This window comes from Triticum urartu, chromosome 1A (genome assembly GCF_056163025.1).
Source record: "Triticum urartu cultivar PI428250 chromosome 1A, HENAU_Tu73, whole genome shotgun sequence".
Lineage (NCBI taxonomy): Eukaryota > Viridiplantae > Streptophyta > Magnoliopsida > Poales > Poaceae > Triticum > Triticum urartu.
The window spans coordinates 239,730,379-240,018,736 of record NC_141873.1 but is presented as its reverse complement, the minus strand read 5'-3'; the positions used below and the strand labels follow the sequence as shown (position 1 = coordinate 240,018,736).

General features: G+C 44.6%; 1 protein-coding gene across 2 annotated transcripts; it reads right to left on the bottom strand.

The window, feature by feature from the left end:
- Nucleotides 1-82,608: 82,608 nt before the first annotated feature.
- On the bottom strand, nt 82,609-95,157 carry LOC125532793 (MOB kinase activator-like 1A). 2 transcript variants are annotated; one of them, XM_087517758.1, is made up of 7 exons: nt 94,961-95,157; nt 84,664-84,730; nt 83,965-84,073; nt 83,795-83,888; nt 83,554-83,687; nt 83,272-83,435; nt 82,609-82,990 (listed from the first exon to the last, which is right to left on the bottom strand). In XM_087517758.1, exons 1-7 carry the CDS (start codon nt 94,984-94,986, stop codon nt 82,916-82,918), a joined length of 669 nt encoding a protein of 222 aa, XP_087373884.1. In that variant the 5' UTR covers nt 94,987-95,157; the 3' UTR covers nt 82,609-82,915. The 2 variants fall into 2 exon arrangements, with proteins under 2 accessions (XP_087373884.1, XP_087373889.1); XM_087517763.1 differs by having other exon boundaries at nt 84,664-84,712; nt 94,961-95,155.
- Nucleotides 95,158-288,358: the final 193,201 nt, after the last annotated feature.

Sequence of the window (288,358 nt, the reverse complement as noted above, 5' to 3'; positions counted from 1 at the left end):
TCGAGAAACGCACAAGGGATTACTTCGACCACAAGCTCGACGGCCACAAGCAAGAGAACAATGCAAGAATGGACGTGATTCGTGCTTTGTTGCTCAACCGCTCTTCTTCCACTTCGTCCTCATCAAGATGGAGCCGCTCAAGTCGACACATCGACTACATCATCTCCGGCTCAAGTACACCGACATCGAACACTCTTCGTCATGTCGTGCGCCAAGATCGTCAAGCCAACCGCAACCCTCTACACGACAACAACTCTGAAGAACAACGACATCATCAAAACCAAGCTACCTTTGCGCAAGCACGAGAACGACAATGATAAAGCCAACACGAAGAGGAAGAGCAAGCGCGTCTACACCAAGAAGCACAAGATGCCGAGGAACAACGTCAAGAGCAACAATTGCGAGAAGCTCAAGCACTTGAGGCGCAACAAGCCCTCCGAGAATAATGTCGAGCCATAGCCAACCGAGTCCGACAAGCTCGTGAACATCAAGAAGCACTTCGCGAAGAAGTTCAAGAACGACTATACAAAGCTCGCATGCATCGTCAAGCTCGACAAGTTCGTCCACAAGCTCGCCAAGAACATCAAGTTCAACAAGAGCAAGAAGACAATGGAAATCCTCCACGGCAAGAGAAAATTGTGAGAGACGATCCTCCTCGTCAAGGACGTCATCATCCCCGACCCGTACACAATGAAGAGCAACGCTACGCAAGCTAAAGTTCACCATGCCTAAGTTGAATGGAAGCAATGATCTCGAAGAGTACCTTTCATGGGCATTGAAGGTCGAGAAAATCTTCTTCTTGCACAACTATGGAGAAGACAAGAAGATCGCGATGGCATCCCTTGAGTTCCAAGACTATGTCCTCATTTGGTGGGAACTAGTCATTGAGCGCCGAGAGGAAAAAGGTGAACCACCCATCACTACTTGGGTGCAAATGAAGGATGTCATGAGAGCATGCTTCATGCCTACCTACTACAACCGCGACCTCTTCAAGAAACTCCAACTACTCAAGCAAGGAACCAAGAGCGTTGAAGAGTACTACAAGGAAATGGAGATTGCAATTATACGAGCCAATGTCACAGAAGATGATGAGGAAACTATTGCACGTTTCTTGAATGGATTCAATCATCCCATCAAGAAGATCGCCAACTTCCAACCATACTCGAACCTCATCGAGCTAGTGCATCAAGCTACCAAAGCGGAATGTCAAGTGAAAGATGACTTCAAGTATGCCAAGTTCTCATCCAAGTCCTATGGTTTCTCCAACACCCAAGCTTCAATGACTCCAACACCTTCTACATCAAACAAGCCTTCTACAAGCAACATCGACAAGTCGAGTTACAAGAAAGCCTCGACAACCTCAAGTCATCCTCCTACAACGAGCAACTTCAAGCCAAGAGCTTCATCATCATCTACCCCAACCGATGAGACTGTCAAGGCAAGTTCTTTCAAATGCTTCACATGCGGAGGCCGAGGCCACAAGTCCTTTGAGTGTACCAACAAGCGAACCATGATTCTCAACGACGATGGTACATACAACTCCATGAGTGAAGGAGAAACGGAAGCACTTGAGAAAGTCGCCATGCATCGAAAAGTGAACGATGAAGAGGAACAAGTCTTTTGTGATGAAGATTCAAGTCCCGCTCTTGTTGTCTCCAAGGTCTTGACCCTTCAACATCACCAAGAAGAAGACCAGAGATGCCACATATTCCATACCAAGGCCGACATCAATGGAAGGTTCGTCAAGGTCATCATCGATGGAGGGAGTTGTCATAACTTAGCAAGTGAAGGACTTTGCTCCAAGCTCCAATTGCCCAAGATGAAGAACCCACATCCCTACAAAGTTTAATGGCTAAGCGACTCCGGCACTATCCAAGTCAATCATAGAGTGCAAGTCTCCTTCAAAATCAGAGTTTATGAAGACACTTTGGAGTGTGATGTCGTTCCAATGACCATTTGCCACCTTCTTCTCGGACGACAATGGAAATTTGATAGAGGTGTCACCCGCAACGGCCGAACGAACCACTACATCTTCAAGATGAAAGGAAATGAGTATGTACTTCACCCTATGTCTCCAAGCCAAGTGATCGCCGATAAGCAAGCCACCCATCATGGAGAGAATAGTGAGAAATCGAACCACCAAAAAGAAAGTGAGCGCCACAAGCCCAAATTGAGTGCCTCAACGATGAGCGAAAAGAAGAACTTAGTTCTATTTGCTACCAAAAGTGATATAAGAGGAGTGTGTGAGAACTCATCTAGTGTCCTACACTATGTCCTTTTGTGCAAGGACAACGCACAAAAAGCTAACACCTCTCACACTCTACCTTTAGTGTTGTCTTCTCTTTTGCAGGAATTCCAAGATGTTTTCCCTGACGAGCTACCTCCGGGACTACCTCCACTACGAGGCATCAAGCACCGCAGCGACCTCATCCCCGGAGCACCACTTCCGAACAAATCTCCCTACCGTGTCAACCCCGAAGAAATCAAAGAAATACAAAGGCAAGTAAAACATCTCATAGACCATGGACATGTGCGTGGAAGTTTGAGTCCTTGTGCCATTCTAGTCATTCTTGTGCCAAAACGAGACGGTAGCTTTCGCATGTGTTCCGATTGTAGACCTATCAATACTATCACTGTTCGCTATAGGTATCCCATTCCACGCCTTGACGATATGCTTGATGAACTTAGTGGTGCCACTATCTTTTCCAAAATTGATCTTAAAAGTGGTTACTATCAAATCCGCATACAAGAGGGTGATGAATGGAAAACCGCTTTCAAAACAAAGTTTGGTTTGTATGAGTGGTTAGTCATGCCTATGGGTTTATCGGAAGCACCGGGTACTATCATGTGTCTTATGAATTATGTGTTTAGCCCTTACATTGGTGAGTTTGTTGTGGTCTACTCCGACGATATACTTGTTTATAGAAAATCTCTCAAAGATCATGTCACCCATGTTTGAACCATTTTGCAAACTCTTTGAAAAGAGCGTCTCTATGCTAACATGGAAACGTGTCTTTTTGGCGTTGATAAGCTAGTTTTCTAGGGTTTTTTGTTTCCTCTAAGGGTGTTCATGTTGATGACTCTAAGATCAATGCTATTAAAACTTGGCCACAACCAACCAACTTGCATCAAGTGCATAGCTTCCTTGGTTTAGCCGGTTTCTACAGTAGATTTGTGAAGGACTCTAGCACCATTGCTTCACCTTTGCATGCTTTGAGCAAGAAAAATGCGCCTTTTGTTTGGGGACCATCCCAAGATACCGCATTCAATGAGCTTAAGAATTTGCTTACACATGCTCCCGTGCTTGCATTACCCAACTTTTACAAACCCTTTGAGATTCATTGCGATGCTAGTGGTAATGGCATAGGAGGTGTGTTAACGCAAGAGAAGCGCCACATAGCTTACTTTAGTGAGAAACTTTCCGGAGGGCAACTCAATTACCCCATCTATGACAAAGAGTTATATGCAGTGCGAGTTTTGCATGAATGGGAACATTATCTTCGCCCTCATGAATTTATCATTCATAGCGATCATGAAACACTTAAATACCTTAAGGGTCAAACTAAGTTGAACAAGCGTCATGCTAAATGGAGTGAATTCATTGAGTCATTTCCTTATATCATTAAGTATATTAAAGGTAAGGAAAATGTTGTGGCAGACGCTCTTTCCCGCATATGCATGCTTGTTACTCAACTTGAATTGGATGTCATTGGCTTTGAGCACATAAAAGACTTGTATGAGCATGATCCAACTTTTGCTCTTCCTTATTCCAAATGTTTGACGTATACATCTTGGGATCGTTATTAGATCAAAGATGGATATCTTATGAGAGCTAACAAAGTTTGCATTCCCGAGTCTTCTCTTTGTATGTTGCTTTTGCGGGAATCTCATGGAGGAGGACCAATGGGACATTTTGGACGCGACAAGACTTTTGCTACGCTCTCCAAGAACTATTATTGTCCCAAGATGTTTCACGATGTCAACCGCTTCACCAACCGATGCTCTACACGTCGCAAAGCTAAGTCTAAAGCTCAATCCCATGGCCTTTATATGCCTCTCCCAATTACATATCAACCATTGGAATATATTAGCATGGATTTTGTACTTGGATTTCCTAGAACTAGAAATGGAAAGGATTCGGTATTTTTTGTTGGGGACCGATTCTCTAAGATGGCACATTTCATTCCTTGCAACAAGATAGACAATGCTTCACATGTTGCCAATCTCTTTTGTTGGGACATACTTCGTCTACATGGAGTGCCAAAGACGATTGTCTCGGACCATGACGTCAAGTTCTTGAGTTAATTTTGGAAGACCCTATGCGCCAAGCTCGGAATCAAGCTACTCTTCTCCATGGCGTACCATCCACAAACCGATGGCCAAACGGAGGTGACCAACCACACCCTCTCCACTATACTTCGCGTGCTAATCAAGAAGAACATCAAGGAGTCGAAGGAGTGTCTACCTATCGTCGAGTTCTCCTACAACCGCGCAAGACACTCAATTACCGGTAAGTCCCCCTTGGAGGTCATCTACAGATTCAACCCCTTGTCCCCTTTGAACATTCTCCCTCTACCACTACAAGAGCGCATCAATATGGACGCAAGTGCATGTGTGAACCATCTCAAGAATGTGCATGAGGATACAAGGCTCACCATCGAGCGCCAAGTACAACCACTTGCGACCAAGCTCAACATCAACAAACACCCCATGGTGTTCAACATTGGAGATCTTATGTGGCTACACCTTCGCAAGGACCGCTTTCCCCATGAACGCAAGTCCAAACTTCGACCATGAGCGGATGGAACCTTCAAGGTGCTTGAACACTACAACAACAATGCCTACAAAATCGACATTCCACGCGACAAGTACTCCATGAGCGACATCTTCAACGTCAAAGATCTCTCGCCCTACCATGGTGATGAGGATTTCGATCTGAGGTCAGATCTTCCCCAAGGGAGGGGAGATGATGCGGAGCATCCTACGATCATCCCCATGGAACTACCATCGTCTCATCAAGAGCCAAGAGGAGCTATGACACGAGCTAGAGCTAGAGTTCTCGAGACCGAGGTGACTTCTTTCCTTAGTGATATTACATATGATCCTCTCTAGACATGGCTACTACCTAAATCCGAGATGTTGTGCATGATCAGGTAGCAAGAGGACCCTCCCGAAGATGCACGCAAAGATGAACAAGTCCCCGAGTCCACGGATGAAGAGATCTAATGGAAGGAGCCAAGAACATCCCCCAGGACCCAGACATCTGGCCAGGACACCGGACATCTGGCCCCTGGAGGTGTCACCTGCAGCAACGGACCAGCGACCAAGTCTACAGGGCCCGGACATTCGATGGTCGGCCCGGACATCCGGCCCCGACCCGGAAAGCCGGCCACTAGCCCAGAAATCTGGACACCCCCGATCCAGAAGGCAGCAAGACCGTCCCCGCCAGCCCGGACATTCGGCCCCTCTAGCCCGGACATCCGGCCCTCCACGAACGCCCGGCCATCCGGCCCGTAGCCCGGACGTCTGGCCTCCCCTGTCTGCGCATAGTGTAAAGGCCCGAGGCCCGTGTACCCCTTCTCCCACCTTGACTATATATACTCTTCTCCTACCTACGTTTTAGGGTTAGCATTGTGTTAGCTCATATGTGAGATAAAGCTGCGCTCATCCATATGGATCTACTCCTTGAGAGAGATCGCGACCCCTCTTTGGAGAAGATTCACGTTGGATTCAAGACCTTCTCACGGAGAAGACATCAAGACCTCCTCACAGAGAAGAACATGTTACCTTTTATATCATCCTGTGTTGACTTTGGATCGTGTGATCTCTATGTGTACTTGGATCTAGCATATGTGTGATCGTAAGTTGCTGGTTCGAGTGATTCTCTCATGTTTTCCCTCGTGTTTCCACTTGTGTTCTTCGTGTTCCTCGTTGGGATCCGCTCCTTTCGTGAAATATCGGTCGTATAGGGTTCCACCCTATATCAAGCTCAGTGAGGATAGTGGAACAAAAATTTGATGCAAAATGTTAGTAAGAGTCAATAATGTTGAAAGAGATTCACAAATTCGCAAGTGAAACAAGTAGACCAATAGCAATATGTGGCACACTGAAACGCACACACGGATAGATAAATGGGGTCGTGCAACCAAGGAATGAGCTCAAAATGTGGAATCCACGGAAAACGCTCGTGTTGCACAACTGTGGAGAGACGCTAGCATGATTTCTCAGTAGGCAGATACGACACTTGTGCACAACCTATAGGAGACAAAAATGCAACGAATTCTATCCCAATTGTGCTATCGTTCCCGATGTTCCTCTCAAGATGATCCAAGATGATCTTATATGCAATGTGGTATGATGCTATGGCTATTGCTTACAAGCTTCTTTGCTCTCTTTTTCTTTGCTTAAAAGCTTATTCTTTTTTTGTATGGCCACAATGCGAAATGCACAAACCAAGATAGCAATTGTGTATATGCGGGAACAAACTTGTGGTAAAAGAGATGACATGATGATACCAATATGATATGGTATGTATGTAATGGAAGGTGTAGACCAATGATAACTAATGTGCACAAGTAATGTTGCCGGCAATACTCAAATGGCTAGTCTCGATAGGCAAGTGACGCAAAATGGGATAGGGTTATCAATGCAATGGCAAGGAGAATATACAATGGATGTCGTCGAGGTTACCGTCCTTATGTACGATGACGACCTCATGGCGATGATGAGTGGTGGTGTTCTCGATGCTGAACCGTTCCTAATTAGCCGAAACACCTTACGTAATGGAAAAACCGCAAACTCAAAATCTCAAATGTCAAATGTCAAATGGTGGTAGCGGGAATGTGGTGGTGGTTGTGGAAGCTCAATGGGATTGCAGAAATGCAATGATGGGTTTTGAGATGCAATGCGGAAGTGGAGGGTAAGGTGGTGGACTATACACGGTGTCGGAGTTGGAAGCACGGTCCCTAAGCAGCCGAAACACCTTAGGAGACACAACTCTCAAGACAAACAAAATTGGGTTAAGTTGTGGTGGCGGAAGTGTATGGTGGACTAGGTTATGCGGAAGGTAAGGTGGTGGTTGATGAAGAAGCAACCGTCCCTAAGTAGACTAAACACCTTGGGAGACTCAAATCTCAACTCAAACAACCACAAATGCTATATGGAACAAAATGGGTTAGGTGCGGAAGGCTACGGTGGTTTTGCGGAAGTTATGGTGGAAGCCCTACGCAAAGATGCCAAAGTTCCAAAATTTTGATGAAATCAAATGGTGATGGTGGTATTTTTGTGGGATGGGGGATGTCAATAGCTTCAAAACGATCTAAAGAACATCAAAAACGGACCCCGGATGAATTAGTTATGGTCAAAACGGTGAAACACTGAAGGCTGAAATGCCAGGGGCCGGATATCCGTGGTCGGGGCCGGAAATCCGGGACCTGATGTCCAGGACTGCGAGCGAATTGCGCTCCAGGAGACAGATGTCTGGGCCTATGGGCCGGATGTCCGGGGGGCCAGATGTCCGGGGCTATGGGCCGGATGTCTGGGCTCCAAATCCGAGGATGAACTCGAGGAACTCGATTTTTGGGGCGGAAATTGATGATTTTGGGGGGCAAAATTGGAGAGATTTCATGGATGGAAAGTGGGGGAAAGATAGATCTACTCAAGACACAACGAATCCATGGATCAAAATCAAAAAAACATCATCAAAACCAACAAATCACAAAAAAAATTGGGGGCTATTTTTGTGGGGAATTTTTGAATTTAGGACGAAATCAACAAAATTAGGCTAGAAAACAAAGGGCCAGGGGCTCCAAATTCGTGATCAACCTTGCTCTGATCCAAGATGATGTAGGGTGAAACCCTAGATGACCGATCTTTCACGAAAGGAGCAGATTCCAATGAGGAACACGACGAACATGAGGGGAAACACGAGAGAAAACACGAGAGAAACACTCAAACTAAGAAGATTCGGTCACACGTATGCTAGATCCTCGAAATACAAAGAGATACACGATCCGAATCCAACAAAGGACGATACAAGTGGTAACTAGTTCATCTCCGCGAGGAGGTCTTGAGGGGTCTTCCCATGAAGGGGTCTTGAATCCAAGGTGGATCTTCTCCAAAGAGGTAACGGTCCCCCGAAATGGAGTAGATCCGGATGGATGAGCGAAGCTCTATCTCAAGATGAGCTAACAAAACGCTAACGCTAGAAAGAGGGAGGAGGAGCATTATATATAGTCTAGGTGGGCGAAGGGGTACATGGGTCTCGGCCCTTCACTATGCGCAGACAGGCGGAGCCGAATGTCCGGGCGTCGGGCCGGATGTCCGGGCCTTCTTGAGAAGCCGGATGTCCGGGCTTGCGGGCCGGATGTCCGGGTTGGCGGGGCTGGTCTTAGTGCTATCTGGATAGCCTATGCCGGATTTCTGGGCAGGTGCCGGATGTCTGGCCAGTCGCGGGGCGCCGGATGTTCGGGGGTCGGCCGGATGTCCGGTCGCTGTAGAGTCGCCTAGCGTCCATCTCTCTCTGGTCTTCTTCTGGTTGGTGGCGCCGGATGTCCGGGCTCCTGCCGGATGTCCGGCCGCTGTAGCTCCGCGGCGACTCCACTTGAGGCACTTCTTGATCCGCTTTCGTCTGGACTTGTCCTATGCTTCGAGCATCTCTATGGTTGTCTCCTCGGTTCCTAAGCACATGTAGTGTCTTGCATGAGGTAGCAACCATGTCTCGCATGAATGAAAAGGGGAAGCATTTAGGAGCGGGTTCACCTTGTGTCCAATGGTGTATGCTTGAGGTCTCATCGTATATCCACTTGGGGCTTGGGAAATAGTCATAGTGTACATGGGGATGATCGTCGGATGCTCTGCATCATTATGCAAAGGCTCAGATTGGTTCAGATATGATGAACTAGCCCTAATTTTTTGGGCTTTTTCATGGACTGTAGGTATGAAGAACAGACTCGATCTAAATTATGAAAAACTGTAAAATCTCACCGAGCAACCTGGAAATCTGATACCACTTGTTAGAGGCGAGGGTGTCCCGATGTTTCGATGAGATAGCTATCGTTTTCTATGGGAGTCGACCTTGACGATCCGACTACGAACGTGCGAAGACGTCGCGCCTTAGCAATCGCTAAACCAACTTCCGAGGGGTTATTGGCCACGCCGGAGCATGGTCAACCTGGCCACGAGGGTCTATTTCCTGCAAGCAAACGAAGAACAAGAAAGAAACTAAGATTGCAATCTGGATATTGTGAATATAAGATGAAAGCTTTATTGATCAAGGTGGGGTTCTCTGACGTCTTTGTCTGGTCGTTGAACACAAACGGAGTACGCGAAGTTGCAACTATGGCAAACTTTTAATCTAAACAAAACCCAAAGTCTAAACGACGCCCTAAGGGCTGTATATATGGAGGAAGAGGGGAGAATTTCGTGGCCCTTGGAGGAGGGGTCCGAAACCAACCCTAACTCTTGTTTCCCCACACATACGGACTCTAAAAACAACCCATACTTAAGTATTTCGAAATTACATGGGCCTGGCCCAATAATAAGGTGACGCGGCACCTAGAATAGCCTCTGGATGAAATTTATGAAGTGGCAACTTGTATATTTCGTCCAAGGCTTCATGCACTCCTTATGGTGGCTTCAAAGTCCTGAAATCATCACTTGTAACTCCGTTCTTGTTCCCCTTGCACATACCATCATCTCCATGCTTGGTCTTGCTGCAGTGTTCATCCCTCTTATCCATGCTAGGCCCTTCATTTGTAAGGAAAACAAATGTATCCAATTTAGGCAGCATCATATTCTCATGAACATTAGAATCATTACCAAGAAACGAAAGTACGTGATAATTTAATTGGCGTGCGCGGGCCCTAGTAATTGGTCCAGTATATGTAGCAGTAGGGGTTGTGGGTGTAACAATGGTATTGATGTCCTCATCAGCTGATGCATGTCTCGTCGTTATACTATGCTTTCACAACTTGAATTTAAAAATATTTAGTTTGGAGACCATCAAAGATCAATATGTGCATAATGATGAATTTAAAGATGTACTACAAAATTGTAAGGAAGGGAGAACATGGAACAAGTTCATCGTTAACGATGGATTTGTGTTTCGTGCTAAGAAGCTATGCATTCCAGCTAGCTCCGTTCGTCTTTTGTTGTTGCTGGAGGCGCATGGAGGATGATTAATGGGACACTTTGGCGTGAAGAAGACGGAGGATATACTTGCTACACATTTCTTTTTGCCAAATATGAGACATGATGTTGAGCATTTTGTTGATCGATGCACTACATGTCAAAAAGCTAAGTCACGACTCGATCCTCATGGTTTATATATGCCTTTGTCTGTACCTAATGTTCCTTGGGAGGATATATCTATGGACTTTGTTTTAGGTTTACCTCGAACAAAGAAGGGGAGGGATAGCATATTTTTTGTCGTTGATAGGTTCTCGAAAATGGCACACTTTATACCATGTCATAAAAGCGACGATGGTGTTAATGTTGCTGATTTGTTCTTTCATGAAATTAGTCGCTTGCATGGTGTGCCAAATACAATTGTTTCAGATCATGATACTAAATTTCTTAGCCACTTTTGGAGATGTTTATGGGCTAAGTTGAGGACTAAACTGCTTTTTAGTACTACATGTCACCCCCAAACTGATGGACAAACTGAAGTAGTCAATAGAACATTGTCTACTATGCTTAGGGCTGTTTTGAAGAATAACAAGAAAATGTGGGAAGAATGCTTGCCTCATATTGAATTTGCTTATAATTGTTCATTTCATTCTACTACTAAGATGTGCCCTTTTGAAATTGTGTATGGTTTCCTTCGTCATGCACCTATTGATTTGTTGCCTCTTCCATCTTCGGAGAAGGTTAATTTTGATGCTAAACAATGTACTAAATTGATCTTAAAAATGCATGAGCTAACTAAGGAGAAAATTGAACGTATGAATGCTAAATATAAACTTGTTGGAGATAAGGGTAGAAAACGTGTTGTCTTTGCACCTGGAGATCTTGTTTGGTTACATTTGCATAAGGATAGATTTCCTGGTTTGCGTAAATCAAAGCTAATGCCACACGCTGATGGTCCATTTAAGGTGTTAGAGAAAATAAATGATAATGCATATAAACTTGAGCTGCATGCAGATTTTGGGGTTAGTCCCACTTTTAACATTGCAGATTTGAAGCCTTATTCAGGTGAGGAAGATGAGCTTCCGTTGAAGTCAACTTCATTTCAAGAAGGGGAGGATGATGAGGACATCAATACCATTGTTACACCCACAACCCCTACTGCTACATATACTGGACCAATTACTAGAGCTCGCGCACACCAATTAAATTATGAGGTACTTTCGTTTCTTGGTAATGATTCTAATGTTCATGAGAATATGATCCTGCCTAAATTGGATACATTTTTTTTGCTTACAAATGAAGGTTCTGGCATGGATAAGAGGGATGAACACTGGAGCAAGACCAAGCATGGAGATGATGGCATGCGCAAGGGAAACAAGAACGGAGTTACAGGTGATGATTTTAGGACTTTGAAGCCACCAAGGAGTGCATGAAGCCTTGGCGAAATATACAAGATGCCACTTCATAAATTTCGTCCAAAGGCTATTCTAGGTGTTGCGTCACCTTATTATTGGGCCAGGCCCATGTAATTTCGAAATACTTAAGTATAGGCTATTTTTAGAGTCCGTATGTGTGGGGAAACAAGAGTTAGGGTTGGTTTCAGACCCCTCCTCCAAGGGCCATGAAATTCTCCCCACCCCCTCTTCCTCCATATATACAGCCCTTAGGGCGTCGTTTAGACTTTGGGTTTTGTTTGGATTAAAAGTTCGTCATAGCTGCAACTTCATGTACTTCGTTTGTGTTCAACGACCAGACCAAGACGTCACAGAACCCGACCTTCATTAGTAAAGCTTTCCTCTAATATTCGCAATGTGCAGATTGCAATTTCAGTCTCTTGCTTGTTCTTCATTTTCTTGCATAAAATAGACCTTCGTGGTAAGGTTGATCATGCTCCGGCATGGTCAATAACCCCTCGGAGTTGGTTTAGCGATTGCTAAGGCGCGACGTCCTCGCACGATCGTAGTCGGATCGTCAAAGTCTACTCCACCAAAAAATGATAGCCACCATGTCATCAAAAGATGGGACACCTTTGCCTCTATCATTCGGCTAGTCATGGTTTGTGTTTGTTGGTGGAGGGGGAGTAAACTTTACTTTTACCATTTGGGAATCATCGTCACATTGATAGGAATCCTATACCTCCCAAAATTATACTTATCTCTGATATAAGCCTCGACCTCTGGCACCTCTACAGATCCCTTCTTCCTCTGCGAAGGACCTATCCATTTACTTTTATGTCATTTTACTTTTATTCTTGAGTCACCACCTCCTCAAACAAGCACCAGTCCTGAGAGCACTATTGTCATTCTCGTGCATTGTGTACAGTTAATATTGTTTGCATCATGACTGGATCTTTTCTACCATGAATTACAATGTTTAGTCGCTGCTTGAACTCTGGGGTGCTCTGCATTTATGAATTGCGGTCTGAGAAAGGGATAGCGAGATACCATTGTCAAATTATATCATGGTTCTTTTGACAAAGTGTTGGCATTTGAAATATTTTATTATTGCTCGCTAGTTGATTCTGTCATTGATATGAGTGAATATAATTTCTAAGAGTTATCATTTGCATGGTCAGTTATAATCTTTGAAAACCTGGGTATTATTTAAGCATATATATAAACACAAGAACAAAAGAGTTCGTAAAAGTTTTATCACTTTCAGTTTGTCAACTGAATTGCTTGATGACAAGCAATGAGTTAAGCTTGGGGGAGTTGATATGTCTTTGTCGTATCTATTTTACAAACACTCTTGCTCTTGCTTTGGACCCTAATTTACATGATTTGAATGAAACTAACCCGGACTGACGCTATTTTCAGCAGAACTACCATGGTGTTGTTTGTGTGTAGAAATAAAAGTTCTTGGAATTGGATGGAACTTTTTGGAGATTTTTTATGGGATAAATAAAAAATATTGGATCCAAGACCCACTGGAGGGGGGCCACCCTGTGCCCACAAAGCACCAGCGCCCTCGTGCCCCCTAGGCACGCCTTGGTGGGTGGTGGGGCTCACATGGCTCTGCTGACCCTAATCTGGATACTATAAATTCCTATTTCTCGAGAAAAAAATTAAGGGAGGAAGTTTCATCGCGTTTTATGATATGGAGCCGCCGCCACCTTCTGTTCTTCATCGGGAGGCCAGATCTGGAATCTGTTCAGGGCTCCAGATAGGGGATATTCCGTCTTCGTCATCATCAACCATTCTCCACCAATTTCCTCATGCTCACCGCCGGGAGTGAGTAATTCCTTCGTAGGCTTGCTGGATGGTGATGCGTTGGACGAGATTCATCATGTAATCAAGTTAATTTTGTTAGGGCTCAATCCCTAGTGATGAGGACATCAATACCACTGTCACACCCACAGCCCCTATTGCTACATATACTGGACCAATTACTAGAGCTCGCGCAAGCCAATTAAATTATCAGGTACTTTCGTTTCTCGGTAATGATTCTAATGTTCATGAGAACATGATGCTGCCTAAATTGGATACATTTGTTTTGCTTACAAATGAAGGGCCTGGCATGGATAGGAGGGATGAACACTGGAGCAAGGACAAGCATGGAGATGATGGCATGCGCAAGGGGAACAAGAACAGAGTTGCAAGTGATGATTTCAGGACTTTGAAGCCACCATAAGGAGTGCATGAAGCGTTGGACAAAATATACAAGAGGACACTTCATAAATTTCATCCAGCGGCTATTCTAGGTGCTGCTTCACCTTATTATTGGGCCAGGCCCATGTAATTTCAAAATACTCAAGTATAGGCTGTTTTTAGAGTCCGTATGTGTGGGGAAACAAGAGTTAGTGTTGGTTTCAGACCCCTCCTCCAAGGGCCATGAAACCCCCCCCTCTTCCTCCATATATACAACCCTTAGGGCATCGTTTAGACTTTGGGTTTTGTTTAGATTAAAAGTTCGCCATAGCTGCAACTTCGCATACTTCGTTTGTGTTCAACGACCGGACCAAGACGTCACAGAACCCCACCTTGATCAATAAAGATTTCATCTTACATTTGCAATATCCAGATTGCAATCTTAGTTTCTTGCTCGTTCTTCGTTTGTTTGCAAGAAATAGACCTTCGAGGTCAGGTTGATCGTGCTCCGGCGTGGTCAATAACCTGTCGGAGTTGGTTTAGCGATTGCTAAGGCATGACGTCCTCGCACGTTCGTAGTCGGATCGTCAAAGTCGACTTCCACCAAAGCGATATCCATCATCTCATCGAAAGACGGGACACCTTTGGCTCTATCAAGTGGTATCAGATTTCCAAGTTGCCTAGTGAGATTTTACAGTTTTTCATAATTTAGATCGAGTGTGTTCTTCATACCTACAGTCCACGAAAAAGCCAAAAAAATAGGGTTAGTTCATCATATCCGAACCAATCTGAGCCTTTGCATAATATTTTTAGGGTTTTGCATTGTTGAATTTGCGGTTGCATCGTCATGTCTAGTTGCTGGTCTTAGTGTCTAGTCCTTTAGAGTTTTGAGTTATGTTCGCAAGTTGTCACGCCGCCGCCGGCGCCGCACCATTGTCATCACCGCTACCATATACCAACATCGTCATCACCGCTGCCATATACCACCATCGTCATCACCGCTGCCATATACCACCATCGTCATCAACGCTGTCATATGCCACCATCGTCAGCACCGCTGTCATATACCACCATCATCATCACCACTGCCTTTACCACATATCCACCGCCATCACGCCAATCCGAGTCCACCTCCACCACAGATTCGCCACCAGTCCGTGCTCCACCGCCCATCATATACCATCATAACCAGTCCGAGTTCCACCAGATTCATCTGCGCCACCAGTCCGAGTCCAGTATTTATTCCTTTATTTTTGAGTTCCAGATCACGCGATACTTCAAGTTGTGACAAAGTCGGACTCCCCAACTTCCGTTCTACCCGCAGTAGAAAGATAGTTCCAAACTAAAAAAAACTAAGTCTGGAAAATTCTGGCTAGGCGGTTTTTAGACCATTTGTAGACTTTTTCGAAAAAAATTGTTGCGGGGAAAAAAGAGAGGAAAAAAGTGAAAAAGAGAATTCTTTCAGAGTGTGCTCCTCCCTTGTTTACGTGCAGCACCGTGATTTTGTTAGTGTTCTAGGCTCGTGTCCCTAGCACGGTCTAGCCTAGGACCAGCACAGTACCGTCGTAGAGCGTTTATTCAACTTTGCATCTCTGAATTGATTATTGCTAATCTTTTTCCTACCATATTATAAGCCTTCCTAGCTCCACATAAATCTACATCATGCGTTTGACTCTCCATGGTAATCGCTCTATCCAAGCTTTGAGAGTTTTGACTACATCGGTTGCCGATCACCGCCTGCTGCTGGGTAAGAACTCGTAAGAATTTGAGATTTGCTTGACGGAATTTTGATACCCACCACCACCACTTGTTAGTAGTTTGTAGGATCATATTCTTGTGTGTTTCTATTGCTGCTAACCATGGCAGGATCACAAGCCGACGAGATTGACTAGGAGAATTTGACGAACAAGGAGCTTCATGATAAGTTTCAGCAAATGATGAGTGGACAGGTGCAAGAGGTACTAAACAGATTTGAAGAGGCCATGGAGAAGATAGATGGCATGGAGAAGACGTTCGAAACAAAGCTCGATAACAAGTTTACTGAATTGCTTTCGTGTTTTCCACCACCACCGCCGGCTGCACCTGTCGCACCTCTACAACAACAACAACAACAACAACAACGTCGCCTTCCAAATCAAGTGGGACCCTGGGCAAAATTCTGGTGCCGCTATTGATGCTTCTGTAGCTCCTGCTGCTACTGCAGAGGTGGAGGACCATTATGAGGATGAGGTTGATCAAAATAAGAACTATGTGCAACCACCAGCACCACCACCACCAGGTCGACCTCATGCATATCATCGCAATGGTAGGGCTACACCATGACCTGAGGTACGAGATCATGACCATCTTCCTAAACTAAAATTGAATATTCTACCATTTGAGGGTAGATATGTTCCTGATATATATCTTACTTGGGAGTTAGAAACTGAACAACGATTTACATGTTTTACAATATCCTGAGGAGAGACGTGTTCCTGCTGCTGTTTGTGCTTTCACTAGCTTTGCATGTGTTTGGTGGTCTGAACATTGTAGATTATACCCTATTCCAGCTACTTGGGCTGCTTTGAAAACTGCTATGCGTACTCGTTGGGTTCCAGCATATTATCAATGTGAATTACTTCAAAAATTGCAACATTTAAGACAAGGAAGAAATTCTGTAGAAGAATATTATCAGGAATTACAAACTGGCATGATTAGATGTGGTATTGTTGAGGAGAATGAAGCTATGCTTGCATGTTTTATGGGTGGATTAAATAGAGAAATTCAGACCATTCTAGAGTATAAGGAGTGTAATAATATCACTCGTTTATTCCATCTTGCTTCTAAAGCTGAACGTGAAGTGCAGGATCGACAGACATTGGCGCGAACTAACTTTTCTGCATGTCGACCTTCATCGTGGACACCACGTGCATCCTCTACTTCCACTCCACCGGCACCTCCATCAGGTCCCACCTCCAGCCGTGATACAAGAAAGCAGGCACAACCACCACTATCTGTCGGGCCTGCGCAGAGCTCTTCTTCCTTGGCATCAACAGGAAACACAAGTGATATTATTTGTCATCGTTGTAAGGGAAGAGGACATTTTGCGAGAGAATGCAAATCTCAGTGTGTGATGATTTCTACTGAAGATGGTAGGTATGAGTCCGCTAGTGACTATGATGAGGATACTTTGGCACTTATTACACATGAAGAACACGGTGGAGATTATTCTGATCATGAGACGCAATACATGGCTGTAGAAGATGCTGACAGGTATGAATGTGATGCGGAGCATCCCAAGGTCATCCCCATGGACCTACCATCGTCTCACCAAGTGCCTACCGGACCCATGACACGAGCACGTGCAAGAGCTCTCGAAACCGAGGTGACATCTCTCCTCTCACAAGTTCACATTGATGCACATGAGACATGGCTACTACCTCAAACAGAGACATTGTGCATACTCAGGTATCAAGGAGTTAGCCATGAAGAAGCTAAGGAGCAAGGAGAATCAGAAGAGGAAGATGGACATGAGAACGGAGAAGAATAGGAGCTATGGGAGAAGTCCCAGCCACCGGACGACCGGTCAGGACCGGACGTCCGGAGCCTGAAGCTCCAATCGAACCCCAGCGAGCGGACGTCCGGCCCAGACCGGACAACCGGTGCCCCTGCACCCGAGCCAAGCGAGCGGACGTCCGACGCCACCGGACGTCCGGCGAACGGACGACCGCACACTTCCAGAAATCCCCTACACTAGCATCCGAGCCAGAACGAGCGGACGATCGGCGCTTACTGGACGTCCGGCCGCCCATGAGCCACCGGACGACCGGTCCCCAGCGAACGTCCGGTACCTGTCGGTGAACAGGATTCGGGCCCAAGGTCCATGTTCCCCCTAACTTCGTCCCCATTTGCACTAAGACTATAAATAGACCTCCTATTCATCCTAGCTAGGGTTAGCATTGGTTTAGCGCATATTTAGAGATAGATCATTGCTCATCCACATCGGATCTACTCCACGAGAGAGACCGCGGCCCCTCTTCGGAGAAGATCCCTTTGGATTCGAGACCCCTCTTAGGGAAGATCCCCTCGTGGATTCAAGACCTCCTAATGGAGAAGACCGGCTACCTTTGTATCATCCTTAGTTGTCCGTGGATCGTGTGATCTCTTATGTACTCGAGGATCTAGCACATGTGTGACTATTTCTTGTTGGTTTAGTGTTTTCTCTCGTGCTTTCCCCGTGTTTTCTCTCGTGCTTTCCCCGTGTTTTCCCTCGTCTCCCTCCTCGTGTTCTTCGTGTTCTTTGCTGGATCCGCTCCTTTCGTGAAAGATCGTCCGATTAGGGTTCTACCCTACATCATCTTGGTATCTAGAGCCATGTTGATCATGATTTCGGAGTCTCCCCGTTGTGTTGCTAGCCTAGTTTTTGTTGATTTTGTCTCTAATTCGAAAATTCCCCACAAAAATAGCCCCAATTTTTTTTGTGATTTGTTGGTGTGTAGAAATTTTGTTGGATTTAATCCATGGATTTGCTTTGTTTTGAGTGGGTCTAGCTTTTCCCCCTTTCCCCATATTTTCCATCCACAAATCCGCCCGAATTCGAAGAATTTCGACCTCTCCATCACGAACACCGCCAGTTCATCCCGTGCCTGCGAATCACCCAGGCACCGGACGTCCGGTCGCCACTGGACGTCCAACTACCGGACGACCGCTCACCACCGGACGTCCGGAGTTCCCTGACGAAACTGAATTTTCTTCAGTTTTGCTCACCACCACCGCCCCACATTTCCGCATACGCACTCCCACCACCTATACACCATCACCACTTCCGCATACCACCGCCATTGCTTACCCGTTTCGCACTCCGACACGTGCTGCCACTTCGAGCTTTGAGAATTTGAGTTGCGGTTCCATGTCCTTTTGTGTTTCGGCTATCTAGGTACGGTTCGACATCAACATCACCGCCTCTCATCTTCGCCACGGATGCGTCATCAACAACGACCACATCGACTACATCTTGGTATTCGTGCCACCATTTTCACACCATACCGTAAGCGTGAATGGTAACCTCGTCTTGGTATCGGACATATCATTATTGCCATTACATTGATAGCCATCATAGCCTTACTCCTTTGCGTCGCTTACCCATCAAGACTATCTTTTGAGTATTGCCGGCAACGAGACTTGTGCACATTAGTGATCATACTTCCAATAGCATACATACATCATTGGTGCATATATTGGTATCATCTCTTGTGTCACAAAGTTGTCATCGCATACACAATTGCTATCTTGGTTCATCAAGCATTGCATGAGAAAGGAGCTCAAACAACAAAGAGCCAAACAAGCTTTTAAGCAAAAGGGAAAGATAAGCAAAAAGCTTTTAAGCAAGAACCATAGCATCATACAACATTAAGATTGTCGTACTAGATCATCTTGGATCATATCATCGAAACACCTTGCATAGAGCATACTTGGGATAGAAGTCGTCGCATTTTTGCTTAGTAGGTTGTGCACGAGTCTTTGTATCCGCCTGTTGTGCAATCGTGCTAGCATCTCTCTAGTGTTGTGCAACAAGAGCATTTTTATGGATTCCACATTTCGGCTCATCCTTGGTTTCACAACCCCACTTATCTTTTTGAGTGTGTGTTTCCGTGTACCTTATATTGCTTGGTCTACTTGTTGCATTGCGAACTTGCAAATCTTTTCCAGCATTATTGAAGCTCACTTACAATTGCATTAAATTTTATGCCACCATCCTAACCAGGCTCTACCATAATCTTTTACTTGTGTAGGTGTGAGAAACCGACAAGAATTGGTACCAATTGTGCTATTTCCTTGTCCACATTGGAGAGATCATTGATCCACTTTCAACTTCGGTCAAGGTACATTTGGTATTCGTTCTTCTCTTTCTACCACTCACATTTTTCTCTTGGAATGATGGATAAGCCAACTACTTCTACCAAACCACTCTTCATTGAGCACGGCGATGACATGAACTCCTACGTCACCAAGAGCCACCTCTTTGGTGCACAACGTGCTTTGCGTCAAGAGCAACAAGCAATGAGTGAACGCATCGACAACCTCGCCACCGACTTGCGACTCTCCGAGCAACGTACAAGGGACTACTTCGACCACAAGCTCGACGATCACAAGCAAGAGAACGGTGCAAGAATGGACGAGATTCATGCTTTGTTGCTCAACCGCTCTTCTTCCACTTCGTCCTCATCAAGATGGAGCCGCTCAAGTCGACACTCCGACTTCACCCTCTCCGGCTCAAGTACACCGACATCAAACACTCTTCGACGTGCCACATGCAACGATTGTCAAGCAAGCCTCAATCCTCTACGCGACACCAACTCTCAAGAGCACCGATAATGTCAAACCCAAGAGGCTTTTGTGCTAGCACGAGAAAGGCAACGACAATGCCAACATGAAGCGGAAGAGCGAGCACGTCTACACCAAGAAGCACAAGATGCCGAGGCACAACGTCAAGAACAACAATTGCGAGATGCTCAAGCACTTGAGGCACAACAAGCCCTCCAAGATTCTAATAGAGCCGTAGCCAACCGAGGCCGACAAGCTCGTGAACATGAAGAAGCACTTCGCGAAAAAGCTCGCGAACGAAGATTTCAAGCTCGCGTGCATCGTCAAGTTCCTCAAGTTCCTCCTCGAGCTCGACAAGCTCCTCCACAAGCTGGCCAAGAACATCAAGTTCACCAAGAGCATGAAGACAATGGAAATCCTCCACGACAAGAGCAACACGAGGTTGACAACCCTCCTCACCAAGAGCAACACGAGTTTGACAATCATCAACAACATGGACGTCATCATCCCCAACCCCAACACAATGAAGAGCAACTTTACGGCAAGCTAAAATTCACAATGCCCAAGTTCAACGGAAGGAAAGATCCCGAAGAGTACCTTTCATGGGCATTGAAGGTCGACAAAATCTTCCGTTTGCACAACTATGAAGAAGAGAAGAAGATCGCGATGGCATCCCATGAGTTCCAAGACTATGTCCTCATTTGGTGGGAACAAGTTATCAAGCGCCGAGAGGCAAGAGGTGAACCACCCATCACCACTTGGGCGCAAATGAAGGATGTCATGAGAGCAAGCTTCGTGCCTACCTACTACAACCGCGACCTCTTCAAGAAGCTTCAACTACTCAAGCAAGGAACCAAGAGCATTGAAGAGTACTACATGGAGATGGAGATTCCCATGATAAGAGCCAATGTCACGGAAGATGATGAGCAAACAATGCCACGTTCTTGAATGGACTCAACCATCCTATCAAGAAGATCGCCGACTTCCAACCATACTCGGATCTCATCGAGCTAGTGCATCAAGCTACCAAAGCAGAACGCCAAGTGCAAGACGATTACAAGTATGCCAAATTCTCATCCAAGTCATACGACTTCTCCAACACCCAAGCTTCAACGACTCCAACACCGTCTACCAAGCCTTCTACAAGCAACGTCGACAAGTCGAGTTAGAAGAAAGCTTCGTCAACTCCAAGTCATCCTCCTACTACAAGCAACTTCAAGCCGAGAGCTTCATCATCATGAACCCCCACCGATGAGACCGTCAAGACAAGTTCCTTCAAATTCTTCACATGCGGAGGCCGAGGCCACAAGCCCTATGAGTGCACCAACAAGAGGACCATGTTCCTCAACAACGATGGCACTTCTGACTCAATGAGTGAAGGAGAAATGGACGCCCTCGAGAAAGTCGCCATGCACCAGCAAGTGAACGATGAAGAAGAACAAGTCTTTTGCAATAAAGATTGAAGTCCCGCTCTTGTTGTCCCCAAGGTCTTGACTCTCCAACATCACCAAGAAGAAGACCAGAGATGCCATATCTTTCATACCAAGGTCGGCATCAATGGAAGATCCGTCAAGGTCATCATCGATGGAGGGAGTTGTCATAATCTTGCAAGTGAAGAACTTTGCTCCAAGCTCCAATTGCCCAAGATGAAGCACCCACATCCTTACAAAGTTCAATGGCTTAGCGACTCCGACACTATCCAAGTCGAGCATCGAGTACAAGTCTCCTTCAAAATTGGCGCCTATGAAGACACTTTGGAGTGTGACGTCGTTCCAATGACCGTTTGCCACCTTCTTCTTGGACACCCATGGCAATTTGATAGATGTGTCATCCACAACGGCCGAACGAACCACTACATATTCAAGATGAATGGAAAGGAGTACGTACTTTTCCCCATGTATCCAAGCCAAGTGATCGCCGATAAGCAAGCAACCCATCGTGGATAGAATAGTGAGAGAGCGAGCCACCAAAAAGAGAGTGAGCGCCACAAGCCCAAATCGAGTGCCTCCATGATGAGCGACAAGAAGAACCTAGTTCTATTTGCCACCAAAAGTGAGATAAGAGGAGTGTGTGAGAACCCATCTAGTGTCCTACACTATGTCCTTTTGTGCAAGGACAATGGAACACAAGCTAACACCTCTCACGCTCTACCTTTAGTGTTGTCCTCTCTTTTGCAGGAATTTCAAGATGTTTTCCCCGACGAGCTACCTCTGGGACTACCACCACTACGAGGCATCGAGCACCGCATCGACCTCATACCCGGAGCACCTCTTCCGAACAAAGCTCCCTACCGCGTCAACCCCGAAGAAACCAAAGAAATACAAAGGCAAGTAAAGAATCTCATAGACCATGGACATGTGCGTGAAAGTTTGAGCCCTTGTGCCGTCCCGGTCATTCTTGTGCCAAAACGAGACGGTAGCTTTCGCATGTGCTCCGATTGTAGACCTATCAACGCTATCACCGTTCGCTATAGGTATCCCATTCATGCCTCGATGATATGCTTGATGAACTTAGTGGTGCCACTATATTTTCCAAGATTGATCTTAAAAGTGGTTACTATCAAATCCGCATACAAGAGGGTGATGAATGGAAAACCGCTTACAAAACCAAGTTTGGGTTGTATGAGTGGTTAGTCATGCCTATGGGTCTATCGGAAGCACAAGGTACTTTTATGCGTCTTATGAATCATGCCTTTCGCCCTTACATTGGTGTGTTTGTTGTGGTTTACTTCGATGATATACTTGTTTATAACAAATCTCTTCAAGATCATGTCACCCATGTTCGAACTGTTTTGCAAACTCTTCGAAACGAGCATCTCTTTGCTAACATGGAAAAGTGCCTTTTCATCGTTGATAAGCTCGTTTTCTTGGGTTTTGTTGTATCTTCTAAGGGTGTTCATGTAGATGAGTCCAAGATACATGCTATTAAGACTTGGCCCCAACCAACCAACTTTCAACAAGTGCGTAGCTTTCTTGGCCTTGAGGGTTTCTATCGTCGCTTTGTGAAATACTTTAGCACCATTGCTTCACCTTTGCATGCTTTGAGCAAGAAAAATGCGCCTTTTGTTTGGGGACCATCCCAAGATACCGCTTGCAATGAGCTTTAGAATTTGCTTACTCATGCTCCCATGCTTGCATTACCCAACTTTGACAAGCCCTTTGAGATTCAGTGCAATGCTAGTGGTAATGGCATAGGAGGTGTGTTAACGCAAGAGAAGCGCCCCATAGCTTACTTTAGTGAGAAACTTTCTGGAGCGCAACTCAATTAACCCATCTATGACAAAGAGCTCTATGCTTTAGTGCGCGTTTTGCATGAATGGGAAAAATAACTTCGCCCTCATGAATTTATCATTCATACCGATCATGAAACGCTCAAGTATCTTAAGGGCCAAACCAAGTTGAACAAGGGTCAAGCTAAATGTAGTGGATTTATTGAGTCTTTTCCTTATTTCATCAAGTACATTAAAGGTAAGGAAAATATTGTGGTGGATGCCCTTTCCTTCATATGCATGCTTGTTACTCAACTTGAATTAGATGTCATTGGCTTTGAGCATATAAAAGACTTGTATGAACATGATCCTACTTTTGCTACTCCTTATGCCAAATGTTTGACGCATACATCTTGGGAACGCTATTACATCAAAGATGGATGTCTTATGAGAGCTAACAATCTTTGCATCCCCGAGTCTTCTATTCGTTTGTTGCTTTTGCAGGAATCTCATGGAGGAGGCTTAATGGGACATTTTGGATCCGACAAGACTTTCGCTACGCTCTCCAAGAACTACTATTGGCTTAAGATGTTTCGCGACGTCAACCGCGTCACCAACTGATGCTCTACATGTCGCAAAGCTAAGTCAAAAGCTCAATCCCATGGCCTTTACATGCCTCTCCCAATTCCATATCTACAATGGGAAGACATTAGCATGGAACTTGGATTGCCTAGGACTATAAATGGAAAATATTCGGTATTTGTCGTTGTGGACCGATTCTCTAAGATGGTACACTTCATACCATGCAACAATATAGATGATGCTTCACATGTTGCCAATCTCTTTTGTAGGGAAATATTGCGTCTACATGGACTGCCAAAGACGATTGTCTCGGACCGTGACGTCAAGTTCCTAACCAACTTTTGGAAGACCCTATGCGCCAAGCTCGGAATCAAACTACTCTTCTCCACGGCGTATCATCCGCAAACCGACGGCCAAACGGACGTGGCAAACCGCACACTCTCTACTCTACTTCGAGTACTCATCAAGAAGAACATTAAGGAGTGGGAGGAGTGTCTACCTATCGCCGAGTTCGCCTACAACCGAGCAAAACACTCAACGACCGGCAAGTCCCCCTTCGAGGTCGTCTACGGATTCAACCCATTGTCACCATTGGACATTCTTCCTCTACCACTCCAAGAGCGCATCAATTTGGACGCAAGTGCACGTGTGAATCATCTCAAGAAGGTGCATGAAGATACAAGGCATACCATCGAGCGCCAAGTATAAAGACCTGTGACCAAGCTCAACATCAACAAGCACCCTATGGTATTCAACATTGGCGATCTTTTGTGGATACACCTTCGCAAGGAGCGCTTTCCACAAGAACTGTAACGCCCTCGATGCGGCTATATCTCCCACATGTCGAAGCATGACTTAGAGGCATAACCGCATTGAAAGCAATGTCGCAAGTGAGGTAATCTTCACACAACCCATGTAATACATAAGGGAAAGAGATACATAGTTGGCTTACAATCGCCACTTCACACAATTACATGAATAAAGCATTACATCATCCAGATACAATCAAGGTCCGACTACGGAACCAAAATAAAAGAAGAACCCCAAATGCGACACGGTCCCCGATCGACCCCAACTGGGCTCCACTACTGATCAACTAGAACGAAAACAACACAAAGGACAAGATCTTCAAAGAGCTCCTCCTTGAGCTTGGTTGCATCATCTGCACGGACTCATCGGCACCTGCAAGCTGGTTTTGGAAGTATCTGTGAGCCACGGGGACTCAGCAATCTCACACTCTCGCGATCAAGACTATTTAAGCTTATAGGTAGGGTAAAAGGTATGAGGTGGAGCTGCAGCAAGCGACTAGCATATATGGTGGCTAACATGTATGCAAAAGAGAGCGAGAAGAGAAGGCAAATCACGATCGTGAAACTATGATCAAGAAGTGATCCTAGAACAACCTACGTCAAACATAACTCCAACACCGTGTTCACTTCCCGGACTCCGCCGGAAAGAGACCATCACGGTTACACACGCGGTTGATGCATTTTAATTAAGGTCAACTTCAGGTTTTCTACAACCGGACGTTAACAAATTCCCATCTACCCATAATTGCAAGCACGGCTTTCGAAAGTTCAAATCCCTGCAGGGGTGTCCCAACTTAGCCCATGACAAGCTCTCACGGTCAACGAAGGAATAGACCTCCTCCCGAGACATTCCGATCAGACTCGGTATCCCGGTTCTACAAGACATTTCGACAAGGTAAAACTAAACCAGCAACACCGCCCGAATGTGCTGACAAATCCCGATAGGAGCTGCACATATCTCTTTCTCAGGGCACACCGGATTGTCTAAACTTCCGGTAGGCCAGCCCAGAGTTGCCCCTGGTGGCCACCGGCGGCTGACAAGTTGGACCAACACTCAGAGGAGCACTGGCCCGGGGGGTAAAATAATGATGACCCTCAGGAGCGTGACTCCCAAGGGAAAAGAAAAGGCTAGGTGGCAAATGGTAAAACCAATGTTGGGCATTGCTGGAGAAGTTTTACTCAAGGCGAACTGTCAAGGGGTTCCCATAATAGCCCAACCGCGTAAGGAACGCAAAATCCGGGAACATAACACCGATATGACGGAAACTAGGGCGGCAAGAGTGGAACAAAACACCAGGCATAAGGCCGAGCCTTCCACCCTTTACCAAGTATATAGATGCATTAATTAAATAAGATATATTGTGATATCCCAACATGTAAACATGTTCCAACAAGGAACAACATCTCCATGTTCCAACAAGGAACAAACTTCAATCTTCACCTGCAACTAGCAACGCTATAAGAGGGGCTAAGCAAAGCGGTAACATAGCCAAACAACGGTTTGCTAGGACAAGGTGGGTTGGAGGCTTGGTTCAACAATATAGGAGGCATGATAAGCAAGTGGTAGGTATCGCAGCATAGGCATAGCAAAAGAGCGAGCAACTAGCAAGCAAAGATAGAAGTGATTTCGAGGGTATGATCATCTTGCCTGAGATCCCGCAAGGAAGAAGAACGAGTCCATGAAGAAGACAAACGGACGTAGTCAAACGAATCCTCACAACACGACGTTATCGGAACCAACCCGAAGAAGCAACACCGGAAAGAAGCACACAACATAGTAAACAACCACCACATAATCATGGCATGATGCACAACCAAGTATGATGCATGTCCGAGTTAAATATACATGGCATGGCAAGATGCACAAACAATCCTACAAATTAAGTGGAGCTCAATATGCAACAGAATTGCATATTGAAGAAAACACCACACGACTTATTTAGTTCTCTCTCGTTTATGTACCCAACAAGGTTAAATGTTGTTAGCATGGCAAGAGGTGAAGCATGATGAAACTATCTAATCTAGGCAAGTTTAAATGAGGCCGGAAACAACGAACAACAATTCTGGTAAATCCCCATATGCATATTTTGGTTATGGTACTGATCTGCCCTAAACACAATTTTAGAGTTGTTAAACACGCAAAGTAAAGCCACCATGTTAAACTAGGCAAAATTCTACCCCATTTACATATAAATTTTGTTAAAAACGGAGCTACGGTTATTTAGTTATGAATTAAATCATTTTAACATGGCATAGGGACAAATTTAAACAAACATCATTTTAAACATCTTAAACATGGGTGAAAGTTGCATATTATGAAACTAGATGAAATTCTAGTCATATCTCATAGTTGAAGTTTTTACATGCGATGCTTAGTTTGTGAGATATTAAATGTATGAACATGAGGGTCTTTTCTGCAAAACTGCAATTCTGTGGATAATTAGGAAAAAACCCCCAGAACTGAAAAAAAAACATAACGGGCCGAATCAGAGGGCGGCTGGGCGCTCACCATGGGCCTTGGCCCGAAACTATGGAGAGGAGGAGGCAGGAGGCAGGGGGGCCTACTGGACGGGGCCCGAGCGGCGCGATGGGCCGAGGACGGCGTGGAGACCCACGCGTGGGAGGCCTTTGGGCGCCTTCGTCCCTTCGTCTCGATCCCCCGATCAAGGCAGGGGCCTGGCGGCGGCAGACGACACCGTCGACGAGGCAGCGGGGAAGACGCCGGGCGAGGCGGATCTGGTGGGGGCGGCGCCAGATCCAATGGGAGGAGGGGTCGACAACGAGGAGCAGTGCCGGAGGCTGATGTTGGAGCTACGGCGGCGGGGAGGCCTCGGGCGCTGGCGTCGTGGCAGCGGCGATCGCCGGAGGGGCCGGGCAGCGGGCGGAGTGAGGCGGAGGAGGCGGGGTCGGCTTCAAGGAGGGGCGCACTCCGGCAGGCGATGCTTGGTGGCGGGGTCGCGCGATCCAGATCGGCGCTGGGACGAGGCTGGATGCCTCGGGCGAGGGTGAGCTCGTCCCTGGAGCGGGCGCGGGGAGGTTTCAGGCCTGGATGGGCTTGCTCTGGGCTGTGCGGGCCCGCGTGGAGGGGTGGGAGGTGGCGGCTGAGGAGTGGAGGAGGCTGGCGGCGGCACAGATTTTGAGGAGGGAGTTGTCTGCTGCCAAAAATGGAAGGGGAGGCTTCCTTTTATAGACAGGGTTAGGGTTTGAGGGGTTAGGAGGGGTTTTTGGACCGTGCGATCGCCATCGGACGGCTCCGGACGCAAGAAGGGGTAGGTTGAGACTAGTGGGCTGTGTAGAGGGCCATGGACGGAGAGGAGAGGAGAGAATTGCAGCCCGACAACAGTTTCCGAAGACTGAAAACGTCCGACGAAAAGACCGGCTATACTGCCGCTATAGTTTAACGGGTGGGCTATCAAACGAACTCCGAACGCGATGAAATTTGACAGGCGGTCTACCTACACTAAAATAAGACCGCACACCAACTTTCAACCCATTCCGAGAACATTTTCCGGCCACTTATAAAATAATATTTCGGACATGCCGCGGGCGCGTGCAAGTGTGGTTGGGCTCAGAATGGACAACAGACGGAATGAGGAGAACCCGGACGGATGCAAGTTTTGAAACACATGATGATGTGATGCACATGATGACATGATGAAATGCAACACGCAAGCAAATGACCTGGCAACATCAGCGAATAACTCGAAGACACTTGGCACAATGGTCTCGGGGCGTTACAAGAACGCAAGTCCAAACTTCGACCATGAGCATATGGACCCTTCAAGGTGCTTGCACGCTACAACAACAACGCATACAAGATCGACATTCCACGCGACAAGTACTCCGTGAGCGACATCTTCAACGTCAAAGATTTCTCTCCCTACCATGGTGATGAAGAATTTGATCCAAGGACGGATCTTCCCCAAGGGAGGGCAGATGATGCGGAGCATCCCGAGGTCATCCCCATGGACCTACCATCGTCTCACCAAGTGCCTACTAGACCCATGGCACGAGCATGTGCAAGAGCTCTTGAAACCGAGGTGACATCTCTCCTCTCACAAGTTCACTTCGATGCACATGAGACATGGCTACTACCTCAAACGGAGACATTGTGCATACTCAGGTATCAAGGAGTTAGCAATGAAGAATCTAAGGAGCAAGGAGAATCAAAAGACGAAGGTGGACATGAGGACGGAGAAGAAGAGGAGATACGGAAGAAGTCCCAGCCACCGGAGCCTGAAGCTCCAGCCGAACCCCAGCGAGCGGACGTCCGGCCCGGACCGGACGACCGGTGCCCCTGCACCCGAGCCAAGCGAGCGGACATCCGACGCCACCGGACGTTTGGTGACCGGACGACCAGCTACTTCTGGAAATCCGCTACACTAGCATCCGAGCCAGAACGAGCGGACGACCGGCGCTTACTGAACGTCCGGCCGCCCATGAGCCATCAGACGACCGGTCCCCAGCGGACGTTCGGTACCTGTCGGTGCACAGGATTCGGGCCCGAGGCCCATGTACCCCCTCACTTCGTCCCCATTTGCACTAAGACTATAAATAGACCTCCTATTCATCCTACCTAGGGTTAGTATTGGTTTAGCTCATATTTAGAGATAGAGCATTGCTCATCCACATCGGATCTACTCCACGAGAGAGACCGCGGCCCCTCTTGGAGAAGATCCCTTTGGATTCAAGACCCCTCTTAGGGAAGATCCCCTCGTGGATTCAAGACCTCCTCACGGAGAAGACCGGCTACATTTGTATCGTCCTTAGTTGTTCGTGGATCGTGTGATCTCTTATGTACTCGAGGATCTAGCACATGTGTGACTATTTCTTGTTGGTTTAGTGTTTTCTCTCATGCTTTCCCCGTGTTTTCCCTCGTTTCCCTCCTTGTGTTCTTCGTGTTCTTCGCGGGATCCACTCCTTTCGTGAAATATCGGCCGATTAGAGTTCCACCCTACATCAGAATGTTTAATTGCTCAACGTGTTTTTAGTGTGCAGGTTACACAAGCTAAGAAAAATCAGAGGCATAATTTGTTCCATACAAAGGGAGATGTGAAGGAAAGTTTTGTTCGCATCATCATAGATGGAGGGAGCTGCAACAACTTGGCTAGCATGGAGATGGTGGAGAAGCTATCTCTCACCATAAGACCACATCCACATCCTTACTACATCCAATGGTTCAACAACAGCGGCAAGGTTAAGGTAACACGTACTGTTCGTGTGCATTTTAGTATCTCTACATATGTTGATTATGTTGATTGTGCTGTGGTACCTATGCAAGGATGTTCCTTATTACTTGTTAGACCATGGCAATTTGATAAAAATTCTGTACACCATGGTAGAAACAATTAGTATACTCTTGTTCATAAAGACAAAAATATTACTTTGCTTCCTATGACTCCTGATTCCATTTTGAAAGATGATATTAATAGAGCTAATAAAGCAAAACATGAGAAACATAAGAGTGAAAATCATATTGTGGCAAAAGAATTTGAGCAACAAATGAAGCCTAATAAACCACCTAGTGTTGCTTCTGAAATTAAATTGAAAAGTATATGTTTACTTGCCACCAAATCTGATATCGATGATCTAGATTTCAGCAAATCTATTGGCTATGCTTTTGTGTGCCAAGATGCATTATTTTCATTCGAGGATGTGCCTTCCTCTTTGCCTCTTGCTGTCACTAACATTTTGCAGGAGTTTGCTGACGTGTTTCCACAAGACGTGCCACCGGGATTACCACCTATTCAAGGGATTGAGCATCAGATTGACTTAATTCCCGGTGCTTCGCTGCCTAATCGTGCTCCATACCGCACCAATCCAGAGGAGACGAAGGAGATTATGCGTCAAGTACAGGAGCTGCTCGACGAAGGTTATATACATGAATCTCTTAGTCCTTGTGTTGTTCCTATTATACTATTGCCAAAAAACACTACAAAAAATACACTTCCGTGATGATACGTGTTTGTCACAGTAGGTCACGTTTTCTGTCATGCATGTACATCCATGACGATTTTATGATAGAATCAAGATAGTCATACATGTGCTGTCGTAGAAGTGTCAATGACATTACCAAAATTATCATCACGGAAGTGTCCACTTCCATGACGAAAAATCGCGCGTCACAGAAGTGCTTTCGTCAAGGGTGACCGACATGTGGCATCCACCGTAACGGAACCCGTTAAGCTGTCGGTCCGGTTTTGGATTTGATAACCCGTTAACAGCCCGGACCAATGGCGATTTTCCACGTGTAAAATCATCATTGGCTGGAGGAAACACGTGTCAGCTCCCCGTTGGCATAGGTGTCACTCATCCAATGGGCGAGATGCGCTTATGAAATGTTGACACGTGGACCGGCCCAAAAGTGGCCCATAAAGTTTAAATGGGCCGGCCCAACTAAAGGCCCACAAGATTTTGCGGTCCATAATGGGTCGGCCCAGCAAAAGGCCCACGAGATTTTGGGAGCTGTTCGGCACTTTCCAGGCCCAACCTACTTTTCAGCCTCCTAAAAGCCCATTGAGTTTTCTTGGGAAAATAGGGTCGGTGGTTTACTCGGCCTATTAAAGGCCCGAATCTACTAGTGGGCCAGTTTACATTTAGGCCTGTTAACGGACCAAGATGACAGGGCCCATGATGCGGATCATACATAGTGATTTGCATGACGGCCCGATTATGTACCCTAATTTTACGGTTTGGCCGGTTTACTGTGAAGACAGGATATATATATACAGTAAAATAACTGCAACATCGTGAATAAGAAAAAAAACCTAGACTGTACAATAAAGAAATTACGGCATATTACATCCATTGGGCATCAAAGTTCGCCACTATGATAATAAAGCACAAGCAGACATCAGATTACATACACTGGGCATCAAGGATCGCCACCACTGCAATTAAACACGCCGACAGAATAATATACAAAACCGACATCACTTCAATAGAGTTCAAGAAAGGTTAGCCCTGCTCGGGAGCTGCAGCGCAAGCAGCTGAGCAAGCTGATGAGACTGCACTTGTTTGACACTTATATCCTCCTCACTCTGAAAGATAAACAAGCAGATAGATGACAGGTTTTGCACATATAAGTATCAATGCTGACAATTCATCACATTTCTTACTGACGAATAAAGTGACACAGTTTAAAATAGCATTAACACAATATGGTATTGTTCAGGTCAAGACATGGCAGGAAATGACATTGTGAAGGAGTTGGCAGCTTCACGACACCACTGGATTACAAATCAAGAACTCATAAGTATGAATGGTTAGTGTGCTGTTAATTTATCCCATTTCATATTGGCAAAATAAGATCACTTGCTCTGTATAGTTTAATTTACATGGTATGAAGAAGGAACTTGGTTGTACAACTGAAAACTTAAATTGAGAAGGACAAACTTTTGTTTATGAAGTACGTAATAAACTTTAAACATGCAATTTGATGCAAACACAAAAAATAAATAGCTGTTGCAGCCATGCCTAACCAAATATACACAACAAAGTTTGAAGGCTTGAGAAGGACAAACTTACATTATTGGTGAAGGCAGGCTCTATAAAGCCCTTGTCCATGCTGATGGGGGCAATTCAAGAAGTTTACCACAAAATCTTCTTCATAAGCATTGCCTTTATTCTACATTTTGGTAAAATGGAGAATATAAGATAAGATGAAGAGTGATGCTACATAACCAAGTAGCTATAAATGTAAGTACAACGATACAGGCAAAAGGTACAACCAAGAGCAATGTAGAGCTAAACTTCTTGAGTACCATCGGTGTTATCCAACCTTATGGTAAGAGTAAATATAGATCTTATGTGTAGAAAATGGAGGGCAAAGGAAAATAAGCTGCAGAGTGATGGTACATGAACAACTACCTGTCAATATAAGTACACTGATAAAGGACAACAGGTACTTACAAGAACAATGCAGAGCTAAAAAATTTCATTGGCATTGGATATATTCTACAATAATGTAACCATTCATACAGATCAGATTTTAGAGAGAACAATTGATAAGCAAGCTATCATGCATACTGTTGTCACATAATGAACCAGGTATGTATGCAAGTACAGTGATACAGGACAACAAGTACTAACAAGAGCAAAGCAGCGGGCGGCATATTTGCGATATCCTATCGTTCTTTTCAAACCGGAATTCCTTTTCGAGCAGATTTCCTGCAAAAAAGATCCGTAAGGCACATGCGAAAAAGTAGAAGTTCAAATTTTTATGCGATATAATTGACAGTACCTCATCCTCGGAACGAGACCAGTGCATAACAAGGTTTTTCCATTCAATGTCTTCTAAATTTAGCACAGGAGACTTCACTAGAAATTCGTTTATAGACTTGCCATCAAAGTGTGATTTCCTCAAGTAACACCGATACTACTGCAATGCTTCCTTGTAAAGCGCAAGCAAGCTTTGCTCGTCATGACTATCCAGATTGACCCTTGCCTACTTACAACAATGTAATGTAAATCATTGATATGTTCAATCAGCAGAAAACAGGAAAATAATCACCATGAATAATAGCACTTACACGTAAGTGGGACAGGAAGATGTGAAAATGGTGTTTGTCTTCACTATAATCTTCCCATGATGGGAATATATGCACGTAGTCCCTAACAACATTGAAAGCATTGTCTGTTAAACTGGGAATAACTGGAATGGGGTTCCAATATCTAGGATTTGGCCATCTTTGCAGTTGGGATAGGTCTTCGGCCGGTGGACTTGCTGTACTTTTTGCTGGGGTGGGATTTTTCTGTGGTACGGCTGGTGCTATGGCAACTGAAATCGGCATACCTTTTACTGGAGTGTAGGTCCTGTGTGGTGGGGCTAGTGATGTGGCTAGTGAAGTATGGGTACAGTCTGCTGGAGTCGGTCCTACGTTTTGTGTCACTGGTTGTACAGCCAATATAAGTGGGGTGCTGTCTAATTTCTCCGGCACAACCACGTTTTTCAAGGACTTTGCTGGTGCCCCTTCAGGTTCGGCAATCACCCTCTTCCTTTTTGATGTCTGATCACAAGAACACCGAGTGGAAAAACATGGTATGATGACAGATGGAATAAGTATTGATAATGGATGGTCATGGCATCTCGACATATATGATGAGTAAACTAAGCAGATGGCGGTGCAACAAAGTAGAAGAAATGCAAGAGAACATATGCAAGATACACGCAATCAATAAAACCTTGCCAAATTAGAACAGGCACTTTGATGGGTGAACATGACATGCCATCTGCCTTTGACTCCTTGAGGTTAGAATAGTCATTAGGATCATATTCTGAACAAGAATCAACAGGTGGGGAGCGTATGAGTTTCATTGCATCCAGAATAGCACTCAATGCCTTGGTGCCAATTTTGTAAGTCATTGCAGTGTTAAGCTTTAAGAGTGGACTGCTACTAGTGCGACACAAAGCAGCTACACAGATCATAGTGTAGATATAATGTGAAAACCATAAGCATCAGAGTAAAATCAGCAAAGTGGAACTTGCTGGAATATATGTGCTAGTATTGCCGATACGGCTAGAAAGGCTTCGGATACCAGCTCTCTTCAACTGAAGGTGCGGTACTGTTAATATTAGTGTAACTCTCAAAGGCGACACAGCTCCCCACATTTCCTTGCTATTCTTATAGGATTCAAGTCGGCAGACCACTACAAATCCTATTCCCATGTTTACAAAATCCTACGAATCAAAGAGGCCTGAAGAGTTCAAAGTGTCCATCATAACCGACCGTATAGACCTCTACACTGCAAATGTCCCTGCTCATCTTCACTACAAGGAACATATTGTACTACTATCATACTCCCTCCGTTCCAAAATATAAGTCTTGGTAGAGATTTCCACTATGGATCACATATAGATGTATCCAGATACATTTTAGAGTGTAGATTCACTCATTTTGCTCCATATGTAGTCCATGGTGGAATCTATACAAAGACTTGTAATTAGGAACGGAGAGAGTACTTACTAAAGAAGAACGGAAGAGGAACATGCTAAAGAAGAGCAAGCAGATTTTGGATAATAAAATGTTCGTTGCACAGTGCCCACACATGATGAACCAGAGCGCATTAAGAAAGCAACTACCTACTGTCTCTCTATATGTGGTGCACGTGCTTTTTCGAAGTAAAGTAGGAACATTAGCTGACCAATTAAATGTTATCTGTTTTAGTAATATCAGCATCATATCGTATTTGTACTTGAGCAACAAGTATGGAATTATGAATGGCATGTTGTTTAGCTTGATGGATTCAGGAGCAGTGCTAAGCATGTACGATGATGGTACTGAATATAAAGGCATGTCTGCATGCAAGTCGCGTGACTTTTGTCATTTGGGTCAGTCGACCATTTCAGGCGATTGGATGAAGATCCTACATCTCCTAACCCTTCTTCTTCCTCGTCTCTAATTCTTCCTATACAGAACACCGCACGGGCCATCAGCCGGACCACCGGCCCCCACTGCCTGTGTTCCTCCGCCACCCCCAACCCCGCCCTCACCCGCGTCGAGTTTTCTTCGTTGGGCGAGGCCCCACCACCGCCCCCCACAACCACCATCCCCACCCGAGCACCTTCGTTCGCACCGGCGAACTCTGGCAAGTCTGAAAAATCGACTGACCCAATTTTGAAAATTAGTCTACTGTGATTTAACTAGTGTGGAATATAAAAGGGGAAAACCATAAGTATTGGGAGTATAGTGTTGAGCGTGCCATGGCGGATCTGAAGATGCAAACCGGACAAAGGCAACTTCGCAACCAATGTTTGCTTTCAACTAGCAAGTAAGTGATGGACAAGAAATCAAAGTAAAGGAGTGGCGATCTATTTTCTTGCTACGATAAATAAGTTGAGCAGATATGAAAGAGTACCACCTCTGGTGCGGCGTCGTGTATGCATCTACTGAGAATTTGACCGTGCTGCGGTAGCGATGGCTGTCGGCGGCATGGAAGCAAATCTAGGAGGGTAGACGGTGGCGGCGGGGCGGGGCGTGGTGGATGAGACGGTCGTAGGAGCGACGCCGGCAAGGTGGATGACGGCGGGGATGAAGCGAGAGGACGGGATGCAAGGATCACGGTCCGAAGCCGTGGATGAGAGAGGTCGATCTCTTGTAATGGATGGCGGCGTCGGGGTATCAGCTCCGGCATGGTGGAGGAGGACGGCGGTGGATGGGGTGGCGGACGGAGGAGGCTAGGGTGGAGAGGGTGTTTTGGCACCCACGAAGTACGAATGGGAAATGGAGGTAGAGAGGAAGGGGGAACCATGTCTTCAGGGCGCGCTTGCCTCAAATGTGAGGAAATTTACAAACTTAGCCCCCGTTTAAAATTTCCCATATCACATCAATATTAGTCGGTTGGGGATAGCACGGTAATCTCGCATACACCGAATATTTGCCAACGAGAGTTTGTTTTTGGCGCCCACCGTGTATGAATCGGGGAGGGAGTCAATTTCGGCCGAGGACACACTGTGTTTTGGCGCCCACCGTGTATGAATCCAGGTGAGAGGCGGTTATGCCATGTTTGAGTGTAATTACAAACCTACCCCTATCAAAACCTATAGAAATCGAGCAGATAGGCTTTGCGTGGCAGCGATAGGCAGTAGTAATTTCCATCTCGCAGATTTTGGTTTCGGGCGGTTACTGCGACTTTCCCCGCTTTGTTCAAATTTTGTAGAGTGCACATTTACCATGCCAACTCAATTCGAATCCCATTTGTATTCTATTTTTTTCGGGCGGGATCCATTTTTGATTGGAATAAAATTCTATATACATCATTTTTTATATATACTTTCAAAAGCACAACACCCTTTATACATAAATATGGTTTGCAAATGGCATGATCTCAGATTCATAAGGTTGTATCCATCAATTTGGATTTTTAAATATTTGAAACCACTTTATGTTGAAATCCAATGTATGCATTCATCGCAAACTGTCTTCAATTAATGTGTGTTTCATGCGGTTTTTTTACTTCTCAAACATGTATAATGTGTTTCACACACGCAACATATAGTGTAATCCTGTTTAGACATTAATTGCATATAAACCATGCATTGTTTCTAACTAAAGAGTCTATGGATCACCAATATTGATAAACTATATAACATTACACGTGTCCCCAAATTCAAATGAATATGCATGTTTGATACACAATTTGCGTTATGATATTATCGATGTTGTGATCTCCAGTTTAAATATTTGAATCCCATTTAATCCAGATATTCGTCTCATATAACTAGAACTCATGCTTATATAGGACTATATCTCTAGACCTATACACGTTCTCGTCTCTCGGGTATCTCTCGTGCTACCTGTATGTCGACAATGATCTTTTATCTTTGTAACACACTGACGGTACTCTCTCCCTCGACCTTCATCACTCTATCTCTCTCTAAGTATATCTCGCTCCCTGCTATGTGTCTCTAACTATGATTCTCCATGTGGAATCTCTTTTTCTCACACATACACAAAACTTTGCCTCCCGGGGTTTCATTTCTCTCTACGATTCCCTTGTGTGCCACTCGCACACCCCTCATACACAGATGTCTTTCGCTCCTTAGGTATGAGAACCTATGATTCTTCCTCTTAAATATCTCTTTCTCACACACAAACACAAACTCTGTCTCCCAGGGTCTCATATTTCTCCACTGTTCTCTTGTATGTCTCTCACACACACACTCTCTCTCCCTAGAGATATCTTGCGTTCCCTCATATGTCTCTCTAGCTATCACTCTCGTTGTGAAATATCTTTCTCTCTCGCAGACACAAGACTCTGTCTCTCGGGATCTCATTTCTCTCCGATATTTGTTTGTATGTGAGTCACATGCACCCTGTCTTCATCTCTCTCACACCCACACACATAACTCAGCCTTCTGATCCACTCGACTCCTATCTCTAACGCACACTAGCTAGCATATTTATCTGTTTCTCCATCAACCTTCTTTCATTTATAGGTTGATCTCTTTTGCGCAATTGTTGTGCCTCACTCCCTCTGCTCGCCATAGATGCATGCTCCAGCCTACGCCACTATCTCTTAAAGACAAAAACACATGCTCAATTGTCGGGCCTTCTTCCCTGCATTCTCACATGCATGCATATTGTCATACCGATCCGTCTCTCCCATGTCGTTGGTCTTATGACTTATGTCTTCTTTCTTTTATCTCGATCATGCGCGCGCACACACACACATCCCACGTATACATGTATACTTCTCACACATGCATATTCAAGGTCTCTATGTCTCCATACGTAGTTAATTACCATCAACCCTAACGCCACATCGAATCGTTCATTTTTCTGTGCACATAACTTCCGCCTGGATGGGTAAAACACACACTCACACTTAACAATCTCCTTCTAGCTACCCCCATCTCACTCTTCCCCTATATCCCTGAAACCAATAAGACCACATCCCTTCGTTTAATTCGCGCCTACATGCACCATCGATATATAGTAGTCTTCCTCGGTGTCTCTTGAACAAACACGTTCTCTTGATGTCGTCTCCTCTCACACGCACACACCTTCTCTTCCCTCTCTACGGGCATTTTCTCTCTCGCACCCCATCGTTAGTGGCCTCTGCCATACACATCACCTCTCTATGATGAAGCCATGCACACTTAAATTACATCCGCCACCGACGACCCCGTGACACACACACACACCCACACACACACACAAACATGCACACACGCACCCACCCACCCACACACACACACACTAAGACTCCATCACACACACACACGCACACACACATGCTAAGACTCCATCTCTCTCTCTCACACCCCCCCCCCACACACACACAAACACACACACACACACACACACTAAGACTCCATCTCACACACACATGCTCTAGGCGGAGCATTTGTTCCTACCACCCTTCATCCAACCTTACCCGTATGATAAACAATCACCTTAATTTACTTGTATAACATGGACAAATTCCACTTTACTTTAGTAGTTAGAAAACTTATGATCTGTACCCTTATAAAAAACTGAGTTGGTGATGATGGTGTGCCTGCCATCTTGTAATATAGACCGTCTGATCTATATCTGACGGATAGAAAGCAAACTATGATAATTTTACAAAAGATACCCGCACCTCTCTCCACATCCTTATCTCCCACAACATCATTGCTGAGCAATTAAAAAGGAAAGTCTCTGGAACAATCTAGCATGGTGGCCGCTGCCGCCTGCCGGTGCCGTCCATCCCCATGCCTCCGCCCATTCCGACCACCAGTCACCACCACTCCTCCTCACCTTACCTCTCATCTTTCATTTTCTCGATGACATTCTCGAGATACCAGTTTTCCGATAAAATTCTTGAAATATCATTAGTTTTTACACATGGGATTACTCCTGCATGGGTAAATCACAACAGGTGTTTTGTAAAAAATGCACATTGATGTTCCGTGCAATGCACGAGCATCTTGCTTGTAATTATATAACGCAAATCACGAGCAGGAAGCGACATTTTTTTACACAACCACGTTAACATGGCCACATAAATCACTAGCTAAAGTAAATACCATTATACTTATAGCCCGATGCAAAAGGTTGAGTACATATCAGAAGAGTAGAGTCGCACACACGCACTATCTCTCTCAGAATCTCACACATACACGCACCAGTTACGTGACGCCCACTTAAGCAGACACATATGTTACAATTTGTGCACCGGCGGGTACACGTGATGCTGCACATTTATTTAAGCCAGGCGGCGAACCCAAACATTAGTTTCATTCATTCCCCTCCCTCCGCCTCTTCTCTGGTCGCCGTCGCCCGGTAGCCATGGCCCGGCCAAAGGTAAAAACATATGCCATACTCCCGCCGGAGCGGCGCTTTAATCTAGAAATTTTAGTGGTCATGCATGCATCTTTTTGTGCTAGCACTCCTATATAAGGGTTGACCGGTCGCTTCCTGCGGACGTGCGCGGGCGGTGGAAGAGGAAGGAGAAGGGAAGCAGGCTGTGGAGTAACGTTTTTACCACAATTTCTTAGGAAACTGAGTGCAATAATTGAGTAGTTTTGCAAACTACCAGTACTACACCTGAAACGGTTCAAAACCTATACTCCCTTGCCAGCGCGCGTGATGTAGGGTAGGAACCCTAGGGGCCGATCTTTCACGACAGGAGCGGATCCCGCGAAGAACACGAAGAACACGGGGAAGAACGGAGAGAAATCACAAGGGGAAACACTCAAGAACAAGTCCAATCACACATCCACTAGACAATCAAACACACAAGATCCACAAGGTACGTGAACAACAAAGGGAAAGATACAAGATAAGGTTCATCTCCATGAGGAGGTCTTGAAGGGGGCCACCCAAGAGGCGGTCTTGAATCCAAGGGGATCTTCTCCGAAGAGGGGCCGCGGTCTCTCTCGTGGAGTAGATCCGTAATGGATGAGCAAAGCTCTATCTCTAAATGAGCTACTACTTTGATAACCCTAGAAAGGAGGTGGGGGTGGTCTATATATAGTCTAAGCCACGAAGGGGTAAGTGGGAGAGAGATACAAGGCCAAAGGCCCGGCTGCGCACAGGCAGGGCGGTAGTACCGGTCCCTCGGGCAGTAGTACCGCTTGTACGGGCGGTAGTAATGGACTTGTGCCGCTCGATCACAGGAGTTTGTTGGGTTGAGCGGCAGTACATCGGAAGTTGGCCGGTAGTACTTCTTGTGGGCCTTCAGCGGTAGTACCGCTTGGTGTGGGCGGTAGTACCGCTCATCCTGGACTGGGCGGATCCTCTTCTTCCTTCTCTTCCATGCTTCTCTCGCAGATGGTGTAGTTGTACACTTGTGCTCGCCCTCCTCCTCCTCGTCCATGGTGTTCCGACAATACCTATGTATGCACACGAGATGAGTGTCAAGTAGTATACCATCCTCGAAGGGGTCAAGTGAGCATGCATAAAGGAGATGATTCACCTTTGTGTATGTGAAGTAGATGTCGCACGTGTCGCTTGCCGAACGGACTCTTGACATGGTGATGTCCATAGGATGCTCCGCATCATCCCCTCTCCCTTGGGAAAGATCCGACCTCGGATCAAAAACCAAATCACCATGGGAAAGAGATGGCTTTGCCGTGTAGAAGCGGGCGTTCACCAAGTAGTCATCATCTTCAAGCTTGGAGTGGGCACTCTCCAATGTTGCACCGTCTAGTGATTCCTTCAAAATGAGCATGGACAACAAACACTTGGAAAAATAAATGTGGTTAGCGTTAGTGCAAAACAAGCATTCAAGAGGTGATTCACCAAAAAGGTGTCGTCATCATGCAAAGCATATGGTGTGATAAAGGATTGTGACGTGGCATGTAAGCATATCAATCTAGCACAAGCAAAGAAATCATGGGGACACGCATGTGAATGTGAGGTAGTGATGCAAATATGTGTGACAAGAGAAGAAGCATCTACCTCAAGTTCATAGTAAGCATTCACAAATTGCTCAATGAAAGGTCTATGGTAGGCATAGGAATCATTCACAACACCAAAAAAAATGAAGTGTCTAAACAAATGGGTCAAGTGCTAGACAATCCAAGCATAATGTGCATGGGGTGTAGTGAATATAGTGTGGCACTCAACACAATAGAAAGAGCAATTGTGCATCATGTGTGAGGCAATCAAGGAAAGCATGTAGCAATCAATGGGACATGGCATATGTGAAGAAACGGCGTTGTTGCAACCAAACATGTGATAGGAGCAAGTAATCCAAGAATTGGATGCAACACACAATGCATATATATCATGATGCATGGAATTGTGAAAATGACAAGTCGAAGCAAGATCTCTAACAAGTGTGTGATCAAGTGGTACAAGATGAACAACAAGTCTCATGGTGCAAGCAAAACTAGTATGAGCCGCAATATCCATGCTCAAGAAAGATGTCACCTTGAATGCGTGTGCTTGTGCATTCTTCACATTGTCGAAGTTGTAAGAAAGGTGGTGTAGAAGCGAGTCGTGGTCGAATGTATGAGGCTCATTCTCAAGAGGTCGAATGGTCAACTCATGTGACATGGAAGTTGACACAAAGTCCAAGTATCCTACACATGCACACAACAAAATAAAGAACATATGCGCATGGTAGATAAACACATCATCCATCATGATGGTTCTCTTGTTTTGCACAAAACCATTAGAAGCACAAGTGCATGAATAATATGATGCAATAATGGCTATATTCATGGCAGTAGGTCTATGGTGCAAAGAGGCAAGACAAGCATGCTTCACAAGGAATATGTCAAAATCTCCAAACATATGTGAGAATGCTATGGGGGCAATCTCATTAGCAAGACGAAAATCATGGTTGCGCTCAATACATGGCAAATCATCTAGCATGAGAGAGGCAACATATGGAGATATATGATGGCAAGCAATAATAATCATGTGCAAATCATGTACATGGTTGTCATCAACCGCATGAAATGAGCAAGTATGAATCATCGGTGATGCAACATAAGCAATCAGAAGAATCAAGTCATGCAAGCTAGTAGTGCGAAGATGCAACATACTAGAGGAAATCATGCCAATCATGTCATGTGAGAAAATAATAGGCATAGGCAATGCACATGACATATCGCAAGCACAAACACAAAGCAATATCATAGTATCATCATAGGCATGGGGCACAAAGCAAACATGGCAATAACAAGCAATATCTCCACCAAGCTTGCAAATACACATACAAGTACGAGAATCAATCATCATGTGTAATGCAAAGAATGGGTCACGAATGCATGACAAAGGCATAGTAATGAGCATATCATGCAAAGAGAACATGGCAAGATGGGCATATAATATATAATGGACAATACCCCATAGCCAAGTGAGGGCCATGTAGAAGAAATGCGCGAAGTCTTTGCGCGAAGAGAGCGGTGGGAACGATAATCCATGGGATCCCAAGTCATCATTGCTCTCTAGAGCTCGTTTTGTCAACTCGTGGGATTGCGAGGTTGACAAGAATTCATGGGTACCTACACAAAAGAGACACAAACGAAAGAAATTGTGTGTGTGGTAAATGTACACATCATCCATCATGATGTGTATGTGCACATGAGATTTAGTACAAGTTAAGCATCGCTCAAAGAAATTTGACGCATGGTATAAGAACATGTCATCCATCATGAAAGAATAGTTATTGTGTATAACACGATGGGGATGCAAATTGAGCATGCAAGTATAAGGCACAACAATAGCATTGTTATTCATGGGGAGCATATTGTGCAAACAAGTATTGGGAACATGCAATGAATGGGAGTGATCAAAGTCTCCTAAAATGTATGAGAAAACTATGGGGGTCTCCTCATGAGCAATATCGGAAACATCATATGGAGAAAATGGAAAACATCCAAAACAGTGCATATCCAAAACTAGGTGGTTATGGCATGGCATATGAGATAAATGATGCAAAGGGAGCATATCAATATCATCACAAGAAAAACAAATGCCAATAACCATGGGCTTGTCATCTATGACATAAGTGCAAATTGGGTTTATTTTAATAGCATATGCATAGTCACTATGAAGAGATTGCAAATATGACATATGATTGATCTCATGCATAGCATATGACAAGTCAAGCGGATTGGCAAACATGATGTGACCTGAAGAATTATCACAAGAAATCCTATGTAACATGGCATCACAACTAATAGACTCCACATGGCAATCATCATACTCATCATAAATGGGTAAATCATCGCATGGGGACGTCGCACTAGCATGAAGCATGGTAATAGGTTGATCAGCATCATGCAAGCAATCAATGTCAAGCATGTCCACTAGTGGGACAAGAGAATCACCTTCACCTATGTTACCTTTGTCATTCCACTCAAGTGGTGTAGGTGAGGTGGTAAAGACCAAATGGTGGTCGTCATCATCATCAACTTGATGGAACCATGTGGGGGTGCATCATATTCCACCATGGCCATCGTCTTGTCCAAAGGTAGGATGTAGTCGTCGCGAATCAGCGTGTCATCATATATGGGACCTAGCACCAAATGAGAAGACACAATAGAGGTAGAGATTAAGTCGTTAGAAATCGAAGTGGCCTCACATGACCTATCAACTATCAGTCTCTCTCTATGTGGTGGTTCACTCACTCCCTCAAAATAGGTGCACTCAAACTCACATATGGTGGAGTCACTCATCTCACTCAAGAGGTGGGGGTTGTGGCTCTCCTCACATGGGAATTTTGGAAACACATCATATATGGGGCTAGTGGTGAAGTCACTCTTGCTCTCAATATGGTGGCAAAAGTCACTCAAGTCATCACACGTCGCTGTGGTCGAAGGGAAAATCCCATGCTCAACCATCTCATTGCTGTCGCCGTGGATGAAAGCTGAAGATGGCACATCATCACTCTCGCCTCCTAAGATGGAAGCATGATCCTTGCTCGTCACCGTGTCGCTTGCCTCCAAAGCTTGGTCCTTGCTGGTGTCCATAGTCATAGTCGTCGCCGCACCATCTTGAAAAAGAGTCGAAGTAGACTCGGCATCGTCAATGCCACAAAGAGGGATGGCGGTGAAGTCGAACTTGGGAGCATTGTCTTGGAGCTCGTCGGGCTTGGACATCATGGTGGTACTAGACTCTTGCTCGTTCTTATGGAGCTTGGTCATCGTGAAGTGAGCTTGGGGTGGAGAAGCTTTGGCCTTTGTGAGTTCTTGTTCCGCCTTGAGAGCACCAATGTAGTTGTCGTCGAGGGACTTGTAGTTCTCGAGGAAGATCGTCTTGGAGATGTCGTTGTGCAATCCCATCATGAAGTGGAACTTCATCGAAATGGGGTCGTCCACGCCGGCTCGTCGCAAGGCAATCTTCATCTCCTTGAAGTACTCGTCGATGGACTTGGATCCTTGGATGGTGTTCTCCAATTGGCGTAGAAGTTGTTCCGTGTAGGTTGGAGGCACGAACTCTCGCCGCAAAGCTCTCTTCGTCTTTGGCCAACTCATGTCGTAAGTCTCCAAAGGTGCGTGAAGCCACCATGTGGACGCGTAGTCGTGGAAGTTCCTTGTGGCGCACTTCACTTGATCTTCAGGAGGAACTTGATGTAGCTTGAGGTAGTCATCCATCAAACGCTCTCATTCGAGATACTCCTCAGGTTCTTGAGTCCCATAGAAAGGAATCACACGGTCGATGTCGAGGTAGTAGCTCGTGGAAGTCAAGGAGTTGAGCTTGGGGAGCTTCCCTTGAAGTGCTTGTGGGCGAAGATGCCGTATATCCATAGGCGAAGATGCTAAGGGAGATGGTGAAGTCGTTGAGCGGTTGTTGGTGTTGAGCTCTTGACCTTCATGTTCGTGGTGGTGATGGTGTCGATGCCGATGAGATCTTGCCGGAGATGGTAGCTTGGAAGCATGTGTACTTGAGCGTCTTCTCGAAGATGAGGAAGATCGCTTGTAGGACTTGATGAGGGCTTTGATCTCCTCCATTTGAGCTTGCATCTTGGCGTCGGTGGAGTTATTTGTGGCATTGAACTCGTCGTTGCTGTTGTAGACCGAAGGTGAAATGCCTTGCCTATCCATCACAAGACTCGAGTAGAGGTGAGTAGGAAATGAGATGAACAATACCAAGTTACCTTTTCCCAAAGTTGAGGATGTATCCCGTTTCACTCAATGTGAGATGAAAGAATAGTGGAATTGGTACCGGACTTGTTCACTCACACCTACAAACTAAAGCTTATGGATTAGCTTGGTGAGGATAGTGGCACAAAAATTTAATGCAAAATGTTAGCAAGAGTCAATAATTTTGAAAGAGATTCAGAAATTCGCAAGTGAAACAAGTAGACCAATAGCAATATATGGCACACGGAAACACACACACGGATAGATAAATGGGGTCGTGCAACATAGGAATGAGCACAAAATGTGGAATCCACGGAAAACTCTCATGTTGCACAACTCAAGAGAGACGCTAGCACGATTTCTCAATAGGAGGATACGACACTTGTGCACAACCTATGATATGCAAAATGTAAGGACGTTCTATCCCAAGTATCCTATGTGTATGATGTTCCGGTGGTATGATCCAAGATGATCGGATATGACAATCTTATATGCAATGTGGTATGATGCTATGGCACTTGCTTACAAGCTCTTTGTTCACTCTTTTTTCTTCTTCTTAAAAGCTTATTCTTTATTTCTTTTTCTTCTTCTTTTTTGGATATGGCCACAATGCGAAATGCACAAACCAAGATAGCGATTGGGTATATGCGGGAACAAACTTGAGGCACAAGAGATGATATGATGATACCAATATGATACTGATATGGTATGGTATGTATGTAATGGAAGGTGTAGACCACTAATGTGCACAAGTAACGTTGCCGGCAATACTCAAAGGCTAGTCTCGATAGGCAAGTGACGCAAAATAGGCCAGGGGTTATCAATGCAATGGCAAGGGAATATACAATGGAGGGATACCACGATACCAAGATGATATGGAGGTTACCGCCCTTGGCGATGATGAGTGGCAGTGATTTTGATGGAGATACCAAGATGATGGAGACTTGTCCCTAAGTAGCCAAAACACCTTAGGAAACGGAAAAACCGCAAACTCAAAATCTCAAATGTCAAATGTCGAAATGGTGCTAGTGGGATGCGGTGGTGGAATAATGGGTTATGCGAGTAAGCAATGCAAAAATGGAGTGTAAGGTGGTGGACTATACACGGTGTCGGAGTTGGAAGCACGGTCCCTAAGTAGCCGAAACAGCTTAGGAGACACAACTCACAACACAAACAAAATTGGTTAAGTCGGTGTGGAAGAAGTGTATGGTTGGTAAGCCTATGCGGAAGTGGTGGTGGTGGTTGATGAAGAAGCAACCATCCCTAAGTAGCCTAGACACCTTAGGAAACTGAAATCACTCCTCAAGCAACCACTAATGCGATGGGGAACAAAATTGGTTAGGTTGTGGAAGTCGGTGCTGGTGTAGCGGATGATGTGGTGGAAGCCCTAGGAAAAGATGCTAAAGTTCCAAAACTTTGATGGAGTCAAATGCTGTTGAAACCTATGTATATGGATGGGGGGTGTCAATAGCTACTCAATGAGCTAAAGAACGCGAAAATCGGACTCCGGATGTGAAAGTTATGGTCGAAATGGTGAAACTCGGAACGCTGAAACTGGGAGGGGCGGAAGTACCGCTTGGAAGGGTGGTAGTACCGCTTGTGGAGCTCAGCAGTAGTACCGCTTGGTGGGGCAGTAGTACCGCTCGTGTCAGGAAAATTCGCAGAACTGGATCGGGGAGAATTTGAGGCGGAAAAGGATGATTTCGTGGTCAAAATTCGAGCGATTTCGTGGATGGAAAGTGGAGAAAATTGGAGAGATGCTAGATCCACTTGAAACCAAGCAAATCTATGGATCAAATCCAGCAAAACTTCTTCAAACCAACAAATCACAAAAAGAATTGGGGCTATTTTTGGTGGGGATTTTCGAAATTGGGGAAGAACACAACAAAATTAGTCTATAAAACAAAGAGGGGAGGCTTCGAAATCGTGATCAACGTCGCTCATGATACCAAGATGATGTAGGGTAGGAACCCTAGGAGCCGATCTTTCACGAAAGGAGCGGATCCCACGAAGAACACAAAGAACACGGGGAAGAGCGGTGAGAAATCACAAGGGGAAACACTCAAGAACAAGTCCAATCACACATCCACTAGACAATCAAACACACAAGATCCACAAGGTACATGAACAACAAAGGGAAAGATACAAGATAAGGTTCATCTCCATGAGGAGGTCTTGAAGGGGGCCACCCAAGATGGGGTCTTGAATCCAAGGGGATCTTCTCCGAAGAGTGGCCGTGGTCTCTCTCGTGGAGTAGATCCATAATGGCTGAGCAAAGCTCTATCTCTAAATGAGATACTACTTTGCTAACCCTAGAAAGGAGGTGGGGGTGGTCTATATATAGTCTAAGCCACGAAGGGGTAAGTGGGAGAGAGATACAAGGCTAAAGGCCCGGCTGCCCACAGGCAGGGCGGTAGTACCGGTCCCTCTGGCGGTAGTACCGCTTCAGCGATAGTACCGCTTGTACGGGTGGTAGTACCGGACTTGTGCTGCTTGATCACATGAGTTTGTCGGGTTGAGCGGCAGTAGAGCGGAAGTTGGCCGGTAGTACGGCTTGTGGGCCTTCAGCGGTAATACCTCTTGGTGTGGGCGGTAGTACCGCTCATCCTCGACTGGGCAGATCCTCTTCTTCCTTCTCTTCCATGCTTCTCTCGCGGATGGTGTAGTTGTACACTTGTGCTCGCCCTCGTCCTCCTCGTCCATGGTGTTTTGACAATACCTATGTATGCACACGAGAGGAGTGTCAAGTAGTATACCATCCTCGAAGGGGTCAAGTGAGCATGCATAAAGGAGATGATTCACCTTTGTGTATGTGAAGTAGATTTCGCTTGTGTCGCTTGCCGAACGGACTCTTGACATGGTGATGTCCATAGGATGCTCCGCATCAGCGCGCTTCTCGCGTGAAACAGTCAGCGTCTCCCTGGAGCATCAGTACCGCATTAATGCCCGGCCAGAGCGGAAGCGACCTCTCACTGGCGCCGGCTTTGAAGTGGCGCGACGGCAGAGAGAGCGCCACTTTCTGGTGCACGCGATTGCTCCGTGTCGAGGCTGGCCATAGGCCCTGTTTGGATCCATGGGTTAGAGTTAGTTTGAGCTAGTTGTGGATCAAATAGCCCTAAAGTATCCAAGCATGAGGGTTTAAATTGGAGCAACTTGCACCGAACCCACCAAAAAAATATCCCACCCAAGAGGTGCTAACTGGAGATAGTTCTCACTGGGACCACTGAAAAATCACTTTTCTCTCTCTCCATCAAGTGCATTTATTGTCAATCTAACCCTGTCACCCAAACACCTCTTTGGCTACAGTTAGTTCAAGGTTAGTCATGAGTTAGTCTAACCTCTAGCTAAGTTAGAGTATCCAAACAGGATCAGTATAGGACATGCAAGTTGCTCAAAGCATACAGTCAAATTCGTATGTGAAAGGATTTTTTTTCTTTTTGAAAACAGAACATGAAAGGAATTTATTAGAATGCTCTTGGCATGTCGCTAACATGTGATGAGTTAACCGAACTCAATAGACAGCAAAAACGCCAGCCCGCCGCACTTTGAGAGAGACGAGGAGGGAGAAGCGATACAGGCTGCTGGATTACTAGAGATACATGTCGCACGGAAGCCAAGAAATATGGTGATAGCATGGGTTAGCCATGTACTAGTATGATGTAACTACACTGGGTTGCCGTGTTTCGTACTCTTCCAGTCCACTGTGGAGATGATTGGTTGATTTAATATCGCTGAATAATATAAAATATTATGAGTGCAGACGCTCCATCACAAGGTTCCTTGCTCCTTCTCAGTCGTCGGGAATCTATGTTCTTCCACTCTATTCTTTTTACGTGAACTTTGTTCATCCTTTAGCCAACACGCGAGACATCTAGTATCAAGGTGCACGTGTCATGCAAGGATCGCTCCATCTATATGAAGAACACGTGGGACTGGAACTATGAGACAGACATGTACCCAGGAGTGGACCTGCGAACCTGCGTAATGTAGCGCAACAAGTGAAGTAGAAAGGCACAAATAGTATGAACATGTGTGGCATATAGGCATTTGTCTCTTACTACCAATAAATGTTGTACGTGTAATTCCCGGTGATGTTATGGAGTACGTGACTAAGTACTCTACTACTACTATATTAATTGGAGGCACATATTAGGTTTTATATTTGTTTACGTGTATGCCCCGAGACCTCCAACTAGACGTGTCTTTCTCTCTAGGTCGCATTTTGTATCGTTCATACCACTAGTACAGTAGTAATACTACGTGTGTTCTCTGACCCAGAAGTGGAGACGCTCTACCACGCTGTTCATGTCCCACTCCTTTCGCTGACATGTGGGACATCCAGCACGTGCCGTGTATTTGGCACTCCTACGTCGTAAGAGTTGAAACACTAGCATTAATCAGAAATAAAAAATAAATAGAAATTACCAGTGATACTATACCACGCGGTTCCCTTGCTCCTCGATATTGGAAAGAATACTTCCGCTCGCCGACATGTGGGACGTCGACCATCCTGGTCCACTTGCCATGCCGGAGAACTCCAAGGGAGAGTCACCCTGGTCGTCGCGCCGCAGTAATTACTAATGAGACGTCAAATCACAGGCTTACCCACTGTGAAGTTGCTCGGACGAAGGAACCATCATGACTTCGTTGATTTCCGCTTCTTGAACAAAGCTACTGTACCGGCAGTACTGCTAGCTACAGTAGTTACTCCAGCAGAGGCCTCCTTTGGTTCATAGGATAGGAATTTTATAGGAATATGAAAATCATAGGAAGTGAGATGACATGCATCTCAATTCCTATAGAGAAAGAGATGCCATTTGATGCATAGGATAGGAATTTTTCCATTGAGTCTAGGCTAATGTACTGGTAATTTTCTCTAAAAACTACAGTAGTAACTAGTAGTACTGGTACATGCTCATAATTAATTAAACAAATGTACGGGCGACACAGACACACACACTAACTACTAGTACTACTACTTCTCACATGCTGGCCACACGCCGTCGTTCTCCTTCCCGGCTTTGTCGGCGACACCCCATCATGTTTGGATCTCCGCTGACCTCTCCGCAGCAACATGTGCGTCCTCTTCTTTCTTGCGGCGGCGGGCCTCTCTTTTCTTGAGTGCTTTCTAACTTTTCCGCTCCCTCTGTGCGGCTTTGGCCACCTCTTGCTCTACCTCCCATTCGGCCTTGGCGGCTTCAAATTCCGCCCACATAGGTGTGAGGTCGCGAGCGGTGATGAACTCGGCACGGCGAGCTACCACCGCTTCCCTACCATTCTGTGTGCGGTCATGGGCGGCGAGGAACTCAGCACGGCGGGATGCCATCGCTACCTTACCGGTTAGTGTGCGGCGTGGTGGCATGAACGACGCTTGGTGACAGCTCTGGTGGTCGTCGAAGGCTAGCTGGCGCCAAGAGCGGTTGCATGGACGCCTGGTTGTCAATACGTGCCACATACGCTTCAAAGGCTCGTCATCCATGAGTTCACATTTTACCACCACGCCAGCGTCTGACCGCCCTGGCCTACCGAAACCCCTTCCATCGCTAGCGCGCGCTTCCCGCCTGAAACAATCACTGTCTCTCCAGAACGTCAATGCCGCTTTCACCGGCCTTAACTCTAGGTGCAGTTGGTGTGTCACTGACATGCGGGCCAGATGCCCGCTGGGCCCACATGTCAGTGATACAATGCACCTGCGGCTAAGTCACTGAAGCAGCGTCCGCATTCAGGCCCGACGCGACCTCTCACTGGTGCCGACATTGCAGCAGCGCGATGGCCGAGAGAGCGCCACCCGCGAGGCATCCCGGTGCAAGCGACTGTTCCATGTTAACGACACCACGGCTATCCTTCCGTCCGCCGCCCACATTAATGACACGCGGCTGCCGACGAACCTACTCTAGCGCCAGCCGTCCATCCATCTGTCGTGGCTCATGACCATTCGCCCGCTATATTAACTTGAGCCCCAGCTCCCAGCCATAGCCAAAGACCCACACTCATTCTCCTCCGGTCCCTTCCTTCTGTCGGCACCACTCCAACCATGGCCTCCTGGCGCTCCAAAGCTCTCTTGGACATACTGTCACATGAGCAGACGAGGGACATCAGCGGCCCCGCTCTGGGCGCTACAAAGCTCTCTTGGACGTACTGTTGCAGGAGCAGACGAAGGAGATCGCCGGCTCCCCCGGCCGCCCTCCGCCGCCACGACCACGAAGCCGGCGCACGTGTGCGGGTGCAGCCGACAACGAGGAAGAGTAGTACACGGTAGGTTGCCGCCGCTTTGTTCCTAGGAAGGCCATCGCTCCTCCACTCAATTGACGCCAAGCTTGGTAGGATAAACATCGGCGGCCGATTAGCCGCTTAACAGCGACGTGGAGGCGGAAATCTTCATAACCTTGTGCTCCGGAGGAGGAGGTTATCGAGGCGGATGAGGAGGAGGCATAGGCAATAGCCGGCTTTCTCAGGTTCATGGCCGGACATGGTGGTCGCGCGCTGGTGATCAATTAGATTAGGTTTATAGTAGGTTTTAGTATGGTTTGTGCGAAATATGTAATGATTTTCGTCCAGATTATAGGAAAAGTTTTCGAAATGTAATGAATTTCATCCGGTTAATTTGAAATTTGCTTTGTTCGCACGAATTTAGTCCGGTTAGTTCATATAGTTGTCGAAAGGTATGCGGGCAGCATTGGATGGCATCCATCATTGTCCTCGGACAGATGCCAGTGTAAATTTGAGGGACAGCGCTGGAGATGTCCTAAGTATCATGCTATAATCGCTAACAGTGCTCCATTAGTTCGCAGGAGCAGTTTTCCCTCAATCAAAATCAGATCCGCCGTGTTTCGCACTCCTCCCATGTAAGAGTGTAGACTCTTGCTTACATAAAAAGGGGGCAAGTGGACGGCACTATAACACGTCATATCACTCAAACTAGCCCTCCTAACATGCGGGAAAGCACTGCCCTCGTCATTTTGTTCTGGATTTCTATGATCGATCGCACGAAAATGTTACGCTTTACAAGTTCAAAAGGAAAAGGCGGCACACTTACGACTCGTACGCGTCACACCCCCGACAGTCCGGCTCGCACGCCGCTCACCAGAGGGGACACACGTTGTCTCGCATTTTCACTAACATGTGGGACTACAATTGAATAAACCGTCGATAGCCGAAATCTAATCGCTCGGCGGGCGTCGGCTGAGAAGAGAGAGACGAGGGAGGGAGAAGATATCGCCCACCCGCAGTGCATAGACTCCAAGAAATATATATGGTGATAATGTGAGGTGGGCCATGCGGGAGTCCGGAGTAAGTGAAGTAGAAAGGAACAAATGGTATGAACATGCGTGGCATATAGGGTGTGTTTGGTTGCGTTCTTGTCTCAGCATAGTTGTTCCCTCTTCATGCATGCTCAACTCAACACCCCTCTTCATGCATGCTCTCTTCATGCATGCTCTCTTCATGCATGCTTCCAGTGTATTTGTGCTAAACTAGTGTGGACTCATGCACCCTCCATGCACTCTACCAAACACCCAAAAGTGGGTCGAGAAGGAAACTCTTGGGCGGCATTTGTCTCTTACTACGTAGTCCCTCCGTTCCAAATTACTCGTCGTGGTTTTAGTTCAAATTTGAACTAAAACCACGACGAGTAATTTGGAACGGAGGGAGTACCACTAAATGTTGTATGTGCAATGCACGGTGATGTTATGGAGTACGTGCCTAAGTACTCTACTACTACTATATTAGTTGGAGGCACATATTAGCTTTTATATTTGTTTACGTGTATGCCCCGAGACCTTCCAACTAGACGTGTCTTCCTCTCCAGGTCGCACTTTGTATCATTCATACCACTAGTACTACTACGTGTGGTCTCCGACCCAGAAGTGGAAGAAGTGGAGATGCTCTACCATGCTGTTTTTTTTGCGCTGGGCTCTACCACGCTGTTCATGTCCCACTCCCTTCGCCGACGTGTGGGACATCCAACATGTGCCGTGTTTAGCACTCTTCGTCGTAAGAGTTGAAATGCTAGCATTCATCAGAAATAAAAAAATAAATATAAATCAGCAGTGATACTATTTTTTGTGAAAAAATTATCTTGGTTTACCCCGGTCGTATCGCAGGCCCAACCTTTCCCACTGTAAGTTGGTCGGACGAAGGAACCATCATGACTTCGTTGAATTCCGCTTCTTTAAGAAAACTTACTGTACCCGCAATACTGCTACCACACGTGAAGACTGTACGGCACTGTACCACGTCATATCACGGAGACCTACTAGGCCATCCTAAAAAAAACCACTAGGCCAAACTAGCCCGCCTATAGGTCATCTATTTTGGAACGGAGGGAGTACATCTCTGTACTGCTATGATTTTCTATTGTATGTCTCTGTACTTTTGCTATGATTTTCCTACCCTATGAACCAAATGAGTCCTGAATGTTTCCGTGTCGACTAAGCCTACAACAGATAAGTATAAGCGTACCACGAGCTCATCAGCCCCAACATTTCTCTTCTGTGAGGGTTTTGCAAGTACTATAGCTCGCACAGTAGCTAGCCTACTAACACCAAGAATCATCAAACAAGCCCTGCTGATATGATAAACAGTTCAAACTTACATCTAAGCATGTGTTTCCATAACTCGGAGAGGGTTCGCATGATTAACTATCAAACAAAAGTAGCAAGTACCGCCCACAAAAGACAGTGCACTAGCCCTAAGATGGTTTGATAACAAGCATCATTCTAGTAATTAAACACAGGGCAATGCAAACTACCCTGAAGGATTAGCGCGACCAACTATTTCTTATCATCGATCTCTCGGGCAATGACCACAACACAGACAATGGCATGGGAATCGATCTCTGGGGCGATGTCCACAGGACTGACCACGACATCAGAATCGATCTCTGGGGCGATGTCCACAGGAGGACAGTGGCATCAAAATCGATCTCCAGGGCAATGCCAACAGGACGGACCGCGACATCGAAAACGATCTCTGGGGCGTTGTCCACAGGACGGGCCGTGACATCGGAATCATCAAGGACGTCCACCGGCACTTGCACAACCCTAACATATTAGCAAGCACATTGCAAATAATCAAAAACCACAACTATGGTAATAATCCATTATTTTTTACCTTGTGCAGCTCACCGGGGGATCCCATCCCTCTGGGGGCCATCTCCTCGTCCTCGATGGGGGCCATCACCTTGCCAGGGGAATACTACTTCTCAACGGCGACTATCTCCTCAAACTCGACCTTGAGCCTCACATAGGTGGCCATCTGAGTTTCTAGGGTAGGCACGGTGGGGCACTTGCTGTTCTTCCAACTTTCTTTGAGGAGTTCGTCCACCAACGTCGTCAACTCTTTGGCCAGTGCTTGTTTCTTGGAGTTATTCGTCTCCATGGGTTGCCCTGCCAACATGGTCATCTCGTTGGTCGGTGCTCGCTTCCTAGAGATTGCTGTCTCCAGTGGGTTGTCCGCCGGCAACTCTTTTCCTAGTGCTCCAGTATCCATCAATGAACTGACAAACAAAAAGCAATCGAAAGGAAACCACAATCGCAATGAAAACGGGAAAATAATAGGCTGTGAGAATCGGTCGGTGCTTCGCAAAAAGAAGATTCTTGGAATGAAAATATAGCAGCATCACCGATTCGCCCACCTTTCCTTCGTCGGTACAGAAGAAAAATGGCAGAAGTGAGTAGCCTGGAGTGAGGTTTTCTTCAAGAAAGGGGAGAAAGGGCTTCAACGAGCGTTCGAGTGAAATGATGGTTGCTTCGTCCAGTCCAACTTCGAGGCCACTTTACCACTGCTAGTAAAGGTGTGGGTTTTGTGATATGACGGGTCATGACGGCCACACCGGGGTGACCGGTGAGTTTCGACTGTAGCACTTCGCTGTGATTTGGTGGATGGCACGTGGGCCCGGATGCTTTGATGTCCCACATGTAGATAGAGCGGCTAGTCATATAGGAGTGCTCAATATTGTGCACCGCGACCAAGGCGGAGAGGAAAATGAGAGAACTACGTAATTAATGCATGAGTTTAATTAGGGTAGTTTTGTAAAGTACGAGATACATTCCTCCATCGCAAAATGCCTTGGTTGATGAGATTTGAGATTTGAGCCCTACAAACCAGAAGGGAGGGAGTACTGCACACGGTGTAGTATAGTCACTTGTTGAAATCTCTAGAAAGGAAAATACTCCTTTCCGGTTTACAAGGCTATACTAGCAAGTACTAGTACTACAATAGTGGGCTCAAATAGCAATTTTGTCTCATGCAAGAGCCTGGCTATATGCATGCTCTAAGGCACCGCACCACGGAGAGTTCGCAACTGCCACGTTCGGGTTGCGCTTGGCTCTTTGCCTCTTTGAGAAGACGAACAATGATGTTACTCCTACTTCTACAGTATCGAATCCACTGCTGCATGTCCGCCCACCTCATGCGGGAGGGATAGCGTGTAGCAAAAGCTCCTACTAGTCCTGCAGCCACCACGCTCATGCGCGAGGGAGGGACGCAGCTTCATTGACTTACTGCTCCTGCCTTTGCGTCTATGACAGGTGGGCCCAACAGGTGGTTGGCCCACCTGTCATGCAGCCAAAGGCAGGTGTAGTTAAGGCACCGGAGCTCAGTCCGCGAGGGAGAGGTTGTTGTAGTAATCAAACTTCTCGGTCTTGTATGAGTTGACACGACACATCAAAGCACTGCACTCGATATAAGTCTTTTTACACATTTCAAATGGACTACAACATATGGATGTATGTAGACATATTTTGCTTCATTGTTGCAATCTCTGAAAGGACTTATATTTGGAAATTGAGGGAGTACAATGCATGCATGCATGCCGTGACTTCCCTTTTGATACTTGCATGTGTTGATTTGATGCACCTTGCCAAAATTTGACTATAAATTTAACTAATCAAATATTCATGCATGTCACAAAAAATTACAGGGCTGTTTGGATTGTGACTATGTTTGTCTTATGTTGCCACATTATTTTTCCCACACTTGCCAAGCTTGAGTTGCTCAAATTGTTAGACACACTTTGGCTTGCCTATGGGAATCTTGCCACACTTTTTGTGTCTATGACATGTGGGGTTCACTGCTAATAAAAAAAATTCTTTTCTTAGGTGTGGCTAATAAAAAAGACTTATATTTAGGAATGGAGGGAGTAGAAAATATAAATAATAATGCATGTTGGGGCAACCCACGTTTCTGATAATTTTAGCCATGGGCTTATTCACAATTTTTACGAGGGGGTGGTTGTTCATTTAATGGAGGGACTTGTACCAGACTTGAACGATACAAAGTGCGACCTGGCACACCATAACACCACTTGGAACAAGCGGGTAGCTATCTCAAAAAACAATCAACAACTAAAAAAACTGTGACCTGGCATGTAGTACACAATTTTAAACGATTGTTTTGATGGAGTGAAAAAGGAAAAGTACCCCACTACGTATATATAGGTCGGAGCCTCTGCGCTTGCTTGCTAGGGTTTCTCTATTCACACACTCTCATCCTTTCCAGATCTAAACAAGATAGGGGTGGTAACACTGTCTTTCTCCCTTCAAAAAACACTGTCTTTCTATCCTCACCGCTGGTTACAGATCCAGACGTATCCCCCTCCGCCGGTGAAGGGGAGGAGGGGCAGCATTTAGGCCGTCATCGACAGCGATGGAGGAGACCCACTGCCGGCCGCACCGTTATCTCTGGCCAAGCACCGGTGCGGGAGGTCCTCCGATCCCTTCGTCGTTGCCCTAGTGTGGGCGGATCCGGCCTCCCGCCGCCCACCTATCCACATCCCGACGACCTTCAGGTATATCTTCCTTCGAAACCGCCTTAGCTCTACTTCCCCAGCTCGCTACGTCGCTGCATGTGCATCATTTTCTACCTCTCAGCCCCTCTCGATCGGATGGTCCAACTTCACCTATTTTTTTCCTTCTATTGTTAGAGGTAAAGCTACTTCATGGAGTCGAATCTTGTACTTGGTTCAAACAAGAAATAAAGTGGGGGTGGGGGAATTTAGTATGTACATCGGACTTGGTACAAACAAGAAGGAAAGGGGGTGAAAGTAGTACAGACTGGTCATCCAACTGGTCTCTTGGTCGAAAAGGGAAATATCGGGGTAACACTGTACACAGTGGTATGACCAGGACTAGATTTTCTATCCACACATAGGAGTAGGTGGCTAGAGTGAACAAAAATGGGACCAACCCAGATATGTTTCTTGGATGTTTGTTTCTCGAGGCAACAAACTCTGAATCACCACTTTATGCCCCTGTTTAGGTACATGGTGCTAGACTGCTGGTGCACCCACTGTCCCATGCCCTTATACCAAATATTTAGTTGTTCTTAGTGTAATGCCCTGGTAAAATGAATCCATGCCACTGTTATAATCCATGACAAGTTTAGCCAAATATTTTTGCTTGTAATTGTTTGAGACTTTGACTATTTCCATTGTAGCTTTTTGTGCAAACAGGGATATCCATTTCACCAGGTTGTTGTTGTGACCTTTTGGTGCACTGCACAAAACACTTCTTAAAAGAAGTGACTTTTGTGCTGTTTAACTGGAATGTCGGAATGGAATAGTTGATTCATTTCGGTGGAACTGCACAAAGGGAGATATGTACTCCAATCCTCATGATCCATATTGGCGCCATAACCTTCCTTTAGGTAAGAATGATATTTAATGCATGTGTTCATCTATATTTTGTGACTCCCATGAGAAAATAATGCTATTGTTTACTAGTACACTTGTACTCCCTCACTGACAAAACCAATTCAGAAATAGAAGGCCAATCATGTACTTGGTTTCACCAACTAGTGAGGATAAAGAGAAACAGAGGATGAAGAGGAGGAGGAAGAAGAATAAATAGTGCCAAGGTGATCTTGCTGAAGCCAGAGGCCTCAGTCGAGGCCATTCAAGGGCTTCGGCAACATCTACCTTACATGTGAGATGATCCTCTAGGGAGCCCTTCCACTTCTGCTGTCTCTCCTGCAAGGTCACTTAATTAATTAGGAGTACTTAAGTACTACTAATTTATTGCTGCCTAATTTTCCTGTCGGAGTTAAACAAATCTTTAGTAGCACTTTATGCTGAATCATGTACGTGTGTATGTTTGTCTATGGAGGTGAATCATGTGGTGGAGCAGGGAGGGGATATTATTAGTGTCATGACATAATAGTGTTATTGTTTTGCATGTCAATTTATTGCCATTGGTTTAATGAGGCAATGTTTTGCGTATTGTCCATCATGACGCTACTATTAGAGTAATATGCTAATGTCTTTCTATCCTTTCTCACCAAGCTAATGAAGGTTTCACCTTGTTCCTACTTGTTCAAACAGGGATCTTGTTGTGCCAATCATACATTTTAGTGGAACTACACAAGACAATATAATGAGCTGTATCCTAGCCACTGCTTTAACTCTGCTGGAAGTTCTTGGTAATCTGTCGATATAATCTCAGCACTGGTAAACAAGAGTGATTTCAACCATACATTTGAAGTTCACAAAAATATACACTATTGAGTGATTCCAGTGAGTGCTTTATCATCTCTTATCGGACTACATGAATAAGCTTTTTTCCTCAGGTTTGTACCAGCCTAAGGCCTTCATCCATATTAGTTTGCTGTCATCTCTATTTGTATCGTGCTACTGTCATGAGAAACTCCGTTATCTTTGCACGTTTAAGTTTTGCAACCTATGATACATGACAATGCTTTGAGTGTTGAGCTAATTGGCACTGACTAAATAAACAAATACCTCTCTTTAAGCAATACTACTATGTTGCTAACTTTACCCATTAAGATAATGAGGGTGCTTCTATTTGTTAGTGTATGTTTCATCAACTAGTCCCACTATTATTGATGAGGACATCAATACCATTGTTACACCCACAGCCCCTACTGTTACATATACTGGACCAATTACTAGAGCTCGCGCACGCCAATTAAATTACCAGGTACTTTCGTTTCTTGGTAATGATTCTAATGTTCATGAGATTATGATGCTGCCTAAATTGGATACATTTGTTTTGCTTACAAATGAAGGGCCTAGCTTGGAGAAGGATGAACATTGGAGCAAGAACACGCATGGAGTTGATGGCATGCGCAAGGGGATCAAGAACGGAGTTAAAAGTGATGATTTCAGGACTTTGAAGCCGCCATAAGGAGTGCATGAAGCCTTGGACGAAATATACAAGATGCCACTTCATAATATTCGTCCATAGGCTATTCTAGGTGCTGCGTCACCTTATTAATGGGCCAGGACCATGTAATTTCGAAATACTTAAGTATAGGCTATTTTTAGAGTCCGTATGTGTGGGGAAACAAGAGTTAGGGTTGGTTTCGGACCCCACCCTCAAGGGCCACGAAATTCCCCCCTCTTCCTCCATATATACAGCCCTTAGGGCGTTGTTTAGACTTTGGGTTTTGTTTAGATTAAAAGTTCGCCATAGCTGCAACTTCGCGTACTTCGTTTGTGTCCAACGACCATACCAAGACGTCACAGAACCCCACCTTGATCAATAAAGCTTTCATCTTATATTCGCAATATCCCGATTGCAATCTCAGTTTCTTGCTTGTTCTTCGTTTGCTCACAGGAAACAGACCCTCGTGGTCAGGTTGATCGTGCTCCGGCGTGGTCAATAACCCTCGTAAGTTGGTTTAGCGATTGCTAAGGCGCGACGTCTCGCACGTTCGTAGTCGGATCGTCAAGGTCGACTCCCACAGAAAACATAGCCACCATCTCATCGAAACATCGGGACACCTTAGCCTCTATCAATTATAGTAATCTCACTCTCTCAATATATGTGCCAACAGGGATGCTCGATTTTGGTGGAACTGCACAAAAACTTTGGGTGTTTCATTGCCTTGACAGCTTCCTTCCTTTCCTATCAGTCGCTATTCTAGGCTTGCATTCTTCCTTTGCTGTCGGTCGCTTGGCTTATCTCGGCTTCTAGTCAAAGGAAATAGTAATTGATATGCTACCTCACACAGGTTCGTACTGGTCTTTATCCTGATTATTGTGCTTGTCATATGTATTGGTAATTTGGTATTGTGCTACTGTTTGCCGATTTCATAAAGGAGTAACTTAGAGCCTGAACTCGCAGGCAAATCATTACATTGGGTGATTTCACTATAACTGCACAAAAAGATCAGATCGACAGGTACTTATGATGCTGCTATGTACTCCAAAGTTCACTCAAACTAGCATCGATGTTGACAAGAAGAAGTGCTTATATTCATTCGAGTATCAACCGGCGTCAACCAGTTGTCAAACTCCAAGTATTAGGAGAGTGAACGCCAAAAATATTGCTTGACATATAGTCCAGAAAAACGCAGTCCAGTCTTTGGTCCCAACTTGTGCCTTTTGGTTATCGGTAGATATGGTAGCGAACTATATGGCATGGAGTCTAAGATTCCACACAAGTTGGTTGACGTGTATATTCATCTGGCATTAATCAGTCTGCATGCTAGTGATGCTCCATTTCAGTTGAACTGCACAAAAAATTTGGGTGGTTCATTTTATCAACCGCCTCCTTTCTCGTCTGCAATGTAGAATTTTGGCGAGCTACAAGACCAAGATGAGCCAGTAAACTTGTTGGATGAAAGTAGTGGCCAAGTTGCTCAAACCTGCCTCGGCACGAGGCCACTATTTGAGGATAAACCTACGAGCAATGTTCAGATTGTCTGTGCTTCCTCTTATGTACTCGAAAGTTTACTCATACAAGCATTAATTTTAGGAAGAAGTACCTCCGACTGAACACCATTTACTAGTCTGCAATGTAGAATTTTGGCGAGCTACAAGACCAAGATGAGCCAGTGAACTAGTTGGATGAAAGTAGTGTCCAAGATGCTCAAACCTCCCTCGGCACGAGGCCACTATTTGAGGATAAACCTACAAGCAAAGTTCAGACTGTCTGTGCTGCCTCTTATGTACTCGAAAGTTTACTCGTACAAGCATTAATTTTAGCAAGAAGTACCTCCGACTGAACACCATTTACCAGTCTGTACCCTAGGTAATTAAATTTCGTCCATGGATCATATTGGCTGTGATCTCAATCATTTAGATGCATAAACATACTGAACATGTGTATATGTGAATCTTTTTGTGAATTATCTATGAATATTGTTGTATGATCTATCAATCGTTTGGATCCATAGACATGCTGAACTTCTGTATATATGAATCTTTTGAGTTGTTGATAGTGAATGTTGCCTATGAATATGAACGTGTCCTGTGAACCTGAGTTTGATACGAATGTTTACCTTTTCTGTTGTACTTATGTGTGCACTTGTTAGTATGCCTACTGTGGGATATGTGACGTGTGAGTGTCAACGGCATACCTTCTTCCCAAGAAGAATTGCACCTGCTTTATTAGGGTGGCAATGGCGCATCAACTCTTTTAAATATTTTTGCTCTGTCTTGCCCCCTCCCCCGCTCAACTGTAGCAGCCTGGATTTTTGCCCTTTTCTCTTTCCTTTGATTTTCTTGGATTTCCTGTTTTGTTTCGCTTTTCCGTGGCTATGTGGTTCTGAAACTTGGGAAGATCATGTCTTCCTAGTTTTTATAGTGTCTTGTCACTCTCTTCATCATCCCGAGATCATGTCTTTTCCATCCTTGACCTAACTCAAAATTCCATTGTTGGGAATATTCCTTTTCTGATAAAGGAATAACCCTTAAAACCCTAGGTTGTGAAGCAACCTATATTTCCGTCACTCCTAAAATTCCTAAATAATTCTCATAAATTTTTTGGGTCCTATCTTGCTCAAATATGGCAAAATATTTCATTGCCATGTTCAAAAATAATAATCCAATAATCCTTTTCCTATTCTGTCCTGAATGGCACTTTGCAAAGGAAGTGCTATTTATCTTTGCCCATTTGAACCCAAACTTCTTGGACATCTTTTCATGTCCATATAATTAATTCATGCCAAAATTTAACTCAATTTTCCTAGCAAATATTTTTCAGCAATTTTCCAAAGTTTCTGTCCAGGAAGTAACTTTGTGAAGGATCTATATTCTAGGCATATCAAAATGACTTGAAATTTTGCAAGCACCTTTATATGATCAAATAATGATTCTCCACAAAATATGAGCTCATGTAACTCATCTATGTGAGCCCAGCTCCAAATCTTAGTTTCTGGTTAGATTTTCAGTTTGTGAAGCAACTATATTTTATATTGCTTCATTTAAGCTGAACATTTTCCAGGGCACTCTTCAATCCATATCCACTCCCTCCACCAAGTTTTACCTCAATTGGTTAATCCATTTACCCTGTGTAAATTTTCCAAGTTTCTGTCCAGAATGAAGCTTTGTGAAGCAAGTGCCACTTTGGTATTTCCAAATGGCATGAAATTTTTACAGCAGCTTCATATCATCATATAACCCTTCCATGCCAAATTTCAGCTCACAGAGAACACGTATGTGAGTGTATCATCCAAATCCCTCATTTTGGCCAGTATTGCACTTTCTACTGCAACCCTCATCTAAACTCCTCCTCTTAGTCTAATTTTTGGTGATCAACATCACCTTAGTATGTGATCGTCAGCAGAAAAACTCTTTACCACGTTACCTAGCTGATTTAACCACAGCAAGTTACAAACACCTTCTTACTGAATTACTTTTGGGGCTAAGTGCAAATCTCTTCTTTGCCCCTGGACCAATTTATTTCCTCATTTTTACTGAGGGCACCAAGGTCCATCCACTGGACATGGTTGGCCACGCCAAAGAGCGCCGCTTGCGCCAGTGCGTGTGGTGATCACGCTTGCGTCATGGATGCAGGCGTGCTCTGGCTTGTTCCGGCCACTATGCTCGTCTCCTCCCTCCTCGTCTCGACCTCAAACTTTGTCCAAGAGCTCGCTTGTGCTCTACTGCATCGCCCTACATCGCTGCCTCGTCATGGTTCGCCATAAATGCGCCGCTAGAATAGTGCCCGTGCCATGCCCTGCCCTTGACCTCCATTAGAGCACTGCTCAAGCTCGCTTGTGAGCTCCAGAGCCTTCCCCGCGGCTATTTAAGCGTGCCCCAAGCCTCCGCGCCCACCAGAGCCCTCAACCCTCTCTTCTTTTCGCCAGAGATGGCCATGGCCGCCTCGGCCTCAGCTTGGTTCCGACCAACCTGAGCCCCCTCTCCTCCTCCTACCTTGTCCATGAGGTCCCCCTCGTCACCACGGTCCACCCCATCCCACTCGTTCGACCCCGGAGTGCCTTTGGCCGTGCCTCCCGGCGCTTGGCCGTCGCCGTTGCTCTCGGCCACCACCCCAACTGAGTCCATCCGAGCCTCCTCTCTCCCTCCCGACTCCACCACCGTCCTCCCCGTGCTCTGTTGAGTCGTCCCACCCCCTTGGTCCCTCAACGGAGTGGCCGCAGCGCCGAGCCCCTCCACCACCGGCCGCCTCTGTCTCCCCTCAGTCCTCCTCCGCCCCGCGTCCTCCTTTCCTCCCCAGGGCCGTCCGACCCCCTGAACGGACGTGCCAAGCCGGGATGCACCCTCCGGTGGCCTCGCCCTGGCCGGGGACGACCGGAGCCGGCCAGGCCGCCGCTGCTCCCTCCCCTACTCCTCTCCTCTGTTCACGTGAGAACATGAGCGAGAAGAGGAAGATGACGTGCGCCCGTGCCTCCCTCCCCTGCCCCTGGGCCCAGCCCGTCAGTGGCCCAGGCGCCCCCGCTGACGTGTTAAGTGGACACGTATTCCGGTTAGTACGTTTTCTTCCTTCGAAAACGTATTCTTCCTTCCTTCTACTCGAGATACGTTTTCCCTCTAGAAAGCGTATTCCGTTCTACTGCAGCCTAAAGTACGCTTTCACTATTCTGAAAACGTATTTCCCTTAATACGCTTCTGCCTTATCCACTCAGGGACCCGTTGGTGATAAAATTTTCATAGATTGGTCCTTCTTCTTCTACACCTCATAACTCCGCAACCGTAACTCCGATTGAGGTGAAACCAGCGCTCACTTCTTTGACTCATCGAGCTCTATCTTTTGGTAACATTTTCACTAGGTGTTCTCACAGTGAAAATGACCATTTTGCCCTTGCCTCTAATGAGCCCCCTTTGAGAGAGAACCGTCCGACGTTTCGTTCCGCGGCTTCACCGCACTTCTTCCTGGAGTCTCCATCACCCTAGGCAAGCCACAATACCCACTTGCATGATAGTCATGCAGTAGCCATGGTTTTCAACTTGAATATTTATTAAATGTTTGCTTGCTTAAAATATGGTTATAGTTGTTTTGATAATGCTTATGGATTCATGCTTACTTTCTTACTATGTTGTTATGCACCTAGTTGTCATGCCCTGCTAGTTGCTAGTATTCTTTTCATATGCTTATGCTTGCTAGTAGTATATGTTGATGTTAGTAATGGTCTTCGGTGCATGACTGCCATCTGTCCCGGGTACCGTTGTTATGCATGTTCCATTGCATCCAGTTGGTTAAACGCTTGCATGATGGCATTGTTGATATGTTATTGCATGATCTTTATTGTTGATGCTAGTGGTCATGTTATGCTATGAGTAGTGTTGTACTGGTAATATTCACGCTCTTCATTATGCCATGCTCAGTTGGAAATGATTCATTGTTGATATGGTGGCTAGTTATGTTGTACCCTCATGTCTATGTTGATATCATGCCCATGCATTGTAATTGTATCATGTTATTTTATCATGGCTCAGCATATTTGCATTCAAGGTTAACCAGATTAAATTAAACTTGAACACCTATAGGCTGAGTCATGGTGACACCATATCAAACTGACCAGTGCAACCATGCTTACCTTTATGGGAAGGTCCTAACTGGGTCTACTGTCGTGCCTCTCGCCGGTGCCTCCAACTAGGGAAGGTTATGGGCATGTGGTACCCTAGCCTGGTAAGCAGACATAACCTTGTGTGCCCATTGTTGTTATTATGGATCCGGTCCCCGTGAGGGACGTTTTGGCCACGAAGGTGGTCGTTGTGTCTTTGGTAGACACGGGGCCACCCAGGACTAGCCCAGTTGGAGTGGGTCGGAGTGGCCGGGGGAGTGTCATGGCAATAGATCGGTTTTGTCGGAACGCCGTTGGTCCACCCGAATGGGAGTGCGAGGCCATGGGTTCCGTAGTGTGGGTACAGTGTACTAACCTCTGCAAAGTGTATATTAAATCTATCGATAGCCGCGCCCGCGGATAAGGGCCCAGTTCGTAGTTGGTCACACTGTGAGTCAACAGTGATAATAACAATGTGCTAAATAACAACCCCGGTTCGAGGATGAGATAAGTTGGTTGTGATCGCTGGAAGGATCACCTTTGAGGCCAGGTATTGGTCGTGGTTGTGATCGCCGGAAGGATCACAGTTTGAGATCAAGTATTGGTCATGGTTGTGATCACCGGAATGATCACCGTGGTATCAAGGATACCGAGTTGTTGGATATTCGTGATGTTGTGCGAGAATCATGGGTAAAGGTCAAGCTCCTTGTGGTCATTTAATGATTACTATGGTATTGTTTATACCAAGCTTGATTTGATACTGAGATAATCGTGTAATGAACGAAGTTGGTAAGTGATGCATGTGATGGTTACAAGGTAACCGAGCAGAATAAATGGTGCATGTAGTGTCATCATGTTGCATGCTAGTATCATCAGATTTATATGTTCATGCCATGATCATATTGTTCTAGCGATATTATCTTCATGTTGTTCATGCCATGATCATATTGTTCTAGCGATATTATGTTCATGTTGTTCATGCCATGTTTTCCTGATGGTCCAATGATAATTCCTGCTTAACCTGTAATTGCCAGGCTGTTGTTTGTCTTGAATGCTTCTGGTTATTGTGAGCTTGCAAGTACATTCAATGTACTGACCTGGCGTGTCATGCCAGTTTGCTGGTCGTTCCTGGATTGCTTGCTTGTTTGGTGTTGTTCCTGTGTTCACGAGCTAGGATAAACGTTCCAGCCAGAGTCTCTGCGGATTGGAGTCCATCATCACCGTTCGTTGTTCCGCTGCCAGTAGTTGTTCCGCTGCTTCGAGTTGTTATGCTGCTTGTATAGAGACACCGTGGTTGGCGTAGTGTCGCCGTACCAATGTTATTCATTGTAATATCGGAACCCTTGTATTCATACTCGTGTTGTAATAGAGAGCTGGTTTGTTCTATACTAGGCAGTGCCGTATTCCAGAAGACTTCTCCTCGATCTCTAGGCTGGAATACGGGGCGTTTCGGTTTTCTCTGAGCCGGGGTGCCACAGGCTTGGTATCAGAGCTGGTCTGGCTGTAGAGCGTCCTAGTCTGCTGGAGCATTATAAAACGATAGTATAGGGTCTGGTTGTTGCCCTTGCTTGCTGCATTTGGTTGTTGCATTTGTTTGCTGCATATAGTCTTATTTCAGTTACCATTAACCCCTGTTTCATGCGTAGATGGCGGTCAACTTCCATGAGTTCAGTGCTCTTCCCTTAGCCCCCGGTGCTGTTCCTATTCAGTTCGGTCCCACCCCTGCACCTCTCAGCTTTGCCGCCCTCCTTGGCGACATGTGGCGTAGCGTTTATCCCCTCGGAGATCCACCTCATTATCAAGTATTCCAGTTTTCTGCTGGAGGAAGAATTCAGGAATATATTGCTCATGTTCATCTGTCAACCTCGATTCCTGTCGGTAAGCGCACCTACAGTTTCCACGGTGGTTACGGCGCTACTCCTGAGCATGCCGTTCAGCTTGCCGCATGGCAGGAGTCACCTGTCTTCGTCATCAAGAGAGCATGGTGCAAGAGAACCGTGCTTATCAATATTATCCCACAACGTTGAGAATCCTAGGCGAATCCAATTTCCCTCCGTCAACCCTCAAGATGACCCGGCCATCCTCGCCATGTCTCGTTACATGACGACCGAGTGTCTTCTTATTTCTGAGTTAGTCCGAGACGCCATTCAAGCCAGGATATTGCTTGGTGTCGCTTTACCTCAGTCTCCGCCAGCTTCTCCAACTCCTCCGCCTCGTCCATCCAGAGTTTCAGAGTCAACGGTTCCACTCGCTACTCCCTTAGTTTCCTCGTCGGTGCGAGAGCATTTGCTCAAGCATAGGATGTAATCCTTCATGTAGTGTTTGTGCATCTGCTATAGCATCATGCTTGTGTGTGCCTGTGTGGAGCAGCTTTGTAGCTTGTTTGCTGTGTGCTTTGTTGCAATAAATCGTTTTCTCGTGCTTCTTTGTTTTGAATCCTCGGTGTTACCCCCTTATGGAAATTACTCATCGACCGACACCGGATCAGAAGAAGCTGAAAGCAGTACAGATATACACCAAGAGATTCTGTTAAAAGCAATGAGGTTTTCAGCCGACAGCATTGTATTGCAGACATCCGTTCGGATACAAATTGTATTTTGATCAGACTTTCAGCAACAAGTACCTGTCAAAGATACACTTTATCATAGCAAAGATTAAATCGGAAAGAGGACAAAATTGGATCAATAGTGCATTTCAAGTCAAAGGTATGGGCTATGCATAATGAATTCAGCAAGGATAGTCAGATAATTCTTGCCATATAAATAATCAGCTGCCGGATTGACATATATATATATGTGTGTGTGTGTGTGTGTGTGTCATTCCCCCAAAAAAATCAGTCCCGTCCTTCTCCATAATTTATTGACGAAGTGTACAAAGATAAGGTTCCCAGTCTGCATTGATAGGGTATGAGTGGATTCCCATGCAAGATATTCAGCCTTCTCAATAAAATACTGCAAAAGCTTCTAGGATAAGGTACCGAATCTTCCCTAGCATAGTCTTTAAGGGGGGAATCTTATGAGGTACGGTACCCCGATTTCCTCAAGAAGATATCCACCGATGGCTTCGAGTATAAGCCACCAAGCTTTCCTCAGCACGATACCCCGATTGTTTCCGAATGCAAGATGCCCAGTATTCTTCTGTACGGCACTAATACAAGACATTAAATTATGAATTGTCAGCATATGGCAATGATTTTCCAAGTGGCAGACCTGCAACAGTTGGTCTGAAGCAAAAACCAGTCAGAACAAAGGTATGCCTCGAGAATCAGATATTTGTTCATTCAATGAGTATGCTGCCAAGTCCATGCAAGTCCCTCGCACAAGGAAGAATTCACGGTACGCATCCGACAACCTCACGAGTTATTTAAGAAACAAAAACCAGGGGGGATGCCATAATCAACAAGTCTTGAAGGAAAGACAACATTGAGACAATGATCTTGGCAGTGATTATCAAGATCAGTCCCGCACATCCATCAAGATGATGTTATTGACCTTGTCACTGTCCGGCATAATCCACAACAGTATTGAGATCTGTATAACCACACGTGAGCCGGATAAATATACCGAGGCTCAAAACATGAACCAGACCAAGGTATGATTGCCAGATATTGTACGTATTCAGGGCCACGAAAATAATCAAGGATATATATAAGGCCCCGCTCTTTCAGCGGAGAATCCAGATGAAGAAAGTAATAATGAAGGAGCAAGGCCAACAATACAGGTATGCCGGTTAGTATGTGAAAAATGTGGATGCCTAAGACCGTCTTATTCCATGGCAAACCCAAGAGGTATACTCCATTGTGGCAAGTCCTGACAGTATGTCAGATCCAGTGAAGCAAACCACCCAAGATCAAGACAGTCAGTTAGATCCAATTCAGTGGAAATGTTATATAACGATGAATAAAAGAAACCTGAGTTGGAAACGGTTTCTTCAAGTCAGAAAGAGTATTTAACCCTGAGCAACCAAATCTCGGGACGAGATTTCTTTAAGGGGGGAAGGTTTGTAACAGCCTGGATTTTTGCCCTTTTCTTTTTCCTTTGATTTTCTTGGATTTCCTATTTTGTTTTGCTTTTTCATGGCTATGTGGTTCTGACACTTGGGAAGATCATGTCTTCCTAGGTTTTATAGTGGCTTGTCACTCTCTTCATCATCCCAAGATCATGTCTTTTCCATCCTTGACCTAACCCAAAATTCCTTTGTTGGGAATATTCCTTTTCTGATAAAGGAATAACCCTTAAAACACTAGGTTGTGAAGCAACCTATATTTCCGTCGCTCCTAAAATTCCCAAATAATTCTCATAAATTTTTTGGGTCCTATCTTGCTCAAATATCGCAAAATATTTCATTGCCATGTTCAAAAATAATCCTCCAATAATCTTTTTCCCATTCTATCCTGAATGGCACTTTGCAAAGGAAGTGCTATTTATCTTTGCTCATTTGAACCCAAACTTCTTGGACATCTTTTACTGTCCATATAATTGATTCATGCCAAAATTTAACTCAATTTGCCTAGCAAATAGTTTTCAGCAATTTTCCAAAGTTTCTGTCCAGGAAGGAACTTTGTGAAGCAGCTATATTCTAGGCATATCCAAATGACTTGAAATTTTGCAAGCACCTTTATATGATCAAATAATGATTCTCCACCAAATATGAGCTCATGTAACTCATCTATGTGAGCCAGCTCCAAATCTTAGTTACTGGTCAGATTTTCAATTTGTGAAGCAACTATATTTTATATTGCTTCATTTAAACTGAACATTTTCCAGGGCATTATTAAATCCATATCCACTCCCTCCACCAAGTTTTACCTCAATTGGTTAATCCATTTACCCTGTGTAAATTTTCCAAGTTTCTGTCCAGAATGAAGCTTTGTGAAGCAAGTGCCACTTCGGTATTTCCAAATGGCATGAAATTTTTACAGCAGCTTCATATCATCATATAACCCTTCCATGCTAAATTTCAGCTCACAGAGAACAAGTATGTGAGTGTATCATCCAAATCCCTCATTCTGGCCAGTATTGCACTTTCTACTGCAACCCTCATATAAACTCCTCCTCTTAGTCTGATTTTTGGTGATCAACATCACCTTAGTATGTGATCATCATCAAACAAACTCTTTACCACGTTACCTTGCTGGTTTAACCACAGCAAGTTACAAACACCTTCTTACTGAATTACTTTTGGAGCTAAGTGCAAATCTCTTCTTTGCCCCTGGACCAATCTATTTCCTCATTTTGACTGAGGGCACCAAGGTCCATCCACTGGACATGGTTGGCCACGCCGAAGAGCGCAGCTTGCGCCAGTGCACGTGGTGATCACGCTTGCGTCATGGCTGCAGGCGTGCTCTGGTTTGTTCCGCCACTATGCTCGTCTCCTCCCTCCTCGTCTCGACCTCAAACCTTGTCCAGGAGCTCGCCCGTGCTCGACTGCGTCGCCCTGCATCGCTGCCTCGTCGTGGTTCGCCATCAATGCGCCGCTAGAACAGTGCCCGTGCCATGCCCTGCCCCTGACCTCCATTAGAGCACTGCTCAAGCTCGCTTGTGAGCTCCAGAGCCTTCCTCTCGGCTATTTAAGCGTGCCCCGAGTCCCTCCGCACCTCACCAGCCTATCCCCAAGCCTCCTCGCCCACCAGAGCCCTCGGCCGTCTCTTCTTTTCGCCGGAGATCGCCATGGCCGCCTCGGCCTCGGCTTGGTTCCGACCAACCTGAGCCCCCCTCCTCCTCCTACCTTGTCCACGAGGTTCCCCTCGTCACCACGGTCCTCCCCACCCCGCTCGTTCGACCCCGGAGTGCCTTTGGCCATGCATCCCAGCGCTTGGCCATCGCCGTTGCTCTCGGTCACCACCCGACCGAGTCCATCCGAGCCTCCTCTCTCCCTCCCGAATCCACCACCGTCCTCCCCGTGCTCCGCTGAGTCGTCCCACCCCCTTGCCCCCTCAACGGAGTGGCCGTAGCGCCGAGCCCCTCCACCACCGACCGCCTCTGTCTCCCCTCGGTCCTCCTCTGCCCCGCGTCCTCCTCTCCTCCCCGAGGCCGGCCGACCCCCTAAACGGACGCGCCACGCCGGGACACAACCTCCGGTGGCCTCGCCATGGCCAGGGACGGCCGGAGCCGGCCAGGCCGCCGTCGCTCCCTCCCCTGCTCCTCTCCTCTGTTCACGTGAGAACAGGAGCGAGAGGAGGAAGACGACGTGCGTCCGTGCCTCCCTCCCCTGCCCCTGGGCCCGGCCCATCAGTGGCCCAGGCGCCCCCGCTGACGTGTCAAGTGGACACGTATTCCGGTCAGTACGTTTTCTTCCTTCGAAAGCGTATTTTTCCTTCCTTTTACTCAAAATACGTTTTCCCCTCTGGAAAGCGTATTCCGTTCTACTGTAGCCTAAAGTACGCTTTCACTATTCTGAAAATGTATTTCCCTCAATACACTTCTGCCTTATCCACTCAGGGACCCGTTGGTGATAAAATTTTCACAGATTGGTCCTTCTTCTTCTACACCTCATAACTCCGCAACCGTAACTCCGATTGAGGTGAAACCAGCGCTCACTTCTTTGTCTCATCGAGCTCTATCTTTTGGTAACATTTTCACTAGGTGTTCTCATAATGAAAATGGCCATTTCGCCCTTGCCTCTAATCAGGCCCCTCTGAGAGAGAACCGTCCGACGTTTCGTTCCGCGGCTTCACCGCACTTCTTCCTGTAGTCTCCGTCACCCCAGGCAAGCCACAATACCCACTTGCATGATAGTCATGCAGTAGCCATGGTTTTCAACTTGAATATTTATTAAATGTTTGCTTGCTTAAAATATGGTTATAGTTGTTTCGATAATGCTTATGGATTCATGCTTACTTTCTTACTATGTTGTTATGCACCTAGTTGTCATGCCCTGCTAGTTACTAGTATTATTTTCATATGCTTATGCTTGCTAGTAGTATATGTTGATGTTAGTAATGGTCTTCGGTGCATGACTGCCGTCTGTCCCGGGTACCGTTGTTATGCATGTTCCATTGCATCAAGTTGGTTAAATGCTTGCATGATGGCATTGTTGATATGTTATTACATGATCTTTATTGTTGATGCTAGTGGTCATGTTATGCTATGAGTAGTGTTGTACTGGTAATATTCATGCTCTTCATTATGCCATTGTCAGTTGGAAATGATTCATTGTTGATATGGTGGCTAGTTATGTTGTACCCTCATGTCTGTGTTGATATCATGCTCATGCATTGTAATTGTATCATGTTATTGTATCATGGCTCAGCATATTTGCATTCAAGTTTAACCGGATTAAATTGAACTTGAACACCTGTTGGCTGAGTCATGGTGACACCATATCGAACTGACCAGTGCAACCACGCTTACCTTTATGGGAAGGTCCTAATTGGGTCTACTATCGTGCCTCTCGCCGGTGCCTCCAACTAGGGAAGGTTATGGGCATGAGGTACCTGGCCCGGTAAGCAGACATAACCTTGTGTGCCCGTTGTTGTTATTATGGATCCGATCCCCGTGAGGGACGTTTTGGCCACGAAGGTGGTCGTTGTGTCTTTGGTAGACACGGGGCCACCCAGGACTAGCCCATTTGGGAGTGGGTCGGAGTGGCCGGGAGAGTGTCATGGCAATAGATCGGTTTTGGTGGAACGCCGTTGGTCCACCCGAATGGGAGTGCGAGGCCATGGGTTCCGTAGTGTGGGTACAGTGTACTAACCTCTGCAGAGTGTATATTAAATCTATCAATAGCCGCGCCCGCGGATAAGGGCCCAGTTCGTAGTTGGTCACACTGTGAGTCAATAGTAATAATAACAATGTGCTAAATAACAACCCCGGTTCGAGGATGAGATAAGTTGGTTGTGATTGCCGGAAGGATCACCTTTGAGGCCAAGTATTGGTCGTGGTTGTGATCGTCGGAAGGATCACGGTTTGAGACCAAGTGTTGGTCATGGTTGTGATCGCCGGAGTGATCACCGTGGTATCAAGGATACCGAGTTGTTGGATATTCGTGATGTTGTGCGAGAATCACGGGTAAAGGTCAAGCTCCTTGTGGTCATTTAATGATTACTACAATATATTTCTACCATGCTTGATTTGATACTGAGATAATCGTGTAATGACCGAAGTTGGTAAGTGATGCATGTGATGGTTACAAGGTAACCGAGTAGAATAAATGGTGCATGTAGTGTCATCATGTTGCATGCTAGTATCATCAGATTTATATGTTCATGCCATGATCATATTGTTCTAGTGATATTATGTTCATGTTGTTCATGCCATGTTATCCTGATGCTCCAATGATAATTCCTGCTTAACCTATAATTGCCAGGATGTTGTTTGTCTTGAATGCTTCTGTTTATTGTGAGCATGCAAGTACACTCAATGTACTGACCTGGTGTGTCATGCCAGTTTGCATGTCGTTCCTGGATTGCTTGCTTTTTTGGTGTTGTTCCTCTGTTCGCGAGCTAGGATAAACGTTCCAGCCAGAGTTCGTGTGGATTGGAGTCCATCATCGCCGTTCGTTGTTCCGCTGCCAGTAGTTGTTTCGCTGCTTCGAGTTGTTATGCTGCTTGTATAGAGCAACCGTGGTTGGCGTAGTGTCGCCATGCCGATGTTATTCATTGTAATATCAGAACCCTCGTATTCGTACTCGTATTGTAATAGAGAGTTGGTTTGTTCTATACTAGGCAGTGCCGTATTCCAGAAGACTTCTCCTCGATCTCTGGGCTGGAATACGGGGCGTTCCGGTTTTCTCTGAGCCGGGTTGCCACGTCAACCCCTGCCATAATGTTTTCGGCCTCAAAACAAACATAGTACTGCGTTGTTTTTGGGGCTTGATGAAAAATCGAGTGCTGGTTTCTGTAGGTTGGCCTGCCCAACAAATGGGTTGCTGGTCCACCACGGACTGGGAGGCTAAAAATACAAGTTGTATGGTGCAGAGCCAAGTAAAACAGCGCCATCGAGAGCCATCCACTAAAGAAAAAAAATCGCTCCTGATGTGCTTCTTCAGCCGTGCCACCGGGCCCCTCTTTAATCCAGTTCGCTCGGGGATCTGGTATCATTTTTTTCCAGAGGGCGAACAAGTATCAGCTAGGCCTAGGTTTTGTTTTTTAACATGTGTAGCCCACGACATACGGTGACAGTGGTTTCAACTTATTTTTTGAGGTCCATACCGGCCTATGGGATTTTTCTTAAAGATCGGCAACCCAATGTATTTTTTAACCACATTATATATATATTTATATTATTACTATTATCGTATATTTTATAGAGACTTATATATACATTATAAAAACATCCCATGTGTTATTAACTTATAAAACTAAATGTTTAACAGAAGTTGGCAAGGAAAATCCTGGTTGTTTTTGACTCACTGGCAAGGAAAATCCTGGTGATTGCGTACAAAAATTTGCGAAGATTTTAAGGACCAATGTAATAATAACGCGCTCATTTTTATTTTGAGCAATAACTCGCTAATTTGTTAATTATGTACATAAAAAATGTGCCTCTCCGGTTTATTTTTTGATATTAATTGCTCCTTCTAACATAACATTATATATATATAACGAGCCCAGCTAATTCGTGTATTTAAAGGAAGTGCAAATGGGCTGGGATTCCTTAGAAAATATAAATGGGCCGCATTGACGCGGAATTATTTGTACACCCAGCCCAGCAAATGGACTGTACATTCTAGAAAACATGGGTTAAATATATGCCACATTTTTGCAGGCTGACATGTGGGCCAATAGGTCGAAGCCTACGCAGGGCGTTGTCAACCTGGTCAACAAATGATTATGACATCCATAGCCATTAGATTTATATCCAATGGCCGGCATGCACCTTCAATCTCTCGTCTTCTTCCTCAAGTGTCACCGGGACTGCCTGGTCCGGCCTCCGGCGGCTAGCGGCTCTGCTTAGCACGCATCACTGCGAAGCGCTACCCCACCACCGGCCAGGCTATCCCTCCACCCCTCCATACCTCCTGTTATTCTCCACCGACTGCAGCCCCATGCCGCACTAGAACCAGTTATAACCCTTCTCCTCCTCTCAATCTGCGACTCCACTACCGCGTCTTCCCATCTCCGAGTCATTCCCGTCCGGGGCCTCGCTGTCGTCCACCGCCTCGGTGCGCTCGGTGCGGCGTGGTCAACAAACAAGAGTCATCGGAAGAGGACTGTACATGGAGAGCCTGACAGCTGGGACCCACGAGGTCCATGGTCGCACAGATGGAAAGTTCCTCCTTATTAAGCTGAAAAAATGTTTCCTCCACCTAACAGCCGGGACCCACCGGCTGTATCTTCGCACGGAAGGAAGTGCCTCCTTGTTATGCGAAAAAAATTATTCCTCCTGTTGACAGCTGGGACCCATCAGATTTGGTGGCTGACTTGTGGGCCTACTAAGTGGACGTGTACACAGGGCTTTGTCAACTTAATCAACAAATCATTCTAGCAGCTAGACCGTTGGATGTTAATCCAACAGTCGTGCTCCTTGTTCAACCTCTGTTCTTGCTCCTGTCTCCCGTGGGCGGCACCGCGGTTGTGCTGCCGCGCACCCGAACCAGTCAAGTTTCCCACTCCTCTCCATCTTTGACTCCACTGCCCTGTCTTCCCCATCTCCGGGTCATTCCAGTCTGGGGTCTCGCCGTCGTCCACCGGCCTTGGTGCGCTCGGCATGGTGTGGTCAACGTGGTGAACAACCGAGAGTCATTGGAAGATGACTGTACGTGAGAGGCTGACAGTGGGGACGCACCACGCCCATGGACGCATGCATGCAACGGAATGCGGCATGGTCAACGGGGTCAAGGAATGACTTCCATCGGAAGTGTACTGTACGTGGAGAGGCTGACAGCTGGGTCCACGGCCGCAGCAAAGAAGTGCCTCTTTATTACGTGGAAAATATTGATTCCTCCACGTGACAGCTGGGACCCACCGGATGGGCCACCGTATTTCGCAAAAAAACGTTCCCCCGCTGTTAGCTCGGACCCACCAGAAGTGCCTCCTCATTACGCAGAAAAAAAAGAATACTCCCCCTGCTAGCTGGGACCCACCTTGGTGGGAGGCTGACTTGTGGGCCTAATAAGTTGACGAGGATGGAAGGCTTTGTCAACTTAGTCAATATGAACGATTCTAGCTCTAGTGACCGTACGATGTCCATGCAATGGCCGTAGTACTTCTTCAACCTCCGGTCTTCTTGCTCCAGCCGCCCAAACCAGCGCCGGTCGTGGCGCGTGCTCCTGCCTCCCGTGGCCGGTTGTGATGCCGCGGAGGCCTCACCGCCCCCTACTACTCCCACCGCTGGCCATGCCATCCCTCTACTCACCCACACCCCCTGTTATTCTTCAACGACGGTAGCCTCACACCGCAGCCGAACCAGTGAACCCTCATACTCCTCTACGCGTGGGCATCCACTACCGCGTCTTCCCAGGCTCTGCGTCGTCCCCTTCCTAGGCCTCGCCGTCGTCCACTGCCATGGTGCTCTCGGCGCTGCGTGGTCAACATGGTTAAGGAACGGCTTCCATCGGACGTGGACTGTACGTGGAGAGGCTGACAGCTGGGTCCACGGCCGCAGCAAGGAAGTGCCTCCTTATTACACGGAAAATAATGATTCCTCCACCTGACAGCAGGAACCCACCGGACGGGCAACCGTATTTCGTGAAAAAACGTTCCCCCTGACTACTGAGACCTACCAGCTACATCTTTGCATGCAAGGAAGTGCATCCGGGCAAAAAAAAACGATTCGCCCCCCTGACTGCTGGGACCCACCAGCTACATCTTCACACGCAAGGAAGGCCTGACGGTCGGAACCCACCTGGTCGAAGCGTACGTAGCGTTTTCATTCTGGCCGCGAACGTGTACGTACATACTAGTCGATGTAGAGGCACGCATGTGTCTTAGTAGAGGCACGCACGTAGCATGTACACGTACGTACACCGGCCAGGGAGCAAGAAAGTAAATACGGCCACGTACGTACATACGGGCGAGGTCTTGAATGCCTAGTTGCCCGTACGTACGGCCAGGGTTTGTGTACATGGCTGGGTCGGAACGGAGAAACAGCGTCGTCGTCGTGTTCATGGGGAGCCAACCGGCTGGGTCAGAACAGAATGCGTCGTCGTGTTCATCGGGAGGGTTTGGACAGAACATCCGATGGAAACGAGGCCTAGCATACCGCCGAACGGAGGAAACGGCCTTGTGTTCGACCGGCCACGGTCGAAACGGGATCTTGTTCATCGGGAGGGGTCTGGCGTACCGCAAAACGGAGGAAACGGACCTCCTACGGTCGAAATGGGGGTCCTGTTCATCACAAGGGGTGTGGCATACCGCAAAATGGAGGAAACAGACTTGTGTTGGAGCGCTACGTTCGAAACGGGGGTCCTATTCATCGGGGGGTGTGGCGTACCGCAAAACGGGACTCCACGGGATACTGTTCATCTCCACCGTCGACCCCCTCCAGCCCCCACTGGCTACTGTTCATCCACCATCGACCTCCTCCAGCCTCCACCTACGACTGTTCATCCATGGGCTCCTATTCATCCAGCCTCCACCGCGCGCTACTCCACCGTCTACTGTTCAACCAACCCTCTCCATGGGCTCTTGTTCAACCACCCCTCCACGGGCTACTGTTCATCCAGCCCTCCACCGTCTACTGTTCATCCAGCCCTCCACGGGGTCGTCCTGTTCATCCAGCCCTCCACGGGGTCCTGTTCAGCCAGCCCCAACCAGCTCGATCAATCGGGGTCCTGTTCATCCAGAGGCAACACCACGGGGGCCTGTTCATGCACCCCCATCGGGAACTGTTCATCCAAACCCCCCTAGCAACACTCATTGTTCATCCAGAGGCAGCATCGACCGGCTTCAGTTAGCAGCAGTAGCGAAGGAATCACTCGATCGGGTTCAGTTAACGGCCATCAATCGATTGCTCGGGTTCATTAACGCGTAGCCTGCAGTGCAATCGCTCGGGTTCAGTTAGAGCCCAACGCCTCGCTCGGTTTTAGTTAGAGCCCAATGGCTCACACCCACGCGTGTTCGGACCTTAGAAACATGGCAACATTATTTATGGCCCAAAGAATTTGTTATACATTCTGATCATGAATCTTTGAAACATATTAAAAGTCAAGCAAAACTTAACCATAGACATGCTAAATGGGTTGAATTCATTGAGACTTTCCCTTATGTCAAGAAGGGTAAACAAAATGTTATTGCTGATGCATTGTCTCGTCGTTATACTATGCTTTCACAACTTGACTTTAAAATATTTGGTTTGGAGACCATCAAAGATCAATATGTGCATGATGCTAAATTTAAAGAGGTATTGGAGAATTGTAAAGAAGGTAGAACATGGAACAAGTTCATCGTTAACGATGGATTTGTGTTTCATGCTAACAAGCTATGCATTCCAGCTAGCTCCGTTTGTCTTTTGTTGTTGCAGGAGGCGCATGGAGGAGGATTAATGGGGCACTTTGGCGTGAAGAAGACGGAGGATATACTTGCTACACATTTCTTTTGGCCAAAGTTGAGAAGGGATGTTGAGCGTTTTGTTGCTCCCTGCACTACATGTCAAAAAGCTAAGTCACGACTCAATCCTCATGGTTTATATATGCCTTTGCCTGTACTTAGTGTTCTTTGGGAGGATATATCTATGGACTTTGTTTTAGGTTTACCTCGAACAAAGAAGGGGAGGGATAGCATATTTGTTATCGTGAATAGGTTCTCAAAAATGGCACACTTTATACCATGTCATAAAAGCGATGATGTTGTTAATGTTGCTGATTTGTTCTTTCGTGAAATTATTCACTTGCATGGTGTGCCAAATACTATTGTTTCAGATCGTGATACTAAATTTCTTAGCCACTTTTGGAGATGTTTATGGGCTAAGTTGGGGACTAAACTGCTTTTTAGTATTACTTGTCACCCCCAAACTGATGGACAAACTGAAGTAGTCAATAGAACATTGTCTACTATGCTTAGGGCTATTTTGAAGAATAATAAGAAAATGTGGGAAGAATGCTTGCCTCATATTGAATTTGCTTATAATCGTTCGTTGCATTCTACTACTAAGATGTGCCCTTTTGAAATTGTGTATGGTTTCCTACCTCGTGCACCTATTGATTTGTTGTCTCTTCGATCTTCGGAGAAGGTTAATTTTGATGCTAAAGAACGCGCTGAATTGATTTTAAAAATGCATGAGTTAACTAAGGAAAACATTGAGCGTATGAATGCTAAATATAAACTTGCCGGAGATAAGGGTAGAAAACATGTTGTGTTTGCACCTGGAGATCTTGTTTGGTTACATTTGTGTAAGGATAGATTTCCTAATTTGCGCAAATCAATGCTAATGCCACGTGCTGATGGTCCTTTTAAGGTGTTAGAGAAAATAAATGATAATGCATATAAACTTGAGTTGCCTGCAGATTTTTGGGTTAGTCCCACTTTTAACATTGCAAATTTGAAGCCTTATTTGGGTGAGGAAGATGAGCTTCCGTCGAGGACGACTTCATTTCAAGAAGGGGAGGATGATGAGGACATCAATACCATTGTCACACCCACAGCCCCTACTGCTACATATACTAGACCAATTACTAGAGCTCGTGCACGCCAATTAAATTATCAGGTACTTTCATTTCTTGGTAATGATTCTAATGTTCATGAGAATATGATGCTGCCTAAATTGGATATATTTGTTTTGCTTACAAATGAAGGGCCTGGCATGGATAAGAGGGATGAACACTAGAGCAAGGCCAAGCATGGAGATGATGGCATGTGCAATGGGAATAAGAACGGAGTTGCAAGTGATAATTTCAGGACTTTGAAGCCACCATAAGGAGTGCATGAAGCCTTCGACGAAATATACAAGAGGCCACTTCATAAATTTCGTCCAGAGGCTATTCTAGGTGCTGCGTCACCTTATTATTGGGCCAGGCCCATGTAATTTCTAAATACTCAAGTATAGGTTGTTTTTAGAGTCCGTATGTGTGGGGAAACAAGAGTTAGGGTTGGTTTCGGATCCCTCCTCCAAGGGCCACGAAACCCCCCCCCTCTTACTCTATATATAGAGCCCTTAGGGCGTCGCTTAGACTTTGGGTTTTGTTTAGATTAAAAGTTCGCCATAGCTGCAACTTCGCGTACTTCGTTTGTGTTCAGCGACCAGACTAAGACGTCATAGAACCCCACCTTGATCAATAAAGCTTTCATTTTATATTCGCAATATCCAGATTGCAATCTTAGTTTCTTGCTCGTTCTTCGTTTGCTTGCAGGAAACAGACCTTCGTGGTCAGGTTAATCTTGCGCCGGCATGGTCAGTAACCTCTCGGAGTTGGTTTAGCAATTGCTAAGGCGCAACGTCCTCGCACGTTCATAGTCGGATCATCAAAGTCGACTTCCACCAAAGCGATATCCATCATCTCATCGAAAGACGGGACACCTTTGCCTCTATCACCTAGTATCCACTATGTTCTGATATTGTTGTTGCTAAGACTTTGCTATAGTCAATGCTTGTCAGTAGGGCCCGAGTGCCATGATTTCAGATCTGAACCCTTTATGTTTTCACCTATATATTTGTTTTCTTGATCCTATCTTGCAAGTTATACACACGTATTACGTGTTATGATCTGCATACCCCAAGGTGACAATAACTGAGATTCTTTCCGGTGATTACCATAATTTAAGGAGTTCATGTATTCACTACGTGTTAATGCTTTGTTCTGGTTCTCCATTAAAAGGATGCCTTAATATCCCTTAGTTTACTTATGGACCCCGCTACCACGGGAGGGTAGGACAGACGATGTCATACAAGTTCTTTTCCATAAGCACGTTTGACTATTTGCAGAATACATGCCTACATTATATTGATTAATACGAATTGGAGATAGTTCTGTGTCGACCTAGGTTATGACTGTTATATGATGAATATTATCCAATGTTATCACCGATCCAATGACTACGAGCTTTTAAAATATAGTTCTTGCTAAGTCACTATTACTATTGCTACTGTTACTACTGTCACAACTGCTAAAACCTATTGCTATTGTTGTTATCGTTCCCATTGCTATCCTTACTACTACTATCAAATTACCATACTATTGTGTTACTGATCACTCTGCCGCAGATATTTAGTCTCCAGGTGTGGTTGAATTGACAACTCAGCTGCAAATACTTGCAAGTATTCTTTGGCTCCCCTTGTGTTGAATCAATAAATTTGGGTTGAATACTCTACCCTCGAAAATTGTTATGATCCCTTATACTTGTGGGTTATCTATGACATGTTCGTGGGCTCTTGTCATTGGTCCACTTCGTGTTTGCGGTGGTGATGGAATGTCCATGGGGATGACCGTGGGATGTCCACATCACTATGCCTCTCGTGGAAGCAAAAAAACACATTTTTTCTCTTTTCCAAGAGGCACAATTGTGCCTCTCGCGGAAGCAAATCTATGCCCCGCAAGAAACAAACCGGTGCCTCTCGTGGAAGAAGAAAAAAATTGATGTTTTTCTCTTTTTGGGATGCACAACTATGTCTCTGCGAGAAGAAATATGTGCATCTCTTGGAAGCACAAAAACACGTTTTCTTGTGCAATTTTTTTATAAAAATAATCCTCCAAAACTAGGGAAATCTTTGCAGAGACCAAAAAGTTGAGAAAAACCAGAAAAACCGATCTATACCCCGAAAACATATAAAAAGTATGAAGGAAGTACCCAACACGCGACATGCGGCGGCGATTGAGAGAGCACCAAGTGACATGCTCTCAGCCCACCAAAGGCGACCCTTGAGAGGCTCCTGTAATGGGTACCCCTTAGTTAGTTGCTCCCAGGCTCTAGCTTGTTTTTATTTATCAAACACAAGGCACTAGCTACGTGGCACAAAGCAAGCCTTGCTCCCACGTGGGACAAACTAGGTCTTGGGCTACTATAGTTTGTATGCTGTATGGCTAGTTTGACTAGGCACACATGCGGTTCAGAGGCTCGCATTGGACTTTATGTTGTATGGTTGGGAGCGACTGTCATGCAACTTTATGTTGTATGGTTAGTCATGTGCATGGGGTCACATGTGGTTGTTGTTTGATGAAACACGATAGGATCACTTCATTGTGTTGTTCGGTTATACGGTTTAATACCCAGCCAACCTAATTGAATTCGGTTATCAAATGCAAAAACCAAATTTAATTATACAAGTAGCAAAACCAAACATTTAGTTTTTTGGTTTCAGTATTCAGTATGTCGGTTTTATGGCCATTCCTAGACATTAGTGGTACCAAAACACATCAAACCTAATCCTCTTGGAAATAAATGGGAAACCAATGTGCATCACCTATCTGGTCGAACTCTACAAGCGGCCTAACCATTGAGCCAAACATCCATAGTGCTGATGGACACTGTTCTCAAGTATATCAGCTCGCGTTGTGAATATTGGAGTCTACCGCTTCTTCCATGACTTTGGACCCCTTATTAAAAGATGACAACAAATATCTTTGATAAGTGGAAGCTTCTACTACCTCCGTCTGGGTTTATTAGGCCCCTTCGTATTTTGGGCCAGACTTCAGCCATCCATAGACTACTAAATATAAAGTATATGCTATAAAAAATTATACTATTGGATTTGCATTTGAAAGAGCATTCCGAACATATAATTTTTGTGACATTAGTTTACATTGTTTAGTTAAATTTTTAGGTCAAACTTTAGCCCAAAATAAGAAGGGCCTAACAAACCGGGATAGAGGGAGTACTTGAGATAAAATACAACATTCTGGTATAAAAGGAAACACTTTTTATGCCCATTTACATTCATCTAGGATTTTTACTTTTGATTCAAGAAATTAGTTATTATCTCTAATTAGGTTACATAAGTCCATAGTTAAAATGGAATAACATTGTTCCACAACACAGTAGATAATGTGTCCTCTAACTGGTTGGACCAGGGGTTCATAAGTAAGTACGACCATGTTACTCAAACTCAGGTAGATGAAAAAACAATAAATGCAAAATATGTTTTGTTTGTCCATTTTTGCCCCAGTCTCACTCTCATTCATAGATCATTGTACCCTAGAAAATGCCCAAATAAACAAGGGAAAATGTTCCACTCTCCTTGTTGACATCTTAGCAAACGGTCACGATGGATTCAATAAGATCAATAAGTGGTGCAAGTTCAGCCTTGTCGATCAATTTGAACTCCTACAGAAGGAACAAAATTAGGAACTAGCATTAACAAGTAACTCATTAATTTATAATTGGCGGGAAATAAATCATGTGTTGAACATTCTCTATCACATGGAATCGGTCCAATCACAACTAACTAGATTTAATAGGGATATGTTTACATCTACGTATAATTCAAAAATCCAGATGTTAGAAAAACGGTCAACAACAAATATTGAACAAAATGCATCATAAGATGGTGCATTCCAATATGGTCATGTAGAACGGGCCAGTACATAGATCAGGATGCAACTTACACAGGTGAACAATGTAAAATGCTTGAAACATGTGTTAAGATGGGCTTCTTCCTTGAGGCTCACAATTTTCTGAAAATGAGTGTGGTAAATATGAGCATAAACACGGAAAAGGCGCTTGAATATTGTCTTCACAACATCTCGAAATTTTTTTGGGAAAGGTGTTCCTGCACAAATAGTTCAATTCAATCGATTGACAAAATGCACCCCTCCTAAGTCCTAACACAAAATTAACATGGTTAATGTCAGTTCTAAACTATGTTGTATGTTATAAGTTGTAACTACCAAGTTTTTGAGGGAATATGGACTCATCATCAAGTTGGACCTCAATCCAGTCCATCAAATACTCCACATATTTTGGTGCCGAAACCTCGATAGGTTTCTTGATCTGCACTCCGTCGGCCCATCTATACTCAAACCTGAAATTCTTATTTTTCTCTAATCAAAGTTACCCTGGTATAATAAATCAATAGATAGATATAAAATGATATATAAATGAATGTTTCCAAGAAGGCAAGCATCTTACTTCGATCCGGCTGTCATCGTTGGGCATGTGGAAGGCGTGCAGAACTCCGTCAGAGTGCCATACAGTATGTTCACCTGATTGAAGAAATCAACAGCTGTGAAAAAGAAGATGATTTTTAGTAATATGGAAAACTTAGTTTTCTTACGAACATGTCGCAATCAAAAACTTACTATTAACAGCCATCCATTCATTGAGATCCTCTCCAGGAGGCAACCGTACAGCATCTCTCAAATTACCATTTCCTAATGTCGCATCAATGTGTTTCTTCAACTGTACGCCCTACATAACCAAATAATGAAAATGATGGGATATGCCTAAGCATCAGCAATGCTTAGAGGCAACCCTGGCCCTAAAGCTAGGACCCGCCAACTGCCTATACAAAACCATGCAATGTGAAAGCTCTAAATCCAAGCCTCTAAGGTCTACCCAGAACAAATAAAATATGTAACTTTTTGGTGAATAAGGCATTATGATAGGGAATTAGTAAGAAAATAATATGACATGTGGGTTAGCTCATTAATTTAGTAGATAGAGGCAGTCCCCACGATAAGAGGCGACATTTGTAGTGTATAGAGGCAACTCTAAAGAGCTTAGATTGAAGGATACAGGTAGCAAAACACCAAACTATGAATGTGTAGCCTCAAACTCAATTGAAAGAAATGATGTTAGGCTAGTTGAATGATGTTTTGGATATTTTCACATCGTATTCTCATGTATAATCCTAGTATAATTATAATTTTTGACAAAGCAATCCATTTTCAAAATAATATTTTGAGTTGTAAAATCCTTTGTTTTCTCTTATGGCCACACGATGGAATTATGCAATTATCAAATTAAAAAATATTTGTAATAATGGAGAATACCACTACCTTATTACCAGATGGTGCATTCTTCTTGGGCCTAAATGTCCTTTGGTTCCTGTTGCCATCAACCCAACTCAAAATAAAAAAATTTAGATAAAAAAATAACCATAGAGTTGTGATGAACAATCCACAAATTTATTCTGGCATGCGATTAACAATAAATTCAAATAAACATCGATAATTTTTAAAGGTGTGCTTGATAATTTTCATGTAAAACAAAGTCTGTTCCATTGGCAATAAAATGAAAATAATTGGTGGTCTATTAATGTTCGTGGCACTCAACTTTTTTCACATGGCCAAATTATTCGGCATCCCCTAAAAAAATTGCATCCCTAAAAATATGTCATATAACATTCGGACATGAATATGTTCAGTTATTAAATTTCATATTTTTTGACATTTGAAAACACATTTTCTACATGCGCGAGCAAATGCTTCCCATGGAGAGTTGGATCTTGAAGTTAGCCTCTCTATGTACTAAAAATATAGACAATAATGATAGCAGTTTCTGAAACCTCAATGGTTCACAAGTCAATATCCTCCACTGACTCCTAAATATTATCTATCTAAATATCTACCTCGCATTATTCTATTTTGTACACATGAATGCTTCTATATTGTCTTAACTATTTTTGGTTGTCTGACTGAAATATTGCTACATCGGCAAATCCTCCAAGCACTCATAAGTGGATTTGTTTGGATTAATGTAAGAACGCAAACAATGCCACCTAATAAAGTCATTGATGAGGACATCAATACTACAGTTACACCCACGAACCCTGTAGCTACATATACTGGAACAATTACTAGACCTCATGCATGCCAATTAAATTATCAGGTACTTCCGTTTCTAGGTAGTGATTCTAATGTTCATGAGAAAATGATGTTGCCTAAAATGGATACATTTGTTTTGCTTACAAATGAAGGGCCTAGCTTGGACAAGAAGGATGAATATTGGAGTAAGAACAAGCATGGAGATGATGGCATGCGCAAAGGGAACAAGAACCGAGTTTCAAGTGATGATTTTAGGACTTTGAAGCCACCATAATGAGTGCATGAAGGCTTGGACGAAATATATTAGATGCTACTTCATAAATTTCATCCAGAGACTATTATAGGTGTTGTGTCACCTTATTATTTGGCCAGTCCCATGTAATTTTGAAATCATTTAGTATAGGCTATTTTTAGAGGTCGTAGGTGTGGGGAAACAGAGTAAGCGTTGGTTTCAGACCCCTCCTCCAAGGGGTCACAAAATTCCCCCTATTCCCCCATATATACAGCCCTTAGGGCATCATTTATACTTTGGGTTTTGTTTAGATTAAAGTTCACCATTACTGCAACTCGCGCACTTCACTTGTTTTCAATGACCAAACAAAGACTTCACAGAACCCCACTTTAATCAATAAAGCTTTCCTCTTATATTCGTTATATCAAGATTGCAATCTCAGTTTCTTGCTTGTTCTTTGTTTTTTCGCAGGAAATAGACCCTCATGGTCAGGTTGATCATGCTCCGGTGTGGTCAATAACCCTCGGAAGTTGGTTTGGCGATTCCTAAGGCACGACGTCTCGTACGTTCATAGTCGGGTCATCAAAGTCGAGTCCCATAGAAAATGTTAGCTATATCATCAAAACATTAGGACACCTTCGCCTGTATCAAGTGGTATCAAATTTCCAGGTTGCTCAGTAAGATTTTACCAATTTTTCGTAGACTAGATTGCACCTATTCTTCATACCCAGAGTCCACGAAAAATCCAAAAAATAGGGTTAGTTAATCATATCCGAACCAGTCTGAGCCATTGCATAATATTTTCAGCATTTTGCTTTGTTGAATTTGTGGTTGCATCATCGTGTCAAGTTGCCGGTCTTAGCATTTAGTTCTTTAGAGTTTCGAGTTCTGTTGACAAGTTGTCGTGATGTCGTCGCACCACCTTCATCGCTGCCATATACCACCACCCCACCATATACATCGCCGCTGCCATGTACCACCACCCCCACCATATACATGGCCGCTGCCATATACAACCACCAATCCAAGTCGATATATGCCACCGCCATATAGCAGCACCAATCCTATCCACATATACAACCGTCTGTCCACCAATCCGAGTCCTCATATAAGACTGCATGTTCGCCACCAATTCGTGTTCTTTCCATATTAGGTTTGGTTTGAGATCCATCTATTTCCAGATTCGTGTTGCCTTGTCTAGTAGGTTTAGGGTTTTATCAATCTTTCTCCATTCATAGAACAGGTGTGATTCCAAAAAAAAGTCTTGAGACCCTTGGACAGTTTTTAGGCCTAAAGTTCGACAGTTCAATTTTTGGCCTATCCTGTATTTACGCCTTGGGGAGCGTATTGAGACTCTCGCCATCATAGTGATTTTTTGTCGCACTTTCTGGCCGTCGTTGCCCTGATTTCCAAATAAAAGGTCAAAAAAATTTGTGCCTATCCTGTTATTTCAACTTGGGAAGAATTTTGATACACTCGTCATTATAGTGATTTTCTGAAAAGAAAAGAGCGCAAAAAATGAGCGCCAAAAAATAGTGAATTTTTTTAGTGTGCTTTTCCCTTGTTTCCAATCAGTGCCATGATTTTGTTATTGTTCGAGGCTCATGTCTCTAGCATGGCTAGCCTAGGGCCAGCATAGTAATGTCGTTAAGCGTTTATTCAATTTTGCATCTCTGAATTGATTATTGCTGACCCTATTTGCTACCAAATTATAAGCCTTCCCAGCTCCACATACATCTACATCATGCGTTCACACCACCTGGTAATCGCACTGTCCAAGCTTTGAGGAGTTTTTACTACAAAAGTTGCCGATCACCACATGCTGCTTGGTAAGAACAAGTAAGAATTTGTGATTCTCTTGATGGATTTGTCACTTTCCACAACTCCACATCCTCTTAGTAGTCTATAGGACATATTCTTGTGTGTTTCTATTGCTTCTAACCATGGGAGGATCACAAGTCGATGAGACTAAGTGGGAGACCATGACAAACAAGGAGCTACATGATAAATTTCAGCAAATTATGAGTTGTGAGGTGCAAGATGTGCTAACCATTTTGGAATAGGCCATGGATAAGATAGCTGGCATTGAGAAGACGTGCGAAACAAAGCTCGATAACAAGTTTAACGAACTACTCATGCGTCTTCCACAATCACCACCGGCTGCATGTGCCACACCTTTGCAACAACAACAACAACAATGCCGCCTTCCAAATCAAGTGGGACGGGCAATGCATGTTCCCCTTGAGCTTGGTAAAACTTCTGGTGCCGCTGCACCTACAGTTGATACTTCTATGTCTCCTGCTACTACCGAGGAGGACGATTACAAGGGCGATTACGAGGATGAGGTTGACCAAAATCAGAACTACATGCAACCACCAGCACCACTACCAGGTCATCCACATGCAAATAATCGCAATGGTAGGGCTCGACCACCACCTTAGGTACAAGTTCATGACCATCTTCCAAAACTAAAATTGAATATTCCTCCATTTTGGGCTAGACTTGTTCCTGATATATATCTTACTTGGGAGTTAGAAACTAAACAACATTTTACATGCTTACAATATCCTGAGGAGAGATGTGTTGCTGCTGCTGGTTGTGCATTCACTAGTTTTGCTTGTGTGTGATGGTGAAAATTGTAGATTATATCATGATAATATCCCTGCTACCTGGGCTGCTTTGACAACTTCTATGCGTACTCGTTGGGTTCCACCATATTATCAATGTGAATTACTCCAAAAGTTGCAGCATTTAAGACAAGGAAATAATTATGTAGAGGAATATTATCAGAAATTGCGAACTAGCATGATTAGATGTGGTATTGTTGAGGAATGAAGCTATGCTTGCAGGTTTTATGGGTGGATTAAATAGAGAGATTCAGACCATTTTAGTATAAGGAGTATAATAGTATCAGTCATTTATTCAATCTTGCTTGCAAAGCTGAACATGAAGTGCAGGATCGACATGCATTGGAGCAAACTTATTTTTTTGCAGGACGATCTTCATCATGGACGCCACGTACATCTTCTACTTCCACACATCCTACTATAGCACCGCCTACTTCACCCGTCCAGTCCAGCCGAGATACAAGAAAATAGGAACCACCGCCACCATCCTCCAAGAGCACACCTTCTAGTCCCGCACATAGCTCTTCTTAATCCATGGCATCAACAGGCTAAACACATGAGGTTATATGCCATAGTTGCAAGTGTGGAGGTCACTATGCAAGCAAATGTCCATCTCCACGTGTGATGATTGTTACTGAGGATGGTGAGTATGAGTCCGCTAGTGACTATGATGAGGGGACTTTGGCTCCTATTGCCTGTGAAGAGCAGGGTGGCCATGATTATGAACAAGAGACACAATACATGGTTGCTGAAGATGTTGATAGGTTTGAAAGTTTAGTTGCTCAACTTGTTTTAAGTGTGCAAGTCACACAAGCTGAGCAAAATTAGAGGCACAATTTGTTCCATACAAAGGGAGTTGTTAAGGAACGTTTTGTGTGCGTCATCATAGATGGAGAGAGCTGCCAAAACTTGGCTAGCATGGAGATGGTGGAGAAGTTGTCTCTCACCACAAGACCACATTCGCATCCTTACTACATCCAATGGTTAAACAATAGCATCAAGGTTAAGGTAACATGTACTATTCGTGTGCATTTTACTATCGCTACATATGCTAATTATGTTGATTATGATGTGGTACCCATGCAAGCATGTTCCTTATTACTTGGTAGACCATGGCAGAAACAATCAGTATACTCTTGTTCATAAGGATAAACATATTGATTTGCTTCCTATGACTCATGAACACATTTTGAAAGATGATATCAATAGAGCTAGTAAAGCAAAACGGGAGCACAATAATAGTGAAAACAGATTGTGGCATAAGAATCTGAGCACCAAATGAAGCCTAATAACAAACCTTCATCTCATGTTCCTTAGGAAATTCAAATGAAAAGTGGATGTTTAGTTGCCACCAAATCTAATATCGATGATATAAATTTCAACAAATCTGTTTGCTATGCTTTTCTATGCAAAGAGGCATTATTTGCATTTAAGGAGGTGCCTCTCTGCATCCGGCTGTCACTTCCATTTTGTAGGAGTTCACTGATGTCTTTCCACAAGACGTGCCACTAGGATTACCACCTATTCGAGGGATTGAGCATCAAATTGACTTAATACCTGGCGCATCGCTGCCCAACCGTGCACCATACCATAACAATCCAGAGGAGATGAAGGAGATTATGCGTCAAGTATAGGAGCTGCTTGATAAAGGTTATATACACGAATCCCATAGTCTTTGTGTTGTTCCTATTATACAAATGCCAAAAAAGGATGCTACACCGCATACGTGTGTTGATTGTAGAGGCATTAATAATATTACTGTTGGTTATCGTCATCCTACTCCCAGGCTAGATGATATGCTTGAGAATTGAGTGGCTCTAATATTTTCTCCAAAATTGATTTGCTTAGTGGATACCATCAAATTCGTATGAAATTGGTAGATGAATGGAAAACAACATTTAAAACTAAGTTTGGATTATATGAGTGGTTAATCATGCCTTTTGGATTACCTAATGCACCTAGTACTTTCACCAGATTAATGAGCGAAGTTTTACATGCTTTTATTAGATGATTTGTGGTTGTTTACTTTGATTATATACTGATTTATAGCAGATCTTTGGAGGAACATTTAGAACATTTATGTGTTGTCTTTATTGCTCTCCATGATGAACGTTTGTTTGGTAACCTTGGGAAGTGCACCTTTTGCACAGACCGAGTATCTTTTCTTGGCTATGTTGTTACTCCGCAGGGAATTGAGGTAGATAAAGCCAAGATTGAAGCTATTGAGAGTTGGCTGCAACCCACAATGGTCACACAAGTGAGGAGTTTTTTTGGCCTTGTTCGTTTCTATAGGCGTTTCATGAGGGATTTCGGCACTATTGCTGCACCTCTCGATGAGCTTACAAAGAAGGATGTGCCTTTTGTTTGGTGTACCGCACAAAACAAGCATGCACGGTATTGAAAGATAAGTTGACACATGGTCCTTTACTCCAACTTCCTGATTTTAATAAGACTTTTGAGCTCAAATGTGATGCTGGTGGAATTGTATTAGGAGGTGTGTTATTACAAGATGGTAAACCTGTTGTATATTTTTCTGAAAAATTGAGTGGCCCTAGTCTAAACTATTCTACTTATGATAAAGAACTATATGCTCTTGTTCGGATGTTAGAAACATGGCAACATTATTTATGGCCCAAAGAATTTGTTATACCTTCTGATCATGAATCCTTGAAACATATTGAAAGTCAAGCAAAACTAAACCGTAGACATGCTAAATGGGTTCAATTCATTGAGACTTTCCCTTATGTCATAAAATATAAGAAGGGTAAATAAAATGTTATTGCTGATGCACTGTCTCGTCGTTATACTATGCTTTCACAACTTGACTTTAAGATATTTGGTTTGGAGACCATCAAAGATCAATATGTGCATGATGTTGAATTTAAAGATGTATAACAGAATTGTAAAGAAGGGAGAACATGGAAGAAGTTATGGATTTGTGTTTCGTGCTAACAAGTTATGCATTCAAGCTAGCTCCGTTCCTCTTTTGTTGTTGTAGGAGGCGCATGGAGGAGGATTAATGGTACACTGTGGCATGGAAAAGAAGGACGACGTACTTGCTACACACTTCTTTTGGCCAAAGATGATATGGGATGTTGAAACATTTTGTTGCTTGCTCCACTACATGTCAAAAAGCTAAGTCATGACTCAATCCTCATGGTTATATATGCCTTTGCCTGTACCTTGTGTTCCATGGGTGGATATATCTATGGACTTTGTTTTAGGTTTACCTCGAACAAAGAAGGGGGTAGCATATTTGTTGTCGTGGATAGGTTTTCCAAAATGGCACACTTTATACCATGTCATAAAAGCGATGCTGCTGCTAATGTTGCTGATTTGTTCTTTCGTGAAATTATTCACTTGCATGGTGTGCCAAATACTATTGTTTCAGATCATGATACTATGTTTCTTAGCCACTTTTGGAGATGTTTATGGGCTAAGTTGGGGACTAAACTGCTTTTTAGTATAACAGGTCACCCCCAAACCGATGGACAAATTATAGTAGTCAATAGAACATTGTCTACTATGCTTAGGGATATTTTGAAGAATAACTTGAAAATGTGGGAAGAATGCTTGCCTCATATTGAATTTTCTTATAATTGCTCGCTGCATTCTACTACTGAAATGTGTCGTTTTGAAATTGTGTATGGTTTCCTACCTTGTGCAGCCATATACTTGTTGTCTCTTCGATCTTCGGAGAAGGTTAATTTTGATGTTAAAAAAATGAGTTGAATTGATCTTAAAACTGCATGAGTTAACTAAGGAAAACATTTAGTGTATAAGTGCTATATATAAACTTGCTGGAGATAAGGGTAGAAAACATGTTATCTTCGCACCTTGCGATCTTGTTTGATTACATTTGCATAAGGATAGGTTTCCTGATTTACGAAAATATAAGCTAATGCCACGTGTTCATGGTCCTTTTAAGGTGTTAGAGAAAATAAATGATAATTCATATAAACTTGAGCTGCTAGCAGATTTTTGGGTCAGTCCCACTTTTAACATTGCAGATTAGAAGCCTTATTTGGGTGAGGAATATGTGGTTCCGTCGAGGATGTTTTCAATTCAAGAAGGGGAGGATGATGAGGACATCAATACTACAGTTACACCCACGATCCCTGCAACTACATATACTGGACCAAGTACTAGAGCTCGCACACGCCAATTAAATTATCAGGTACTTTTCTTTCTTGGTAATGATTATAATGTTCATGACAATATGATGCTGCCTAAATTGGATACATTTGTTTTGCTGACAATTAAAGGGCCTAGATTGGACAAGAAGGATGAACATTGGAGCAAGGACAAGCATGGAGATGATGGCATGCGCAAGGGGAGCAAAAATGGAGTTTCAAGTGATTATTTCAGCACTTTTTAGCCACCATAAAGACTGCATGAAGACTTGGACTATATATACAAGATGCTACATCATAAACTTCGTCTAGAGGCTATTATAGGTGTTGCGTTACCTTATTATTGGCCAAGGCCCATGTAATTTTGAAATACTTCAGTATAGGTTGTTTTTAGAGTCCCTAAGTTTGGGGAAACAGAGTTAAGGTTGGTTTCGGACCCCTCCTCCAAGGGTTCAAATAATCCCCCCTATTCCTCCGTATATAGAACCCTTAGGGCATCATTTAAACTTTGGGTTTTGTTTAGATTAAGGTTCTCCATTGCTGCAACTCACATACTTCCTTTGTGTTCAATGACTAGACAAAGACGTCATAGAACCCCACTTTCATCAATAAAGCTTTCTCTTATATTCACAATATCCAGATTGCATTCTCAGTTTCTTGCGTGTTCTTCGTTTGCCCGCAGTAAATAGACCCTCATGATCAGGTTGATCGTGATCCGGCATGGTCAATAACCCTCAGAAGTTGGTTTAGCGATTCCTAAGGCACGACGTATCACACGTTCGTAGTCGGATCGTCAAAGTAAACTCCCACAGAACACGATAGTTATCTCATCGAAACATCGGGACACCTTCGCCTCTATCAGTCATACATGTCTTTCTTTTTCGTGGGGAATCAAGTCATGCATGTCACTCACAAGTTAATACATTTTTTTGTAATTTTTGTGCGGCATATGTGTTTGATGCTTGGAGCATAAACTTCAATTTTGTTGCTAAATAGTTATATTGTAGTAAGTTCAGTTCAAAGTTTTTTTTGATTTACATCATTTTTTGATATTTCATAGGTTTTACTCTTTTAAAATGTAACCAAAAACTCTCTTATGTTTGTTTGCCAATTGTTAGTTATTTTTAAACACCTATTTATGCATTTTTTTCTAAGACTTTAACGGCAACAACGTGTGAGACATCATTTATTTTAACTAAATAGGTGGTACCCACTATCTTATTTCTCTCAATATGCAAACAAAGCACATAAATATGATATCATGCTTCGTAAAAGGACCACCTCATCAGAACAATGCTACACATAGGACAAATTTTTACACGAGGTTTGTATGATTTCAGCTAATCACCCTCAGTTTAATCAATACATTAAGGGAAATTTGGATCAAAATGTCAAACACGGGCCATACATGTCATATGTAGATCATTTTTGGACCTCAATACAAAAAACACAAGCCATTATAGTATGTTGCCTATTCTTTGCACATGCGTACCTCGATGTCATATCGTTAGTCATTTGGTTAGAATTGGGTGACATTAACAAGTTATGCATTTATTCATCATTCGTATTTTTTCTATTAATATGCCATGCAAATATTGCCACCTCATCAAGTCGTGCATGTCTTTTTTTTGGAGGAATCAAGTCATGCATCGCAATCCAAATTTAAATGTTTTTCCCTTAATTTTTGTGTGGTATATGTTTTGGGTGCTTGGAGAAAACCTATATATGATATGCTTCCCATTTTTTTTAAAAGATGGTGTCGCATTAATTTTTGTTCAAAACTATGTCTCTTTTATATGTATCATTTGGTCACATACTTTGTCGATTTTATCATTTTAAAGTGTAAAACTGAGAAGACCCTCGCATTATTTTCCATTAGTTTTAGTTATTATTAAGCACTTATTTATACATTTTTATCTCTTCCAATGGCAACACGCTTGGGACCCGCTAGTATAACTAAATATGTGATCCCGCTTAACTTATTTCTCTAGCATGCATACATACCACCACATGCATGGGAGAAACCCACCTCCATAAGCAAGTATGCATTCCAGTATATGATGCTACATATATTCAAAAATTACCCAACGATCGAATACAATTAGTTAAATGCATTTTTAGTTCCGTTCTCATATTTTTAATCAAAGTATTCATGTTGTATACTACCATATATCGTTGAAATATATTATAAGAAATTCCTATAACAATGTGTGTGCTTTCATCTGTTTGTATAAATGCGGAGTATAACAAACTTTGAACTTAGACACATATCCATTGGAGGAGCATATTTGCGGCCACCGGGCTATGACCATCCTTTCGAAACAACAATATTCTATGGATAGTACATATGTCCCTATAGTTGGCCAAGTTGTGTGACAAGTCTGAATCTTAACCAACCAGCTAGTGTTATTTCTCTTAGTGACCTTATAAACAACATCATAGAGAAAAACACATAAATTGCAGAACACAAAATGATATGTAAAACCATCAAAAATGCAAATACTTAAGGCAAACAAGAACATGAACATAATTCATACTTGCTTCCCAAGCCGAAGAGACTCATTGTTTGCCTTCACCCAATTGATCTACGAGTAGTGGAACTTGTGATGTGGGGGTGGGGGAGAAAATGGCGTGGAGAAATCAAGATGTTGTCACCGATCTTCGTTGCTATCATGTGGGAACACAAGCTAGAAACATAGTGCAGAGAGGATTACCGTTGAGAAGATTTTATCCTCCCTTTGTCCCTTTTTCCTCTCTTTTGGCCCCCCTAATTTAGTTTTTCTTTTGTTGTTCTCTATTTTTGTCAGTTCTTGTTGTGGTGGTGATGTTATTGTGTTATTTTAGAATAGTTTGGCGGGGTCTTAGGGACGAGAGGCTAATATTGACATGCATGGTTGGTACCGCTTCTCTCCTTTGGACCTCACAAGAGAAAGAACATGATCTCTCTCTCTCTCACACACACACACACATGTTTAGAACCTATCGTATGTGCTAAATCTTTATTGTAATGATGTCAACCTCTATCCCCCCTACAACCAGAATGGTCGATGCCTCCTTCTCTCCTTTGGGCCTCAAAATAAATTTTCACTACCCAAGCTGTAAGGTACATATTCAGAATATGGGAGTTTTGATGTTGCATTATAATAGGAAACGAATGGATTGTGTAGTCAAAAGTAGATAGAAACTTCCAATGTGGTTGCTACAAGTTGCATAACCTAAGCTTCCAACTCTCAGAGATGATATATGACGATATGTATGATATTTTTATTAGAAAATATCACATATACTCTATTAGCTATTCATCAACACTCTATGCTGCATGGGCTAGTATGCAAAAGCAAGCACGGAATTTAAAATGTAGGTAGTATGAGATGGCACTTTTAACTACTGGTGATTTTTTTTAATTTTTATGGTACTTATTGAGATATTGCACTATTTCATTTTCCTATTACTTCTTGAGATATTGGATTCTTTCATTTGTGTTATTGTGACACCCCAGATTTTCCCAAATCTGGAATGTTTAAAACTTTAGAGGATTAGAGAATTGCTAGAAAATCCTTTGTGTGCTTGTTAGTCCACTAACATTGCCTAGGTTTGTGTGTTGTCAGACCTTGATTAACCACTAGGAGGGTTCAAGGCCCCGCACAACAAAGTAGAACCACAGCTCCCTCTCTCGCGTGGACTGATAGGCCCCACCTGTCACGGTTGCTCTCAACTTCCCGCAACTGCCGCGACCATGCACACGCCCATGACCAAGCATATGACTTGCACAACCCCCACGTCTTCACAACCATCATGCACGTCTGCTACTGCCTCCGTGCCCTATAAATACCCCTCACCTCCCTCTGTGAAAGCCCCAACACTGTGACAAAGATCGTCGTTAGGCTGCCTCGCCACGGCCCCACCTTCGTCGCTCTGTCCTAGAAACTTTGATGACAATTCTGTCAAATCCATCCACCGCCTAGAAAGGATTGTGCCACCAATAGCTTACCTATGCCTCGCCAAACCCCATGGACATTATCAGCTATCCCAAACCCCATAGAGGACAGCTTCCGATGATAGCTGGAGCTCGCTGCTACGTCACTATTCCTTTTGACGAGCTCCATAAGAGCCCAGACCTAGGACCTTGTCCATTGCGTTTGGTTTATCCATGTATACATCCCCCTAACCCATCCATTTTGTCCAGATGAGAACCAAATTATTTCCCGCGTCCACACATGAAGCAACCATCACTTTCATCTTCTCTAGTGAGTTGTTGTCATCATTACTGTCGCTCCAAAGACCACAAGAATTACCAGAAGGACCGTCGCATCGAACCGCACCATGTTGTCCACTTCCTCACCAAAAGAAACCACCAAAGAACCCGATCTGATGAGTCCCAAGTGCAGGACCGCCATGCATGCGTTTTTCCGGGCGATTCAAGTGAGCACCCTAACCCTCGCCATGTCATCACGACCATCCACGACACTTTAAATCGCACAGCTCCTGTTATTTCTGAGCTGAACCGATATCGACCAATAGGAGACATGCACGTGTCCCCTAATTTATTGAATTAGAATAAAGAGAAATACTGCAAAGGGCAGTTTTATAAAAAAACCTACAACATTAAACCATCAAAACTTTTATTGTGTAAATACAAAGTTAGTGAAACTTTTTGCAAATTAAACATTTGGCAATACACCTTCACCGAGAACAAAATATTTAGTTTTTAAATAATTTAAAATTGAAATACAAACAGAATGAATTCACACTTCAAGAGGGCCTAACTTACAAATTATAAATCCAATTAAATTTATCCTTTTTATGAAATAAAACTAGAGAATCATAGTTTCCACTTAGCTCAACGCAATTCAAATTTGGGATAATTTTGTATTTTGGATTCAATATAGTTCAACTCAAGCTGAAATTCAACTTGAATTTGAAACCATTTAAGTTATAACTTTAAAATAAAAGGTTTAAATGTAATAATGCTTTGAAATATGGTTTAGAAACTTAAGTTAAATTTTAATACATAATTATTGGATTTATATTTGACTTCAGGAAATTCAAACGCAATTTGAATTCAGTACAAGCTTAAACGGAATTTAAGAACAATTGAACCATAGTGAACAACTTGGATTTAAACTTGACTTTAGTTCAAACTTGAATAAGCCTTTAAGTAAACTCAAGTAAACAATTATTGGATTTATATTTGACTTTAGGAAATTCAAATATAATTTGAATTCACTTCAAACTTAAATTCGATATAACCTTAAAATCCTAAACTCAATTTAAATGAAACCTTTTGTATAACAATTGAGGAACCCAAATTAAACTCTAGTAGATATTTTGGAGATTAACTTGACTTGAGGATATAAACATAATTTGAAATTAGTCAAACTTAAAGTTATTTTATTAGCACAAACTAAATGACACCTTAAGCAAATAAATTCATGAACCAACCTTAGTTAGTTATGAAATCACCTCAACTTGAACCTACCTTACAAATTCAACCTTAATTTGAATTCATATTCAACTCAATTCAATTTGAATCCAAATAAGATGAACCATAATTCAAGTTCAGCTTGAATTGTCGGGAAACAGAATTGATGAATCTAGATGAACTTATTTAAATTAATGAACCTAATTCAAATTATATGAAATAATTCAAATTCAATTATGAAGTTCAAAAGTCCAAGCAAATTTAGTCGTAGATATGAAATCAACTTAAGTCAATATCAATTGTGAATCTTAAAATCAAATCTAGCTAAGCCTAGTGCGTATTAAAGCCCATGAAAGGTCAACATGTTTGAATTGCCATGTAAACTTAAACATGAGCTTGGTTATCCATTGTTCATAGACCCTGAATCCAGTTACATGACTCCTTATGACTAAATCTGGCAATACAGCTTTGCATCACATACTCATTACGTGATGAACCCTTTTACAATTGAAACTTGTATGTGAACCCTAATGTCACATGTACTCCAAGTGACAAGCGCTATGTTGTTTTCCACGCTCTTTGTGAGTTAACACTTGACACATGATGATGCGGAGCATCCTATGGACATCACCATATCAAGATTCCGTTCGGTGAGTGACACGTGCGACATCTACTTCACATACACAAAGGTGAATCATCTCCTTTACACGTGCTCATTTGACCCCTTCGAGGATGGTATACTACTTGACACTTCTCCCGTGTGCATGCATAGGTATTATAGAAATGCTACGGACGACATGGAGGAGTGCAAGCGCCAAGGAACACCGATACCATCCACGAGGGAAGCATGGAAGCAAAGACGGAAGAAGAAGGAGTTGTAGAGTCTACAACGACCAGACGACCGGAAGCCACCAGATGTCCGACACTCTACAGTGCTCAGACGACCGACGTCCACGGGACGTCCGACGCGACCATGCCAGGACCAGCCAGGAGATCTACAGCGTCCGGACGACCGGTAATATTAACGGAAGTCCGACAACACCGGACGTCCGGTGCCTCTTCAATAGAACAGTTTCAGCGGACGTCCGACGACCAGCGGACGACTGGTCCATCCCGAGCCTCTGGATGTCCGACCCCCACCGGACGTCCGATACCTGCTTGTGTGCAGCCGGGCCTTTGGCCTTGTATCTCTCTCCCACTTACCCCTTCGTGGCTTAGACTATAAATAGACCACCTCCACCTCCTTTCTAGGGTTAGCGTTGTGATAGCTCATATTTAGAGATAGAGCCTCGCTCATCCATATGGATCTACTCCACGAGAGAGACCGTGGCCTCTACAGAGAAGATCCACCTTGAATTCAAGACCCCTCATGGGAAGATCCCCTTGTGGATTCAAGACCTCCCCATGGACAAGAACCGGTTACCTCTTATATCGTCCTTTGTTGACTTTGGATCGTGTATCTCTCTTTGTGTTTTGGGGATCTAGCACATGTGTGTTCGTTCTTGTTGGTTTGAGTGATTCTCTCGTGTTTCCCCTCATGTTTCCCCTCGTGTTCTTCATGTTCTTCGCGGGATTGGCTCCTTTCGTGAAAGATCGGTCATCTAGTGTTCCACCCTACATCATCTTGGTATCATGAGCCATGTTGATCACGATTTCGGAGCCTCCCCTCTTCGTTTTCTAGCTTGATTTTGTTGTGTTCTTCCCTAATTTTGAAAAATCCCCACCAAAAATAGCCTCAATTTTTTGTGTGTGATTTGTTGGTTTGATGAAGTTTTGTTGATTTTGATCCATGGATTTGCTTGGTTTCAAGTGGATCTAGCATTTCCCCAAGTTTTCCCATCTTTCATCCACGAAATCTCATCAATTTTGATCCCAAAATCCCCAATTTCCGCCCAAAATCGTGTCTCTGATCTGAAATTTCGCGTTGATCCCGACCCACCGGATGACCGGCGTTTTTACGGACGTCTGGACCCCCACGAAGCACCAGACGTCCGTCATCCACCAGACGACCGGAACCAGCCAACAGAACGAAATTAGCGGATTTCTGAGCCCGACCGGACGTCCGGCGTCCGGACATCCGTCCATTTCCAGACGTCTGATACCTGTAGTTTCAGACTTTGGCTGATTCTTGTTTCGCCCGTAACTAATTCATCCGAACTCCGACTTTGACGTTCTTTAGCTCGTTTTGAAGCTCTTGACATCCCCTTCTCACAAAAATTCCACCAACATAATTTGACTCCATCAAATTTTTGGAACTTTGGCATCTTTGCCTAGGGCTTCCACCACATCATCTGCTACACCACCACCGACTTCCGCAACCTAACCCATTGTGATCCATATAGCATTAGTGGTTGCTTGAGTAGTGATTCGAATCTCCTAAGGTGTTTCGGCTACTTAGGGACAGTTGCTTCTTCATCAACCACCACCACCATTTACGCATAGGTTTGCCCACCATACACTTCCGCCACCCCAACTTAACCCAATTTTGTTTGAGTTGTGAGTTGTGTCTCCTAAGGTGTTTCGGCTACTTAGGGACGGTGACCTTCAACTCCGACTCACGTAACCCTATAACCCTCCACTCCTGCATTGCCTACTCGCATAACCCATCATTGCATTTCCGCAATCCCATTGAGCTTCCGCAACACCACCACCGCATTCCGCTACCACCATTTGACATTTGTCATTTGAGATTTTGAGTTCGCGGTTTTTTCCTATTTCCTAAGGTGTTTCGGCTACTTAGGGACGAGTCTCCATCATCTTGGTATCTCCATCAAGATCACCGCCACTCATCATCGCCACGAGGTCGTCATCGACATTGACCACTTCACCATCATTCATCTGTGGCTTACAAACGTGAAACCTTCAACGGTAACCTCCATATTGGTATCATCTTGGTCTCGTGGTATCCCTCCATTGTACATTCCCCTTACAATTGCATTGATAACCCCTGGCCTATTTTGCATTACTTGCCTATCGAGACTAGCCATTTGAGTATTGCCAGCAACGTTACTTCTGCACATTAGTGATCTACACCTTCCATTGCATACATACCATATCATATTGGTATCATATCATCCCTTGTGTCACAAGTTTGTTCCCGCATATATACAATTGCTATCTTGGTTTGTGCATTGTGCAAAAGTGGCCATACAAAAAAAGGAATAAGCTTTTAAGCAAAAGAGAAAGAGCAAAGAAGCTTGTAAGCAAGTGTCATAGCATCATACCACATTGCATATAAGATCATCTTGGATCACCTTGAGAGGAACATCGGGAACCATACATACATAGCATACTCGGGATAGAAGTCATTGCATTTTTGTCTCCTATAGGTTGTGCACAAGTGTCACATCCGCCTATTGAGCAATCGTGCTAGCGTCTCTATTGAGTTGTGCAACACGAGCGTTTTTCGTGGACTCCACATTTTGTGCTCATTCCTTGGTTGCACGACCCCATTTATCTATCCGTGTGTGCGTTTCCGTGTGCCACATATTGCTGTTGGTTTACTTGTTTCATTTGTGAATATGTGAATCTCTTTCAACTTTATTGACTCTTGGTAACATTTTGCATCAAATGTTTTGTGCCACTATCCTCACCGAGCTCCACCATAAGCCTTATTTGTGTAGGTGTGAGAAATCGACAAGATCGGTACCAATTGTGATATTTCCTTGTTACAATATTGAGTGATCATTGATCCATCTTCAACATCGGTCAAGGTACATTCGGTATAGTTCTTCTCTTTCTCCCACTCATATTTGCTCGAGTCTTATGATGGATAGGCAAGGCATTTCATCCTCGGTCTACAACAACAACGACGAGTTCGATGCCACGAACAACTCCAACAACGCCAAGATGCAAGGTCAAATGGAGGAGATCAAAGCCCTCATCAAGTCCTACAAGCGGTCTTCCTCATCTTCTAGAAGACGCTCAAGAGCACATGCCTCCGAGCTACCATCTCCGGAAAGATCACATGGGCATCAACACCATCACCAAAAAGAATGTGAACGTCAAGAGCTCAACACCAACAACTGCTCAATGACTTCACCATCTCCCTTGGCATCTTCGCCAAGCGACTTCAAGGCATCTTCTCTTTCGGATATACGGCATCTTCGCCAACAAGAACCTCAATACTACACTCAAGAGAAGCTCCCCAAGCTCAAGTCCGCGACTTCCACGAGCTACTACGACCTCGACATCGACAATGAGATTCCCTTCTATGGCACTCTAGAACCCGAGGAGTATCTCGAGTGGGAGCGTATGATGGACGACTACCTCAAGCTACATCAAGTTCCTCCCGAAGATCAAGTGAAGTGCGCCACAAGGAACTTCCACGACTACGTGTCCACATGGTGGCTTCACACACCTTCGGAGACCTACGACATGAGTTGGCCCAAGATGAAGAGAGCTATGCGGCGAGAGTTCGTGCCTCCAACCTACATGGAACAAATTCTACGCCAATTGGAGAACACCATCCAAGGATCCAAGTCCATCGACAAGTACTTCAAGGAGATGAAGAAAGCCTTGCGACGAGCCGGTGTGGATGACCCCATTCCGATGAAGTTCCACTTCTTGATGGGATTGCACAACGACATCTCCAAGACTCTCTTCCTCGAGAACTACAAGTCCCTCGACGACTACTACATTGGTGCTCTCAAGGCGTAACAAGAACTCATGAAGGCCAAGGCTTCTCCGCCCCAAGCACACTTCTCGAAGACCAAGCTCCAAGAAGGCGAGCATGAGGATAGTACCACCAAGATGTCCAAGCCCGACGAGCTCCAAAACGATGCTCCCAAGTTCGACTTCACCACCATACCTCTTCGTGGCATTATTGATGCCGAGTCCTCCATGACTCTTTTTCAAGACGGTGCGGCAACGAGTACGACTACGGAGACCCTCAAGGAACAACCTTTGGAGGCGTGCGACATGGTGACGAGCACGGAGGATGTTTCCATCTTAGGAGGCGAGAGTGATGAAGCGCCATCTTCGGCCTTCATCCACGGCGATGACAACGAGATGCTTGAGAATGGGATTTTCCCTTCGACCACGACGACATATGATGACTTGAGTGACTTTAGCCACCATATTGAGAGTGAGAGTGACTTCACCACTAGCCCAATATATGATGTGTTGCCACAATTCCCATGTGAGGAGAGCCACAACCCCCACCACTTGAGTGAGATGAGTGACTCCATCATATGTGACATTGAGTACACCTACCTTGAGGGAGTGAGTGAACCACCACATAGAGAGAGTGAGATATTTGATAGGTCATGTGAGGCCAGTTTCAACACTAACGACTTGACCTCTACCTCTATTGTGTCTTCTCATTTGGTGCTAGGTCCCATCTATGATGATGCGCCGATTCGCGATGACTTCGTCCTCCCTTTGGACAAGACGATGTCCATGGTGGAATATGATGCACCCCCACATGGTTCCATCAAGATGAAGATGACCACCATTTGGCCTTTCCCACCTCACCTACACCATTTGAGTGGAATGAAAATGGTAACATAGGTGATGGTGATGCTCTAGTCCCCCTAGTGGACATTCTTGACATTGATTGCTTGCATAATGTTGATCAACCAATTACCATGGTTCATGCTAGTGCAATTTCCCCATGCAATGATTTACCCATTTATGATGAGTATGATGATTGGCATGTGGAGTCTATTAGTTGTGATGCCATGTTACATAGGATTTCTTGTGATCATTCTTTAGGTCACATCATGTTTGACAATCCGCTTGCATATGCTATGCATGAGATCCATCATATGTCATATTTGCAATCTCATCGTATTGACTATGCATATGCCATTAAAATAAAACCAATTTGCACATATGGCATAGATGACAAGGCCATGGTTATTGGCATTTGTTTTTCTTGTGATGATATTGACATGCTCCCTTGGCATCATTTATCTCATATGCCATGCCATGACCACCTAACTTTGGATATGCATTTTTTGGTTGTTGTCCATTTTCTCCATGTGATGTTTACAATATTTCTCATGAGGATACCCCCATAGTTTCCTCATACATTTTAGGAGATTTTGATTCAGCCCATTCATTGCATGATCCCAATACTTGTGTGCACCATATGCTTCCCATGAATAAACACGCTATTGATGTGCCACACACTTACTATACTTGTATGCTCAATTTGCGTCCCCATTGTGTTATACCATGCATCAAATTCTTATACCATGCATAAAATTTCTTTGAGTGATGCTTACCTTCTGCTAACTCACACATGCCCATACACATCAAGATGGATGATGTGTACATTTACCACGCACACAATTTCTTTGGTTTGTGTCTCTTTTGTGTAGGTACCCATGAATACTTGTCAACCTCGCAATCCCACGAGTTGACAAAACAAGCTCTAGAGAGCAATGATGACTGTGGATCCCATGGATTGTCTTTCCCATAGCTCTCTTCGCGAAAAGACTTCGCACATTTCTTCTACATGGCCCTCACTTGGTTGTGGGTTATTGTCCATCATATATCCTTTTCCCATTTTACCATGTTCACTTTGCATGATATGCTCATTCCTATGCTTTTGCCATGCATTTGTGACCCATGCTTTGCATTACACATGATGATTGATTCTAATACTTGTATGTGTATTTGCAAGCTTGGTGGAGATATCACTTGTCATTGCCATGTTTTCTTTGTGCCCCATGCCTATGATGATACTATGATCTTGCTTTGTGTTCATGCTTGCGATATGTCATGTGCATTGCCTATGCGTATTATTTGCTCTCATGACATGATTGCCATGATTTACTCTAGTATGTTGCATCTTCGCACTACTAGCTTGCACGACTTGATTACTATGATTGCTTGCCTTGTTGCACCACCGATGATTCCTACTTGGTCATTTCATGCGGTTGATGACAACCATCTACATCCTTTGCACAACATGATTGTTATTGCTTCTTGCCATATATCTCCGTGTGATTCCTCTCTCATGTTAGACAATTTGCCATGTATTGAGTGCAACAATGATTCTAATCTTGCTAATGAGATTGCCCCCATAGCATTCTCGCCTATATTTGGAGATTTTGACATAATTTTTGTGAAGCATGCTTGTCTTCCTTCTTTGCACCATATACCTCATGCCGTGAATATTGCCATTGTTGCATCATATTGTTCATGCACTTGTGCTTCTAATGGTTATGTGCAAGAGAAGTGAACCATCATGATGGATGATGTGTTTATCTATCATGCTCATACGTTCTTTGTTTTGTTGTGTGCATGTGTAGGATACTTGGACCTTGTGTCAACTTCCACGTCACGTGAGTTGACAATCCGTGCTCTTGAGAGCGAACCACCTTCTACCACGAGGATTCTAAATCGCACTTGCTTGTACTTCGGCATTGTGAAGGACGCACAAGGACATGCTTTCAACGTGATATCCTTCTCTTTTGAGAACCCCCAAACCATGAGCATGGGTATTATGGATCATACTACTTGTGTTGCTTTCCCCATGAGACTTACTATTCATCTTGGACCACTTGATTGCACACTTGTTAGAGATCTTGCTTCAACTTGTCATTTTCACCATTCCATGCATCATGATATATATGTCTTGTGTATTGCATCCAATTCTTGGATTACTTGATCCTCCCATATGTTTGGTTGCAACAATGTCATCACTTCACATATGCCATGTCCCATTGATTGCTACATGCTTGCCTTGATTGCCTCACACATGATGAACAATTGCTCTTTCTATTGTGTTGAGTGCCACACGATATTCACTACAACCCATGCACGTTATGCTTGGATTGTCTTGCATTTGACCCATGTGTTTAGACACTTCATTTTATTTGGTGTTGTGAATGATTCCTATGCTTACCATAGACCTTTCATTGAGCAATTTGTGAATGCTTGCTATGAACTTGAGGTAGATGCTTCTTCTCTTGTCACACATATTTGCATCACTACCTCACATTCACATGCTTGTCCCCATGATTTCTTTGCTTGTGCTCAATTGATATGCTTACATGCCATGTCACAATACTTTGTCACACCATATGCTTTGCATGATGATGACACTTGTTTGGTGAATCACCTCTTGAATGCTTGGTTTTGCACTAACGCTAACCACATTTATTTTTCCAAGTGTTTGTTGTCCTTGTTCATTTTGAAGGAATCACTAGACGGTGCAACATTGGAGAGTGCCCACTTCAAGCTTGAAGATGATGACTACTTGGTGAACATCCACTTCTACACGACGAAGCCATCTCTTTCCCATGGTGATTTGGTTTTCGATCCGAAGTCGGATCTTTCCCAAGGGAGGGGAGATGATGCGGAGCATCCTATGGACATCACCATATCAACATTCCGTCCGGCGAGTGACATGTGCGACATCTACTTCACATACACAAAGGTGAATCATCTCCTTTACACGTGCTCATTTGACCCCTTCGAGGATGGTATACTACTTGACACTTCTCCTGTGTGCATGCATAAGTATTATAGAAATGCTACGGATGACGTGGAGGAGTGCAAGCGCTAAGGGGCACCGACACCATCCGCAAGGGAAGCGTGGAAGCGAAGACAGAAGAAGAAGGAGCTGCAGAGTCTACAGCGACCGGACGACCAGAAACCACCGGACGTCCGACACTCTATAGCGTCCGGGCGACCGACGTCCACCGGACGTCTGACGCGACCATGCCAGGACCAGCCAGGAGATCTACAGCGGCCGGACGACCGACAACCTCCGGACGACCGGTAATATTAACGGAAGTCTGACGACACCGGACGTCCGGTGCCTCTTCAACAGAACAGTTTCAGCAGACGTCTGACGACCAGCGGACGACCGGTTCATCCCGAGCCTCTGGACGTCCGACCCCCACCGGACGTCCGATACCTGCCTGTGTGCAGCCGGGCCTTTGGCCTTGTATCTCTCTCCCACTTACCCCTTCATGGCTTAGAATATAAATAGACCACCTCCACCTCCTTTCTAGGGTTAGCGTTGTGATAGCTCATATTTAGAGATAGAGCCTCGCTCATCCATATGGATCTACTCTATGAGAGAGACTACGGCCTCTACGGAGAAGATCCACCTTGGATTCAAGACCCCTCACGGGAAGAATCCCCTCATGGATTCAAGATCTCCTCACGGAGAAGAACCGGTTACCTCTTGTATCATCCTTTGTTGACTTTGGATCGTGTATCTCTCTTTGTGTTTCAGGATCTAGCACATGTGTGATCGTTCTCATTGGTTTGAGTGATTCTCTCATGTTTCCCCTCGCGTTCTTCATGTTCTTCGCGGGATCCGCTCCTTTCGTGAAAGATCGGCCATCTAGGGTTCCACCCTACATCACATGATCTCGCAGCACAATCTACGCTCACACCATGCATTACATTATTGTTTGTTAGATTGTTTTGCATGGTTGTTTATGAGTACTCTTTATTTACAATAGATTGTTCGAAGAGTGAAGAGTAGCTTTACCAATATTGTGGTTAAGTGAAGAACTTTGTCGGTTACTAGGAAATTTGCACTCTTTAAATTGCTCTACCCTACTTTTACTTTACGAGTTATGAAACCACTACATGATAGCCACATGTTGAGACTTACGTTACTTTGGTCGTTCAGCTTTTGTGCAAAACGTGGGCAAGCGTGTCCAGCCATGTTGTGATCAAGTAACCATGATTCTGAGGAGCTCCCATGACAATGTTTGTTTAACCATGATCCTGAGGGGCTCTTGTGGCAATGTTTGAGTATCCATGATCCTGAGGGGCTCTTATGGCAATATTTGTTTAACCACGATGTTGAGGGGCTCTCATGACAATGTTTAAGTAACCATGATCCTAAGGGGCTCTCATTGCAACATTTGTTTAACCATGATCCTGAGAGTCTCTAATTGTAATGTTTGAGTAACCGTGATCTTGAGGGGCTCTCATGGCAATGTTTGATTAACCACAATCCTGAGCGGCTCTCATGGCAAAGTTTGAGTAACCATGAACATGAGGGGCTCTCATGGAAATTGTCGATGTACTAAATAGGGGTCCCTTAGTACCCTAGACTCATGCACAGGCAGTTGTAGCCCTCAGGATGGCAAGGCCTTGCCGGAGGATAACTCGACCCAAGCCTCAACAATTGGGCACCAAGACCGTGAAGCGGATCTCTAGGCAGGTGATCGAGAAGTACTAAGTTGGTACTGAAGATCAAGACTTCAGTTGCCAGCAAGCTCCGCACCGGCAAGCCAAGAACCACCAAGCTCCTTGCCAGAAAGCTTCCCCCTCTCGATTCTCGACTGCTCCACCTCATTGGCCAGCTGATGGCTTGTCAAGATTAGGTGTCGAGCGGGCGAGCGACTTGGGGAGGATCATCAGGACATGTGTCAACATGTCGCATGAAGATCAACTTTATTGACACCCGTCTACTGGACTCGTCAAGGAGATAGGCTCGTACACATTGATGGCACAGAAGGAGAGACACTTTTTGCCAAAGGATTGCTATCAGTTCATGATGCATTAAATGCCCTTTCCTAGTCCGGCGGGATTAGGTTCAATAGCATCGAGACCGCTATTCACATACATGTAATGACCATGTTGCCACTATGGTGAATCCTTTTAGTCTATAAAAGGAGGCCCATGGCTACCTAGGCACGGGTCGACACCTTGCTCACTCTTACACAGTTGCAGCACCTTGCTCACACATTTCCGGCAAGCTGCGCTTGTAACATGAGCCCCAAGTCAATCCACCCAATAGAAAAGGGTTGTACGCCTCTACGACGGCCCGAATGTGAGACAAACTCGCACGTGTACTCTTGGATTTGCTCTCTGTGTTCGTTGATCTCCCCAGCTGAGATGCAAAGTGTTGGGGAATGTAGTAATAATTCAAAATTTTCCTATGTGTCACCAAGATCAATCTAGGAGATGCTTGAAACGAGAGAGAGGGAGCACATCTTCATACCCTTGAAGATCGCTAAGCGGAAGCGTTACAAGAACGAGGTTGATGGAGTCGTACTCGCGACGATTCAAATTGCAGAAGATCCGATCCAAGCGCAGAACGGACGGCGCCTCCGCATTCGACACATGTACATCCTGAGGATGTCTCCTCCTTCTTGATCTAGCAAGGGTAGAGGAGAAGTTGAGGGAAAGCTCCAACAGCACGACGACGTGGTGGTGGAGCTTGCGGTTCTCCGACAGGGCTTCGCCAAGCACTATGAAGGAGGATGAGGTGTTGGAGGAGGGAGGGGCTGCGCCTGGGGAAGGGGTGCCGATGCCATCTCTCTCCCTCACTATATATAGGGGGATGGGGGAGGAGGAGGCGCCCTAGGGTTTCCCTATGGGAGGGGTGGCGGTCACAGAGGAAACCCTAGATGGGTTTGGGCGCCCCCACCCATAGGAAACTTGCCCCCCAAGCCGGGAGGGGCGGCTGCCCTAGGGGAGGCGCCCCCACCTCTCCAGGTTACGTGAGATGGTGTTGGAGGGGCGCACAGCCCCTTAGTGGGCTGGTGTACCCCCTCCCCTTGGCCCATAAGGCCCGCCAATGCTTGTCGGGGCCTCCGAAACTTCTTTCGATCACGCTGGTCGTCACCCGGTACTCCCAGAACAATTCCGGACTCCAATACCCTTCGTCCAATATATTGATCTTCACCAACGGACCATTCCGGAGTTCCTCGTCACATCCGGGACTCCGAACAACCTTTGGTAACCACATACTATTCCCATTACAACTCTAGCATCACCAAACCTTAAGTGTGTAGACCCTACGGGTTCGGGAACCATGCAGACATGACCGAGACACCTCTCCGGCTAATAACCAATAGCGGGATCTGTATACCCATATTGGCTTCCACATGTTCCACGATGATCTCATCGGATGAACCACGATGTCGGGGATTCAATCAATCCCGTATACAATTCCCTTTGTCCATCGGTATGTTACTTGCCCGAGATTCGATCGTTGGTATCCCCATACCTCGTTCAATCTCGTTACCAGCAAGTCTCTTTACTCTTTCTGTAACGCATGATACCGTGACTAACTCCTTAGTCACATTGAGCCCATTATGATGATGCATTACCGAGTGGGCCTAGAGATACCTCTCCATCATATGGAGTGACAAATCCCAGTCTTGATTCGTGCCAACCCAACAGACACTTTCAGAGATACCTGTAGTGCACCTTTATAGCCACCCAGTTACGTTGTGACATTTGATACATCCAAATCATTCCTACGGTATCTGGGAGTTGCACAATCTCATGGTCTAAGGAAATGATACTTGACATTAGAAAAGCTCTAGCAAACGAACTACCGATCTTGTGTTATGCTTAGGATTGGGTCTTGTCCATCACATCATTCTCCTAATGATGTGATCCCGTTATCAACAACATCCAATGTCCATGGCCAGGAAACCATAACCACCTATTGATCAACGAGCTAGTCAACTAGAGGCTTACTAGGGACATGTTGTGGTTTATGTATCCACACATGTACTACGGTTTTCGGTTAATACAATTATAGCATGAACAATAGACAATTATCATGAACAAGGAAATATAATAATAACCATTTTATTATTGCCTCTAGGGCATATTTTCAATAGTCTCCCACTTGCACTAGAGTCAATAATCTAGTTCACAACGCCATGTGATTAACACTCATAGTTCACATCGCCATGTGACTAATAACCAAAGAGTTTACTAGAGTCAATAATCTAGTTCACATCGCCATGTGATTAACACCCAAGAGTTTACTAGAGTCAATAATCTAGTTCACATCACCATGTGATTAACACTCAGTGATTTCTAGGGTTTGATCATGTTATGCTTACGAGAGAGGTTTTAGTCAACGGGTCTGCAACATTCAGATCCGTGTGTTCTTCGCAAATCTCTATTTCATATTGTAGATGTTGCTACTATGCTCCACTTGGAGCTATTCCAAATGGTTGCTCCACTATACGTATCCGGTTTGCTACTCAGAGTCATCCGGATAGGTGTTAAAGCTTGCATCGACATAATCCTTTACGCCCAACTCTTCATTACCTCCATAATCGACAAACATTTCCTTATTCCCAAGGACAATTTTGACCGCTGTCCAATGATCCACTCTTGGATCACTCTTATACCCCCTTGCCAGACACGTGGCAAGGCACATTGCGGTACACAGCATGGCATATCGTATAGATCCTGTGGCTAAGGGATAGGGGACGACTTTTGTCCTTTCTCTTTCTTCTGTCGTGGTCGAGCTTCAAGTCTTAACTTCACACCTTACAACTCAGGCAAGAACTCCTTCTTTGAATGATCCATCTTGAACTCCTTCAAGATCATGTCAAGGTATGTGCTCTGTGAAAGTCTTATCAGGCCTCTTTATCTATCTCTATAGATCTTGATACCCAACATGTAAGCAGTTTTACACAGGTCTTCCTTTGAAAAAACTTCATTCAAACAACCCTTTATGCTTTCCATAAATTCTACATCATTTCCGATCAACAATATGTCATCCACATATACCTATCAGAAATGTTGTAGTGCTCCCACTCACTTTCTTGTAAGTACAAGTTTCTTGCAAACTTTGTATAAACCCAAAAAGCTTTGATCACCTCATCAAAGTGTATGATCCAACTCTGAGATGCTTGCTCTAGTCCATAGAAGGACCGATGGAGTTTGCATACCTTTTAGCATCCTTAGGATTGACAAAACCTTCTGGTTGTATCACATACAGCCTTTCCTCGCGGAAACCATCAAGGAAACTTTGTTTTGACATCCATCTTCCTGATTTCGTAAATGAAAATGCAGCAACTGCTAACATAATTCTAACCGACTTTAGCATCGCTATGATTGAGAGAGTCTCATGATAGTCAACTCCTTGAACTTGTCGGAAACTTCTTTGAGACAAGTCAAGCTTCACAAATTGTGATATTACCATTAGTGTATGTCTTCTTCTTAAAGATCCATTTATTCTCAATGGCTTGCCGATCATCGGGCAAGTCCACCAAAGTCCATACTTTGTTCTCATATATGGATCCTATCTCTGATGTCATGGCTCCTAGCCATTTGTTGGAATCCGGGCCCACCATCGCTTCTCCATAGCTCATAGGTTCATTGTTGTCCAACAACATGACCTTTAAGACAGGGTTACCACTCAGAAGTTGTACACACCCTTGTCAACCTACGAGGTTTGATAGTAATTTGATATGAAACTTCATGATCATCATCATTAGCTTTCTCTTCAACTGACGTAGTTGCCTCAGAAACATCTTTCTGTGCTGCACTACTCTCTGGTTGAAGTGAAGGTTCAACAACCTCATCAAGTTCTATCTTCATCCCACTCAATTCTTTCAAGAGAAACTCTTTCTTGAGAAAGGACATGTTCATAGCGACAAACACTTTGCCCTCGGATCCGAGATAGAAGGTATACCCAATCGTCTTGTTTGGGTATTCTAGGAAGACACAATTTTCCTCTTTGTGTTCGAGCTCTTCTAGCCGAAGCCTATCGACATAAGCATCGTAGCCCCAAACCTTAAGAAACAACAACTTAGGTTTCTTGCCAAACCATAGTTCATACGGTGTCGTCTCCACAGACTTATATGGTGCCCTATTTAAAGTGAATGTAATTGTCTCTAATGCATAACTCGAAAATGATAGTGGTAGATTGGTAAGAGACATCATAGATAGCACCATATCCAATAAGGTTTGATTACGATGTTCAGACAAACCATTACGCTATGGTGTTCCAGGCAGCGTCAACTTGATACGATTCCACCTTGTCTTTAGTGAATGCCAAACTCATTACTCAGATACTCTCCCCTTGATCAAATCGTAGGAACTTGATCTTCTTGTTAAGATGATTCTCAACTTCACTCTGAAATTGGTTGAACTTTTCAAATGTTTCAGACTTATGCTTCATTAAGTAAATATACCAACATCTACTCAATCCATCGGTGAAGGTGAGAAAATAACTATATCCACCGCGCGCGTCAACACTCATCGGACCGCACACATCAGCATGTATGATTTCCAACAAGTCACTTGCCTGTTCCATTATTACAAAGAAAACGGGGTTTTAGTCATCTTGCCAATGAGGCATGGTTCGCATGTGTCAGTGATTCAAAATCAAGTGACTTCAAAAGTCCATCGGCATGGAGGTTCTTCATGCGCTTTACACCAATATGACCTAAGCGGCAGTGCCACAAGAAAGTGGTACTATCATTATCAACTCGACATCTTTTGGCATCAATGTTATGAACATGTGTATCACTACGATCGAGATTCAATAAACCATTCACATTGGGTGCATGACCATAGAAGGTATTATTCATGTAAACAGAATAACCATTATTCTCTAACTTAAATGAATAATTGTATTGCAATAAACATGATCTAATCATGTTCATGTTCATGCAAACACCAATGCAAACAACATTTATCTGGGTTCAACACTGATCCCAAATGTAGAGGGAGCGTGCGATGGTGATCATATCATCTTTGGAAACACTTCCAACACACATCGTCACCTCGCCCTTAGCTAGACTCCATTTATTCCATAGCTTTGTTTCGAGTTACCAATATTAGCAACTGAACCGGTATCTAATACCCATGTGCTACTAGGAGTACTAGTAAGGTACACATCAATAACACATATATCAAATATACTTTTGTTGAAGTTGCCAGCCTTCTTATCTACCAAGTATTTGAGGCAGTTTCGCTACTCGTGACCGTTCCCCTAATAGAAGCACTTCGTCTCAGGTTTGGGTTCTTGGGTTTCTTCACTGGAGCGGCAACTAGCTTTCCATTCATGAGGTTTTCCTTCTTGCCCTTGCCCTTGTTTGAAACCAGTGGTCTTGTTAACCATCAACACTTTGATGCTCCTTCTTGATTTCTACCTTTACGGCCTTAAGCACGACGAACAGCTCCGGGATCATCTTCCCTTGCATGTTATAGTTCATCATGAAACTCTAGTAGCTTGGTGATAGTGACTCGAGAACTTTATCAATCGTTCTCTTATCTGGAAGATTAACTCCCACTTGATTCAAGCGATTGAAGTACCCAGACATTCTAAGCACATGCTCATTGGCTGAGCTATTCTCCCCATCTTGTTGGCAAAGATCTTGTCAGAGGTCTAAAACCTCTCAACACGGGCATGAGCCTGAAATACCAATTTTAGCTCTGGGAACATCTCATATGTTCCATAGCGTTCAAAATGCTTCTGGATCCCCAACTCTAAGCCATAAAGCATGGCGCACTAAACTATCAGGTAGTCATTAGAACGTGTCTGCCAGATGTTGACAACATCCACAGACGACGCCAGGGGAGTTGGCACATCGAGCGATGCATCAAGGACAGAAGCCTTCTCTGTAGCAGTGAGGACAATCCTCAGACTATGTGATGTAGGGTGGAACCCTATTCGGTCGATCTTTCACGAAAGGAGCAGATCCCACAATGAACACGAAGAACACGAGAGGAAACACGAGGGGAAACACAAGGGAGAACACGAGAGAATCGCTCAAACCAACAAGAATGATCACACATATGCTAGGTCCTCGAACACAAAAGAGATCACATGATCCAAAGTCAACACAGGATGATACATAGTGTAACCGGTCTTCTCCAAAGGAGGTCTGGATGGGGCCACCTAAGAGGGGGTCTTGAATCCAAGGGGATCTTCTCCGTAGAGGGGTCGCAGTCTCTCTCAAGGAGTAGATCCGTATGGATGAGCGAGGCTCTATCTCACAAATGAGCTATCACAACACTACGCTAGCTAGGAGGAGGGAGAGGTTTATTTATAGTGGTAGTACAAAAGGGAGGTAAAGGGAAGGGGTACATGGGCCTCAACCCGCAACTGGACACGGCCAAGGGCCGGACGTCCGTAAGGCATCGGTCGTCCGGAGGCTCGTGGAGGTCCGGATGTCCATACATCTTCGTACTTCCATAGATTACGTTCTGTCGTGGAGGTAGCGGATGCCCATGGGAGTCCGGTCGTCCGGTCTTCCTCGGATTTCCGCTGTTTTCGTTCGGTTGCAGGTGCACCGGTCATTCGGAGATGGTCAGTTGTCCGGAGCCTGGGAGGTGTCGGACGTCCGGTCTTGGGAGGTCATCCGGCCGCTGTAGATTCCGATGGCCTGGTTTCCTTGGGCTTGGTGTGGCCTTCAGGGGCCGGACGTCCGGTCTTGACCGGTCGTCCGGTGCCTGTAGTTTCCGTGGCAGCTCTTCTTCTTGTCCATTGCACTTGGTGTCCTCGCCATCTTGCCCATTGGATGTAGCTGCTCCTTGGCCTTCTTCCAAGTACCTGATCACACATAGTGTTTCCGCTTGAGGTAGCAACCATGTCTCATGCATAGAAAGTGGTAGTTCTGAAAGGAGCGAGTTCACCTTATCTTCGATAGCCTTTGCTCGTGCTCTTGTCATTGGTCCAAGTGGTGTCGTGGGAGACGTAGGTAGGTCCATGGGGATGACCTTGGGATGCTCCGCATCATCTCCCCTCCCTTGGGAAAGATCCGACCTTGGATCCAAATCTTCATCACCATGGTAGGGCGAAAGATCCTTGACGTTGAAGACGTCGCTCATGTTGTACTTGTCGCGCGGGAGGTCAATCTTGTAAGCATTGTTGTTGTAGCGTGCAAGCACCTTGAAGGGTCCATCCGCTCGTGGTAGAAGTTTGGACTTTTGTTCATTGGTGAAGCGGTCCTTGCGAAGGTGTAGCCACACTAGGTCTCCAATGTTGAATATCATGGGTTGCTTGTTGACATTGAGCTTGATCGCGAGTCGTTGTACTTGGCGCTCGATGGTATGCCTTGTCTCTTCATGCATCTTTTTCAGGTAGTTGACTCGTGCACTCGCGTCCATACTGATGCGCTCTTGTAGTGGTAGAGGGAGAATGTCCAATGGGGACAACAGGTTGAAATCGTAGACGACTTCGAAGCGGGACTTGCCGGTAGTGGAATGTCTTGCGCGGTTGTAGGCATACTCGGCGATGGGTAGGCACTCCTCCCACTCCTTGATGTTCTTGATTAGTGATACATCTCCAACGTATCTATAATTTATGAAGTATTCATGCTATTATATTTTCAACCTTGGATGTTTTATATGCATTTATATGCTATTTTATATGATTTTTGGGACTAACCTATTAACCTAGTGCCCAGTGCCAGTTTCTATTTTTTCCTTGTTTTTGAGTTTTACAGAAAAGGAATATCAAACGAAGTCCAATTGACGTGCCAATTTTTGACGATTTTTTACGGACCAAAAGAAGACCCCGGAGTAAAAGATTTGGGCCAGGAGAGTCACAGGGCGTCCACGAGGGTAGGGGCGCGCCCACCACCCCACGCGCGTGGGCCTGCCTCGTGGGTGCCTCGGGCACCTCCTTGACGTGAGACCGACGCCAAAAATTCCTATAAATACAAAAACCTCGGAAAGTTAACCTAGATCGGGAGTTCCGCCGCCAGAAGCCTCTGTAGCCATCAAAAACCAATCTAGGCCCTCTCTGGCACCCTGCCGGAGGGGGCCATCATCACCGGAGGGCATGGAGGAGGATCCCAGAGGGGCCATCATCACCATGAAGGCCAAGGACCATAGGGAGAACATCTCCCCATCTAGGGGGAGGCATGGAGGAGGAAGCACAAGGAGGAGAACCTCCCCCTCTCTCTCGGTGGCACCAGAGTGCAATTGGGAGGGGAATCATCGCCGCGGTGATCGTCTTCATCAACATCACCATCATCATCACCATCCTCATCTCTTTTATGCGGTCCACTCTCCCGCACCCCGCTGTAATCCCTACTTAAACATGGTGCTTTATGCCACATATTATGATCCAATGATGTGTTGCCATCCTATGATGTTTTGAGTAGATATCTTTTGTCTTTGGGTTGATTGATGATCTAGATTGGTATGAGTTGTATGTTTTACTTTAATGTTGTCCTATGGTGCCCTCCGTGTCGCACAAGCGTGAGGGTTTCCCGCTGTAGGGTGTTGCAATGCGTTTATGATTTGCGTATAGTGGGTTGCATGAGTGACTGAAACACAAACCTGAGTAAGGGGGTTGTTGCGTATGGGATAAAGAGGACTTGATGCTTTAATGCTATGGTTGGGTTTTACCTTAATGATCTTTAGTAGTTGCGGATGCTTGCTAGAGTTCCAATCATACGTGCATATGATCCAAGTAGAGAAAGTATGTTAGCTTATGCCCCTCCCTCATATGAAACTGCAATAGTGATTACCGGTCTTGTTAACAATTGCCTAGGATAATTCCGCACACCGATCCACCATTATTCCACACTCGCTATTTATAATACTTAGTAATATATTCTAAATTTACGATAACAGCACCTACTTCAATATTTTAGCTCTCCGATATCATGAAAAATTATCCACTTCATACCCACAACGTAGTTTTATTTCTCGTTTCTAGTTGGAAGCAAACGTTCGGTGTACGTAGAGTCATATCGGTGGCAGATAGGGCTTGAGAGAATATTGATCTTACCTTTATCTCCTTGTGGGTTCGACACTCCATACTTATCACTTCCACCTTTGGAAATTGCTACGATGATTCCTTGCACTTGGGGATTATCAAGCTCTTTTCTGGCGCCGTTGCCGGGGAGCAATAGCGTGGGGTTGATATTCTTGTGTGTGCTTGTTTGCCTTCACCAAGTAGATTTTGTTTTTCCTTTTTTTCTGTTTAGTTGTGGGTGAAACATAAAAATATATTAAATAATGAAAATACAAAAAATATTTACTTGCCTCTCGTATCTAAAAGGTTTTTCAAAAAAGAGAAGTGATTGGGAAGTTATGCATTGAAGAAGTGAGGGTCGACCTTGAGCACTTGTGTTTATGCTCACGGGAACAATGTGCCAAGCTTTGGTTTTACGATGATTAGATTGCTTGTTTACTACGTGCAGAACAAAAACAGAAACTTTGGCTGTAGCGCGTGATGTTACATTTTTTACTGGAAAGTAAAATGGGTCTGAAATTTTTTGCACATTACTTATGTACAAATTTTCAAATTTATTTCATAATTTTTGGAGTTACAGAAGTTTACTAAACCTCCAGATTACTACAGACTGTCCTGTTTTAGACAGATTCTGTTTTCTATGTGTTGTTTGCTTATTTTCATGAATCTATGAGTAGTATCGGAGGGTATGAACCATGGATGAGTTGGAATAAAGTAGATATTACACCAATATGAATTTAGAATGAGTTCACAACAGTACCTAAAGGTAGTGATTTGCTTTATTATACTAACGGATCTCACAAAGTTTTTGTTAAAAGTTTTGTGTGGATGAAGTGTTCGAAGAACGAGGAGTTACCGATGTGAGAAGAATAAAGAGAGGCAAGAGCTCAAGCTTGGGGATGACCAAGGCACCCCAAGTACATATTCTAAGGATACTCAAGCATCTAAGCTTGGGGATGCCCCGGTTGGCATCCCATCCTTCTTCTTCAACAATTATCGGTATACCTCGGTTTTTGTTTTGTTCACATGATTTGTGTCCTTTGTGTTTTTCTTTTTCTTTAAGAACCATGCTAGTATGAGAAGTACCTTTATAAATTTATAGAATACTTCATGTTCTTCACTTATATCTTCTAAGTATGATCTTATAGAATTGCTCTTTGAGCTTCACTTAAATCTTTTGAGTATGGCTTTATAGAATGCTTCGTGTGCTTCACTTATATATTTTGAGCTTGGATATTGGTTAGTCTATATTAATTGAAGAACGCTCCATGAACTTCACTTATATATTTTTGAGAATTAATAATACTATCATCTAAAGCGGGTTTGAAAGAGTGTCAACTTTAGGAACTAGTGATCCAGCCATTCGGAATCAGGAGAATTTTGCTTATGTGGAGAGTAGTAAAGTTTCTATGCTCGTAGATCATGAAAAGAATGCTTTATGTGATGGTAATATTGTTGAATTCATTAATGATGCTACTGAAAATTATTATGAGGGAGGAATACATGCTTGTAGGATTTGCAATAATATCAAGTTTCCTCTCTATATGCTTAAATTTTTGAAGTTATACATGATTTTCCTTCCTATGCCAGTTGATTCTTGTTCCCATAAATTGTGTGCTCACAAAATCCCTAGGAATAGGAAGTGGGTTAGGTTTAAATGTGCTAGTCATATTCTTCATGATGCTCTTTTTATGTTTCAATTCTTATCTTTTATGTGAGCATCATTGAAATCATCATGCCTAGCTAAAAGGCATTAAAGAAAAGCACTTGTTGGGAGACAACCCAATATTTACCCTTACTGTTTTTGTGTGTTTACATGATTAAGCTACAGTAGTAATCATGTTTTATAGCTTTTATTTCAATAAAGTGCCAAGTAAGACCTTTGGGAAGACTTGGGTGAAAGTTAATGTGATCTTGCTGTAAAAAACAGAAACTTTGCGCTCACGAGTTTAGCTGCCAATTTTTTTACAGAAGAGTGCTTTGGTGCTGATTCTTTTTGTAGAATATTAATAGACAAATTCCTCACATCCACAAATTTATTTCATAATTGTTTGAGTAGCAGAAGTATGGTTAGTGTTCAGATCATTACAGACTGTTCTGTTTCTGACAGATTCTGTTTTCATTGCATAGTTTGCTTGTTTTCTAGTTTCTATGACTTATATTTCTCAATATAAATGTCAGGACCCTGATCCTAAGTCACAAGATCTAGCATGTAACACTTCATATCACTTTGCGGCCTCACGCACGGTATTCCCACGGATGCCACCTTACCTGGCCTAGGACCGTTTGCGCCTTTTGGCTCACGTATATGATAGTGTCGCTAGCATCCATATGACAAAGAACCCGGGCCGACATGACTAGTCGTGAACCCAAAGTGGCACTAACTTACAGGGACAGGCATACATGAATCAACCTTGAGCATGTCGGTCAACAGCGTATGAATCCGGGTTGTAGCACTGGGCTAACAGGACTCCGGGAACCTGGGCTGTAGCAGGCTAGGCAGGACTCCGGATGTCACCGCGTGACATTTCCCCGAAGGGACAGACACAGGAAGGAAGTGAATCACATGCCGGCCAGTCAAGTGTTCCGGAGCAGTAGTGCTGGGCTAGCAGGACTCTGGTGAACCGGGCTGTAGCGGACTACTATGGCACATGGAAGCACAAGACTACATTTCCCCATAAGAGAGGCTACCATAGGTAAACAACTAGGTTGTCGGATCCCACACATAGCAATACACGTTACACGTACGCATAAGATGCAAGTATGTGCTGTACAACATGGCATCACAACATAACTCAAACTCATATAGATAAAGGCCCAGAAGAGCCACATAGCATTCAATACGAACAGGGGTCTCATGACCCATTATTCAGAGCATACAAGCAACGGAAGCACTACATGTCTGAGTACAGACAACTACAAAAGGAAAAGACTAAGAAGCCTGACTAAACACGACCCTCCCAAGGGTACAAGATCGTAGCTGAGATACAGGCTACTCGTCGAAGTCACTAGTGTAACCAACTTCAAAACATAAATACGCAAACGTGAGTACGAAGGTACTCAGCAAGTCTTACATCAGAACTATCTACATATGCAACATTATCAACAAGGGGGTGGTGGAGTTTTAACAGCAGCAAGCCGGCTTTGACTCAGTGGCTAGCCTATACTACGAGTATCAGAAACTTCTTTGAGGTGAGGAGACACACACGAGTCCACATATTCACCATATAAATACTCCACTACGGTTCCATTCCCGTCTCCCTGCGAGAAGGCCATCCATAGCACTCATGCTTATCTTGCAGATTTTAGAGTATCCACTTCAAGTTGTCTATGTAGTACATAAGTCCTCCAAGTTTCCATATCCAAGGAAAACTGCTATTCGGATAGATAATGGTAATCCTGCAGGGGTTTACTTCTTCACACACGCTCTCGCCACTTATCACCCTGTACACGTCATGTACCTCGGCAACCTTCAAGCGGAAGCCGGGAGAGGGTGTCGGCCATGACCTGACTAACCACACAAGTCTCTCGTCCAGGTTTATCGCCTATTCGAGTTCCATCCGCAAGGAGTTCCGGCCGAAGTCTCCAGTACGGTCCCAAACGATGTGTGCAGGGTTCCCAAGCCCACCATCCGGGTGCCACTTGGTACACAGTGCCACGGTGCCTAGTCTGTCCCAAGCCCGTCCTGTCGGACACCACCTGGTAGACAAGTAGCACTACCTACAAACGCCAGAAACTAGTTGCAACTCCTGGACAGAGATCAAGTGGATTAATAAGCCGAGAGGGGCCGGATGACCGGAACCCAATGTGTGGTAGTAACTGGACTTGGATAACATACACAGAACTCAGTGCTTAGGGACAGTTCCAATGAGACAACCCACCATGTACTCCTACATGGCCTCTCATCGCTACCTTTACCAAAATGTGTTCACACACTTAGCCTTTATCGGTAGGACATGTTCACCACTCCGATTCATTCCCGATGAATCAGACCTGACACAACTCTAAGCATAGCTGGCATAAAGAAACCAAGCATGGATGAGTAGGCACATCAAGGCTCAAGCAACTCCTACTCATGCTAGTGGGTTTCAACTATTTACTGTGGCAATGACAGGTCATGCAGAGGAATGGGTTCAACCACCACAGCAGAAAGTAACAGTTTGAATCGTTGTTGTCCTAATGCAGTATAAGGAGCAGGAGCGAGAGAGTGGGATTTATCGAAATGCTCAAGGGGGCTTGCTTGCCTGATAGAACGACGAAGGGGTACGGCTCCTCTGACAGGTACTCGGGAACACCTTCCGGAGTGGAACCTATCGAGAAGAAACGGTGCCGGCGATCAACACACAAACAAATGCAACAAAATGATGCATGAACATGACATGTGCAAATGCTAGTGTTTGGGCTAATGCAAGTTGCTACCAATTGGTTGAAGCCCATTTGAATCAAAGATTCAAATGCAAATTCAAAATGAAGCATTTAAAATGCCCATATTATGTTTTCACTTATACAGCATGTATAAGTTGGTTTTCATGCATGTAGCCGGCATAAATGGATTCCTTGCATTTTTCTGATAATTTTTTATATATAATTTATTTCATTCTGAGCTACGGTTGAATTATTATGAATTTTTGAAGTTTAGGCAATATTCTGGAATTTCCTGAGTTAAAATAATTCCATAAAAAGAATAATATCGCCAACACTACGTCAACATGACGTAAGCGAGTCAACGGGGCTGACCAGGTCAAACCTGACCAGTGGGTCCCACTGGTCAGTGACCCAGTCAACTAACTAAGTTAGTTAGTCCTAACTAACTGGGCAGGGCCCACTAGTCAGTGACTGTAGTAGCTAACCTAGTTAGTTAATTAGTGCTAACTATAGTAGTTAGTCGGGCGGGGCCCGCAAGTCAGTGAGAGAGAGGAGGGAGGTCAAACTGGGCTGTGGGGTCAACCCACGCCGGTCAAAAGTCGGCGGTCACCAGCGTTTAGCCGCCGGCGAGTCCGAACGCGGCGGTGCGCTGCGGGTTCTGCCTACAGGGGGCCATTTGGCGCGCGGAGTACAGCTACGGGATGCGGACGCTCATCCGCATCCAGCCGTGGTGGTGGCGCGGCCGGGGAGCGGCCGGAGTGGCGCCGGCGACAACTAGTGCGGCGGCCGGAGTGGCGCCGGCGACAACGAGTGCGGCGGCCGGAGCTCGGGTGTGCGCGGAGTTGGCGTTGTGGGGTACAAGCGGGCAAGGGGAGGCGCTAGCGAGGCTTAGCGTGGGGCAGCAAGCTCGGTGGGCGCGCGTCTAGGACCAAATGGTCACCGGAGCGTTGCCGCCGACGAGCTCGGGCGGCGGCGCGGTTTGGTCGACAAGGGGGCGATGGCTGCGGGCGTAAACGAGCTCGGGAAGAGGGGGAACAGACGCAGAATCTCACAGTGGAGGCGACGGGATGGTCAGCGGGCTCGGGGACGAGTCGGAGACGACGGATGGCCGCCGGCGATCTCGGCGGCTGAGAGGTTGAAGACGATGGTGATGACGTCGCTATGGCGCACCCCAGCTCGCTTGGCTCAGTGGAGATGACGAAGACGACGTCGTGGAGCTCCTGGGAATGTCCAGGGGGTGAGGGGGAGGCAGTGGCCGCGGCAACGGCGAGCGGTGGCGTCGGCTGCGCTCGGGTGCGGGCGAGAGAGGGTGACAGAGGAGAGGAGAAGCACGGGGGAGAGTGAGAGGGGGTCGGGGAGGCTTCGTGAGGAAGGCGGCAAGCAGGAGGTGGCCGGGCGTGCGTTGGCCACGCACTCGGCGTCCTCCTGGTGCGGTGGAGAAGACGACTGGCAGGGCCAGCTAGCTGGGCCGGCCAGCTGGGCCGCCAGTGCCAGGCCTCAGGTAAGGCCCAGGTAAGCTTTTCCCTTTTTTTGTTTTCTTTTCTATTTCTAACATTTGTTTTTGACTTAAAAATAAATACCAGCACAAATATAAAAATGTTGAGATTCCTTGTGACCACTAGTTATAATATACCAGAGGCCCTCACCAAATTCCAACATTTTTGGAGCCTCTAAAATATTTATATTATTTTAAACACCTCCAATTCAAATACATATGGGTTCATTCAAAAATCCAAAATGTCTAGCAAAAATGTGCATCACCCCTGGTTGTTGTTTGCAACATTTTCCAAAGACCATGAACATTTTTGAAAAGCATTTTGGGTTCATTGGAATTCCATTTTTTAATTTGAACCTATTTGAATTTGCTTTGGTGCTAGGGTTTGAAACATCCCCATTTCAACTTCATTTGAAATTTAAACATGATGCACAAAGCAAGCCTAGGTCATACCAGAACTAGGGATGTGACAACTCGCCCCCACTCGAAAAAATATCGTCCCGAGATTCAGGAGTTGGCGGAAAGAAAGCGGGGTACTCAAGTCAAAGACGATCTTCTCACTCCCAAGTAGCTTCTCTCTCGGAATGATGAGACCACTGAACCTTGAGAAACTTGATGTTATGGCGTCGAGTGACACGCTCTGCTTGATCCAGAATGCTAACGGGGTACTCTCGATAAGTGAGGTTATCTTGGAGATCAAGCGTTTCGTGGTCCACTCCGCGGATGGGATCCGAGAAGCAACGCCTGAGTTGAGAGACGTGGAAGACATCATGAACTCGAGAAAGATGTGGGGGTAGTTCCAACTGGTAGGCAACCTCTCCTCATTTAGCGAGAATGTGAAAAGGACCAATGTAACGAGGAGACAACTTGCCCTTGATACCGAAACGATGGGTACCCTTCAAAGGAGTAACCCGAAGGTAAGCCTTGTCGCCAACTTCATAAGCCACTTCCTTATGACGACGGTCATACTGGCTCTTTTGACGAGATTGGGCTATTTTCAAGTTCTCACGAATGATGCAAACTTGCTCTTCCACCTCCTAGATCATATCCGGTCCAAAGAATTGTCTTCCACCGGTTTCTGACCAGTTCAAAGGTGTTCGACATCTTCGTCCATACAGAATCTCGAAGGGTGCTTTCCTAAGACTGGATTGGTAGCTATTGTTATAAGCGAACTCGGCAAAGGGAAGACATTTCTCCCAATCCATACCGAATGAGATAACGCAAGCTCTAAGCATGTCTTCGAGAATTTGGTTGACCCGTTCCACCTGACCACTTGATTGAGGGTGGAAAGCGGTACTGAAGGAAAGATGGGTGCCCATGGCAGTTTGGAAACTTTCCCAGAAATGAGAGGTGAAAAGACTGCCACAATCTGAATTGACCTCTAGTGGAACACCATGGAGTGACACTATTCAGGAGATATATAAGTCAGCGAGATGACTAGCAGTGATACTCTCTCGAACAGGTAGGAAGTGAGCCACTTTGGAGAGACGATCAATGACTACGAAGATAGCATTATTTCCTTTCTTGGTCCTGGGAAAGCCGGCGATGAAGTCCATACCAACTTTGTCCCATTTCCACTCGGGAATAGCTAAAGGTTGAAGGGTGCCAGCAGGTCTTTGATGCTCTGCCTTAAGGCGACGACAAACGTCACAGTTGGCAATATACTAAGCGATTTCTCTCTTCATCCTAGTCCACCAGAACCTCTGGCGTAGGTCCTGATACATCTTTGTACTACCGGGATGAATCATGAGAGGGGATTCATGGGCCTCCTTAAGGATCAGTTGCTGCATCTGTTGACATTTGGGAACCACCAAACGGTTTCCAAAGTAAACAACACCTCGTTTATCCATAAAGAAACAGCCAGCAACTCCCTTGGAAATATTCTTCTTGATCCGGGAGATTCCCGTATCATGCGTCTGAGCCTCTATGATCTGATCCGTAAGGGTAGGTTTCGCCACCAAGGTAGAAAGGGAACCATGAGGAGCTATGTGAAGGTTAAGCTTACAGAATTCCTCATGGAGGGATGGTTGACATTGTTGCAACATGAGGTTGTTGCAATAGGATTTACGACTTAAAGCATCAGCCATGACATTGGCTTTGCCTGGGGTGTAGGTGATTCCTAAGTCGTAATCCGAGATCAACTCCAACCAATGTCTCTGTCTGAGATTCAGATCCGGTTGGGTGAAGATATACATGAGACTCTGATGGTCAGTGTAGATTTCGCAACGGTTACCAAGAAGGTAATGTCGCCAGGTCTTAAGTGCATAGACTACGGCTGTAAGCTCTAGATCATGTGTAGGATAATTTTCCTCATGTGGATTCAACTGTCGAGATGCATAGGCAATCACATGACGATCCTGCATAAGAATGCAACCTAGTCCTTGACGCGAAGCGTCGCAATAGATTACAAAGTCTTTAGTGAAATCCGGTGGCACGAGTATGGGCGCAGAAGTCAGGCGTCTTTTCAGTTCCTGAAAATTGTGCTCACACTGTGGGGTCCACTCAAACCTTTTATCTTTCTTGAGAAGTTCCGTGAGGGGTATGGCCACTTTGGAGAAGTTTTCAACGAAGCGGCGACAATAACTGGCTAGACCAAGGAAACTCCTAACTTGTTTGACAGTTTCGGGTGGAGTCCAATCGAGAATGGCTTTAACTCTCTCGGGATTGACAGCAATGCCCTTACCAGAGATCACGTGGCCTAGATAGGTCACTTCTGGCAACCAAAATTCACACTTGGAGAACTTGGCATAAAGGCGGTGCTCTCTGAGTTTTTCTAACACAAATCTAAGATGTGCAGCATGCTCTGCCTCGTTCTTCGAGTAAATAAGAATGTCATCGAGATAAACCACGACGAACTTATCTAAGTACTCCATGAAGATCGAGTTCATCAAGCGGGAGAAAGTAGCTGGAGCATTGGTTAGGCCGAAAGACATCACGGTGTACTCGTATTGACCATAACGAGTGACAAAGGCCGTTTTGGGGATGTCCCCGTTTCTGATTTTGATTTGGTGGTAGCCTAACCTCAAATCCATCTTGGAAAAGACTGAGGATCCAGCGAGCTGATCATACAGGTCGTTGATCCTGGGGAGCGGATACTTGTTCTTTATCGTGACCAAATTAACGGGACGATAATCTACAACCATCCGATCCGTACCATCCTTCTTCTTGACGAAGAGGATAGGACAAGCCCAAGGAGAAGAACTGGGATGGATGAAACCCTTTTGCAAGGACTCATCAAGCTATTTCTTAAGCTTGGCTAACTCCAAAGGTGCCATCTTGTATGGTCTCCTAGAGATTGGAACAGTTCCTGGGATAAGTTCTATGACAAACTCTACATCTCTGTCAGGTGGGACACCTGGCAGTTCTTCTGGAAAAACATCCGGGAAGTCACGGACTACCGGAATATCTTCAAGGTCCGGAGGAGGGCTGGCATTAAGAGAATAGAGTTGACGCCTTGCAACTCTAGTAGAGACAGTGACTATTTTGCCAGATGGATGTGTAAGTTGAACAGATCTAGTGTAACAATCGATCTTGGCATGATGAGCTATCATCCAGTCCATACCCAAGATGATGTTAATATCTGAAGACTTGAGAGATATCAAAGAAGCAAGGAATACCAGTCTGTCAATAAGGATTTCATTACCATGGCTTACCTTAGAGGTTTGCCATTTGGAACCAGGAGTCTGGATTATTAGTGGAGTCGGCATATCATAAAATGACATGTTGTGCAACCGAGCATAACCTTCGGATATGAAGGAGTGGGATGCTCCAGTATCGAACAGAACTGAAGCTGGGTGACAATTGACAAGAAGCATACCCAGTACGACGTCGGGATCATCTTGAGCTTCTGTAGCTGAGACATGGTGCACACATGCTCGTTCAATGGAGGCTGGATTGGTACTGATCATCTTGCCTGATGGCTTTTCACGGCCAACAGACCTCTCAGACTGGGGTGGAGTATAACTAGACTGAGGGCAGTCACGTGCGTAGTGTCCTGGTTCTCCGCAGGTGAAGCAAGTTCCTGAGGTAGGACGTGGACCTACATTGGCAAGTGGTCCACTAATAGGCCTGGGTGGAGCACGTTGCTGAGCTGGGTGAGGCGCCACATCGGATGGGCTCGGTGCATATCCAGGTGGAAGAGCTGAGTTCGGAATCCAAATCCGTCGCTTCTGAGAGCCAGAGCGGGAGGAAGAACCCATATCACGGTTGTGCTTACGAGACTCCTCATAAGTGAGCTGAGCTGTCTCTGCATTAATGGCCTTGTTCACAAGAGCCTGGAAAGTATCACAATGATGCAGGTGGAGATCACGATGCAACTTAGGGTTGAGACCCTTCCAGAACCTAGCCTGTTTCTTAGCGTCCGTGGACACTTTTTCTGTAGCATAGCGGGCGAGGTTTCCAAACTCCCTACTATAAGCATCAAAAGGAGCTTACCCTGGGTAAAACTACAGAACTCTTCCCTCTTGTGGTCAATAAGAGCCTGAGGAATGTGGTGCTCACGAAAAGCCTCGGTGAAATCCTTCCAGGTAGGAATCTGACCAGCTAGTAGCATAGCCTCATAGCTCTGCCACCAAATACTAGCAGGACCTTCCAGGTGATAGGTAGCGTAGGTGACCTTGTCACCTTCAGCTACATTCGCAGAATGAAACTTGTTAGTGATGCTTCGGAGCCAGTCATCTGCATCGAGTGGCTCAATGGAGTGATGGAAGGTGGGTGGTTTCAGACCAATGAAGTCGGTGATGGAAACCAACTTCTTACGCTGATGTGCGGTGTTCTGCACAATCTGTGCTAGCAAGCAGTTAGTCTCACGCTTGTTCCTCTCAGATGCTAACAAGAACTCTGCCATCAAAGGCTGGTCAGGAGGATCCTCATCCCTACCATCTCCGGGGTTCTTGCTATGAGCAACTGAATCTCGGTTAGCAGACGACATCCTGGCACAGAAACCAAGGAAACAAGGATGGAATTAGCATCGACATAAGGATGCGGAATGTAATGCAAAAGCATTGGAAACTCTTGAAATCCTAGGACAATTTAGGCAGCATAACGGCTGTAAATGCTCAAAAGGATTTTGAGACATTCATCAAAGGAATAGCATAATCAATCAGCATCATAATATCAAGGTTCTGGGTCAAACTGAGGACACACGGAAGTAGTAGAACTATACGGAGACACAACCCAACAATCCTAAGACTTAACGGTTTAGTAACACGTCATCCTGAGAGATAGAGGAGAAGCCTAGGCCTTAACCCTCGTAGAAAAGAAGAGGCTGACTTAGAAAGAATGACATGAGGTAAAGGAGTAAAAAGAGCCTTACGTTCCCTTCCACAATCAATTCCCTTATATAACTAAAGCATTTCTAGACTCAACTTCGACCAGTTTGGCTTCATAATCCTACAGTCAGTCAGGCTCTGATACCAATGCTGTCGGGACCCTGATCCTAAGTCACACAGATCTAGCATGTAACACTTCATATCACTTTGCGGCCTCACGCACGGTATTCCCACGGGTGCCGCTCACGTATATGATAGTGTCGCTAGCATCCATATGACAGAGAACCCGGGCCGACATGACTAGTCGTGAACCCAAAGTGGCACTAATTTACAGGGACAGGCATACATGAATCAACCTCGAGCATGTCGGTCAACAGCGTATGAATCTGGGCTGTAGTACTGGGCTAACAGGACTCCGGGAACCCGGGCTGTAGCAGGCTAGGCAGGACTCCGGATGTCACTGCGTGACATTTCCCTGAAGGGACAAACACGGGAACGAAGTGAATCACATGCCGGCCAGTCAAGTGTTCCGGAGCAGTAGTGCTGGGCTAGTAGGACTCCGGTGAACCGGGCTGTACCGGCCTACTATGGCACATGGAAGCACAAGACTACATTTCCCCATAAGAGAGGCTACCAGAGGTAAACAACTAGGTTGTCGGATCCCACACATAGCAATACACGTTACACGTACACATAAGATGCAAGTATGTGATGTACAACATGGCATCACAACATAACTCAAACTCATATAGATAAAGGCCTAGAAGAGCCACATAGCATTCAATACGAACAGGGGTCTCATGACCCATCATTCAGAGCATACAAGCAACGGAAGCATTACATGTCTGAGTACAGACAACTACAAAAGGAAAAGACTAAGAAGCCTGACTAAACACGACCCTCCCAAGGGTACAAGATCGTAGCTGAGATACAGGCTACTCGTCGAAGTCACTAGTGTAACCAACTTCAAAACATAAATACGCAAACGTGAGTACGAAGGTACTCAGCAAGTCTTACATCAGAACTATCTACATATGCAACATTATCAACAAGGGGGTGGTGGAGTTTTAACAGCAGCAAGCCGGCTTTGACTCAGTGGCTAGCCTATACTACGAGTATCAGAAACTTCTTTGAGGTGAGGAGACGCACACGAGTCCACATATTCACCATATCAATACTCCACTACGGTTCCATTCTCGTCTCCCTACGAGAAGGCCATCCATAGCACTCACGCTTATCTTGCGGATTTTAGAGTATCCACTTCAAGTTGTCTATGTACTAAAGTTTCTGGTGTTTGTAGGTAGTGTTAGTAGTCTACCAAGTGGCACCCGATACAGGTGGGCTTGGGACAGACTAGGCACAGTGGCACGGTGTACCAAGTGGCACCCGGATGGTGGGCTTGGGAACCCTGCACACATCATTTGGGGCCGTGAGCGACACCCCGGCCGGATCTCCTTGCGGATGGAACCCGAATAGGCGATAAACCTGGACTAGAGACTTGTTGGTTAGTCAGGTCGTGGCCGACTCCCTCGCCCGGCTTCCGCTTGAAGGTTGCCGAGGTACATGACGTGTACAGGGCGATAAGTGGCGGGAGCGTGTGTGAAGAAGTACACCTCTACAGGGTTATCATTATCTATTCGAATAGCCGGATTCCTCGGATATGGAAACTTGGACCCCTTGCATAGTTCATAGACAAGTGGAAGTGGATACTCTAAAATGCGCAAGATAAGCGTGAGTGCTATGGATGGCCTTCTCGTAGGGAGACGGGAGCGGATCCATAGTGGAGTATTGATTTGGTGAATGTGTGGACTCGTGTGTGCCACCTCAAAAGAGTTACTTGCAGTCATAGTTCAGGATAGCCACCGAGTCAAAGCTGGCTTGCAGCAGTTAAACTCCACCACCCCTTTGTTGATACTGATGCATATGTAGATAGTTCTGATGTAAGTCTTGCTGGGTACATTTGTACTCACGTTTGCTTATTCTATGTTTTGCAGAGAGACGTCAGTATCGCTAGTAGTTCCGTGTGGATTTCGACATTTAGCTTGTTACCTCAGCTACGATCTTGTACCTTGGGAGGGTCTTGTAGATAGTCAGGCTTCTGAGCCTTCTTCATTTGTAGTTGCCTGTACTCAGACAAGTTAAGCATCCGCATGTGCTTGTTGCTTGTATGCTCTGGATGTTGGGTCATGAGACCCATGTTTGTAATATCTCACTCCTCAGAGCCTAATGAATAATACCTGAGTCATAGAGTTATGTTGTGATGCAATGTTGTATTTACACATATCGAGCATATTGTGTGTATGATTGAAATGCTTGGTATGTGTGGGATCCGGCAACCTAGTTGTTTATCCTTGGTAGCCTCTCTTATGGGGAAATGTAGTCTTGTGCTTCCATGAGCCATAGTAGTCCGCTACAGCCCGGTTCACCGGACTCCTGCTAGCCCAACACTACTACTCCGGAGCACTTGACTGGCCGGCCTGTGATTCACTTTGTTCTTGTGTCTGTCCCTTCGGGGAAATGTCACGCGGTGACATCCGGAGTCATACCTAGCCTACTATAGCCCGGGTTCCCGGAGTCATGTTAGCCCAGTGCTACAGCCCGGATTCACACGTTGCTGACCGACATTCTCGATGTTGATTCATGTATGCATGTCCCTGTAAGTTAGTGCCACTTTGGGTTCACGACTAGTCATGTCGGCCTGGGTTCTTTGTTATATGGATGCTAGCGACACTATCATATACGTGAGCCAAAAGGCGCAAACGGTCCCGGGCCATGGTAAGGCGACACCCGTGGGAATACCGTGCATGAGGCCGCAAAGGGATATGAGGTGCTACAGGCTAGATCGGTGTGACTTAGAATCGGGGTCCTGATAGCTTTGGTATCAGAGCCTGACTGCCTGTAGGATTACCAAGCCAAATACCTACAGGCAGTCAGGCTCTGATACCAAAGCTGTCAGGACCTCGATTCTAAGTCACACCGATCTAGCCTATAACACCTCATATCACTTTGCGGCCTCACGCACGGTATTCCTATGGGTGTCGCCTTACCATGGCCCGGGACCGTTTGTGCCTTTTGGCTCACGTATATGATAGTGTCGTTAGCATCCATATGACAGAGAACCCGGGCCGACATGACTAGTCGTGAACCCAAAGTGGCACTATATTACAGGGACATGCATACATGAATCAACATCGAGCATGTCGGTCAGCAGCGTGTGAATCCGGGCTATAGCACTGGGCTAACAGGACTCCGGGAACCTGGGCTGTAGCAGGCTAGGCAGGACTCCGGATGTCACTGCGTGACATTTCCTCGAAGGGACAGACACAAGAACGAAGTGAATCACATGCCGGCCAGTTAAGTGCTCCGGAGCAGTAGTGCTGGGCTACCAGGACTCCGGTGACCCGGGCTGTAGCGGACTACTATGGCTCATGGAAGCACAAGACTACATTTCCCCATAAGAGAGGCTACCAAGGATAAACAACTAGGTTTTCAGATCCCACACATACCAAGCATTTCAATCATACACACAATATGCTCGATATGTGTAAATACAACATGGCATCACAACATAACTCTACGACTCAAGTATTTATGCATTAGGCTCCGAGGAGCAAGATATTACAAACATGGGTCTCATGACCCAACATTCAGAGCATACAAGTCAAAGCACAAGAGGAAACTTAACTTGTCTGAGTACAGACAACTAAAAATGAAGAAGGCTAAGGAGCCTGACTATCTACCAGACCCTCCCAAGGGTACAAGATCGTAGCTGAGGTAACAAGCTAAACGTCGAAGTCCACGTGGAACTACTAGCGAGACTGAAGTCTCTCTACAAAACATAAGATAAGCAAATGTGAGTACAAATGTACCCAGCAAGACTTACATCAGAACTAACTACATATGCATCGGTATCAACAAAGGGGGTGGTGGAGTTTAACTGCTGCAAGCCAGCTTTGACTCAGTGGCTAACCTGAACTACGACTGCAAGTAACTCTTTTGAGGTGGCGCACATGAGTCCACAAATTCACCATACCAATACACCACTATGGATCCGCTCCCGTCTCCCTACGAGAACGCCAACCATAGCACTCACGCTTATCTTGCGTATTTTGGAGTATCCACTTTCACTTGTCTAAGAACTATGCAAGGGGTCCAAGTTTCCATATCCGAGGAATCCGGCTATTCGAATAGATAATGAAAACCCTGCAGGGGTGTACTTCTTCACACACGCTCTCGCCACTTATCGCCCTATACACGTCATGTACCTCGGCAACCTTCAAGCGGAAGCCGGGCGAGGGAGTCGGCCACGACCTGACTAACCAACAAGTCTCTAGTCCAGGTTTATCGCCTATTCGGGTTCCATCCACAAGGAGTTCCGGCCGGGGTGTCGCTCACGGCCCCAAACGATGTGTGCAGGGTTCCCAAGCCCACCATCCGGGTGCCACTTGGTACACCGTGCCACTGTGCCTAGTCTGTCCCAAGCCCACCTGTACCGGGTGCCACTTGGTAGACTACTAACACAACCTACAAACACCAGAAACTAGTTGCAACTCCAGGACAGAGATCGAGTTGATTAATAAGCCGAGAGGGGCCGAGTTACCGGAACCCAATGTGTGGTAGTAACTGTTCATGGATCACAAACACAGAACTCAGTTCCTGAGGGCGGCTGCAATGAGACAACCCACCATGTACTCCTACATGGCCTCTCACCGCTACCTTTACCAAATCGTGTTCACACACTTAGCTCACACACAGTAGGACATGTTCAACTCCATTCCAATTCATCCCCGATGAATCAGACCTGACTCAACTCTAAGCAGTAGCAGGCATGACAAACAAGCATGAATGAGTAGGCACATCAGGGCTCAAGCAACTCCTACTCATGCTAGTGGGTTTCATCTATTTACTGTGGCAATGACAGGTCATGCAGAGGAAAGGGGTTCAGCTATCGCAGCATGTAACAGTTGATTCGCTGTTGTCCTAATGCAGTAAAAGAGAGCAGGGGCGAGAGAGTGGGATTGTATCGGAATGAACAAGGGGGGTTTTGCTTGCATGGCACTTCTGAAGATAATATAGTTCTTCATCGGTGTCATCGATCTCATCATCGGAACGTCGTCTACCGAGAGGGGACAAATACCGGCAAACAAGGAAGAACACAATCAATGCAATGCACAATATGATGCATGATCATGACATGGCAACATGCTGTGATTTGGGCTAATGCAACAAAAAGTCATTTTAATTGAAGTGGAATTCAAAACTACATCAAATTCCAACTCATAACCTATTATGAATTTTGCCCTAATCATGTTTCATCCTAAACGGCGAGGTTAACTTGCTCAAACATGCATGAAAATGGTACTAGTGCATAGATTGGATTTTTCTGATAATTTTTCATATATAAATTATTTATTCTGAACTACGGTTGATTTTATATGATTTTTAGAAGTTTTGAGCATTTTCTGAAAATAATAAATCATTTCTGATTTATTAAAATGCCAGAAAGCATTACAGCGTCAGCCTGACGTCAGAATGATGTCATCAGGTCAACAGCGTCAGCCCAGGTTAAACCTGACGCTGGGACCCACTGGTAAGTGACTAGGCTAATTAACAGAGATTGTTAGTGCTAATTTAATCCTAACTAAAAGTGTCAGTGGGGCATGGGCCCACATGTTAGTGACTAGGGAGGGTAGTTAGTGACTAATTAGTTTTAGCCTAATTTGACACGTCAGCCGGCCGGGGTTAGGCCGTTGGCGACCTGAAACGACGGCAGAGGCACGCCGGAATCTCTGTTCCAGCGACCATTCGTCGCGCGGGTGGATTCTACGGGACCCTGGGGATGCGCCGTGTCCAACGGTGCCACTGGTTGGTCGCGTAGTCGCCGGAGCTGACGGTGACGAGCACATCCGCAGCGGCGCTCGCATGGAGTTGGCCGGGACAGCGTTGTGGTGTACGGGAGGAGGAGCTGGTGGTGGCTACGGGCTCCTGTAGAGGCGGGGAGAACGATGACGCATGCAGGGGCGGCTGGTTCGGGCTCTATCCATGGCGGCGCCATGGCCGGCGGCACGGAGCTCTCGACTCCGGTGGCTAGGCGGGCTAGAGGAGGGGATTGACCGCGGGGAGAGGGGGAAAACGCTTGGGGGCTCACAGTAGCGTCGTAGGGATGGCCAGCGTGCTCGGGGAAGCTCAGACGGCGGCAAGTCAACGTGGAGATCCGCGGCGGCTGACGGTGAAGAAGAGGTCGGGGAGCCGCTGCAGGGCACGTCCGCTCGCGTGGCTTGGCGGAGATGGCGTAGAGGTCAGCTGCGGAGCTTCTTGGTGCGTCGGAGAGGCGTGTGGAGGACGGTGGCCGCGGTGGTGCACGTCGGCGGCGACGGGGCCGCTCGGGTGCGTGCGAGGGAGAGAGAGCAGAGGAGGGAAGAGCGTCCAGAGGGAGAGGGAACGAACGAGGGGGTTGAGGCGGCGTTGAGGAGAGGACGCGAGGCGTCGCGGTGGCCAGGCGACGCAGGCAGGCAGCCTGGTGGCGTGGCGCCCGCGCGCGCTGTGCGCTATCCCTCCTCTGCCTACTGGCAGAGGTTAGGGATGACTGGCACCGAGCCAGGCGGGCTGGGCTAGCACAGGTGAGGCCCAGGTAAGGTTTCCCTCTCTGTCTTATTTCTATTTTTGTTCTGTTTTTCTATTTATGCAAATTTGTTTAAATTTGGTTTTCAAACCAAATCACTTTTAAAAATTCTGAAAATAGTTATGGGCACTAAATGAATTATTCCAAAGGCCCTCAACTAATTCCAAAATTGTTGGAGCATTTAAAAATATTTATAGTATTTAAATGCCCCAATTCAAATACAATAAGAGTTAATCAAAAATCCAGAATGGCCTAGAAATATGTGCATCATTTTTTTGGAAGAGGTTCTAGACCAATTCAAAAATGATGGGCATTTATGAAGGGCATTTTGGGTTCATTGAAAATATTTTTATTTTGATCCTAGTTGCATTTCATTTGGTGCTAGGGTTTGGACATCCCCATTTCAGGTTTAAGAAGATTTAAACATGATGCAACAACCAAGACTAGACCACAACAAGGCTGAAGCTAGGGCTGTGACAACTCGCCCCCAGTAAACAAGAATCTCGTCTCGAGATTCAAGTGTAGGATAAAAGGAAGAGGGGACTCGAACTATCACAATCTTCATGATCCAACTGCCTTTCCCGAAGATGTTGATCCATTGCATCCTGTTGGTCTTGACATCCTTGCTTTCGAGATCTTCATCCAACTATGACGACAGAAAGAAACTCTTCAGAAATCGATCTTCTCAAATATCAAGCAATTCAAGATCAACTCGCGGGATGAGACATATAAACATCTCTCGAGCTGAGACACGAAGCATACACCTAGAGGGATGGAGTGAAACGGATGGCGAAGATTCACTAGGTAGGCAACAATTCCACACTTAAGAAGGTGGTGAACGGTTGTCAACATAGCGAGGAGTTGAGTTGCCATGATTCCCTAACGAGACATGTTGGAGGAGGTGACTCGTAGAGTTATTCCCCTAAGTGGCAAACAGAATTACTTTTGATCCATAGATCATCGAAACTCTTCATACCAGCCTAAGGCAATTCACAACAATCGTTTGGCGGAGTAAGTAGGGATGGCATACCCAGACTAGAATGGATGATGTGGACTACCTTGTTGAAGACAACGCAAGGGATGATTTTTCTTGCGCGTGCTCTCAAGAACTTGAGCATTTCCATATTCATCAAGGTTCTACCAACATCCGTGCCGAGGATCCTGGCAACACATCTTACTACCATGATGAATAGTGATGGTCAATGCAGATACAAAGGAGGACAACACCTTCTCAGATTTCACCTTAGCGATGCCAAGGAAACAAAATCTGGATGTTCGACCGAGAGACATTTAGCACTCCGCTTCTAATGTTCTCCTTGATGTGCTAACGTAACCCATTTATAAATATGGTTTGGTATCTAGAACATCAAGTAAAAGGTCGGACTTTGGGAGCACAAGAATCCATAAGGAATAACTACTGGAGTAAATCCTACAAAATCCTTATGGGGAGGTGGCCAACTTCCTCAATCAAGATACTACAATGATAGGTCTTCCGGCTGGGTGTGTTGGCCACGACATCCACCTTACCGGTTTAGAAAGACCAACATTATAATCCCTGGGAAAAGGTCCAACCATCATATCTGCCTGAGATTCAGATCTGGTTGGTGTCAGGATATTCCATACTCATCAAGTCTAAAGAGAAAAATGAAAGTTTGCAACACAAGTCGACGAGATGACATTGCAGGATTCTCAGGAAATAGACTACGGTGGTAAGCTCCAAAACATGAGCCAGTTCTGCTACAAACATGTGAACACGTTGTCCCAGACAAGCATGACCACGTAGTAGTCTTACAATGAAACACTACCAGGTTCAGGTGGGGAACCATCATCGTGGATAACGAAGTCCTTGATTAAGCCCGGGTTAGCTCTTAAAAAGGAACTTCTTCTCCTTGAAAAAATCAATCAGTGGCTTGGTGTGCTAGGAACACATATGGAGTGGAGGTAATTAATCTACCAAACCATAGAATACTTTGCACGTATGCATGACTGATTTGGGATGATTCCCAGGGAAACAAAACAAACCTTTCTCAAATTCAAGGCGGCCACTTGCATCAAATGCACATGTATTCGAGGAAGTCACTTCTTTCATCCGAACATATGCTTCATGGACGGGACATGAAGATAATGCTTATAAAAGTTTCCAACATTACTTAGATGTTCGACATGAATCATGGACAAGATAAGGATGTCATCGATGGGCTCAACAACAATTCATCCAGGTTCCCATGAAGATGGAATTCCAAGACTATGTGAACAAGGTGGTAGCATTGGTCAGACCAGAGGATGTAATGGTGTATGCCCGAGGAATCAACCTCGAGTAAGACAACACTACGAACATCATTGGTTCTGATTTGATTTGAGGATAGCCCACACTCAAATAAAAGTTTGGACAAGACAATAGATCGAACAACTGATCACGAGGACCAATCGATGAAGATATCATCTTGCTTCAACACACACACGCAACACACAAGCATATCCCTTTGGAGATGAACTAAGCGGGACAAGCTTTCATCTTCCAACTCTCCAAGTTGTTCTCTAGCTCAACCAACTAGCTCAGGGATATCCTACACAGGTTCTTGGAGAAGGGTGGTTTATAAGAAAACCAACTTGATTGCGAGCTCAACATAATGGTCAGGGGGAAACCTGGTGATACTTCCGAGAAGATAATCGGAAAATCACGAACCACCAATATGTTACTAAGCTCGAGAACAATCTTGCTCTTCAGACAAGACGATATGATCAAAAGAGCAAGGGATTCAATCCTAACTCAAAGATCGAAGAGTGCACCAGAAATAAGAACAAGGTAGCACGATCAATCCTAGAATAGTGTTTCGATAACCAACACGCTAAGAATGATATTAGTGTCCATTAACTACCAAGCAACACAGTTGCTAGGAGTATTGATTTCACACATCATGGTTCACTTGCTGGCATTCCGGTTGCGGCAACACGGGACTGAGGAATGAAAATGATGGCAAGAAGTATCACTGCGTCAAGAATTCATGAGAGATGGTACAATTCTCATGACAATCCTGACATAAAGGGGGTAATACTCTAGGGTAGAACAGAGCAAAAGCTGGATTGGCATTTGATCTGCAGAACACAACTACTTTGACCCAATCCTAGATATGGATGAGGTACTGGAGTTTGTTTCTCCTAGTCATTCTGAAATAGAATGGCTTAACGGACCACAAGAATAATAAGCATCGATAACACGGATGCACAATTACTCCTGACTATCAATTGATAGATGATGGTCGGAATACAAATGAAGAGGGACAACTCAAGAGGACATATATCTTTCTGAGTTGTGGATGCATAGATAAATATGTCGAACCAAGTTCAACAGGTTTCTTCCAGATAACCCATGCAGGAAGGTAGAACTGGCGGAATCACAATTATGAATGCAGAACTCCTCAAGAGTACTTTGATTGTGAGCTTTTGGTTCAAAGAACTTCTGCCTTAATGGTTCATGGTACTTGGAAGAAGGAAATACCATGGACCTCGAGGACTATCGCAAATGTTACTAATATCCTAAAGGAACTAACAAACACTATCAACATGAAGTAAGTAGGGTGAATCTTGGGTTCAAGAACCCAGGAGTAGAATACCTACTAACTAATAACATCACGGGATGCTTTTGAGAAGAATGGCCAGAATCATCACACTGGAACACAAAACATGGCTAGATTACTAGGTGATCCTCTAAGACACCTATGGTCATAGTAATAGCTCCAACATATATGTCAAGGCAATGGAGTACCACAACAGAACGATTAGTGTGGTTGAACTGGCCCAAAGGAACATCGGGAACGGAAAGAAGGGATTTGCAAATGCATCAGACTATTTAGAAACCTGGGATGACTCGGACAGCATAACGGCTGTAATTGCTCAAAAGATTTGAGACAACCTGCAAAAATGGTGGCATAGCCACTCAACATCACAAACTCAAGGTTCTGAGGCCAGCTATGAACATATGGAAGTAGTGGGAACTGAACTGAGGCTTGAACTCAACAATCCTAGGCAACTACGGTTTAGTAACACGTCATCCTGAGAGATAGAAGAGAAAGCCTAGTTCTTAATCCCCGTAGAAAAGAAGAGGGTGACTCAGATCAGAAGGGCATAAGGTATAAGAAGTAAAAAAGAGCCTTACGTTCCCTTCCACAATCAATTCCCTTACATAACTAAAGCATTTCTAGACACGACTTCGACCAGTTTGGCTTGGTAATCCTACAGGCAGTCAGGCTCTGATACCAAAGCTGTCAGGACCCCGATTCTAAGTCAGACCGATCTAGCCTGTAACACCTCATATCCCTTTGCGGCCTCACGCACGGTATTCCCACGGGTGTCTCCTTACCATGGCCCCGGACCGTTTGCGCCTTTTGGCTCACGTATATGATAGTGTCGCTAGCATCCATATGACAGAGAACCCGGGCTGACATGACTAGTCGTGAACCCAAAGTGGCACTAACTTACAGGGACATGCATACATGAATCAACCTCGAGCATGTCGGTCAACAGCGTATGAATCCGGGCTGTAGCACTTGGCTAACAGGACTCCGGGAACCCGGGCTGTAGCAGGCTAGGCAGGACTCCGGATGTCACCGCGTGACATTTCCCTGAAGAGACAAACACGGGAACGAAGTGAATCACATGTCGGCCAGTCAAGTGTTCCGGAGCAGTAGTGCTGGGCTAGCAGGAGTCCGGTGAACCGGGCTGTAGCGGACTACTATGGCACATGGAAGCACAAGACTACATTTCCCCATAAAGGGGGTGGTGGAGTTTAACTGCAGCAAGCCAGCTTTGACTCAATGGCTAACCTGAACTACGACTGCAAGTAACTCTTTTGAGGTGGCGCACACGAGTCCACAAATTCACCATACCATTACACCACTATGGATCCGCTCCCGTCTCCCTACGAGAATGCCAACCATAGCACTCATGCTTATCTTGCGTATTTTAGAGTATCCACTTTCACTTGTCTATGAACTATGCAAGGGGTCCAAGTTTCCATATCCGAGGAATCCGGCTATTCGAATAGATAATAAAAACCTTGCAGGGGTGTACTTCTTCACACACGCTCTCGCCACTTATCGCCCTATACACGTCATGTACCTCGGCAACCTTCAAGCGGAAGACGGGCGAGGGAGTCGGCCACGACCTGACTAACCAACAAGTCTCTAGTCCAGGTTTATCGCCTATTCGGGTTCCATCCGCAAGGAGATCCGGTCGGGGTGTCGCTCACGGCCCCAAACGATGTGTGCAGGGTTCCCAAGCCCACCATCCGGGTGCCACTTGGTACACCATGCCACTGTGCCTAGTCTGTCCCAAGCCCACCTGTACCGGGTGCCACTTGGTAGACTACTAACACAACCTACAAACACCAGAAACTAGTTGCAACTCCTGGACAGAGATTGAGTTGATTAATAAGCCGAGAGGGGCCGAGTTACCGGAACCCAATGTGTGGTAGTAACTGTTCATGGATCACAAACACAGAACTCAGTTCCTGAGGGCGGCTGCAATGAGACAACCCACCATGTACTCCTACATGGCCTCTCACCGCTACCTTTACCAAATCGTGTTCACACACTTAGCTCACACACAATAGGACATGTTTAACACCATTCCAATTCATCCCCGATGAATCAGACCTGACTCAACTCTAAGCAGTAGCAGGCATGACAACCAAGCATGAATGAGTAGGCACATCAGGGCTCAAGCAACTCCTACTCATGCTAGTGGGTTTCATCTATTTACTGTGGCAATGACAGGTCATGCAGAGGAAAGGGGTTCAGCTATCGCAGCATGTAACAGTTGATTCGCTGTTGTCCTAATGCAGTAAAAGAGAGCAGGAGCGAGAGAGTGGGATTGTATCGGAATGAACAAGGGGGGTTTTGCTTGCCTGGAACTTCTGAAGATAATATAGTTCTTTATCGGTGTCATCGATCTCATCATCGGAATGTCGTCTACCGAGAGGGGACAAATACCGGCAAACAAGGAAGAACACAATCAATGCAATGCATAATATGATGCATGATCATGACATGGCAACATGCTGTGATTTGGGCTAATGCAACAAAAAGTCATTTTAATTGAAGTGGAATTCAAAACTACATCAAATTACAACTCCAAACCTATTATGAATTTTGCCCTAATCATGTTTCATCCTAAACAGTGAGGTTAACTTGCTCAAACATGCATGAAAATGGTACATATGCATTGATTGGATTTTTCTAATAATTTTTCATATATAAATTATTTTATTCTAAACCACGGTTGATTTTATATGATTTTTAGAAGTTTTGGGCATTTTCTGAAAATAATAAATCATTTCTGATTTATTAAAATCCCAGAAAGCATTGCTGCGTCAGCCTGATGTCAGAATGATGTCATCAGGTCAACAGCATCAGCCAGGTCAAACCTGACGCTGGGACCCACTTGTCAGTGACTAGGATAATTAACAGAGTCTGTTAGTGCTAATTTAATCCTAACTAAAAGTGTCAGTGGGGCATGGGCCCACATGTCAGTGACTAGGGAGGGTAGTTAGTGACTAATTAGTTTTAGCCTAATTTGACACGTCAGCCGGCCGGGGTTAGGCCGCCGGCGACCTCAACCGACGGCAGAGGCATGCCGGAATCTCTCTTCCGGTGACCATTCATCACGCGGGTGGATTCTACAGGACCCTGGGGATGTGCCTCGTCCAACGGTGCCACTGGTTGGTCGTGTAGTCGCCGGAGCTGACGGCGACGAGCACATCCGTGGCGGCGCCCGCACAGAGTTGGCCGGGACGGTGTTGTGGTGTACGGGAGGAGGAGCTGGTGGTGGCTACGGGCTCCTGCAGAGGCGGGGAGAACGATGACGCGTGCGGGGGCGGCTGGTTCGGGCTCTGTCCACGGCGGCGCCATGGCCGGCGACACGGAGCTCTCGGCTCCGGTGGCTAGGCGGGCTAGAGGAGGGGATTGACCGCGGGGAGAGGGGGGAAACGCTCGGGGGCTCACAGTAGCACCGTAGGGATGGCCAGCGTGCTCGGGGAAGCTCGGACGGTGGCAAGTCGACGGTGGAGATCCGCGACAGCCGACGGTGAAGAAGAGGTCGGGGGAGCCGCTGCAGGGCACGTCCGCTCGCGTGGCTTGGCGGAGATGGCGTAGAGGTCAGTTGCGGAGCTTCTTGGTGCGTTGGAGAGGTGTGTGGAGGTCGGTGGCCGTGGTGGTGCACGTCGGCGGCGACGGGGCCGCTCGGGTGCGTGCGAGGGAGAGAGAGCAGAGGAGGGAAGAGCGTCCAGAGGGAGAGGGAACGAACGAGGGGGTAGAGGCGGCGCCCAGGAGAGGGCGCGAGGCGTCGCGGTGGCCAGGCGACGCAGGCAGGCAGCCTGGTTGCATGGCGCCCGTGCGCTCGCCGTGCGCTGTCCCTCCTCTGCCTACTGGCAGAGGTTAGGGATGACTGGCACCGAGCCAGGCGGGCTGGGCCAGCACAGGTGAGGCCCAGGTAAGGTTTCCCTCTCTGTCTTATTTCTATTTTTGCTCTGTTTTTCTGTTTATGCAAATTTGTTTAAATTTGCTTTTCAAACCAAATCACTTTTAAAAATTCTGAAAATAGTTATGGGCACTAAATGAATTATTCCAGAGGCCCTCAACTAATTCCAAAATTGTTGGAGCATTTAAAAATATTTATATTATTTAAATGCCCAAATTCAAATACAATAAGAGTTAATCAAAAATCCAGAATGGCCTAGAAATATGTGCATCATTTTTTTGGAAGAGGTTCTAGACCAATTCAAAAATGATGGGCATTTATGAAGGGCATTTTGGGTTCATTGAAAATATTTTTGTTTTGATCCTAGTTGCATTTCATTTGGTGCTAGGGTTTGGACATCCCCATTTCAGGTTTAAGAAGATTTAAACATGATGCAACAACCAAGACTAGACCACAACAAGGCTGAAGCTAGGGCTGTGACAACTTTTACGCTGTCGGGACCCCGATCCTAAGTCACACAGATCTAGCATGTAACACTTCATATCACTTTGCGGCCTCACGCATGGTGTTCCCACGGGTGCCACCTTACCTGGCCCGGGACCGTTTGCGCCTTTTGGCTCATGTATATGATAGTGTCGCTAGCATCCATATGACAGAGAACCCGGGCCGACATGACTAGTCGTGAACCCAAAGTGGCACTAACTTACAGGGACAGGCATACATGAATCAACCTCGAGCATGTCGGTCAACAGCGTATGAATCCGGGCTGTAGCACTTGGCTAACAGGACTCCGGGAACCCGGGCTGTAGCAGGCTAGGCAGGACTCCGGATGTCACCGCGTGACATTTCCTCGAAGGGACAGACACATGAACAAAGTGAATCACATGCCGGCCAGTCAAGTGTTCCGGAGCAGTAGTGCTGGGCTAGCAGGACTCCGGTGAACCGGGCTGTAGTGGACTACTATGGCACATGGAAGCACAATACTACATTTCCCCATAAGAGAGGCTACTAGAGGTAAACAACTAGGTTGTCGGATCCCACACATAGCAATACACGTTACACGTACGCATAACATGCAAGTATGTGCTGTACAACATGGCATCACAACATAACTCAAACTCATATAGATAAAGGCCCAGAAGAGCCACATAGCATTCAATACGAATAGGGGTCTCATGACCCATCATTCAGAGCATACAAGCAAAGGAAGCATTACATGTCCGAGTACATACAACTACAAAAGGAAAAGACTAAGAAGCCTGACTAAACACGACCCTCCCAAGGGTACAAGATCGTAGCTGGGATACAAGCTACTCGTCGAAGTCACTAGTGTAACCAACTTCAAAACATAAATACGCAAACGTGAGTACGAAGGTACTCAGCAAGTCTTACATCAGAACTATCTACATATGCAACATTATCAACAAGGGGGTGGTGGAGTTTTAACAGCAGCAAGCCGGCTTTGACTCAGTGGCTAGCCTATACTACGAGTATCAGAAACTTCTTTGAGGTGAGGAGACGCACATGAGTCCACATATTCACCATATCAATACTCCACTACGGTTCCATTCCCGTCTCCCTACGAGAAGGCCATCCATAGCACTCACGCTTATCTTGCAGATTTTAGAGTATCCACTTCGAGTTGTCTATGTACTACATAAGTCCTCCAAGTTTCCATATCCGAGGAAAACGGCTATTCGAATATATAATGGTAACCCTGTAGGGGTGTACTTCTTCACACACGCTCTCGCCACTTATCGCCCTGTACACGTCATGTACCTCGGCAACCTTCAAGCGGAAGCCGGGCGAGGGTGTCGGCCACGACCTGACTAACCACACATATCTCTCGTCCAGGTTTATCGCCTATTCGAGTTCCATCCGTAAGGAGTTCCGGCCGAAGTCTCCAGTACGGCCCCAAACGATGTGTGCAGGGTTCCCAAGCCCACCATCCGGGTGCCACTTGGTACACCGTGCCCTGGTGCCTAGTCTGTCCGAAGCCCGTCCCGTCGGACACCACCTGGTAGACAAGTAGCACTACCTACAAACGCCAGAAACTAGTTGCAACTCCTGGACAGAGATCAAGTGGATTAATAAGCCGAGAGGGGCCGGATGACCAGAACCCAATGTGTGGTAGTAACTAGACTTGGATAACATACACAGAACTCAGTGCTTAGGGACGGTTCCAATGAGACAACCCACCATGTACTCCTACATGGCCTCTCATCGCTACCTTTACCAAAACGTGTTCACACACTTAGCCTTTATCGGTAGGACATGTTCACCACTCCGATTCATTCCCGATGAATCAAACCTGACACAACTCTAAGCATAGCTGGCATAAAGAAACCAAGCATGTATGAGTAGGCACATCAAGGCTCAAGCAACTCCTACTCATGCTAGTGGGTTTCAACTATTTATTGTGGCAATGACAGGTCATACAGAGGAATGGGTTCAACTACCGCAGCAGAAAGTATCAGTTTGAATCGTTGCTGTCCTAATGCAGTATAAGGAGCAGGAGCGAGAGAGTGGGATTTATCGAAATGCTCAAGGGGGGTTGCTTGCCAGATAGAACGACGAAGGGGTATGGCTCCTCTGACAGGTACTCGGGAACACCTTTCGGAGTGGAACCTATCGAGAAGAAACAGTGCCGGCGATCAACACACAAACAAATGCAACAAAATGATGCATGAACATGACATGTGCAAATGCTAGTGTTTGGGCTAATGCAAGTTGCTACCAATTGGTTGAAGCCCATTTGAATCAAAGATTCAAATGCAAATTCAAAATGAAGCATTTAAAATGCCCATATTATGTTTTCACTTATACAGCATGTAAGTTGGTTTTCATGCATGTAACTGGCATAAATGGATTCCTTGCATTTTTCTGATAATTTTTCATATATAATTTATTTCATTCCGAGGTACGGTTGAATTATTATGAATTTTTGAAGTTTAGGCAATATTCTGGAATTTCCTGGGTTAAAATAATTCCAGAAAAAAAAATAACTGCGCCAGCACTACATCAGCATGACATAAGCGATTCAACGGGGCTGACCAGGTCAAACCTGACCAGTGGGTCCCACTGGTCAGTGACCCAATCAACTAACTAAGTTAGTTAGTCCTAACTAACTGGGCAGGGCCCAATAGTCAGTGACTATAGTAGCTAACCTTGTTAGTTAATTAGTGCTAACTATAGTAGTTAGTCGGGCGGGGCCTGCAAGTCAGTGAGAGAGAGGGGGAAGGTCAAACTGGGCTGTGGGGTCAACCCACGCCGGTCAAAAGTCGGCGGTCACCGGCGTTTAGCCGCCGGCGAGTCAGAACGCGGCGGTGCGCTGCGGGTTCTGCCTACAGGGGGCCATTTGGCGCGCGGAGTATAGCTACGGGATTCGGACGCTCGTCCGCATCCAGCCGTGGTGGTGGCGCGGCCGGGGAGCGACCGGAGTGGCGCCGGCGACGACGAGTGCGGCGGTCGGAGCTCGGGTGTGCGCGGAGTTGGTGTTGTGGGGTGCAAGCGGGCAAGGGGAGGCGCTAGCGAGGCTTAGCGCGGGGCAGCAAGCTCGGTGGACACGCGTCTGGGACCAAATGGTCATCGGACCGTTGCTGCCGACGAGCTCGGGCGGCGGCGCGGTTTGGGCGACAAGGGGGCGACGGCTGCGGGGCGTAAACGAGCTTGGGAAGAGGGGAAACAGACATAGAATCTCACAGTGGAGGCGACGGGATGGTCAGCGGGCTCGGGGACGAGTCGGAGACGACGGATGGGCGCCAGCGATCTCGGCGGCCGAGAGGTTGAAGACGATGGTGATGACGTTGCTATGGCATGCCCCGGCTCGCTTGGCTCGGTGGAGATGATGAAGACGATGTCGTGGAGCTCCTGGGCATGTCCAGGGGCGAGGGGGAGGCAGTGGCCGCGGCAACGGCGAGCGGTGGCGTCGGCTGCGCTCGGGTGCGGGCGAGAGAGGGTGACAGAGGAGAGGAGAAGCACGGGGGAGAGTGAGAGGGGGTCGGGGAGGCTGTGTGGCATCTCCAGGGACGCCCAGAGGAAGGCGGCAAGCAGGAGGTGGCCGGGCGTGCACCGGCGTGCGTCGGCCACGCGCTCGGCGTCCTCCTGGTGCGGTGGAGAAGACGACTGGCAGGGCCGGCCAGCTGGGCCGCCAGTGCCAGGCCTCAGGTAAGGCCCAGGTAAGCCTTTTCCCTTTTTTTGTTTTCTTTTCTATTTCTAACATTTGTTTTTGACTTAAAAATAAATACCAGCACAAATATAAAAATGTTGAGATTCCTTGTGACCACTAGTTATAATATACCAGAGACCCTCACCAAATTCCAACATTTTTGGAGCCTCTAAAATATTTATATTATTTTAAACACCTCCAATTCAAATACATATGGGTTCATTCAAAAATCCAAAATGTCTAGCAAAAATGTGCATCACCCCTGGTTGTTGTTTGCAACATTTTCCAAAGGCCATGAACATTTTTGAAAAGCATTTTGGGTTCATTGGAATTCCATTTTTTTAATTTGAACCTATTTGAATTTGCTTTGGTGCTAGGGTTTGAAACATCCCCATTTCAACTTCATTTGAAATTTAAACATGATGCACAAAGCAAGCCTAGGTCATACCAGAACTAGGGATGTGACAATAAATTTTAGAAATGATATGGTACAGTAGGCATTGTGTGAGAACAATTATGATCCTTGTCTTTGACAGTACCAAAGTGAATGGTTTACTCTTTATCATACTAACCTATCTCACAAAGTTTCATTAAGTTTTGTGTGATTGAAGTTTTCAAGCTTTGGGTGAGATATCGATATGAGGAGAATAAGGAGTGGAAAGACCCTAAGCTTGGGGATGCCCAAGGCACCCCAAGGTAATATTCAAGGAAGACTCAAGTGCCTAAGCTTGGGGATGCCCTGGAAGGCATCCCCTCTTTCATCTTCAAAGTTATCGGTATACCTTACTAGGAGCTATATTTTTATTCGTCACATGATATGTGTTTTGCTTGGAGCGTATTTTCAATTTTACTTGCTGTTTGAATAAAATCATTGGATCTAAAATCTTGAATGAAAAAGAATCCTCCCATGGCTAGTTAATTATTTGACTAGTGAGTGTCCTTCACTTATATCTTTTTGGAGTAGTTTGCCATTTACTCACGTGCTTCACATATATCCTATGAGTAAATGGTTGAATGGATTGAATATCATAAATCTGAATTTAGATACGTTTCATATGCTTACAACATGAGGAGTAATGACTTCACACAGAATAAGTATATGTAGTAAACTTATTGAAAGTTAGCAAACGTAGAATTGGTCACTTGAACAATTCATGAAAAATTATTGAAGGAACAGAGATTTCACATATAAATATACTATCTTGGACATCTTTTGTAATTGTGAGCACTCATTAAAATATGAAATGCTAAAAGGTTGATGTCAGACAAGGAAGACAATGTAATGGGTTATGTTTTCTTATATCCGAAATAAAGTATATTGTCTTGGATCATCCAACATGTTAAGCTTGCTTTTCCCCCTCATGCTAGCCAAATTCTTTGCACCAAGTAGAGATACTACTTGTGCTTCCAAACATTCCTTAAACCAGTTTTGCCATGAGAGTCCACCATACCTACCTATGGATTGAGTAAGATCCTTCAAGTAAGTTGTCATCGGTGCATGCAATAAAAATTGCCCTCTAAATATGTATGATCTATTAATGTGGAGAAAATAAGCTTTATACGATCTTGTGATGTGGAAGAAATAAAAGCGGCGGACTGCATAATAAAGGTCTATATCACAAGTGGCAATATAAAGTGACGTTCTTTTGCATTAAGATTTTGTGCATCCAACCATAAAAGCGCATGACAACCTGTGCTTCCCTCTGCGAAGGGCCTATCTTTTACTTTTATCTTCTACCCTTATGCAAGAGTCATGGTGATCTTCACCTTTCCTTTTTACATTTTATCCTTTGGCAAGCACATTGTGTTGAAAAAATCCCGATATATACATATCCAATTGGATGTAAGTTATCATGAACTATTATTGTTGACATTACCCTTGAGGTAAAAGGTTGGGAGGCGAATCTATAAGCCCCTATCTTTCTCTGTATCCGATTAAAACTTTGAAACCATAAATATCACGTAAGTGTTAGCAATTGTGAAAGACTAAATGATAGTTGAGTATGTGGAGTTTGCTAAATCAAAGCTCTGACATAGACCCTTCCTGAAAATAAAATGAATTGCAATTGTTTGATGACTGAGAATACAGTTTGTTAGTTTCAAGTGAGTTTATGATCTATACTTTAACATGTGAATAGCTTGTTACTTGATCATGATTTTTTTTATGAAAATGAGCTACTGTTATGATATATAATGATGCTATAAAAAGTGATTGAAACTATCATTGATGAAACTTATGCACTTTCTAGCATTCACACTTCATAAATTATTTCTTTTATCATTTACCTACTCGAGGATGAGCAGGAATTAAGCTTGGGGATGCTGATACGTCTCCAACGTATCTATAATTTATGAAGTATTCATGCTATTATATTTTCAATCTTGGATGTTTTATATGCATTTATATGCTATTTTATATTATTTTTGGGACTAACCTATTAACCTAGTGCCCAGTGCCAGTTTCTGTTTTTTCCTTGTTTTTGAGTTTTACAGAAAAGGAATATCAAACGGAGTCCAATTGACGTGCCAATTTTTGACGATTTTCTATGGACCAAAAGTAGACCCCTGGAGTTAAAGAGTTGGGCCTGCCTCGTGGATGCCTCGGGCACCTCCTTGACATGAGACCGACGCCAAAAATTCCTGTAAATACAGAAACCTCGAAAAATTAACATAGATTGGGAGTCCGCCACCAGAAGCCTTCGTAGCCACCGAAAACCAATCTAGGCCCTCTCTGGCACCCTGCCGGAGGGGGCCATCATCACCGGAGGGCATGGAGGACGATCCCGGAGGGGCCATCATCACCATGAAGGCCATGGACCAGAGGGAGAACCTCTCCCCATCTAGGGGGGAGGCCATGGAGGAGGAAGCACAAGGGGGAGAACCTCTCCCCCTCTCTCTCGGTGACACTAGAGTGCCATTGGGAGGGGAATCATCGCCGCGGTGATCGTCTTCATCAACATCACCATCATCATCACTAGCCTCATCTCTTTTACGCGGTCCACTCTCCCGCACCCTGCTGTAATCCCTACTTGAACATGGTGCTTTATGCCACATGTTATGCTCCAATGATGTGTTGCCATCCTATGATGTTTTGAGTAGATATCTTTTGTCTTTGGGTTGATTGATGATCTAGATTGGTATGAGTTGTATGTTTTACTTTGATGCTGTCCTATGGTGCCCTCCGTGTCGCGCAAGCGTGAGGGGTTCCCGCTGTAGGGTGTTGCAATATGTTTATGATTCGCTTATAGTGGGTTGCGTGAGTAACTGAAACACAAACCCGAGTAAGGGGGTTATTGCGTATGGGATAAAGAGGACTTGATGCTTTAATGCTATGGTTGGGTTTTACCTTAATGATCTTTAGTAGTTACGGATGCTTGCTAGAGTTCCAATCATAAGTGCATATGATCCAAGTAGAGAAAGTATGTTAGCTTATGCCTCTCCCTCATATGAAACTGCAATAGTGATTACCGGTCTTGTTAACAATTGCCTATGATAATTCCGCACACCGATCCACCATTATTCCACACTCGCTATTTAAAATACTTAGTAATACATTCTAACTTTATGATAACAGCACCTACTTTCATACTTTAGCTCTCTGATATCATACAAAATTATCCACTTCATACCCACAACATAGTTTTATTTCTTGTTTCTAGTTGGAAGCAAACGTTCGGTGTACGTAGAGTCATATCAGTGGCAGATAGGGCTTGAGAGAATATCGATCTTACCTTTAGCTCCTTGTGGGTTCGACACTCCATACTTATCACTTCCACCTTTGGAAATTGCTACGCTGATTCCCTGCACTTGGGGATTATCAATTAGCACACGAAGTAGAGCGGAGAGTGTGCCGTTGGTGACCTCCGTTTTGCCGTCAGTTTGTGGATGGTATGCCATGGAGAATAGAAGATTGATTTCGAGCTTGGCACATAAGGTTTTCCAAAAGTAGCTTAGGAACTTGATGTCGCGGTCCAAGACTATCGTCTTCGGTACTCCATGGAGGCGTAATATTTCCCTACAAAAGAGATTGGCAACATGTGAAGCATTGTAGTGACCCGACCTCAGACGGTCAAGTATCTGTGCTTAAGTGTCATCCCTGGATCGGTATGCTGACACATATAGTACTCGAGGATTTATAACAGAGGTAAATCACATGTATAAAGTAACGTAAATACTATTACCTTAGTCCAAATAGCGGAAATAACAACAAGGTTGTGGATTCCCATCAACACCAATGGCAAAGTTGAGTGTAGAAATCGTAACCCTAACGTATCACTTACTCGTCGTAAGATAATCCTACAACATGAGACGTTGCAGCCATAGGACAATGATGAATAATAGCTATGACTACATGCATATTTGGCTGGTGGAAAGCTCTAAGTTTATGTTTGCATAAAGCCAATTTTTCCCTACTACAAATAAATATATTTTATTTAACTACAAAGTTTTGTTGAAAATCATTGAGAATGGTAAATCCCCATCTCAATCCCAATTAAATATTAATAACCCAACAATCTTATTAATTAAAGTGATGAGATCAATATGATAATTCAAGAACCAGATACTAAAGATGTCCATATCCGGGGATACGGCTAATCATGATTAGTTTGTACACTCTGCAGAGGTTTGTGCACTTTTCCCCACAAGACTCGATCTCCTCCGTTGAATTTCTCGCACTGCATGATGTTTGAGAAACGGATGACCGAGACACAGTCTTTCCGACGAGGTCCCCTTAACCGATAGATAGGATGGTATACATCTGCTAGCCCATCATAGAAAGGTTTCCCACAACTTACTCAACTATGCCAGAGCCCATAATGGCTTGTGGCTGCACACGGAAGTTTCTAGCATGAATAATCTTATGATCCCTTTGAGCCTGTGTGTCAAACCATAGGATGATCACACGGGTTCCCCGGGATCTCCTAGGACAACACTGGTATATCCCCAGGTGTCCGGGCAAGTCCATTGGTAAATCCCCAGGGTGCCCCTACCAATCCACCCAGATGTGTATTAAAGTAGCCACCCTAAGTTAAACCTTAGTTAACAATAATCTCTCACATCTTTCATGAATTCTCTCAAACCAATCCACGTCTACGAGCATAGCAATAGCAGTATGAGCATAATGTAAAAGTAACTCCCAAGGTTTGAATGCAGGACATAGGTTCCTACCTCATCAACTACTTCCCAATACCCACATGTTAAGAGATCCTACTCATGCAATGTTTGAGGGTTGAGACTAATGCATAAAAACAGGGTAATAAAGGGATATGATCAAAGTGTGAACTTGCCTTGTACGGTTGATGTAGATGATTCGCACTCATAACTCCTGATAGTTCTACTCGTCACACTCCGGTCAATCTATTATAAGTAAACAATTGTAACCACACATATGCAATCACTCAAAAGATCGGAAAGAATGAAGAAGACAATTCGGAAAACATCAAAACCAAGCAAATAACTCTTGCAACATAAAACAATTTCTAATAGTACCAAAATTATTTGAATTTGGCCTTATCAGAAGGTTTAGGTCAAGAGCTTCGATTTGCAAAAAGAATCATCTCAAATGGAGTTATAAAACTCAAGTTATGATCAAATGAAGTTCAAATATAAATATGTTTGAATTCAAATTTTAAAACTTTCAAAAATATGTTTAAGTTGTTTTACTAGATAGAGGGGATCATAACGAATAAGTGGGCGTTGGTTTCGTTGGATTTGGACAAACGAATAAAAAGTTGTGGTCGCTTGAAAACTAGGGCCTAAATTGTAAAATAAAATAAAACAACTACAACTAGGACCCTGACAGAAAACAAAAGAAAAAAACTATCGAGCGAACGCTCGCTACAGAGACCTAATGAACGAAAATGGTTCACTACCGAAGCTAACGGCCGAACGACCGCTAAATAACTTGTCTGAAAAAGAAAAACAGGGTTTTGAATAAAACCGAGAAAACCCATTAAACAAAACCGATCTAGGGTTTGGTTTTATACTGGTTCATAGTGGTTCGGGGGGAAACTAGCGGCGGCGGTTTCCGGCGGCTCTTCGGCGATGGCGCGACGGTGGCGAGGCAGGTGGCGGCGCTGGCGGCAGGGCGGTGCGGCGCGGGGCGGCGCGCAAGCGAGCGGTGACGGCGCAAGCAAGCGAAGAGGCGGCGGTATGCAGAAGTGACGGCGACGATGTGCGGCACGGCGGCTCCAACGGCAGGTGGCGAGATGCGGGGGAGGAGAGAGAGGCGGGGCCCGGGGCCGGCCTTATATAGGTGGGGAGGGGCGAGGGGTGGCGTGGGGAAGGGGCTGGAGGAGGCCGGGGCGGACACGGCGTCGCCGGCGTACGTGCGCGAGTCTCTGCTTCCGTGGGGAAGACGGTGCTCGGGCGCTGGGCTGGGCTTCGGCCCAGTTCGGCGGCCTGGGAAGTTAAAAAAACATTTTTCCAAACAAACAAAAATAATAGACACAAAATAAATAAAAATATTATATAGGCATATAATATATCAAAAACATTTAGAAAAAAGATTTTCTACAACCTGAACATTTTTCCAAAGTCAAATAAAATCCACACAAATTTAAATAAAGCAAAGAGTGCTACTGTTGTAATAAAACCTCATAAAAATCATTTTGAAAATACCAAAATTCTTTCAAATTTATTTTTCTCCAATTTTCTATTGTAGGGAATCATTTTACCCTAATTTACATATATTTTATTTTTGAAGAAAAATAATTTGAATAAAACCCAAATAACTCCAAACTGAAAATAATTTCAAGGGGAGTTTAAATTGATTCTTTGAAACTCCCGACTCATATTTCATATGTTTTGAAGAAGTCATTTTATCTTCTCTCATGAAAATCATTGAGTTGCTTAAAGTTTTTGAATTTTGAAATATTTCCAAGTGAAATTCAAATATCTTCAAAAACCCTTTTCATTTATTTAAATGGAAGAAGTCATATCATCTTCTCTATAGGGTTTTGTATTTGAAAAGAATTTGAATTCATGGAGATCATAAAAGCAAGGTGAAAGTTTTGGGAAAGTCATTTTGTTCCCTCTCATTTAACTTTCAAAAAGTTCCAAATTTCACACAATCAATCAAAACTATCTATTTAATATAACATTCCAAAATTTAGAATTTTGGGATGTTACAAACCTACCACCCTAAATGAATCTCGTCCTCGAGATTCGAAGAGGCTATAAAGAAATAGGTTAGATTTGGGGGTCTTCTCAAAATCCATCGATCATCTCCGGGGGTCTCGGGTGCTAACACCCTTAGGGGTATTGTTACGCTCCCATCAAAACTCATATACTCCATCCTTATTCTTGACAGTGTCGGTCTTCTCAGATTCTCGGGAAAATTCCTACTCCGGCTCTTCCGATAGTGGCATAACCTTTTCCTCAATTCTTCTATCTTTTCATCTTAGTAAGGTCCTTGTGTGACTGGGTCTTCTTAGCTGACGGGTCTGGCGCCATTACTAAAAAAACTATCGATATCTCATGGTGGTCAACCATTTATGGGTTTTCCTGCAGGAAATGGATCTGGGTTGAACCTCACCGTATGACCTACGTTTGGCAACAGCTGCCTTGTACAAGGGAAAATTGTCATACCATTCTAAGGTTCAAACAAGGTTTTTGATCATCCTCTCTCTACTATAGGCAAGTCACTCAGATTTACCATCCCATATAGCAAGGCGAATAATAAGAGTAAGTCGGTATGGTGATCAATCCATCCTGCACCCAAATCATTACCTTGTACATGGTTTAGTGAATCTCGCATTCTAACACTCGGTCATCCTCACAAGCATTGCAGAATTTCTCTTGTCGATGAACCAAGTGCGGATAAATCCATTGATTCTGGAAGCCAAACAAACATCTATCGTTCCTTCACAACTCTCAGGTTTCGCGTTACTCCTATAAAATCGTCGGTGGGTAAGGTCGTAATCTCTTCCAGGTTTTTTTCCTTCAGCAAGAGTGTGCTTGCTTCTTGGCAGGTCCTAGGGCCTGTGGGTTATGGCCCATCCCATCACTTGTAAACCTTGAACTCATCATCAGGCCAACTGATCATCTTTCCAATATCCAGCTTCCTAGCATATCTTAAATCCATCCAATTCTATTGGTACCAAACTAAGACATGATTACTCAGACTCATCATGGAATTACAATTGCGCCAACTTTATACCTCCTTTGTGTCTAATAGTGCTTCATCCCTTCATATTCTTGGGGTATCCCACATATCGAGATAAAAATTATGCTTATTTTATCTGAAATCGACTCCATGGAATATCATTATCTTTAACAAGGGTCAAGTGCCCTCACAGGGTACTACCACCCTTGACATGCACAATTTCATCCATAGACCATATTTCTCATATCCTCGAAAATGGTCAAAATCTTTCTTCATAGAGTAACAACTCATAAAGATCCAGCGTATGAAATCATGACACAAGAACTTTATTGATTTCATGAATTCATTACAATATATTAGACTTCCATTCCATAACTCAACTCCATATCCCCCCAAAAAATGCTTCCTACTACGCTTACTACCAATATTAAATTCTAAACTACTCAGCTCCAGCTTTCATCTTGTCGGGACATTTATTAGCATAGTGTCCTGTTTCCCTGCAACGTAAACAAATAACTTCTGATGAGTCCTTAGGATTCTTGGGGATGGTTGTCGGTGTCAAAACCGGCAGATCTCGGGTAGGGGGTCCCGAACTATGCGTCTAGGATCGATGGTAACAGGAGACGGGGGACATAATGTTTACCTAGGTTCGGGCCCTCTCTATGGAGGTAAAACCCTATGTCCTGCTTGATTGATATTGATGAATATGAGTGTTACAAGAGTGGATCTACCACGAGATCGTAATGGCTAAAACCTAGAAGTCTAGCCTATGTGGGTATGGTAATGAGTATATGTGGTATCCTTTCCAAACTATCCCCTTCAGTTTATATAGATATCGAGGGGATCTAGGGTTTACATGGAGTCGGTTACATGAGAAGGAATCTTCGGTCGCCAAGTAGAGTCCAATCCGGACACGGTGCAGTCTTCGGCCTTCATGTCTTCATAGCCCATCAGTCTGGCCCATAGATAACAGGCCGGACGCCCGAGGACCCCTTAGTCCAGGACTCCCTCAGTAGCCCCTAAACCTGGCTTCAATGAAGAGGAGTCCAGCGCGCAGATTTTGTCTTCGGCATTGCAAGGCGGGTTCCCTCCTTTCGAATTCCAGAATAGTCTTCGGACGAAGTAAGAATATCCGGACCTGTGTATATAACGGCAGAGAATATGATACCCCACGAGCCCAACTTGTTGATAACTGTTCGTGACATCATATCATGCATGCCTAGTTGCTATTTCCAACCACCGGTTAGCGAGCCGCCCCATGTCTCGGGGTGCGGTTTTACTGGCACGTCTTGTCAAGGCAGAGATCGTGTCCCTTTATTTATGGGATTTTCATTAACGTAGGCGTGGGTAACCCAACTATTGGGGATATACCCCGCGGCGTAAACCGGCCGGACATGGTGTTTCATCGGTAACCTGCCAGAGGATTGGCGACTTACGTGTCTGGCGGTTCACTGGTATGATGATTCACGAGCCTGAAGACTCATTGGTGACCCGGCACATGTTCCAGATGGATGACAAGGCCCAAGGCCAAGAAGGCCGGCTCATGTTATGGCGGGCCGGTTTAAGAGGAAAGGCGTGAGGAATATTGTCTTACAGGGAGTTAAGACCTGGACTTGTATCCGGTTTGTATTAGAAATAGACTAGTCCTAATAGGACTCCACATGTAACCCGCCCCTTCAACATATATAAGGAGGGGCAGGGCTCCCCAAAGAGGGACAAGCAAGAAGAAACAATCTTAGGGCTAGACACAAAGAGGAGAGCCGGTTTACGGCGACTCCCTCGTGATGATAATGAGACCTAGCCTCAAACAACATGTAGGGTTGTTACCGGATGATGTTTCCTGGGGCCCAAAGCTGTCTAAATCCCTGTCTTGTGTTGCGTCTCTCGATTTGGCTCAACCCCTCTCAAGCTACCATATAGATGCGTTGGCCTCATGACTAAGTCCTCATGCTAGGACATCTGCCGTGACAAAACCACAATAGTTGGCGCCCATCGTGGGGCTCGCGCACGGTGGTGATGAGTTTTTGGAGGGATCACTCTAGAGATCGAGAAGTTTGCAATTGACCAAAACAAGAAGAGCCAGGCAGAAAGATTCACATCGTCTCCCGGTTCATCCGTTCAGATTAAAAGGAGTTGGGGAAAGATGCAATCTGTCCGCTGCCACAGTTGGATGGTCTGTCGTATCACAGTTATTTTCTCTATAGACGTGATCCGACAAGATCAAAAGAATGTCAATCTCTGTTGTTGCATCTTCCTACAAGGGCGAACGCGAATTAAATCGCTGGGTCATCTTCAGCTAAGATTTGTTCAAAAGTGTGTACACGCGAGTCCCGAGAAGTTTCATAGCGGTGGCGGCAAGCAAAACCAAAAGTCGTTTTGTCATTGATGTTTTTCATGAGAATGAAAAATTGCCTAGTCAGACTAGATGGAGTACTAGTCCACGTGAGAATCAAATCAGCAAGTCATGTCTATATGAAGAGATCATTACCAAGGGAAAGAAGACCACGACTCGGTTTGGTCAACTGGCCATAACTCGGAAACGGATCCGGCCGTGGTTTGGTTTCGAGCCGCCGCACACCGGTTTCGCTTTGGCCAGAACTTCAAGTCGTGGCGAGTCCGAGTCACCTCTGCCAGAACCTCTAGGTTGAAATCAAGGAAGCAAGCCACTGCGCTATTTTCAAGTTACCCATCTTGCACTGAACCAGCGCCTGACTCCGAGCCGCCGTAGCGCGGGCTCGCTTCCGCAGCCTTGCGCACGTTTTGAGTCGCCGTTCCAAGAAGCCTCTGCGAGGCTCGAGCACGAGCCGCCGACCATCGCTGTCATCCAGCCGGCTTAAATCCGGGCCTCCCAGGCTTTCGCCCTACTAAGTTGCCGTACTGAACCACCTCCACTACGTGCAGGCCTGCATCGGACACCTCCGCCGTACCTCTGTCGCGGACCGTACGACCCGCCACAAAGTGCTCTGACTCGCCGCTACAAGCCGCCGGCGGCCTTCTACCTTGAGCCGGTCGCCCATGGGCTGCTGCAGGCTGCCCTCACCGTATTCTAAATCCACCGCTCGCCCTTCGCGCCGGCTTACCTCGCATGCGTTCTTCTGCTACGACCGTGACCTTGCACCGCCGGTGCCCATTGGAGTTGCTACTCCAGGTAGTCGTGACCCGCCGGCCGCGTTTACTAAGTCGCCGTGGTCCGTTTTGAGATGGATTCGCCTCAGAGTGTTGCGGCCTACCAGTCTTAAGACATCGCTGGCTCGCTGCTGCTGCTGGGTGCTGCTGATGCGTCTGCGCAGATCGGCTCTGCTTCGTCACTACGCTGAGCTCAGACCAAATTCAAACTCACCTCATGAGGAGCAAAGAAAAAAAAGTTGTGGCCCAAGCACAGTGCGCCACTACGAGACGATCTACTACTAGACAATTCTACCATGGAGTACTAGTGCTTGCTGCCATTACTCCACGTAAAACATCAGTCAAATGGAAGATGGTACATGTACGTACGATTTATGGATGGCATTACTCGCCGGTCGTATTCACTCTGAGCCACCCCCGACCTCTGCTACAAGCCGGTTATGGTTTCCGCCGATGAAGCTTCGCTTCAAATTGCTTGTGGCCTGCTGCTTCCACTGCCGCTGCACCTCTACCTCCTTGACGAACCGCCGAGGTCCGGGACTGTGTCCAAATTGCGGTGACTCGTCCCTATACAACCGAGCCGTTGTTGTTTTGGCTTCAAACCCGCCTCCACGTATGCACCGCCGAGTGGCCCGCGTACCCTTGCTTGAGACCCCCCTACACCTTGTCGGTTGATTCTGTTAAAGCTGCAGTGGTTGTTTGCCCATTTGGATAAGGAAAAGAACAAGAAGAGCCTGGATGGATGAAAAGTCAAAGTAGTCAAGTGCTAGGAGAAGAAGGAGAAAACCTGCTGTGTGCATGAATTATCCGGCCAGAGCGCTAATCACATGCATACATCCTTCTCACAAGAGTAGATGCTACTGTAATGGTCAAATCAGCCACAAAAATTGAATAAAGAAAAGCAATATGGCGTTTGCCATCTCCACTTTCCCATAAGAAGGAGGCAAAAGCAACCAGTACTTACAGTGCTGTTGGGCCCAATTAAAATCTGGCCCATGCACATGATCGTCTATCGTATGAACAAATCAGGTGAAACCCATCTAAATTTATTTTGACGCATATTGTTTTTTATCAAAGAACAGTTACTTGGTCTATGATATTTTTTTCACAGGATCATTATTCCTTATAAAAAAGGTGTTGCAAAAAGGGCGTGAGAAAATATTATCTTTGCACTAGCGCTCATCCTGCGCAGGTTGCCACCCCCGCTACATCAACACACGTGATTAACTTATTATCCGCCCCCGCGGCCGATTCTCCCGCCCGCGCCGGCTTACAACGTCACGGCCGACTCATCTGTCTGTGCCGCCTCTAAAGCCGCGATCGTCTTTGTTGACCGTCTCTCGCGGCCTGGTATACATCAATATGCCGCGCCGCACCTGTTTGCATGAGCTATTTATTGAGCATGAGCAAGTCACAGCTTGGGTAGCCTGGTTTTCTTTCGACAAAATGGAGGCAAATTATCATATATTATCAACCGTCGTCTGCACTGGGTGGCTCAATGGGCAGGCGCACAAGTCGCCGCCACTACAGTTTGGTTAACTTCGAATCGCCAGTTGGAAGGAACCATTGGCCGAGTTGCTGACACGGCTCATATGGGATCATTTATAACCCGCCGCAGTCACCTCAACCTTCTATGGATTCACATCGTGCTATCAACACCAATGATATACAAGTTATGTCGGTTTATATCATGGTCAAATATGGAGAATCTCAAGTCAACTCCTCGAGTCACCTTGAGACTCGGGGGCTACAGTAATATGACTCGGCAAATGTTGTCGATTTTCAGTAAAGTCAAGAACCCCAGGACGTTGGAAGGAAAGATAACCCGGTTCCAGAGGATACTACCATATGGATGAAAATTTAAAGGCCGTCAAAAAATTTCCAGTTCAAAATGAAGAATGCTAGTTTAAAATCCGGTTCAAGGGAAATCTGTTCTCCCACAACGCTCTAAGGCTCTCAAATCCGATTTAAGAATTTCCGGTTCAAAACAAAAGAACTAACTTCTCGCAAGTTCGAGTTTAAAGGCCGTCAGAAAATTTCTGGCTGAAAATGAAGATTCCGGTATAAGATCCGGTTCGAGGGAAAGATGTCTCCCATAAAGCTCTGATGCTCTCAATATCCGGTTCAAAATCCCGGTCCAAGAAGAATTTATCTCCTGCAAAAAAATAAAAGTTGCCGAAGAGGACCTGCTGCCATGATGCGCGGTTCAAACATGGGTATCATGCCTTATTGGCTTATCATATTATTGATCACTTGGGGGCTTGGTCGTATTCGAACTATAGCTACACCTCTTGATCGGCGCAAGGCCACCAGAAAAATCACTAGGGGGCTTGGTCATATCTGAACCATAGCTACACCTCTTGATCGGTTTGAAACCACAAAGGGATATCACTAGGGGGCTTGGTCATATCTGAACCATAGCTACACCTCTTGATCGGCGTAAGGCCAACATGAATTCACTTCGGGGCCAAAGAGAGTGTTGCAAAAAGCACAAACTGAAACATGGGCACCCACTGAGCATAGCTCAAAAAGTTACTTGGAGGCTCTTTGTGCAAAGCAACAAAGAGTTTGAAAGGACCCTTGTAATTGGCTATCAAGCCACGGTTTGGAAGCCTGGTGTATTCACCTAAAACCCTGGGTTAACCTGCCTTCATCAAGTAAGCCACTCCTGTCCAGGTAATCCTGGTATGACCCGCCGAACGTTTGACAAGTCAATCTTATACAAACCCTGAACTTGTCAAAGTTAAAACGACGATTGGTTAATTGGAGGCCCATCTTAAAAGGCTTTGTTAAATGGTTTAACTCAGCGGCCTGGCAGCCCATGAAAAGCCTCGATTTGGAGCCTGGCAGCTCGTAAAAAGCCTCGCATGTTCTTTTTGAGTTCTATTTGCCAAGTTTTTTCGCCTTTGTTGAGGTTCATAATATCTTCTGGTAAACCGGCGTCCTTGACCCGGCTTGTCTCTCAACTACAAGTTGTCACTACATGATCCGTTATAATCCGGCATTCATTAACCCGGTCTGGTTTTGACTAACAAGTCGCCAGTATTATAAGGAAAATCCGGTGTTTATTATATCTCGGTGCAGTTTATTATCATAATCCGGCAAATTAAGGAAGGAGTTCTCAATACTCAAGATTGGGGTTACCACCCTCACTACAAAAGTTGGTTAAACCAACAAGGTGATTCTATGTCACAGGTATCATCTATGTCATATTTGATTATCTTCAATTACAGCCTTGGTTATAAACCCTGGCTATATGTTTGGGCATTATGACCCGCCCGCCGGGTTATAAGAATTCCGGCTTACAATGAATGCGCATTAAGTTGCCATCGGCCAAGAGCCGCCGAGTATTTCAACTCCGGATTTATTTATCAACTCGTAAGGTATTCAAATCTTTAATAGCCAACATGGCTGGATTTTTATTATGGTTATCAATAACCACTATTATGATTAAGGTTTTCAAAGTTGCTTCAGCGCAATGGCTATTATTTTACCAATGGATATGGTTTATTCTACAATTGAAGGAATAGTCCCGAGTCGCTGCAGGCTTACGACCCGGCACTTGGGGGCTACATATATTCAAATTGAGATTACATCAAATATGCAAGTCCCATGTCACTGCCAGCATGCACCATGGCACTTGGGGGCTAATGTAAAGTCATTATTTGCTCATTTTATTGAAGACCCGACTCATCACATTGTAATGAGCCAGCCCTTGGGGGCTACCAATTGCTCCTGTCAAACAATACAAGGTACACAAGTCTTAATCCATTATATTGAAGGGTCCACTCCTCAGTTGGTAAAGCACAAAGCTCTTAACCTTGTGTACGTGGATTCAAGCCCCATCATGGGAGTTACATCATATGATGTTATTTTCAATGGAGTATATATAAAGTTCCAGCTCAGTATTATATTACTGAGCCGGCCCTTGGAGGCTACATGTTGCTGTTAAAGTCTAGATGATCATATTTTTAAAGTCCCTGCTCATTATTTGCATAATGACCCGGCCCTTGGGGGCTACACTTGTTGAAGTTTTTTATGAGCATAAGGCAATTACAAGTCCCAGGTTGCTGCAAGCATGACAACCTGGCACTTGGGGGCTACATATGTGGGATATTCAGTTTTGACTAATGATTGAGATGAATAATCTGCATTTCTTCAAGGTTGCAGCATTTATGTTGAAACAAGTCTTAAGCTATCACTATGTTCTCCTCTTAAGACATGGGGGCTACAGGTAATATGGATATGAGGGAGAGAAGTCTTCAAAATTCTCAGCTTTTACCCGGCGTTGGCAACAATCATGACCCGGAGTTTATAACAGTCATGACCTGGAATCAACAGTTTTCATAACCCGGCAATTTTGGATAAACCAGCAAGTTTTTCAAGCCGGTTGAGTATCAGTTGAATATTTAAAGACCGATATTTTTGTCAAGTCAGAGCATTGAAGGCCGATTCAAATGGATTCTTTATTTACAATATTTCTTCTAGAAACAAATTAATTATGAAGCTGGTCTATTGACCCGGATTTTCTAGAAGAAGGAAATGACAAGGACTTAAGGATGTTCAGGTGCCGGTTTACAAGAAATTCTTAACCCGGAGCACAACCTGTCAATTTTGTTCTTGTGTTTATTTTGCAGTATAAGTTTACCATGGATAAATCCAAGCTAAACTTGGGGGCTAATGTCGGGGTATACCCCGCGGCGTAAACCGGCCGAAAGTATAACCTGGCCGGACTTGGCATTTCATCGGTAACCTGCTAGAGGATTGGCGACTTACGTGTCTGGCGGTTCACTAGTATGACGATTCACGAGCCTGAAGACTCATTGGTGACCCGGCGCGTGTTCCAGATGGATGACAAGGCCCAAGGCCCAGAAGGCCGGCTCAGTTATGGTGTGCCAGTTTAAGAGGAAAGGCGTGAGGAATATTTGTCTTACAGGGAGTTAAGACCTGGACTTGTATCCGGTTTGTATTAGAAATAGACTAGTCCTAATAGGACTCCACATGTAACCCGCCCCTTCAACATATATAAGGAGGGGCAGGGCTCCCCAAAGAGGGACAAGCAAGAAGAAACAATCTTAGGGCTAGACACAAAGAGGAGAGCCGGTTTACGGCGACTCCCTCGTGATGATAATGAGACCTAGCCTCAAACAACATGTAGGGTTGTTACCGGATGATGTTTCCCGGGGCCCGAAGCTGTCAAAATCCCTGTCTTGTGTTGCGTCTCTCAATTCCGCTCAACCCCTCTCAAGCTACCACATAGATGTGTTGGCCTCGCGACTAAGTCCTCATGCTAGGACATCTGCCGTGACAAAACCACGACACCAACCGTCCCCTGGGTACAACTCCTTGGTAATAGGTAAGCTTAGAGACCCTGGGGGAGACGCCCAATACTTGGGGCCTTTATATAGAGACTCAGTATCGTTTTCTTCCCTTGCACTTGCTTCTTCCTCAACCCCAGCCGCCCCAAGTTCCAACCCTCGGGTTCCAATCGCCACCAGCCCTAGTCATGTCCGGATCCAGCCGTCAGGGCCGGTGGGTGGCTTCTTCTGTCACGGAGGAGGATATTGCGAAGCTCCGCATAGCGAGGTATCTGACCTCGGAAATCTTTCATCGTCTTCCGGCACAAGGGAAAGTCATACCGACCCCCGGATCTGGCAAGAGAGTAGTATTTGTATCCCACTTCCTTCATGGGCTAGGGTCCGCGCATAACCCCTTTGTCCGGGGGCTCATGTTCTACTATGGGTTAGATTTTCACGACTTGGCCCCGGACTCTGCTCTCCTCATCTTGACATTTATCGTCACGTGTGAGGCCTTACTCCAGACTCCTCCACACTTTGGTTTGTGGCTCAAGACCTTTGATGTGAGGCCGTAGGTGGCAGAGAAGGAGCATGCAGAGTGCGGCAGCGTCATAATAGGCAAGCTGGCCGGCGCGGTTTGGCCCAAAGGATCTTTCGCCGAATCTTCCGACATATGGCAGCAGGAGTGGTTTTGTATCAACGAGCCGCGGGCCCCCAAGTGGGCGGCCACACCTGCGTTCCGGCCCGTCCCTCCAACTTAGCTCGCTTCTTGGGTTAATAAGGGATTGGACTGGGGATCCATCGATGAAGTGCAGACTCTGCAAAGTCACATCCGAAGCCTTACCGAGAAGGGCATCGATCTTGTGAATGTTGTCCAAGTAATGTTGGTCCGACGGATCCTGCCATGTCAGCGGTGGCCTCTTCGTATGTGGGAGTTTAACCCGGAAGGGCGGCGGACCCTACAGCACTTCTTCGGCACTACGCATGAAGGAATGTGGAAATTGTATTTTGGGGAAGGAGGGCAATGGCCGGACACTACCAAAGATGTTGGCCTTGACTGCAATCGTCCAGCTACTTCGGTAAGTACTCGAGCACCTTTCATTCGAGCATGTTTTAATGAGATATTGAACAACCCATCCTTTTTCAGGACTGGATAAAGAAAGCGGTGCTAATCTGGTGTCCGGCACCTCTTCCCGAAGACCCTGCGACTGCCCTGCTGACGAGAATGCTGATTCTGGCACCGTACCAAGTGGCTGCGTTCGGGGAAACCGAAATCCTTTTGCCCAAGTGCAAGGGTGCAGAGGGAGTCCTCCATGGCAAGAAAAGGGCTGCTTCCGAAGATCAAGAGGGGAAGCCTTCCAAGAGAGGAAAAAAGCCATCATCGAGCGGCTTGGGCCAGGCGAGTGAGGTTGCCGTAGAGCTTGATGACGAGGATGAACCTCGAGGCAAACCGTAAGTGAAGTTGGGGCATTTTGAACGTACCTCATTCTTTTCCCACTAGTGAAGTGATCGTATGTTCATCCACGTAGGTTAACGCCTGGTGTTTCTCAATCGTCCTCCTCCTCGGGAGATCTTCTTCCGGAGATGATGGAGAGTGACACGCCTCCTCCGGCCTCATTGCCCAATAGAGGAGATGATACCGAGGTATCATCCCGAAGGGCGTCTGAAGGCGGTGCCTCCGTCACTCTCCATATGATGTTTCCAATATTTCTCATGAGGAGACCCCCATAGTTTCCTCATACATGTTAGGAGATTTTGATCCATCCCATCCATTACATGATCCCAATACTTGTGTGCACAATATGCTTCCCATGAATAAAGATGCTATTGATGTGCAATATACTTGCATTCTCAATTTGTGTCCCCATCGTGTTATACACAATAGCTATTCTTTCATGATGGATGACATGTTCTTATACCATGCATCAAATTTCTTTGAGTGATGCTTATCTTGTGCTAACTGTCACGTGCACATACACATCATGATGGATGATGTGTACATTTACCACGCACACAATTTCTTTGGTTTGTATCTCTTTTGTGTAGGTACCCATGAATACTTGTCAACCTCACAATACCATGAGTTGGCAGAACGAGCTCTAGAGAGCAACGATGACTTGGGATCCCATGGATTGGTTTTCACACCATTTCAATTGCGCCATGACTTCGTGCTTTTCTTCTACATGGATCTCACATGGTTATGGATTATTGTCCATTATATATCATTTGCCCATCTTGTCATGTTCACTTGGCATGATATGCTCATTTCCATTTGGATGACATGCTTTGGTGACCCATGCTTTGCCTTGCACATGATTATTGATTCTAGTACTTGTATGTGTATTTGCAAGCTTGGCGGAGATATCACTTGTTATTGCCATGTTTGCTTTGTGCCCCATGCCTATGATTATACTATGATCTTGCTTTGTGTTCGTGCTTGTGATTTGTCATGTGCATTGCCTATGCCTATTATTTGCTCACATGACATGATTGCCATGATTTCCTCGGGTATGTTGCATCTTCGCACTACTAGCTTGCACGACTTGATTACTATGATTGCTTGCCTTGTTGCATCACCGATGATTCATACTTGCTCGTTTCATACAGTTAATGACAGCCATCTACATGTTTGCACATGATTGTTATTGCTTCTTGTCATATATCTCCATGTGTTGCCTCTCTCATGTTAGACGATTTGCCATGTATTGAGTGCAACAATGCTTCTACTCTTGCTCATGAGATTGCACCCATAACATTCTCACATATATTTGGAGATTTTGACATACTTCTTGTGAAGCATGCTTGTCTTACCTCTTTGCACCATATACCTAGTGCCATGAATATAGCCATTGTTGCATCATAATATTCATGTTGTGCTTCTAATGGTTATGTGCAAGAGAAGAGAACCATCATGATGGATGATGTGTTTATCTACCATGCGCATACGTCATTTCTTTTGTTTTGTGCATGTGTAGGATACTTGGACTTTGTGTCGACTTCCACTTCACGTGAGTTGACCATTCGAGCTCTTGAGAGCGAGCTTCATACATTCTACCACGACTTGCTTCTACACCATAGTTGCTTGCGCTTCGGTATTGTGAAGGACGCACAAGGACACGCCTTCAAGGTGATATCTTTCTTGAGCTTGGATATTGTGTATCATACGTCATGTGTTGCTTGCACCATTTGCACGCATGTTTGAGATATTGCTTTCACTCATGATTGGCACATTACCACGCCTCATGACATATATGCCTTGTGAGTTGCATCCAATTCTTTGATTACTTGCTTCTATCATATGTTTGGTTGCAACAATGTCATTTCTTCACATATGCCATGTCCCATTACTTGTCACATGATTGACTTGATTGCCTCACACACAATGAAAATTGCTCTTTCTATTATGTTGAGTGTCACACTATATTCACTACACCCTATGCACATTATGTTTGGATTGTCTTGCACTTGTCCCATGTGTTTAGACACTTCATTTTTTTGGTGTTGTGAATGATTCCTATGCCTACCATAGACCTTTCATTGAGCGTTTATGAATGCTTGCTATGATCTTTAGGTAGATTCTTATGCTCTTGTAAAACATATTTGCATCTCTTCCTCACAATTGCATACTTGTCTCCATGATATCTTTGCTTGTGCTCGGTTCATATGCTTACATGCCATGTCACAATCCTTTGTCACACGTAATGCTATGCATGATGACAACACTTGTTTGGTGAATCACCTCTTGAATGCTTGGTTTTGCACTAATGCTAACCACATTTGTTTTTCCAAGTGTTTGTTGTCCTTTCTCCTTTTGAAGGAATCGCTATACGGTGCGACATTGGAGAGTGCCCATTGCGAGCTTGAAGATGATGAGTACTTGGTGAACATCCACTTCTACACGGAAAAAGCCATGTCTTTCCCATGGTGATTTGGTTTTCGATCCGAGGTCGAATCTTTCCCAAGGGGTAGGGGAGATGATGTGGAGCATCCTATGGACATCACCATGTCAAGAGTCCGTTTGGCGAGTGACACGTGCGAGATCTACTTCACATACCCAAAGGCGAATCATCTCCTTTACACATGCTCACTTGACCCCTTCGAGGATGGTATACTACTTGACCCTCCATCGTGCATGCATAGGTATTGTCCGAGCTTCATGAATGTCCAGGAGGAGTGCAAGCGCCAAGGAACAACTACACCATCCACGAGGGTAGCGTGGACGAGAAGGAAGAAGAAGCGCGGACAGGCTTCTGGAAAGCCCGGAACTTCCAGCCCCCGGACCTTCCGGCCTACCCGGAACCTCCGGCCCCCGGAGTCCAGACCAGCCCCGAGATCACCAACTCTCTGGATAGTTCGGAGCCTGGCCGGAACCTGCCCGAAACTTCCAGCCCTGCCTGCGCGTAGACACTCGGGTCGAAGCCCATGTACCCTTTCGCCCCTCACTTACCCCTTCATGGCCCTAGACTATATATACTCCTCCACCTCCTCCATTCTAGGGTTAGCAAAGTGATAGCTTATTTGTATGTGAGCTTTGCTCCTACCTTCTCCTCTTGAGAGAGAGACTACTCCATTGGAGGCCAAGACCTCCTCGGAGAAGATCCTGAGGGATATCAAGACCCCTTCGCGGAAGGATCTATCTAGATCATCAAGCCCCCATCTCCTTTGGGTTTGGGATGAACTCTACCTTGTATCTTTCCCTTTGTTGTTCATGTACCTTGTGGATCTTGTGTGTTTGATTGTCTAGTGGATGTGTGCTTGGACTTGTTCTTGAGTGTTTCCCCTTGTGATTTCTCCCCATTCTTCCCCGTGTTCTTCGAGGGGATCCACTCCAATCGTGAAACATCGGCCTACACCGGGTTAGCCCCGTATCAAGAGGGGTGTGTCGCACCACAAAACGGGACTCCATGGGATACTGTTCATCTCCACCATCGACCTCCTCCAGCCTCCACAGGCTACTGTTCATCCACCGTCGACCTCCTCCAGCCTCCACCGGCGATTGTTCATCCACGGGCTCCTGTTCATCCAGCCTCCACCGCTCCTCCACCGACTACTGTTCAACTAGCCCTCTCCACAGGGTCCTGTTCAACCACCCCTCCACGAGCTACCGTTCATCCAGCCCTCCACCAGCTACTGTTCAACCAGCCCTCCATGGGGTCATGTTCATCCAGACCTCCACGGGGTCCTGTTCATCCACCCGCAACTGGCTCGATCGGGGTCCTGTTCATCCAACGGCAATGGCCTCTACTACCACGGGGTCCTGTCCATCCAACCCCCCACCGGGATCTGTTCATCCACCCCCAACAACGCTCACTGTTCATCAAGGGAAGGAGGCAGTAGGGTTCGATCGGCTTCAGTTAGCAGCAGTAGCGAAGGAATCGCTCAATCGGGTTCAGTTAACAGCCAGATCGATTGATCGCTCGGGTTCAGTAACGTGTAGCCTGCAGTGCAATCGCTCGGGTTCAATAGGCGAACGCCTAGCTTGGGTTCAGTTAGAGCCCAACGCCTCGCACCCACGCGCGTATGTGTACGACAGAAATGCGCATCGCTCGGCCCCCGACTACCCACTCTAACCGAGAACTCCCTGATATTTTCCTCGCCCTCTCTTCTACCATGTTTTTTTCTGACATGGACGGCCCAAAGAATTTCATCCAACGAATAGACCCGAATCTTATTCTAATGGTATATATGATTACTATGATGTGGAACGAATAGAAGAATTTGTTGCTTTTAAGGGTGCTTGTGAAATTGAATCTTTGTTTAAAGAGTTTGAAGATTTTGATGATTCAGTTTGTAGACCCGAAAATTTAGCTATCCTTAAATATTGCTATGAGAATTATAAATACAATTATGATATTGATGAATTTATTGAGAAAGTCTTTGTTGTCCGAGAAGAGACTAATATTTTGCAGGGTTCTATGGAAGAAGAAATTGATGAAATTGTGAGCTCATTGGATGAAAAAGATGATGAGGAGAGCGAAGAACAAAAGGAGGAAGATCAGATTAGCTACCCATGCCTACCTTCTAATGAGAGTAACTCTCCAACTCATACATTATTTAATGTCCCTTCGTTCTTACCGAAGGATGAATGCCATGATAATTGCTATGATCCTGTTGATTCGTTTGAAATATCCCTTTTTGATGAACTTGATGCTTGCTATTCTTGTGGCCAAGATGCCAATATGAATTATGCTTATGGATATGTACTTGCTATTGTTCCTTATGTTAGACATGAAATTGTTGCTATTGCACCCACACATGATAGTCCTATTATCTTTTTGAGTTCTCCAAACTACACTATATCGGAGAAGTTTGCAGTTATTAAGGATTATATTGATGGGTGGCCTTTTACCATTGCACATGATAATTTTGATGAATATAAGATGCATGTGCTTTCTACTCCTACTTGCAATTATTATGAGAGAGGAACTACATCTCCGCCTCTCTATGTTTCCAACACGATAAAATTGCAAGAAACTTCTTATGCTATGCATTGGCCTTTACTTGATGTGCATGAATTGTTCTTGTATGACATGCCGATGCATAGGAAGAGAGTTAGACTTCGTCATGGCTTGATATATGTTGCTTTGTGCTCACTACTAAATGTCAAATCATTGCTAATTCAAATTGGCTTTGATATACCTTGGGATCCGGGTGGATTCATTACTTGAGCACCTTATGCCTAGCTTAATGGATTTAAAGAAAGCGCTGCCAGGGAGACAACCCAGAAGTTTTAGAGAGTCATTTATTTCTGTTGAGTGCTTTTATAGAGTTTAAAAACAAAAAAAGTAAAGAGGGGAACCCAAAACTTCTCAAAAAGGAAAGTGAAAGTGAGAGAGACAAGCATTGTTGAAGTGAGGGAGCTCCTTGAACTTTGTTCATGCTCACAGAAACTTTGTGAATCTTGATTACAAAAACTTTTCAAAAAAAATAGTTATCCCCTTGTACAAATTCCATTGTATTATAAAAATAATGTGCCAAGATTTGCCTTTAGGATGTTTACATTGCTTGTTGGTTTGTGCAGTGCAAAACAGAAACTTTGGCTATAGTGCGTGATTTTACATGTTTTACTGGAACATCAAACGGTTCTAAAACTTTTTGCACTTTCTTTCTATACAAATTGTTTATTTTTCCTAATTTTTTGAGAATTGTTGGAGTACCATAAGTATTGTTAATGTTCAGATTACTACAGACTGTCCTGTTTAAGACAGATTCTGTTTTTGATGCATAGTTTGCTTGTTTTGATGAAACTATCGATTTCTATCAGTGGATTAAGCCATGGAAAATTTATATTATAGTAGATAAAATGAAAAAACAAAATATTAATTGGTCTGCAACAGTACTTAGAGTAGTGATTTGCTTTATTATACTAACGGATCTTACCTAACTTTCTGTTGAGTTTTGTGTGGATGAAGTGATCAAGGATCGAGGAGGTCTCGATATGAGGAGAAGGAGGAGAGGCAAGAGCTAAAGCTTGGGGATTCCCAAGGCACCCCAAGTAAATATTCAAGAGACTCAAGCGTCTAAGCTTGGGGATGCCCCGGAATGCATCCCATCTTTCTTCAACAAGTATCGGTATGTTTTCGGTTTCCTTTCGTTCATGTGATATGTGCAAATCTTGGAGTATCTTTTGCATTTAGTTTTCACTTTTCTTTGATGCACCATGCTGGTATGAGATAGTCCATGGTTGATTTGTATAATGCTCTTTGCACTTTGATATGTCTCCAATGTATCTACTTTTCCAAACACGTTTGCCCTTGTTTTGGACTCTAACTTGCATGATTTGAATGGAACTAACCCAGACTGACGCTGTTTTCAGCAGAGTTACCATGGTGTTATTTATGTGCAGAAACAAACGTTCTCGGAATGACCTGAAAATTCACGGGGCAACTTTTCAAAAAATATGAAAAATACCTGCAAAAGCTGAAGGCCAGGGGTCCCACCACCTGTCCACGAGGGTGGGGGCGCGCCTGCCCCCCTAGGGCATGCCCCCCTACCTCGTGGGCCCCCTGTTGCCTATCCGACTCCAACTCCATATATTGTGTTTCGGGGAGAAAAAAATCAGAGAGAAGAAATCATCGCGTTTTACTGCCGCCAAGCCCTAAAACCTCTCGGGAGGGCTGATCTGGAGTCCGTTCGGGGCTCCGGAGAGGGGAATCCGTCGCCATCGTCATCATCAACCATCCTCCATCATCAATTTCATGATGCTCACAGCCGTGCGTGAGTAATTCCATTGTAAGCTTGCTAGACGGTGATGGGTTGGATGAGATCTATCATGTAATCGAGTTAGTTTTGTTAGGGTTTGATCCCTAGTATCCACTATGTTCTGAGATTGATGTTGCTATGAATTTGCTATGCTTAATGCTTGTCACTAGGGCCCGAGTGCCATGATTTCTGATCTGAACCTATTATGTTTTCATCAATATATGAGTGTTCTTGATCCTATCTTGCAAGTCTATAGTCACCTATTGATACATCTCCGTCGTATCTATAATTTTTGATTGTTCCATGCCAATATTCTACAACTTTCATATACTTTTGGCAATATACAATTTTTGGGACTAACATATTGATCCAGTGCCCAGTGCCAGTTCCTGTTTGTTGCATGTTTTTTGTTCCGCGGAATATCCATATCAAATGGAGTCCAAACGGAATAAAAACTGACGGAGATTTTTTTGGAATATATATGATTTTTGGGAAGAAAAAACCACGAGAGACGATGCTCGAGGGGCCCACGAGGCAGGGGGCGCTCCCTAGGGGGGCAGGCGCGCCCCTGACCCTCGTGGCAACCCCATAAGGTGTTTTATGCCCTTCTTTCGCCGCAAGAAAGCTAATATCCGGATAGAGATCGTGTCAAAATTTCAGCCCAGTCGGAGTTACGGATCTCTGGGAATATAAGAAACGGTGAAAGGGTAGAATCTGAGAACGCAGAAACAGAGAGAGACAGATCCAATCTCGAAGGGGCTCTCGCCCCTTCCATGCCATGGAGGCCAGGGGCCAGAGGGGAAACCCTTCTCCCATCTAGGGAGGAGGTCAAGGAATAAGAATACGAAGGGCCCCCCTCTCCCCTTCTCTTCCGGTGGCGCCGGAACGCTATCGTGGCCATCATCATCATCACCGCGATCTACACCCACACCTCCGTCATCTTCACCAACATCTCCATCACCTTCCCCCCTCTATCTACAGCGGTCCACTCTCCCGCAACCCACTGTACCCTCTACTTGAACATGGTGCTTTATGCTTCATATTATTATCCAATGATGTGTTGCCATCCTATGATGTCTGAGTAGATTTTCGTTGTCCTATCGGAGGTTGATGAATTGCTATGATTGATTTAATTTTCTTGTGGTTATGTTGCTATCATTTGGTGCTCATCATATGATTGCGCGCGTGGATCACACCCTAGGGTTAGTTGTATGTTGATAGGACTATGTATTGGAGGGCAAGAGTGACAGAAGCTTCAACCTAGCATAGAAATTGATGCATACGGGATTGAAGGGGGACCAATATATCTTAATGCTATGGTTGGGTTTTACCTTAATGAACGTTAGTAGTTGCGGATGCTTGCTTATAGTTCCAATCATAAGTGCATAGAATTCCAAGTCAGGGATGACATGCTAGCAGTGGCCTCTCCCACATAATACTTGCTATCGGTCTAGTAAAGTAGTCAATTGCTTAGGGGCAATTTCGCAACTCCTACCACCACTTTTCCACACTCGCTATATTTACTTTATTGTTTATTTATCTAAACAGCCCCTACTTTTTATTTACGTACTCTTTATTATCTTGCAAACCTATCCAACAACACCTACAAAGTACTTCTAGTTTCATACTTGTTCTAGGTAAAGCGAACGTCAAGCGTGCGTAGAGTTGTATCGGTGGTTGATAGAACTTGAGGGAATATTCGTTCTACCTTTAGCTCCTCGTTGGGTTCGACACTCTTACTTATCGAAAACTGTTGTGATCCCCTATACTTGTGGGTTATGAAGAATTTTTGTGGCGCAGTTGCCGGGGAACAATAGCGTGGGGCGAATATTCTCATGTGTGCTTGTTTGCCTTATCATTAAGTAATTTTTATTTGCTGTTCTCAGCTGTTCTCTATCTTTTGTTATGGCTATGGAACACGAAATACCAAAAAAATTAGGTGTGCTTGCTACTCATGGAGATGGGGAACCTCCTAAAACCCTCGATGCTCATTATGTGAAAAATATTATGTACTACTTTAATAATCCTAAGAAAACCCCATTCAATTATGTAATGGGAGTAACGTTGGATCAATGTGAATACTTTAGGGATTACCACTTAACACAAAAAGGGAAACTATTATGGGATCAAATTCATATACTGAATTGGTATGCTAGGCAACTATGCTTGAGATATGATTATACTTGTTGCTCTAAGGTGAAGGCTCCACACCTTCCCTTTTCATGTGAATTTAATGATAATGAAACCTTAGCTTCTTATGCTAATGGTATATATGATTACTATGATGTGGAACAAATAGAAGAATTTGTTGCTTTTAAGGGTGCTTATGAAATTGAATCTTTGTTTGAAAAGCATGAAGCTTATGATGATGATGTTTATAGGCCTGAAAATTTAGCTATCTTAAAATATTGCTAGGATAATTATGAATATAATTCCTATATTAATGCGCTTATTGAGAAAGTCTCCGTTGTCCAAGAAGAGACTAATATTTTGCAAGAGTCTATGGAAGAAGAAATTGATGAAACTGTGAGCTCATTGGATGAAAAAGATGAGGAGGGGAGCGAAGAACAAAAGGAGGAAGAGAGGATTAGCTACCCGTGCCCACCTTCTAATGAGAGTAACTCTTCAACTCATACATTGTTTAATTTCCCTTCGTGCTTACCGGAGGATGATTGCTATGATGATTGTTATGATCCCGTTGATTCTTTTGAAATATCCCTTCTAGATGATGCTTGCTATGCTTGTGGCCAAGATGCCAATATGAATTATGCTTATGGAGATGAACTTGCTATAGTTCCTTATGTTAAACATGAAATTGTTGCTATTGCACCCACGCATGATAGTCCTATTATCTTTTTGAATTCTCCAAACTACACTATATCGGAGAAGTTTGCTCTTATTAAGGAATATATTGATGGGTAGCCTTTTACTGTTGCACATGATGATTTTGATGAATATAATATGCATGTGCTTGCTGCTCCTACTTGCAATTATTATGAGAGAGGAACTATATCTCCACCTCTCTATGTTTCCAATATGATAAAATTGCAAGAAACTGTTTATACTATGCATTGGCCTTTACATTGTGTGCACGAATTGTTCTTTTATGACATGCTGATGCATAGGAAGAGAGTTAGACTTCGTTGTTGCATGATATATGTTACTTTGTGCTCACTACTAAATTACAAATCATTGTTAATTAAAATTGGCTTTGATATACCTTGGGATCCGGGTGGATTCATTACTTGAGCACTATATGCCTAGCTTAATGGCTTTAAAGAAAGCGCTACCAGGGAGACAACCCAGAAGTTTTAGAGAGTCATTTATTTCTGTTGAGTGCTTTTATATAGTTTAAAAACAACAAAAATAAAGAGGGGAACCCAAAACTTTTTCAAAAAGGAAGGCGAAAGTGAGAAAGACAAACATTGTTGAAGTGGGAGCTAGCCTTGAACTTTGTTAATGCTCATGGAAACTTTGTGAATCTTGATTATAGAAACTTTTCAATAAAAATAATTATCCCCTTGTACAATTCCATTGTATTACAAAAATAATGTGACAAGGTTTGCCTTTAGGATGTTTACATTTGCTTGATGGTTTGTACAGTGCAGGACAGAAACTTTGGCTGTAGTGCGCGATTTTATATTTTTAGCTGGAATGTCAAATGGTTCTGATTCTTTTTGCACTGTCTTCCTATACAAATTTTTTATTTTTCCTAATTTTGGTAGAATTTTTCAAGTATCATAAGTATGGTTAATGTTCAGATTATTACAGACTGTTCTGTTTTAGACAGATTCTGTTTTTGATGCATAGTTTGCTTGTTTTGATGAAACTATCAATTATATTAGTGGATTAAGCCATGAAAAAGTTATACTACAGTAGACGCAATGCAAAAACAAAATATGAATTGGTTTTCAACAGTACTTAGAGTAGTGATTTGCTTTATTATACTAATGGATCTTACCGAGTTTTCTGTTGAAGTTTTGTGTGGATGAAGTGTTCGATGATCGAGAAGGTCTCGATGTGAGAAGAAGGAAGAGAGGCAAGAGCTCAAGCTTGGGGATTCCCGAGGCACCCCAAGTAAATATTCAAGAGACTCAAGCGTCTAAGCTTGGGGATGCCCCGGAATGCATCCCATCTTTCTTCAACAAGTATCGGTATGTTTTCGGTTTCCTTTCGTTCATGTGATATGTGCAAATCTTGGAGTATCTTTTGCATTTAGTTTTCACTTTTCTTTGATGCACCATGCTGGTATGAGATAGTCCATGGTTGATTTGTATAATGCTCTTTGCACTTTGATATGTCTCCAATGTATCTACTTTTCCAAACACTTTTGGCCTTGTTTTGGACTCTAACTTGCATGATTTGAATGGAACTAACCCAGACTGACGCTGTTTTCAGCAGAGTTACCATGGTGTTATTTATGTGCAGAAACAAACGTTCTCGGAATGACCTGAAAATTCACGGGGCAACTTTTCAAAAAATATGAAAAATACCTGCAAAAGTTGAAGGCCAGGGGGCCCACCACCTGTCCACGAGGGTGGGGGCGCGCCTGCCCCCCTAGGGCATGCCCCCCTACCTCGTGGGCCCCCTGTTGCCTATCCGACTCCAACTCCATATATTGTGTTTCGGGGAGAAAAAAATCAGAGAGAAGAAATCATCGCGTTTTACTGCCGCCAAGCCCTAAAACCTCTCGGGAGGGCTGATCTGGAGTCCGTTCGGGGCTCCGGAGAGGGGAATCCGTCGCCATCGTCATCATCAACCATCCTCCATCACCAATTTCATGATGCTCATAGCCGTGCGTGAGTAATTCCATTGTAAGCTTGCTAGACGGTGATGGGTTGGATGAGATCTATCATGTAATCGAGTTAGTTTTGTTAGGGTTTGATCCCTAGTATCCACTATGTTCTGAGATTGATGTTGCTATGACTTTGCTATGCTTAATGCTTGTCACTAGGGCCCGAGTGCCATGATTTCTGATCTGAACCTATTATGTTTTCATCAATATATGAGTGTTCTTGATCCTATCTTGCAAGTCTATAGTCACCTATTATGTGTTATGATCCGTTAACCCCGAAGTGACAATAATCGGGATACTTACCGGTGATGACCGTAGTTTGAGGAGTTCATGTATTCACTATGTGTTAATGCTTTGTTCCGGTTCTCTATTAAAAGGAGGCCTTAATATCCCTTAGTTTCCGTAAGGGCCCCGCTGCCACGGGAGGGTAGGACAAAAGATGTTATGCAAGTTCTTTTCCATAAGCATGTATGACTATATTCGGAATACATGCCTACATTACATTGACGAACTGGAGCTAGTTCTGTGTCACCCTAGGTTATGACTGTTACATGATGAACCGCATCCGGCATAATTCTCCATCACCGATCCATTGCCTACGAGCTTTCCATATATTGTTCTTCGCTTATTTACTTTCCCGTTGTTATTGCTATCATCACTACAAAATACCAAAAACATTGCTTTTACTACCGTTACCTTTTGTTACCGTTACCACTACTATCATATTATTTTGCTACTAAATACTTTGTTGCAGATACTAATTTTCCAGGTGTGGTTGAATTGACAACTCAACAGCTAATACTTGAGAGTATTCTTTGGCTCCCCTTGTGTCGAATCAATAAATTTGGGTTGAATACTTTACCCTTGAAAACTGTTGCGATCCCCTATACTTGTGGGTTATCAATACTATTTTCTGGCGCCGTTGCCGGGGAGCATAGCTCTATTCTTTGAGTCACTTGGGATATATTTCTGCTTATCACTATGAAGAACTTGAGAGATCCAAAAACCAAGATCTATCCCTACTACGAGGGGAGGTAAGGAACTGCCATCTAGCTCTGCACTTGATTCACCTTCTGTTTTGAGTAAGCTTGCGACACCTACACCTGCTTCTGCTATTCATTCTGATATGTCGCATGTTATTGATGATGCCGCTTCTGCTATGCATGATACTTATGATGAAACTACTTCTATGCTTGATACTACTGTGCCACTTGGTAAATTTCTTGATGAACAACTTTCTAGAGCTAGAGAAATTGAAAATATTGAATCTGATGATACTGATGAAAGTGATGATGAAGAATCACTTGTTATTCCTAAGGGTTATGTTTTTGATCAAGAAGCTTCTTTAGCTATTTTAGCTTGCAAAAATAGAAATGAACTCAAAAGGCTATTAGCTAAATGGAGTAAGCAATCTCTAAATGCTAGAATGAAACCTGACCCTGCTTTTGCTACTTCACCTATCTTTGTTACTGATAAGGATTATGAATTCTCTGTTGATCCTGATATAATTACTTTGGTTGAATCTGATCCTTTTCATGGTTATGAATCTGAAACTGTTGTGGCACATCTTACTAAATTGAATGATATAGCCACCCTGTTCACTAAAGATGAGAGAACTCGTTACTTTTACATCCTTCAAATATTTCCGTTCTCATTAAAGGGTGATGCTAAGATATGGTTTAATTCTCTTGATCCTGGTTGTGTGCGTAGTCCCCAGGATATGATTTATTACTTCTCTGCTAAATATTTCCCTGCTCATAAGAAACAAGCTGCTTTAAGAGATATATATATAATTTTGTGCAAATTGAAGAAGAGAGTCTCCCACAAGCTTGGGGAGGCTTCTCCAATTACTTAATGCTTTGCCTGATCATCCTCTTCAGAAAAATGAAATACTTGATATCTTTTATAATGGACTAACCGATGCCTCCAGAGATTACCTGGATAGTTGTGTTGGTTCTGTTTTCAGGGAAAGAACACCGGATGAAGCTGAAATTCTACTGAATAATATGTTGGCAAATGAAAATAATTGCACACCTCCGGAGCCAATTCCTAAGCCTATTCCTAAACCAACTCCGAAGAAGAGGGGTATTCTATTTCTTAGTCTTGAAGATATGCAAGAGGCAAAGAAATCTATGAAAGAAAAAGGTATTAAAGCTGAAGATGTTAAGAATTTACCTCCTATTGAAGAAATGCATGGTCTTAATTTACCGCATGTTGAAGAACATATAATCTTAATCCATTACCTATTGAAGAAACTCATGGACTTGATAACCCGACACAGGTAGTAAAGGTAAATTCTCTCTACAGATATGATAAAGCTGAAATCCCATTTACTAAATTTGCTAGCCCATGCTTAGATGAGTTTGATAAATTTATGGCTAAGCAAGAAGACTTTAATGCTTATTTTGGTAGACAATTGAAATACAATTCAAATATTCTTGAATACTTGGGTGATTATATGGCTAATGTTAAAGGTGAACTTAAACTTATTAGTAAACATGCTTCTATGGTTACCACTCAAGTAGAACAAGTACTTAAAGCTCAAAATGATTTGCTCAATGAATTGAATAGTAAGGATAATGATAATGTTGTAAGAGTTATGACTAGAGGTGGTCAAATGACTCAGGAACCTTTGTATACTGAAGGCCATCCTAAGAGAATTGAGCAAGATTCTCAGAGAAATAATATAGATGTACCTAGTTCTTCTAAAAAGAAGAAAAATAAAAATGATAGGACTTTGCATGCTTCTAATGATCCTATTGTTGGAACACCTGAGAATCCAAATGATATTTCTATTTCTGATGCTGAAACACAATCAGGTAATGAACCTGAAACTAGTGATAATGTTAACAATAATGTTCATAATGATGCTCAACCTAGTAATGATAATGACATGGAAATTGAACCTGTTGTTGATCTTGATAAGCCACAATCAAAGAATCAACGTTATGATAAGAAAGACTTTGTTGCTAGGAAACATGGTAAAGAAAGTGAACCATGGGTTCAGAAACCCATGCCTTTTCCTCCCAAACCATCCAAGAAAAAGGATGATGAGGATTTTGAGCGCTTTGCTGAAATGATTAGACCTATCTTTTTGCGTATGCGATTAACTGATATGCTCAAAACCAATCCTTATGCTAAGTACATGAAAGATATAATTACAAATAAAAGAAAGATACCAGAAGCTGAAATTTCCACCATGCTTGCTAATTATACTTTTAAGGGTGGAATATCAAAGAAACTTGGAGATCCCGGTGTACCAACTATACCATGCTCCATTAAAAGAAACTATGTTAAAACTGCTTTATGTGATCTTGGAGCCGGTGTTAGTGTTATGCCTCTCTCTTTATATCATAGACTTGATTTGAACAAGTTGACACCTACTGAAATATCTTTTTAAATGGCTGATAAATCAACTGCTATACCTGTCGGTATTTGTGAGGATGTGCCTGTTGTAGTTGCAAACGTTACTATTTTAACGGACTTTGTTATTATTGATATTCCGGAGGATGATAGTATGTCTATTATTCTTGGAAGACCCTTTTTGAATACTGCAGGGGCTGTTATTGATTGCACTAAAGGCAATGTCACTTTTCATGTTAATGGTAATGAGCATACGGTACACTTTCCGAGGAAACAACCTCAAGTTCATAGTATCAACTCTATTGGAATAATGCCATCGATTATATTTGGAGGTTTTGAATTTCCTCTTCCTACTGTCAAGAAGAAATATGATATTCTTATTATTGGGGATGTGCATATCCCCGTTGAGGTAACATAGTGTTATTCGAAATTTCGCCGGTTCCATGATATTCGGAATGAGTTCGTTAACAAGACTTGATCAACCTTGTTAGTGGATTCCTTTTGATGATCATGAGATGGATGAAACTAGAAGGCACAACCTTCTGTACCCCACTTTTTACTTTCTGTTATTTATATTAAATAAAATAAAAATAAATATTTTTCTGTCTGTTATCTGATTGTCCGTGCAATATAAAAATACCCCAAAAATAAAAGTTCTCCAAATGCCCTGAAATTTGAATATGATTTTTTCTAGAATATTTGAGAATATTTGGCACTGAGAACACAGCAGGGGGGTCAACCACCTGCCCACGAGGGTGGAGGGCACGCCCTACCCCCTGGGCACGCCCCTGCCTCGTGGGCCCTTGGTGGCCCTCCTCCACTTATCCTTTCACCCATACACTCCTTATTCCTCCCCCAAACACGAATATCCAGCTCAAGCACGAGTTCTAGCTCACTTTGCTGCCATTTTCGATCTCCTTGCTCAAAGCACCTCTCACAAAACTGCTTGGGGAGATTGTTCCTTGGTATGTGACTCCTCCATTGGTCCAATTAGTTTTTGTTCTAGTGCTTTATTCATTGCAATTTTTGCTGCTTAGGTGACCCTGTTCTTGAGCTTGCATGTCAAATTTATATGGTCAAAAGTAGTTTTGATGCATGATATAGGCTCTAGGCACTTGTAGGAGTAGTTGCTATCAATATTATTGAGTTTGGTTTACTTTTATTTTGAAGTTACTAAAAAATTTAGAATTTTTCAGAAAATGATGAGGAGACTTTTGAGGGGCTCATCGAGCCAAAGCTCGAATGAAAAGGCACCGAAGCCTAAGTATAATCTGTCGCGCACCGCGGAGGTTCGGGCGTGTGAATGGCCTTCCGAGGATTTCTTGAGAGCAGTCGGGATTTATGAAGATTATCATGAATTGGCTAAGAATGCAGGCCTCACCGCTTTCCTCCACGACCAATGCGATCAATATCTCTGACTCACAAATATCTTTGTGCAAAACTTTCATTTCCATTCTAGGAGCTCACCACCTACGGTGGAGTTTTATTTATATGATGAGCATAAGGAGATGTCACTTTATGATTTTTGTCGGGTTTGTTTAGTCCCTTTTGAGTGCAAGACATAAGAACCACATCTCGATGATGTGGAGGGGTTTATTGATACTATCACTATAGGGGAAACAAGGAAGGTTTCCGATGCACGAATCATTAGCATACATTTTCCTGTTTTACGTTATTTTGCATTATTTGCTAGTCGTTGCTTAATTGGTCGCTGAAACTGTGGAAACCTTAGTATCCCTGATATTATTATTTTGCTCCACGGTTTATATGGTGATAACTCTGTTAGTATGGGCGGCATTATTGCCAAACGGTTAAGTCTGAACCGTACAAAGGGCCCCATCTTTGGAGGCATCTATGCTTCACGCCTAGCTGCACATTTTAACATACCTATTAAGCATTATGAGAAGGAAGAAAAAGAGCTGCCTCGTGTTTATCTAGATTATAAAAGTATGGTGGCACATGATTTTATTGTTAATAATAGGGAAGGAGAGCTTAAATATCAATTGTTCTTTAATAAACATCATCCTGAAACTATCACCCTGCCTGCTCCTTCTTTATTTGATTTATCTGTAGGCCAGTACCTTGTTCCATTGAAGGCTATTCACGCCGACCGGAACCCTGCACCAGCCATGGAGCCAGAGCCGGAACCATAGGTTGATCCTTCACGACAGTCTAATTACCAGTGGGATCCGGAGATGATTGTCAGCCAGTGGCAATCGGAGTCTTCCTCTTCTTCTTCTCATTACGACCCCAATTACTATTATGGATATCCGCCAGGCCAGCCGTGGCCATAGACCAACTTAGGCCAAAAGCCTAAGCTTGGGGGAGTACGTATCTCCCACCGACATTACATTTATGTTTACACACTCATTGCTAGATGTCGGTGCTCATACTTTTCATTGTATCATCCATGCTAGTTTATTTTCCTTTTTATGCTTTCTTCTTGTGTGTTTAATAAACCTTAAGAAAAACCAAAAAAATTAGTTGTAGCTTTTAATCAGTTTAATTTCCATGCTTGTAGTAGTAATTAAAAAGAAAACCCAAAAATATTTCCTATTCTTCTTTTGCTTGTTGGGAGCTTTCCCGTGTAAATAGTTTTATTTCTTTTCTTTTCTTTGGGGGTCGATAGGAGAAGACCATGATTAAATTGTTGAAGTGGCTCTTATACGCATTATTGTTTATCTGACAAAAGAGCCCATATTGCCTTGTCTTCTCCTGTTTATTGAATGCCTGCAGATTCCAGCTTAGTCCAATGCACGTGCACTATTATTATTATTCACATCATTCGATCGTGCAAGTGAAAGGCAATTATGATGTTATATGATGGACTGGCTGAGATGAGAAAAGCTGGTATGAACTCGACCTCTTTTGTTTTTGTAAATATGATTAGTTCATCATTCCTAATTCAGCCTATTATGAATAAACATGTTTGCAATGACAATTAGAGATCATAGTTTCTCGTGCCATGCTTGATTAGCTATGAGTTATAATGGTTTACCTTGCGTGCCAACATGCTATTGAGATAGTTATGATGTGGTATGATAGGGTGGTATCCTCCTTTGAATGATTTAAGTGACTTGACTTGGGCATGTTCACGCATGTAGTTGAAACAAAATCAACATAGCCTTCACGATATTTATGTTCATGGTGGATTATATCCTACTCATGCTTGCCCTCGGTGTTGATTAATTTTAATGCATGTTCATGATTGTTGTCGCTCTCTAGCTGGTCGCTTCCCAGTCTTTTGCTAGCCTTCACCTATACTAAGCGGGAATACTGCTTGTGCATCCAATCCCTTAAACCCCAAAGTTATTCCACATGAGTCCACTATACCTGCCTATATACGGTATCTACCTGCCGTTCCAAGTAAATTTCTATGTGCCAAACTCTAAACCTTCAAATAAATATCCTGTTTTGTATGCTCGAATAGCTCATGTATCAACTAGGGCTGTCTGTATCTTCCATGTTAGGCGGGTTATTCTCAAGAGGAGTGGACTCCGCTCCTCACTCACGAGATAAATGGCTGGTCACCGAGATGCGCAGTCCCATGCTTTATGCACACTAAATCAAAATAATTGCAAACAAAACTCCCCCTGGGACTCTTGTTAGTTGGAGGCACTCGTTGTTTCGAGCAAGCCATGGATTGATGCTTGTTGGTGGAAGGGGGAGTATAAACTTTACCATTCCGTTTGGGAACCACCTATAATGTGTGTAGCATGGAAGATATCGCCATCTCTTGGTTGTTATGTTGATAATGAAAGTATACCACTCAAAATATTATTCACCTCTGTTTCAAAACCGAGCTCTGGCACCTCTACAAATCCCTGCTTCCCTCTGCGAAGGGCCTATCTATTTACTTTTATGTTGAGTCATCATCCTCTTATTAAAAAGCACCAGTTGGAGAGCACCGCTGTCATTTGCATTCATTATTGTTAATTTACATTGAGTATGACTTGACTGGATATCTTTTACCATGAATTACAATGTCTAGTCAGTCCTTGCTCTTTAAAGGTGCTCTACATTTATGTTTTGCGGTCTCAGAAAGGGCTAGCGAGATACCATCTTGTTATATCATATTTTGATTGTTTTGAGAAAGTATTGTCATCCGAGATTTATTATTATTGCTCACTAGTTGATTATGCTATTGATATGAGTAAACTTGAGACCTATGCGTCATTGTGAATGTGGTTAGTTATAATCTTTGCTGAAAACTTGAATGTTGGCTTTACATATTTACAACAACAAGAGCAAACAGAGTTTGTAAAAGTTTTTCTTTATCACTTTCAGTTTGTCAACTAAATTGCTTGAGGACAAGCAAAGGTTTAAGCTTGGGGGAGCTGATACGTCTCCAACGTATCTACTTTTCCAAACACGTTTGCCCTTGTTTTGGACTCTAACTTGCATGATTTGAATGGAACTAACCCGGACCGACGTTGTTTTCAGCAGAATTACCATGGTGTTATTTATGTGCAGAAACAAACATTCTCGGAATGACCTGAAACTTCACGGAGCAACTTTTCAGAAAATATGAAAAATACCTGCAAAAGATGAAGGCCAGGGGGCCACCACGTGTCCACGAGGGTGGGGAGCGCGCCCCCCTACCTCGTGGGCCCCCTGTTGCCTCTCCGACTCCAACTCCAACTCCATATATTGTGTTTCGGGGAGAGAAATATCAGAGAGAAGAAATCATCGCGTTTTACGATACGGAGCCGTCGCCAAGCCCTAAAACATCCCGGGAGGGCTGATCTGGAGTCCGTTCGGGGCTCCGGAGAGGGGAATCCGTCGCCATCGTCATCATCAACCATCCTCCATCACCAATTTCATGATGCTCACCGCCGTGCGTGAGTAATTCCATCGTAGGCTTGCTGGACGGTGATGGGTTGGATGAGATCTATCATGTAATCGAGTTAGTTTTGTTATTGTTAGATCCCTAGTATCCACTATGTTCTGAGATTGATGTTGCTATGACTTTGCTATGCTTAATGCTTGTCACTAGGGCCCGACTGCCATGATTTCAGATCTGAACCTATTATGTTTTCATCAATATATGAGTGTTCTTGATCCTATCTTGCAAGTCTATAGTCACCTATTGATACATCTCCGTCGTATCTATAATTTTTGATTGTTCCATACCAATTCTCAGCTGTTCTCTATCTTTTGTTATGGCTATGGAACACGAAATACCAAAAAAATTAGGTGTGCTTGCTACTCATGGAGATGGGGAACCTCCTAAAACCCTCGATGCTCATTATGTGAAAAATATTATGTACTACTTTAATAATCCTGAGAAAACCCCATTCAATTATGTAATGGGAGTAACGTTGGATCAATGTGAATACTTTAGGGATTACCACTTAACACAAAAAGGGAAACTATTATGGGATCAAATTCATATACTGAATTGGTATGCTAGGCAACTATGCTTGAGATATGATTATACTTGTTGCTCTAAGGTGAAGGCTCCACACCTTCCCTTTTCATGTGAATTTAATGATAATGAAACCTTAGCTTCTTATGCTAATGGTATATATGATTACTATGATGTGGAACAAATAGAAGAATTTGTTGCTTTTAAGGGTGCTTATGAAATTGAATCTTTGTTTGAAAAGCATGAAGCTTATGATGATGATGTTTATAGGCCTGAAAATTTAGCTATCTTAAAATATTGCTAGGATAATTATGAATATAATTCCTATATTAATGCGCTTATTGAGAAAGTCTCCGTTGTCCAAGAAGAGACTAATATTTTGCAAGAGTCTATGGAAGAAGAAATTGATGAAACTGTGAGCTCATTGGATGAAAAAGATGAGGAGGGGAGCGAAGAACAAAAGGAGGAAGAGAGGATTAGCTACCCGTGCCCACCTTCTAATGAGAGTAACTCTTCAACTCATACATTGTTTAATTTCCCTTCGTGCTTACCGGAGGATGATTGCTATGATGATTGTTATGATCCCGTTGATTCTTTTGAAATATCCCTTCTAGATGATGCTTGCTATGCTTGTGGCCAAGATGCCAATATGAATTATGCTTATGGAGATGAACTTGCTATAGTTCCTTATGTTAAACATGAAATTGTTGCTATTGCACCCACGCATGATAGTCCTATTATCTTTTTGAATTCTCCAAACTACACTATATCGGAGAAGTTTGCTCTTATTAAGGAATATATTGATGGGTAGCCTTTTACTGTTGCACATGATGATTTTGATGAATATAATATGCATGTGCTTGCTGCTCCTACTTGCAATTATTATGAGAGAGGAACTATATCTCCACCTCTCTATGTTTCCAATATGATAAAATTGCAAGAAACTGTTTATACTATGCATTGGCCTTTACATTGTGTGCACGAATTGTTCTTTTATGACATGCTGATGCATAGGAAGAGAGTTAGACTTCGTTGTTGCATGATATATGTTACTTTGTGCTCACTACTAAATTACAAATCATTGTTAATTAAAATTGGCTTTGATATACCTTGGGATCCGGGTGGATTCATTACTTGAGCACTATATGCCTAGCTTAATGGCTTTAAAGAAAGCGCTGCCAGGGAGACAACCCAGAAGTTTTAGAGAGTCATTTATTTCTGTTGAGTGCTTTTATATAGTTTAAAAACAACAAAAATAAAGAGGGGAACCCAAAACTTTTTCAAAAAGGAAGGCGAAAGTGAGAAAGACAAACATTGTTGAAGTGGGAGCTAGCCTTGAACTTTGTTAATGCTCATGGAAACTTTGTGAATCTTGATTATAGAAACTTTTCAATAAAAATAATTATCCCCTTGTACAATTCCATTGTATTACAAAAATAATGTGACAAGGTTTGCCTTTAGGATGTTTACATTTGCTTGATGGTTTGTACAGTGCAGGACAGAAACTTTGGCTGTAGTGCGCGATTTTATATTTTTAGCTGGAATGTCAAATGGTTCTGATTCTTTTTGCACTGTCTTCCTATACAAATTTTTTATTTTTCCTAATTTTGGTAGAATTTTTCAAGTATCATAAGTATGGTTAATGTTCAGATTATTACAGACTGTTCTGTTTTAGACAGATTCTGTTTTTGATGCATAGTTTGCTTGTTTTGATGAAACTATCAATTATATTAGTGGATTAAGCCATGAAAAAGTTATACTACAGTAGACGCAATGCAAAAACAAAATATGAATTGGTTTTCAACAGTACTTAGAGTAGTGATTTGCTTTATTATACTAATGGATCTTACCGAGTTTTCTGTTGAAGTTTTGTGTGGATGAAGTGTTCGATGATCGAGAAGGTCTCGATGTGAGAAGAAGGAAGAGAGGCAAGAGCTCAAGCTTGGGGATTCCCGAGGCACCCCAAGTAAATATTCAAGGAGGCTCAAGCGTCTAAGCTTGGGGATGCCCCGGAAGGCATCCCCTCTTTCTTTAACAAGTATCGGTATGTTTTCGGTTCGTTTCGTTCATGCGATATGTGCAATCTTGGAGCGTCTTTTGCATTTAGTTTTCATTTTTCTTTTATTCACCATGCTGGTATGAGATAGTCCTTGGTTGATTTGTAGAATTCTCTTTGCACTTCACTTATATCTTTTGAGTATGGCTTTATAGAATGCTTCATGTGCTTCACTTATATCATTTGAAGTTTGGATTGCCTGTTTCTCTTTACATAGACAACCGCCATTTGTAGAATGCTCTTTTGCTTCACTTATATTTGTTAGAGCGTGGGCATTCTTTTTTAGAAAGAATTAAACTCTCTTGCTTCACTTATATCTATTTAGAGAGATGACAGAAATTGGTCATTCACATGGTTAGTCATAAAATCCTACATAAAACTTGTAGATCGCTGAATATGATATTTTTGATTCCTTGCAATAGTTTTGCGATATAAAGATGGTGATATTAGAGCCATGCTAGTGGGTAGTTGTGGATTGTAGAAATACTTGTGTTGAGGTTTGTGATTCCCGTAGCATGCACGTATGGTGAACCGTTATGTAACGAAGTCGGAGCATGATTTATTTATTGATTGTCTTCCTTATGAGTCGCGGTCGGGGACGAGCGATGGTCTTTTCCTATCAATCTATCCCCCTAGGAGCATGCGCGTAGTACTTTGTTTCAATGACTAATAGATTTTTGCAATAAGTATGTGAGTTCTTTATGACTAATGTTGAGTCCATGGATTATACGCACTCTCACCCTTCCATCATTTCTAGCCTCTCTAGTATCGCGCAACTTTCACCGGTACCTTAAACCCACCATATACCTTCCTCAAAACAGCCACCATACCTACCTATCATGGCATTTCCATAGCCATTCCGAGATATATTGCCATGCAACTTCCATCATCATCATATACATGACTTGAGCATTCATTGCCATATTGCTTTGCATGATCGTAAGATAGCTAGCATGATGTTTTCATGGCTTGTCCGTTTTTGATGTCATTGCTATGCTAGATCATTACACATCCCGATACACCGCCGGAGGAATCCATATAGAGTCATACTTTGTTCTAGACATTGAGTTGTAATATTGAGTTGTAAGTAAATAAAAGTGTGATGATCATCATTATTAGAGCATTGCCCCAGTGAGGAAAGGATGATGGAGACTATGATTCCCCCATAAGTCGGGATGAGACTCCAGACTTTACAAAAAAATAAAAGAGGCCAAAGAAGCCCAAATAAAAAAAAGAGGCCAAAGAAGACCACCAAAAAAATAAAAAAATGAGAGAAAAAGAGAGAAGGGGCAGAGCTACTATCCTTTTCCCACACTTGTGCTTCAAAGTAGCACCATGTTCTTCATATACAGAGTCTCTTGAGTTATCACTTTCATATACTAGTGGGAATTCTCATTATAGAACTTGGCTTGTATATTCCGATGATGGGCTTCCTCAAATGCCCGAGGTCTTCATGAGCAAGCAAGTTGGATGCACACCCACTTAGTTTCGGTTGGAGCTTTCATACACTTATAGCTCTAGTGCATCCGTTGCATGGCAATCCCTACTCACTCACATTGATATCTGTTGATGGGCATCTCCATAGCCCGTTGATACGCCTAGTTGATGTGAGACTATCTTCTCCTTTTTGTCTTCTCCACCATCAATTCTATTCCACCTATAGTGCTATGTCCATGGCTCATGCTCATGTATTGCGTGGAAGATGAAAAGGTTTGAGAACGTCAAAAGTATGAAACAATTGCTTGGCTTATCATCGGGGTTGTGCATGATGTGAATATTTTGTGTGGTGAAGATGGAGCATAGCCAGACTATACGATTTTGTAGGGATAACTTTATTTGTCCATGTTATTTTGAAAAGACATGATTGCTTTATTAGTAGGCTTGAAGTATTATTGTTTTTATGTGAAATGATAGACTATTGCTTTGAATAACTCGTATCTTAATATTCATGCCATGATAAGATATGTGATCAAGATTATGCTAGGTAGCATTCCACATCAAAAATTATCTTTTTTATCATTTACCTACTCGAGGACGAGCAGTAATTAAGCTTGGGGATGCTAATACGTCTCCGCCGTATCTATAATTTTTGATTGTTCCATGCCAATATTCTACAACTTTCATATACTGTTGGCAACTTTTTATACTATTTTTGGGACTAACATATTGATCCAGTGCCCAGTGCCAGTTCTTGTTTGTTGCATGTTTTTTGTTTCGCAGAATATCCATATCAAACGGAGTCCAAATGGAATAAAAACTGACGAAGATTTTTTTTGGAATATATATGATTTTTGGGAAGAAAAATCCATGCGAGACGACGCTCGAGGGGCCCACGAGGAAGGGGGGCGCACCCCTGACCCTCGGGGCCACCCCGTAAGCCGGTTGATGTCCTTCTTTCACTGCAAGAAAGCTAATATCCGGATAGAGATCGTGTCAAAATTTCAGCCTAATCGGAGTTACGGATCTCCGGGAATATAAGAAACGGTGAAAGGGTATAATCTGAGAACGCAGAAACAGGGAGAGACAGAGAGACAGATCCAATCTCGGAGGGTCTCTCTCCCCTCCCATGCCATGGAGGCCAAGGACCAAAGGGGAAACCCTTCTCCCATCTAGGGAGGAGGTCAAGGAAGAATAAGACGAAGGGGCCCCCTCTCCCCTTCTCTTCCGGTGGCGCCGGAACACTGCCGTGGCCATCACCATCATCACCGCAATCTACACCAACACCTCCGCCATCTTCACCAACATCTCCATCACCTTCCCCCCTCTATCTACAGAGGTCCACCCTCCCGCAACCCTCTGTACCCTCTACTTGAACATGGTGCTTTATGCTTCATATTATTATCCAATGATGTGTTGCCATCCTATGATGTCTGAGTAGATTTTGGTTGTCCTATCGGTGGTTGATGAATTGCTATGATTGATTTAATTTGCTTGTTGTTATGTTGTTGTCCTTTGGTGCCCATCATATGATTGCGTGCGTGGATCACACCCTAGGGTTAGTTGTATGTTGATAGGACTATGTATTGGAGGGCAAGAGTGACAGAAGCTTCAACCTAGCATAGAAATTGATGCATACAGGATTGAAGGGGGACCAATATATCTTAATGCTATGGTTGGGTTTTACCTTAATGAACGTTAGTAGTTGCGGATGCTTGCTAATAGTTCCAATCATAAGTGCATAGAATTCCAAGTCAGGGATGACATGCTAGCAGTGGCCTCTCCCACATAATACTTGCTATCGGTCTAGTAAAGTAGTCAATTGCTTAGTGGCAATTTCGCAACTCCTACCACCACTTTTCCACACTTGCTGTATTTACTTTATTGTTTCTTTATCTAAACAGCCCCTACTTTTTATTTACGTACTCTTTATTATCTTGCAAACCTATCCAACAACACCTACAAAGTACTTCTAGTTTCATACTTGTTCTAGGTAAAGCGAATGTCAAGCGTGCGTAGAGTTGTATCGGCGGTTGATAGAACTTGAGGGAATATTTGTTCTACCTTTAGCTCCTCGTTGGGTTCGATACTCTTACTTATCGAAAACTGTTGCGATCCCCTATACTTGTGGGTTATCACCTATTATGTGTTATGATCCGTTAACCCCGAAGTGACAATAATCGGGATACTTACCGGTGATGACCGTAGTTTGAGGAGTTCATGTATTCACTATGTGTTAATGCTTTGTTCTGGTTCTCTATTAAAAGGAGGCCTTAATATCCCTTAGTTTCCGTAAGGACCCCGCTGCCACGGGAGGGTAGGACAAAAGATGGTATGCAAGTTCTTTTCCATAAGCACGTATGACTATATTCGGAATACATGCCTACATTACATTGACAAACTGGAGCTAGTTCTGTGTCACCCTAGGTTATGACTGTTACATGATGAACCACATCCGGCATAATTCTCCATCACCGATCCATTGCCTACGAGCTTTCCATATATTGCTCTTCACTTATTTACTTTCCCGTTGCTATTGCTATCATCACTACAAAATACCAAAAACATTGCTTTTACTACCGTTACCTTTTGTTACCGTTACCACTACTACCATATTATTTTGCTACTAAATACTTTGCTGCAGATACTAAGTTTCCAGGTGTGGTTGAATTGACAACTCAGCTGCTAATACTTGCGAGTATTCTTTGGCTCCCCTTGTGTCGAATCAATAAATTTGGGTTGAATACTTTACCCTCGAAAACTGTTGCGATCCCCTATACTTGTGGGTTATCACACTTCACTTATATCTTTTGAGTATGGCTTTATAGAATGCTTCATGTGCTTCGCTTATATCATTTGAAGTTTGGATTGCCTGTTTCCCTACACATATAAAACCGCCATTTGTAGAATGCTCTTTTGCTTAACTTATATTTGTTAGAGCGTGGGCATATCTTTTGTAGAAAGAATTAAACTCTCTTGCTTCACTTATATATATTTAGAGAGTTGACAGGAATTGGTCATTCACATGGTTAGTTATTAAATCCTACATAAAACTTGTAGATCATTGAATATGATATGTTTGATTCCTTGCAATAGTTTTGCAATATAAAGATGGTGATATTAGAGTCATGCTAGTGGGTAGTTGTGGATTGTAGAAATACTTGTGTTGAAGTTTGTGATTCCCGTAGCATGCACGTAAGGTGAACCGTTATGTAAGAAAGTTGGAGCATGAGGTATTTATTGATTGTCTTCCTTATGAGTGGCGGTCGGGGACGAGCGATGGTCTTTTCCTACCAATCTACCCCTCTAGGAGCATGCGCGTCGTACTTTGTTTCGATGACTAATAGATTTTTGCAATAAGCATGTGAGTTCTTTATGATTAATGTTGAGTCCATGGATTATACACACTCTCACCCTTCCATCATTGCTAGCCTCTTCGGTACCGTGCATTGCCATTTCTCACCTTGAGAGTCGGTGCAAACTTCATCGGTGCATCCAAACCCCGTGATATGATACGCTCTATCGCACATAAGCCTCCTTATATCTTCCTCAAAACAGCCACCATACCTACCTATCATGGCATTTCCATAGCCATTCCGAGATATATTGCCATGCAACTTCCATCATCATCATATACATGACTTGATCATTTATTGTCATATTGCTTTGCATGATCGTAAGATAGCTAGCATGATGTTTTCATGGCTTGTCCGTTTTGTGATTTCATTGTCACGCTAGATCATTGCACATCTCGGTACACCGCCGAAGGCATTCATATAGAGTCATATCTTTGTTCTAGTATGGAGTTGTAATATTGAGTTGTAAGTAAATAAAAGTGTGATGATCATCATTATTAGAAAATTGTCCCATGTAAGGTTATCAAAATAAAAGTGGCCAGAGAAGCCCCCCCCCCAAAAAAAAGAAGAGAGAGAGGCCAAAGAAGCCTACAAAAAATGAGAGAAAAGAGAGAAGGGACAATGTTACTATCCTTTTACCACACTTGTGCTTCAGAGTAGCACCATGTTCTTCATATAGAGAGTCTCTTGAGTTATCACTTTCATATACTAGTGGGAATTTTCATTATAGAACTTGGCTTGTATATTCCAACGATGGGCTTCCTCAAGTGCCCTAGGTCTTCATGAGCAAGCAAGTTGGATGCACACCCACTTAGTTTCAGTTTGAGCTTGCATACACTTATAGCTCTAGTGCATCTATTGCATGGCAATCCCTACTCCTCGCATTGACATCAATTGATGGGCATCTCCATAGCTCGTTGATTAGCCGCGTCGATGTGAGACTTTCTCCCTTTTCTGTCTTCTCCACACAACCTCCATCATCATATTCTATTCCACCTATAGTGCTATATCCATGGCTCATGCTCATGTATTGCATGAAAGTTGAAAAGGTTTGAGAACATCAAAAGTATGAAACAATTGCTTGGCTTGTCATCGGGGTTGTGCATGATTTGAATATTTTGTGTGATGAAGATGGAGCATAGCCAGACCATATGATTTTGTAGGGATAACTTTCTTTGTCCATGTTATTTTGAAAAGACATGATTGCTTTATTAGTATGCTTGAAGTATTATTGTCTTAATGTCAACTGATAGACTATTGCTTTGAATCACTCATGTCTTAATATTCATGCAATGATTAGATTACATGATCAAGATTATGCCAGGTAGCATTCCACATCAAAAATTATCTTTTTTATCATTTACCTACTCGAGGGCGAGCAGGAATTAAGCTTGGGGATGCTGATACGTCTCTGTCGTATCTCTAATTTTTTATTGTTCCATGCCAATATTCTAAAACTTTTACATACTTTTGGCAACTTTTTATACTATTTTTGGGACCAACATATTGATCCAGTGCCCAGTGCCAATTCCTGTTTGTTGCATGTTTTTTGTTTCGCAAAAAATCCATATCAAACGGAGTCCAAACGGGATAAATACTTATGGAGATTTTTCTGGAATATATGTGAATTTTGGGAAGTGGAATCAACGCAAGACGATGCCCGAGGGGGCCATGAGGGTGAGGGGCGCCCCAGGGGGTAGGGCGCGCCTTGGGCCCTCGTAGCCACTCCGTAAGGTGGTTAGTGTCCTTCTTTCGCCGCAAGAAAGCCAATATCCGGATAAAAATCTTGTCAAAATTTCAGGCCAATCGAAGTTACGGATCTTCGGGAATTTAAGAAATAGTGAAAGGGCAGAATCAGGGAGCGCAGAAACAGAAGGAAACAGAGAGAGAGAGAGAGAGAGAGAGAGAGAGAGAGAGAGAGATGCAATCTCGGAGGGGCTCTCACCCCTCCGCCCCCATGGAGGCCATGGACCAGAGTGGAAACCCTTCTCCCATCTAGGGGGAAGGTCAAGGAATAAGAAGAAGAAGGGGGGCTCTCTCCCCCTCTCTCCCAGGGATGCGGGAACACCGTCGGGGCCATCATCGCGACAACGATCTACCCCAACAACTTCACCGCCGTCATCACCAACTCTTCCCCCCTCTATGCAGCGGTGTAACCCCTCTTTTACCTGCTGTAATCTCTACTTAAACATGGTGCTCAGCACTATATATTATTCTGCAATGATGTATGGCTATCCTATGATGTTTGAGTAGATCCGTTTTGTCCTATGGGTTAATTGATGATCGTGATTGGTTTGAGTTGCATGTTTTATTACTGGTGCTATCCTATGGTGCCCTCCGTGTCGCGCAAGCGTGAGGGATCCCCACTGTAGGGTTTGCAATATATTCATGATTTGCTTATGGTGGGTGGCGTGAGTGACAGAAGCACAGACCCAAGTAAGTAGGTTGTTTGCATATGGGAGTAAAGAGGACTTGATGCCTTATAATGCTATGGTTGGGTTTTACCTTAATGATCTTTAGTAGTTGCAGATGCTTGCTAGAGTTCCAATCATAAGTGCATATGATCCAAGAAGATAAAGTATGTTAGCTTATGCCTCTCCCTCAAATAAAATTGCAATAATGGTTACCGGTCTAGTTATCAATTGTCTATGGACAAATAACTTTCTCGTGACAAAAAGCTCTCTACTGAAACTAATTACTTGTGTCTTTATCTAAACAGCCCCTAGCTTTTATTTACATGCTATTTATTATCTTGCAAACCTAGCCTACAACACCTACAAAGCACTTCTAGTTTCTTACTTGTTCTAGGTAAGGCAAACGTTAAGCGTGCGTAGAGTTGTATCGGTGGTCGATAGAACTTGAGGGAATATTTGTTCTACCTTTAGTTCCTCGTTGGGTTCGACACTCTTACTTATCAAAAGAGGCTACAATTGATCCCCTATACTTGTGGATTATCATGAATCTCTTTCAACATTATTAACTCTTGCTAACATTTTGCATCAAATTTTTGTGCCACTATCCTCACCAAGCTACTCCATAAGCTTTACTTGATAGGTGTGAGTGAACAAGTTCGGTACCAATTCCACTATTCTTTCATTTCACATTAAGTGAAACGGGATACATTCTCAACTTTGGGCAAAGGTAACTTGGTTGCCAGGAAAAACAACTTGGATGCCAAGATGGATTCTCAAATGGAGGAGATCAAAGCCCTCATCAAGTCCTACAAGCGATCTTCCTCATCTTTGAGAAGACGCTCAAGAGCACATGCCTCCGAGCTACCATCTCTGGCAAGATCACATCGGCATCAACACCACCACCAACAAGAACGTGAAGGTGAAGAGCTCAACACCAACTACCGCTCAATGACTTCACCAGATGATGTAGGGTGGAACCCTATGTGGCCGATCTTTCACAAAAGGAGCGGATCCCGCGAAGAACATGAAGAATACGAGGGTAAACACAAGAGAATAACTCAAACTAACAAGAACAATCATACATGTGTTAGATCCTCGAAACACAAAGAGATACACGATCCAAATCCAACAAGGGACGATACAAAGGGTAGCCGGTTCTTCTCCGTGAGGAGGTCTTGAATCCACAAGGGGATCTTCCCGTAAAGGGGTCTTGAATCCAAGGTGGATCTTCTCCGAAGAGGGGCCGCGGTCTCTCTCAAGGAGTAGATCCGATATGGATGAGGGAAGCTCTATCTCACAAATGAGCTAACACAACGCTAACCCTAGAAAGGAGGTGGAGGAGGTCTATTTATAGTCTAGTGGGTGAAGGGGTAAGTGAGGGGGCTAAATAGGTACATGGGCCTTGGCCCGGAGGCATGCACGCAGGCAAGGCCGGATGATCTAGATGAGGGTCCGGATGATCCGGGCGTCGTCCAGATGATCCGGGACCTCGTCTGGATGATCCGGCTCTGCCATGGAGATTCTGCAAGCTTCGGGTGTCTTCGGACGCAATTACCCGGATGATTCGGAGGGGGACCCAGATGATCCGGCTGAGCCCGGATGATCTAGACGGCAGTCCGGATGTCCAGCCTGGCTCCTGCAGCCGCTCCATCTTCTTCTTCTCCTTTCTTCCGTCTTCTCTTCCATGCTTGGCCGTGGTCCTTTGATTCTCCATGGTCATCTCGTATGTGCCTAAGTATACACAAGGTCCATGCATGAGGTAGTAGCCATGTCTCATATGTGGAAAGTGACGGTTCGAAGAGGAGTAAGTTCACCTTGTGTCCAATGGCGTATTGTTGAGGTCCCATCGTATGTCCTCTTGGGACTTGGAGAGTAGTCGGAGTGTACGTGGGGATGAACGTGGGATGCTCCGCATCGTCTCCCCCCCTTGGGAAAGATCCGACCTCGGATCGTGATCCTCATCACCATGGAAACGGTTGTTGTGGACGGACTTGTAGTTGGCAGGAGTTGAAGACATTGCGCAATCCAAGTACTCCAAGGTGTCGCCGGAGTGGTATACATGCAAAAAGATCAAACACAAACGACACTCGAAAATACAATGGTTAGCACACACAAAGTGTCCATGAAGTAGGTATGAGTCCGTGCAGCAAGATTGTTCGTGAAAAAATGCATGAAGATTAACAAGATGATATAGAATGATATGCAAAGCGTTCATGGTAGCAAAAGCATTCATTGTGCACACAAATGTATTGTGAATATGATCAATGCAACCATGATGCAAAATAATGTCATAATGGGACGGTGTATCAAAAGCATGAACATGGTAATTGGTGCTCAATATGAATAAGTTATCATGCAATTGATGGTAGGAAATATGATCATGATGTATGAATATGCCATCAAGGAAGATCACAACAAATTTCCTAAGGAAATGCACAAGCTCAGAAATCATGGATTATATGGGAATACAAGATGCAACAAGGCAATCATAATGTGTGTCAATCCATGCATAAGATGTAAATTTGTCGTGTGTATGATATGTCCATCGAGCATGATATGTGTGAGCACAATCAAAAAATATGGAGGTGTTGGTGTACCAATGCTTGATGTCGTGGAATGAGTGGAGGTTCGAAGGTGCATCCAATAAGTTCGAGCGCTCCGCAATATGATGGTCCATAGAGCCAATCGTCAATGTCGCTCCTCCGTTCGCGAGATGTATCATGTAGACAACAAGAAGGAAACAACAATGAAAGATTGACCCATCCAATATGCATATGTGAGGATGGCTCAAAGGGAAGGAGGTCACCTTTAGGAGATTCTCGCCAATGTTGGTGTTGCACATCGTGTATGCCTTCGCATGACCAAGTTGGCGCATAACGGCACCTCTTGTGAATCCTCCAAAATGAAAGAACATGAAAAACACTTGGAAAAACAAATGAGGTTAGCCGAAGTGAAAAACCTATCATTTGTGTGGTAAGATACCCAACAAGTGTATGCATCATGCTCATCATAAGAAAGGACAAGGGAGCATTTCATAGTATGGAGGCATATCATGTGAGAACAACCAAATACAATAGGCGCAATCAAGCAAGCATGCATCACAAGTAAAGTGTCCAAGTCTCCATGGTCAATAAGCATAGATGCAACAATTGGAGGCAAGCGACAATGAACAAGATGTATCATGTGAGAGGCATGAACATATATGTCATCAACCCAAGAAAGCGAGTGAGAAAGGAACATGGGTGATGCGACAAAGCAAGAAATCATAGTGATCAAGTCAAGCAAGCTAGTAGTGCGAAGATGCAACATACTAGAAGGGATCATGTCAAGCATGTCATGGGTGCAAATTGTGTGCATGAATAATTCACATGACATAGCAGAAGCATGAAAGGAAGATATGAGCAAAGTAGGTTCATGGTGTTGGCAAGAATTCATATGTAAATAGAAATGAACATCATGACTCTCCCAACACAACAAGCATCAATAGAATGTGGCACATGGTAAACATGGCAATAGCAACAAGGATCTCCACCAAGCATGCAAATACACATTGGAGTAGCATAATGGTGAATCATGGGTAGATGCAAGCAAGGGTCACAATTGCATGGCAAAATCATCTAAAGATGCATAACATGCAAAGTGAACACGATATAATGGGCATAATGTGACAAATGGTAAATAGCCCATAGCCGTGTGAGAGCCAAGTAAAAGGAATGCGTGAAGAGAATGGTGGTAAGGATAGTTCACGGGATCCCAAGTCATCTTTGCTCTCAAGAGCTCATTTCGTCAACTCTTGGGATTGAGAGCTTGACGAGTATACATGAGTACCTACACAAAACAAAGATAAAGGGAAAATTGTGTGTGCGTGGTATATGTACACATCATCCATCATGATGCGCACGTGCAAGTGTTGGTTAGCACAAACTAGCCAGTGCTCAAATAAATGAGATGCGTGATATAGAAACATGTCACCCATCATGATAGGTTTGTTTTTATGTATAGCATAATGGAGACTCAACTTGTGTAATGCATCACGAGAAATATGTAGAACATTGTTATTGGTGGAATGCATATGGTGCAAGCAATTATGGGAATCAATCAAAGTATGGAATGCATCAAAATCTCCTAATATGTATGAGGAAACTATGGGGGTCTCCTCATGATCATTAGTGGAAACATCAGATGGAGAATATTGACAACATCTAAAACAAAGCATATTTGGAACAATGTGATCATTTCAGGGCATAGTAGATGAATTGCGCAAATCATGTAAAGGAAGCATGACAATATCATCACATGAAAAACAAAAGCCGATGACCATCATCTCGTCATCTATGCCATAATTGCAAATGGGATTTATTTTAATGGGGCATGCATAGTCACTATGTTGAGATTGAAATGATGCAATATGGGAGATCTCATTCATAGCGTATGACAAGTTCAATGGATTGTCAAACATGATGTGACCAATAGAATTTTCACATGATATCCTATAGAGCATAGCATCACAACTAGGCAACTCAACATGCTCATCATCATATTCTTCATAAATAGGTAAGTCATGACATGAAGAAGTCGCACTAGCATGAAGCATGGGAATAGGTGTGTCAACATCATGCAAGCAATCATTGGTGGGATAGTCCACTAGTGGGACAAGAGAAGCACCATCACCTATGTTACCTTTGGAGCATCGCTCATGTGTTGTAGGTGAGGTGTCAAAGAATAAGTCATGATCATCTCCATCTTGATGGAACCATGTGGGGGTCCATCACCGTCCACCATGGCCATCATCATCTCCATTGGAGGTATGGACTTGTCGAGGATAGGCATGTCGTCATATAGGAGACCTAGCACCAAAGAAGAAAACACACTAGGAGTAGAAGTTAAGTTATTAGAAATCATAGTGGCCTCACATGCCCTATCAACTACCTCACTCACTAAGTGTTGTGGCTCACTCACTCCCGGTAAGATGCTCTCACTCATATGGTTGGTGGAGTCACTCAAATGGCTCTCAACCTCACATAGGATGTGTGGCATGTTCTCAAGTGTGGGGCTAGTGGTGGTCACACGCATCCTCTCATAGGAAATGCTCTCAATGTCATGTATGGTGGAGTCACTCATGTCACTCATGTGGTAGTGGCTCTCCTCACATGGCAATTGGGGCATCTCGTCATTTGTGGGTGTCAGAGAGATGTAGGTGCAAATGTCTCCATGCTTAATCATGTCGTAGTCGTCGCCGTGGATGAAGGGCGAAGATGGCACAACATAACTCTCCTCCAAGACCAAAGATAAGGTCTCATGTGCGCTCGCGTAGCTTGACTCGGAGTATGAGTCCAATATGGGCGGCATCTTCATGTTGTTGAAGAGGTTCGTGCTCGTCGCCGTGGTCGAAGGGGATGGCCCTAGCTCGGCCGTCTTGTCGCCGTCTTGTTGTAGGAGGCCCATATGATGTGGCACCTCGTAGCTCATCTCCATGACCAAAGGGAAATTCCCATGCTCGGCCATCTTCCTTGAGGGGCTTCGGAATATGGAAGTGTCGCCCTCGCTCGTAGGTGGTCGCCTTGTTGTTGAAGATGTCGATGTAGGCAAACTCACGAGAAGTAGGTGAAGATGTCATACGTCCAAAGGCGAAGGTGCCTTGAGAACACTTGGCGAAGATGCCGAAGTGGTTGGTGTAGCCGTAGCTCCGTCTTGGTGGTGCTCGTCTCGCGGTCTTCTCTTGTGCTCATGAAGTTTGGACTCGGCGTGAAGTAGTGCTTGTTGGGACTTGTGCATTTGCGCTTGGTGAGCATCATCATGATGATGGTGTTGTTTTCATACTTGAGCTCGTAGTAGATGTCGTTCGTCGTCGTCGTGTACATGTTGCTTGGAGGTGACTTGCCCTTCATGACGATGTTGATGATGGTCGCCATGGAGATGTGGACGTGGACGACTTGCGCTTGCATCTTGTTTGCGCTCCGAAGACTTGTGACTTGAATGTCGCCGCCTTGAGGATAATGAAGGGGAAGAGCGGTTGATCAACAAGATCCAAATCTCCTCCAACCTTGCAACTTGCTCCTCCTTTTGTATGGAAAGCTTGTTGTTGATGTAGTCCCTTTTTCTTGCTTCGGAGTGATGAATGTCGATACAGAGCTTCTCGATGCACTCTTGCAAGGTAGAATGTGCAGCTTTTGATGCTCGTTGTAGTTCGAAGATGGACGCTTTGGTGATGTAGTTGTTCACGCCGTCGTTGTTGTCGAAGACCGGAGATGAAATGCCTTGCCTATCCATCACAAGACTCGAGCAAATATGAGTGGGAGAAAGAGAAGAACTTATACCAAATATACCTTGACCAAAGTTGAAGATGGATCAATGATCACTCAATGATGTAACAAGGAAATAGCACAATTGGTACTGTTCTTGTCAATTTCTCACACCTACACAAATAAGGCTTATGGTCGAGCTCGGTGAGGATAGTGGCACAAAAAAATTGATGTAAAATGTTAGCAAGAGTCAATAATGTTGAAATAGATTCACAAATTCGCAAGTGAAACAAGTATGTGGCACACGGAAACACACACACGGATAGATAAATGGGGTCGTGCAACCAAGGAATGAGCACAAAATGTGGAATCCACGAAAAACGCTCGTGTTGCACAATTCAAGAGAGACGCTAGCACGATTGCTCAATAGGCAGATACGACACTTGTGCACAACCTATGATATGCAAAAATGTATGAGCTTTCTATCCCAAGTATGCTATGTGTATGATGTTCTGGTGGTATGATCCAAGATGATCGGATATGACAATCTTATATGCAATGGTATGATGCTATGGCACTTGCTTACACGCTTCTTTGCTCTTTCTCATTTGCTTAAAAGCTTATTCTTTTTTTGTATATGGCCACAATGCTAAATGCACAAACCAAGATAGCAATTGGGTATATACGGGAACAATCTTATGACACAAGGGATGATATGATACCAATATGATATGGTATGTATGCAATGGATGGTGTAGATCACTAATGTGCATAAGTAACGTTGCCGGCAATACTCAAATGGCTAGTCTCGATAGGCAAGTAACGCAAAATGGGCTAGGGGTTATCAATGCAATGGCAAGGGAATATACAATGGAGGGATACCATGATACCAAGATGATATGGAGGTTAACGTTCTTGGCGATGATGAGTGCTGGTGATCTTGATGGAGATACCAAGATGATGGAGACTCGTCCCTAAGTAGCCGAAACACCTTAGGAAACGGAAAAACCGCGAATTCAAAATCTCAAATGTCAAATGTCAAATGGTGGTAGTGGGATGTGGTGGTGGTGTTGCGGAAGCTCAAAGGAATTGTGGAATGACAATGATGGGTTGAGGAGTATGCAATGCGGAAATGGAGGGTAAGGTTGTGGACTATACACGGTGTCGGTGTTGGAAGCACGGTCCCTAAGTAGCCGAAACACCTTAGGAGACACGCTCACAACACAAACAAATTTGGGTTAAGTTGGGGTGGCGGAAGTGTATGGTGGGCAATGTTATGCGGAAGTGGTGGTGGTGGTTGATGAAGAAGCAACCGTCCCTAAGTAGCCGAAACACCTTAGGAGACTCAAGTTACAACTCAAACAACCACTAATGCTATATGGATCACAATTGTTTAGGTTGTGGAAGTCGGTGGTGGTTACGCGAAGGTTGTGGTGCAAGGATGCCAAAGTTCCAAAAATTTGATGGAGTCAAATTTTGGTGGTAGTATTTTTTGGGAAGGGGGATGTCAAGAGCATCTAAACGAGCTAAAGAAGTCAAAAACGGACTCCGGATGAATTAGTTATGGCCGAAACAAGAATTCGGCCTTCTCAGTTTCAGGGTTACCCGGACATCCGGGAGTAGGTCCGGATGATCCGGGTTCGTCAACCGGATTTCTGTTGTCTGGGGCGTCCGGACATCCGGAAGATGGTCCAGCTGATCCGGGTGGAGCCGGATGATCCGGGAGCACTTCCGGATGATCCTGGTAGGTCAAACTGCTCGGGATTTCCTCTCGCGGACGAATTTTTTGGTGGAAAATGGATGATTTTCGGGGCAAAATTGAGGAGATTTTGTGGATGGAAGGTGGGGAAACTTGGGAAGATGCTAGATCCACTTAAAACCAAGCAAATCTGGATCAAAATCAACAAAACATCATCAAAACTCACAAATCACAAAAAATTGGGGTGTTTTTTTGTGGGGATTTTCGAATTTAGGACGAAATCAACAAAACTAGGCTATAAAACAAAAGAGAGGAGGCTCCGAAATCATGATCAACGTGGCTCTAGATACCAAGATGATGTGGGGTGGAACCCTATGTGGCCGATCTTTCATGAAACGAGCGGATCCCGCGAAGAACACGACGAACACGAGGGGAAACACGAGAGAATCACTCAAACTAACAAGAACGATCACACATGTGCTAGATCCTCAAAACATAAAGAGATACACGATCCAAATCCAACAAAGGACGATACAAAGGGTAGCCGGTTCTTCTCCGTGAGGAGGTCTTGAATCCACAAGGGGATCTTCCCGTAAAGAGGTCTTGAATCCAAGGTGGATCTTCTCTGAAGAGGGGCCGCGGTCTCTCCCAAGGAGTAGATCCGATATGGATGAGCGAAGCTCTATCTCACAAATGAGCTAACACAACGCTAACCCTAGAAAGGAGGTGGAGGGGGTCTATTTATAGTCTAGTGGGTGAAGGGGTAAGTGAGGGGCGAAACAGGTACATGGGCCTCGGCCCGGAGGCATGCACGCAGACAAGGCCGGATGATCCGGATGAGGGTCCGGATGATCCGGGCATCGTCCGGATGATCCGGGACCTCGTCCGGATGATCCGGCTCCGCCGTGGAGATTCTGCAAGCTTCGGGTGTCTTCAGACGCAATTACCCGGATGATCCGGAGGGGGACCCGGATGATCCGGACGGCGGTCCGGATGTCCAGCCTGGCTCCTGCAGCCGCTCCATCTTCTTCTTCTCCTTTCTTCCATCTTCTCTTCCATGCTTGGTCTTGGTCCTTTGATTCTCCATGGTCATCTCGTATCTGCCTGACAATACACAAGGTCCATGCATGAGGTAGTAGTCATGTCTCATATGTGGAAAGTGACGGTTCGAAGAGGAGTGACCTACCTTGTGTCCAATGGCGTATGGTTGAGGTCTCATCGTATGTCCTCTTGGGGTCCGACTACTCTCCAAGCCCCAAGAGGACATACGATGAGACCTCAACCATACGCCATTGGACACAAGGTGAACTCACTCCTCTTCAAACCGTCACTTTCCACATATGAGACATGGCTACTACCTCATGCATGGACCTTGTGTATACTCAGGCACATACGAGATGACCATGGAGAATCAAAGGACCAAGGCCAAGCATGGAAGACGAAAGAAAGGAGAAGGAGAAGATGGAGCGGCTGCAGGATTTCCCTTTGATCGGGATTGAGCTCGATCCGGTCATAATCCATTGCAAGCCCCAGGGCGGCGATGCGTTCTAGTAGCTCGTTTAAGGATGAGACGTCCGTCAGATCCATCTTTTCGAAGTGTTCAAGACCGATGAGGAGGTGTTGTTTGGGGGGCATCGTCGGCTTGACGGGGTGTGGGTGCCCACAGTGAAACCGCCGAGCTGGAGGACCTATCCCAAAGTTAGGCTCCTTCCAGAAGTGATATCGTCGTTGATGATAAGGCGAGCCATCGATCCTTCTATTGACAAAACAGTGGAACTCTCAATGAAAGCACCAATGTTGGTGTCAAAACCGGCGGATCTCGGGTAGGGGGTCCCGAACTGTGTATCTGAGGATCGATAGTAACAGGGGACGATGGGGACACGATGTTTACCCAGGTTCTGGCCCTCTTAAAGGAGGTAAAACCTTACGTCCTACTTGATTGCATTCAATGAGTATAGGGGTTACAAGATTTGATCTACCTCGAGATCGTAATGGCTGAACCCTAACTGTCTAGCCTATGAGAATTATGATGATCTCTACGGACTAAACCCTCCGGTTTATATACACACCGAAGGGGCCTAGGTGTTGTAGGGTGAAACCCTAAGATGGATCTTTTTACACTTGGAGGGGGAAAAGGATGAACACCAAGAAATCACAAATAGGAATTCACTCTAACAATACCCAATTACACATCCACTAGAATAGCAAAGACAAGATCCACGAGTTCACAAACACAATCAAAGGAAAGATACAATGATAGAGTTCTTCCCACTCCTTGGAGATGAGGTCTTGGAGGTAGTATTCTCCTTGTGGAGGGCTTTGAAATCCACAAGGATTCTTCCCTAAAGGGGTCTTCATCCACAAGAGGGAAGGTAGATGGGGCAAAGCTCACAAATATCTCATCTAATACTTTGCTGACCCTAAACATGGTCCTAGGTACGGTTTATATAGGCTTGGGGAGGTAGGAGACGAAGGGGATGCAAAGTGGAGGCCAAGCAGCAATCTCAGCCGCCCATCCTGTAGGGCCCGTGCGCACGGAGTAAGTTGGGTCCATGCACACGGTACACACCCGTGCACACGGGGTGCTACAGCCGTAGCTACCTGTGTAGCCTGTGGGCATGGGGTCTCGGGGGCCCGTGCGCACGGGGTCGCCCGGGACCTTCTGTCCAGATTCTTAGGGACTCCTTCGTCCTTGGCGACTTGGGGCGCTTCTCCTTGGACTTGGTGGTGCTCCTTAGCTGCTTGGTGGTGTTCCTCTTCGTACCCAATGAGGCATAGAGTATCTTGGTGAGGTAGCACCCAAGTTCCATTCGTGTCCATATGCATGTCAAGTAGGAAGGAGTTCACATTGGTTTCCAATGCACGTGCTCTAGCTCTTGTCATAGGTCCACGTGGGGCTTGAAGTGTTGGTGTAGAATCCATGGGGATGATGGAAGGATGCTCCGCATCATCTCCCCCCCCTTGGGAGAGATCCGTCCACGGATCGTGATCTTCATCACCATGGTACTTGGCCAAGTCTTTGACATTGAAGATGTCACTTACGTTGTACTTGTCGCGTGGGATGTCAATCTTGTAAGCGTGTCGTTGTAGCGTGCTAGCACCTTGAATGGTTCGTTAGCTCGTGGTAGTAGCTTTGACTTGCGCTCGTTGGGGAAGCGGTCTTTGCGGAGATGAAGCCATACAAGATTGCCCGGTTGGAACACCATTGGTGTCTTGTTGATGTTGAGCTTGGTGGTGATGCGGTGTACTTGGCGCTCGATTGTTGCCCCTGTATCTTCATGCATCTTCTTGATAAAACTCGCCCTTGCACTTGCATCCATGTTTGTGGGTTCTTGGAGCGGAAGAGGTAAAATGTCCAATGGGGACAATGGGTTGAAGCCGTAGACAACCTCGAAGGGGGACTTGCCGGTAGTAGTGTGTCGAGCTCGATTGTAGGCGTACTCGGCGATGGGTAAGCACTCCTCCCACTCCTTGATGTTCTTCTTGATCAACACGCGTAGGAGAGTAGATAGCGTCCGGTTGGTGACTTCCGTTTGGCCATCACTTTGAGGATGATAGGCCGTTGAGAATAGAAGCTTGATGTCGAGCTTGGTGCAAATGGTCTTTCAAAAGTAGCTTAAGAACTTGACGTACCGGTCCGACACAATTGTCCTTGGAACTCCATGCAACCTCAAGATTTCCCTACAAAAAAGATTAGCAACATGTGAAGCATCATCTATCTTATTGCATGGTATGAAATGTGCCATTTTGGAGAATCAGTCCACGACAACAAAGACGGGATCCTTTCCATTTTGAGTTCTAGGCAAACCCAGCACGAAATCCATACTAATATCCTCCCATGGTTGATATGGAATTGGAAGTGGAATAGGTAAACCATGCGATTGTGCTTTGGACGTAGCTTTGCGACATGTAGAGAATTTGTTGGTGAAGCGTGCCACGTCGCGGAACATCTTTGGCCAAAAGTACTTGAAGGAGAGTGTGGTGAAGGTCTTGTCGCGTCCGGAATGTCCCATGAGTCCACCTCCGTGAGCCTCTTGCAAAAGCAACAAACGAAGAGAAGACTCGGGTATGAAAGTTTGTTAGCATGCATAAGGTAGCCATCTTTGAGATAAAAGTTCTCCCAACAAGTGTTAGTAAGACATTTTACATACGGAAATGCAGAAGAAGGATCATTCATCTTTAATATGCTCAAAGCCAATCACATTCAACTCTAGCTGAGTAACAAACATGCATATGCGGGGAAGAGCATCCGCCACAACATTTTCTTTGCCCTTAATGTTCTTGATCACATAAGGAAAAGACTCAATAAATTCACTCCATTTAGCATGCCGTTTATTCAACTTTTTTTGACCTTTTAAGTAATTAAGTGTCTCATGATCGGTATGTATGACAAATTCATGCGGGCGAAGATAATGCTCCCACTCATACAAACCAAACTTTGTTTTGAAAGCGTTTTTTCCATTCATCACCCTCTTGTATGCGGATTTGATAGTAACCACTTTTAAGATCATTTTTTTTAGAAAATAGTGGCACCGCTGTTGGTGTCAAAACTGACTGATCTTGGGCAGGGGGTCCCGAACTGTGCATCTGGGGATCGAAGGTAACAAGGGACACAGGGAACACGATGTTTACCCAGCTTCGGGCCCTCTTAATGGAGGTAAAACCCTACGTCATGCTTGATTGTATTTGATGAGTATAGGGGTTACAAGAGTCGATCTACCTCGAGATCGCAATGGCTAAACCCTAGGTGTCTAGCCTATATGACTTCTGATAGCCTCTATAGACTAAACCCTCTGGTTTATATAGACACCGGAGGGGCCTAGGGTTGTACAGAGTCGGTTTACAGAGGAAGGAAATTATACATCTGGACGCCAACCTTACCATCCACGGAAAGGAGAGCCCTATCCGGACACGAGGGGAGGCCTTCTACCTTGTATCTTCACGTCCCATCAGTCTGGCCCATATCACATAGCCCGGACACTCGAGGACCCCTTAATCCAAGACTCTCTCAGTAGCCCCTGAACCAGTCTTCAATGACGATATGTCCAGTGTGAAGATTGTCTTTGGCATTGCAAGGCGGATTCCTCCTCCGAATACTTCGAAGAAATCTGAATAAAAGACCTGTACCCGGCTCTGGACATCCCACAACCATCAAGGCAGAATATTCAATCAAAATTATGTCTGTTAACTGACAACTTTTTCAGCGAAATGCTACATCTGGCCTCTTTATCATTTCAAACCATTTTTTGGCCTCCCGCTTCGTGCTTCAACGCGCGGCCTCTATTGACACGTCTTGTCAAAACAGAGATCGTGTCCACTTATTGCGACATCCTCATTAATACGGGTTTGGGTAGTCCAACCGCGCCATTCGCATGACCCCATGGGAACATGCGAGTTTAAAGGCTTAAGGGGGGTGCTTGATATTCACTGCCTATATAAGTGGATAAAGATCCCACTTTTTCACCCCACGCCTTCTTCTTTCTCTTGTTTCCCATCCTCAAACTCCAGCGCCCAAGCCTCAATCTTTCCCACTGCCACCAACCTCTCCAGCCATGTCCGGATCCGGCTCACAGGGCAAGTGGGTGGCCTCCTTCATCACGGATAAGGACGTCAAGGAGCTCCGGGAGGCGAGGTACCTGACTACGGACATCGCGCACAGGCACCCTACCAAGAAGCAAGTCATCCCCGCTCCGGAGCCCGGCGAAAGGGTTGTGTTTATCCCCCACTTCCTTCACTGGCTAGGATTTTCTCTCCACCCTTTTGTCCGCGGCCTCATGTTCTATTACAGGCTAGATTTTCACAATCTAGCCCCAAATTCCTTCCTCCACATCTCGGCGTTTCTCGTCGTGTGCGAGGCGTTTCTCCGCATCCCCCCACACTTCAGCGTATGGCTCAAGGTCTTCAACGTGAAGCCGAAGGTGGTCGACGGGCAGCACGCGAACTGCGGCGGTGCCATGGTGAGCAAGCTCCCCAACACCATGTGGCCTAAAGGGGCTTTCGTGGAGACCGTCAAGGTGTGGCAGCAGGAGTGGTTCTACATCACCGAACCCCGTGGCGCCAGATGGGCGGCCACTCCTGAGTTTAGATTCGGACCCCCTACGCGGCTCGCGTCATGGACAAACAAGGGTCCAGACTGGGGGTCAACGGTGGAAGTGCTGACGCTACAAAAGCGCATCAAAAACATGATAAGCAAGAACACCAGTCTCACTGACGTGATTCAGGTGATGCTCTTCCGCCGGATCCTCCCTTGCCAGCTCCGGCCCCTCCATATGTGGGAGTTCAATCCAGAAGGTCCCCGGACCCTGCAACGATTCTTCGGCACAACGCACGAAGAGATCTGGAAGCTGCTCTTCAAGGCCCAGAAGATGTGGCCGAAGGAGACCGATGACATCGGCCTTGACAGCGAGAATCCGGCCACTTCGGTAAGTGTATTATTTCCAAACATACTTTTGGTCCATAAATTCTTAGGCATAATGAGTTTTTCGTTGTACAGGGCTGGATAGCAAAGGCGGAGCGGATCAAGTGTCCGGCTCCACTGCCTGAAGATCCGCCCACTCCCCAGCTAACGAAGATGCTAGTCCCCGTGCCCTATCAGGCACCGGAGAAGAAGGCCAAGAAGAAGAGCAAGGAGGCCAAGGGCTGCCCCTGCCGTAAGGGTACTTCGGACGCGGTGTCTGGACAAACCGAAATCCCCTCCTCCCACGAGGGAGATGAAGACGAAGAGGAGGATGAGGAGGCGGAAAGTGACTCTCCCCTCAAGGGGAGAAAAAAGAAAAGCGCAACCTCCACAGACCCGGAGGAGGGGGTGTACAAGAGGGGGAAGATAACCCTCTCGGATGGTTCGGATTCGGATGTCGAACACATCCCAAGAGGCACCCCAGGACGAAGCCCCTGGCCGAATCATAAGTACCAAAGGATTCATTACAAGTATTCGTCCTTCTATGCTTTTAATATAACGTGTTATGTTGTGTGTATTTCAGCCCTGCTCGTGACCTCCCCCTACCGCTGCGGCATGTATGCGTATGCATACATGCGAGAGCGAGACGCCTCCATGAGCTTCTCCGCCTACCGCCGCGGATGACACCGAGGTGTTGTCCCGAAGGGTCCTTTAGTTTCAGCGCATGCATGCATATGCATGAATCCCTCCCACCGGCTCAAAGTGGGCGGCGGGGGAGGGGCGGCACATGACACATCATGAACCGATCTCGCTCTATGTGGGGACTGTATGATTTTCGACGCAGATGCCACATCAATGTTATGTGTGGTATTCAAACATGCACGCATCACCTCCATACACACACACACATATATATATATGACAACACTATTCTAATCTCAGGATTAGAATAACTATTTGGATCACGGCAGGCATATACAGGGCGGAGAGGAGTTGTTCCCGAAATATGAAAACAAAACCGAACCCCACCCACTCTTCCACCTCTCGGCCCCCACCCCTCCCCCGACCTACATCTCCACAGCGGCGGGCCATCTCCCCCGCGGCCACCTCGCCTCCTCCCCCCGCGGCCGGTGCACCAACTCCCTCGTGGCCACCTCCTCCTCCACCGCAGCCACCTCCACTGGTCCCAAACGGCGGCGCAGCCCCGGATCCCCATGCCCCGCCCTAGGGACCTGGTTCCCGAGTGCCATCGCCGGTCCCCGGATCCCATGAGCGGTCGCCACCTCCCTCCCCTTGAATCCATCCCGGTGGTGGCCTCTCCCACCTGAATCCGTCGCGGCGGCGACCTCCCTCCCATTGAATCCATCGCGGCGGCTGCCTTCCTTCCATTGAATCCAACACGGCGGTGGCCTCCCCTGCTTCCAACGTGGTGGCAGCCTCCCTTCCACTGAATCCACCACAGCAGCGGCCCCCCTCTGCTTCCACCGCAGCGTCGTCCTTCACTGTGGCGGCGACCTTCCCGCAAGTTTCTGGCAAAAAAGCACTGACGCCATTCACCTGCGGCACCTCCTCTGCGGGCCATCAACCTCACGCCACCGCTGCCCAATCCTCGCTTGCTGTTGTCCCGGCTGCGGCAGCACCCTCCTTCCCCCCGGCCCATCCACCCCCTCGGTCGCCGACGCAGATCTGACGCATGTGTCCTCCCTGGATCCAGCGTCATCCGAGGTGTGCGTGAGGTCAGATCACGGCAACGCCTTCTGAAGGTCGCGGGCAATGCCTTGGGCAGGTCATGAGCACTCTGTCCATCGTTACATGTTCATCGACAAGAAATCCCATGCCCCGGTTCATCATCCTTGCCTGAGATGTTCTGTCTGTTCTTGTGCAACAACGTTGGTTGTCCCGCTGGAGCGAATAAAGGACTAAACAAATATGCCTTCCACCCCCTTTCTACTTACTCCATTGTTTCTAAAATTTGGTCTTGCAGTCCAATGTGACTCCAGGTTGAAGTTTGATGCATATTGTATGCGATTGTTGTACATTATATCCTACTACAAATGCATAACACTTCATGTCCGATTGCATGTGATTGCGCAGTCCAAGCTGACTCCATGTTGAAGATTGTAGTAATTCAAAAAAAGTTGTAGTCTTGTGCTGGGAAATTACAACAGGGAGGAGTGGAGCCTCCAAAAAAAGAGCAAGTGCGGAGAAAAAATGGATACGTGCCTAAGATGTCAGTGGTTATGCCAAAAATGGAAATAAATTATTTTAGTGTTTCCTTTTATCTCAAACCAATTAACTTCTGTAATTTCTATAAACATGCATGCCGTGCAAAACCATTGCATTAGAAGGTATGAAGCCGAAAGGGAATTTAATGAATCTATGTGGTGCCATGTTAGCAAGAAAAACACCACTAAAAAAAGAAGCTCACTACATTTTTTAGGTAAGCTCATACACATTCAGGGAGACATTTGACATAGAAAAGTTATTACATACAAAAAAGGTGTGTATAGTGAAAAATGTCGAGACGTTCAAGGTCAACCATTTAGAAAAGATTCAAATATTGTGCAAATTAGCTCTATTTTTTTACAAATATCGCATAAGTTCAAACACACCGACATCTAAAATTCGGAGTTCTACTCACAGCCCACCTTAAAGAAACCTAGAAGCTGAGTGGTTCAATTTTTACTAAAACCTCAAATTTCTTCAATCACTAAAGACAATCAAGAAATATCATAGGAAGTTCAAACAGAAAATAAAAGAGCAATTCAAAAGTAAAAGTCACTTAGAAGCGGATATTTCACCATTTCCAAAATAAAAAATAAGAAGTTCAAAATTAAAAAATAGAGAAGTTCAAAAATCATAACAAGGACTTTCATTGTTTTTAAAATAAAAAAAACCTATAACTTGAAATTGAAATAATGGACAAATCAATATTTATTACAAAACTAGGATATTGTCTTTACTGAAAGAAATAAATCAAGAAGTCCAAATTACAAAAATAGAGAAGTTTCATATTTATGACAAAACTCATATTTTCCTTGTTACTAAAAAATAAAATTAAGAAGTTCAAATTAAAAAAAGGAGCAGTTCGATGGATATAGAAAAACTAAAATTCTTTCTGTTTCTTGGAAAAATAAAAGTTTAAAGTTTAATTTTAAAGAAAATGTTCGATGCTTATTTAAAAACATAATTTTCTAAGAATAAGACTAAGAAGTTCAAATTCAAATAAAATATAAGTCCAAATACTATGAAAAACTTAGATTTTTCTCATTACTAAAGTATAAAACGAAGAAGTTCAAATTAAAAAAAGGAACAACTAAAAAGTTTTAAAATAGATTTTCCCCATTTCTAAAAAAACTAGAAGTTCAAATGAAAATAATGAAGTGGTTCAATGTTTATTTAGAAACTAAGATTTTACCGTTATTAAAATTCTCAAATATCCCTTGTATTGAAGAATCAACCATGAAGTTCAAACTGAAAAAAAGAAATAAACCAAGAAGTCCATATTAAAAAGATGGAGAAATCCAATGATTATAGAAAATTCAAATCTTTCTTGTTATTAAAAGAATGGAAACAAGAAGTTCAAAAATAAAATAACAAGAAGTTCAACTTTTAAAAATAGAGCTCTTCAAAATTAATAAAAAAGATTAAGAAATAAAACCAGGAAGTCCATATTAAAAAGATGGAGAAGTTTGATGATTATAGAAAACTCAGATTTTTCTTGTTATTAAAGAATGGAAACAAGAAGTTCAGAAATTAAAATAACAAGAAGTTCAACTTTTAATAATAGAGCGCTCCAAAATTTCATAAAAAGGGATTAAGAAAATCAGATTAAAAATCATAAAAAAACTCAGATATATTCACGTAACCTAGAGAAGTTCAGATTGATAACTGCTAGAAGTTTACGTATTACACGGTGTGCATTTTGTATTAAAAAGAATAAAAAACAAAGGCTAAAAGTTTTGTTGTTGTAAGTTCAAGTCGTCGGTCGAAGAAAGTTAAAAAAATTATTGTGAGAGAGGTTTGTACAAAAGGAATATCATTTGTGTAACACTGACAAAAATGGATGAGAAAATTACAAAGGAAAAATACGTCATAGAAGTTCAACGTGGAAACAGCAGGAAGTTCAACTACTACACTGAATGAATTTCAGATGAAAAACTTTTAAAACCATCGCGAGTATGAGAAAATAATCAACACGGGAAAGTTGCATGTTTACGGCAGCTTCCCATCGGTATATCACTCGTTGAATTCCGAAAAGTGGATGGAGAACTACGAGTAGTGGATGGAGATCTGCGAGCAAAAAAAAGCACGTCGAACACAAAGTGAAGTTGAGGTAGACATGCTGAGAAGTTCAGGTTCTTCACGCGGTGCATTCTCGAAGAATCTGTTTCGCGATAGAGGCAGAGCGAATGATCCCGCCGTTTTTGAAATTACTTGAAAACGGCTAAGAATCAGAGAAAACCATCAACATGAAAAAGTTTCGCATTTTCTGTAGCTTTTCAACGGTATATTATTTGCCCAATTCCGATAAAGTTTGTAGAAATTACGGCAAAAATACGTTTTTCGCCATTTTCGAAACTGACTTAAAACCGTAAAGAATTGGGATAAACAATACCTACCAAAAAGTTTCGCATTTGTTCAATCTTTCGAACGCCATATCATTTGCTGCATTCGGACGCACGGTTAAAAAATTAGCTCGAAAATACGAACTCGGTAGGACTTGGACCATTTTCTAAATTACTCTTAAACCATTCAAAATTAGAAAAAAACTTTCAAGATGAAAAAGTAGCGCATTTTCATAAGATTTCCAACGCCATATCATATGCCTCCATTGGATTAGCCGTTTAGGAATGACATCGAAAAAACGAACTCAGCTGTTCGGTTTACGAAATTTTACGTTTTTTAAAATTACTCTTTAACCATAGGGAATTAGAGAAAACTTTAAACATGTGGAAGGAGCGGTTTTGCAGCAGCTTTCCAACGCCATATTATGTGCCTCATTCCGATAAACGGTTTAGAAATGCGATCGAAAATACGATTCACGTTTTTTGTGCGAAGAAAAAACGGTTTTCAAAACTGCTCTTAAACCGCTTATATTGTGCCAAAAATTTAAGTTGGGTCATGATATTGGGGTCCATAGCTTTCCAACGGTATATCGCAAGCCCCATTTGGGCAATGTTGGCGGAAGTTCAACCTAGTTCACAGGGAAGTTCAACGTACTACTAGCGGGGCAGGTCAGGTTGTGATCAGAATATTATTCTGATCCCGTGGTCAGAATAGTGTTTATATGTGTGTATACACACACACACACACTAGCAAACATGCCCGTGCATTGTAACGGGAAAAAAGATCATATGTCACTAACCCAATAAGCATTGCTTAAGACCCGACACAAACTCATGTCTTCCATTTTAACATGACGCCACAGTCATGTTGTCGCTTATACTTATTTGTCATTTGGTCCCTCGTCAACGATGGCGACAATGTATCATATGACAATGCGTTTGAATGTGGCGAATACCAAAGCAATGGTGTTGGTCACCGCATGGCCCACATGTCACTGAACCGTACCAAGACAAGAGAGAGTTTGCCACGCACCTAGTTCATATACCGGTACTCATACTTTTGAATTGTATTATTATGATTCTCAAAAGAAAATTGTATTGTTATGTGCTTATTTCATGGATGAAGGGCATGTTCAGCAATTCTATGTATCTAGTTTTAGAATCCGAGAGATGAAAATTAACCAGGGTTAGGATATATGGAAGGACTCGAGCCAATCCATCACTATATTTCTTAGATAAATTCAAGATAAAGGGGACCCCCACTAGGGCATGAAGCCATGCACATGTGTGCTTCTGGTGTCTTCGATTGGGTACGTGGCCAGTTTTGTACTGATGATTGGACACGTACAAAGACACATCGACTGTCATCTACCTCCACCAGCGCCCTGCGCAAGGCGGCCTCGCTCGCAGGCCCGCATGCGCATCTCCTCCCTTGCCTACGCAGCCGCCTTCGTCCGCGCGACTATAGGAGCATGAGCTCCCACGGCCAGCGCCCTGCGCAAGGCGGCCTCCTTTTCTTTTCTCTCTTGCTCAGATCATTTCTCTCTCTCCCTTCCCTTGGTTACTTTGCAGAGACCCCGGCATGGATTTTGGAGCAGCGCCGCCACCCGACCTCCTGCCGCCGTGAACCGGTGCCCACACAGTCCCGCACCCTGGCTCCGCCGCCACGTCTCCAGCTCTCGTCCACGACCTGCCGGACCAGCAGCAGGTCCTTGTCGTGCCATGCCTCACTCCTTTCTTCCTTTTCTTTTCTCTCTCGCTCAGATCATCTCTCTCTGCGTTGGTTACTTTGCAGACCGCGCCATGTATTTTGGAGCAGCGCCGCAGCCGGGAATCAGTGCCCCTACCGCATCCATGCTGCTTTTTAAATATATTTTTCGTGAGCTTCCTTCCGGGCTATCAATTTTTCATGCATGGGGTCTTTCTTCATATAACTTTGGTGGCTTGTTTATTGTGGCAACTCCAAAAGTATATAAGCTGCTAGGATATGATTTAAAGGAGCAGGGTGGGACTAATTTATCTGAAATTGTAGCAGAGACATAAGAAAACTTTTTTCCTTTGCTGCAGCCGTAAAGAGAGAGGAGGGCAGGTCGTGAGGTTGAACTTTTTTACCGGCCCATAGCAATTTTTCTGGCTCAATGACTTGCGAAGCTGCAGAAAACGTACGAACCGGACCAAAATTAGGAGAGCGAGGTGGACGGACGAAAACGGACGAAATTTGTCCTACCACCAGTGGTACTTACCACCACTTGTGTTTTGTATGTTGTATGTAGTATCTGTCAAAACCAAGAGTATGTACGTGTAGTATGTACTATATAACAATATTTAGGTAGTATATATACTATTTTTTTGGTAGTATGTACTATATTTTGAGTGTCCTCTTTTTTACGTACAAATATGTACGTATTTCACAAATATAACAAAAACTATGGGCTCATATGATTTTTTAATGAAACTTGGTTTGAAATATCTTAGATATATTATATGAACATATTTAGAACGATAAATTACTATATATACTACTCCATAATAGTATATGAGATATGTGGGATAACTACCATTGGGTGGTAGGATGTATTTTCCCTATATATAGTTATTCTTCTAATATTATCAGAATAGTTATTCTGCTAACACTTACGAATTGCACGCTCAACGGAAGGGCACTGCACTTTGTGTAGCAAAGGTACTGCAATACAAAGACTAGTAAACTTCGCGTCGGAAAAAACTGCACCGATGTTTTGTCAGAACCCTTTTTGCTCTAGTTTTTTACCATTTATTGGAATGAGGCGTGTAATATACGGTTGGAAAGCTATGGATTAGGCGCAACTTCGCCATGTTGAACACTTTCCGAGATTCGTCATGGTTTAAGAGCAGTTTTGAAAACGATAAGGCACACGACTAGTGGCAACGAGCGTATATTCGCATTTTTTCTAAACCGCTTGTCGGAATGAAGAAAATGATATACCGTAGGAAAGATATAGCCGAGGCACAACTTTTTCTTATATATTTCCTTCTCTAATTCGTTATTTTTAAGAGCAGTTTCAAATTTACTAAATCACAGAATTTTGTTTTGCAAATTTTTGGTACTGTTTTCACTCCAGTTTTTAACCATTTGTTGAAACGAGGCGTGTGATACGCCGTTGGAAAGCTACGGATGAGGCGCACCTTTCATATGTAGAAATATTTTTGAGATTCCTTACGATTTTAAATTAATTTTGAAAGTTGTGCGGCAAACGACGAGTGGCAGCGATTGTTTTTTCACGATTCTTGTCGGAATGATTCAAGTGATACGCCGTTGGAAATATATCGACGAGACGCAACTTTTTGATGTAGAACACTCTCTCGAATTCCTTACGTTTTAAGAGCAGTTTTAAAATTAACGAAATGTGGACACTGTTTTTATCACGCCAAAATCGACGTGTATACTGCATAAGACGGAAGAACGCACTACTTGACACTAAAAACCACACTGCATCAGACAGTCAAGTGCACTTATTTTTTAAATGCATTTTTAGCGACAACAAAATCGACGAAGAAACTGCATTAGGCAGGAAACCGCACTGCAATGTCTACAAAGGGAACTGCATTATTATTATTTTTTCTAACATTTTATTTTGTAGTTTCATCTAAACTACCTGGCCGAGTGTAGTGAACCACATGTGACGACGAAGTGCACTGCAACTCCCAATACACTTTTTTTTAACACACGAGTGCAATTTATTTTTTGAGAGAAGTGAACCACGGCATAAATCGAAGTGAGCTGCATGGTTTTCTTTTTCTTGTTTTTCTAAAAATGTATAAAGGATTTTTGGACGACACGACTGAGGCAAGTGAACCTGCATAAATGGTTCAAGTGTACTGATTTTTTTTAAATTGCATAGTGAACCACACAGATTTTATAAAGCAAATCACACCGATTTTTTGACAATGAACTACAATACTTTGAAAAAATGTACTTCTTCGGTTCAACGGGTGCACTACTTTTAGAAAGGAAGATTTTACAAACTGAGTTATAACCTGCGATGCAGTGTAACAAAATTGCATCCTTTTTTGTCTTCTGTCTCCAGTGCAGGCATGCGGTCGCTCATTTTTGCTAGTGAGCTCCAAAACCTTTTTCTCAATCACAGTAGAAAATTTAAGACAACTCCAGAACAAAATAGACCAATTGCCAAATGGAAAAAAGAAAGGTAAATATTTAATAGCTCCTCTCACTCCTCAATGCAAAAGCTTCAGAAGCAACCTTGTTCAATTTTTCCTTCTACTCTTCTTTGCAGCATATCATATAGTTTATCCTAGATTATTCTGGAAATCTCATAGTTGCATAATAAATGTGCAACTTTCTTGTCTAGAGCACAACAAACACAAAGCGTCATAGATACGTTTTCTTTTACAAGGTTGTCACATTTTTTCAAAAAATTATTATGAGCTACTACCAGCTACAGCAAGAGGAACACATGCAGCCTACGGGGAACATGAAGCTGCGATAGAGACGGGATAAAGACAAGCATAAAATCACACACAGAAGTTGAGAGCAGCATATAACTGTTGGGGAACGCAGTATTTCAAAACATTTACCTACGATCACGCAAGATCTATCTAGAAGATGCATAGCAATGAGAGGGGAGAGTGTGTCTACGTACCCTCGTAGACCCGAAAGCGGAAGCGTTTAGTAACGTGGTCGATGTAGTCGAACGTCTTCGTGATCCAACCAATCCAAGTACCGAACGTACGACACCTCCGCGATCTGCACACGTTCAGCTCGGTGACGTCCCTCGAACTCTTGATCCAGTTGAGGTCGAGGGAGAGTTCCTCAGCACGACGGCGTGGTGACGGTGATGATGAAGTTACCAATGCAGGGCTTCGCCTAAGCACTATGACAAATATGACCGAGGTGTAAAACTATGGAGGGGGGCACCGCACACGGCTAAAGATCAACTTGTGTGTCTATGGGGTGCCCCCCCTCCCCCGTATATAAAGGAGGGGAGGAGGAGGCCGGCCGGCCCTAGAGGGCGCGCCCAAGGGGGGAGTCCTACTCCAAGTAGGAATCGGCTCCCCCTTTCCTAGTCCAAGGGGAGAGGGAAAGAGGGGCGGCGCCCCCCCCCCTCCCCTAGTCCTATTCGGACTCCCCTTGGGGGCGTGCGCCACCTCCTGGCTACTACCCTCTCTCTCCTCTAAGGCCCACAAAGGCCCATTACTTCCTCGGAGGGTTCCGGCAACCCTTCCAGCACTTCGGTTTTATCCGAAACTATCCGGAACACTTCCGGTGTCCGAATAACATGGTCCAATATATCAATCTTTATGTCTCGACCATTTCTAGACTCCTTGTCATGTCTGTGATCTCATACAGGACTCCGAACAACCTTCGGTACATCAAATCACATAACTCATAATACAAATTGTCATCGAATGTTAAGCGTGCGGACCCTACGGGTTTGAGAACTATGTAGACATGACCGAGACACATCTCTGGTCAATAACCAATAGCGAAACCAGGATGCTCATATTGGCTCCTACATATTCTATGAAGATCTTTATCGGTCAAACCGCATAACAACATACGTTGTTCCCTTTGTCATCGAAATGTTACTTGCCCGAGATTCGATCATTGGTATCATCATACCTAGTTCAATCTCGTTACTGGCAAGTCTCTTTACTCGTTCCATAATGCATCATCCAGTAAATAACTCATTAGTCACATTTCTTGCATGGCTTATAGTGATGTGCATTACCGAGAGGGCCCAGAGATACCTCTCTGATACACGGAGTGACAAATCCTAATCTCGATCTATGCCAACTCAAGAAACACCATCGGAGACACCTGTAGAGCATCTTTATAATATCATAGTCAGAGGAACATATATAAGTCATGAAGAGAGCAATAGCAATAAAACTTAACGATCATTATGCTAAGCTAACGGATGGGTCTTGTCCATCACATCATTCTCTAATGATGTGATCCCATTCATCAAATGACAACACATGTCTATGGCTAGGAAACTTAGCCATCTTTGATTAACGAGCTAGTCAAGTAGTGGCATACTAGGGATACTCTGTTTGTCTATGTATTCACACATGTACTAAGTTTCTGGTTAATACAATTCTAGCATGAATAATAAACATTTATCATGATATAAGGAAATATAAATAACAACTTTATTATTGCCTCTAGGGCCTATTTCCTCCAGTCTCCCACTTGCACTAGAGTCAATAATCTAGTTCACATCGCCATGTGATTTAACACCAATAGTTCACATCATCATGTCATTTAACACTCTATAGTTCACATCGCCATGTGACCAATATCCAAAGGGTTTACTAGAGTCAATAATCTAGTTCACATCACCATGTGATTAACATCCAAAGAGTGCTATGGTGTGATCATGTTTTGCTTGTGAGAGAAGTTTAGTCAATGGGTCTGCCACATTCAGAGCCGTATGTATTTTGCAAATTTCTATGTCTAGAATGCTCTGCACGGAGCTATTCTAGCTAAATGCTCCCAGTTCAATATGTATCCAGATCGAGACTCGGAGTCATCCAGATTGGTGTCAAAGCTTGCATCGACGTAACTCTTTACGGCAAACTATTTATCACCTCCATAATTCGAGAAATATTTCCTTAGTTCTCTAAGGATAATTTTGACCGTTGTCCAGTGATCTACTCCTAGATCACTATTGTACTCCCTTTCCAAACTCAGGGCAGAGTATACAATAGGTCTGGTACACAGCATGACATACTTTATAGAACCTATGGCTGAGGCATAGGGAATGACTTTCATTCTCTCTCTATCTTCTGTCGTGGTCGGGCTTTGAGTCTTACTCAACTTCACACCTTGCAACACAGGCAAGAACTCCTTCTTTGACTATTCCATTTTGAATTACTTCAAAAACTTGTGAAGGTTTGTACTATTGAAAAAACTTATCAAGCATCTTGATCTATCTCTATAGATCTTGATGCTCAATATGTAAGCAGTTTCACCAAGGTCTTTCTTTGAGAAACTCCTTTCAAACACCCCTTTATGCTTTCCAGAAAATTCTACATCATTTCTGATCAACAATATGCCATTCACATATAGTTATCAGAAGGGTTGTAGTGCTCCCACTCACTTTCTTGTAAATACAGGCTTCACCGCAAGTCTGTATAAAACTATATCCTTCGATCAACTCATCAAAGCATATATTCCAACTCCGAGATACTTGCACCAGTCCATAGATGGATCGCTGGAGCTTTGTACACTTTATTAGCACCTTTAGGATCGACAAAACCTCCTGGTTGCATCATATACAACTCTTCTTTAAGAAATCCATTAAGGAATGCAGTTTTGACATCCATTTGCCAGATTTCATAAAATGTGGCAATTGCTAACATGATTCGGATAGACTTAAGCATCGCTACAAGTGAGAAAATCTCATCGTAGTCAACACCTTGAATTTGTCGAAAACCTTTTGCAACAAGTCGAGCTTTGTAGATAGTAACATTACCATCAGCGTCCGTCTTCCTCTTGAAGATCCATTTATTTTTAATGGCTTGCCGATCATCGGTCAAGTCCACCAAACTCCACACTTTGTTCTCATACATGGATCCTATCTCAGATTTCATGGCCTCAAGCCATTTGTTGGAATCTGGGCTCATCATCGCTTCCTCATAGTTCTTAGGTTCGTCATGGTCTAGTAACATGACTTCCAGAACAACACTATGTACCACTCTGGTGCAGAATGTGTTCCGTTTGACCTACGAGGTTCGGTAGTAACTCGATCTGAAGTTTCATGATCATTATCAATAGCTTCCTCTCTAGTTGGTGTAGGCATCACTAGAACTGATTTCTGTGATGAACCATTTTCCAATTTGAGAGAAGGTACAATTACCTCATCAAGTTCTACTTTCCTCCCACTCACTTCTTTCGAGAGAAACTCCTTCTCTAGAAAGGATCCATTCTTAGCAATGAATATCTTGCCTTCGGATCTGTGATAGAAGGTGTACCCGACAATTTCTTTTGGGTATCCTATGAAGACACACTTCTCCGATTTGGGTTCGAGCTTATCAGTTTGAAACTTTTTCACATAAGCATCACAACCCCAAACTTTAAGAAATGATAGCTTTGGTTTCTTGCCAAACCATAGTTCATACGCTGTCGTCTCAACGGATTTAGATGGTGCCCTATTTAACGTGAATGTAGATGTCTCTAATGCATAACCCCAAAATGATAGTGGTAAATCAGTAAGAGACATCATAGATTGCACCATATCTAATAAAGTGTGGTTACAACATTCGGACACACCATTACGCTGTGGTGTTCCAGGTGGCATGAGTTTGTGAAACTATTCCACATTGTTTTAATTGAAGGTCAAACTCGTAACTTAGATATTCGCCTCTGCGATCAGATCGTAGAAACTTTATATTCTTGTTACGATGATTCTCCACTTCACTCTTGAATTCTTTGAACTTTTCAAATATTTCTGACTTGTGTTTCATCAAGTAGATATACCCATATCTGCTTAAATCATCTGTGAAGGTCAAAAATAACGATACCTGCCGCGAGCCTCAACACTCATCGAACCGCATACATCAGTATCTATTATTTCCAATAAGTCAATTGCTCGCTCCATTGTTCCGGAGAATGGAGTCTTAGTCATCTTGCCCATGAGGCATGGTTCGCAAGCATCAAATGATTCATAATCAAGCGATTCCAAAAGTCCATCCTCGTGGAGTTTCTTCATGCTCTTTTACACCAATATGACCTAAACGGCAGTGCCACAAGTATGTTGCACTATCATTATGAACTTTGCATCTTTTGGCATCAATATTATGAATATGTGTATCACTACGATCGAGATTCAATAAACCATTTTTATTAAGTGTATGACCATAGAAGGTTTTATTCATGTAAACAGAACAACAATTATTCTTTGACTTAAATGAAAAATCGTATTGCAATAAACATGATCCAATCATATTCATGCTCAACGCAAACACCAAATAACATTGATTTTAGGTTCAACACTAATCCCGAAGGTAAAAGGAGTGTGCTATGGTGATCTTATCAACCTTGGAATTACTTCCAACACACATCGTCATCTCGTCCTCAACTAGTCTCTGTTTATTTTGCAACTCCTGTTTCAAGTTACTACTCTTAGTAACTGAACTAGTATCAAATACCAAGGGGTTTCTATAAACACTAGTAAAGTACACATCAATAACATGTATATCAAATATACCTTTATTCATTTTGCCATCCTTCTTATACGCCAAGTATCTAGGGCAGTTCCACTTCCAGTGACTGTTTCCTTTGCTGTAAAAACACTCAGTTTCAGGCCTGGGTCTATCTTTGGGCTTCTTCATGGGAGTGGCAACTTTCTTGCCATTCTTTTTTAAGTTCCCCTTTCTTTCCCTTGCCCTTTTTCTTGAAACTAGTGGTATTGTTAACCATCAACACTTGATGTTATTTCTTGATTTCTACCTTCACTGATTTCAGCATCGCGAAGAGCTTGGGAATCATTTTCGTTATCCCTTGCATATTATAGTTCATCACGAAGTTCTAGTAACTTGGTAATAGTGACTAGAGAACTCTGTCAATCACTATCTTATCTGGAAGATTAACTCCCACTTGATTCAAGTGATTGTAGTACCCAGACATTCTAAGCACATGCTCCCTAGCTAAGCTATTCTCCTCCATCTTGTAGGAAAAGTACTTGTCAGAGGTCTCATACCTCTTAACATGGGAATGAGTCTGAAATACCAATTTCAGCTCTTGGAACATCTCATATGCTCCGCGGTGTTCAAAACGTTTTTGAACTCCCGGTTCTAAGCCGTAAAGCATGGTGCACTAAACTATCAAGTAGTCATCATACCGAGCATTGTCAAACGTTCATAACTCTGCATCTGCTCCCGCAATAGGTCTGTCACCTAGTGGTGCATCAAGGACATAATTCTTCTGTGCAACAATGAGGATAATCCTCAGATCATGGACCTAGTCCACATCACTGCTACAGACATAATTCTTTTGTGCAACAATGAGGATAATCCTCAGATCATGGACCTAGTCCACATCACTGCTACTATCATCTTTCAACTTATTTTTCTCTAGGAACATATAAAAAATAAACGGAGAGCTACATCGCAAGCTATTGATCTAAAACATAGATATGAAATACTATCAGGACTAAGTTCATGATAAATTAAAGTTCAATTGATCATATTACTTAAGAACTCCCACTTAGATAGATATCCCTCTAGTCATATAAATGATCACGTGATCCATATCAACTAAACCATGTCTGATCATCACGTGAGATGGAGTAGTTTTCAATGGTGAACATCACTATGTTGATCATATCTACTATATGATTCACGTTTGATCTTTCGATCTCAGTGTTCCGAGGCCATATCTGCATATGCTAAGCTTGTCAAGTTTAACCCGAGTATTCCGCGTGTGCAAAACTAGCTTGCACCCATTGTATGTGAACGTAGAGCTTATCACACCCGATCATCACGTGGTGTCTTAGCACGAAGAACTGTCGCAACGGTGCATACTCAGGGAGAACACTTATACCTTGAAATTTAGTGAGGGATCATCTTATAATTCTACCGCCGTACTAAGCAAAATAAGATGCATAAAAGATAAACATCATATGCAATCAAAATATGTGACATGATATGGCCATCATCATCTTGTTCCTTTGATCTCCATCTCCAAAGTATTGTCATGATCTCCATTTTCACCGGCATGACACCATGATCTCCATTATCTTGATCTCTATCAACATGTCGTCACATGGTCGTCTCGCCAACTATTGCTTTCACAACTATTTCTATCGCATAGCGATAAAGTAAAGCAATTATATGGCGCTTGCATCTTGTGAAATAAAGAGACAACCATAAGGCTCCTGCCAGTTGCCGGTAACTTTAAGAAAACATGATCATCTCATACAACAATTTATATCTCATCACATCTTGACCATATCACATCACAACATGCCCTGCAAAAACAAGTTAGACGTTCTCTACTTTGTTGTTGTAAGTTTTACGTGGCTGCTACAGGCTTCTAGCAAGAACTGTTCTTACCTACACATCAAAACCACAACGATTTTTCGTCAAGTGTGTTGTTTTAACCTTCAACAAGGAGCGGGCATAGTCAAACTCGATTCAACTAAAGTTGGAGAAACAAACACCCACCAGCCACCTGTGTGCGAAGCACGTCGGTAGAACCAGTCTCATGAACGTGGTCATGTAATGTCGGTCCGGGCCGCTTCATCCAACAATACCGCCGAATCAAAGTAAGACATTGCTGGTAAGCAGTATGACTATTATCGCCCACAACTCATTGTGTTCTACTCCTGCATATAACATCTACGCATAGACCTGGCTCGGATGCCACTGTTGGGGAACGCAGTATTTCAAAAAATTTACCTACGATCACGCAAGATCTATCTAGGAGATGCAGAGCAATGGGAGGGGAGAGTGTGTCTACATACCCTCGTAGACCGAAAGCGGAAGCGTTTAGTAACGCGGTTGATGTAGTTGAACGTCTTCGCGATCCAACCAATCCAAGTACCGAACGTACGGCACCTCCGCGATCTGCACATGTTCAGCTCGGTGACATCCCTCGAACTCTTGATCCAGTTGAGGCCGAGGGAGAGTTTCGTCAGCACGACAGCGTGGTGACGGTGATGATGAAGTTACCAACGCAGGGCTTCATCTAAGCACTTCGATAATATGACCGAGGTGTGAAACTGTGGAGGGGGGCACCACACACGGCTAAAGATCAACTTGTGTGTCTATGGGGTGCCCCCTCCCCTGTATATAAAGGATGGGAGGAGGAGGCCGGCCGGCCCTAGAGGGCGCGCCCAAGGGGGGGAGTCCTACTCCAAGTAGGAATCGGCTCCCCCCTTTCCTAGTCCAAGTAGGATAAGGAAGGAGAGGGAGTGGGAAAGAGGGGCCGCGCCCCCTCCCCTAGTCCTATTCGGACTCCCCTTGGGGGCGCCACCTCTTGTGATGTAGGGTAGAACCCTAGTTGCCCGATCTTTCACGAAAGGAGCGGATCCCAACTAAGAACACGAAGAACATGTGGGGGAAAACACGAGGGGAAAGAGAGGAATCACTCAAATAGACAAGAAACAATCACACATGTGCTAGATCCATGAACATGGTCCAAATCCAACAAAGGACGATACATAGGGTAGTCGGTTCTTCTCCGTAGAGGAGGTCTTTAATCCACATGGGGATCTTCTCGTGAGGGGTCTTGAATCCAAGGTAGATCTTCTCCGTAAAGGGGTCGCGATCTCTCTCGTGGAGTAGATCCGATATGGATGAGCGAGGCTCTATCTCTAATATGAGCTATCACAATGCTAACCCTCAAATGGTGGAGGTGGAGGAGTATATATAGTCTAGGGCCATGAAGGGGTAAGTGAGGGGCGAAGGGGTACATGGGCCTCAGACCCATTACACTATGCGCAGATAGGCATCGGACGTCCGACAGGTGCTGGACGTTCGGTGGCTCGCGAGGGTCCGGTCGTCTGGTACTTGTAGGACGTCCGGTGTTTTGGCTCGGGATAGCCATCGTCGAATTTTCGGAGACTTTCGGTCGTCCGGTCGCTGATGGTCGTCGGACGTCCGGTCTCGGTCGGTCGTCCGGGCGCTGTAGGTTGCCTCGGCTGAAGTTGTTCTGGCCGGCTGAGTGTCCAGGCATCGGACGTCCGGTGTCGTCCGGTCGTTCGGTGGCTGAAGCTTCCGAGTAGCTCCTTCTCTTGCTCTGCGCGCTTGGTGTACTTGTTGTCTTGTCTATGGTCTCCCTCTTGGTTCCTGGTCATGCACAGCACATATGTTTGAGGTAGTAGCCATGTCTCATGTATAGAAAGTGGTGGTTCGGAGAGGAGCGAGTTCACCTTGCGTCCAATGGCGAATAGTCGAGGTCTCATCTTATGTATCCTTGGGTCATGGGGAGTGGTCGAAGTGGACATGGGGATGATCGTAGGATGCTCCGCATCATCTCCCCCCCTTGGGAAAGATCCGACCTCGGATCGTGATCCTCATCACCATGGAAACGATGGTCGTGGACGGACTTGTAGTTGGACGTAGTTGAAGACATGGCGCAATCCAAATACTCAAAGGTGTCACCGGAGTGGTATACATGCAAGAAAAGCAAACACAAACGACACTCGGAAATACAATGGTTAGCGCACACAAAGTGTCCATCAAGTAAGAATGAGTCCGTGAGGCAAGATTGTTCGTGACAAAGCACATGAAGCTTAGCAAGATGATATGGAATGAGATGTAAAGCATTCATGGGAGCAAAAGCATTCATTGTGCACACAAATGTGTTGTGAATATGATCAATGCAACCACGGTGCAAAATGATGTCATAACGGGATGGTTTATCAAAAGCATGAACATGGTAATGGGTGCTCAAAATGAGAATGTGATCATGCAATTGATGATGGGCAATATGATCATGATGTATGAATATGCCATCAAGCTAGATCACAACAAATTTGCTAAGAAAATGCACAAGCTCATATATCATGGATGACATGGGGATACAAGATGCAATAAGGCAATCATAATGTGAGTCAGTCCATGCATAAGATGCAAATTTGTCATGTGTATGATATGTCCATCAAGCATGACCTGTGTGAGCACAATCAACAAATATGGAGGTGTTGATGTACCAATGCTCGATGTCGTGGCAGGAGTGGAGGTTCGAAGGTGCATCCAATAAGTCCGAGCGCTCCTCAACTTGAAGTTCCATAGAGCCAATCTCCCATGCCGTTCCTCCATTCGCGAGATGTATCATGTAGACAACAAGAAGGAGACAACAATGAAAGAATGACCCATCCAATATGCATAATTGAGGATGGCTCAAAGGGAAGGAGTTCACCTTTACATGACCCAATTGTTTCATGATGGTATCGCCTTGTGAATCCTTCAAAATGAAAGAACATGACAAACACTCGGAAAAACAAATGAGGTTAGCGGAGATGCAAAACCTATCATTCGTGTGGTAAACTACCCAACAAGTGTATGCATCATGCTCATCATAAGAAAGGACAAGGGGGCATTTCATAGTATGGAGGCATATGATGAGAGAACAATCAAATCCAATAGGCTCAATGAAACAAGCATGCATCACAAGTAATATGTCCAAGTCTCCAAGATCAATAAGCATAGATGCAACAATTGGAGGCAAGTGAAAATGAACAAGATGTATCATGTGAGAGGCACGAACATATATGTCATCAACCCAAGAAAACGAGTAATAGTGGAACATGGGTGATGCGACAAAGCAAGTAATCACAGTGCTCAAGTCAAGCAAGCTAGTAGTGTGAAGATGCAACGTACTAGAAGGAATCATGCCAAGCATGTCATGTGTGCAAATGGTGGGCATAAATAATGCACAAGACATATCACAAGCAGGAAAACAAGATATGAGCAAAATATCATCAATGTATTCGTGAGAGGCCATATGTAAATAGCAATGGGACATCATGACTCTCCCAACACAACAAGCATCAATAGCATGAGGCACATGATAAACATGCCAAGAGCAACAAGGATCTCCACCAAGCATGCAAATACACATAAAAGTAGGATAATGGTGAATCATGGCTAAATGCAAGCATGGGTCACAATTCATGGCAAAATCATAGAAAGAGTCATAGCATGCAAAGTGAACACGAGAAAATGGGCATAATGTAACAAGTGATATATAGCCCACAGCCGTGTGAGAACCAAGTAGAAGAGATGTGTGTAGTCTTTGCGCAAAAGGAACGGTGGTAAGGTAGTCCACGGGATCCCAAATCGTCGTTGCTCTCAAGAGCTCATTTCGTCAACTCTTGGGATTGAGAGGTTGACTAGTATACGTGAGTACCTACACAAGACAAAGACAAAGGGAGAATTGTGTGTGCATGGTATATGTACACATCATCCATCATGATGCGCACATGCTTGTGTCGGTTAGCACAAAATATGCAATGCTCAAATAAATGAGATGCGTGATATAGAAACATGTCATCCATCATGATAGGTTTGTTGTTATGTATAGCATAATGGAGACTCAAATTGTGTAATGCATCATGAGAAATGTCTAGAGCATTGTTATTAATGGAATGCATATGCTGCAAGCAAGTATGGGAATCATACAAAGTATGGAATGCATCAAAATCTCCTAATATGTATGAGGAAATTATGGGGGTCTCCTCATGATCATTAATGGAAACATCACATGGAGAATATTGACAACATCCAAAACAATGCATGTTTGGAACATTGTGATCATGGCATGGCATAGTAGATGAATTGCGCAAATCATGTAAAGGAAGCATGGCAATATCATCACATGAAAAACAAAAGCCAGTGGCTATCATCTCGTCATCTATGCCATAAGTGAAAATGGGATTTATTTTAATGGGGCACACATAGTTACTATGTTGAGATTGAAATGATGCAATATGGGAGATCTCACTCATAGCATATGACAAGTTCAAAGGATTATCAAACATGATGTGATCAATAGAATTTTCACATGATATCCTATGGAGCATAGCATCACAACTAGGCAAATCAACATGCTCATCATCACATTCATCATAGATAGGTAAGGCATGACATGAAGAATTCACACTAGGATGAAGCATGGGAATAGGTGTGTCAACATCATGTAAGAAATCATTGGTAATATAGTCCACTAGTGGGAGAAGAGAAGCACCATCACCTATGTTACCTTTGGAGCATCGCTCATGTGTTGTAGGTGAGGTGTCGAAGACCAAGTCATTGTCATCTTCATCTTGATGGAACCATGTGGGGGGTGCATCATCTTCCACCATGGCCATCGTTGTCTCCATTGGAGGTATGGACTCGTCGAGGATAGGCAAGTCGTCATGTAGGAGACCTAGCACTAAAGAAGAAAACACACTCGAAGTAGAGGTTAAGTCGTTAGAAATCATAGTGGCCTCACATGCCTTGTCAACTACCTCACTCACTAAGTGTTGTGGCTCACTCACTCCCTCTTGGATTCTCTCACTCATATGGTTGGTGGAGTCACTCAAATGGCTCTCAACCTCACATAGAATGTGTGGCATGCTCTCAAGTGTGGGGCTAGTGGTGGTCACACTCATCCTCTCATAGGAAATGCACTCAATGTCATATATGGTGGAGTCACTCATCTCACTCATGGGGTGGTGGCTCTCCTCACATGGCAATTGGGTCATCTCATGATATGTGGGTCTCGGAGAGATGTAGGTGCAAACGTCTCCATGCTCAATCATGTCGTAGTCGTAGCCGTGGATGAAGGCCAAAGATGGCACATCATCACTCTCCTCCAAGACCAAAGATAAGGTCTCATGTGCGGTCTCGTAGCTTGACTCAAAGTATGAGTCCAATATGGGCACCGTCTTCATGTTGTTGAAGAGGTTCATGCTCGTCGCTGTGGTCGAAGGGGATGGCCCTTGCTCGACCTTCTTGTCGCCGTCTTGTTGTTGGAGGCCCATATGATGTGGCACCTCGTAGCTCGTCTCCATGACCAAAGGGAATTTCCCATGCTCGGTCATCTTCCTTGAGGGGCTTCTAAAGAAGGAAGTGTCGCCCTCACTTGTAGGTGGTCGCCTCATTAGTGAAGATGTCGATGTAGGCGAACTCATGGGAAGTAGGCTAAGATGTCGTACATCCGAAGGTGAAGATGCCTCGAGAACACTTGGTGAAGATGCCGAAGTGGTTGGTGTAGCTGTAGCTCTGTCTTGGTGGTGCTTGTCTCGCGGTCTTCTCTTATGCTCATGAAGGTTGGCCTTGGCGTGAAGTAGGGCTCATTGGGACTTGTGCATTTGCGCTTGTGGAGCATCATGATGATGATGGTGTAGTTGTCGTGCTTGAGCTCGTAGCAGATGTCGTTCGTCGTCATCGTGCACATGTTGCTTGGAGGTTACTTGTCCTTCATGACGACGTGTATCACGAACGTGATGGTGGTCGCCATGGAGATGTGGACGTGGATGACTTGCGCTTGCATCATTTTTGCGCTCCGAAGACTTGTGACTTGAGTGTCGCCGCCTTGAGGATGATGAAGGGGAAGAACGGTTGATCAACAAGGCTCGAATCTCCTCCATCCTTGCATCTTGCTCCTCCTTTTGTGTGGAAAGCTTGTTGTCGATGTAGTCCCCTTTCCTCGCTTCGAAGTGGTGAATGTCAATGGAGAGGTTCTCGATGCACTCTCTCAATCTTGATTGTGCCCCTTGCATTTGTTGTTGTAGATCGAAGATTGATGATTTGGTGATGTAGTTGTTCACGCCGTCGTTGTTGTCGAAGACCGGAGATGAAATGTCTTGCCTATCCATCACAATACTCGAGCAAATATGAGTGGAGAAAGGAGATGAACTATACCAAATGTACCTTGACCGATGTTGAAGATGGATCAATGATCACTCAATGATGTAACAAGGAAATAGCACAATTGGTACCGATCTTGTCGATTTCTCACACCTACACAAATAAGGCTTATGGTGGAGCTCGGTGAGGATAGTGGCACAAAAATTTGATGCAAAATGTTAGCAAGAGTCAATAATGTTGAAATAGATTCACAAATTCGCAAGTCAGACAAGTAGACCAATATCAATATGTGTCACACGAAAACACACACACGGATTGATAAATGGGGTCGTGCAACCAAGGAATGAGCATAAAATGTGGAATCCACGGAAAACGCTTGTGTTGCACAACTCAAGAGAGACGCTAGCACGATTGCTCTATAGGCGGATACGACACTTGTGCACAACCTATAAGATGCAAAATGTATGAGCTTTCTATCCCAAGTATGCTATGTGTATGATGTTTTGGTGCTTTAGCACAACATGATCGGATATGACAATCTTATTTGTAATGTGGTATGATGCTATGTCTATTGCTTACAAGCTCTTTGATCTTTCTATTTTGCTTAAAATCTTATATTTTGTGTATGGCCACTTTTGCACAATGCACAAACCAAGATAGCAATTGTGTATATGCGGGAACAAACTTAAGGCACACGAGATGATATGATACCAAGATGATACCGATATGGTATGGTATGTTTGGAATGGGAGGTGTAGATTGATGATCACTAATGTGCACAAATAACGTTGCCGGCAATACTCAAATGGCTAGTCTCGATAGGCAAGTGACGCAAAATGGGCTAGGGGTTATCAATGCAATGGCAAGGAAATATACAATGGAGGGATACCATGATACCAAGATGATATGAAGGTTACCGTCCATGGTGATCTTGATGGAGATACCAAGATGAAGGAGACTGGTCCCTAAGTAGCCGAAACACCTTAGGAAACCGAAAAAACCACGAACTCAAAATCTCAAATGTCAAATGGTGGTAGCGGGAATGCGGTGGTGGTGGCGTAAGCTCAATGGGATTGCGGAAATGCAATGATGGGTTTTTCGAGTAGGCGATGTGAAAATGGAGGGTAAGGTGGTGGACTATACACAGTGTCGGAGTTGAAAGCACGGTCCCTAAGTCGCTGAAACACCTTAGGAGACACAACTCACAACACAAACAAAATTGGTTAAGTTGGGGTGGCGGAAGTGTATAGTGAGCAAGCCTATGCGGAAGTGGTGGTGGTGGTTGAGGAGGAAGCAACCGTCAATAAGTAGCCGAAACACCTTAGCAGACTCGAATCACTTCTCAAGCAACCAGATATGCTCTATGGATCACAAAGGGTTAGGTTGCGGAAGTCGGTAGTTGTGTAGCAGATGAAGTGGTGGAAGCCCTAGGAAAAGATGCCAAAGTTCCAACATTTTATGGAGTCAAATGATGTTGGTGGTATTTTTATGGGAACGGGAATGTCAAGAGCTTCAAAACAAGCTAAAGAACGTCAAAATCGGAGTTCGGATGAATTAGTTATGGCTGAAACAAAAATCAGCCGAAGTCTGAAACTACAGGTTACGGACGTCCGCAAAAGGACGGATGTCCAGGGGCCGGACGTCTGGGCGGGCTCAGAAATCCGTAAATTTCGCTCGGGTTAGGGGTTCCGGTCGTCCGGAAAGTTGCGGACGTCCAGTCGTTCCAGGGGCTCCAGACGTCCGTAAAAGGTCGGTCGTCCGGTGGGTCGGGGTCAACACGAGATGCGAGATCCGGGACACGATTTTGGGCGGAATTTGGGGATTTTGGGATCAAAATTGATGAGATTTCATGGGTGAAAGATGGGGAAACTTGGGGAGATGCTAGATCCACTTGAAACCAAGCAAATCCATGGACCAAAATCAACAAAACTTCGTCAAACCAACAGATCAAAAAAAATTGGGGCTATTTTTGGTGGGGATTTTCGAAATTGGGGAAGAACACAACAAAATTAGGCTAGAAAACGAAAAGGGAGGCTCCGAAATCATGATCAACGTGGCTCATGATACCAAGATGATGTAGGGTAGAACCCTAGTGGCCCGATCTTTCATGAAAGGAGAGGATCCCAACTAAGAACACGAAGAACACGAGGGGAAAGAGAGGAATCACTCAAATAGACAAGAAACAATGACACATGTGCTAGATCCATGAACACAAAGAGATACACGGTCCAAATCCAACAAAGGATGATACATAGGGTAGCCGGTTCTTCTCCATAGAGGAGGTATTGAATCCACAAGGGGATCTTCCCGTGAGGGGTCTTGAATCCAAGGTGGATCTTCTCTGTAGAGGGGCCGCGGTCTCTCTCGTGCAGTAGATCTGATATGGATGAGCGAGGCTCTATCTCTAATATGAGCTATCACAATGCTAACCCTCAAATGGTGGAGGTGGAGGAGTATATATAGTCTAGGGCCACGAAGGGGTAAGTGAGGGGCGAAGGGGTACATGGGCCTCGGGCCCGTAACACTGCGCACAGACAGGCGTCGGACGTCCGATAGGTGCCGGACGTCCGATGGCTCACGAGGGTCCGGTCGTCCGGTACTTGTCGGACGTCCGGCATTTTGGCTTGGGATAGCCATCGTCGGATTTCCGGAGACTGTCGGTCATCCGGTCGCTCATGGTCGTCAGACGTCCGGTCTCGGTCTTTCGGGCGCTATAGGTTGCCTCGGCTGAAGTTGTTCTGGCCGGCTGAGTGTCCAGGCGTCAGACGTCCGGTGTCATCCGGTCGTTCGGTGGCTGAAGCTTCCGAGTAGCTCCTTCTCTTGCTCCGTGCGCTTGGTGTACTCGTCATCTTGTCTATGGCCTCCCTCTTGGCTCCTGGTCATGCACAGCACATATGTTTGAGGTAGTAGCCATGTCTCATGTATAGAAAGTGGTGGTTCGGAGAGGAGCGAGTTCACCTTGCGTCCCATGGCGAATAGTCGAGGTCTCATCTTATGTATCCTTGGGTCATGGGGAGTGGTCGAAGTCGACATGGGGATGATCGTAGGATGCTCCGCATCATCCTAGATGCTTCCCTCTCTCTCCCCTAAGGCCCACTAAGGCCCATTACTTCCCCGGGGGTTCTGGTAACCCTTTCGGCGCTCCAGTTTTATCCGAAACTATCCGGATACTTCTGGTGTCCGAATAACATGGTCCAATATATCAATCTTTATGTCTTGACCATTTCGAGACTCCTCGTCATGTCCGTGATATCATCTGGCACTCGAAACAACCTTCGGTACATCAAATCACATAACTCATAATACAAATCGTCATCGAACGTTAAGCATGTGGATCCTACAGGTTCGAGAACTATGTAGACATGACCGAGACACATCTCCAGTCAATAACCAATAGCGGAACCTGGATGCTCATATTGGCTCCTACATATTCTACGAAGATCTTTATTGGTCAAACTGCATAACAACATATGTTGTTCCCTTTATCATTGGTATGTTACTTGCCCGAGATTGGATCGTCGGTATCATCATACCTAGTTCAATCTCGTTACCGGCAAGTCTCTTTACTCGCTCCGTAATGCATCATCCCATAACTAACTCATTATTCACATGGCTGGCAAGGCTTATAGTGATGTGCATTACCGAGAGGGCCCAGAGATACTTCTCCAATACACGGAGTGACAAATCCTAATCTCGATCTATGCCAACCCAACAAACACCATCGAAGACACCTGCAGAGCATCTTTATAATCACCCAGTTACGTTGTGACGTTTGATAGCACACTAAGTGTTCCTCCGGTATTCGGGAGTTGCATAATCTCATAGTCAGAGGAACATGTATAAGTCATGAAGAAAGCAATAGCAATAAAACTTAACGATCATTATGCTAAGCTAAAGGATGGGTCTTGTCCATCACATCATTCTCTAATGATGTGATCCCGTTCATCAAATGACAACACATGTCTATGGCTAGGAAACTTAACCATCTTTGATTAACGAGCTAATCAAGTAGAGGCATACTAGGGATACTCTGTTTGTCTATGTATTCACACATGTCGTAAGTTTCTGGTTAATACAATTCTAGCATGAATAATAAACATTTATCATGATATAAGGAAATATAAATAACAACTTTATTACTGCCTCTAGGCCATATTTCCTTTAATAACGACTGTGAGGAGTAGATTCCAGAGCTATCCATTTTCCAAACTAGGGGAATCCTCTTTCTGAATGTTGTGGTAGAGGCACTTGTCGGCGTTCTAGGAACGGGGGTCCCTAGACTTTCCTACCTGTGGCCCGCGGCGTGGCTCCACCAGCGGCCCTGTACGGCCCATCTTCACCAGCAAACACTCAAGATCCTCGCGAGGGGCCAAGCCTCGCGAGGAGGACGATGCAAGACCTCCTCAGGGGCTGCCTCACTAGGCTGGCTCGCGAGGGGCGGAGAGATCAAGGCAAGGGACACCTTGCGAGGTTCCCATGACGCAAGCCATGACGACTGGAGCTAGGCGGGCGCCAGCGTGCGTAGTGTTCTCATTTCCTCTTTGGTGCTAAAGAGGCAAGCGCAGGCGAGGAGTCCCGAGGCATCAGGCAGAGGTTTCCATATTGGTGCAACAAGACCAAGACCAGCAGGACAGCAGGAAGGAGGTCATCATGGAGCCCAAGACGGCGTCACCACTAGAGCCTTTGGCAGGCGAAGACTACTTTTGTTAGGATAACTTGTACTAATTGTCTCCCTTTGAATTTGGCCGTTGTGTGATCCCTTCCCGCTCAATATTTGGGAAGAGGACCAGGGCCTCTATAAATAGGACTAGCCACCATCATAGGGAGAGGAGGAGACCCGGATCATCCCGAACCACACAAGCTCACCAAATGCAAGAACACCTCTCCTCAGGAGGTTGTTCTTCCCTTGTAACTGTTCATCCTCATCCCAAGAGGCAATCCACCACACCATAGTGGAGTAGGGTATTACACCACAACAGTGGCCCGAACCAGTATAAATCTTGTGTCTCTCGTTCTTTGGGTTCGACGAGCTAGGCCGTGAGATCGTGGAGTGTGAGAGCTAGAGAGGAGGAGAGATCTTTGTGCGCACCCCTGTGTTCGAACCTCAAGGGTTTTGCCGGAACCCGAAATCCGACATTTGAGGCACCAGGTAGGGGTGCGCTTAAGCTTTCCTCTTAGTCGATCCGCACTTCGCCACTCCACCAAGTTCATGGCCGACGCTCGCCGGGCCCGCACTAAGCGCCGGGCCGCCCTCGCCACCCGTGTCACTTAGACAACCCATGTTGGCGGGCCTCCCCGTCATTCTCCGTCACCCGCTGCCAACGCCGCCACCGCCCGGTGGCAAGCATCAAGCCTCTTCGCTGCACCCCTCCATGCGCCGTGACGGCCGCACCGCCACCCCGTCGCTGACTCCGGCCGGCTCATCGTCTCATGCTCGCCGTGCCCCCACGGGCGCGCAGGCCACGCTGCTCATGACACGCGAGCTCCTGCGCTACCGCCCTGTCGATGACCTCTACGAGGACTGGTTGGACCACATCGCTGAGCTCGTCAGCGCGGCGGGGGGGCCTCATGCACCATCCCTCTCGCTGCCTCGCCCGCCCCCGGCTGCGGGCGATGTGGCTCACGGAGCGCCTCCGCCTCCTCCGCAATAAGATGGCGCCCTCGCGCCGAGACGCATGGCTCATGGAGCGCCTCCGCCTCCCCCATGTCAAGACGGCGTCCTCGCTCCAAGATGCGTGGTCCCGCGGCGTGATCCACCGCGCCATGTGCACGCGCACGAAGAAAGAAGTTGCCAAGATATTCCTCGTCTGCAAGGAAACACTCCACCGCTCCCAGCACCACCACGTCAGGATCGCTTGATGCGGCAGGGCCATGCGCCGCTTGCCGTGGCGGCTCAGGGACACCAAGATCAAGCTCCGCCTAAACGACGGGCCCCGATGGCCATGGCAGGCTGTCGCGCCTTCACTCCCGAGCTGCGTAGCGTCGTCTGGCCACGCAAGTTCAAGCCAGATCCGCCTCCTCGCTACGATGGCACCCCCGACCCTGCGGAGTTCTTGCAGCTCTACGAGCTAAGCATCGAGGCAGCCAACGGCGACGAAAAGGTCATGGCTTCCCATGGCTCTCAAGGACGGCGCTCGCTCATGGCTCCTGAACCTGCCTGCAGGCTCGATCTCCTCCTAGGATCCGCATCAAGCAATAGCCGGGGGAGACCCTGCAGAAGTACATCCAGTGCTTCAACGACGTGCGCATGAAGATCCCCAAGGTGACAGACGAGGCCATCATCTCAGTGTTTTCCGATGGCGTCCGCGACATCAAGATGAAGGAGGATCTTGCCATCCATGAGGCGCTATGCACGACTTTGGAGCTGTTCAACGTAGCAACAAAGTGTGCAAGAGCTGAGGAGGGGCGTCTCTCCCTCCTTCAGCTCCCCGCTGCGGATCCAGAGGAGAAAAAGGCCAAGGTCAAGGACGTGAAGTGCAAAGGGGTGGTCGTACTCGCGGCAGAACCGGACACCAAGCGCGGCCAAGATCTTCCCTAGTCGTCCAAGGGCATCCGTACGTTCTGGCCTTCCACAACGTGCGCACCCACAACACTAACGATTGTCAAGAGCTCAGGCCCATTCAAGATGGACGTTTTGGTCGACGCCCCGAGCGCAACGACCGGAGCTACGACCAAGGAGATGGACGAGGTGGAGGACGTTGGGATGACCGCGGGTCCCGCCAGGAGTGGCGCGACCAGCCTCACGAGGATTGTTGGTAGGACCAGCCTTGTGAGGGCGCCTAGAGGGACCAGCCTAGCGAGGACCGTCCTCAGGGAAACCCTGGTCTCCCTCCGCTGCCGCCGCCAAGGAGGAACGACGACCATAAACAGGACGAAGGGGCTGGGGGCTTCCAGGAGCCGCGCGCCATTGCCTGCATCTTGGGTGGCGCCCAGGCTCCAGCCTCCCAGCGCATCTTCAAGTAGTTCTCTCGCGAAAGTGAATGCAGCCCTCCCCAAGCTCGAGGCCATGCGCCTGCTACGTCTTGAGCTTGCGTTGGTTTTCCCTGAAGAGGAAGGGATGATGCAGTAGAGTAGCGTAAGTATTTCCCTCAGTTTTTGAGAACCAAGGTATCAATCCAATAGGAGCCCACGCTCAAGTCCCTCGTACCTGCACAAAGCGATAGCTACTCGCAACCAACGCGATTAGGGGTTGTCAAGCCCTTCACGGTCACTTACGAGAGTGAGATCTGATAGATATAATATTTTTGGTATAAAGATGCAAAGTAAAAAGTAAAGGCAAAGTAAAAAAGCAAAGCAAGATTAAAGTGATGGAGATTGATATGATGAGAATAGACCCGGGGGCCATAGGTTTCACTAGTGGCTTCTCTCAAGAGCATAAGTATTCTACGGTGGGTGAACAAATTACTGTTGAGCAATTGACAGAATTGAGCATAGTTATGAGAATATCTAGGCATGATCATGCATATAGGCATCACGTCCATGACAAGTAGATCGAAACGATTCTGCATCTACTACTATTACTCCACTCATCGACCGCTATCCAGCATGCATCTAGAGTATTAAGTTAAAAACAGAGTAACGCCTCAAGCAAGATGACATGATGTAGAGAAATAAATTCATGCAATATGAAATAAACCCCATCTTGTTATCCTCGATGGCAACGATACAATACGTGCCTTGCTGCCCCTTCTGTCACTGGGTAAGGACACCGCAAGATCGAACCCAAAGCTAAGCACTTCTCCCGTGGAAAGAACTACCAATCTAGTTGGCCAAACCAAACGGATAGTTCGAAGAGACTTGCAAAGATAACCAATCATACATAAAAGAATTCAGAGAAGATTCAAATATTATTCATAGATAGACTTGATCATAAACCCACAATTCATCGGTCTCAACAAACACACCGCAAAAAGAAGATTACATCGAATAGATCTCCACAAGAGAGGGGGAGAACTTTGTATTGAGATTCAAAGAGAGAGAAGAAGCCATCTAGCTACTAACTATGGACCCGAAGGTCTGAGGTAAACTACTCACACTTCATCGGAGGGGCTAGGATGATGTAGAAGCCCTCCGTGATGACGGCCCTCTTCCAGCGGAGCTCCGGAACAGGCCCCAAGATGGGATCTCGTGGATACAGAAAGTTGCGGCGGTGGAATTAGGTTTTTGGCTCCTGTTCTGATCATTTGGGGGTACGTGTGTATATATAGGAGGAAGAAGTATGCCGGAGGAGCAATGAGGGGCCCACGAGGCAGGGGGCGCGCCCCCCACCCTCGTGACCGCCTCTTTTGTTCCTTGGAGCAGGGGCCAAGTCTCCTGGATCACGTTCGGTGAGAAAATCACGTTCCCGAAGATTTTATTCCGTTTGGACTCCGTTTGATATTCCGTTTATCTGAAACACTGAAATAGGCAAAAAAACAGCAATTCTGGGTTGGGCATCCAGTTAATAGGTTAGTCCCAAAAATAATATAAAAGTGGAAAATAAAGCCCAATATAGTCCAAAACAGTAGATAATATAGCATGGAGCAATCAAAAATTATAGATACGTTGGAGACGTATCAGGCATCCCCAAGCTTAATTCCTGCTCGTCCTCGAGTAGGTAAATGATAAAAAGAGAATTTTTGATGCGGAGTGCTACTTGGCATAATTTCAATGCAAATCTTCTTAATTGTGGTATGAATATTCAGATTAGAAAGATTCAAGACAGAACTTTATATTGACATAAAAATAATAATACTTCAAGCATACTAATAAAGTAATTATGACTTCTCAAAATAACATGGCCAAAGAAAGTTATCCCTACAAAATCATATAGTATGGCTATGCTCCATCTTCACCACACAAAGTATTTAAATCATGCACAACCCCGATGACAAGCCAAGCAATTGTTTCATACTCTAACTTTTTCAAAACTTTTTCAATCTTCACGCAATAAATGAGCGTGAGCCATGGATATAGCACTATAGGTGGAATAGAATGGTGGTTGTGGAGAAGACAAAAAAGGAGAAGATGGTCTCACATCAACTAGGCATATCAACGGGCTATGGAGATGCCCATCAATAGATATCAATGTGAGTGAGTAGGGATTGCCATGCAACGGATGCACTAGAGCTATAAGTATATGAAAGCTCAAAAAGAAACTAAGTGGGTGTGCATCCAACTTGCTTGCTCACGAAGACCTAGGGCAATTTTTGAGGAAGCCCATCATTAGAATATACAAGCCAAGTTCTATAATGTAAAATTCCCACTAGTATATGAAAGTGATAACATGAGAGACTCTCTACTATGAAGATCATGGTGCTACTTTGAAGCACAAGTGTGGTAAAAGGATAGTAACATTGTCCCTTCTCTCTTTTTCTCTCATCATTTTTTTGGGCCTTTTCTTTTTTATGGCCTCTTTTTATTTGGGCTTCTTTGGCCTCTTTTTTTTATTTTATTTTTCGTCTCGAGTCTCATCCCGACTTATGGGGGAATCATAGTCTCGATCATTCTTTCCTTACTGGGACAATGCTCTAATAATGATGATCATCACACTTTTATTTTTCTTATAACTCAACAATTACAACTCGATAGTTAGAAAAAAATATGACTCAATGTGAATGCATCCGGCGGTGTACCGGGATATGCAATATGACAATGATGGAGTGTGTCATGATGAACTAGATGGTGGAAAGTTGCATGGCAATATATCTCGGAATGGCTATGGAAATGCCATAATAGGTAGGTATGGTGGCTGTTTTGAGGAGGGTATATGGTAGGTGTATGATACCAGCGAAAGGTACGCGGTATTAGAGAGGCTAGCAAAGGTGGAAGGGTGAGAGTGCGTATAATCCATGGACTCAACATTAGTCATAAAGAACTCATATACTTATTGCAAAAATCTAAAAGTTATCGAAGCAAAGTATTACGCGCATGCTCCTAGGGGGGATAGATTGGTAGGAAAAGACCATTGCTCGTCCCCGACCGCCACTCATAAGGAAGACAATCAATAAACAAATCATGCTCCGACTTCATCACATAAAGGTTCACCATACGTGCATGCTACGGGAATCACAAACTTTAACACAAGTATTCTTTAAATTCACAATGACTCAACTAGCATGACTTTAATATTATCACCTCCATATCTCAAAACAATTATCAAGCTTCAATCTTTTCTTAGCATTCAACACACTCAAAAGAAAGTTTCACAAATCTTGAATACCAAGCATATTATTATTAAGCAAATTACCATGCTATTTAAGAGACTCTCAAAATAATTTAAGTGAAGCATGAGAGATCAATAGTTTCTTTAAAACGAATCCACCACCGTGCTCTAAAAGATCTAAGTGAAGCACATAAAGCAAAATTATAACGCTCAAAAGATATAAGTGAAGCACATAGAGCAAAACTACTTAGCTCAAAAGATATAAGTGAAGGACATAGAGTATTCTATCAAATTTTAATTCATGTATGGCTCTCTCAAAAGGTGTGTACAGCAAGGATGATTGTGGCATACTAAGACACAAAGACACAAATAATACAAGACGCTCCAAGCGAAACACATATCATGTTGGTGAATAAAAATATAGCTCCAAGTAAATTACCGATGGAAGTGGACGAAAGAGGGGATGCCTTCCGAGGAATCCCCAAGCTTTGACTTTTTGGTGTCCTTGGAATATCTTGGGGGTGCCATGGGCATCCCCAAGCTTAGGCTCTTGCTACTCCTTGTTCCATGATCCATCAAAAGAATTCACCCAAAACTTGAAAACTTCACAACACAAAACTCAAAATAGAAAACTCGTGAGCTCCGTTAGCGAAAGAAAACAAAAGACCACTTCATGGTACTGTAATGAACTCATTCTTCATTTATATTGGTGTTAAACCTACTGTATTCCAACTTCTCTATGGATTATAAACTATTTTACTAGCCATAGGTTCATCAAAATAAGCAAACAACACACGAAAAACAGAATCTGTCAAAAACAGAACAGTCTGTAGTAATCTGTATCTAGCGCAAGATCTGGAACCCCAAAAATTCTAAAATAAATTGCTGGACGTGAGGAATTTATCTATTAATCATATTAAAAAATAATTAACTAAATATCACTCTTCAAATAAAAATGACAGCAGTTCTTGTGAGCGCTAAAGTTTCTGTTTTTACAGCAAGTTCAACAAGACTTTCCCCAAGTCTTCCCAACGGTTCTACTTGGCACAAACACTAATTAAACACAAAAAAGACAACCAAAACAGAGGCTAAATAATTTATTTATTACTAAACAGGAGCAAAAGGCAAGGAATAAAAATAAAATTGGGTTGCCTCCCAACAAGCGCTATCGTTTAACGCCCCTAGCTAGGCATAAAAGCGAGGATAGGTCTAGGTATTGCCATCTTTGGTAGGCAATCCATAAGTGGCTCTCATGATAGTTTCATATGGTAATTTTATTTTCTTTCTTGGAAAGTGTTCCATGCCCTTTTTTAATGGAAATTGAAATCTAATATTCCCTTCCTTCATATCAATAATCGCACCAACCGTTCTAAGGAAAGGTCTACCAAGAATAATAGGGCAAGAAGGATTGCAATCTATATCAAGAACAATGAAATCTACGGGCACATAATTCCTATTTGCAACAATAAGAACATCATTAATCCTTCCCATAGGTTTCTTAATAGTGGAATCCGCAAGATGCAAGTTTAGAGAGCAATCATCAAAATTACGGAAATCTAGTAAATCACACAAAGTCTTGGGAATAGTAGAGACACTAGCACCCAAATCACACAAAGCATAAAACTCATGATCGGTAAGAGGAGTAATCGGAGTGCGAAGGAAATCATTATTGTTGGTATTGGTGAAGTCACACAATTTAGTAGTATCTTGAGCCATCCCGACAAGCAAGCAATCTAACACACGAGCAAACAAAAGTAAACGGGCAAAAAGAGGCAAATAGAGAGGGAGGATAGGGAGAGAGAGGGCGAATAAAACGGCAAGGGTGAATTGGGGGGAGAGGAAAATGAGAGGCAAATGGCAAATAATGTAATGCGAGAGATAGGGATTGTGATGGGTACTTGGTATGATGACTTTTTGTGTAGATTCCCCGGCAACGGCGCCAGAAATCCTTCTTGCTACGTCTTGAGCTTGCGTTGGTTTTCCCCGATAGGAAGGGATGATGCAGCAGAGTAGTGTAAGTATTTCCCTCAATTTTTGAGAACGAGGGTATCAATCCAGTAGGAGCCCACGCTCAGTCCCTCGTACCTGCACAAAGTGATAGCTACTCGCAACCAACGCGAATAGGGGTTGTCAAGCCCTTCATGGTCACTTACGAGAGTGAGATCTGAGAGACGTAATATTTTTGGTATAAAGATGCAAAGTAAAAAGTAAAGGCAAAGTAAAAAAGCAAAGCAAGATTAAAGTGATGGAGAATGATATGATGAGAATAGACCCGGGGGCCATAGGTTTCACTAGTGGCTTCTCTCAAGAGCATAAGTATTCTACGGTGGGTGAACAAATTACTGTTGAGCAATTGACAGAATTGAGCATAGTTATGAGAATATCTAGGCATGATCATGTATATAGGCATCACGTCCGTGACAACTAGATCGAAACGATTCTGCATCTACTACTATTACTCCACTCATCGACCGCTATCCAGCATGCATCTAGAGTATTAAGTTAAAAACAGAGTAACGCCTTAAGCAAGATGACATGATGTAGAGAGATAAATTCATGCAATATGAAATAAACCCCATCTTGTTATCCTCAATGACAATGATACAATACGTGCCTTGCTGCCCCTTCTGTCACTGGGTAAGGACACCACAAGATCGAACCCAAAGCTAAGCACTTCTCCCATGGCAAGAACTACCAATCTAGTTGGCCAAACCAAATGGATAATTCGAAGAGACTTGCAAAGATAACCAATCATACCTAAAAGAATTCAGAGAAGATTCAAATATTATTCATAGATAGACTTGATCATAAACCCACAATTCATCGGTCTCAACAAACACACCGCAAAAGGAAGATTACATCGAATAGATCTCCACAAGAGAGGGGGAGAACTTTGTATTGAGATTCAAAGAGAGAGAAGAAGTCGTCTAGCTACTAACTATGGACCCGAAGGTCTGAGGTAAACTACTCACACTTCATTGGAGGGGATAGGATGATGTAGAAGCCCTCCGTGATGACGGCCCTCTTTCGGCGGAGCTCCGAAACAGGCCCCAAGATGGGATCTCGTGGATACAGAAAGTTGCGGCGGTAGAATTAGGTTTTTGGCTCCTGTTCTGATCGTTTGGGGGTACGTGTGTATATATAGGAGGAAGAAGTACGCCGGAGGAGCAACGAGGGGCCCACGAGGCAGGGGGCACGCCCTAGGGGGCGCGCCCCCCACCCTCGTGACCGCCTCTTTTGTTCCTTGGAGCAGGGGCCAAGTCTCTTGGATCACGTTCGGTGAGAAAATCACGTTCCTGAAGATTTTATTCCGTTTGGACTCCGTTTGATATTCCGTTTATCTGAAACACTGAAATAGGCAAAAAAAAACAGCAATTATGGGTTGGGCATCCGGTTAATAGGTTAGTCCCAAAAATAATATAAAAGTGAAAAATAAAGCCCAATATAGTCCAAAATAGTAGATAATATAGCATGGAGCAATCAAAAATTATAGATACGTTGGAGACGTATCAGCGCCTGCTCATATGGTCCAAGTACGCCATCACCTTTAGCTCGGCGGACCAGCTCAAGTGTGCGGCAACTGTCGGCGTTCTCCCGATGCTCTGTTCGCCCGTCATCAGCAATGTCCAAGTCACCAAGACCCTCACCGACGGCGGCGCAGGGCTCAGTGTCCTGTCCGTCAAGACGTTCGACATCCTTCAAGTGCCATATGATCAGCTCCAGCCCACCAAGCCTTTCTCAGGAGTGACTGACGGCTCCACCACCCCGATAGGGCAAGTTCGTCTTCCTGTCACCTTCGGTTAGCGCGACAACTACCACACCAAGCTCATCGACTTTGACGTCGCCCACATCCGCCTGCCGTACAATGCCATCCTTGGGTACCCGGCGTTAACCAAATTCATGGCAGTCACCCACCATGGCTACAACGTCGTCGAGATGCCGGGAAGCGGCGGAATCATTACCGTCCCCTGCAAAGAAAGAGACCCGGTGTGCTCCCTTGAACGCGCCTTCCAAGCTGCGTTAATCGAAGACCCTGACAGCGCGGGTGCGCAGTACCCTCCTGAGGCCAACCCCAAGAAGAAGAAGTAGCTACTCCGCACTGGACCTCAAGGGAGCGGCACCTCCAGCGGCGCCACCTCAGGACCTATGCCCGCGCCTGGGGCGCCTCCCTCCCTCTCATAGGGAGGCGCGCCCGGCACCGTCCTCGAGCAGGGCTCGAGGGCTCTCTTTTAGAGGGCCTCGGACCTAGCCAACGTCATGAGGGAGGCGCTCGGGCACCACATGGAGGCGTGCTTCACGGCACGTTTCCCTTAGGAGGGCATTGGGCGAGGAGCGCCCGGCGCTTAGGAGTTCATCGTCAAGACCATTCAGGAGCTTCAGGAAGCAAGAGCCATACGTGGCGACCGCCGCCCACCTGGCGCTGCTCCCCACCAAGGCAAGGGTGGTGAGCTGCGCGTCTGCATCGACATCCCAGGGCTCAATTGGGCCGCATCTCAGGAGTGTTTCTGGCCTTCGCGTGCTGGACGGTGCGAGGGTCCATCTCACAGCTACATTCGCATGCCGTTCGGCCTGCCGAGCATGGCTGCCGCCTTCCAGTGCAACCTGCGGAGCATCCTGGCAGGTTAGGAGGCCAGGCATCATCCAGTCCCGGCGGAGATGGAGACGGTCCTCAGGAGGCCACCAGAGCCTCTCGAGGCTCTGGGCTTTGACGGCTCGTGAGGAGCGACTTCTTCGCTACGTGTCTTCAACTACCCCAACACTCCTTCGACAACCAAACCAGGTGACATTTTTCCAAGTTCATTCAGCTGGGAGCGCCCCTGGGCTGCATCATTCGCAGGCCGCGTGGTTCAGTCCCTGTGGCATGTATCCACTTCCATCTTTAGTTCACCCTACTGGGGGCACCCCTCGGGCTGCATCATCCCCAGGCAGCTCGGGTCCGACCCAGTGGCATGTATCGTTCTCGCATTTACCTAAGCTAGTTTGCTTCTCATACATAATCCATCTATGGTTATCACCTGCTTGATTGTCACCCACCTTGGGAGCCGCACACCGATCGTCTTTCTTCAGGATCCTTCGCATAAGAAGGCTAGGCATGGCGTCTGCGCCCGGGGCCGTCCCTGCAGCATCGATAAATCCAACGACTGAGCTCTGTCTAGCGGGCCGGCCCCGTTCACGTCACCTCCTAGGGTCGTTGGTGCTTGGCCTTCTCGTGCGATAACCTTAGGAAAGTCCTTCGGCGTAGGTTGTCTAACCATCTCCCAGGAACGCCACAGCCATCAAGAACCATGACCAGGCGCAACCCGCCTTGAGGTAGGGCCTCGTGAGTGCCACACTGGCTCACGAGTGCCCAGACACATCTCGTCTAGCCCTGCCGTGCAAGCCACGTGTCAGGGCAGGGCTGTACATGCCCCGGGAGCTCTCCGCAGTAGGGAGTCCCCTCCCTCATACCAGTGGCGGACCAGCAATCACCATGGCGATTTGTGCCCTCCCTCGTGCTAACTTGCAGGAACTTCCTGAGGACTACAGCAGGCAGTACCGCGGACTCTCTCTCTTCTCCCATGCAATTCGCTTGCACGTTAAAAGGGGGGATCCTGAGCATCGCGACTCAAGAGCTCTAACTGGCTCTCCAGCCCTCACCCCTGGCCTTGACCACGGCATCGCGACCTGGCATACCAACGGCGGCTGAGCTCGCTCGAGGGCCGAGACCTGAGAACGCAGAGCACACAGGAGAGCATGGAGAAGAGGGGAGGCTTGCATGGGCCTAACCTAGCTACCCAACAGTGGCCGACGCACAAGTTTGGCGCAACACGAGAAATCAGCCCCGGAATGCCAAGATATGTCTCGTGCCTGGATCAACCCAGCGCTATGGCATAAGATCCTCACCTTTCACTGCCCTGCTGCGGCAACATCGCCTCCCTTTCCTATCCTCGGGTAGCTGCTTGCGCGCTAAAGGGGGCCTCTTGAGCATCGCGCCTCAGGAGCTCTTACTGGACCTTGGGCCACTCACCCCCTGGCCTTGACCACGGCATCGCGACCTGGCATACCGGCACTGGCTGTAGACTGCCTGGGGACCGGGACCTCTTGGCGTAGAGCACCAAGCTACCGCGGGTTGTAAAGGGGAGACTGAGCCTTAGCAGGACACGCGTTCGCAAGTTTTCACAATAAAGATAATATCGACAAAAGACATTACAAACGCTTTACACACCCCCGTGGGGTCCGTTTCGATTCCTCGCGAAGAACAAAGGGAAGGGAATTCCTAGGAGCTCTATCTACGTGTGCCGGACATTGCCGACGCCATCATCAACAGTGGGCCACGGGAGGCCGGCGCCAACCCCATCCAGATCAATGACGGCGGCGGCTGGACGCAGCAGCCTTGCTCCGGCCCGGCGGGAGCTCAGGGGCACATAGCTGTCGTCGCTTGTCTCTAGAGTATCGGCGAGCTCAGGAGAGTCGCTGGACCACCAGGAGTCACCGTTGTCGCTGGAGGAGCTACCGGCGAGGCCAGCGACAGGCCCGGCGCCAGCTGCTGCGCCATCCTGGAGACCCCCTTCAGGGAAGCACTCCAAGCGGCGGCCTTCCTCGTCGAAGACCTTGAAGAACAGCGTGGAGGCACCGTCATACTCGAAGTGGATGGCGAGGGTGCCTTCCGCGCAGCAGACTCGAGCGACCTCGCCCCAGCCTTGAGTCATGAAGATCCTCCCAGAGGAGACGTCTTCAACCTCCACTCCAGTCGCTGGGGCTTCACAGTTGGCATGATGCAGCCAAAGCTCGAGAGGACCCCTCGGTGGCATCTCGGCAAAGAAGAACTGTGGGAAGCGGATCCAAGTGCTCGGAGGCATCGCCGCCCACATCATGAGCTCATGCGAGGAGTCCACGGCGTCGACCCCTGGGGCAACGGCGTGTGGCACCATGGCGCGGCGACCATGGCCCTGGTGCGGGCGACGATGTTCGTCGCCCCTCCCTCCGGAGCCCTCAGCTTGGGCATAAAAGGGCAACGGGTACCCAAGAGGTGGCCGCTCGTACCACGGTCGCGACACCACCGACCTCACGACTATCTCACGACGATGGGACCGCCTCTTCTTCGGCGGGAGTAGCTCGGGCTCGTTGAGGGGAGCCTTCTCCGCCGCCGAGAACCCCCATATCGGCGCCATGACCATGTTGGGTTTCGTAGTAATTTCAAAATTTTCCTACGCACACGCAAGATCATGTGATGCATAGCAACGAGAGGGGAGAGTGTTGTCTATGTACCCACGCAGACCGACTGCGGAAGCGTTGACGCAACGTAGAGGAAGTAGTCGTACGTCTTCACGATCCAACCGATCAAGCACCGAAACTATGGCACCTCTGAGTTCGAGCACACGTTCAGCTCGATGACGATCCCCGGACTCCGATCCAGCAAAGTGTCGGGGAAGAGTTCCGTCAGCACGACGGTGTGGTGACGATCTTGATGCACAACAGCAGCAGGGCTTCGCCTAAACTCCGCTACAGTATTATCGAGGAATATGGTGGCTGGGGGCACCGCACACGGCTAAGGAATAGATCACGTGGATCAACTTGTGTGTTCTAGGGTGCCTCTACCTCAGTATATAAAGGACCAAAGGGGGGAGGCTGGCCGGCCACAAGGGGCGCGCCAGGAGAGTCCTACTCCCTCCGGGAGTAGGATTCCCCCCCAATCCTAGTTGGAATAGGATTCGGGGAGGGGGAAAAGAGAGAGAGGGGGCCGGCCACCTCTCCTAGTCCTAATAGGACTAGGGGAAGGAGGAGGCGCGCAGCCCATGTAGGGCTGCCTCTTCTCTTTTCCACTAAGGCCCATCGTGGCCCATTTAGCTCCCGGGGGGTTCCGGTAACCTTCCCGGTATTCCGGTAAAATCCCGATTTCACCCGGAACACCTCCGATATCCAAACATAGGCTTCCAATATATCAATCTTTATGTCTCGACCATTTCGAGACTCCTCGTCATGTCCGTGATCACATCCGGGACTCCGAACAACCTTCGGTACATCAAAATGCATAAACTCATAATATAACTGTCATCGTAACCTTAAGCGTGCGGACCCTACGGGTTCGAGAACAATGTAGACATGACCGAGACACGTCTCCGGTCAATAACCAATAGCGGGACCTGGATGCCCATATTGGCTCCTACATATTCTACGAAGATCTTTATCGGTCAGACCGCATAACAACATACGTTGTTCCCTTTGTCATCGGTATGTTACTTGCCCGAGATTCGATCGTCGGTATCCAATACCTAGTTCAATCTCGTTACCGGCAAGTCTCTTTACTCGTTCTGTAATACATCATCTCGCAACTAACTCATTAGTTGCAATGCTTGCAAGGCTTATGTGATGTGTATTACCGAGAGGGCCCAGAGATACCTCTCCGACAATCGGAGTGACAAAACCTAATCTCGAAATACGTCAACCCAACATGTACCATTGGAGACACCTGTAGTACTCCTTTATAATCACCCAGTTACGTTGTGACGTTTGGTAGTACCCAAAGTGTTCCTCCGGTAAACGGGAGTTACATAATCTCATAGTTATAGGAACATGTATAAGTCATGAAGAAAGCAATAGCAACATACTAAACGATTGGGTGCTAAGCTAATGGAATGGGTCATGTCAATCAGATCATTCTCTTAATGATGTGATCCCGTTAATCAAATAACAACTCATTGTTCATGGTTAGGAAACATAACCATCTTTGATTAACGAGCTAGTCAAGTAGAGGCATACTAGTGACACTATGTTTGTCTATGTATTCACACATGTATAATGTTTCCGGTTAATACAATTCTAGCATGTATAATAAACATTTATCATGATTATAAGGAAATAAATAATAACTTTATTATTGCCTCTAGGGCATATTTCCTTCAGTCTCCCACTTGCACTAGAGTCAATAATCTAGATTACACCGTAATGATTCTAACACCCATGGAGCCTTGGTGCTGATCATGTTTTGCTCGTGGAAGAGGCTTACTCAACGGGTCTGCAACATTCAGATCTGTATGTATCTTGCAAATCTCTATGTCTCCCACCTGGACTAGATCCCGGATGGAATTGAAGCGTCTCTTGATGTGCTTGGTTCTCTTGTGAAATCTGGATTCCTTTGCCAAGGCAATTGCACCAGTATTGTCACAAAAGATTTTCATTGGACCCGATGCACTAGGTATGACACCTAGATCGGATATGAACTCCTTCATCCAGACTCCTTCGTTCGCTGCTTCCAAAGCAGCTATGTACTCCGCTTCACATGTAGATCCTGCTACGACGCTTTGTTTAGAACTGCACCAACTGACAGCTCCACCGTTTAATGTAAACACGTATCCGGTTTGCGATTTAGAATCGTCCGGATCAGTGTCAAAGCTTGCATCAACGTAACCTTTTACGATGAGCTCTTTGTCACCTCCATATACGAGAAACATATCCTTAGTCCTTTTCAGGTATTTCAGGATGTTCTTGACCGCTGTCCAGTGATCCACTCCTGGATTACTTTGGTACCTCCCTGCTAGACTTATAGCAAGGCACACATCGGGTCTGGTACACAGCATTGCATATATGATAGATCCTATGGCTGATGCATAGGGAACATCTTTCATATTCTCTCTATCTTCTGCAGTGGTCGGGCATTGAGTCTTACTCAATTTCACACCTTGTAGCACAGGCAAGAATCCTTTCTTTGCTTGATCCATTTTGAACTTCTTCAAAAAAAATTCAAGGTATGTTGTTTGTGAAAGTCCAATTAAGTGTTTTGATCTATCTCTATAGATCTTTATGCCTAATATGTAAGCAGCTTCACCGAGGTCTTTCATTGAAAAACTCTTATTCAAGTATCCCTTTATGCTATCCAGAAATTCTACATCATTTCCAATTAGTAATATGTCATCCACATATAATATTAGAAATGCTACAGAGCTCCCACTCACTTTCTTGTAAATACAGGCTTCTCCGAAAGTCTGTATAAAACCAAATGCTTTGATCACACTATCAAAGCGTTTATTCCAACTCTGAGAGGCTTGCACCAGTCCATAAATGGATCGCTGGAGCTTGCACACTTTGTTAGCTCCTTTTGGATCGACAAAACCTTCTGGTTGCATCATATACAACTCTTCTTCCAGAAATCCATTCAGGAATGCAGTTTTTACATCCATTTGCCAAATTTCATAATCATAAAATGCGGCAATTGCTAACATGATTCGGACGGACTTAAGCATCGCTACGGGTGAGAAGGTCTCATCGTAGTCAATCCCTTGAACTTGCCGAAAACCTTTCGCGACAAGTCGAGCTTTGTAGACAGTAACATTACCATCAGCGTCAGTCTTCTTCTTGAAGATCCATTTATTCTCAATTGCTTGCCGATCATCGGGCAAGTCAACCAAAGTCCATACTTTGTTTTCATACATGGATCCCATCTCAGATTTCATGGCTTCAAGCCACTTTGCGGAATCTGGGCTCACCATCGCTTCTTCATAGTTCGTAGGTTCATCATGATCTAGTAGCATGATTTCCAGAACAGGATTACCGTACCTCTCTGGCGCGGATCTTACTCTGGTTGATCTACGAGGTTCAGTAGTATCTTGATCTGAAGTTTCATGACCATCATCATTAGCTTCCTCACTTATTGGTGTAGGTGTCGCAGAAACAGTTTTCTGTGATGTACTACTTTCCAATAAAGGAGCAGGTATAGTTACCTCGTCAAGTTCTACTTTCCTCCCACTCACTTCTTTCGAGAGAAACTCCTTCTCTAGAAAGGATCCATTCTTAGCAACGAATGTCTTGCCTTCGGATCTGTGATAGAAGGTGTACCCAACAGTCTCCTTTGGGTATCCTATGAAGACACATTTCTCCGATTTGGGTTCGAGCTTATCAGGTTGAAGCTTTTTCACATAAGCATCGCAGCCCCAAACTTTAAGAAACGACAACTTTGGTTTCTTGCCAAACCACAGTTCATAAGGCGTCGTCTCAACGGATTTTGATGGTGCCCTATTTTAACGTGAATGTGGCCGTCTCTAGAGCGTATCCCCAAAACGATAGCGGTAAATCAGTAAGAGACATCATAGATCGCACCATATCTAGTAAAGTACGATTACGACGTTCGGACACACCATTACGCTGTGGTGTTCCGGGTGGCGTGAGTTGCGAAACTATTCCACAATTTTTCAAATGTACACCAAACTCGTAACTCAAATATTCTCCTCCACGATCAGATTGTAGAAACTTTATTTTCTTGTTACGATGATTTTCAACTTCACTCTGAAATTCTTTGAACTTTTCAAATGTTTCAGACTTATGTTTCATTAAGTAGATATACCCATATCTGCTTAAGTCATCTGTGAAGGTGAGAAAATAACGATATCCGCCACGAGCCTCAATATTCATCGGACCACATACATCGCTATGTATGATTTCCAAGAAATCTGTTGCTCTCTCCATAGTACCGGAGAACGGTGTTTTAGTCATCTTACCCATGAGGCACGGTTCGCAAGTACCAAGTGATTCATAATCAAGTGGTTCCAAAAGTCCATCAGTATGGAGTTTCTTCATGCGCTTTACACCGATATGACCTAAACGACAGTGCCACAAATAAGTTGCACTTTCATTATCAACTCTGCATCTTTTGGCTTCAATATTATGAATATGTGTATCACTAATATCGAGATTCATCAAAAATAGACCACTTTTCAAAGGTGCATGACCATAAAAGATATTATTCATATAAATAGAACAACCATTATTCTCTGATTTAAATGAATAACTGTCTCGCATCAAACAAGATCCAGATATAATGTTCATGCTCAACGCTGGCACCAAATAACAATTATTTAGGTCTAATATTAATCCCGAAGGTAGATGTAGAGGTAGCGTGCCGACCGCGATCACATCAACTTTGGAACCGTTTCCCACGCGCATCGTCACCTCGTCCTTTGCCAGTGCCCGCTTATTCCGTAGTCCCTGTTTTGAGTTGCAAATATTAGCAACAGAACCAGTATCAAATACCCAGGTGCTACTGCGAGCTCTAGTAAGGTACACATCAATAACATGTATATCACATATACCTTACCTTGCCATCCTTCTTATCCGCCAAATACTTGGGGCAGTTCCGCTTCCAGTGACAAGTCTGCTTGCAGTAGAAGCACTCAGTTTCAGGCTTAGGTCCAGACTTGGGTTTCTTCTCCTGAGTAGCAACTTGTTTGCTGTTCTTCTTGAAGTTCCCCTTCTTCTTCCCTTTACCCTTTTTCTTGAAACTAGTGGTCTTGTTAACCATCAACACTTGATGCTCCTTCTTGATTTCTACCTCCGCAGCTTTCAGCATTGCAAAGAGCTCGGGAATAGTCTTGTTCATCCCTTGCATATTATAGTTCATCATGAAGCTCTTGTAGCTTGGTGGCAGTGATTGGAGAATTCTGTCAATGACGCAATCATCTGGAAGATTAACTCCCAATTGAATCAAGTGATTATTATACCCAGACATTTTGAGTATATGCTCACTGACGGAACTGTTCTCCTCCATCTTGCAGCTATAGAACTTATTGGAGACTTCATATCTCTCAATCCAGGCATTTGCTTGAAATATTAACTTCAACTCCTGAAACATCTCATATGCTCCATGACGTTCAAAACGTCGTTGAAGTCCCGATTCTAAGTCGTAAAGCATGGCACACTGAACTATCGAGTAGTCATCAGCTTTGCTCTACCAGACGTTCATAACATCTGGTGTTGCTCCAGCAGCAGGCCTGGCACCCAGCGGTGCTTCCAGGACGTAATTCTTCTGTGCAGCAATGAGGATAATCCTCAAGTTACGGACCCAGTCCGTGTAATTGCTACCATCATCTTTCAACTTTGCTTTCTCAAGGAACGCATTAAAATTCAACGGAACAACAGCACGAGCCATCTATCTACAATCAACATAAACAAGCAAGATACTATCAGGGACTAAGTTCATGATAAATTTAAGTTCAATTAATCATATTACTTAAGAACTCCCACTTAGATAGACATCCCTCTAATCTTCTAAGTGATCACGTGATCCAAATCAACTAAACCATAACCGATCATCACGTGAGATGGAGTAGTTTTCAATGGTGAACATCGTTATGTTGATCATATCTACTATATGATTCACGCTCGACCTTTCGGTCTCCGTGTTCTGAGGCCATATCTGCATATGCTAGGCTCGTCAAGTTTAACCTGAGTATTCTGCGTGTGCAAAACTGGCTTGCACCCGTTGTAGATGGACGTAGAGCTTATCACACCCGATCATCACGTGGTGTCTGGGCACGACGAACTTTGGCAACGGTGCATACTCAGGGAGAACACTTCTTGATAATTTAGTGAGAGATCATCTTATAATGCTACCGTCAATCAAAGCAAGATAAGATGCATAAAAGGATAAACATCTCATGCAATCAATATAAGTGATATGATATGGCCATCATCATCTTGTGCTTGTGATCTCCATCTCCGAAGCACCGTCGTGATCACCATCGTCACCGGCGTGACGCCTTGATCTCCATCGTAGCATCGTTGTCGTCTCGCCAATCTTATGCTTCCACGACTATCACTACCGCTTAGTAATAAAGTAAAGCATTACATCGCGATTGCATTGCATACAATAAAACAACAACCATAAGGCTCCTGCCAGTTGCCGATAACTCGGTTACAAAACATGATCATCTCATACAATAAAATTCAGCATCATGTCTTGACCATATCACATCACAACATGCCCTGCAAAAACAAGTTAGACGTCCTCTACTTTGTTGTTGCAAGTTTTACGTGGCTGCTACGGGCTTAAGCAAGAACCAATCTCACCTACGCATCAAAACCACAACGATAGTTTGTCAAATAGACTCCGTTTTAACCTTCGCAAGGACCGGGCGTAGCCACACTTGGTTCAACTAAAGTTGGAGAGACAGTCGCCTGCAAGCCACCTGTGTGCAAAGCACGTCGGGGGAACCGGTCTCGCGTAAGCGTACGTGTAATGTTGGTCCGGGTCGTCTCGTCCAACAATGCCGCCGAACCAAAGTATGACATGCTGGTAGGCAGTATGACTTATATCGCCCACAACTCACTTGTGTTCTACTCGTGCATATAACATCAACATAAATAACCTAGGCTCGGATGCCACTGTTGGGTTTCGTAGTAATTTCAAAATTTTCCTACGCACACGCAAGATCATGTGATGCATAGCAACGAGAGGGGAGAGTGTTGTCTACGTACCCACGCAGACCGACTGCGGAAGCGTTGACGCAACGTAGAGGAAGTAGTCGTACGTCTTCACGATCCAACCGATCAAGCACCGAAACTACGGCACCTCCGAGTTCGAGCACACGTTCAGCTCGATGACGATCCCCGGACTCCGATCCAGCAAAGTGTCGGGGAAGAGTTCCGTCAGCACGACGGCATGGTGACGATCTTGATGCACTACAGCAGCAGGGCTTCGCCTAAACTCCGCTACAGTATTATCGAGGAATATAGTGGCTGGGGGCACCGCACACGGCTAAGGAATAGATCACGTGGATCAACTTGTGTGTTCTAGGGTGCCTCTACCTCAGTATATAAAGGACCAAAGGGGGGAGGCTGGCCGGCCACAAGGGGCGTGCCAGGAGAGTCCTACTCCCTCCGGGAGTAGGATCCCCCCCCCCAATCCTAGTTGGAACATGATTCGCGGAGGGGGAAAAGAGAGAGAGGGGGCCGGCCACCTCTCCTAGTCCTAATAGGACTAGGGGAAGGAGGAGGCGCGCAGCCCATGTAGGGCTGCCTCTTCTCTTTTCCACTAAGGCCCATCATGGCCCATTTAGCTCCCGGGGGGTTCCGGTAACCTTCCCGGTATTCCGGTAAAATCCCGATTTCACCTGGAACACTTCTGATATCCAAACATAGGCTTCCAATATATCAATCTTTACATCTCGACCATTTCAAGACTCCTCGTCATGTCCGTGATCACATCCGGGACTCCGAACAACCTTCGGTACATCAAAATGCATAAACTCATAATATAACTGTCATCGTAACCTTAAGCGTGCGGACCCTACGGGTTCGAGAACAATGTAGACATGACCGAGACACGTCTCCGGTCAATAACCAATAGCGGGACCTGGATGCCCATATTGGCTCCTACATATTCTACGAAGATATTTATCGATCAGACCGCATAACAACATACGTTGTTCCCTTTGTCATCGGTATGTTACTTGCCCGAGATTCGATCGTCGGTATCCAATACCTAGTTCAATCTCGTTACCGGCAAGTCTCTTTACTCGTTCTGTAATACATCATCTCGCAACTAACTCATTAGTTGCAATGCTTGCAAGGCTTATGTGATGTGTATTACCGAGAGGGCCCAGAGATACCTCTCCGACAATCGGAGTGACAAAACCTAATCTCGAAATACGTCAACCCAACATGTACCATTGGAGACACCTGTAGTACTCCTTTATAATCACCCAGTTACGTTGTGACGTTTGGTAGTACCCAAAGTGTTCCTCCGGTAAACGGGAGTTACATAATCTCATAGTTATAGGAACATGTATAAGTCATGAAGAAAGCAATAGCAACATACTAAACGATCGGGTGCTAAGCTAATGGAATGGGTCATGTCAATCAGATTATTCTCTTAATGATGTGATCCCATTAATCAAATAACAACTCATTGTTCATGGTTAGGAAACATAACCATCTTTGATTAACGAGCTAGTCAAGTAGAGGCATACTAGTGACACTTTGTTTGTCTATGTATTCACACATGTATTATGTTTCCGGTTAATACAATTCTAGCATGAATAATAAACATTTATCATGATTATAAGGAAATAAATAATAACTTTATTATTGCCTCTAGGGCATATTTCCTTCAGCATGTCCCTCTAGGGCGAGTGGAGAGGAGCAGAAAATGGGAAGTACACACCCGCACTACACATCATGCCCACTTGCACACACGCATCCGCCCCCATACTGCAGACACACACATCGTGCCCACGTGCCACACCGTAAGACTGCACAGGGGGCTCATGAACTGCTCGCACTGTTCGAGTTGCCCGTGACGGTGGATGAGGTGGAGGCGAGCGTCAGGGGCTACGGACGCAGCAGCGAGTTGCCCGTGCCATGGTTGTACGGTGGATGCCTGGGGTGGTGCTCGGTGATGGGAGGCATGGGGAGGAAGGCGGAGGCGTTGGCGGCGCGTTAGGGGAGTTGGGCCACGAGTGAGATCCAGTGGGGGATCGGCAACGATGCCTGATGAGGACATGACTACCTTGGATACGACCAAAAATATTGCATACATGCATATTTGTCAGGTGATTTCTAATGCAAACTATTCAATAATCTATTTATGTTATCCAGAACAAAAATACTTCACACACTTTTGTGTTTTGTCTAATTGCAGGTGTATGGGACATTTGTACAATCCACATATGAAGATAAGGGAAAAGGAGAAGTTTATGTTGTGTTCAAAAAGTCCTCTCACGTCACTTTTGGGCCAAGAGAAGATAGAGTCCAAGTCTTTCACGTTCTGGATTCAGATTCGGACTGCACAGACATACCTGACTCAAAACGCCAACAACTTTTCATACGGACTCCGAATTGAGTGATTCTTTTTTTGTTGGAAACTAGATTTCGTGCTCTTACCAACCCAATTGGATTCACCTTCAAATTCGTCCGGAGCGTTGAGTTACGGACGAAACAATTTGACGTTGCAGCAGAATCCGAGTCAAACTACAAGCCCAAAGGTGTTGCATCACCTCCACTTGGGCCCATGAGCCTTATACGACCTAGGGTTAGTTTTAGGCTGCCTTGGGACGTCCTCCCACCTCCTTGGCCGCCACCCCTTGCTCCTATATAAGTAGATCCATCTAGTAGCTTTTTCCTTGGGATTTGTTTAGTTAAAAGTTAGCCATTGCAACTTCGTGTACTTCGTTTGTGTCCAACGACCAGACCAAGACCGCTTACGGATCCCCACCATTATCAATACCTCATATATATTTGCAATATTCAGATTGCTTTATCATATTCTTGCTCGTTCTTCGATTGCTTGCAGGAATAGACCTTCGTGGTCAGGCTGACCATGCTTCCGGCATCGTCAGTAACCTTAGGAGATTGGTTTAGCGATTGCTAAGGCGCAACGTCGTGCACGCTTGTAGTCGGATCGTCAAAGTCGTCTCCACCAAATCGATAGTTATCATCTCATCGAAAGATCGGGACACCTTCGCTAAACCAATCTCCTAAGGTTACTGACGATGCCGGAAGCACGGTCAGCCTGACCACGAAGGTCTATTCCTGCAAGCAATCGAAGAACGAGCAAGAATATGATAAAGCAATCTGAATATTGCAAATATATATGAGGTATTGATAATGGTGGGGATCCGTAAGCGGTCTTGGTCTGGTCGTTGGACACAAACGAAGTACACGAAGTTGCAATGGCTAACTTTTAACTAAACAAATCCCAAGGAAAAAGCTACTAGATGGATCTACTTATATAGGAGCAAGGGGTGGCGGCCAAGGAGGTTGGAGGACGTCCCAAGGCAACCTAAAACTAACCCTAGGTCGTACAAGGCTCATGGGCCCAAGTGGAGGTGATGCAACACCTTTGGGCTTGTAGTTTGACTCGGATTCTGCTGCAACGTCAGATTGTTTCGTCCGTAACTCAACGCTCCGAACGAATTTGAAGGTGAATCCAATTGGGTTGGAAAGAGCACGAAATCTAGTTTCCAACAAAAAAAGAATCACTCAATTCGGAGTCCGTATGAAAAAGTTGTTGGCGTTTTGAGTCAGGTATGTCTGTGCAGTCCGAATCTGAATCCAGAACGTGAAAGACTTGGACTCTATCTTCTCTTGGCCCAAAAGTGACGTGAGAGGACTTTTTGAACACAACATAAACTTCTCCTTTTCCCTTATCTTCATATGTGGATTGTACAAATGTCCCATACACCTGCAATTAGACAAAACACAAAAGTGTGTGAAGTATTTTTGTTCTGGATAACATAAATAGATTATTGAATAGTTTGCATTAGAAATCACCTGACAAATATGCATGTATGCAATATTTTTGGTCGTATCCAAGGTAGTCATGTCCTCATCATCCTCCCCTTTTTGAAAACAAAACCATCCTCGGCGTTGCTTAATCTGAAATGTGGCTAACAAAAAAGACAAGGTGTACATGTTGTATATGTATATGTCATCCAGTTTAACTTCCCTTGATTTTTGCACGTATGACACATGTATACATGAGTAACTTTCATAGTTCATAAAAACTAAAGCCAAAAAATTATCACAAGAAGTAGAAGGCATGAAAATATTAGAACTCAGTTTGCACATATAAGTGAAGCTCTTATTCATTTCAAAAGATTCGCAATGTTCATCATTAAACCATCCCAACTTTGGTGAATAAACCTTACTTGCATCAAATTTACATGCTACAACATGCTTAAATAAGCAAACATGCAATAAGTCATTGGACACAGAATCATCACCAAGATTGGAGGCCATATCAAAATGATTAAACATTAGTTCTTTTGCATCAACAGTTAATTCAATTGGTGCACTCAAAATTATTGATATTTCAGTTGTTTGATCACATGACGCATTCATGACAGTAACAAGATTCTCTAAAATAGGTGGTGTGCTCAAATCAATAGGTAACTCAATACATGACGCATTCAAGTTAACTAGGCATGCATCATTCTCATGTGAAGTTATATCATCAATACCTTTACTGTTACCTTGTGGCAAAGATGTAGCTGATGTAGGTACGGACGTTGACAATGTACCATACCCTTGAGATGATGCCGCGCTCATAATCCGAGGTGCAATGATGGAGGAACCCACCGGCGGTGGCGAGCATGAACTGGAATAGTAGTTGTTGTAGTCACCTAATGCATCCTCCTGTATCTGTCTCTCAAAGGTACAGGCACGGACATACATACCAGTAATGCAACGCGGAATATACTGAAATCTTGCCTGAATATTATGGTTCAAACCACCAAAAAATCTATTCATTGTATCATTCTCAGATTCTTCTATGTCACAATGATGCATATAAGATTTGAACTCTTGGTAGTAAGCATGAACAGTGTTGTTGCCTTGTTTAAATTTTTCAAATTTACGAAGCAATTCACGACGATAATAAGGAGGGAAAAATTGTTGTCTCATTACAGCTTTCAAAACTTTCCAAGATGTGGGTTGGTTATCAATGTTTTTCTTACAATGTACACTCCACCAAACAGAAGCAAAACCAGTAAATGCTCTAATGGTAGCTCGTACTCTCTCAAGTTTAGAAAAATCATGGTGACTAAAAACTTGTTCTACTTCAAGCTCCCAAGTTAGATAAATAGCAGGATTAGATCTACCCTCAAATGATGGTAAAGAGATAACCTGACCATATGCTTGTGTGTGTTGTCCCAACTCTCGTGATGGTGAAGATGTGTCCGTCGTCCAAGAACTTCTATCTCTGGAACCTGTCATGATTAGTAGAAACAAGAACCAAAATTCGAGAATAATGTTCCTATGAACTACTAGGATGTGGTTGTAAAGTGCTCACAATAAAGCAAATATCAATAACTTACAAGTTCTTACCATGCGGCAGGTGGTGACAGGCAACCAGCGGTGTCAAATAACTCCGAAGATTGTGTAAAGCGATTGCCAGGGGAACGTGCATATACACGGTGTAGAAATATGTGGAGCTGGGTTGGCTATATATGGTAGCAAAAGATTAGCAATAATCAATTCAGAGATGCAATGTTGAATAAACGCTCAACGACGGTACTGTGCTGGTCCTAGGCTAGACCGAACTAGAGACGCGAGCCTAGAACACTAATGAGGTCACGTCGTAGCACAACCAGCATCAATGAAGGATACTAAGTAGCTCTGGACAGCAAGATATAAGTGAAGATCACAACGGCAGTAAAGATAATGATGTGAAACAACAGCCAAGCTGTTTTACTGAACAGTGCACAAAACAGATTTCAATCCGAATTCAACTACGAGATTGTGTCTAAAAAGATCCGAATTTTGTTTTTTTTTCTCTTTTTTTTCTCGCACTTTTTTTTCTTTCTCTCCTTTTTTTCTCTGACTTTTTTTTCTCTCGTTTTTTTTCTCTTTTTTCTCCCTCTTTCCAAAACAAACTAGATAAGATGCAGATTGGATCAAGTGAAGATGTGAACGATCTCAACTATTATTATGACAATGAATGGTGGGTAGCACGTGGTGGAAATTGATGGATGGGTGGTGGACAGCGGAAGAGATAATGATGCAGCGGTGGCGTGACTAATGTGAACAGAACTCGAAACTCTAAACGAACTAGACACTAAGACCAGCAACTCGACACGACGATGCAACCGATAATTCAACTATGCAAGCAATGAAAAGAAAATTGCAAAGGCTCAGACTGGCTTGGACCAAGGATGAATAGATCTAACTCTTTTTTGTGGCTTTTTCTTGGACAATAGGTAAGAAAATAAATCTAATCTAGGAAAACTGGAAATTCTCACCGAGCAACCTGAAAACTGATACCACTTGATACGACCAAAAATATTGCAACTTCGCGTACTTCATTTGTGTCCAACGACCAGACCAAGACGTCACAGAACCCCACCTTGATCAATAAAGCTTTCATCTTATATTCGCAATATCCAGATTGCAATCTCAGTTTCTTGCTTGTTCTTCGTTTGCTCGCAGGAAACAGACCCTCGTGGTCAGGTTGAACGTGCTCCGGCGTGGTCAATAACCCTCGGAAGTTGGTTTAGCGATTGCTAAGGCGCGACGTCTCACACGTTCGTAGTCGGATCGTCAAGGTCAACTCCCACAGAAAACGATAGCCACCATCTCATCGAAACATCGGGACACCTTAGCCTCTATCAATGCCCCTTGCCGAGACGCGGTGGTGAGTGGAAGTGTGGATGGCGCGGCCGCCTTCGCCGCTGCCTGGGCGGCGGCTTACGGTTGGTGGACCGCTGGAATCCCGGGGTCGTGGGGGGTCGTGGAGAGGTGCGAGGCGGGCGGGGGCTGGGTGCGTGGGAGGGGTGGCGTGGCGGCGGCCTGTGGTGGTGCTCCAGTAGCAGCGCTGGTAGAAGGTAGGCTGGGGTGGGGCGCCGCAGCGACGGCCTGTGGTGGTGCTCCGGCGGCGGCGGTAGAAGGTGGATGGTAGGTGGGGGTTTGGATCGGGGAGGAGGATGGGTATCGTGCGGGAGGTGGGGGTGGGCTGGTTCAGTTCGCTGGTGCGGGACGGTAATCAGGTGTTAGCAGAATAAGCTAGTGTTAGCATAATAAGACTCTTAAGGGGTATTATTAAAATATAGGACATGTCTAGCCAGCGCCTAGGCGCTCGCTGGTCGTTTCGAGCGCCCAATGTCCCAACCTCCCGATTCCCCTTACACAAAAGGAAGTTGACAATCTAGTTTGCTTTTTGATTTTTGTTTCTTAAAAAGCCATAACTTTTGAACCAAACATCAAAATTAAGATCTGCTTTCACCACTGAAATCATCGCGACGTGCTATTCGAAACTAGATCCCGCATGGATATGTTTTGACAAACTTTTTTTGTGCAATTTTTTCCTCATTTTGTGCAACTGACTAGCCGTCGATGTGCAACTACCTGACAGAGATGTGCAACTTTTCCTGTACACCGCAGACGTGCAGTTTTCCTCTATGGTACCTCCACCCCCAAACTGTCTCTTTCCAGTGAGATGTGCAAATTCGTTTGTTGCCCAGGCCATGCTATTTTCACTAGTGGCACCACCTCATACTACTCTCTAATAGTGAAATATGCAATTTCATCAGCTGCCCCGGTGCCCTAGCCAACTGCCTGATAGTCATCGTGCGTGTGCAGCCCCCATAACCGCGTTTGAGGGACTATCCTATAAGAATGTCCCAACTCCATGGCCACGCATGTGCGACTATGCACACAAGATTGTGCAACTCCGTGGTCGGACGTGGGCACCTCACACATCAATTCATGTGCAACTATGCAGACGAGATTGTGCAACTGTGTGGCCATGCATGTGTGACTATGCCGACGAGAGTGTGTAACTCTGTGGCCGGGCATGACCACCTCCCACGAGATTGTATAACTGTGTGGCCATGCATGTGTGACTATGCACACGAGATTGTATAACTCTGTGGCCATGCATGTGCGACTATACCGACAAGAGTGTGTAACTCCGTGGCCGGGTGTGAGCACCTCCCACGACAATTCATGTGCGACATTGCGGACGAGTTCGTGCAACTCTGTGGCGATGCATGTGCGACTATGCCGACAGAAGTGTGCAACTCCGCGGTCATGCGTGAGCACCTCCCATGACAATTCATGTGCGACTATGTAGACGAGATTGTGCAACTCTGTGGTCATGCATGTGTGACTATGCCAACAGAAGTGTGCAACTCCACGGCCATGCGGGAGCACCTCCCACGACAATTCATGTGCGACTATGCGGACGAGATTGTGCAACTCTGTGTGCATGCGTGTGCGACTATGCCGGCGAGATTGTGCAACTCCGCGACCGGGCGTGAGAACCTCCCATGATAATTCATGTGCGACTATGCGGACCAGATTGTGCAACTCTGTTGTCATGCATGTGCGCCTGCGTCGATGAAAGTGTGCAACTTCGCGGCGGGGCGTGTGAACCTCCCACGACAATTCATATGCGATTATGTGGACCAGATTATGCAACTCTGCAGCCATGCACATGCCAATTAGGACTACTATGTGTGTAACTACAACTATTGTGGATGCCAACGAAAAATATTAAACAATAGATCAACTTATAAAGAGGCATTTAATCAACTTAGCATCGTCTTGTTGTCCAACTATGAATGTGTATCTAACTTGGGTTACTATCATGTCGAACCTAACAAAAGTTTTTTACGTTGATGCCACAATTTACATGAATGCATGGGTCCCATGACCATGAGGTTGATGCACCCAACTTGCTAGTGGTAGGAATTAACGTAAAATTGACTTGCAGTAATAGTGCCTGGCATAATCATGATTTAGCATGTGTGTATGAAACTACACATCAGCAGCACCATGCTTGTGTCCCCCTGTCATCGCTGTTTGTGATCTTCTACTACATGCCTACATCCTTTTCCATCCATCCTTGATTTCCCTTACTGCAGCACTACGTCCCCTTTTCATCATCCATCGTTGATTTCCATTAGGCTGCAGCAAATCAACTCTTTCCGAAGAAAATACAAAACTCTGAACTTTCAAATAGAGGGTGACGTGCTTCTGAACTCTTCTTTCTGACAACATTCAGGATAATTAATGTGATTTTAGCAGGGTAGGTATGGCCATAGAGCAATGGCTAGCGTACGACCTTGACGTGCCATCTGGACAGTACAATCCGGCAGCACCGCCGTGGCCACCAGGAGCTCGAGGCTGCCGTGGACTATGACCAACATCACGTCTCACCACCCGCTAATGTCAAAGCAATTGTTGTGCCGCCGCCAACTGCCAAGAGCTCTCCGGTTTCCGTCGAGCGGGATATCACCGTGATGGTGCCACGGAGGAGATCCCACCGCGGAGCCCTGCCGCAAACATCTGCATCTGGCCGTCACATGGATGCTTGCCGCGCTGCGCCGCAATGAGATGAACAAGCTGCTCAGGCCATGCCAATCCGATCTGATGGTCTGTGATGCCAGGGGAGGAGTGGCCGTAGCGCAACCAGTAGCAGGGCCTGGAGGGCGAGGGCGAGGACCATCACCAGGTCAGCATGGCGACCTCTCGGTGCAGCCACCTCGTCCCCCTCCTCGACCTCCTGCCGCGGATCTCCAACGAGAAGCCAGATCCGAGCAGATGCCGCAGCGGCCACCCACGAAGTAGATGGATCCGTGGCAATGGTTGGCGGCGTCGTGGTTGGAGAGGAAGTTGGTGCTGACGGTGGGGCGTCGACGGCGGAAGACGCCGGATGTCGAGAAGGAGTTGCGTACAGTGGGATCGACGCTGCCTGAGAGGAGGCCGAGACTAAGCTAGCGAAGCCTAAAAATAGTGCGCCCCGACCAGGGAGCACCTGGCAACACGCGCGACGATACGAGCGAGATGGAGCGGCCAGGAGCCGGCCGCTCGTTCCCTTCAAATAGTGCGTGTGCATTTTTTAGAATTTAGGATATATATAAGGTGGGTCTATTTTGCTAACACTCTTAAGACTCTTATTTTGCTAACAGTAAACCTCTGCTAACACCATAGCTACAAACTAACCCAGGAATGAACATAAGCGAACTATGCGGGCAAAAAAAAGCCCCACCCACCCTTATCCTCTCTCTCCCCCACGATTTCTCCCTCCCAGCCAGGACCTCCCCGTGCCGCCGCACCAAGTCTCCCTCCCCACACGCTGCCACACCACCTCCTCCCACCCACCACGCCGCCGGACCACCTCCTCCCTCCCACACCGCTACACCACCTCCTCTGCCTCGCGCCGCCGCACAACCTCCTCCCCCGCGCCGCCGGACCACCTTCCTCTCGCGTGCGTCGCATCACATCCTTCCCCGCAGTCAGCCACACCGGCCACCTTCCTATGGCATCCTCGGACAGGCACCACCATCCCGAGCCTGTATTTGTGCAGTGGTGCCCCTTCCTTGCCGATGGATTCAGACCAACCTCGATCGGTGTCATGCTAGCTCCCTCCCCAAGCCCATCGCGCTGCCCGGGCCTAGCTCCTTGCGATGCCCCTCTTGAACACCGGTCGGCAGGATCCCTGGCTCCATCGGACACTGCAACCTCCTCAGCGCCGCCCGACACCTCCGACAGAGCCCCCACCCCGACCCATGCTGCTAGGTCTGGTGACCCCGGCCATGGAGCCATGGATCCTGCGCCGGATCCAAGTTCAAGCCGTGCCCCTCCCTCCTTCTCTCCCGCCTCTCCCCTTGTTTTCAGCTCCTTTGATTTTTTGTAGCTCATTGAATTTTGTTTTGCAGCTCACTAAGATCCGTTGTGGTTCTCTTCTTCCCTACAACAGAAGATGCGGTGTGGCTACGACACGGTTGAAGTTCATGACATTTTTTGTTGCTTTTTTCATATTTTGCGGGGCGTCCGTCGGCGAGCTCTCCCCCGACGTGTCGTGCAGCTCGCCGGTCCACATCGTGTGGTTCACCGGCCATGTGATTGTAGTGCAGTCGAACCCCCCCCCCCCCCCCCCGCGTATGTGGCGTGCAGTTCGGAGCAAGCGAGCATGCAGTTTAGTCCCCTATTTGTGGTTTTTTGGCGTGTCTATCGAATGTATCTATGATGTATTGTGTGTAAAAAATTGTTGAGAAGTTCATTTCAACAAGCATTAATGGTTCATTTTCAAGAGAAAAATGGATTGATGCAGCCCACTTCGAGGAGTGTTATGGTTCACTGCATTCAATAAGGAAGAAACAAAGTGTCTTTATCAGATAGATGTGGCTTTGAAGCTCACTTTGTTGTCTCATGCAGCTTGTTATAATATTCCTCTGTGGTTTGCTTGGTAAATAGGAAAAAATATCTCAAAGAAGCTCGCTTTTCATTATATGTAGTTCACTCGTTCAGTCCCTACGGTCCATTCGCTCAGTCTACGCACGTAAAAAATATTGAGTTTGGAAAAAACTCAAGCGGTTCACTTTTGGTAGTGTCGCGGCCCGTTTACGGTAGTCTCGAGGTTCACTTTTCATAGTATTGCGGTTCACCGACGCTTGACATGAAGTGCACTCTGCCTCGTTCGGGAAAATTTACGTCCCACAAAAAAGAAATCATGCAGTGCACTTGTCCGTCTGATGAAGTGCGGGGTTAGTCTCGAGGTTCACTTTTCATAGTATTGCGGTTCACCAATGCTTGACATGAAGTGCACTCCACCTCGTTTGGGAAAATTTATGTCCCACAAAACAGAAATCATGCAGTGCACTTGTCCGTCTGATAAAGTGCGGGCTTTAGTCTAAAGAAGTGCGGTTTGCTACCTCGTTTGGGAAAATTTATGTCCCACAAAAAAGAAATGATGCAGTGCACTTGTTCGTATGATGAAGTGCTACTTTTAGTCCAAGGTAGTGCGGTTTGTTGTCTGATGCAGTACAAACGACGATTTTGGTGTCATGAAAAAAACAGAGTGTCTGTATTTCATTAAAATCGAAATCGCTCTTAAACCGTAAAGAATCAGAGAGAGTGTTCTACAGGAAAAGGTTGCATTGTGCCTCATCGCTATCTTTCTAATGGCGTATAATTTGAATCATTCCGCTAGCGGTTTATAAAAATTTCGCAAAAAATGGCGGCTACCTCTCGTCGTCAGCCGCATGATTTTCAAAATTAACTAAAAACGTAAAGAATCTCAGAAACATTTCAACATATGAAAGTTGCGCCTCGTCCATAGCTTTCCAATGGCGTATCATACGCCTCGTTTCGACAAACCGTTCAAAAACTAGAGCAAAAATAGGACCAAAACTTGAAAAAAATCAAAAAAAGGAATTCCGTGATTTAGAAAATTTAAAACTGCTCTTAAACCGTAACGAATTAGAAAAAAATAATAGATATGAAAAAGATGTGCCTCGACAACATCTTTCCAAGGGTGTATCGTTTGCTTCATTCCGACGAGCGGTTTAGAAAAAAAAGCAAAAAAAAATGCTCGCTGCCATTCGTCGTGAGCCGCACCGTTTTTGAAACTACTCTTAAGCTATGGTGAATCTCGGGAAGTGTTCAACACGGCGAAGTTGCGCCTAATCCATAGCTTCTCAACGGTATATTACACGCGTCGTTCTGATAAACGGTTAAAAACTATAGCGAAAAAGGTACCGAAAAAATACCGCGTGCAGTTTTTTCCAACACGAAGTTCACTAGTCTGTGTATTGCAGTACCATTGCTACTGAAAATGCAGTGCCCTCGCATTGAACGTGCAATATATAGTGTTACTATTCATCACCCAGGGTGCAGAATAAGTTATTCTTCACCCGAGATAATTTTACGATTGTTTCATACATAAATTACATTTGAAATAAAAATAGTTACATTCATCTTGATTCACTACGTAAAATTTGGTATAAGAAAACAAAAATATAGGTATAAGATCAGAAAAAAAATGCATTTTATGTATATTTTACACTATGTTTTCACGTTTGTAATTTTACGTAACATAAAATATTTTTTACGACGACTAAATATTTTCTTACGATCTATTTTTACGTATAAAATAAGACAAAATTTACGGAACGTAAAATTACAGTGCATTGCTATTAAAATAGAGGGGGGTGAAGAATAACTATCCCTCACTCAGGGTGAAGAATAACACTATTCTGATCACGGGATGAGAATAATATTCTGATTACAAGCTGAACTTCCTGAGTTACACAACCTGAACTTCCCTATGTAGGAACCTGACCTTCGGTCTATCTTCGCAACCGTGTCTTCACCCGCGAATTATTCTGGTCAATCATGTTGTTTGTGATGTGAGTGTAATCCAAATACCCTTGATTGCATCTAAATGGCCGTTTTGATTCGGAATTTTGCATTTTGGCGGATTTGCTCTCGGAATGGATGAACGTGTGTCTCATTACAAGTTTAATGCATGGACTGGATGTTCTCGAACCTCTAACTTGATGGGAATTAGGTGTAGGTACGAGTTTTGTGGACAATTTGTCATTAGTTTCAACAGATTTGATTTCGGGTTTTGTGTTCTTCGTCCGCGGGAGTGGTTTCCGCTGCTTCTGTGGATTTCTTGTTTTTCTATGAAGATAGACGGCAGGTTTGGTTGCAGTGGTGAGATTTAATCCTTCATATGTTGTTAATTTGGTCGGGCAGGCGCATACACTCTGAAATCGGGCGATTGGATCTTGTTTTCGCCCGCGTTGGTTCGGTTCTTCGATGAGACAGCTTGGTGGCGCATCGGTTTGATGTTAGGGGGAGTAGGATATCGTTGATCTCGTGGACTGAGAAGGTGTAGTCACCCAAGTGATTATATCTGGAACCAAATTCAATAGTGTGTATTTTTCCAATGATTCTACGGTCCGTTTTACAAGTTGGACTTCTGCACCTTTTGTGTTAGAACTTCTGTCGTTTTTATGCATGTTTTTTAGGTGATGCTGCAATACGATCTGTTCGGTTGGTATTATTATAAAAATGTTGTGTATGTTTTTTTTGTTTTTCACAGTACTCATATGTGTAAATGTGGAGCTGGTCCATAGACACATGCATCCTCTTTTATCTTTAATCTGTCTCCAGGGTTAGTTTTTGTATCATCCACGTTCTGTAGTAGAAGTTGAACTTCTATGGTACCGGTGATTGAACTTCTGGGTTTCCACGTTGCAAGGCGGTGCAGCATTGCGCTCTATATTTCTTTTTTTGTAATTTTCAATTTTTTATTTGGGTTTGAGTTTGTTCTGTGGGCAACCATGGGTTTAATCCCAAGTATGCATGCATACCTTTTTAATTTTTTGTAACATGTTTGCATACTTCGAACAGTGGTAGAACTTTAGTATGTGTTTAACCTGAACTTACTAGATTTTTGCTCATGTATAATTTGCTTTTTTTGACATGTTCATCTGATGTTTTTTCAAACCCCCGAACTTCTGTGTATTTAAAATTTGAACTTCATCAATAAATTTTGATAATTTTTTTTGGATTAAAAATATTTAATCATTGAAAACCACAGTGTGTCCTGTCAAAACTTAGCGCGCAGCAATGCAGTAGCGCGAGGCCGAGCCGAGGGGAGGGACCCCCTCCCCTCCCCCTGCGAGGCCGAGACATGAACGAGCCGGAGCAGGCGACGACGCGGCGTGCCGCGTCGTCGCATGCGGAGGCGAGTCCGTCACATACATGACCCCACTATCTATCTTAGGGGTGTGGCTCTGGGGTGCGTACGGTGGGGTGGAAACAGAATAACCGCATTGCATCCTGTCAAAACCTAGCACGCAGCAATGCGGTAGCGCGAGGCCGAGCCGCATGTGTACTTTGTGTGTATTTGAATTTTGAACTTCTATATTGTTTCTAAGTTGTGTATTTTAGTTAGATATGGACTTCATATGTTTTTGTATTGGAATTTCTTCTTCTTGTTTCTTAGTGTTTATTTATTCATATGCCTTTACTTCGCTGATTGGTGCACTTGAACTTCTGTTCTTTATTTTTTGAACTTCTTTCTTTGTTTGTAAGTGCTTATTTGTGTATGTATTTTTATTCCCTTGGTAGTGTACTTGACCTTTCTGTTTGCCATCAATTTTTGGTTTGAAGGATACGAGCAGATTTGTTATGTGATCTTATCATTTTAAAATAGATGCATTCAAATGGTGCATTCATTTATCAATAGATGCATTTACTTTTTTAGTTGTTGGGGGGTAAAACTTTAATTACGCCAGCGCTTAAACACCCGCTACAGAGAGCCATTAAGTGTCCATCTCTCTAGCCACCACCTGTCAGAAATCCCCCCTCCCTGTCGCTCGCTTTCTTCTTCTTCTCTATCGCTCGCTGCCTTCGTCGCCTCCAACTTCCCCTGATATCTCCACCGTTGTCTCCTGCCCTCATGAGTGGAGTAACCGGCGCCCGCCCCGCTCCTATTTTTTCCCCACGCCCTGCTCTCCCTCCCTTAGCCCACTCTGTTCTGCTCTGAAGTAAGGGCGGCAATTGCCTGCATAGTTCCAAGCTACGCGTGGCATCATGGGGAGTGGAAGAACCTCCGTGGATTCGTGCGCTAGGGTCATTTGGAGAGGTACAAATGCTGCCTCCCCTCAATCCTTGCTCTTAGTGTTTGCCAGATCTGACGAGGCCTCTCTGTTTCTTCTGTGTGCTCTCGCATCCGCCTCCTACCCTTTCTTCTTATGGTTGGGTTGGAGATTAGGTAGGGTTCTTGTGCGTGGGGTGGGTGTATTCCATTCCCTCGTGGTCAGATTTATCTGTGAGATGCTTGTGTGTGCTATTTCTCCCTTCAGACTTGCGTGGATTTCATTTCCGCTTCGATGATTTCACCAGTGAGATGCATGTAAGAAGGGTGTGGTGTTACGGTTGATGTTGGATCTGATGTATCTAAATGCATTAGTGCTATTGATTTCGTAGTCTAGATTGTGTCTGTCACATGCTAGTTAGTTTATGAGTACTTTTTTGTTGTGCTTGCCTAGATGTGCTTCTGTTCTTCTTTCATAATTGTTGATGTGTTTTAGTTGTTTCATCCTAGGTTTTGATTTAGTTGCTTTTTTGTATTGTTGTATGATTCTGTACTTGCTAACTATATGTAATTTCTCCTCTGTTTTTTGTAGGTCGATCTAGGGTTTGGAGTACCATTCGTCAAGGGGGTTGTGTTGTCATGGCTTCAAAACCTTCTCCAGGTATTTTAATGTAGGTGCATCTTGTATTTTTAATAGAGGTTTTCTTATATATGTCTGCCCATATCTTCACTTGGTTGTCTTGTTGGACTGCCCATTCTTAAAAGTGTGAACTTCTAGCAAAGGTGATGTGTATGCATCTTACCCTTAGTTTAAGTTAGTAGAGTGTTGCTTAATTTTTATTTGATGAATTGCTGGTGAACTATGTCACCAAGTGTTGTTGGACTTCCCAAATGTTTCATATTTATAGTGTATATCTTTGTTTTTTTGTGTGATCATTTTCATGGTATTGATAATTAGTTTGTTTGTGAAATAGTATTTCTACTCATGCTACATCTTTTTTATGTCCTACTTGCTTGGGTCACATAGTTGAACTTCTGGTTCTAATTATTGTTTGTTTATAAGAAATTTGGTTGAACTTCTGTTTTGTGTATTTGTTTTACTGCTTTGTTATATATTGTTTAACTTTTTGACATTCATCTTATATGTAGTACTCCCTCTGGTGTAGATTGTTATATATTTAGTATGTAAATTGTAGATTGTTCATTGTGTTTACTGCTTTGTTAGGTATTGTTGAACTTCTAGATATTGGACATTCATGTAAAAGTAGAACTTCCTTTGGTGCAGGTTTGCGGATTAGAACTTAGCTGCCTTTTTACTTGCATTTTTTGTAGTTGGTGATGAATTGAATAGTTCGGAAAAAATGTGTGTGATCAAGATGGACCTTCAGAAGTTAATACTGATGCTCCAAGATCTGATGCGGCTAAATCACCTATTATTCCTTTGATTGTGATTGCTGAGGTTGCTTCGAGCCTTGAGAAAATTTAAGCCTCGAGGATATTGCTTCTGCAGCTCTTGCTTCACCTAGTATGTGCAACTCCTTTTATTTTTATTTCAAATTCTCGAGACATGTTTTTTAATGTGTTCCTGCCATGTGTTTTATTATTTGTTCCTGGCTATTTTCTTTTTTTGCTATGTTTTTTGTGTTCTTGCAGATGTATCCACAAAGGAGGAAGCTGTGAACACCATCAACGATGTTCTATCTGAGTTGGGTGTGTCAGAAAACACTGATGCGGTCAAGCAGGGGGCTCCATCAGTCGAAGGTTATGATTCCATTTCGGAGCCTTTGTGCTCTCTTCAGATGTCAAAGACGCAGTCCCAGTCTGTTGATGGCACTGAACCTGTCACGCAAGTTGAGGATGTTCCCCTTCAGCTTCTTCTAGAGGACCAACGCAAGAGGAAGAAGCAAGAGGACTTTGACTAGAAGATGGCGGCCCGCCTTCCGAAAGGTTCTATTGTTCCTGAATCTGTTGATGTTGCTGAGCTCACGGTTGGGCATTGCTCTATTGCTGAAGAAGATGTGTCGTGTGGCACTGATGGTATGGTTGTCCCTGTGAAGAAGAAAATCAAGAAGACCGCAGCGACGAAGCATTTAGTTGGTGAAGTTACTCCTCGGAGGAGCCCACGTTTTTCAAGGGCTGCAGAACTTGCTGAAAAGGAAGGGCAAGCCCTCGGTGGTACGCCACATCGTAGTCCTCATGTGCTTGCCACTGCAGCGCCTACACCTTCTCCGCTTGGTGCTGGTGCATCTGGTAAGGGCAAGAAATGCGGCGTTAAGCGCAAGGTTGCACCGGCAAAGGTTAACAAGGGTTGCAAGAAGTGTTCTCGTCTTAATCCAGAGGAGAAGAATGATGCTAATTTCAACGCTGATGATGAGGATGATGTTGCTGTTGCTGCTGATCAGGTATGAATCTCTCATGTTTACTGCTTTTGAGAACTTCTGTAGATTTGTTGTTATATTTGAGTTTGTTGCACTGCCTTGGCATATATAGCTGACCTTCTGCTTCATATACATGGATAAATTAGTTGAACTGCTTGTCTTATATGGTATTACTGCCTTTGTGTACATGGGTGAACTTCTGGATATATACATGAAAAATTAGATTAACTTCTTGGTATACATGTTTTTAATGCCTTGGTGTACATGGTTGAACTTCTGCTCTGTAAATTTCTATGAAATCATTTAACTTTTGGTCATACGTGGTTGTATTGCCTATGTAGACATAGTTGGACTTCTGAAATGTACTGCTTATGTAGACATTAGTGAAATTTTGGTGTTGTTTGTCTATCTCATTGTTCTGCCTTTTTTCCTTGTCATTGTATTTTTTTAGTATCAGCTTGTGGAGCGGCCTGAGAGGAGGAAGAGAGGAGGCAAAGCAGCCGAAGAAGGTGATGAAGGAGGAGATGAGGCGAAACATTTTAACAAGACGGTTCGCTGCTCACTGAAAGAGGTCAAAACGTGCGCAAAATTGCTACAACTTAGGCACAAGGCGGGGGTTATCAAGGCTAGTTTTGGTTGTGTATTTGACTTGAAGGTTGATTCCAACATTTCTCGTCCTTTGATGGGCCACATCTACACGAGGATTGACCCTAAAACTATGATTCTGGACATGGGTGAGGCGAACAAGGTTTTGCGTATTACAAGTGATGCTGTTCACCATCTGTTTGGATTCCCTCAAGGTGATCGTACCCCTCCTAGCCCCTCAGAGGATGGGTTTGATAATGCTGTTATGATGCTAAAGGCCAAACTTGGCTACAATAGGAGTGATGACATCAAGACAAAGGATATGCGGAATATCCTCGAGGAACTTGTGAAGGGTGAGGCGAAGGATGATCTGGCTTTGCAGGTGTTTTCCCTGATTCTTTTCATGAAGGTTGTTATTCCTGGTACGTCTACACAAGTGTCCAGGGAGGTAGCAATGGCCGAGAATCTTGTCTTTGAAGATATGGTAGGTATGGACTATTGCCAGTTGGTTGTTGATGATATTCGAAGGGTTGTTATTAGGTATCGGCCAGGGACTAGCAGAGGAAAAGCTGTCACGGGTTGTGCCATCGCGTCGCTTCTTATGTATCTGCACTGCCTTATCATTGGCAAGACGCCTAATCCTGACTTTAGGACCCCTCGCATCAATTTCATGGATCAGGCCAAGCTTCTCGAGCTTGCTGCGGCTAACTTGGTTAAGAAGGGTGATGATGACCCAACCAACTGGGTGTTTGGGAAACTGCGTGTGAGTGTTTCTATGCATCGTTCTTTCCTGTGTAGCTTAACTTGAACTTCTGATACTGTCTTCTATATTTTTGTTTCCATGTTCCTTCATTTGTTTTCTAATGCGTTGACTTTTGTTTTGTATGTAGTGGAAGACATAGGTTGAGGTTGTGTTCTTTAGGCGTATCGAACGTCATGTTCTTACTATGCCTCGTGCCACCGGCCTAGGGAGTGGAACTTCCCCAAGATTTGAATTCTCCCGAGATGTCAATACTGGTGCCCTCCTATAGATCCAGGAGGTTCTTCTGCCTGTGTGAGTGATGCAGGTGGCGTGTCTTCTGAGGGTTTGTTTGATGATGCCAATATTTCCCTAGTTAGGATTGATGATCTTCTAGAAAATGTTTGTGGGGAGATAGCCCGTGTTCCGACAACTATTGAGTGTCTTAGTGGCGTTGATGGGATTCTTCCTCCCGGCCACGGTTTTGATGCTGAGTCTTCGAAGGAGGTTTTGTCAATTGAAGCTAGATTTCTTGATGAGCTTCGTCAGAGCACTTCCCACCTCCATACTAGCTTTGGGTTGTTCAAGGAAATGCAAGATGCCCGTTGCAATCCTTTTGAAGATGAGGCTAGTGTTGTTGTCAGACAAATTCAGAGGCAAGATTCTGTTCGTTTGGGTCGTGAAGGAGACCACATAAAGCATACCGAAGAGGTTTGTTTATGTTGGCTTTTGATATTTCTTTGCATTAATGTTCATTGTTAGCTTTCAGTTATTACTGTTTTTAGTCATAGGTGACCCTTATTGATTTCATGTGTTCTAAACTTCTTCTTTTTTGTACTAGTGTTTCCTAGGTGACCTTCTGTGTTTAGAGTACCTGAACTTCAAAGGCTACAGCATCTGAACTTCTGAGCTTTCCATAACTTGCCCTTTTTGTTCCCTTTTGTATTATAGTAGTTTGATATCTGACCTTCTATGTTTACTGTATTTGGACTTCCACTGTGTCAGTGATCATAGCTGACCTTCTTTAATTATGTAATCTAAACTTTTGCTTATTAGACATTTGTGCTCTATATGAGTTTTTTGTAGGCTGTTGATGATGGTGCTAGGGTTGAGGAGGACGTTTTACCTGAAAGTGCAACTGCCCCTGTGCATGAACCTGCTCCCGCAAGTGATATATTAGTTGATGAGGTTCATGGCAGTGATCATAAAGTATCATTTTTCTTGTCCATTTGTTTCATTTTTTATTTTACTTGTTATGCATTTTATCACTATGTGCCCATTTGTAATGACTTTCTGTTCTTGCTGCAGAATAATGATGCTAGTGTTCCTTTAGAGAAGGTTGCAGACAAGGCCGTGTCAGGCACCGACTGCTCTGATGGGGTGGACCCAACTGAACCTTAGTCATCCATCGACGCTGGGGTTTCTGATGCTGAGCAGGGAAAGACAGTTGGAGATATCACTTTTGTCGGGGATATACCCTGCGGTATGATCTGACCGGAGTTATAACCCGGCTGGGACATAGTAAACTGGCGGACAGTTAAGACAGATGGCTAAGATGGATGGTAAACCGGCAGGTGTTAAGGCAGGTGGTAAACCGGTTGGTGTTAAGACAGACAGGTAAAACAGGCAGTTAACCCAGACGGTAAACCGAGAGGTTGTTAAACCGACTGACAGTTAAGACAAGAGTTAAGTCAGATGATAACTCAGCAGACAATCATAAACCGGCAAACCATCTTAAACCGGCACCAGTTATAACTCGGCAGACAGTGATAACTGGGTTGCCAGTAGTTATGAAGCCCGAGATGTTATGAAGCCCAAGATGTTAAGAAGCCCATGAAGAGAAGTCATAATAGTTAAGTCTTAAGTCTGAGTTGGACTCTACATGTAACCCGCCCCTTCAACTTATATAAGGAGGGGCAGGGCTCCCCAAAGAGGGACAAGTAAGAAGAGGCAATCTTAAGGGTTAGGGTTAACTGGGAGAGCCGGTTTACGGCGACTTCCTCATGATCATAATGAGATCTAACCACAAACAGCATGTAGGGCTATTACCGGATGATGTTTCACGGGGCCCGAAGCTGTCTAAATCCATGTCTTGTGTTGCGACTCTTGATTCCGCTCAACCCCTCTCAACCTACCACACAGATGCGTTGACCTCACGACTAAGTCTTCACACTAGGACATCTACCGTGACAACTCTACGACAGTTGGCGCCCATCGTGGGGCCTGCGCACGTGGTGTTGAGTTCTTGGAGGGATCTCTTCCAAGGATCGAGAAGTTTGCAATTTTCAAGAAAGACTTAGCTCGGAAGGATCGGCATCAACTTTGAGTTCATCGGTTTAGATTTTACAATTCGTGAGATTTAAGTCAATGAAGAGAAAGTATGGATATGGTCTGTTTTGCCGCCACCACAAAGAAGTCGCCGAGACCATCAGTGGATTTCCATCATCTATGCAACGCCGAGTCCGAGATTGGGACAGCTGTACGGGTGTTTCATCTGTTGTATTACTACGTGACCTACACAAGGGATGTTTTGACATGCACATGCAAATCGCCCAGGCTGCAGTCAAACCGCCAAGTTCCCGTTGTCAATTGAGAGTTGCCTCCATGTTAAACCGAAGACAGAGATGTACATACATCCATCAAACCGCAGCTATTTACTTCAAGTCCTGAGGTGAATCCGTAAAGGAATCTGCTAAAAAAAACCAAGAGAAGAGGAAGAAGGGGGTGGCCATGACCCGGAAACAAGGACAATCACGACTGGGAGTCAACGGCCACGTACGACCCGGATTCGCCGTGACGAGCCGCTGTGGGTTTCCCCCTGAGCCTCCACCGGAGCGCCTCCGCCGCCGTCCCGTCGATCCATTACGCCACCATGGATCCGCTGGGGCACTGCTGAGCCGCCTACCACATCGCCGGCAACCCGTCACCGCCTATACTACCATGGTCTTCATCTGCCTCACCGGATTTGCTTCGACCGGCCAACGCTTGCGGTACGCCGTCGTCGTGGTCCTCTGCGAGTTGTCGTCTCTGAGCCCCTACTTCTAAACCGCCCCGGCCAAGGAGCCTCGTCGCTGTGGCCTCCGAGTCTCTGTGCAAACCGCCAGCCGCGCCCATTCCAAGCCGCCTCCGCCTTTGCGCTGCACCTCTCGTTGCTTGGCCACGAGCTGCCGGTTCAGCCGTGTCGCGCCACTAAACCGCCTGGCGCAGCCCTTCCCTATAAGTCGCTGTTGCCGTTACCCGTCCACCGGAATCACCATCACGACTCATCTCCGGACTTTGGTCCGAGTCGCCAACGCGCCTAACCTTCCTTCCAAGCCGCCTCCCGTGTTGAACCGGCCAACCCGACTCGCCAAGTCGCCGGTTTACCGCTGCCCTTGTTCGCCTCCGAGCCACTACCCCACCCCTGCCATAGCGCTCCTTGCTAGCCTGCAATGACTGGAGCTGCGCATCGAGCCACCGCTCCGGCCACCAGCAGGCACTCATTCTTCACGCCCGGTTCGTCTCCACCACGAGCCGCCCGCACCTCACCGATTTTTGCCTTCGTGTCGAGTTACCTCTGAGCTGCCTGCCTCGGGTCAACCTCTCTTCGCCGGCGCTCCACCACCATCTCTGCGGTCAGCCTTAACCACCACCGTTATGCCGCCCTATACTCCTCCGCCATACCAGGCCCGTGCGTGCCGTCATAATGCACCTTCAACTGAGCCGCTTGATGTTTCCAAGGCGCCTGCCTCAACTCGCGCTTCGCCGACGTATCTTCATTATATGACCACAGGTCACCGTCGCCGGAGTCACCGGAGTCCTGCCTGGCATTCGCCTCTTCTACGGTGCTTGACCCGGCGCTGTTTTAACCCGCTCAGCCTACCCTCACCATGAGCTGCCTCCGCTGGCGGTCTTAAAATCAGCCGCCGGCCGCCACAATCCTCGTTGCAAACCGCCGCCACTTCGGCGCTGCCTCCAAATCGCCGCTCCAAGGACCGCTTCTACTACAGCAGGGGTGGGCTGCAGTCGCCCGTTTCCTTGTTACGTCCAAGACTCCGGCCAACTGGTGTCAGCCCTGCCTCCGCTGCACGCACAGAACTCCGCTTGTCCCCGTCAATTGAGCGACCGCCGTGTCGCAGTACTGTTGCTGCTGCTGCACTACGCGCTTTATGCATGGAAAAGTCTAAACATGGGAAAAGAAACAAGCGGGAGGACAGGTACATGGGCAGAGGGCGTGGCAAGGGCCGCCCTTTGGGCAGTAAGATGGAGACGGATCTTGGGGGCATGAAGAATGAGTGTATATTACAGCCCTCCAATATTTCAACTTCCGTGATGAGAATTACTAATCTGCTAACACTTTGGAAAAATATAAAGAGAAAGAGCTCGAGCTTGTCACGGATGGTGTAATCAGCCAAACATTGGAGATCTTTGTACAAAGGGTCATTATGGAAGAGATACTGAATTAAGATCAGATGAAGCAAAAATGGGATAACCGTGCTACCAGTTGCCAAAAAAATTTACGTACAGAAAGGGACCTACTACATCCATCCGAGTCAGAAGAGATCAAGTGCTACTGGCGGATCATCAGAGCAATTTTCAATAAAAATGCTGCTTAGTTCAAAGGCAGACTACAAACGCTATACGTAAGGATCCAGAGATCATCATCAACCTTGGGGCTGAGTATCAGGAGAATATTCATTATAATGTGGCATTATACCGTGGAGATGGAGGTGCGCCAACATCGTTCGGCACCAATGATTTTCGTTACTCAACGGACTCCCGCACCGGCTTACAATGTCGTGGTCCTCTCTCGCGACCACACCGGCTTACAAAGCCACAGACGACTCGCCTGTCCGCTCTTGCGGCCGGTTCACGCATCCGCGCCGGTTTACAATGAGGAGGACAACTTGCTCGTCCGCGCGGTTTACAATGCCGCGGACGACTCACACATCCACTCCATCTTGAGCCACCTCGATTGGCACATTCTGAGGATTATCTATCGCTGGGACAAATCAGGTGAAATCCATCCAGTATATTTTTATATTTTATATTGCTTTCTTTAAAAAAGCAATTACTCCGGCTTGCAAAGTTATCTAATGCAGGACCCTAAACTGCCATATTGGTGCAAATTTAAAAGTCGTCAGAAAATTTCTGGCTTAAAAAGAAAGATTTCGGTTTAAAATTTGGTTCAAGGGAAAGCTATCTCCCACAAAGCTTTGAAGCTCTCAATATCCGGTTTAAGAATTTACGGTTTAAAAATAATAATCTCTCGCAAGTTCGAGTCCTCGGAAAATATTAAAGGGACCAAAGAGAGTCTGTTGCAAAAGTACAGCTCAAACATAGGTGCCCCTGGAGCACATCTCACTATATCATTTGGAGGCTTCCTGTTCAAACGTAGGTGTATTCACCAAAGAGAACATAGCATTACTACCCTCTTGATCCGGCTATCAAGCCAATATTATCATAAGAGCACAGCTCTGGTTATTTCGGTAATCCGGCTATCAAGCCAATATTATCATAAGGGGCCAAAGAGAGTCTGTTGCACAGCATAGCTCAAACATGGGTATCCCTTGAGCACAACTCACAATGTCACTGGGGGCTATGTTCGAACCATAGTCACACCTCTTGATAGGCTTAAGGCCACCAGGGAAATCATTTGGGGGCTCTGGTCGTATCCGAACCATAGCTTATACCCTCTTGATCAACATAAGGGCACCAGGGAAATCACTTGGGAGCTTGGTCGTATCCAAACCATAGCTACACCTCTTTATAGGCATAAGGCCACCAGGAAATCACTTGGGGGCTATGGGTTCGAACCATAGTTACACCTCTTGATAGGCATAAGGGCACTAGGGAAATCACTTGGGGGCTTGGTCATATTCGAACCATAGCTACACCTTTTGATTGGCGCAATGCCATAATCATGACTACATGGGGGCTCTGGTCATATCCGAACCATAGCTTAAACCCTCTTGATCATACATATACATCATCATATATTACATCATACATCATCATTACATCATTATAGCATGTATCATATGTGCATGGATATACCGGCTTATATGGCAGGAATCGGTTTGCAAACCAGGATATATTATTCAAAATCTTTAATAGCCAACACGGCTGGATTTTATTATGGTTATCAATAACCAGTATTATGATTAAGGTTTTCAAAGTCGCTTTAGCGCAATGGCTATCATATGATTTATTCTACAAATGAAGGCATAGTCCCGAGTTGCTGCAGGCTTACGACCCGGCACTTGGAGGCTACATTATTCAAGTTGGGATTATATTAAATACACAAGTCTCATGTCGCTGCAAGCATGCACCATGACACTTGGGGGCTAATGCAAAGTCATTGTTTGCTCATATTATTGAAGACCCGACTCATCACATCGTAATGAGCCGGCCCTTGGGGGCTACCAATTGCTCCTGTCAACAATTCAAGGTACACAAGTTAAATCCATTATATTGAAGGGTCCATTGCTCAGTTAATAAAGCACAAAAGCTCTCAGCCTTGTGGACATGGGTTCAACCCCTACAATGGGGGCTACACATCACTGCTCAAATCTACATGATTATATTTACAAAGTCTCTGCTCATTATTGCATAATAACCCGGCCCTTGGGGGCTACACTGGTTGAAGTTTTATAAGCATAAGGCAATTTCAAGTCCCAGGTTGCTACAAGCATGACAACCCGGTACTTGGGGGCTACATATGTGGAATACTCAGTTCTGACTGGTGATTGAGATGAACAACCTGGATTTCTTCAAGCTTGTGACATTCATATTGAAGCAAGTCTTAAGTTGTTACTACATTACCTTCTTAAGACTTGGGGGCTACAAGTGATAGGCATATAAGAGGTATATTTTCAAGCTTGATGTTAACTACAATTATGACCCGGTGCCATCAATATTCATAAACCGGCAATGATAAACCGGCAAGGTTCTACATTCTTAAACCGGCAAAGTTCTACATTCTTAAACCGGCTGAAGATCAGATAAATATGTCAAATATCAATATTTTTGTTAAGAATTGGGAGCTGAGTAAAAGGAGTTATTCTTCACAATATTTCTCTATGACAAACCAATGTCAGAAAATTGATTATGAAGCTGGCCTATTGACCCGGATTTTATAGAAGAAGGAAGTAACAAGGACTTAAGGATGATCAGGATCAGTTTAACATGGATAAATCCAAATTAAACTGGGGGCTAATGTCAGGGATATACCCCGCGGTATGATCCGGCCGGAGTTATAACCCGGCTGGGACTTAGTAAACTGGCTGACAGTTAAGACAGATGGCTAAGACGGACGGTAAACCGGCGGGTGGTAAACCGGCAGGTGTTAAGGCAGGTGGTAAACCGTTGGTGTTAAGACAGACAGGTAAAACAGGCAGTTAACCCAGACGGTAAACCGGCAGGTTTTTAAACCGGCTGACAGTTAAGACAGGAGTTAAGTCAGATGATAACTCAGCAGACAATCATAAACCGGCACCAGTTATAACTTGGCAGATAGTGATAACTGGGTTGCCAGCAGTTATGAAGCCCGAGACATTATGAAGCCCGAGACGTTATGAAGCCCAAGATGTTAAGAAGCCCATGAAGAGAAGTCATAATAGTTTAGTCTTAAGTCCGAGTTGGATTCTACATGTAACCCGCCCCTTCAACTTATATAAGGAGGGGCAGGGCTCCCCAAAGAGGGACAAGTAAGAAGAGACAATCTTAAGGGTTAGGGTTAACTGCGAGAGCCGGATTACGGCGACTTCCTCATGATCATAATGAGATCTAGCCACAAACAACATGTAGGGCTATTACCGGATGATGTTTCCCGGGGCCCGAAGCTGTCTAAATCCTTGTCTTGTGTTGCGACTATCGATTCCGCTCAACCCCTCTCAAGCTACCACACAGATGTGTTGGCCTCACGACTAAGTCTTCACACTAGGACATCTGCCATGACAACTCTACGACAACTTTGGAGAAAGATCCCATCAAGGCTGCTATTGAGACTGGTAGTGCTGCTGCAGGCCCGGAGAAGTCTCATGCAGCAGAACCAACAGTTTTTGTTCTTTCAGATTCTCCAGCTGCTCTAGCTGCTGCTGGTGTCCTTGCCGAAGACACTACAATGTCTATAGGAGATGATGGTGAAGACACTGAAAGCGATAACTTGGGAGAGGAGATTGATCATTCCAGTCCCGCAACTGGTCTAGGCAAGAATCCATAAAGAGAGGAGCATGCTTCTCTCTTCTTTCCCCATCCCCATGCCTTTTGTTGTTTGTTTTAGTCCATGATATCCCTGTGTACTGTCTGTGTGGTGCAAGTTGAACTTATGGTTTGTGCTTTGTCGTGTGGTTTGTAAATAAAGTGAAGTGAACCTGTTTTTATGTGGGGAAAGGTTTGTAATGCATGGGTTGTGATCTTTATAATACTGTGGTTTTATATTTGTGGTGTAGCATCTGAGATGTGCTTGTGTTTGTTTGTTGCTCCTGTCGTGATCTATGTGTTTGTATGTTGCTCTTAATTTCTATTTCTTTTGCTGAGAAGATAGTGAACTAGCTGTCGTCCGAAAGAAGGTTGATGACTTTTATTTCAGTGTAACTAGGCTTAAGAATGATCGTTCTAAGAGGTGAGTGCAGCTGGTTAGAATTTACATCCATCTACCTTTATGAACTGCCTATGGTTTTATACATGAACTTCTTTACTCTCTGTTGCTGAACTTATTTTACTTCTTTGGTGCTGAACATCTAGCTTTTGTATTGCCTGTTGTGATGTAGCTGAACTTCTGTGCTTTTATATGTGATGATCTTCTTGAGTTCCTGATGCTGAACTTCTTTTACTTTCTATTGCTTTTTTTATATCAAATATTATGTTCCAAAACAATAAGTGTGAAGCTACCATTGAAGATGTTGCAATATCTTTTTCACCTCGTGGAATGCTTCGATCTAATGTAGCTGAGGTTGCACTATATTGTCTACATGCCAAATACCAAGGATTAGATAAACTCATCCTGCCGTATTGGGTTTGTGTAAGTCAACCCTATAGTAATTTCTTTTGTGTTTTGTTCTTTACCATATTAGTTAAAACTTGTTGGTCTCGTTGTATTTTCATATGTTGCTATTGTCTGCATTATTTTAGGACAAGATTTTCAGAGGTCAGTTTGATTCTCGTGTGAGGAAGTACTTCTTGGCAACTGGTCCAGATAGCATGGATGCGCATGATTCTATAAGCATTATCTTGTTCTTTTTCTTTGTATTTAGTTTCCACTGGTGATCCACTCTGTTTATATTGTTTTATTTTTCTTGTACTATTGATATTAATTTTTAGTTTTTAATGCTTTTGTGTGTTTATCCTGCTTCAGGTTTTTTCCCCACTTTTCCCCACCTGAAATTCCTTCTCACTTGGGTGGTGTTGGTCATTGGGTTTCGATATTTCTTGACCTAAAGAATTCAAGGTTCCAGCTTCTCGACTCCTACTATGGACCAAATGATGACTGTGCGGTATGCCTGTTTCGGCGGATGACTGATAACATCAAGAAGCTTTGCAACGATGCCAGCAATGACAGGGAGACACCCTTCAGTCCTCTTTCTATTGACCATTTCCCTTTGGATTGGATTGATGTCCCCCAGCAAACTAACAAGTATGAGTTCCACTTTTCTCTCTATCACTTCTGTTTAATTGTAGTTGTACGTAAGCTGCAACATCTTTTATTCTTTGGATTTCTTTTTGTTTTAACACTGTTCTTTTTCTATTTGATGGCAGTATCGACTGCGGATTCTTCATGCTTATGAATGTTAATTCGTTTCACAAAGGTGTTCTTGCAAACTATTCCCATGAAAATATCGCGGATATCAGGAAGACATGGTTGTACTCAATTGCATCTTCTAACTTGTTTGACACAAACTTCCATGGTCTGTTTGGCTACTATACATGTAAGTGTTGAAACTTGGACTGCATCTCTTATTCTACATGAACTCCATTTTATCTTTTTATTTTTTGCTTGTGTATTTTGTTTCAGTATTATTTTCCTTTTCATTGCTTACTTGGACAGTAGCATTTTTCCTACTTGAACTTCAGAGAAGATACCTTTTTATGCTTTTGTTAGTTGTAGTTGAATGTTTTCCATTTCATCAGTTTTTATCTTGAACTGTGCCTTGGGTTGTGCTTGAACTTTATTAGTTTTTAAATTCAAGACATTTTTTAGGTCAGCTTGAGTAGTAACCATGTCATCTATAATAGTTGGACTATACATTGTGTTGTACCTGAACTTCAGTTATATTTAATGGTCTTTTTTTGTTTTCTTTTCTTGACAGTGGAGCTGTTGGACTTAACCGATTACCACTACTTATTCCTCGGGTCACAGGAGTACCATCCTAGGGAAGAATCAATGAGTACAACTCCGAGAGAAGATGATAGCTCTCGAACCCTTATTCCTTTCAAGTTGGGGAAGCAGGCTGTCGGTATTTGTGTTTCTCCAAACACCCCTTGCTCCAGAAAGGTTGGTTCAGTCGAATCAGCCGAAGAAGAGGTGATTTCGTTCGATGGGGGTTTTGGGAAGATTTCTTACCCGAAGAATGGTAAATCTGCTGCTAGTACTGTTGTTGGGAGAGGTGGGAAGAATGATGTCATCACCAGGAGGAAACCGGCAATTGAGTCTGGCAACATAACTTCCTCGAAGAGAGCATCAAGATTGCCTTTGAAGTGGCGTTTTTCTGTCGCTCCCCTAAATAAATACAATTACCCTCATCTATCCGAGGCCTGGAGGTTGAGACAGTATGTGCTTAGTGAATATGGTCTGAAGAAGTATTATGAGTGAGTATTTTTCTTCTTATTTTTGTTGCTGCCAGACATGCTACTTGTTGTGAACTTCTGATGTGTATCTGAACTTCTATTCATTCTCCTTTGCCTTGGAGTTGTGCTTCTAATATTTTCCCATACATTTAAATCTGTAGCACAAGCTACTGCATGTTTACCATCCCTGGGAATGCGATTGACCTCACAGGACGTGTCCTCTATACTCTTTACGGTGAAGGGCAACAGATGGAAGGAGACGTAATGGATTATCTCATAAACTTGTGGAAGGATAAGCCGGAGACCTCTGACATCTTCTCTTGTGCTGACAAGGTTGTACCGAGTCCCTACTTCATACAGGTTTTCGTTCTTTGTAACCCTATCTCCCTTTTTTGCTCTAGTTTTGGTGTGGCGACATTTGGGAGGTGTTTTAATTCTGTTTTAGTGAATGCAGTACTGCCAGGAGTATGATTTTTTCACTGCAACAGTTCCAAAATTCGATGCAAAAAATCAACTAAACCCCTCCCAATGTTTGTTCACAAGGAAGAAGACCTTCTTAACGCAAAGCTGGTTAGGCTTTCATAACTCTTGCTTTTTTTAATATTATGTTCATCCTTTTGCTGAGTTTGTCAAGAAGTTTTTGTTCATCTCGGTTGTTTCAATACTTATGCTTTATAGTTTGTGTTCACCATTTCTTTCATTCTTGGCAGGTTTTTTTGATACTTTTCAAGACAATTGACAAAATAGCGCACTATAGTCTGTATGTGCTGAATAGATATCGTGGGAGCATTGACATCCTTGATTCACTTCCTTACACTAATAAGGGAATCTCACGAACCAGTTTCCACGGAGACTGCCAAAATATCGTGAGTGTTTGTTAGCATGAACCTCCCGCCATATTCTCTTTTTGACATGAAGTTTATTATGCCTTCTGTTGACAAAATATTTTTCTATCTCTGTTTTGGTAATACTACTTGAACTGACTATCATTTTACAGTTGAACTTCTGGTATCGTTTAGCTAGATTTTACTCTAGTGTCTCTTTATTTACTTGAACTTAACTATTTTGGTTAAGATGTTTTCGATTTCATCTCATTTGTCATTTCTGGCAGATTAGAGATTTGTTGGGTTGCTCGAGGAGATCTATGGCAAGGCTGCGTACAAAGCGAGCAAGCAGCCTAACTGGGTGAATATTGCGAAGAGGCCGACTTTTATTGATGTTCCAAAGCAAGTGAATAGTGATTGTGGTCTCTTTGTCGTGAAGTTTTGCTCTACATATGGTGGCGATGAGCTTGTTGAAGATTTTGGTGATGTGGAAGTATGTTTTGTCCTTGTTCTTGTCTCACCATCCTTTCATTTTTCTTGTGTGTTTTTTTCGAGACACTCCTGCTGTGGTTTTAGTTATCCTTTACTAAACCATCCTTTCATTTTTTGTTTGCAGGCTATTGTAGATGACTGGAAGACCGAGTTCATGCACACTCTAGTCTTTAGCGAGAAGAATGAGATTGTGCGTGGGGAGCTTCCTGCCAAGATCCAGTCCTTGGGCCCGTGAATTCGAAGCATAGTTTTAGTGTAGATTTGATTTCATAAAGATTTAGGTTTGATAACGATTGGAACGATTTCGTAAAGATTTGGTTGTGAGAATGGTTTAGTAATTTTTGTTTCTACAGCTGCAACACTGTTATTTATGTTATTGAGGACATATGTGTCTGGTATGAAGAATGATTGGCTTGTGAATTTCAATGTACTACATCGTTTTCAGTATTCATGTGTTGCATGTTTTTCCCCAGCATATGTACTTGAACTTCTGTCTGGGTTATGATTGAACTGCTGGTTTTTTGTCTTGTTTAATTTTTGGCCGCAACATATGATCTTTGACTTGAACTTCTCTCTTGAGATTTGGATGGGCTGCTGGTTTCAGATGGAGAGGATTTTTGTGTTGTGTAATGTATTGTTATTTTTCAACTCAACCAATATGTAGCCTTTTGCATAGAATCTATATGTGCTTTTGTGATTTTTTAACTGCGAATGGTTTTCAACTATAACTTCGTGCAAAAATATTCTCATACACTCTTTTACATTTCTTTATCTTTTGTCGGCATTCTACGTGAACTTCTCCACGTATCCAAATAGAACTTCATATCTGAACGTGTTGTCTTAGGCTTGCTAACCTTAGTTTATACGGCAATACTTATTTTTGTCAAGCATATTTTTTCCTACATCGATTTATATACCAGAACTTCTTCCGTAAGCTGACCTGAACTTCAAACTGTATATTTTCATTTTATTGCTGCTTGCTCTTTTATGGAATACAACAATAGCACCTCCTCTCATAATATACCAGAACTTCTACTGTAAGCTTACTTGAACTTCATAGTGTATATTTTCATTTAATTCCTGCTTGCACTTTTATGGAGTACATCACCAGCAGAACACTTCCTCCCATAATATACGAGGAATTCTACAGTAAGATTACTTGAACTTCACAATGTATATTCATTTTATTACTACTTGCTCTTTCATGCAATACATCACCGGCACCTCCTCTCATAATGTACCAGGACTTCTGCAGTAGGCTTACTTGAACTTCTACTATATAATTCCTTTGAAACTTCAACAATAGAAGTTCAAGTAAGCTTCTCCTAAAATACTATTTCAAAAGTGGAATAACATTTTGCACATTGACATGACATAAGTTTGCTTTGTTTAATTGACCTAGTCTCACTGTTCATCAGCCGTGCGCTCCTCCTAGGCTTTGGTTGTGGTGGTTTTTGCTTGACATGTACCTCTTCCTCTTCATCCTCCTCTTCCTCTTCCTATCCCTCTTCCTCTCCCTCTCCCTCTTCCTCTTCCTCTTCATCTTCCTCTTCCTCTTCCTCTTCCTCTTCCTCTTCCTCTCCCTCTCCCTCTTCCTCTTCCTCTTCATCTTCCTCTTCCTCTTCATCTTCCTCTTCCTCTTCCTCTTCCTCTTCTTTGATGATGTCTTCATCTTCGTCTTCCTCATCCTCCTCTTCATCTTCCACCACTTTCTTGTTGCTGGCTCTAGGTTTTGCTTTCTGTTTCTTTTTGGGCTTTTGGCTTGTCTTTTCATCATCTGCGCGCTTCGCGCATGTTCTTGCATTGTGTGGCTCATACTCCTTGCATATGCTACAAAGCCTGCTGCTTGCTTTCTGTGGGTGTGGTCCCTTGTCTTGTTCTATAACTTTGGGCTGCTGTTCTTGAACTTAGGAGTGTTGGACATGTGAGTTTGTTGTGTCCTGCAACCTTTTTGCACACACTAGATTGCATGTGTCCAAGTGGCACTCTGTTCTCATCGAGCATGACTCTATCTGCAGATGGTGCCTTTATTTGAGCTCTATTGTCATTTTTCTTTGATGTAGAAAGTTTCTTCCTACCCTTGGTTTTAGAGTATAGTGGCAGTTTCATCGTCTCTTGCTGCCATTGCTGCATTAATTGGTCAACACCCTGCTTGCATTGGTTGGATTGAGCAGTGGTCTGGAGCATTTCAGCTTCATAATATTGAAGGTCATGTTCAATTTCAGCATCCTCTTCAGCCATCCTTTCGTCAGCATCCGCTCGATTTGCTGAATGTATTGCGTCAAGTTCTTGCACGGGCCTCTTGAGAACATAGAAGGCTCTGTCATATTGCTGTGGTCACATCTCATCGCTTTCTTGTTCACCATCAAATTTAGCTGCAGCAAGATGTCTTGCTTCGATAGTCTTGAGCTGCCATCCGATGCAGTTGTGTTGTAGTCCCTTGTATCAAATGTTGGTTGTGATTTTGT

Excerpts from the sequence above, each read along its gene's own strand:
- LOC125532793 (XM_087517758.1), bottom strand. The coding sequence starts at position 94,986 with ATGAGTCTCTTCGGCTTGGGAAGCAA. Across the intron at positions 84,731-94,960 it reads CTCTTCGGCTTGGGAAGCAA|TTGGGTTGATGGCAACAGGA; the intron begins GTATGAATTATG and ends TTTTATTTTGAG. Across the intron at positions 83,436-83,553 it reads CATATTCCCTCAAAAACTTG|GAACACCTTTCCCAAAAAAA; the intron begins GTAGTTACAACT and ends CTATTTGTGCAG.